The sequence below is a fragment of the Ovis canadensis genome, chromosome 21 (assembly GCF_042477335.2).
Source record: "Ovis canadensis isolate MfBH-ARS-UI-01 breed Bighorn chromosome 21, ARS-UI_OviCan_v2, whole genome shotgun sequence".
Lineage (NCBI taxonomy): Eukaryota > Metazoa > Chordata > Mammalia > Artiodactyla > Bovidae > Ovis > Ovis canadensis.
In genome coordinates this window covers 66559214-66803595 of record NC_091265.1, presented here as the reverse complement: position 1 = coordinate 66803595, position 244382 = coordinate 66559214, and the positions used below count along the sequence as shown (strand labels likewise).

General features: G+C 60.6%; 4 protein-coding genes and 1 long non-coding RNA gene across 6 annotated transcripts; 4 read left to right on the top strand and 1 right to left on the bottom strand.

Moving 5' to 3' along the window:
• Positions 1 to 1282: 1282 nt before the first annotated feature.
• Positions 1283 to 70074, top strand: AP2A2 (adaptor related protein complex 2 subunit alpha 2). 2 transcript variants are annotated; one of them, XM_069565831.1, is made up of 22 exons: positions 1283 to 1536; positions 32419 to 32487; positions 40116 to 40258; positions 42309 to 42502; positions 43292 to 43421; positions 45305 to 45406; positions 51982 to 52090; positions 53321 to 53468; positions 54228 to 54396; positions 55373 to 55510; positions 56361 to 56543; positions 57064 to 57161; positions 57744 to 57975; positions 58228 to 58401; positions 62608 to 62768; positions 65351 to 65433; positions 66793 to 66882; positions 67668 to 67791; positions 68447 to 68563; positions 68649 to 68718; positions 68859 to 68993; positions 69684 to 70074. In XM_069565831.1, the coding sequence occupies exons 1-22, from the start codon at positions 1470 to 1472 to the stop codon at positions 69759 to 69761; spliced, it is 2814 nt and encodes a 937-aa protein (XP_069421932.1). In that variant the 5' UTR covers positions 1283 to 1469; the 3' UTR covers positions 69762 to 70074. The 2 variants fall into 2 exon arrangements, with proteins under 2 accessions (XP_069421932.1, XP_069421931.1); XM_069565830.1 differs by having other exon boundaries at positions 1292 to 1536; positions 53318 to 53468.
• Positions 70075 to 71688: 1614 nt separating this feature from the next.
• LOC138426688 (mucin-6) lies at positions 71689 to 95779 on the bottom strand. The gene is made up of 32 exons (XM_069565387.1): positions 95698 to 95779; positions 95012 to 95252; positions 94819 to 94945; positions 94511 to 94601; positions 94333 to 94442; positions 93947 to 94154; positions 93727 to 93849; positions 93301 to 93421; positions 93081 to 93219; positions 92889 to 92993; positions 92680 to 92752; positions 92456 to 92593; positions 92077 to 92238; positions 91905 to 91999; positions 91688 to 91820; positions 91204 to 91453; positions 91073 to 91125; positions 90874 to 90983; positions 90262 to 90413; positions 89954 to 90095; positions 89766 to 89876; positions 89257 to 89442; positions 88944 to 89183; positions 88523 to 88679; positions 87685 to 87822; positions 87444 to 87506; positions 86411 to 86596; positions 86091 to 86318; positions 85283 to 85473; positions 74576 to 76258; positions 72655 to 72803; positions 71689 to 72331 (listed from the first exon to the last, which is right to left on the bottom strand). The coding sequence occupies exons 1-32, from the start codon at positions 95777 to 95779 to the stop codon at positions 72154 to 72156; spliced, it is 6165 nt and encodes a 2054-aa protein (XP_069421488.1). The 3' UTR covers positions 71689 to 72153.
• Positions 95780 to 103228: 7449 nt separating this feature from the next.
• LOC138426864 (uncharacterized) lies at positions 103229 to 110487 on the top strand. The gene is made up of 3 exons (XR_011251812.1): positions 103229 to 104152; positions 104378 to 104445; positions 109446 to 110487. It is a non-coding gene; the product is annotated as an uncharacterized lncRNA (long non-coding RNA).
• Positions 110488 to 134705: 24218 nt separating this feature from the next.
• MUC2 (mucin 2, oligomeric mucus/gel-forming) lies at positions 134706 to 164955 on the top strand. The gene is made up of 50 exons (XM_070289436.1): positions 134706 to 134781; positions 135595 to 135865; positions 136649 to 136763; positions 136910 to 137000; positions 137086 to 137195; positions 137288 to 137498; positions 137690 to 137815; positions 138227 to 138344; positions 138521 to 138659; positions 138742 to 138849; positions 138935 to 139004; positions 139488 to 139625; positions 139711 to 139875; positions 140241 to 140335; positions 140808 to 140934; positions 141252 to 141507; positions 141620 to 141672; positions 141783 to 141883; positions 142249 to 142400; positions 142643 to 142781; positions 143091 to 143201; positions 143288 to 143467; positions 143574 to 143813; positions 144259 to 144415; positions 145175 to 145322; positions 145609 to 145652; positions 146035 to 146226; positions 146375 to 146380; positions 147190 to 147365; positions 149340 to 149863; positions 153770 to 153957; positions 157394 to 157432; positions 157696 to 157904; positions 158200 to 158374; positions 158799 to 159046; positions 159488 to 159671; positions 159954 to 160179; positions 160853 to 161031; positions 161281 to 161344; positions 161470 to 161570; positions 161675 to 161706; positions 162211 to 162388; positions 162580 to 162684; positions 162902 to 162942; positions 163112 to 163234; positions 163333 to 163431; positions 163785 to 163913; positions 164114 to 164153; positions 164362 to 164488; positions 164582 to 164955. Exons 1-50 carry the CDS (start codon positions 134706 to 134708, stop codon positions 164802 to 164804), a joined length of 7149 nt encoding a protein of 2382 aa, XP_070145537.1. The 3' UTR covers positions 164805 to 164955.
• A 40860-nt stretch (positions 164956 to 205815) lies between these two features.
• Positions 205816 to 234541, top strand: MUC5AC (mucin 5AC, oligomeric mucus/gel-forming). Its single transcript, XM_069565385.1, is given in 57 exon segments — positions 205816 to 205888; positions 206983 to 207057; positions 207582 to 207641; positions 207819 to 208080; positions 208333 to 208447; positions 209398 to 209488; positions 210117 to 210226; positions 210332 to 210502; positions 210760 to 210840; positions 210843 to 211078; positions 211346 to 211484; positions 211632 to 211742; positions 214534 to 214603; positions 214683 to 214820; positions 214901 to 215067; positions 215231 to 215323; positions 216107 to 216233; positions 216393 to 216648; positions 216717 to 216769; positions 216876 to 216976; positions 217053 to 217204; positions 217325 to 217463; positions 217553 to 217666; positions 217804 to 217977; positions 218644 to 218883; positions 219070 to 219226; positions 219604 to 219732; positions 219985 to 220147; positions 220593 to 220636; positions 220726 to 220914; positions 221028 to 221115; positions 221526 to 222057; positions 222059 to 222091; positions 222141 to 222227; positions 222229 to 222560; positions 222645 to 222854; positions 222939 to 223309; positions 223452 to 224341; positions 224416 to 225467; positions 225564 to 225974; positions 226552 to 226718; positions 226966 to 227174; positions 227680 to 227854; positions 228201 to 228451; positions 228568 to 228751; positions 229197 to 229404; positions 229856 to 230034; positions 230329 to 230416; positions 230519 to 230622; positions 231528 to 231629; positions 231766 to 231803; positions 232139 to 232261; positions 232341 to 232439; positions 232719 to 232838; positions 232997 to 233051; positions 233142 to 233324; positions 233983 to 234541. Coding segments are annotated over 57 exon segments (10479 nt in total). The 3' UTR covers positions 234141 to 234541.
• The last annotated feature ends 9841 nt before the right edge of the window (positions 234542 to 244382 follow it).

Below are 244382 nucleotides of genomic sequence, written 5' to 3'. Positions count from 1 at the left end.
ATGCTGCCGAAAGGTTGAGTGGCCTGAAGGGCAGATGAAGGCACGGCAGGGGGCAGGGGCCAGGGGGCAGGGGTCTTTCTCACAGCCAGTGGCATGTCCCAGCAGTCTCTGGACACCAACTCTCCCACCCCGATCCCCCACCAACATACACACACATGTACAGGGATCCCAGGAGGTGTAGGAAGCCCAGGGTCAGCACTGAGAGAGGTGTGATGGCTGTCCATCTCTAAGCCTGTCCTCCGAGAAGCCCCTCCACTGTGGGTTGAGTTTGCCATCTGTCCACGCCACGCATGAGCCCCTGCAGCCTCTTGGCACTGCCCTGCCCAGTGAGTGGCGGCCGGGGGTGGGTCATGGTCTCCTCACCTGAGTCCCCAGGCCTGGCTACGGTAGGGTTATCTCCTCCCCTGGGGAAACAGGCCCTAGAGGGTATCTCCTTCAGGAAGCCCTCGGCAGCCCAGCCCTTTGAAAGCTTTGGAAGGTGGTGAAATTGCTGCCTTATATGGATTCGGGTCTCCACAGGTTCTGGCTTCCCCCAGGGGTCCCAAAGGACCAGAGCTTGGGTCCTTGGTCCATGGAAGGGGCCCTGTCCCTTTTTTCTCCTAGCCAGGGTCCATCAGGGGCCCAGCCTCTTACTGAGAAGGGAGCCGGGGTGGGTCTGGGCTGTGGCTCTGGAACCTCTCTGGAGAGAGAGAGGCCATCCCACTTCGTGAAGGACAGCTTGGTGGGGCCACCTGCTCTCCAGACAAACTCCTGGGGTGTCTGCCTGCTAAGGCCCCTGCAGTGCACTGCGGTTGGGCCCCGGTCCTGCCTCCACCTCCCCAGGCTGCGGAGGTGGGTGGCGGCAACAGCGGCAAAGGGTGCGGTTGGTCACCACGGAGCTGGATTCAAGACTGAGCCCGGTCCCCCGGCGCTGTCAAGGGGTGGGGGGACGCTGTCTCTTCAGGGCTGTCTCCCCCTTGTAAAGAGACAGGCCGGCTCTGGACGGCCGGGTGATGGGCAGCTGGCCCCAGAGCTCTGGATGGGGACGGGTCCCCCGCGGGAGGCCGACGGCAGGCGGCCCCAGAGCCGGGCGGGGAGGGCGGTGGGACGGTGGGCGGAGGCGCGGCTGGCGGTGGGGCTTCCCGCGTGGGGGTCGGGCGCGGAGGATCCTGCGCGGCGGAGGCCGGCGCCCCCCCCCCCCCCCCCCCCCCCCCCCGGCCTCCGCCGGGCCCCTCCCGCGGCGCGCGCCTCCCGGGGCCGCCGCCCGGCCGTGCGCGCCCGCCGCCGACGTGCTCGCCCCCGCGCCCCGGCCGCCGTCGGTCGCCGCGCGAGCGAGCGTGCGTGCGTGCGCGCGCGCGCGGCGGCCCCGAGAGCGGCGCTGGAGCCTGAGGCGACTGGGCTGAGGCGGCTCCTCCCGGCTCCCGCTCCTGCGGCCCGCTGCCCTCTCCTTCCCGGGGCCCGCCAGCCCAGGCCGCTCCCCGGGCCCGAAGATGCCGGCCGTGTCGAAGGGGGACGGGATGCGGGGCCTGGCCGTGTTCATCTCGGATATCCGCAACTGTGAGTGGCTGGGCGCCGGGCCGGCCTGCGGGGGGCGGGGGCGCAGGCCGGGGTGAGGGGCTGGCCGGCACTGGCCTTCGCGGGCTGGGCTCCGGGGCGCGGACCTGGCGGGCGGGGGTCCTGGGGTTGCGGGCTGGGCTCCGGGGCGCGGACCTGGCGGGCGGGGGTCCTGGGGTTGCGGGCTGGGCTCCGGGGCGCGGACCTGGCGGGCGGGGGTCCTGGGGTCGGGGGCTGGGCTCCGGGGCGCGGACCTGGCGGGCGGGGGTCCTGGGGTCGGGGGCTGGGGTCCAGGGCGCGGACCTGGCGGGCGGGGGTCCGGGGCGCGCGGACTTGGAGGACAGGGGTCCTGGGGTTGCGGGCTGGGCTCCGGGGCGCGGACTTGGAGGACAGGGGTCCTGGGCTTGGGGGCTGGGGTCCCGGGCGAGGACTTGAAGGGCGGGGGTCCTGAGGTTGGGGCTGGGCTCCCGGCGCAGACCTGGCGGGCGGGAGTCCTCGGGTTGGGGCTGCAGTCCGGGGCGTGGACTTGGAGGGCAGGGGACCTGGGGTTCGGGCTGGGTCCGGGGTGCGGGCAGCGTTCAGCACCCGCGCAGGGGGCTTGGCTCTGCTGAGGGGCTTCTAGCGAAGCCACCCCTCCCCAGCATGATGTCACCCCGAGCAGTCGGCCGGTCTTTCTAGTAACGGAGCATCTAACCCAGCGTTTTCCAGAATAGCGAGCCTTTTCACTGGGAGTGGGAGTAGCGAAACCCGCGTCTTGCGGGGAAGCAGCTGCTTGACCTGGGTCCTGGCGGCCTGTTAGGCCCTGATTAAAGTGATTCGCTCCCAGGGAATCGGCCCCAGGCGGTGGCGCGGGATGGCCTCGGGGAAATGCTGCTCTGCCCACTGTCTTTGGTCAGGGACCGAGTTTTCAGCGACATGTGCCCCTCACAGAGTGGGAAACTCCATGCGGACAGGTGGGCCCGGCTGGAGGCGGGGCCGCACCCTTGCCCTGCCGATACATTTGACTTTGGTGCGCAGAAACTCCTGTTGACTTTCAGGTAATGTTCCCTCTGGGCTTCCCCTGGTGGCTCAGGCGGTAAAGAGTCTGCTTGCGGGAGACCAGGGTTTGATCCCTTGGTCAGGAAAGTCCCCTGGAGAAGGAAATGGCAGCCCACTCCACTGTTCTTGCCTGGAAAATCCCATGGGTGGAGGAGCCTGGGAGGCTATACAGTCCATGGGGGTCGCAAAGATTCGGACACGACTGAGCGACTTCACTTTTCCTTTTATTTAATTAAAAAAATAAAATGCACAAAACCAGTTTCTTATCTGGCTTTAGTTCTCATTTTTTACCCCCCAGACATTTGTGGATTTCAGTGGCTGAGGTTCACTGTATGTTTTAAACAATGCATGTAATCACCTGCTGGTACATGTTGTTGTCCGGAGCCCTCCTGTGATCTCCTCACTTCTTTAGACTGGGGTGGAGGACCTAGACTGTGGAAGGTTCTAGCTCCTGTTCCTTCCCCTTTTCTGCAAGAAATCCATGTGGAAACACACCCTGAGGTCCGCACTTTTACAAGTAGGGCAATATCCTTTTGTCCTGTGCTGTGTAATGCGATTTTCTAGATAATAAGATGCATAGTCATGATGCTAAAGTGTGGGTGTGTTGCTGCTTCAGGAGACCCTTGGGCCAGGGCTCAGCTGCCTTAAATTAACCTTGACATCTGTCCTTTCATTTTGGAAGAAGATTGCTTTGGGCAGGTCATTGAGCTTGAAATCCCTTTCCTCAGTTTTGTAGACTAGTTCTGCTAACCAAATGTGCTCTGTGCTGGGTCTGCCACAGCGGGCGGATTTGGCCTGTCGACTGGGTATAGACAGACTTCCTCCACGTCTGCCCTGTGGCATTTGGGGCTGATCACTTGTGTGGCTCTCTGCTGTGGCCTCTCCCTTCTGAATGCTTCAGTTGTGACAACTAGAAATGCTTCCAGCCGTTGCCTTGTGGGCACCCCACTCGGGGCCCTGAGTAGCTGGTGCGTAACAGTGAATTAGACAGTGTCTTCGGTGAAGGAGCTGCTGTAAGAAGTGCCTAATCCTTCGGAGGGCCGGGGGTGGGCTTAGGCCTCTGTTTAACGGCGCCCCCTCCTCAAAACCAGCTTTCCCACCACACCTTCTTGCTACCCAGCAGCAGCCGCGAGGCTGTCCTCTCCCTTCAGGACAGCGTGGGCAGTTCGCGGCGCTCTGTCCCCTCCCCGCCACACCCTGAAGCCCCACAGGGTGGGGGCCACACGCAGTGTCCGTGTGAGATGCTCACCCTGTAGCTGAGTAGGTGAGTGCAGAGAAACTCTACCCTGGGAGTGATCTGGGGCCTGTTCTGGCCAGGCCTGGCAGGTGGTGGGCACAGCAGGGAGGAGGAGGAGGTCTGACCTGAGAGCCTGCCGCCTGGTCAGAGCTGCTCTGAGCTTGAGCCCTCGGTGGCGGGTGGGGGTCCCCACTTCCTCTGCTCACGGCTCTGCTTTGCTGTCGTGGGAGTGACCCCTGTGTAGAGAGGGCGCCTGGGCCCACGGCCACAGAGCTCCGTCTGCCCCGCTGACACCGGCGGAGTGTGGAGCTGAAGTATCGCTGAAGTGTTTCAGCTCTAAAATTGTGGCTTCCTTTGCCTTTCCGCATGATGTGGTCTCTTAAGTGTCCCCCTTAGCACCAGCCCTGCCTCAGGTGGCGGCTGGCTGCAAGCTGCTGCTGGGCCTGAGAGGTGCCCGTGTCCTAGTCCTCCATGTAGCTTTGTGGCTCAGGTAGCAAGCCAGCTCCGTGCCTCGTACATTAACTTGGTCCTGTCTTACTGACTTCAGCCCGCTAAATTTGACTCCGTGAATTTGGTGTGTGGGAGTTCATGAACTGTTTCTCTCGATCGTTTTTAAATATGTTGTTAAAAACATTGTACTCCTTTTATCTAGTTCTAGTTGTAAAATAATTTTTTTATTCAGAAATAAATATGGAGTCATAGGAAGTTGCAAAGAAAAGAACAGGGAGGCCCTGGCATTCCTCAGCCGTCTCCTCTCTCTCATGACAGTGTAGCTCCAACACCAGGAAGCTGACACTGGTACAGTCGGCCAGGTGTAGTCACATTTCTTAAGTGTTGTATGCAGGATGTATGTGCGTGTGCATGAGTGTGTGTGTGTGCAGGTCTGTGAACTTTTTCTGGGCTGCACCACAAGGCTTGCGGAATCCTAGTCCCAACCAGGGCCTCTGCAGCGACAGCGAGGAGTCCTAACCGCTGGACTACGGAGAAGCCCCGAGGCCTTTGCGCTTCCCCAGGCGCAGCTTCGCGCGACCCCACCGCAGAGAAGATGCAGGGCTGTTTCACCATCACGCAGCCCTCTTGTGCCACCTCGTGTAGTCAGCCTCTGCCCCGGCCACTCACGTGCGTTCTCCATCTCTGTGTCCCCTCTCAAGGATGTCGGGTGCAGCACGTGACCTGCTGAGGCTGGCTTTTCTCACTGGCACAGTCCCTGGAGGGCCATCCATTCAAGCACTGAAGTCAAAATGAAGCATCTGGGCCTTCGTTGGTGGTCCAGTGGCTAAGACTCTGCCCTCCCAGTCCAAGGGGCACAAGTTCCATCCCAGGTCAGGGACTAAGATCCCGCACGCTGCATGGGGTGGCCAGAGCAACAAACAAACAGGAAGCAACCGAAAGGGAAGAGCTGCTGAAACGGTCAAGTGGCGGCGGTTAGCTGTTTGTCTGGTGGTTTGGGAAGTTTGTTTGCTTTGCACGGGCTGTAGTACCGGCGGAGGAGCTTTGCGCATGGACTTGCTGATGCTGGAGCGTCGCTGCAGACGTAGAACCTGCTGAAAACGTCAGGACTGACTACAGAGCAGCGAGGGCCGCGCTGAGGGAGGAGCGAGACGACCTCGTTCTTGTGGAGCCGTCATGGTGCCAGTGGGCAGGGGCATGCCGTTCGTTCCCTCCGTGCTCGCGGTGGTGGGAGCCGGGGCTGCACGGATGAGTCGAGACACTCCATGGTGCTTGGAGGCTTTTTATTTAATCCCTCCAGGCACTCACGCAAATGAAGGGATTCAAGTGGGCAGAGGTAATTAGCCATTTGGCCAAAAACGATTTCCATGTTCTTAGAGAAAGCGTGTAGTTTTGCTGCGGGCGCAGTGATTTAACTAGAGGATGCCTGGCAGTGCCCTGTCCTGTGGTCACCACGGAGCTCGATTGCCCCCCGTTTCTGTTGTTAATAACTTCGCTGAAACTGGGCACTCCTTTGAATTGTATTTTAGCATGACTAAAGTATAAAAAATTTTACTTGTTTGTAAAATTCCATTTGTTATGAGTCATAAATTGGACATGAAAATTTAAATTCGGCGTAAAACTTCGATGTTGAAATGAAATGTAGTTTGGCACTTGATTTTCCTGGGTAGCAGTAAAGATCAGAATCAGGGGTGGTCGGCCTGCATCTTAACTTTTTAGTTTTTTTTTTTAAGTAAGGTTCAGTTTAGTCTTGTCTGTACATTTAAAAAATGCTGATTTTTTGAAAAAAATGCTCTGGTTGCACATTTCCTTTTGCAATCTTACGCATAATTTATATTCCTTAGAAACTGATTTAGGAAGTTTGTGCCGAGGCTCGGGGACGGGCCGGATCTCCAGGCTGGAAGAGGAAGGAAGTCTTTGGTCTGACTGCACGTTGCGGCTTCCATGGAGTCCCCATGTCCCCGCCGTGTCCTGGCTTCTCTCTGTGTCCTCTGTGAGATGTCGAGGTGCCCTGGTGAAGAGTGTATTCTCAGGCCAGATACTCAGCGTTACCTCTCTTTCCTCTTAAAATGATTTTCACTCCATTTATTTATTTATTTATTTTTTGGCAGCAACATGTGTCAGGATTTTAGAGTTGTGAAGTTATTGGGAAGACCGTCTTTTGGGGATTAAGTGGCATTTCTTGGCTTTACAGAAGTCAGAGAGGGTCGGACCCAAGGGTAGGGTTCAGGAATGCCGTGGGAAAAGACACTTCGCATTGCTGTGCGCAGCCTGGGGGGCTCTGCCGGGAGCTCTGAGCAGCAGGGCTCTTGTTGCCCGAACGTCACTTGCAGATCTTGGGTGCGAGGTTGGCCTCCCTGAGTTCGAATTTCAAAGCTTCAGAGGCTCCAAGGAGGGAAAGTCCTGGTGAGTCTGTGGCAGACATGTCTGGTGCGGTGCTGCCGTGAAGCTCTAGGTGGTCCCCTCCCGGTGAACAGGGTGCGCGGGGGCCGTGGCCCCGGTCATGTGCTGGGCTTCCTCCGAGAGGCTGAGCGGTTCTGAGTTCTGGACGGTGTGGGCTTCAGGTTTCGGTTAAAGGGTAGTCTCTGGGCCTGTTGTGTGAAACACCGCTGGGGTTCTGAGCAGCTGAGGATGAAGCTCCCGGCCCCAGAGGTGCTTGGAAACCGACACATGGGACGTGAGTTCCCGCTCTGCGTCCTCAGAGTAGGTCGACAGGGTGGCAGAGGCGGGTCCTTGCCCTGAGAGAGCCCCAGGTTGCAGAGCGGAGGCCCGGGGAGGGGCCAGAGCGAGGAGCAGAGGGGCACTGGCGCTGGGCGCCTGGGGGCGGGGGGGGGGTTGCGAGCCCGCCTGGGGGCCTCCGGGTTTGCTGAGGCCCTGTCCAGCCTCTTTCCCTCGAGGCCTGTGTGCTCCTCGCTCCCCACCTGCTCCGTGTGAGGAAATGAAGGGGGTGTGCAGGGACGCGTCCCGCCCTGTGGTCAGCGCTGGGCTTGGCGGACCCCACAGCGGGCGGTAGACAGCCCCTGGCTTCTGTCGGCTCCCGGGGGTGCAGCGTGGAGGAAAGGGAAGTCACTTCACCATCAGCTTACCAAACGAATTGAGAGATACTCATTAGAAGACAAAAGTGAGCGGTTTTCACTAGGTCACACGATGTCTGAGGCGTCAGACCACAAAACGGAACTCACTGACTCTGGCCTTGGCCTTCTTCAGAGTCTTCCTGACTTTGGGATGAAAATCGACACAGGTGAGATGTCACGGAAAGCAACGCGCGTCGCTTGCCTAGGAGGAGAGTTTCAGGCTGGGTTGCGGTGGGTGTTCGCTCGTGCTGGGGAGCTGGGGTTGTGTGCTGAGTCAGCCCTTGCCCTCTCTGGAGGGAGGCTTGTGAGGGACGCCAGGATGCATAGAATGGAGAGCACGTCGGGAGGAAGCGCCCGACTTAAAGCAGTGCCTCGGAGGCCGGCGTGGGAAGAGGACCAGGAAGGGTGTGGGGCCGTGATGTGCGGTGCCAGAAAGCGAAGAGGCAGGCCCGGCCTTGCCCAGTGCATCGCGTGCCCTTGGGGTGCAGTCTCTGTGCTGTGAAGAGGAGGACGGCCGGGCGCATGGCGCCTGCCCGCGCACTCGAGGGCAGGGGCTTGGGAGCTGCCGGGGGAGCCGCCCAGTGGGACCGGGGGAGGCGCGCAGGTGTGGGGCGGGCCAGCGGCCTGCCCCTCGGCGTCTGTGTGAGTGGGGGTGCTCCAGGTTTCAGGAGGGCAGTGCGGTGCCCGCACCAGCCTGTGCCCTGGAAAGAGAGGACGGTCTCTGCGGGGAGGCCAGCCCCTCTTCCTCGCTCACTCCGGGCCCTGGGCAGGGGGAGTGGCTGGCTGAGGGTTGGACGTGCTCGTTAAGGCAGGGGCGTCTGGCTAGTGCTTGGAGTCGGATCCTGATTCTGTCCCTTTTTCTTTCTCACTTTTGCAAATTGTGGCCCAAGACAGCTGGGAGCCTTCCTGTTTCCCCAAATTTGAACCGCGTGAGGGCGTTCCCCAGCGGTCCCGCGGGTAGAGCTTGGTGCTTTCACGACCAGTGGCCTGTGTTGTGTCCCTGGTCCGGGAACTAAGACCCTGGAAGTCACACAGCATAGGCAAAACATTAAGAAAGGAAAACAGCTGCGCCTCCCTCACTCTGTGAGACTTGAAGCCGTGTTGTGTTCCCCTCCTTGCATTTGAGGGGTTTCCCTTGTGTGGCCCTTTCCACCCGCCCTCATCTGCAGGACTGCTTAAAAGTGTGAAGACCAAACCCAGATTGGGTTGCTTGGCTTCTGTTTTGCACCGCAGTGCCTGTTTTTCCCCTTTAAAAACCCCTTCTGATGGCAGCAGAAGGGTGTCGTGAGGATTAGGTGTTCAGTGTACTTAGAGCACCTTGAGCTCCTTAGGGTGGGATCAGGTGCTGTGTGGGGATCCCGCTTTGCTTTTCCTAAGGCCAGCCTTCCTTTGTGTGCTGGGGTTGGGAGGGCAATTATGTTTCTGTTGCAATTTAAACAGCGCTGAAAAAGGGCACTACGTTGATACTGAATAGTGTTTTAAAATAAAGCACAGTGGGAAAAATAGAGCAAGAAAATGAATATTTTGGAATACTTTTGGATTGTATTTGTTGCTGTTGAAAAATAGCTTTTTCTGGCCAGTTACTGTGAGGGGTGTGTGTCTTGCACGGTACTACCAGACCAGAACCTTCTTTTGACCCTCGCTGTGCCTGCGAGAGCAGAGTCTCCGGTGATGAGGCGGGAGCTCGGGCGCCCCGGGGCCTGTGGGGGATGGAAGCTCGTCTGCACCTGCCGGCGCCTTCTGCGGGCCTCCTGCCCTGGACTCGCTCCGCACAGCCTCAGGGGCTCCTCTCAGGCAGCACGCAGCTCCCGTTCAGTCAGTTCCCCGTTCAGACTTCGCCTCTCAGTGCTCACCTGCGGCCTGAGTCCTCGCCTGAGCAGCGCGCCAGCCTCCCTGGCACGAGGGCGGCGCAGGGGTGGAGGGCTGTGGGTCTGTGGCGCGGAGTCGCCCAGTTCCCGAGGCCTGGCCTTTCTCAGGCTGCCTTCCGTGGATGGGCTGTGGGTCCTCGTGCCCACAGCCTCCCAGACTGTCTCACGGGGAAGCTGGCCGCAGAGGGGCCGGAGGCGCTGTTCTGTTGGGGCTGATGTGTGCCTGCTGCGTGCTCTCCGATGCAGCGTTTACTGTAGGTCTGACGTGAATCTGCTGAATAGGTAGCCCAGAAAATATGGTTTTTCATTTTCCGTTCTTGTTGTTTTGTAATAGTTTTGATACAACTCCAAGAGTGAAGGGTGTTTTGAAGATGTGTATTTAAAGATTTCTGTTTTTCTGCACTCTTATTTTTTGACATAATTGTTCAATTCATTCGTTCATTTGAGAAACCCTTTGGTGCCCGTTGCGTGCCGGGCATTATCCTAGGCATCGGGCATTCGGTGCGTAACCGAAGGGACCCAGTCCCTGTTTTTTCAGAGACTTAGACTCTGCGTGCCCGCCCTCACAGGGCCTCGGGGCTCTGGGTCCCCCGGGAAGTAGTGCGGCCCCTCGCGTTGCTTTCCTGCCTCTCAGTGACCGCTGTCTTCCAGTGTCTGAAAACTGTTGTTTCCTGTATTTCGCTCAGGTTTGTACTGCCTGAGGTGGGAGGGTAATCTGACCCTGTTTAGTAGGTTTGGGAGCGATGCTGAGCGTGCGTTCAGACCCCAAGGCTGGAATTCGGAGGTGAGCAGACGGCGTTGTGTGAAGGTGGCGTGTGAGACCGCGAGACTGGAGTCCGAGCTGGAAGCTGACGGGGGTGGCGATCGTCACAGAAGCTCTGTCTCTGTCTACACAGCTGATACTTCACAGCGGGTACTGAGGTGCTCCCTGTTTTATGGAGAAAGGGGCGGAGGCCAAGGAGGCCGAGGCAGTGCTCCTGAGATGGTCCACTGAGGACCCAGGCCCAGGCGACTGGGGCTCCAGACCTCTCCTCTGAAGCGCGTTGCTGAGCCAGCTCTCCGGGAGGATGGCCAGAGCTCCAGATGTGCCTAAGCGGTCAGGCGGCGTGGGCCAGGGAGGAGGGCTGGCCAGGGGGTCGCAGGAGGGGACTGGGCGGGGGCCTGACGGGCGGCTCCCAGGAGAAGAACTGGGAAACAGGAGGGAGGAGCTGGAGACCCCAGGGCCACTCTGACACGGGAGCGCCCTTTTCCCAGCGCACAGCCGCGCTCCTGGGATCAGAGCGGGCAGAGCCTGGCAGCAGGCGCTTGGCCTGTGCCTCCCAGAGCCTCAGTCCTCCTGGAGACCGCCCGCCTTCTCCCGCTCCCCTCCCTGCGCCCCCAGCCAGTCCGTCTCCAGGCCTGCGTCTCCCTGACCGCTCCCTCAGGGCTCCCGGGGCCCCCCAGGTTCAGTGACATCTGCACACTCACGGGGCCCTGGGACTGGGCTGTAAGTGTCTGGGGGGCACGCCACCTGTCACGATTGGGTCAAGAGTGCTTTTTTAAGGTTAATCCATTTGTTCAGCCAATTCCTGGGTCCCTACTTCACACATTGAACAGAAAAACCAACCAAGAGTGCCCTCATGTGGCTTATATCCCAGTGAGGCAGACACAGAATAAGTAAGTTTAACGTACACTGCATTGTATACAGTGCTGGGGCCTCCCAGGTGGCTCAGTGGTAAAGAATCCTCCCGCCAGTGCAGGAGACACAGGAGTTTCATCCCTGGGTCGGCAAGATCCCCTGGAGAGGGAAGTGTCAGTCCACTCCACTGTTCTTTCCTGGGAAATCTCATGGACAGAGGAGCCTGGCGGGCTGCAGCCCACGGGGCCGCAGAGTCAGACCCGATTCAGTGACTGAACGCTCGGCACATATGCTGTGTGGAGGGGAGCCTAAAGGGAAGAATAAAGGGCTTGCGGTGTGGGTGGGGAGCTGGAGGTCAGGTGCCCTGGGGATGCTGGTGGTGGGCGGGCGGGACTGTGCCTGCTCCAGAGCCGGAGGAAGGTGGGGTGCGCGGCGGGGCCTGAGCTGAGCCAGGGCAGGGGAGCAGAGAAAGGACTTGGCTTTGGGGAGACAGCAGGGAAGCCGGTTAGGAGCCCCTGGACCAGGTGAGAAAGGTGAGGACCCCTGGGGGGTGGGGAGGTAGACCCGGAGTGCCAGGGCCAGGGCGGAAGGGGAGGGGTTTTGCCAGCAAGCGCTGCGATGGAGGAGGCGGGTCAGGCGTGGTTTTCGTGATGGGGGGAGACTGGCTGGGCTGGGGTGAGGGCTGAGAGCGGCAGAGAGAGTGGGTCGTAGTGCTTGGGCGGGGCGGTGGGCTCAGAATTTGCTTGCCTGGTCTAGTTGCTTACTAGAGCTGCAAGGATGGGGCCCTGGGGTCCCTGCTGTGGAGCACGGGGAGCGTGACCGTTGGCGCGGCGGCGGCTCTGGGGACCAGATCTTCTGAGGCGCCGTGGTTAGGGCCAGCGGGTCTGGGGGGTCACTCATCCTGTATGGCAGGGAGGGGGCGGTGTCATAGTAAGTGGATAGGTCTTCCCAGTTATATTAATTCCTGCTATTTACTTATTCCTAAATAAAGGAAGAAATGAAAAACAGAATCAAGAACATAGTTAAGAGAGGGTTAGACACTCCTTTGTGTCTGACTCTGACTGACCCCAAGGACTGCAGCCCGCCAGGCTCCTCTGTCCACGGAATTCTCCAGGCGCGCATGCTGGAGTGGGCTGCCATCCCTTTAATTACAACACAGTTGGCCCTCACCGCATTCTCTCATTCCTAAACTTAAGTCAATTGTTTTCAGTTTATATCCATCTCTTCTCATGTTTACTTTAAAAATGTGATTACTTACTCTAAACTACATGTTAAACTGCACGTCAGTCATGGGTGTTTTTCTCCATTTAGCCATTATTTCCTGGCTTCCTACTGTGGAAGATGAGGATGTAACCTGCCTGAGCTCCCCTTTTCCCATGTTCTGATGTGCCAGTTTTTAATCTAAGTGATCTGTAGCATTTAATTGCTGTCTGAAAATGTTATTCTTAGCTGAGAATGACATGGTTTGACTTTTATTTGTTGATTTTTGGCTCTGCGGGGCCTTTGTCGCTGCGCGCGGCTCTCTTGTTGCAGGGGCGTCTCCTGTTGGGGACACAGGCTCGCGGTGCGGGCTCAGTAGTTGGGCTCGCAGACTGCAGCGCGGGCTCAGCAGCTCCGTAGCATCTGGAATCTTCCTGGACCAGGGACTGAACTCTTGTCCCCTGCTTTGGCAGGCAGGTTCTTACCCAGTGTGCCACCAGAGAAGTTCTGGCTTTGTTTTAGCAATAAGCTCACCTGTGTCGTTTTAGATTCCCGTGTGAGTGGTGCCCTGTGACAGTCCCTCTTTCTGTTTGACTTCGCCCGGTGTGATGGCCTCTCAGTCTGTCCATGTCGCTGCAGGTGGCGTCAGCTCACCCTTCTCCTGGCTGAGTGCCACGCGCACACGTGTGAGTGCTCACACAGCCCCCCATAAAGAATGCGCCGGGCGTGTGTGTGCGTGTGCGCGTGTGACAGTAGACCGTGCTCAGGGCTTCCCCGCGGGCTCAGCGGGTAAAGATCCGCCTGCGACGCGGGAGACCTGGGTTCGATCCCTGGGTTGGGAAGATCCCCTGGAGGAGGGAAAGGCTCTCCACTCCAGTGCTCTGGCCTGGAGAGTCCCGTGGACTCTGTAGTCCATGGGGTCACAGAGTCGGCACGACTGAGCGGCGTTCGCTCCGCTTCACTTCCGTGCCGTGTCTGTGAAGGGCGTGTGCATTCTGCATCTCGCCGTCTGCCAGTGAACGCGTAGGCCGCTCCCAGGCCTTGGCTGCTGTGAATGACGCTGCTGTGGACACGGGTGCCTGGACCTTTCTGAATTAGGGTTTTTTCTGGGTGTGCGTCCAGGAGTGGGATTGCCAGCTCCTGTAGTGACTGCTTTCCACAGGAGCTGCCCCAGTTGCCTCTCCATCAACAGTGGACGAGAGTTCCCTTTTCTGCACGTTTTGAGGGCTTTCTCTCTCTCTAAGTTGGAGTGTAGCTGACTCACAGTGTCGTGTTAGTTTCCGGTGCACAGCAGAGCGACCCCGTCACACGGTGCGTGCGTGTCTGTCTTCTGAAGAGTTTTCTCCTTGCTGGTCGTTACAGGATACGGAGTCGAGTTTGCTGGGCTATCCAGTAGGCCCGCACCAGCCGTCCTCCTCATGTATCGCAGTGCGCATGCGTTGGCCCCAGACTCCCGATGCCCCTCCCCGCCCCTCGAGGACGTCTCCTGTCAGGGTGCTCCTCTGTTGCTGGCCTCTGGTTCCTGAAGGTGCAGCACTTCTGTTTGTGTGAGGGTGTCTGCTGTTCTGGGTTTCTTCCTCTGCGTTGCCCCTTTGGCCTGAATTCTTTTCCTGCAGGTCTGTGTCCGTCTCTGGCTTGTGCTGTGAGCTGGTCGGGGGTGTCTTGTGGTCAGTGTCTGGCCATCCCATGGACCTGTGTTGGCCAGCACGGGTAGGGCTTCAGCAGAGGTCTCGCCGTGGGCTGAGGGTCTCTCTCTCATGAGGGAAGCCGTGTGTCAGCCATCTTCTCCGTCGTCTTCAGAGAAGCTGCAGGCTCCCTTCTTGCCGGGTGGGGAGGCGGGTGTGGGGAGCCTGGCTGCGGTTGCCCTGGGCGGGGGTCTCACTGCTCAGGGAGTCTGTCTCTCGGCTCTGCTTTCCTGAGCCTCCCTCCAGCACGTGGCGGCGTCACCAGGCCTGGAGCTGGGTGTTCCTGCTTTGTGGAGGGCAGCCTGTGGTCTTCTGCCGGGATTTAGGGCTGTGGCCTGGCTGGGGGAGCGGCTGCTGCTCCTTCCGAAGCTTCCAGCCCGGCCCCGGGCCCCTCCTGAGGCGCCTTCAGGTCCTCAGCCAGTCAGACTCTGACAAGACTCGCTTCTCACTGGCCCTTCCTCCTGTGGGAAGCTGGCTGCTCCTTCCGAAGCTTCCAGCCCGGCCCCGGGCCCCTCCTGAGGCGCCTTCAGGTCCTCAGCCAGTCAGACTCTGACAAGACTCGCTTCTCACTGGCCCTTCCTCCTGTGGGCGGCTGGAGTCCAGCTTGCTCTGTTAGACTGAGTCCATAACCGCGGTCTCTTTCCAGTGTCCAGAGTTGTGGCGGTGTCCACTCTCGTCATGGTTTCCTCCTTCTGAGCAAGCTTTGGGCCGGGTTGTGTGTCACACATGCCATGCAGCCTTCTTCAGCTTAATGGCCGTTATTTCTGTCGTGGATTAACTGCTCCCTGAGGGAAGGAAGGTCCTGGGAAAGAACGATGTGACTTTCTGTACTTTCACCTTCTGACTCGTGAGTGGAGTGATAAGACCTTTTATTGTGAACTCAGTTTGGGTGGGTGGTTCTCACTAGACACGTTTGACGTGAGTTTCTAGCAGAACGTCTGAGAGAACCTGGGATTCGGCGGCTCTTACTTCTTACTCGAGGCAGCGGGCGGCGGGCTTGTGCTCTGTTCACAGAACACCTGCTTCCTGGGGCTCAGTTCACAGCGCTCCAGGCCCCAGGGGTCAGGGCAGGGAGGCAGGCGTCTGGGCAGGGTTCGTCTCACAGGTGTGACCTGTGGTAACCAGGCAGCTTCTTGCTGGTGATGGAGTGTGGTAAATGGAAGTCTGTCTTTGTGGGGACGCCAGTGAATTCCATAATCGCCGATGATGAGTCAGTCAGGAGAGTTTGAATTCCTAACTTTTCAAAGAGTTACTTTTAACCCTGAGCTCAAACTTTTAAACTGGAAATATGTTTAGAATATATGTCAACGTGGTGGAGCACAGAAGGGAGCCTGCGTCAAGTAGGCTGCTCACAGAGGGCCTCTCTGCGGACACAGCTCGCGGGCTGGTGCGAGCAAGCAGGGCTGGGCGGAGTCGCCGCTGTGGCCCCTCTCCAGGACCCGAGAGCCCTGGGCGCCGGAGCGTAGAGGGCGCGGCCCTTGCCTGCGGGCAGTCTGAGCCCTCTGAGGTGTCGTGGGGGAGGCTGCTGGAGAGCTGGGTGGGTGACGGCTCCGCCTGTACGAGAAGGTCTCTGGGCCTCAGAGAAGTGGGTCAGAGGAGGCCTGCGTGGGAGCTGAGAGGTGTCGTCGCTGCGATCGGGCGTGCTGACGGCAGTGGAGAGGGTGAGAGTGTCCTGGCGGAGAGCGGGCCAGACCCCCGCTAGGGTGGGCTCAGGGGCAGGGAACCTTGCGCAGAGCTCTGCGCTGGAGACGAGCGTGCCGCCTGCTCTGGCCGCCCTTCTGGGCCCAGTGACGCTTGCTGCTCCTGGCGCGGTCGCTTGAAAGCCCTGGGGACTGTTGCTGGTGCCGGACATCCGCTGCTCTCGGGGCACACTCTGCGGGGTGTGCATTCCTCACCGGGCACCTGCTGGGCACCCGCTGAGTGCCAGGGGATATAGTGTGACTGAAACACACAGAACTGCCCACCCCTGTGGAGCTCACGTTCTGGTGGGCGGAAGTAGAAACTAAGCAGTTGCGTCCTGTGTCAGAAGACAGGACGTACAAGAGGGACTGCAGGTGAGGAGGTGGCAGGGACACGGGGCCGTGAGTTCTCCACTTCAGACCAGGTGGCTGGGGCTGGTCTTGCTCTGAAGGTGGCAGTTGTGCAGGCTGGAGGGCACTGGGTCATGCACTCGCTGGAGGGGACAGCAGGCCTGAAGGCCTTTGTGGGGGGCAGTAGTCCTCGTGTGGAAGAGACAGCAGAAGGCTGCGCGGCTGCCACGGAGCGAGCCCAGAGGAAGGCAGGTTGGAGGTGCGGTCGGGGTGCTGGACGTAGGTCACAGGGAGGGGGCCTCGTGCAGAGCCTGTTCCCCCTCGTGTGCCGGACGCTGAGGGACGAGACGTGGCGTCTCCCCAGAGGGGCCCAGCCCTCGTAGCCAGAGTGCTGAGTGTGAGGCGAGCAGTGAAAACCAGGGCAGTCAGCTCCTCAGGGAGGGCTGGCGATGGTCAGGAGAGGGTGGCCAGCTGTGGTGGTGCGGGCCACGCTCGGGTGGCCTTTCTGAGCTGCAGGTGCAGGAGGCGGGAGTGCACAGATGGGCGTGAGTGGCGGCGGGACACAGCGGGGGCTGTGGGGGTCCCGGAACGACCGTGCCTGCAGGCGGGGGATGCGGCGGGAGCGCTCGTCGCGGCCGCTGGTCGTGCGTGCCTCCTCTGTGGCGTGGGGGCCGTCGGCTTGTCTTAAACAGCACAGTGATACTTCACAATTCATCTTCTGTTAGTAGGATAGTCATTTTGAATGCAGAGGATGATTTTAGATGAAGTTTGAGGCAGGGAAGCCAGTTAGGACAAGGTAGATTGCTCTGGTCTGGGGGAGATGGCTGGCATCTGAGTCCAGGCAGGAGGAGTGGAAAGGCAGGGTGGGTGTGGGGATCTGGGAGTCAGAGCTGCCAGGGCCATGGCTGGAGAAGCACTCTGTGCATAGTGGCTGTGACTGCGAAGCAGAAATGCCGCTCAGTGAGGATGGCAGAGTGAGGCCCTCATAAGCCCACTCCTCTGTGAAACCAGGGAAAACACTGGCAGAAATGGTCAAACTCAACTGTGCTGGAGCTCTGGAAATAAACTAAAAGTTGACATAGTCTCAGGAAGATTTATTCAAGAAAAACTGCTGAACCTCCAGCTTGACCTCTTGCCGTTCTCCTCTGCTGTGACCTGGGTAGCTGAGAGCTGCTTCTTACAGCCCTTGCAGCGGCCTTGCAGCGCTTGGGAGGCCCAGATCAGATCTGGGGTCCCTCAGGAGTCCTCTGCTCAGAGCGGTGTCTGCTCAGAGCGGTGTTACTGATTGGCCTCGGCTCTCTGGAGAAGCCCATTTGCAGAGCTGACGGGTAGGAGCCCACCCTTGTGTCTGTTACTGTCACAGCTTGGGGTTGAAATAGTGGGAGTGTCTGTGGCCTGGGGCCCTGTGCAACTCTGACAGACTCCTGCGGATCTTGAAGGGCGTGCGGCAGGGCTGTGTGTGTGCCCAGGGGGACCTGAGAGGAGCCTGGCCTCACGCCGTCTAGACCCGAGTCTGCACAGATGAGAAGTGAAGGCAGAGGATAACTGCCTGAGGGCTGAAAGTGGGCCTCAGCGTGTCCACAGATCCTGGCGGCATCCAGGACACTCACTAGTCAACACATGTAAGGAAATCCCTGACTAGTCATTCACTGATGACTCAGCTAACTGAGTGGAGACTCACAGTAGGTGCAAACTATGGGGTCTTAACAGGCTTCCCAGCAAAGTCCCTGAGCAGCAGCAGCAGCAGCAGCGACAGCCCCTGCACAGGGAACAGCGGCAGCAACAGTCTCTGGGGAAGGGGACAGTCTGAGTTCCAGGGCTGCCACAGTGTGTTGTCTGAAATGCCAGCTTTCAGTAAGAACTGGTAAGATGTGCAGAGAAAGAGGAAAATATGGTCTTTACACAGGAAAACTGTAGTTAGTAGAAACTGTCCTTGAAAGGGCCCAGACATTAGGCTTAATAATACTCGACAAGGACTTTAAATTGGCTATCTAAAGAATTTTAAACTATGCCCAGGTAATTAATACATAAAAGTGATATCTCACCAAATAGAAGCTATCAGTAAAAAGGTAGATGCTATTTAAAAAAACATAAAGTAGAAATTCTGGAGTTGAAAATACAATAACTGTGAAAAATGAAAAATTCACTAGAGGGGCTCAAGAGCAGATTTGAACTGGCAGAAGAAGGAAAGCAGTGAGTTTGGGAATAGGATTTTTACTCTAGTTAAATTAAGATCTAAATTAAGGTAGGCTCAGATCCCGTCGAGGAACAGAAGGCAAAAAGGAGGAAGAAGCGCGGACAGAGCCTTGGAGACCCGCGGGGCACCGTCAGGCGCACCGCTGTTCAGTCGCCAAGGCCTGTCTGACTTTGCGACCCACGGACTGCAGCACACCAGGCTCCTCCGTGCTTGCTGTCTCCTGGAGCTTGCTCAGATTCATGTCTGTTGAGTCCGTGGTGCCATCCAACCATCTCATCCTCTGCCCTCCCCTTCTCCTTTTGCTTTTAATCTTTCCCAGCATCAGTCTTTTCTGGTGAGATGGTTCTTTGCATCAGGCGACCAGAGTATTGGAGCTTCAGCTTCAGCATCAGTCCTTCCAATGAATATTCAGGGTTGATTTCCTTTAGGATTGACTGGTCTGATCTCCTTGCTCTCCAAAGGACTCTCAAGATCCAGTACCACAATTGGAAGTCATCAATTCTGTACTGAGCCTTCTTTATAGTCCAACTCTCATATTCGTACGTGACTGCTGGAAAAACCGTTGCTTTGACTGTACGGACCTTTGTCGGCAAAGTGACATCTCTTTTGTGCTTTTTAACACAAAAAACCATTTTTCATAAATGAAGAAATTAAGATATTGCTAAATAAACAAGAATGAGGAAATTTCTTGCAAGCAGACCTGTGCTGCAATAAGTATTCAAGGGGGAACTTCCTTGGTGGTCCAGCGGCCAAGAATCCACCTGCCCCTGCAGGGGACACAGGCGTGATCCCCGGTCTGGGAGGATCCCACTTGCTGCGAAGCGGTTAAGCCCGTGCACCACTGCTGAGCTGGCGTGTCCCGCACTGCAACAAGAGAACCCGCAGCAAGAGATGCCTGCCCAGCGCAGCTGGAGAGCAGCCCCTGCTTGCTGCAGCTGGAGAAAGCGTGCATGCAGCAGGAAGGACCCAGCACAGCCAAAAATAAGTAATCAATTGAGAAAACGCTGCAGCGAATGGTCCGGCAGCGATGAAGGGACACTCGATGGTAGCATACACGCGGAAGTGGCAGTGGCGAAGGCGGCCGCCGGGCAGACCTGAACGGCCGTGTGTTTTTGTAATGTTTGGTCTCCGACCTGATTTAAAAGAAAACTGCATAAAACAGTAGTTTTAAACTAACTTTAATATAGTTTAAATAAAATTCTTAGGTGCACAGGGGACATTCTTCAGAATAGACTGTATGGTAAGCTATTTAAAAAAAGCCTCAAATTTTAAAGGATCAAAACCATACAAAGTGTGCTTACCAACCACAGTGGAGTGAAATTAGAAATCCATGGAATTCTCTAGGCCAAAACACGGGGTGGGGAGCCGTTCCCTCCTCCAGGGGATCCTCCCAACCCGGGATGGAACACAGGTCTCCCACATTGCAGGCGGATTTTTTACCAGCTGAGCCACAAGGGAAGCCCAGTTAGATTATACTGACGATCTTGTAACATTTACATGTAAAATTTGAATGACGAAACTGCCGCACAGGAGGAGGGGGGAGCAGCACTACGTTGGAGCAAGGTCTCTCTCTTCTGTTGGAATGTTTCCTCTGGCTGCGCCGCGTGGCTTGTGGGATCTTAGTTCCTTAACCAGGGGTTGAACCTGGGCCTTGGCAGTGAAAGTGCCAAGTCCTAGCCATGGGCTGCCAGGGAATTCCCTAAAATTAAAGTTATATTAATCAAACTAGATTGTTTTAGGTGTTAGTTATGTTCCCCAGGCAGCTACTAGGAAAGGAAAGTAGCTAAAAAATAAATAGTGAAAAGAAATGGAATTGCACTGGTCTACTGAAAAGCACTTCTGCTTCCCAGGTGGCACTGGTGGTGAAGAGCTTGCCTGCCAGGAGACATGGGCTCCATCCCTGCGTGGGGAAGACGCCCTGGGGGAGGCATGGCAGCCCACTCCAGTATTCTTGCCTGGAGAACCCTATGGACAGAGGAGCCTGGAGGGCTACAGTCCGCAGAGTTGCAAAGCTGGACGTGACTGAAGTGACTCCGCACGTGCGGAGTGAAAAGAAGGCCGTGGAGGAATGCAGGCACGCGACACACATCAGAATCCGTAGCAAAACCGCAGCTGCAGATCCTGCCTTATTAGTGACTGTCCTAAATGGAAGTGAATTAAGCCCTTGAGTTAAAAGACAGATTGGCAGAATGGGTTAAAAAGGACATGATCCAACTAACTACTTTGTCCAAAAGACGCTGTAGATTAAAAGGTACAAACGAAAGAAGCCGGTGAAAGGAAGAAAGATGACATGCTTTGCAGACAGCAAGCAGAAGAGAGCTGGAGTGGGAAGACTAACATCAGACGGAACAGACTTTCTAACAGGAAGTGTTATCAGAGACGGAGAAGAAGGCCCTGCGATGGGAGAGGGCCCGTGAGCCGATCGCGCCTCGTGGGCTGCGGAGCCTCAGGTTCCCTGACCAGGGGCTGGGCCTGGGCCACGACAGGGGAAGTGCTGCGTCCTGACCACTGGATCGCCAGGGCACTTCCAGTTCCAAACCCAGGGCCAGAGCCTCAAGATACACGAAGTAAAATGCACGGAGAAACGAAGGGAGAGACAGACACTTTAACAGCAGTGTCGACAGTCGGGACTGTGGTACCCGGCGTTCAGTAACAGACGCAGTGGGCGAGAGAGCAGCAGTGGATGGAGGACCCCTGCGAGGCCGCCGGGCCTCACAGACCTCTGTAGCCTGTGCCGCCCGCAAGAGCAGGGCATGCACGTCATTCTCGGGCACGGGGACATTCCTCAGGATACACTGTGTGTTAAGCCGTTAAAAAAAAGCCTCAAAGGATCGGAATCATACAAAGTGTGTTCACCAACCACAGTGGAGTGAAATTAGAAATCAGTAACTACTGTGGGCAGGAACCCCTTAGATGTACTGGAGTAGCCCTCATAAGCAACAAAAGAGTCTGAAATGCAGTGCTTGGGTGCAGTCTCAGAAATGACAGAATGATCTCTGTTTCCAGGGCAGATCATTCACTACCACAGTAATCCACGTCTATGCCCCAACCACGAATGCCGGAGAAGCTGAATTTGGATGGTTCTATGATGGCCTACAAGACCTTCTAGAACTAACACCAGAAAAGATGTCCTTTTCATCATAGGGGACTAGAATGCAAAAGTAGGAAGTCAAGAGATGCTTGGAGTAACAGGCAAGTTTGGCCTTGGAGTACAAGATGAAGCAGGGCAAAGGCTAACAGAGTTTTGCCAAGAGAACACACTGGTCATAGAAAACACCCTCTTGCAACACCACAAGAGATGACTACATCTGGACATCACCAGATGGTCAATAAAAATCATATTGATTATATTCTTTGCAGCTGAAGATGGAGAAGCTCTGTACAGTCAGCAAAAACAAGACCAGGAGCTGACTGTGGCTCAGATTATGAACTCCTTGTTGCAAAATTCAGACTTAAATTGAAAAAAGTAGGGAAAACCACTGGACCCATTCAGATATGACCTAAGTCAAATCCCTTACGATTCTACAGTGGAAGTGACAAATAGATTCATGAAGTTAGATCTGATAGGCAGAGTGCCTGAAGAACTATGCACAGAGGTTTGTGACATTGTACAGGAGGCGGTGATCAAGACCATCCACAAGAAAAAGAAATGCAAAAAGGCCATATAGTTGTCTGAGGAGGCCTTACAGATAGCTGAGAAAAGAAGCGAAAGGCAAAGGAGAAAAGGAAAGAAATACCATCTGAATGCAGAGTTCCAGAGAATAGCAAGGAGAGATAAGAAAGCCTTCCTCAGTGATCAGTGAAAAGAAATAGAGGATAGTAATAGAATGGGAAAGACTAGTGATCTCTTCAAGAAAATTAGAGATACCAGGGGAACATTTCATGCAAAGATGGGCAGAATAAAGGACAGAAACGGTATGGACCTAACAGAAGCAGAAGATATTAAGAAGAATTGGCAAGAATACAGAGAAAACCTTTATGAAAAGGAGCTTAATGACCCAGATAACCCATGATAATGTGATCACTCACCTAGAGCCAGACATCCTGGAATGTGAAGTCAAGTGAGCCTTAGGAAGCATCACTATGAACAAAGCTAGTGGAGGTGATGGAATTCCAGCTCAGCTGTTTCAAATCCTGAAAGATGATGCTGTGAAAGTGCTGCACTCAATATGCCAGCAAATTTGGAAAACTCGGCAGTGGCCACAGGACTGGAAAAGGTCAGTTGTCATTCCAATCCCAAAGAAAGGCAATGCCAAAGAATGTTCAGACCACTGCACAATTGCACTCATCTCACACGCCAGCAAAGTAATGCTCAAAATTCTCCAAGCCAGGCTTCAGCAATACATGAACCGTGAGCTCCCTGATGTTCAAACTGGATTTGGAAAAGGCAGAGGAACCAGAGATTAAATTGTCAACATCTGTTAGATCATAGAAAAAGCAAGAGAGTTCCAGAAAAACATCTATTTCTGCTTCATTGGCTATGCTAAAACCTTTGACTGTGTGGATCACAACAAACGTTGGAAAATCCTTAAAAAGATGGGAGTGCCAGACCTCCTTACCAGCCTCCTGCGAAACCTGTATGCAGGTCAGGAAGCAACACTTAGAACTGGACATGGAACAATGGACTGGTTCAAATTGGGAAAGGAATACATCAAGACTGTATATTGTCACCCTGCTTATTAACTTCTATGCAGAGTACATCATGCGAAATGCTGGGCTGGACGAAGCACAAGCTGGAATCAAGATAGCCGGCAGAAATATCAGTAACCTCAGATATGCAGATGACACCACCCTTATGGCGGAAAGCGAAGAAGAACTGAAGAGCCTCCTGGTGAAGGTGAAAGAGGAGAGCGAAAAAGCGGCTCAAAGCTCAACACTCAGAAAACTAGGGTCATGGCGTCTGGCCCCATCACTCCATGGCAGATAGATGGGCAACAATGCAAACAGGGAGAGACTTTGATTTTTGGCTCCAAAATCACTGCAGGTGGGGACCGCAGCCACGAAATCAAAAGACACTCCTTGGAAGAAAAGCTATGACAAGCCTAGACAGCGTGTTGAAAAGCAGAGAGATTACTTTGCTGACAAGGGTCCGTCTAGTCAAGGCTATGGTTCTTCCTGTGGTCATGAATGGATGTGAGAGTTGGACTGTGAAGAAAGCTGAGTGCCGAAGAATGGATGCTTTTGAACTGTGGTGTTGGAGAAGACTCTTGAGAGTCCCTTGGACTGCAAGGAGATCCAACCAGTCCATTCTGAAGGAGATAGACCCTGGGATTTCTTTGGAAGGAATGATGCTGAAGCCGAAACTCCAGTACTTTGGCCACGTGATGTGAAGAGCTGACTCATTGGAAAAGACCCTGATGTTTGGAAGGATTGAAGGCATGAGGAGAAAGGGACAACAGAGGATGAGATGGTTGGATGGCATCACCGACTTGGTGGACATGAGTCTGAGCAAGCTTTAGGAGTTGGTGATGGACAGGGAGGCGTGCTGCCAGTCCATGGGATTGGAAAGAGTCCGACGCTACTGAGCGACTGAACTGAACGGGAGGAAATTTGGGAAATTCACCAATCTGTGGAAATCAAACACCCTCCTAAATAGTGAGACAAAAGGACACAAGGGAGATTTAAAAAGTACTCTGAGATAAATGAAGATGAAATCACAGCACAGCAGGGCCTTCCCTGGCAGTTCAGGGGTTTGCACTCTGTACTGTCGCTGCAGAGTGCCTGCCTTCAGTCTGTGGCATCCGGGGAACTAAGATCCCACAGGCTGTGTGGTGTGGCCCCCAAAAGAGAAAAGACAGCCTAAGCAAAGACGGGTAAAGTAGATACGCAGACGTCCAGTGGATAACATAAGCCGTTAGGGAACTGCAAATCAAAAGCAGTGACAACCGCTTCTCACACGCGAGGATGGCGAGAGTGAAAAGGATGGACAGTGACCGGTGTTGGCAAAATGGGGGAGACATTGGAAGCCTGGCTCTTTTATAGTGGTGAGTGAGATGAGCTCTCCTGGTGGCCCGTGGTAAAGAATCCACCTGCCAGTGCAGGAGATGGGGTTTGATTCCTGGGTCGGGAAGATCCCTTGGAGAAGAAAATGGCAACCCACTCCAGCATTCTTGCCTGGGAACTCCCACGGACGAGGAGCTGGCGGGCTACAGGCCATGAAGTCCGAAAGAGTCGGACAGGGCCGAGTGCCTAAAGAGCGACAGCAGCAGAGATGCTGCCTTTTGGGAGGACATCTTGTCAGTTCCGCCAAGTGTTAAAACGTGGAACTGTCCTATGACCCAGCAGTTATAGAAATGTGTATTCACACAAAAACTTGTTCACAAATGTTCATAGCAACATATTCATAGTAACCAAAAAGTGGTGACAAGCCCCAAATCCATGGAGCGATGGACAGATGACCCGCTGTGGTGCAGCTGTGTAATGCAGGGTCAGTCCGCGGTGAGGAGGGCTGAGGCCCTGGCCCGGGTCGCCCTGACGCGGGCGTGGTGTCTTTGGTAAGCGCCGAAGGACACGGGCTGCGGGAGAGCGAGCACAGGCTGTGCGTGAAGCGCTTAGAGGCGAAGCCGGACGTGAAGCGTCTGGCCGAGGAGGGGGCGGGGGTGGCTGCTAGAGGGTGTGGTGTTTCTTTTTGCAGAGGTGAACATTTTCCGGAATTAGACAGTAGTGACGGACGCACGCCTCTGAGTGTGCTCGAAGCCGTTGAGTTGTGTGCTTCAGGTGAGTGCCTGTGGGACGCGTGAGTTACGTCTCACTCCGTTGTTAAAATAAGACACACTGTTAGCGTTTGTCTGGACCAAGCCGGTTTTATCTTCTGTGGCCCAGCAGCTCTCAGTGTTCCCTGAAATCTCTGGTTCCCGCCCACTGTTCGAAGGATTTTTGCTCTGAGGCCCAGCCTTCCTGTGCACTAGAGGTGACACGAAGAGAGAGGTCCAAGAATGGTCCTGACGGCCTGCGTGCACTCAGGCGGCCCGTGGTGTGGCCCGAGCTCGAGCTCCCGCGCGAGGCCGGAGAGGCAGGGCCCGGCCGGAGAGGCAGCTCTCTTGAGAAGCAGGCTTTTCTGTGGTCAGTTTTGGGCTTTTGGCTTCCTCGGTGAGGTCATTTTACACAGACTAAACTCCTTTGTTTCGACCACATTTCACTGTAAATTTCAGACTTGCTGCTGTGAGATTTGTGTGCTTTGCTGTTTGAGCTCTCATGAGCTGTGAGAGGCCCCTGTGCTCTTCGTTTGAAATTAGGCTCTTCTGACAACGCTGGCACTGTAAGCTGATGAGCTCCGCTAGCAGACAAGGAGTAGTTACCCAGCACGTTGTTAACCAGCGTGTAATTCCAGGAGAAGGACGCAGGCGGTGATCGTAGAACTCCAGGCTGTTTTTCAAAGCCTTGGCGTACTTTCTTTGCTCCTGACTGGGTGCATACTGTAGCTGGCTTAGGGGCGGTGGTTGTGGGCTGGTCTGGGTTTCTCATTAGCTCCCAGAGCGCCGACATCCACTGTGGGAACTGCCTGTGAGAAGCTTGGTGTTTTCCGTGGCCGACAGGCCTGCTGCGTTCTGGTGGGGTCTGCATGGGGGTCTTGCTGCAGGCCTTTGAGGCTCAGCCCCACATCCGGCTGCTCTGGCTGCGGCCAGCCCGTCAGGGTGGGCTTCTGAGTCAGGGTGGGCAGCCACCTCTCCTTCTCCAGGGCTGCTGCTTTTTCTGGAGAAAGCAGACTCTTTGCTGCAGCTGCTCCCAGCAGTGTGGGCCGGCGGGGCTTGGTGGTGAGGCGCCTGGGCGTGAGGGCTGTTCACTCTCATGAGCCTGCGGGGTGCGCCGGGCTCGTGTGTCTCCCCGGCGGCCTCACCGCGTGGAGGAGGGTGGCAGTGTGGTGACTCTGGGGCACAAGTGTGGATTTGGACCCGTTGTTCTGTCTGTGGTGTGTCTCCCTCGTGGCCTGTTCGGGAGAGTCAGAACCTGAGCAGTTTCTGGGTGGTGGGGGTGGGGAGGGGCGTCCCCAGGGCTGTGGGGTCCCCGGGGCCGTGGGTGTCCTTTGGGCCTGTGGGAGTCCCCTGGCCTGTGGGGGTCCTCTGGGCCTGTGGGCGTCCCCGGGGCCTGTGGGGGTCCCCGGGGCCTGTGGGCATCTCCGAGCCTGTGGGCATCCCCAGGGCTGTGTGGGTCCCCGGGGCCGTGGGTGTCCTTTGGGCCTGTGGGGGTCCCCTGGCCTGTGGGGGTCCTCTGGGCCTGTGGGGGTCCTCTGGGCCTGTGGGGGTCCCCGGGGCCTGTGGGGGTCCCCGGGGCCTGTGGGCATCTCCGAGCCTGTGGGCATCCCCAGGGCTGTGTGGGTCCCCGGGGCCATGGGGGTCCTCTGGGCCTGTGGGGGTCCTCTGGGCCTGTGGGGGTCCTCTGGGCCTGTGGGGGTCCTCTGGGCCTGTGGGGGTCCCCTGGCCTGTGGGGGTCCCCGGGGCCTGTGGGCATCTCCGAGCCTGTGGGCATCCCCAGGGCTGTGTGGGTCCCCGGGGCCATGGGGGTCCTCTGGGCCTGTGGGGGTCCTCTGGGCCTGTGGGTATCCCTGGGCCTGTGGGTATCCCTGGGCCTGTGGGGGTCCCCGGGGCCATGGGGTTCCCCAGTGTTGTGAGGGTCCCCGGGGCCGTGGGTGTCCTCTAGGCCTGCGGGTATCCCCAGGCCTTTGGGCATCCCCAGGGCTGTGGGGGTCCCCGGGGCCGTGGCTCAGGCACAGCCTCCCTCTGTGGAGCGGGAGCACTGCCAGCCCCCGAGGGCCACTCTTTGTGTCCTCGGTCCCCGAGGTGTCGTCTTCCCCGGGTGATGAGGGCGCCCAGGCGCAGTCCAGCCAGTGGACCCGGTGGTGCAGTCCAGACCTGAGCCCCCTAGGGTCAGAGACATGAGGAAGTCTCATTTTCTTCCTTGTATCAGCTGCTTTTTTCCCCCTAGATGTTCAAAGGATTTTATTTTTTTTTCTTCTTTGGCCGTGCCTTGAGGCTTGCGGATATTGCGTGGCCGGGGACGGGCCCTCAGCTGTCGGCCATGAGGGCTTGCGCGCTGTGGCTTGTGGGCCTGGAGTGCAGGCTCAGTGGCTGCGGCGCGCGGGCGTAGTCTCTCCGCGGCGTGCGGGGCCTCCTGAGCCAGGGACTGACCCGTGCCTCCTGCATGAGCAGCTGCATTCTTGACCTCGGAGCCTCGGGGAGACGCTCCTCCTTCCCGTTTGCTCTGAAGGATCCTGTCTCTCCATTCTTTGCATCTGCTCCTCTTCCGGCCTCTGTGTGTGTCCCCTGCTCTTTCTCTTTCTGGCGGTGCTGCACAGCTTGTGGGATCTTAGTTCCCTGGGCAGGGATTGAACCCAGGTCCTTGGCAGTGAGCGCACAGGGTCTTAACAGCTGCACTGACAGAGAATTCCCTCTTTTGATCCGTTTTTGAAATGTTTTTTAAACGTCTGTTTTACCTGATTTCTCTTACCTAGCATCTGAGCTGTTCTGTGAATTTCTTAGTCCCTTCTCCGCTTTTCTTGCTGTTCACTAGCTTGTCTGGGGCTGGAGGTTCCAGTGCCGCTCTGTCTGTGGGGCCATCTGCCTGCGGCGCGGCGTCTCTGTGTGGGGTGTGACTCGGTCTCCTGTGGTGTTGCTTTAGGTGAGGTTAGTCCGTCAAGGCTGTATATTGTCACCCTGCTTATTTAACTTATATGCAGAGTACATCATGAGAAACGCTGGGCTGGAGGAAGCACAAGCTGGAATCAAGATTGCTGGGAGAAATATCAATAACCTCAGATATGCAGATGACACCACCCTTATGGCAGAAAGTGAAGAGGAGCTAAAGAGCCTCTTGATGAAGGTGAAAGAGGAGAGCGAAAAAGTTGGCTTAAAGCTCAACATTCAGAAAACGAAGATCATGGCATCCGGTCCCATCACTTCATGGGAAATAGATGGGGAAACGGGAAACAGTGTCAGACTTTATTTTTTTGGGCTCCAGAATCACTGCAGATGGTGACTGCAGCCATGAAATTAAAAGACACTTACTCCTTGGAAGGAAAGTTATGACCAGCCTAGACAGTATATTCAAAAGCAGAGACATTACTTTGCTGACTAAGGTCCGTCTAGTTAAGGCTATGGTTTTTCCTGTGGTCACGTATGGATGTGAGAGTTGGACTGTGAAGAAGGCTGAGCACCGAAGAATTGATGCTTTTGAACTGTGGTGTTGGAGAAGACTCTTGAGAGTCCCTTGGACTGCAAGGCGATCCAACCAGTCCATTCTGAAGGAGATCAGCCCTGGGATTTCTTTGGAAGGAATGATGCTAAAGCTGAAGCTCCAGTACTTTGGCCACGTGATGTGAAGAGCTGACTCATTGGAAAAGACTCTGATGCTGGGAGGGATTGGGGGCAGGAGGAGAAGGGGACGACAGAGGATGAGATGGCTGGATGGCATCACTGACTGGATGGATGTGAGTCTGAGTGAACTCCAGGAGATGGTGATGGACAGGGAGGCCTGGCGTGCTGCGGTTCATGGGATCACAGAGAGTTGGACACGACTGAGCGACTGAACTGAGCTGAGCTGAGTCCTCTGGACTGTGGGGGCGGTGGGGGCATGGCCCAGGGTGGCTCTCCTGTTGCGCATATGCCCTCCTCTGCTGTCTCCACCAGGCATTGCTCTTGGCATCTCTGAGCCAGGAGCATTGCCCACGCTCTGCCCCGGTCCCCACACTCTGCCCTGTGGGGTCCCCTGGGTCTGTTTGGGGCTGTCCCTTCTGCCTTTTCATGCTGCTCATGGGCTTCTCAAGGCAACAGTGCTGAAGTGCTTTGCCATTCGCTTCTCCAGTGGACCACGTTTGGTCGGAACTCTCCACCGTGACCGTCCGTCTTGGGTGGCCCTGTATGGCATGGCTCCTAGTTTCACTGAGTTAGACAAGGCTGTGGTCCATGGGATCAGATTGGTTAGTTTTCTGTGATTGTGGTTTTCATTCTGTTGCCCTCTGATGGAGAAGGATAAGAGGCTTATGGAAGCTTCCTGATGGGAGAGACTGACAGAGGGAACCTGGGTCTTGTTCTGATGGGCGGGGCCGAGCTCAGTAAAGCTTTAATCCAATTTTCTGCTGATGGGCTGGGCTGTGGTCCCTCCCTGTTGTTTGACCTGAGACCAAACCGTGGTGGAGGCGATAAGGATAACGGCGGCCTCCTTCAGAAGGTCTCATGATGCACTGCTGCCCTCAGCGCCCCCAGCCCTGCAGCAGGCCCCTGCCGACCCACGCCTCCCCAGAGACCCCTGGGCACTCCTGGGAAAGTCTGGGTCAGTCTCCTGTGGGGTCGGTGCCCCTTTCCCCTGGGCCCTGGTGCCCACAAGGCTCTGTCTGTGCCCTCCAAGAGTCTGTTTCCCCGGTCCTGTGTAAGCTCTGTAATCAAATCCCGCTGGCCTCCAAAGTCAGGCTCCCTGGGAGTTCTCAGCACCTTTGCCAGATCTCCAGGTTGGGAAATCTGTTACGGCTCCTGGTGGCGGATTAGTTGCTGAGTCTTGTGACCCCAGGGACTGTCGCCTGCCAGGCTCCTCTGTCCATGGGATTCTCCAGGTGAGGGTACTGGAGTGGGTTTGCCATTTCCTTCTCCAGGGGACCTTCCCGACTCCGGAATTGAGCTTGGGTCTCCTGCACTCCAGGCAGATTCTTCACCAACGGAGCTACAGGGGAAACCCTGTGGGGTTTTGGGTCCTAGAACTTTCTTAACAGCCAGACTTTCTTTGGTATAATTGTTCCGCAGTTTGTGGGTCGTCTGCTCGGCAGCGCTGTGGTGGGGTTAATGGCGACCTCCTCCACAAGGGCTTAGGTCACAGGCTGTGTGACCTAGGGAGCCGCACCCGGAGCCTCTGCCCTGCGGCAGGCCGCGGCTGAGCCGTCCCTCGCAGGAGGCTCAGAGGTCTGGCTCAGTCTCTGGGCCCTGGTGCTCACAAGGTGTTTGTTTGAGCCCTCGGAGTGTCTCTGGTGGGTGTGGGGTTTGATTCTGAACGTGATTTTGCCCCTGCTGCCGTTTTGGTGGAGCTTCTTTGCCCTTGGACGTGCGGCATCTTTTTTCGGTGGGATCCGACGCCCTCCTGTCGATGGTTGTTCAGCAGTGAGCTGTAATTTTGGAGTTCTCGCAGGAGAAGATGAGTGCGGGTCCAGGTGGGCACAACTGAGCGTCGCTGAAGGCACGCAGCTTGGAGTCTAGGGGAAAGCACAGGAGCAGGAGGAACCGCGGGGACCCAGCCGTGTTGGCCTTTGGCCACCTGGTGGGGAGGGCTGACTCGTTGGAAAAGACCCTGATGCTGGGAAAGGTTGGAGGCGGGAGGAGAAGGGGACGACAGAGATGGTTGGATGGCATCACTGACTCGGTGGACATGAGTTTAAGCAAGCTCCAGGAGTTGGTGATGGCCAAGCCAGCCTACGTGCTGCAGTCCACGGGTCGCAAAGAGTCGGACACGACTGAGCGACTGAACTGAAGTGAACTTCGGCCTCCCCGCCGTGATGTGTTGCCGTGAGGCCTTGTGACTCTCAGTGGTTTCCTTGTCGAGGGAGCTGTGCTCAGAGATGCGAAGTCATTGCCCCTTGGTTGCAGAGCAAACCAGAGGCAGTGCCTGGACCCATCCTTAGTGTCCTGCTCCAGGGCCTGCCCTTGGCCTTGGGAGAGCCTGCCCGCCGCTCATTGAAATGAATGTGTGTGTGCGCGTTGCGAATCGGCCAGGCTTTGGCTAAGAGGCCCCAGCTTCGTGCCCCTGCCGCAGAGGCAGGGCAGCGCCCCGTGGCCCCCACGCCCCTGTGCTTCCTCCCCGAGCGGCAGGCCTCGTGCCTTCGGTTGTGTGGTGTGCCCTCCCCGCCGCGGGCAGCAGCTGGCGACCCCCCGTCCTGCACGTGCCCTCTGCGCTCCTAGCCCTGTGTCATTTCTGCTCAGCTGTGTTCCTGCCACGCAGGCCCGGTTCCCTCGGGTGGCGGATAGAGCAGAGTCCAGGGAGCAGCACGGACCAGTTCCTGCACCCTTGCGAGAAGCGCACGCACACAGGCGCACGCCAGTGTAGGCACACGCGGGCACGTGGAGTGGCGCATGCCCGCGGCCTCCTGCCCGTGCTCAGGCTGGGCTGTGTGGCGCCCCTGCAGGTCCTGTGGGCGGAAGGCGCCATGGCCTTGTTCCGTAGCCCTTTCACCCAGTCAGCGAGGCCTGCTCCCACAGGCAGCACTCTCTCAGGAAAACTTCAAAAAGGTTTGTGCTTGACCCACTGCCCCATCTGCAGCTTTGTAAGGTGCCCTTGGGTCCTGGGCCGCTCTTCCGGAGGAAGTAGCCGGCCCTTGGGGCTGGGAAGGAGAGTCCAGTCCCCTTGGCCTGCCCCTTGCTCACCAGAGCTGACCACTGTGCTCGTGTTAAAGACCCTCAGCCTCTACTCACCCCTCAACCGCCACGTGGAGCATCATCTCCCTGAGGGCAGAAGTGTTGTTTTAACCTGAGTCTGGGCACTTTGAGCAGTGCCTGGTTGGGGAGCTTGCCTCTGCCCGGCCGGGGCCTTGCTAGAGTAGGAGGGGCTCGAAGGAGGGTTCTTCTGTTTCGGAGACCTGCGGCCCTGTTTGTTAGCAAGTTAGTGGTGAAAGGTAGCTGGTGCAGGGAGTGCCCTGGGAGGGGGTTGCCTCTTCAGCAGCGGTGGAAGCTGGGCGGTGGGCGATGTGTCTTCCGGGCATCTGTGAGTGCCCGTGAGCGCCCAGCCTGTCGGTGGTCCCAGGGTGGTTGCTGTGGAAACCTCTCCTCCCTCTGGGGTAGGGACTGACCTGCCTGCATTCCTGCTTTGAAGAAGCAGTGGGCCCTTGCAGAGGGAGCACGCGACCCAGCCTGCCCGTGTGATGCGCAGCTTCCCCTGCAGTGTTGCTGAGACCTGCGGCCCTGGGAACGGCGTCTGCTCCTCAGGCCTGTGTGCACAGCTGTCAGTGGACTGAGATGAGCACACAGGCAGACCGTGGGAGGAGGGTGAGGGGTGCAGAGCCGGGGGGGGTGACTCTTGTGCAGTTAATATGTCTTCCTTCCTTCCTTACGTAATAGGCGGTTCCCAGACTTCACTGCTTACTATAGAAGGGCACCTGTCCGATTTTGTGGGTTTGGTGAATTTCATAAAGAAAATTAGAAGCCTACAGCAGTTAAAACTTGACACTTTAAAAAATGATCTCGAAGTAAAAGTCACCTTTTGGAGCAGTCGCGTAGCTGACAGTGGTTTATTATGGAGCATGCTCAGCAGCGCTGTGAGCGCACCCAGGTCCAGGACTGTGGCGAGAGGGCGAACAGAGCTAACCGTGCGCCGTTGGCGGGCTCCCCTCCACCGACTCGCTGGCCCTGACGAGGGGCCTCACCCGACTGCCGGCCTCAGGCGGAGGCTGGTGCCCTCTCCCCTCGGGCGCCTGTGAGCCTGATTCTGCCCTTAGCTCTGATGTGCCACTGTTGTCAGGGAATAGGTGTTTGTTTAGAAATCAGTTAAAGTAAGATGCCTTTGTGTTTTCTCTTTTCAGGCAAAAGTAAAGAAGCAGAAATAAAGAGAATAAACAAAGAGCTGGCAAACATTAGATCCAAATTTAAAGGTAAGGCTCACCCGCTGGCCACACACACAGCATTCTCTCGTAAATTTTGCAAGAGGGACTTAATCTCTTAATCTCATCTTTATTTTTTTCATTTCAAATCAGAGTGAAGGTCTCAGTACAGACGCTGTCCTGGCTCTGTTGATGTTTAAAGTAAAGCCGGTGGTTATTCTGGAGTAGTTTGATGGTTTGTGTAGAGTTGATCCTGGATAGCGGGGCTCCTCCCGGGTCCAGCCTCTTCCTGGAGCTGGGAGGACACTGGCCTGGAGCAGTCCCCGCCCCCGACTCTGCCCCACAGGGTGCAGGAGCTCCAGCCAGCTCCCTGACAGTGTGGGCCTGCTCTCCGTGGGGCCCGCGCTCACCAAGCGCTTCCCACCGCCGGCCCCTCCGGCTGTGTCTTCGCGACCTCGCCGGCCAGCTGGGGGATGGGTGCTCCCTGAGCCGCCTCATTTGGGAAAATCGTCAGGTGTAGATTTTCATTCTTGGGACATATTTATGAGTCCCGTAGACTTTAAATTTTCGGTTAATTTTTACAAATTTGAGACCTGGTGCAAATCTCTGAGCAGACGTTAGCCGGAAGAGTGGCTGAAGCTGCCTAGAAAAAGTGCGTAGAGGAGAGCACGGGGCGAGTCCACAGAGCCGGAGGGACCGTGGGCCGCAGGGCTGCCGGCGGGGCTGCGCGGGCATCCGGTGCGGGCAGGACGCAGGCCCTCGAGGGGCCAGGACTGCTCCAGCCGGACTCGGGGAGGTGTTCCGTCTTGCTGTTGACCAGTCCAAGCATCCTCTGGGAGGCCTGAGAAAGTCTTGGAATTTTGTGTGGAGCGCTTCACTTATATAAATGTTTCTTGTGTGTGTCTTCGTGTGTATGGGCGGACGTCTATAACTTCCACTGCTTAAGTGTTTTAAAAATCAGTTGTCTTGCATAGCAGGTGCATTTACTTAAGCTCTATTGGAGCGCAGCTGCTCCACAACACGCAGCTCCCTTTTCTAAGCGCAGTCACTCTTGGCTGCTGCCGGCCTCCTCACGGGCCTTTCCTGCTGAGCGGCCTCCTCACTGTGACGGGCCTGTCCTGCTGAGCGCTGCCGCAGGCCGGGCGCCTCTCTGGTGGCGCACAGGCCCCGGTGTGCCGGCTGCGGAGGCCGTGGCGCGGGGCCGAGTTGCCCTGCAGCGCGTGGTTCTTCCTGCACAGGGGTCGAGCCTGCCTCCCCTGCACCGGCCCGCGGGCTCTTGCCCCTGTACCGTCGGGGGGTCGGTGTGGGTCTCGTACAGCTGAGTGAGTCACCTCTGCGTGCTCACGCGTCCCCTTCCTCCTGGATGTGCTTCGTGTCGCCACAGGTCCCTGAGAGGCCCCGGGCTGTGCAGTGGGGCTTCACCAGTTACCTGGCTTCTACACGGGTGCTCACTCACTCCAGAAGTGTCTGACTTTTTGTGACCTTGTGGACTGTAGCCGGCCAGGCTCCTCGGTCCATGGGGCTCTTCCCCAGGCTTGAGTACTGGAGTGGGCTGCCACGCTCTCCTCCAGGGGTCCGTGGGGCCCGTGACCCCGGGAGCCAGCCCTCCCGCATTGGCAGGTGGACCTTTACCACTAGCGCCACCTGGAGGCCTCCGTGTGTACACGGCGACTGCAGTCTCCCCGGTGTTCTTGTCTAGCAGGTTTACCTTCCCAGCAAGAGGGGAGGTGCGGAGATGGCTCCGCCCCGCTGTCCCCAGGCGTCCCGGCGCGCGCCTTTCGTCACAGCTGCACACCAGGCGACTCCCGTCGGGGACGCCCTCGCTGTGTGCCCCCTCACCCCTCCCGGCCCTCCCTGTGTGCCCCCTCACCCCTCCCACTGTAGCCCACGCCCGCTGACCTCTGCACCCGCTCCTGGCTCCGCCTCTTCTGGAACCTCTCTCGCGGGCTCCGCTCACTGGGCCTGTGCATCTGAGGGTCCCTTGTGTCTCACTGCGGCCCGACAGCTCGTTTCCGTTCACGCGGCTGACTCTCCGTTGCTCGGTGTGCTTCAGTTCAGTCACCCGTTCACCCGTTCTGGAGAATCTTCTCCAGAATCACAGTTCAAAAGCATCAATTCTTCAGGGCTCAGCCTTCTTTATAGTCCAACTCTCACATTTGTACATGACTGCTGGAAAAACCATAGCTTTGACTAGACAAACCTTTGTCGGCAAAGTGGTGTCTCTGCTTTTTAATACACTGTCTAGGTTTGTCTTAGCTTTCCTTCCAAACAAGTGTCTTTTAATTTCATGGCTGCAGTCACCATCTGCAGTGATTTTGGAGTCTAAGGAAAGGAAGTCTCTCACTGTTTTTCTTTTTTCCCACATCTGTTTGCTGTGGAGTGGTGGGACCAGACACCATGATCTGAGTTTTGTGTTTTTTATGTTGAGTGTCAGGCCAGCTTTCTCACTCTCCTCTTTCACCCTCATCAAGAGGCTCTTTAGTTCCTCTTCACTTTCTGCCATTAGAGTCGTATCATCTACATATTTGAGGTTGTTGATAGCTCCCAGAAATCTTGATTCCAGCGTGTGATTCATCCATCCCAGCATTTCTCATGATGTGCTCTGCATATAAGTTAAATAAGCAGGGTGACAATATACAGCCTTGTTGTACTCCTTTCCCAATTTTGAACCATTCCATTGTTCCATGTCTGGTTCTAACTGTTGGCTTCTTTCCTGCATACAGGCTTCTCTGGAGACAGATAAGGTAGTCTGGTATTCTGGTTTCTTTAAGAATTTTCCACAATTCGTTGTGATCCACACAGTCAAAGGCTTTAGTGTAGTCACTGAAGCAGGAGTAGATGTTTATCTGGGTTTCCCTTGCTTTCTCTATGATCCAATGGATGTTGGCAATTTGACCTCTGATGCCTTTTCTAAGTCCAGCTTGTACATCTGGAAGTTCTCAGTTCACGTACTGCTGACGCCTGGCTTGAAGGATTTTGAACATAACCTTACTAGCATGCAAAATGAGCAAAATTATGTGGTAGTGTGAATATTCTTTGGCATTGCCTTTCTTTGGGATTGGAACGAAAACTGATCTTTTCCAGTCCTGTGGCCACTGCTGAGTTTTCCAAATTTGCTGGCATATTGAGAACAGCACTTTCGCAGCATCATCTTTCAGGATCTGAAATAGTTTCAGTTGGAATTCCGTCACCTCCACTAGCTTTGTTCCTAGCGACGCTTCCTGATAAGGCGCACTTGACTTCACACTCTGGGGTGCCTGGTTGCAGGTGGGTGAGCACACTGCCACGGTTTTCTGGGTCAGTAAGACCTTTTGCATCTGGTTCTGTGTGTTGCTCCCACCTCTTCCTAATCTTCTGCTCTGTTCGGTCCTTGACATTTGTCCTTTATTGTGCTCATCGTTGCATGAAATGTTCCCTTGATATCTGATATTCTTAAAGAGGTTTCTAGTCTTTTCCATTCTTCAAAGTCTTGGGGGTTGGTATATGGCAACCCACTCCAGTACTCTTGCCTGGAAAATCCCATGGATGGAGGAGCCTGGTAGGCTATAGTTCATGGGGTCGCAAAGAGTTGGACACGACTGAGCGACTTCACTACTATCAGTCAGGCTGACTTTTGTCCCCAGGGACAGAGGCTGGTCCAGCAGGGTTTGGCGAGCTGCTGCCACCTACTGGGTGGAGGCCAGGCAGGCCACCAGAGACCCCAGCACCACTGGGCCTGAGGAGGCCCAGTGCCGAGGCTGAGCAGCTGGGGTCTAGGAGGAAGTCAGCCCAGAGCTCACCATGGAGAGGCCTCTTTCCACTTGAAGCTGAACCCTGAGAGGCAGTGCCCTTGGGGTGGGAGTGGCTGGGGAGCCAGCCGCCCTGTCCCAGTCCTCTGGAGGAGGAGGTGGCTGTCGCAGATGGAGCCCCGTGCTAGGTGTCACCTACCAGCTGCAGCTGACTTTTCAAGGGTGTCGTCCCAGCACCGTCACAGAGGAGCCCGATGGCTCGGCAGGAGCCAGAGGGGCGACCGCAGGGGACTCGCAGGGGCCGCCGAGACTGGACGCGGGTGGCAGGGAGCTGGGCCGCTGTCTGTAAAGCAGTAAAAGACAGACCAGAACATTTCAGTGGGGACCTTAGGCAGCATAAACAGAGTCACATGGCAGATTCTGAAATGAGACCAGATGGAAGTTCCAGGAGCAAAGCACGGAGTAACTAGAATGAAGAGCTTGTGTGGATGTAACGACAGGCTTATTAAAGGACAGTGTCCTGGAAGACGGGTGGGGAGGCAGCCTGTCCTGGGTGTGATAAAGAGTGGGCGAGAGACGGGGTGGGGGACGAAGTCTGGGTGGTTGGCTGCCTCCTGGGAGGAGAGAGAGCTGGTGTGACAGAGGACGCGTGAAGATCCGTGACGCTCAAACCTCAGATGCCGTGTCCACAGTTACAGTAAATAATGAACTCTACACCTAGAGACACCGACGTGGAAACGCTGAGCCCGAGACGGGAGATGTTTGGTCTCTAGAGAGGAGGAGACAGGCCGTCCTCACAGGAGCCGTCCCTGCCAGCTCGTCACAGGGCCGAGGGGCAGCGGGGCGGGGGCTGCGGTCAGCACGCTGTAAGGGGCGGCCCCAGCAGTCTGCATCCAGCTGCCGGCTCCAGGAGAACGACGCTAAAAGAGGCCTTTCCAGACGAAAACGGAGAGTTTCCCACCAGGGAGCCTGTGCTAATGGAGAGTCTAAATGGCCTCCTTCAGGCAGAAGCAGACAGTCCTGGATGCCGATGAGGACCGACGGAGGACGACCGTGGTGGGCGTGTGGGCGGCGCACGGGCCACTGGGGGTGAGACGTGCATGGGGTGTGGGGTCCTGGGCGACCGACAGCTGGAGTGGGAGGCGTGGACGGGGCCTGGCCCACGACGGAAGTGGTGGGCACAGCCTCGTGTGCAATCTCCCCATCGAAGCCTGAAGGCGGCCGCTGGTCTTCCCTGGGCCGCCCTGCACCCCTGCCCTGGCTGCCTGGCTGGCCTGGAAACTCAAGAGCGGGGCTCGGGCTGCTTGTGGACGCTGCGGGCCTTCCCTCGGTCTTGGGTCCTCTAGCGACAGCCGCTGTGCTGTGCTGTCCGGGGGGCAGGCGTGTCGTCTCGGTGCTGGCCTTCAGGGGATGTCTTCACGAGCTCATTCACTGTTGGGTGCTCGCTTGTCCCAGGTGCTGGGGCAGAAAGACGAATGACGGGAGTTTCTGTAAGGAATGCACGCTCTTAAAGCTACGGGAAGACTTGGGAAACACTTTTCCTCGGAGCGTGAGTGCGTGCGTCGTGGGCTCACTCACCTGTCCACACTCCTGGCGGCCTTCGCGGCTTCAGTGCTGGCCATCGCTTTGCCTGTGTGCTTTAATCTTTCGCTTTTTTTCCTGGGAGATTCTGACAGTGATTTGTTGTAAACCGGCTTTCTAAGATACGAGGGCGCTGGGGGGTTAGCAGGTGCAGGTGTTCATGCAGCCGCCCCTGCAGCCAACCAGGGTGGAGCGCGGCCCCGGCGAGCGCCCCGCGCGGCCCCGGCAGCACGTCCTGCTGCGCGTCTCGCGGCGGAGCCGCCGCGTCTGCTCTCTGAGTGTGCCTTCGCGGCCGCCCGCATCTTGACGGGCCGCGTGTGGCGCTGGCTCCCCGTGGGCGGCGTGGAGCTGCTGTGAGTCCCGCGTGCGCGGCTGGTGTAGGTGCCTGGTGTCCTTCCTTTCAGGAAGGCGCCTGAGGGTGGAGCCGCTGGCTCGCTCAACGGGTGCATGTTTGACCTTTTAAGAACCTGTCCCGTATTTTCCAGAGTGGCTGCCCCGTTTTGTGCCTGCTCAGCTGAGTGTGAGTTCCCAGCTCCTCCACGTTCTTGCCCGCATGTGATACGGCTAACGGTTAGGCCTTGGTTTTCCCAGTGGGTGTGCGGTGGTCCTTACGTGGGGGAGCAGTTGAGTGCAGTTGGGCCTGTGGGGTCCTGGTGGACGCGCTGGTACCACAGCCCCGCAGCAGCTCGCAGCCCGGGCCACGCAGACTGGGCTCAGGGGCCATGGGGCTCCCTCTTGGTCCACACTCGGCCTATTGCTGTCCCCTGCCTGAACATAGGCAGGTGCTCGCTGAGGGTCAGGGCCAGGGTGGACGGGTCTCTGAGAGAAGGTGAGCAGGCAGCCCAGGTGGGAGTCGTGCAGCAGCACGCGGTGGCCGGGCTCAGACGCCTCGCCCTGGAGACACTGGCTCTTTCCCTGCATCGCGGCAGCACCAGGGCCAAGCCTCCTGAGCTGTGGCCGTGATTGCGCTTTCTGGGCGCTCGGCGTCGAGTGCGTCTGCGAGTCTCTGTGTCCCGCACGTAGCCTCACTCCAGGGGTGAGGGGCGGGCAGCACTTTGGGCTGCTCATTGGAGGAGGCTTCCAGAGGTGGTGGCGAGCGGGCTCGTGCTTGAGGGGCAGCCATGTGGGGTGAGGCGCGGTCGCCTGGGCCCCGTGCCCTCAGCTCAGATGCTCTCCTGCGGGGACGGGGCGGAGGTCCCGTCGGGAAGCAGTGAGCTGGCTTCCCGCAGTGGGAGGAGCAGGGAGCCAGGTCCGCTCTGACTTGATGTTGCTCGATCATTAAGTAGCATGCAGCTTGCTGCTGAGAAGGACGGGGGTCTCAGAGCTCCCTAGGGAAGGTGTCCCGCTGGCTGGCTGGAAGGATGGGAGTCTCAGAGCTCCCCAGGGAAGGTGTCCCGCTGGCTGGCTGGAAGGATGGGGGTCTCAGAGCCCCCCAAGGCTGGCGTCCCGCTGGCTGGCTGAAGGACGGGGGTCTCAGAGCTCCCCAGAGACGGTGTCCCGCTGGCTGGCTGAAAGGACGGGGGTCTCAGAGCCCCCCAAGGCCGGCGTCCTGCTGGCTGGCTGGAAGGACGGGGGTCTCAGAGCTCCCCAGGGAAGGTGTCCCGCTGGCTGGCTGGCTGGCTGGCCTGTGGTCCACTGTCCCTCAGGAGTCCTGGGGTCCTGCTTCTCAGTGCCCTTGGAGGTCAGCCAGGGCTCGTCCCGGGACACAGGTGACTCACCCTCGCAGTGAGGGCTGTGGCTGCTCCCACCTTCCCGGCTCCCACGTGCTGCTTGGCCCTTGACCCTGCGGTCAGGTCACTGCAGCACCTCGCTCGAGGTGGGCGTTCTTCCTGCGCTCACCTCTGCGGGCTGCACGGGGATGCTGCGCACTTCTCGGGTGAAATGAGAACCTCTGCTTTTAAAATGGCACTGTCTGGTGGTCCTTTTTAAAGCAGCACTTTCTGTGCTGACAGAGACCTGTTGTGAACCTGCCTTGCCATGGTCTACCAGGAGAGGCCGAGTCGCGCTGCCAGCAGGGTGGGGAAACAAGCCCTTCTGGTGGTTTTGTGTGACTTTTCGGGTGGGTGATTTGTCCTACCACTGGGTGAAATGAGAGATTATTTAGAGTGTGTTGTCTTGCCTAAATGAATAAACACCTCTGAAAGGTTACGCTGCTGGTGAGGTCAGGGTGGCGCGGCAGGGCTGTGCTGGCGGGGTTGTGTTTGTGCTGCTGGCCGGCAGGCTGGTTTGGGGTCTGCAAGGGACCCAGACACTCGGCTCTCACGTGCCGACCAGCTCAGCAGCGCTGGGCGCGAGCCTGACAGTGTGGCGGTCTGGCCGGCTTCCTGGAGTGGGCCCGGCGCCCTGTCCCTGTGCTGCCCCTCCCCGCAGGCGACAGAGCGCTGGACGGCTACAGCAAGAAGAAGTACGTGTGCAAGCTGCTGTTCATCTTCCTGCTGGGCCACGACATCGACTTCGGGCACATGGAGGCCGTGAACCTGCTCAGCTCCAACAGATACACCGAGAAGCAGATCGTGAGTGCGCGGTGCGGCGCCGCTTCTCACCGGGGCCCCTGGCGCCTGGCTCTTGCTCTGCACCTCTGTCTGTCTGGGGACTTCCCCAGGTCTAGGTGGGAGCTGACGGGAGGGCGCCGTGTCCCGGGGGCCCATCCCAGAGGGCGGGGAGGCACGCTCCCTCCCCTCAGTGCCCGCGCACGTGTGCCCCCCCACCCCCCGCTGTTCCTAATCTGGGCGCAGGTGCGCTGGTTTAAGAGCGGAGGGCGGGTGTCTGCACCTCGCCCGGCCCCAGTGTCTGCCCCAGTGTCTGCCCCAGTGTCTGCTGGGGTGAGTGCCCGTGTCTAGGCCCTGAGGGCCCCCAGCTCGATGCCTCCAGCCCTGCGCCCGCCTGGAGCAACATGAGTTAAAAAAAATTTAACTTCCAGAAAGTGAAAAAACACACTTGATGCCCCAGGGGCTTTGTTAAGTATTGGTGTTTACTCACCAAGCAATGGGCTTCCCAAGTGCTAGTGGTGAAGAACGGGCGCTCGTGGCAGAGCCCCTGCCTGCCAATGCAGGAGACGCGGGCTCAATCCCTGGGTTGGGGAGACCCTCTGCTGTAGGGAATGGCATTCTAGGAGTCTTGCCTGGGAAATCCCGTGGACAGAGGAGCCTGCCAGTCTGCTGTCTGTGGCGTTGCTGAATCAGACACGACTGAGCAACTAAGTGCACGTGTGGGTACGCGCGCACACATACACACAGTCACACTCATGCAGACACACACACGGGCACACACACACACGTGCACACGGTCACGTACACACACGTGCACACGCACACACAACGCACACAAACTCACACGCACACACAACACACACATACACACGGTCACACTCATGCAGACACACACGGGCACACACACACATGCACACGCACACGCTCACGCACACACACGTGCACACGCACACAACGCACACAAACTCACGCACACAACACACACATACACAGTCACACTCATGCAGACACACACGGGCACACACGTGCACACGCACACACGCACACGCTCACGCACACACACGTGCACACGCACACACAACGCACACGCACACACAACACACACATACACGCACACAAACTCACGCACACACAACACACACACACGCACACAAACTCACGCACACACAACACACACATACACGCACACAAACTCACACGCACATTCATGCGCACACGCACACACGCGCACACACACAAACTCGTGCACACACACCCACTCACACTCACACGGTCACACGCACCCCCACCAAGAAGCCGCTGAGCGCCTTCCGTGGGCCTGGCAGTGCTGGGCCTGGGGACACAGTGGCCGTGAGCAGGGGCGGGCCTGGCTCCTCTCCAGGGGCGGGGCCGTCAGACAGCCCCCTGCAGAGAGCGGGCAGAGCTGTGGCTGACGCCAGGAACCGAGGCGGGTGGGGCCCTCTGGACTCTGAGCAGTGGGCAGCTAGTCGGCAGGGCTCTGAGGGGCAGGAAGACCTGAGCTGAGGCTGAGGCTGAGGCCAAGAAGTGGATGGGGCGGTAGGGGCAGACAGGGCACCCTTCGAGGCCCACGTGTGGGAGGACAGGGTGGCCAGAGCCCAGAGCAGAAGGCGAGCTCCTCCTGAGCTCCTGAGACCGACAGGGCTGAGAGGTGCTGTTCCTGAGTGGGGAGGGTGTGGGCAGCGGGGACAGCGCGAGGTTGAAGTTGGCCCAGTGGTGAGGAGACTCTGGGACCTTGAGACGGCCGAGAGAGGGAAGGTGGTCCGCAGTGTTCCTGTCATGGCCGAGGCAGGCCCTTCATCCTGGTCAGGTCCCCATGGACCAGTGACCAGGGTGGGGATGGGGCTCCAAGGTGTCTGATGCCCGTGGGGACGGTGCCTCAGGTTTGTCCTGCAGAACTGTCCGAGGAGGGATCTGGGGACAAGACTCGTGTTCTCAGGAGAAGGCAGGTGGGCCCTCTGTGGCCTGACCACAGCAGTGTGCCGAGCACACTGGGGTGGGGCTGGGGGCCGGCCAAGTGTGTCCAGCGGTGGTCTGTCTCCTCTCTGGAACCCAGGGCTATCTCTTCATCTCCGTGCTGGTGAACTCCAACAGCGAGCTCATCCGCCTGATCAACAACGCCATCAAGAACGACCTGGCCAGCCGCAACCCCACCTTCATGGGCCTGGCCCTGCACTGCATTGCCAACGTGGGCAGCCGGGAGATGGCCGAGGCGTTTGCGGGGGAGATTCCCAGAATCCTCGTCGCCGGGTACGTGTCTGGTGGCCTGCTGAGGGCGCGGTCACCTCCCACATGCATAAGTCAAGTGTGTGAGTCCTGAAGGCGCTATGGGTCTCTTAGCCTCCCATCTCGGTCACAGCCGTGGGGAGGAGGCGGGCCGGGATTGCCGAGTTAGTCGTCAGGAGGTCCATACAGGCCTCTGTCCTGGGCCAGAGCCTCACCCGCCTCCTCTTGGTCCCCGTGGGCTGTGGCAGCCCGAGCTTGATTGCGTGGAGAGCCCGAAGCAACCTTTTCCCGTGTGTCCCTCCAGGCCCCTCGCGGGTGCAGCTCTGTCCCCTGGGGGCCGCGGGGTGTCGTCCGTGGGCTCTGGTTCCTTTAGGACCATGGGGTGTCGTCCGTGGGCTCTGGTTCCTTTAGGACTGTGGGGTGTCGTCCGTGGGCTCTGGTTCCTTTAGGACTGTGGGGTGTCGTCCGTGGGCTCTGGTTCCTTTAGGACCGCGGGGTGTCGTCTGTGGGCTCTGGTCCCCTGGGGGCTGTGGGGTGTCGTCCATGGGCTCTGTCCCCTGGGGGCCGTGGGGTGTCGTCCCTGGGCTCTGTCCCCTGGGGGCCGCGGGGTGTCGTCCGTGGGCTCTGGTTCCTTTAGGACCGTGGGGTGTCGTCCGTGGGCTCTTGTCCCCTGGGGGCCGCGGGGTGTCGTCTGTGGGCTCTGGTTGCTTTAGGACCACGGGGTGTCATCTGTGGGCTCTGGTTCCCTGGGGGCTGTGGGGTGTCGTCTGTGGGCTCTGGGCCGTGCTGGCCTCACTCTTGCTTGTCTTTCAGAGACACCATGGACAGCGTGAAGCAGAGCGCCGCCCTGTGCCTGCTGCGCTTGTACAGGACGTCCCCGGACCTTGTCCCAATGGGTGACTGGACGTCCCGTGTGGTGCATCTCCTCAACGACCAGCATCTGGTGGGTGCCTCTGGGTCACGCCCACTCTCCCCTGTGGGGCAGCCTCTTCCGGGCCAGGGCCACGTCAGCAGCCTCGTGTGACTTCCAGGATGGTGAGGAGGACACCCCTGGCCCGGCCGTCGAGCTGGGAGGGCCTGCAGGGGGAGGCTGGGAGCCCCTCCCTGGGGTCAGGGCAAGGGAGCCAGGGCCTCTGACGCACCCTGTCCAGGTGTGGAGGGGCTCCTGCTGGTGGGGCAGAGGCAGCACAGCCCAGCACGTTGCAGGGGTGCTACGTCCGCTGGGGGCCTGCAGAGACGTGTCTTTCTGCACTCCGTTCAGGGCTGCCGTGGGGCTGTCCTATGGCCCCGGGGGCTCTGACACACAGGCCACCTAATCCACACGGCTGGACGTGAGCCAGGCCCGAGCCTGCTCTGTGTCGTCGGCCAGAGCAGCGGGATGTGCAGTGAGGTAGTGTCTGGGTTGGCCATGAGTCACAGGCCCTTGTCCACGCTGGCGCTGGGAGGTGGGGTCAGGTAGGAGCTGATGCCGGACAGGTGGCCTTGTCTTGCTGGAATCCTGTCTACAAATGGGAGAGTCAAGATTCCACATGGAGTTTCCCATTGAGCACAGAGGCGTTAGCATGTTAGCTGGCTACCGTGTGTTTTCCCAGAAGAGAAATCTGCCTTAAAGATGAAATGAGGACTGAACGGTCCACACAGGTGGACCCACGGGGCGAGGGCGGGTGGCCGTGCGGGCTCGCCCGCCGTGGAGCAGCCTGCAGCATCCCTCCATGTCCCCACACTCATGGGGGAAATTGGGTCCGCGCAGGCGACCTCCTTGGGGCGGGGTGTCTCGGCCGGGAGGCCCCGCTCCTAACCCCGGGCCGTCTGTGTGCCCGGCTGTCTCTTTTCCTTGTGTTCTCATGTGCATGGCTCTGCGGCTGGTGCACGCATTGGTGCCTGCGTGGGTCCAGGCCGCAGGAGCCCAGTGGCGGAGGGCAGGGTGGGGTGTGTCGCGGCCCAGGGTGGGCTGGCGCCTGTGTGCCGTGGGCTCTGTGTCGCGCGTCTCCCAGCTTTGCCACCAGAGGCCTGGGGTCGGCGGCTTTGGTCTCAAGGTCAGGGATCCCCCGGAAGAGGACCCCTTGTCCACCCAGAAGAAGCAAGCAGGCCCTTCTGGGAGCAGCAGGAGAAGTGGGGGGCCGTGAGGCGCAGAAAGCTCTGCGTGCTTCCAGCCCCTCCTGAGTCCGGCATGGCCCAGGCGTCGCCCAGGAGGAGGGGGAGGAGGCAGCCTGGGCGTGGGGGCCCCCGGCCCTCTCTCCTCACAGCTTCTTTCTGCACAGACCACTGCAAGCGTGCAGGGAACGTGGGGCACCGCGCTGGGGAGCTGACCAGCTCCCTTGACCTCACTGAGGGGATCGGGTCTCATCCAGGCCCAGTGGAGCTCCCCAATCAGGGGGCAGAGACATGGCTTGGACCACATTCGAAAATGGGGAAGAATGGGCTTTCCTGTTTTCCACGATCTCAAATTTGGGTTGGAAAGATTCCTGTGAGTCTGAACGTAATGTGTCCATCCCTTTGCAGTCCACACGGAGTGACCTAGGTCAGGGGCACCGAGGGGGTGGGTGGGCGGACACAGGGCCTGGGGCTGCTGCCCCGTGCAACCTCCCTGAGGCAGGGCTCCAGGCTGAAGCATGCCGGGTCTCCACGTTTTCAGAGAGAAGGGTAAGCAAGGCAACAAGCGACGTGTGCATCTCGCTTTCTTGAAGCATCGAGGACTGATGGGGGTGGCCTCGGGGTGGCCAGCTGTTGCTGAGTTTAACATTTTGTTTAGAAGACTAGTTTCAGATGAGAGGCTGTCTGCAGGTCCTCTGGCGGGCGTCTGAACGTGTGTGTGTGTCTTCTCAGGGTGTGGTAACTGCTGCCACCAGCCTCATCACCACCTTGGCGCAGAAGAACCCGGAAGAGTTCAAGACCTCTGTGTCTCTGGCTGTCTCCAGGCTAAGCAGGGTGAGTCTGCTGACGGGGCGGAGCTTGGGGTGGGCTTGTTCCTTGTCACGCCATTTTGCTGACGCGTCCCTCTTGGTAGGCAAGGCCTCTGGGCAGCCTGCGATTCGCGGGTGGACGTGTGTCTTGGTCAGTGACTGGCGGGCTTTCCTCTGGCCCCGTATCAGGAGTGGCCTGTAGGCGCAGGAAGCGTGCCGGGCAGAGCCCAGCCCCCGGCGGCCGCTGCGTGCTGTGCGGCGCCTCCTGCTGTTGAGGGCTCGCAGCCCGTGTCGCTCTGTGACCGGCTCGCTCTGATCATCAGGGTCGTGAAGTCGTGGAGTTGTTTCTCCTGCTGATGGTTGAGGCGTGTTGCCGGGCAGCGCGTTCACCTCTCTGTGCCCTGTCTTGCCCACTGCTTGGCTGTCCCCTCTGAAGGCCACTGTGAGGAGCCTGTGGCCCCCTCCCCGGCCTGCGGCCTCTTGGCCTTGACCCTTCTGGGCACTTTGTCCTGTTGCTTTCTCACCTACATTTTCTTGATCACCCATGAGCTAGGGCAGCTCGGCGTGTTTGCTTGCTTTAAAAAAACTTTTTCTCAAGGTAACGTCCCTTTGTTTTATCTGTTTGGCCACACCATACAGTAAGTGGGATCTTAGTTCCCTGACCAGGGGTTGAGCCTGTGTCCCCTTCTCTAGGACCATGTCCTCTGAACCACGGGACCCCCAGCGCAACTCCTCCATTGGCGTCTTGAACCCCGTCTTTTGTGAAGAGCCTCTTCAGTCTTTCACGCCTTTTTCCACGATGGTGTCTTTTCTGTTGTTTTGTGGAAAATCTTGTTTACTTTTTTGGCAGTACCTCTCGGCATGGAGAAGGGAATGGTAGCCCACTCCAGTGTTCTTGCCTGGGAAGCACAGTGGAGCCTGGCGGGCTGTAGTCTATCAGGCCCCGAAGTCAGACACGACTGAGCAGCTAAACCACCTCCCGGCGAGTGGGGCCTCGGTTCCCGACCAGGGCGGAACCCCCTCGCCCTGCAGTGGAAGTCTGGGCTGCCACGGAAACCTCCTCTTTGTGTTTTTCAGATACGAACACTTTGTTGGTTAGACTGGGTTAAACCAGACAAAATTTCCAACATTTAACCGTTCAGTTCAGTTCAGTTCAGTCACTCAGTCGTGTCTGACTCTTTGCGACCCCATGAATCAAAGCACGCCAGGCCTCCCTGTCCATCACCAACTCCCGGAGTTTACTCAAACTCATGTCCATCGAGTTGGTGATGCCATCCAGCCATCTCATCCTCTGTCGTCCCCTTCTCCTCCTGCCCCCAGTCCCTCCCAGGATCAGGGTCTTTCCCAATGAGTTAGCCGTTCGCATGAGGTGGCCAAAGTATTGGAGTTTCAGCTTCAGCATCCGTCCTTCCAGTGAACACCCAGAACTGATCTCTTTTAGGATGGGCTGGTTGGATCTCCTTGCAGTCCAAGGGACTCTCAAGAGTGTTCTCCAACACCACAGTTCAGAAGCACCAATTCTTTGGCACTCAGTTTTCTTCACAGTCCAGCTCTCACATCCATACATGACCACAGGAAAAACCATAGCCTTGACTAGACGGACCTTTGTTGGCAAAGTAACGTCTGCTTTTTAATATGCTCTCTAGATTGGTCATAACTTTTCTTCCAAGGAATAAGTGTCTTTTAATTTCATGGCTGCAGTCACCATCTGCAGTGATTTTGGAGCCCAAAAAATAAAGTCTGACACTGTTTCCACTGTTTCCCCATCTATTTCCCATGACGTGATGGGACTGGATGCCATGATCTTCATTTTCTTGCCAGTATTCTTGCCTGGAGAATCCCATGAACGGAGGAGCCTGGTGGGCTATGTCCATGGGGTCGCAAAGAGTCGGACACGACTGAGCGACTTCACTCACTTAGTTTTCTGAATGTTGAGCTTTAAGTCAACCTTTTTACTCTCCTCTTTCACTTTCATCAAGAGGCTCTTTAGCTCCTCTTCACTTTCTGCCATAAGGGTGGTGTCAATCTGCATATCTGAGGTGATAATTCTCCCGGCAATCTTGATTCCAGCTTGTGCTTCTTACAGCCCAGCATTTCTGATGATGTGCTCTGCATATAAGTTAAATAAGCAGGTTGACAATATACAGCCTTGACTTACTCCTTTTCCTATTTGGAACCAGTTTGTTGTTCCATGTCCAGTTCTAACTGGGGGACTGGAATGCAAAAGTAGGAAGTCAAGAAACACCTGGAGTAACAGGCAAATTTGGCCTTGGAATACAGAATGAAGCAGGGCAAAGGCTAATAGAGTTTTGTCAAGAGAACACACTGGTCGTAGCAAACACCCTCTTCCAACAACACAAGAGAAGACTCTACACATGGACATCACCAGATGGTCAACACCGAAATCAGATTGATTACATTCTTTGCAGCCAAAGATGGAGAAGCTCTATACAGTCAGCAAAAACAAGACCAGGAGCTGACTGTTGAAGAAAATAGGGAAAACCGCTATACCATTCAAGTATGACCTAAATAAAATCCTTTATGATTATACAGTGAAAGTGAGAAATGGATTTAAGGGCCTAGATCTGATAGATAGAGTGCCTGATGAACTATGGAATGAGGTTCGTGACATTGTACAGGAGACAGGGATCAAGACCATCCCCATGGAAAAGAAATGCAAAAAAGCAAAATGGCTGTCTGGGGAGGCCTTACAAATAGCTGTGAAAAGAAGAGAGGCAAAAAGCAAAGGAGAAAAGGAAAGATATAAGCATCTGAATGCAGAGTTCCAAAGGATAGCAAGGAGAGATAAGAAAGTCTTCCTTAGCGATCAATGCAAAGAAATAGAGGAAAACAACAGAATGGGAAAGACTTACGATCTCTTCAAGAAAATTAGAGATACCAAGGGAACATTTCATGCAAAGATGGGCTTGATAAAGGACAGAAATGGTATGGACCTAACAGAAGCAGAAGATATTAAGAAGAGGTGGCAAGAATACACAGAAGAACTGTACAAAAAAGATCTTCATGACCCAGATAATCATGATGATGTGATCACTCACCTAGAGCCAGACATCCTGGAATATGAAGTCAAGTGGGCCTTAGGAAGCATCACTACAAACAAAGCTAGTGGAGGTGATGGAATTCCAGTTGAGCTGTTTCAAATCTTGAAAGATGATGCTGTGAAAGTGCTGCACTCAATATGCCAGCAAATTTGGAAAACTCAGCAGTGGCCACAGGACTGGAAAAGGTCAGTTTTCATTCCAATCCCAAAGAAAGGCAATGCCAAAGAATGCTCAAACTACCGCACAGTTGCACTCATCTCACATGCTAGCAAAGTAATGCTCAAAATTCTCCAGGCCAAGCTTCAGCAATACGTGAACCGTGAACTTCCTGATGTTCAACCTGGTTTTAGAAAAGGCAGAGGAACCAGAGATCAAATTGCCACCATCCGCTGGATCATGGAAAAAGCAAGAGAGTTGTAGAAAAACATCTATTTCTGCTTTATTGACTATGCCAAAGCCTTTGACTGTGTGGATCACAATAAACTGTGGAAAATTTAACCATTCAGTTCAGTTCAGTCACTCAGTCGTGTCCGACTCTTTGCGACCCCATGAATCGCAGCACGCCAGGCCTCCCCGTCCATCACCAACTCGCGGAGTTCACTCAGACTCACGTCCATCGAGTCCGTGATGCCATCCAGCCATCTCATCCTCTGTCGTCCCCTTCTCCTCCTGCCCCCAATCCCTTCCCAGCATCAGAGTCTTTTCCAGTGAGTCAACTCTTCTCATGAGGTGGCCAAAGTACTGGAGTTTCAGCTTCAGCATCATTCCTTCCAAAGAAATCCCAGGGTTGATCTCCTTCAGAATGGACTGGTTGGACTTCCTTGCAGTCCAAGGGACTCTCAAGAGTCTTCTCCAACACCACAGTTCAAAAGCATCAATTCTTCAGCACTCAGCCTTCTTCACAGTCCAACTCTCACATCCATACATGACCACAGGAAAAACCATAGCCTTGACTAGACAGACCTTAGTCGGCAAAGTAATGTCTCTGCTTTTGAATATACTATCTAGGTTGGTCATAACTTTTCTTCCAAGGAGTAAGCGTCTTTTAATTTCATGGCTGCAGTCACCATCTGCAGTGATTTTGGAGCCCCCAAAATAAAGTCTGACACTGTTCCCACTGTTTCCCCATCTATTTCCCATGAAGTGATGGGACCGGATGCTATAATCTTTGTTTTCTGAATGTTGAGCTTTAGGCTAACTTTTTCGCTGTCCTCTTTCACTTTCATCAAGAGGCTTTTTAGCTCTTCACTGTAACCGTTACTGATCTACAAATATGACAGCAACTTTATGTGGTTCAGCCTGCTCTGGGTTTAAACATCTCGTCGTGCTCTGTACCTTGCCGTCTCACTCTGGTGAAGTCTTCTCTGATCGGAAACCGCATGTTTTAATATATTCAGGCTTCCTGATCCTTTCCCCTGGGGTTAACGCCTTTGTTTTTCCAGACGTGTGGTCTGTCCCTATTCTGAGGGCTCACTGTAGGTCGACAGTCCAGCTGACCCGGCATCACTGTGTGGTGAGGCTTTTTCTTGAGTCCTGTCGTCCCAGCACCGCTGCGAAGGCCCCTGCCTCCACGCAGACCCTGGTTTCACTGTGAAGTAACCTGCCGTTGCGCAGACACCGCTGTCTGTGCTGAGCGCCTCTGGTTCTGTGTGTCTTGGCGCCAGTGACTTGACTTTGGGTTAATTTGATGTCCAGTGACACCAGTGACCCCCGCCCCCAGAGTCCCATGGGGGCCACCTGTGTCTGTAGGTCGGTTTCGGGAGAATCCACGTCTTCGCAGCCTTAAGGTGCTGGCGCCTGTGGCCGTGGCGTGTCTCCCAAGTCACTTAGTCTTTAATTCCTGTCAAATACGCGTCATAGCTTTTCAAGGAGAGGTTCTGTTATTTTTGTTTAACTTATCTTTATATACTTTATTTTAAAAATGCTCTTCTCAGTGATACCTTAAAAATGTTCTCATAAGATTCTGTGCTGGTTTGTGCTGGTAGACTTTGTATACTGGTCTTGATGTTGGCAACTTTGCCAGACTCCCCCGTGAGAGCTGGCAGTGTGTCTGTAGACGGCTTTGCGTCTTTATGTTCCGTCGCGTGTTCCGTGGACAAGGGCAGCTCTTTTCCTTTCTGCTTTATTGCTCCAACTTGGACCTTCCCTGCAGTGTTGAAGTGAAAGGTGATTGGTGTGTTTTTCTACCTCAAAGGGAAAGCCTTTGATGTTTCTCTGTTAAGTATGACATTGGCAGGTTTTAACCATGTCCATGTCCTTTTCCACATTAAGGAAATTCCTTTTTATATCTTTGCTAACAATTTTATTAATTAACTAGTGAAGCCATGTGAACTTAGGGTTTTCTTTGTGGGACAGCCTCTAATTATGGATTCAGTTTATTTAGTAAGTTAACAAGGCTTCAGATTTTCTTTTATCAGTTTTGTTAAGTGGCCTTTTCTTAACCGTTTGCTAACTTAGGTAAACGCTCAGGTGTATGGGCAGAAAGGCCCTCCGTTGGCCCATCTCCAGTTTGCTGTTGGTATCTGCCCTTCCGTTGCTTGGTTTGTCTCGTCAGGCATCTGAGAATGTCTCTGACTCTGCTGGTCCTGTTCTGATTTTTGTACCTGATCGCTCTCTGCTCCTGTCTTTAGTGTTTTCTTTTCTCCACTATCTTTGGGCTAACTTGCTAGTCTCTTCCAAACCCTTGAGATTAATTCTTCAATACTTCTGTGTTTGCATTTGTTTCAAATATGTGCATTTAATGCTCTGAGTTTAACTGAGCCTGGTTCAGCTGCCTGAGGGGCATGGAAAAGGCGGTGCTGGGTGGCGGCTGTGTCCCCGTGGTGGCGTGGTCTGGCGTGGCCGGGTCCACTCCATGTGCCTGCACCCCGGCTGCTTCTGCTGGGCTCCCCGTGGCTCTGCCCAGCCTGGAGCTCACCCGGTTCAGGTGACCTAGCGTCACGGCTGAGCTCTGTGAGGGGAGCCGCTCCGAGCCCCTGCCGTGGGGTGTGGGGAGGCACGTGCAGCGGGTTTGCGGGTGTGTGGGTGTGTGCCGTCCCCGTGTGCGCGGGGGCGCCATGTGTCATGTGCCCTGACCCTGTGGCGCAGGTGGTGGGGGTGAGAGTGGAGGCCCTGTGCCCGCGGGGCCTGCCCTGAGGGCGGTGGGGCGTGGGGCCAGGCGGGAAGGGTGGGGCTCCCACCCAGGCTCTGGGGGCCTGGGTCCTGAGGGCGGGGTTGCTGGCGGGCTGGGTGCCGCAGGCCCGTGTCCCTGGGGGCGGGCTGGGTGCCGCAGGCCCGTGTCCCTGGGGGCGGGCTGGGTGCCGCAGGCCCGTGTCCCTGGGGGCGGGCTGGGTGCCGCAGGCCCGTGTCCCTGGGGGCGGGCTGGGTGCCGCAGGCCCGTGTCCCTGGGGGCGGGGCTGTCCTTGTGTGGCGGCTCCTGTGGGGCTGGGGGCTGTGCTCCTGCCCCTCAGACCGGGCTGAGCGTGTCTGTCCTTAGCGCGCGGCGCGGGGCTCTCGGGGACGCCAGCCCCGAGTCTCCTCTCTCTGTGCTTCCTCGTAGATCGTGACGTCGGCCTCCACGGACCTCCAGGACTACACCTACTACTTTGTCCCGGCGCCCTGGCTGTCGGTCAAGCTCCTGCGGCTCCTGCAGTGCTACCCGCCCCCAGGTGACAGCCGCGCGGAGCCTGGGGAGGGCTTGCTGCGGCCTCTTAACACGCCACCCTCCGCTCTCCTGGCGCCGGCTCCCTGGGCCTCTGATGCTCTCACAGCCCTTGGCTTTCCTGGAGCAGCTGGTCGAGGACGCTCACTCCACTGCGACTGGGCTGAGCTCTGCTTCTGTGCACTCTGCACGTGCGGGGTCAGATCCCCGTGGGTTTTTGAAACAGTCTTTTAACATAATTCTTGAAACCGGTTGAAACTTCACATCCAAAACTGTGTGTATGACTTTAAAGTGCATGTCATGGATATTGTTATGTTTGCTTTATTTTAAACTATGGCAAGTAACTAGAATCACTGGTTTGAGAACGCTCATGAGTTCCTGTTCCATACTTCCAGATTGCCTCCTACCAAGATGGCTTTCTTGTTGTAACCTCCGCACTTTAGCTTTCATTTGTTTTTGTACAGGGTATGTCTGTTAAATTCAAGTCACTTTGTGTCCTGAGTGTTTTTTATACTAAGTGTGAGCTGCTCACCCTGCAGCAGAGCTGAGCAGGTGTGGGGCTCCATGAGGCCTCACCCCTCCTGCTGGCGGGCCTCCACCCCGCAGCAGGGCAGTGGTTCTCTTGGTGGAACTGGCCGCTGCCTTCTTACTCCCAGGCTGGGGCGGCTTGGAGCCCCTGGAGCCCCTGGGGGTGAGTCTCACTGTCGCCTCCTCCTTTCAGCCCCGCCCCGCCCCGCCCCGGGCGGCCTCAGGGACCCTCACCCCCCCCCCCCCCCCCCGCCCCGGCGCCTGGGGGCCGCCCCGCCTCGAGTGGCGCTGAACAGCTGCTTTGGAGGCAGGCGATGGTTGTTTCTGGAGTTCTCGTGTTTTTATTACTTTCTTAGTCTTTCTTGGTCTGCTTTGACTAGAAGCTAAACTTCCTTCTGTTCTTGCTGCTCTTCGCGTGTCTCTGCTTCTCTTGGTGGCAGGCAGTTGGGAGGCCCTTCATCCCTCCCCGCCCCCGCCTGACCGTCATGCTGGGTGTTCTGTCACTGGGATTTTATTTTCCTCAGCTTATATGATCTATATTTCATCAAAGACTTGTGTCCCTGGCCATCAAAGCCTCTTGACTTAGGCAGCCTCAGGGTTTGAGTCGGGATCCTCACCTTCTGTCGACAGGCGGGAGGCAAGGGTTACCGGGGCTGGGGCAGGGAGGGCTGCGGGGAGTTGGCCAACGGCTGTCTGTTCTGCCCAGAAGACCCTGCAGTGCGCGGCCGCCTGACCGAGTGCCTGGAGGCGATTCTCAACAAAGCCCAGGAGCCGCCCAAGTCCAAGAAGGTGCAGCACTCCAACGCCAAGAACGCCGTGCTCTTCGAGGCCATCAGCCTGGTCATCCACCACGACAGGTGGGCCTGCACGCGCTCTGCCTCTGCCCTCCACACGCAGCTGGGCGCCACGCTCTCGCCTCTCCTGGGGGCTCCCCTTCTCCTGGGCGTCCCACCGGGCCATCCGCTCCCTGGGCCACCCAGGCACCAGCGTGAGTGTGTGTCCTGCGGGCTGCGTGGGTCGAGGTTGTGGCGGGGAGGTGTGTGGAGGCCACGCAGGGTGGGGTGGGGGTGTTTCCAGGTCCCAGCAGGTGCACCCACCAGAGTGCTGTGGTTCCACGGACTGGGCACTGTTAGCAAGCTCCCCCACCGGGGGGTGTGCCAGTCTTGGCCGTGTTTGAAGGGCGCAGATGTCACGAGGACAGAGTGAAAAGCGAGCAAAGACCCCCCACTTCAAATCCCCGTGGTGCATGGAGCTGGCGCTTGACACCAGTGACCTGACCTCTGTGCACCGTCCCCACCTGCGCCCGCCTTCTCCACGTCGGGGCTTTCATCCCGTCGGCCAGGCGGGCTCTCTGGCTGAGCGTGTCACCTCTGGTCGAGGCATGATGAAAACTCGGGTCCCCTGGCCAGTTTGGTGTGGGGGCTCAGGCTCCTGGCTGCCCTTGGCCCTCTGGAGGCGGGTCCCCTGGATGCACTCGGAAGCGCTCTGGGGGTCCTCGTGTGGCATTGGCCAAAGTGAGCGTCAGGCCTCGCGTCCTGGGAGGCCGTGGTGGCTCAGACAGCAGCCCTGGCCAAGCGGGGACTCCCTGCCCACACCCGCCTCTCCCGTCTGTGCAGCGAGCCGAACCTGCTGGTGCGGGCCTGCAACCAGCTGGGCCAGTTCCTGCAGCACCGGGAGACGAACCTGCGCTACCTGGCCCTGGAGAGCATGTGCACACTGGCCAGCTCCGAGTTCTCCCACGAGGCGGTCAAGACGCACATCGAGACGGTCATCAACGCCCTGAAGGCAAGCGCCCTCTCTCCCCTGTCTCTCAGGCCGGGTGGGAGCTACTGGTGGGCTCCGGGATCCTACACGCTCGGCCCCTGGGTGGTTCTGCACTCTGCCCCGGAGAGGCTGTGCGCACGTGGGCACCTCCCACTGGGTCTGGCACGTGAGCAGACCTGCAGTAAGAGTGGAGATCGGTTCAAAGCCAAAGAAAGAAGAAAAGTGAGATCGGCGAGTCTGGTCTTCCTGGTGGAAGGATAAGATACTTTGTCCGTGTCTGCAAGAAAACTCACTCTTTGCGAAAGGATATTTGCTTTCCCAGGGAATTCAGATTCCAGAGCAGGAGCTCCTGCTTTGTGAGGTTTGTTCCTCAGGGTCAGACACAGCTGGTCGTGCACGTCAGAAAGCTGAAGGCGGGCGGGGGAGTTACAAGCTGCCGCCCGGCTCCTGCGCTAGAGCTGAGAACAGGTCTGACCCTGTTCCTTTGGGTTTACGTGTACTTAATAGACATTTTTGGTGTGAGTTTTGAACGCGAGGGCTTACAAGCGTTTGGAATTTGCTTTCTGGTGTTTTGAATTACGCCTGGGTGGTTGTGGTGTTTCTTCTAGTCGCTGCCTGGGTCAGAAAGACGTCCGTGTGGGCTGTGGCGGCTCCCGGCAGCACCTCTCCCGCTCTCCAGAGCCGCGGAGCAGCTGCGCCCTCACTTCTCAGGGTCTGGGGTGGGGCCGGGAGTTGGCACAGTGACGGGCTCCCAGGTGACGCAGAAGGGGCCGGTCTGTGACCACACAGTGGGTGGCCTTTGACCCGCGCCCCCCTCCACCACGCCAGGGACAGAGCAGGAGCCGGGGCAGTGGTTAGCGCGTGGGGGTTAGGGCTCCGCAGGATGCTGGACTGGGATGGTGAGGGGGGCGAGCTCCAAGGGGGGCACTGGGACGGACCGAGCCCCCCTGCACCCGCCCAGCAGCCCTCATGCTGCTGCTCCTGTGCTCACCCCCAGACGGAGCGGGATGTGAGTGTGCGGCAGCGGGCCGTGGACCTCCTCTACGCCATGTGCGATCGCAGCAACGCCCAGCAGATCGTGGCTGAGATGCTGAGCTACCTGGAGACGGCGGACTACTCCATCCGAGAAGAGATTGTGAGTCTTGCGGCCTCTGTCATTGGGGCCTCCGCGCTCGCATCTGGGCTGAGGCGCTTCTTCACGGGGTCTGCTGTGGGCTGGAGGAGAGTGCTGTGCTGTGTTCAGCTTTTTTGTCAGCGTTTTCAGTAGAGCTCCAGTTTCTTGGAGTCACTGCGGAGGCCCTGATCCTCACTCTCCACCTCCCCTGCAGAGGCCACGGAGGCAGGGGGCTCAGCCCCAAGGGAGCGGGTTGGGGCCTGTGGGCACTGGGGCGGGCGTGTGGGCACTGGGGCCAGCGTGCGGTGAGGGGCCTCCAGTGTCCAGCTTTAGGGGCAGCTCTGGGCTTGGAGGACTTGAAGCCGAGGACATTGACAAGGCGGGTGCTCCAGGATGGCCTTGGGGCTCGTTATGCAGGGTCGGTGTGGAGGCCAGAGGAGGCGCACAGCGGGTGGACTGGGCTCTGGGGCGCGGTCGGGAGGTCCAGCCAGGGGCACGCTGGGTGTGAGGGCCTCCGCCGCCTGAGGGCTGGGCTCTGTGTCCCACAGCCTGGAGCAGGCACCCCGGGCAGCAGAGAATAGGCAGTAAGTGAGAAGGGCTGGTTGGAGCACAAGGCCGGCGAGCTAACTGTTCAGCGGGGCTCATGGTGTGGGTGTGGGCGTGGCTTCCTGGGCGGCTCAGTGCGGGTGGGGTGGGAGGGGCCCACTGTGCCTCTTGCAGAATCCATCTCACTTCCTCTCTGTTCTGCTTTGCGTGTCCTCCGCATCTGTCCTGGAACCTTAAACTTTCGGGATTCCTTGGAGAAGCTGGGGGGCGCTCTGGTGCGGGTCAGATCCTCCTGAGTCCCTTCCTGCGTGGCCATGCCCTGCAGGTGCTGAAGGTGGCCATTCTGGCAGAGAAGTACGCTGTGGACTACACGTGGTACGTGGACACCATCCTGAACCTGATCCGCATTGCCGGCGACTACGTTAGTGAAGAGGTGTGGTACCGCGTTATACAGATCGTCATCAACCGGGACGACGTGCAGGGCTATGCCGCCAAGACTGTGTTCGAGGTGCGCCGGCCCTCCCTGCTTCCCTGCCAGCTCTGGGCCCGCGTCCACTTCCAGGGGCGTCTCAGTGCCACGTCTCCTGGATTTCCACGTGGCTGCCCCGGGTGAGGTGCTCTTGGTCGGCCAGAGGCTGCCTGAGCAAGCTGCCCAGGGCAGGGGGCTCCCACTGGCCTCCATGTGCCCCTGCCCCTGTCCAGGGTCTGAACCGTAATTTTTGGAAGCAGTTCCTGTTGAAGGGGTGGGATCGACCATGGACCTGTCCCCGGGCTCCCCTGCTACTGACCCTTCTGCTGAAGTGGCCAGGAGCAGGGAACAGGGTGGGCAGTGTGGTTGGAGAGGGGGCAGAGGGCTCAGGAGGCTCTGGGGACTGTGGCCATGTGCAGCGCAGGCTCCCTGGGAAGGCCCCTGGGCCGCACTCCTGGTTCCTCACGCAGCTCGGCCGCTTTCTCAGGAGGCCGAGCCCGTGCCGCCTCCACCTGTGTGTGAGCTCTGGGCGCTGGGTTCACAGTGTGCTCCTCCACAGGCGCTGCAGGCCTCGGCCTGCCACGAGAACCTGGTCAAAGTTGGCGGCTACATCCTCGGGGAGTTCGGGAACCTGATAGCAGGGGACCCAAGGTCCAGGTGAGGCCCCGGAGCTGGAGCCCGTGTCCAGGCACTGGCCTGCGCCCCGGGCTCTCTCCTGATGCCTGGTCGAGGCCAGCTGATGTCTGGAAGTCCTTGGACAGCCTGGAGTGAGGGCACGTCCGTTCAGGACGACTGTGTGGAACGTGGGGATTCTGGGGGAAAGGAGGTGTGGCCAGTGGCCGACGCTGTTTTGGGGGAGCCTGTACACGGCCTGGAGCTGGAAACGTGCAGGTCCTGGCGAGGGTGGGGCTCCTCATCGCTCCCGGCCCCCCCATCCCGGGGGCTCGGGCAGGGCGGGCGTGGTGCGGTGTGAGACAGAGAGGCGGTGACTCTGTGCCCGTGTGTCCCCTCCGCCCCGCAGCCCCCGACCCAGGGAGAAGCGGTGACTCTGTGCCCGTGTGCCCCCTGCCCCGCAGCCCCCTGACCCAGGGAGAGGCGGTGACCCTGTGCCCGTGTGCCCCCCGCCCGCAGCCCCCTGACCCAGGGAGAGGCGGTGACCCTGTGCCCTGTGCCCCCTGCCCACAGCCCCCTGACCCAGGGAGAGGCGGTGACCCTGTGCCCTGTGCCCCCTGCCCGCAGCCCCCTGACCCAGTTCCACCTGCTGCATTCCAAGTTCCACCTGTGCAGCGTGCCCACCAGGGCGCTCCTCCTGTCCACCTACATCAAGTTCGTGAACCTCTTCCCGGAGGTGAAGGGTACCATCCAGGACGTGCTGCGCAGCGACAGCCAGCTGAAGAACGCCGACGTGGAGCTGCAGCAGCGTGCGGTCGAGTACCTGCGGCTCAGCACCGTCGCCAGCACCGATATCCTGGTGCGACCCCCCTGTCCCCCCATCCCCCCATCCCTGGGCCGCCCTCTTCCCCCCCATCCCCCTTCATTATCCCCGTCCCCCCCGTCCACCCATTCCACCCCATCCCCTGGCCACCTGGTCCCTGTCGTCCCCCACCGTTTCCCCGTCCCCCCCACCCCCGCCGTCCCCTTGCCCCGACCCCAGGCCGCCCTGGGTGGGGGCTGGAGGCCATGGGGCTTTGTGCCCTGCCGACCTGGGCTCCTTTCCCACCAGGCGACTGTCTTGGAGGAGATGCCCCCCTTTCCAGAGCGCGAGTCCTCCATCCTGGCCAAGCTCAAGAAAAAGAAGGGCCCAAGCACTGTGACCGACCTGGAGGAGGCCAAGCGGGAAAGGAGCGCCGATGTCAACGGGGGCCCCGAGCCTGCCCCGGCCAGCACCAGCGCTGTGGTGGGTCCCTCCCGAGGGCCCTGCCTGCACAAGCTCCGGGGCGCCTGGTGCCCGAGGTTCAGGATCCCGGATGGTGTCCTGGGTGGGCTGACCCAGACGCAGTATTCGTTGTTAGGCTGTCAGACGGTCACCTGGGCTCCTCTCGGCTTTGATTTGGAGAATGTGGTCATTCTTGCGTGACGGCTGTGTGGGGGCCTCTTGCCACCCCGGGCTGGTTTCCAGGGCTTCCACCTCCTGGGGTCCAGTAGTGAGTGGGTTAGAGCAAGCTCCCTGTTCACACAAGTGCCCTGAGAACGTGCCCTCTGATGTCTGTCAAGGAAGACGCCGTTTTCAGAGCTGTGTTTCCTCTCTCGTCCCCGCTTGGGGGGCGTCCGGCCACCGCAGGCTGTGCGGCCACCGCGTCGGGAGGAGCCTGGAGAGCAGGCCGCAGCCTGGACGCTGGTCAGGCGGCGTGGCCAGTGGCCCACACTGTCCGGCAGCCCCAGTGAGGCTGCGCCCGAGGTAGAGGTGCCACATGCCCGTGCGTGGACAGCCTGGGGCCAGGATGGTTTGCTTATGTATGGCGCCAGGATGCTTGTGTGTGAGCCCTGGCGCTCTACATGTGGGGGCACTCGCCTGACCCCAGGCCCACCGTGAAGCCTGTGCTCACGCCTGGCCCTGGGCTTGGGGCCTGTCACAGTCAGGACCTCCCACCCAAGCCCTGGCGCCAGCTCTGCAGAGGAGCCCGGGGTGGTGCTGGGGATGGAGTTCTTGTGTGTCCCCAGGGTTCAGGTGGTCTGATGAGGGCGGGGTAGGTGAGGCAGGAGGGCAGAGAAGGGCCGGGGTCCCTCCTGCGTGGGAGTCTCGTCCTAGGGCTTCTGCCTCCAAACTCAGGGGAGGCTCCACCTTGAAGTGGCGCTGAGATATCTGGGTTTTATTGGGGAACCTGTTAACGCCTTTCACTTCTGTGTAGCATCAGCTGGAACCCCTTTTGCTTAGGGTTGCACATCCCCCCTGGAGGTGGTTTTGTTTGGGGCTGTCTGGGGGGCTCAGCCCCTGTGGCTCCAGGATGCTTGTCCGTGCGTCTGTGGGGTGTCTGCAGGCTGCCTGTGCCCTGGGCTTTGGGCTGGAGGGGGAGGGGGGCCCGGAGCTGCCCCCACCCCATGGGCTGCAGCCCCCTGGGCAGGCGTGACCTGTGCAGACCGTGCACCGGGCCAGCTCCGTGGGGAGGGTCTCCCCGCGTCCTGAGAAGAGGGCCAGGTGGTTAGAGGGGTGACTCCAGCGTTGCCAGGCAGAGGTCCTGTAAGGAGTCTGGGGAGGGAGCTGGCGTCCTGGGGGAATCTCCCAAGGAACCGCCTAGCGTTTGTGTGTTCACATTTGACTTAGTGGGACAAAAGGGTTTTTCTACCTTAGAGAGCATTTGAACTGTTCTTCAGGAACCAGTGGTAGACGTCTTGCAGCAGGTGGCGGGGTCCTGAGCTGGTAGGCAGGCTCCCAGCAACCACAGAGACCTGGCTGGTGGGCGGGGCTGCCTGTGACTTGTCCCCCAGACTCCCCAGCCGCACCAAAGCTTCTGCTGATCCTTCCCCACCGGCCCTCTGGCTCTGGGCCCTCCCTTCTCCTGGGGACTCCAGCCTGGCCTGTTCTGCGTCTGGCGCCACCCTGCCTGCCCACCAGCCCGCTTCCTGCCATGGCTGGGCCTTAGTGCATTGCTGCCCTTGAGTCCTCAGGCCTCCCAGACCCACAGCCTCTCTGCACACGTGTGTTCTGTGACGCTTCCTTGTCTTCATGTGGAATCCACGTGTGAGGTCATCTGCCTACACATGGAGCTGTTTGAGAAATGCTCCGGATATTAAAGGGAGATGAGCAGTCACTCGTGCCGAGGCCGTGGTTCCATCCAGGATGTCACCTAGAGCAGGGCGTCCTGGGGTGTGAAGTCAAGTGGGCTTCAGGAAGCGCTTCTGGGAACAAAGCTAGTGGAGGTCATGGAGTTGCTGCTGAGCTGTTTTGAATCCTGAAAGATGATGCTGTTAAAGCGCTGTGCTCAGTATGCCAGCAAGTTTGGAAGATTCAGCAGTGGCCATAGGACTGGAAAAGGCGAGTTTTTCTTCCAGTCTCTAAGAAGGTCTACGCCAAAGAATGTCCAAACTGCCTCACAGTCGTCCTCATTTCACATGCTGGCAAGGCAATGCTCAGAGCCCTGCAAGCGTGGCTTCAGCAGAGCGTGAACCGAGAGCTTCGAGATGCTGAAGCTGGATTTGGAAAAGGCCGAGGAGCCAGAGACCCGATCGCCAGCATTTGATCGTGGGGGCAGCGAGGGGTCTCCAGGAAACATCTGCTGCTGCACCGTCGACCGCGCTGAAGCTTGTGTGTGGGTCACAGCAAACTGGAAAGCTGCTTACGGAGACGGGACTACCAGACCACCGAACCTGTCTTCTGAGAAACCTGTATACAGGTCAAGAAGCAGTGGTTAGAACTGGACATGGAACAACAAAGTGGTTCCAAATTGGGAAAGGCTGTATATTGTCACCTTGCTTATTTAACTTCTATGCAGAGTACATCATGTGAAATGCTGGGCTGGTTGAATCACAAACTAGAATCAAGATTGCTGAGAGAAATATCAACAACCTCAGATAAGCAGATGACACCACTCTAATGGCAGAAAGTGAAGGGGACTAAAGAGCGAGCCTCTTGAGGAGGGTTACGGAGGAGAGAGGAGCGTGCCGGTTCGCGGCTCCACATCTGTAAGCTCAGCGGCGCCGGCCCCGCCCTGGGCGCCGAGCTGCCTCTGCTGCATCCAGCTCTGTGGCCCTGTGGCCTCTCGCCTGTCAGGTTCCTCTGTCGACAGCAGCCTCTGGTCCCATCACTTGTCGGCAAGGAGAAGGGGAGAGAGTGGGGGCACTGGCCGATTTTATTTTCTTGGGCTCTCAGATCACTGCGGATGGTGACTGCAGCCATGAAATTAAGACACTTACTCCTTGGAAGAAAAGCTCTGACAAACCTAGACAGTATATTAAAAAACAGAGACATTAGTTTGCCAACAAAGTTCTGTACAGTCAAGGCTATGGTTTTTCCAGTAGTCATGTACAGATGTGAGCGCTGGACCATAAAGAAGGCTGAGCTTCGAAGAATTGATGCTTTTGAACTGTGGAGTTGGAGAAGACTCTTGAGAATCCCTTGGACTGCAAGGAGATCCAACCAGTCCATCCTAAAGGAAATCAGTCCTGAATATTCATTGGAAGGACTGATGCTGAAGCTGAAGCTCCAGTGCTTTGGCCACCTGATGGGAAGAACTCACTCGCTGGAAAAGACTCTGATGCTGGGAAAGATTGAAGGCAGGAGGAGAAGGGGACGACAGGATGAGATGGTTGGACGGCATCACCGACTCAATGGACGTGAGTCTGAGTGAACCCCGGGAGTTGGTGATGGACAGGGAGGCCTGGCATGCTGCAGTCTGTGTGGTCTTACAGTCAGACACAACTGAGCGACTGAACACCTACTGCGAGTGACCCCCACGTGTAAGTCCTCAGCATGACCTGAGGGCAGACGGGCTGCTGCCTGGGTTGGGTGCGTCCGCGTGCTGGAGAGAGGAGGGGTGGCTCTTGGAGAGATGAGTGCTGCAGAGCCAGCGCGGTGCTCACTGCAGGCACGCAGCGACTCCAGGAGGGACTCGGGGGCTGTAAGTGGATGCTGGCCCACAGGAGGGTCCAGATGAGTTCTCACAGGCCGGGTTCTTGCTTCGACGTGATCCACAGGATCATAAGAACCCTGCGGGCTTCTGGAACTTGTGTGCCCGGGCGGGGGCAGTGCCACCTCTATGCAGCCAGCTAGGGGACACGTGAGTGACTGACGAGCTGCACGTTGCGTCTCCTGTGGTTTGAGAGGGGTGTTGGAAGGACTTTGTTCTTTGTCATCTGCCTCGTGTCAAAACTTAAAAAAAAACAACAAAGCAGTTAGAAAAAATCTGTTCTGTAGAACTTTGATCCACTTTTTCTCTGTAACACAGTAGGACTTAGAGATGTTTGAGGGTGCATGCTAGTATGGTACCCGCTTAGTCATTTCGCCTCTTTCGACATTTTTAGATGCTTGACAGTAACGTGCACAGCTGTGTTTCTGAAACCAGACGTTTCTTTTCGGTGCTGTGGGCGGTGAAGGTGCAGGCACTTGTGTTGCGTGAAGCTGTGCCTGGCAGCGTCTGCACTGACCTGCTCTTTCCCTGTTTTCCAGTCCACGCCGTCTCCATCGGCAGACCTCCTGGGTTTGGGGGCTGCGCCCCCCGTCCCCGCAGGCCCCCCGCCCTCTTCCGGCGGGCTGCTCGTGGATGTCTTCTCAGACTCGCCCTCCGCGGCTGCGCCCCTGGCTCCCGGCTCCGAGGACAACTTCGCCAGGTAGTCTGCCTCCTGGCCCGAGGGGGGCCTCCCTCTCTCCTGAGTGTGTCCCAGCCCGGCGGCAGCCGGTGTCCATCCCCGTAGCCCCTCACCCTGCCGGGCCTGCGCCCCGGACTCCGCGTCTCCAGTTATTGAGCGAACTGGGACTCCAGGCGGGCGAGGGAGCAGGCCGCCCCAGGGCTCTCGCCGCAGCTCACGCCGTCCTCTGCACTGTGCCCCTGGGCCTCCAGTTGTGCCCGCGGCTGCCCTCCAGGGGCCCAGCTGGTGTTCCAGAAGCGCTCTTCAGTTGCACAGTCGCTGCTTTGGCCTGGGGGGGGGGGGGTCTGTAACAGACCCCCAGGCCCTTCCTGCGCCGCCTTTGGCCGCTCCCCCCTCGTCGCCTGCGTGACTGCTGTCCCGCGTCTGTGTGCCCGCTGTGGGCTGGCGGAGCTTACCTGGGCTTGCCTTCGCTGTGTCCCCTGAGGCCTCCCTCCCTCCCTGCCTTCGGTGCTCCCTGTCCCTTCTCGGCTTGCTCTTTGTGCTTCTGTCTCTTGAATCTTACATCTGGATGAGAGGTGGGCACCCCCCACCAAGAGCAGAGCGGCTGCCCGGCCTTGGTCCTGGGCCGTGGCGGCTGTGGTCTGCAGCCTCCGCCCTCTGCCCGCCCCGCACGCCGACCGGCTTCCTATGCTGCGGGAGTGACTGGGCGGGCAGCTGTGCAGGGCTCCTCCTTGTCTGGCTGTGGCTGAAAACAGACTTTTTTCAGATTGAGATGTAGTTGGTTGATTTTTAGATTGAGATGTGGTTGGTTGGTATCAGTGGCTCACGGCTTTTGCAGACACCAGAACAGCGGCTGTCTTTGCCTGAGCGTGGGGCGCGTCCGCGTCGCTTCCGTGTGGTGCACGGCCGTCCCCGCCTCCCCATCCCCACCCCGGCTTCCCTCTCCCGCTTCCTTCTCCCCGCCGTCACCGCTGGTTTGCCCTCTGTCTGTGGGTCTGCTTCTTTTTTGATACATGCGTTTAGTTCTTCGAGCCCACGTGTGAATGGTGACACAGCCTCTGTCTTTCTCTGACCCATTTCCTCAGCATAACGCCCTCCGGCCCGCCCATGTGTCACACGGGACAGAATTTCACTCTTTCCTATGGCTGAGTAGTAGTGTGTCATACATATATGTGTGTGTGCGTGTGTGTGTGTGTGTGTACACACCCCCCCCACGTCCTTATCCACTCATCTGCTGATGGACATTTGGGTGGTGTCCGCATCTCGCTGTTGTAAACAGCTCTGCGCTGAACGTGGGGGCACGTGTATCTTTCTGAACGGTGTCTCTGCCCTGTCTGAATATATACCCTGCACTGGAATTGCTGAGTCAGGTGGTTGCCCTGGGTGGGGAAGATCCTCTGGCGAAGGGAATGGCAACCCACTCCAGTGTTCTTGCTGGAGAATCCCATGGACACAGGAGCCTGGCGGGCTAGAGCCCATGGGGTCACAGAGAGTCAGGCACGACTCAGCGACTGGCCTTTCCGCTTTCACGGCAGCTCTAGTGTTCTCTGAGGACCCTGGGTGCCCTGCCCGCGTCTGCAGCAGCTCTCACCCGCCAGCAGCGTGCGCGCCCCCCACACCCGCCAGCAGCGTGCGCGCCCCCCACACCCGCCAGCAGCGTGCGCGCGCCCTCCCCCGCCGTGTGCTCACTGACGCGTGTCTCTGTCCGTGGTGGCGGCTGTTCTGGCCTGTGTGCGGTGACACCTCACTGTTGTCGTGGCCCCCGTCTCCCTGCTGGTGCGTGATGTGGAGCACCTCCTCACCTGCCTGTGGCCATCTGTGTGTCTTTGGGAAACTGGCCGCGCAGGCCTTCCGCCCGGTGTCTGATTGGGCGGCTCGGTTCCTGGGACCGGAGCTGCGTGAGCATGTGTGTTTGGAGGTTGGCCCCGCGCTGGCTCTGCCTTTCGGAGGTGTGTTCTCCCGTTCAGGGGGTCTTGCTGGTGGTCTCTCCTGTTGTGCGGAAGCTTCTAATCACACCCCGCTTGCTTTTGCATTTGTTCCCTTTGCCTTAGGAGCTGATCCAGGAAAATGTTTCCTGTGGTTTGTGTGAAAGAGTGTTCCGCCCGTGTTCTCTGCTAGCAGTCTAATGGTTTCAGGTCTCACGTTTAGGTCTTTAATCCACTTTGGGTTTATTTTTGTGTATGGCGTGAGAAGGTGTTCTGGTTTCATTGTTTTCTACAGAGCTGTCCAGCTTTCCCAGCGCCAGGGGCCGGGGAGCAGGGAAGGGGGCGTGTGTGTGTGTGTGTATGTGTGTGTGTGTGTGTGTGTGTGTGTGCCTGTGTGTTGGGGGGGGGGGGTGCCTGTGTTCTGCCTGTGTCAGTGGGAAGCCAGGGGCAGGTGAGCAGCGCTTTCACGGACAGCAGGCTGACCTGCCCCGTGGGCCGCGCTCGGCTCACCTGTCTCCGGGACGCTTGCAGCAGAGCTCCCTGGAATGTCTCCTGCCTTTCCCATTCTGTCCCAGAGGCGGCTTCCAGCCTTCGTGTCCCTTAAGCCCCTTTTCGGAACTGGTCTTGTATTTTCAGTGGGTGACTCTGAGTGACTCACACGCTGTTCCTTGTCCCCAGGTTTGTCTGTAAAAACAACGGTGTGTTGTTTGAAAACCAGCTGCTTCAGATTGGACTGAAGTCTGAGTTTCGGCAGAATTTAGGTATGTGTTTTATTTCTTGAGTGAAAATGTCTCTCATAAGGGTCTAGTTTCCAGAGTATATAAAGGACTCCAAGTCAAAAACAGAAAGAACCCAAGTGAAAAAATGGACTGAAGTCTTGAATAGACATTTCTTTGAGGAAGACATTCAGGTGTCCAGAAGCGCTAGACAAGGTGCCTAGCATCACTAACAACCTGGGAGGTGCGGTGAGGCCACACTGAGGCGCGTTCACATCCGCAGTGTCTACTGTGAGCCCGGAGCCAGCGCCGGAGGACAGGAGGGACCAGAGCCCCATGTGCTGCTGGTGGGCCTGTCAGTGGGGCGGCTGTTGTGGAAACACTGGTTTCTTACAAGATTAAAAGTAGGGCCATCATGTACATGACTCAGCCGTTCCGCTTCTGGGTGTTTACCCAATTATGTGACAAGAGGGAAGGGCTGAGCAGACACCCGCACACCCGCGTTGGCAGCAGCATCAGGCACAGCCGCCAAAAGGCGGAGACAGCCCCGGTGCCCACCCCTGAGGAGTGCATGCACCAGATGCGGTGTGAGCCCACCACGGGTGCTGCTTGGCCGTAAAGGGGCGGAAACCCTGGCACAGGCTGCAGCGTGGATGCCCCTCGAGGACGCGACGCTCAGCGAAGCCAGCCAGCCGCGGCGGAGCTCCCTGGAGGGCCTCACCCGCAGACCCAGCGCGTGGGCGGGGCCGCGGCTGGGGCCGTGGGGGGAGCGCAGTGAGTGGCCAGTGGGGACGGAGTGTCTGTTGGGGAAGATGAACAGGTTTCTGGGGATGATGGTGGGGAAGGTAACACAGCCAGGGGAATGTTCTAGTGTCCCGAGCTGTGCGCCTGGAAATGGTTAGATGGTAAATTGCAGATTATATATATTTTACCACACTGTTTTAAAAAGCTGTTTTTGCTCCCTCCACATCCCCCGCAAATCATGCACGCTGACTGTTGGGACTGCCCCCTCCCCGTACCCTCGTGGAGCCTGTCCTGGAAGCGAGTGGGGAGTAAGCAGGGAGGCGGCGGTGTGTCTGCCCTGCAGGGACCCTGACCCTTCTCAGTGAAACTCAGAACTTTGCACTGAGTTCAGGAGATAACCCCGGGCTGTCGTGGAGTCAGCCAGGCGCTCGGTGTTTCTTACACCGAAGGGGAGCCGTGTACACCTGTGTGTGCTTCCTAGGAGAGGGGAGGTCCCGCCCCACCCGGGACTCCACGGGCGCCTTCTCTGATGGCACAGGGCTCCCCGTGCTGCGCCCCAGGGATCGGGGTGCGGTCGGGGTGGGGCGGGGGCTCTGTTCTGCCCCTGCCGCTCAGGGGCTGCGATGTGCGCTGTGAACAGGCTGCTCTGCTCACTTCCAGGCCGCATGTTCATATTTTATGGCAACAAGACTTCCACACAGTTCCTGAATTTTACCCCGACACTTATCTGTTCGGACGACCTCCAGGCCAATATCCTTGGTCCTGTTGCCACTCGGGCCACAGGCAGAGTGGGTGGGAGGATGGACTGGGAGGACGCTCCCGGGGCTGGTCCTGCAGCTTCAGGGTCTCTGACTGCTCTCAGGCTGCGTGTCCATAACCCTGAGAACTGCCTGCAGGCACGCTCCAGCCTCCCGTTACTAGAGAAGTCCCCAGGCAGAGCCAGGGCTGGGGCACCGGGACCAACTGCAGCCGCAGACAGCCCTGGCGGACAGCAGGGCTGGATGTGAGCGCCTCCCGTCCGTCAGCCTCACCATCCGGGGGCCTGTCTGGGAGGATGGACTCCCAGATAGTGAGGGGCAGGCGGCCGAACTTGACCACCCAGGGCGCCACCTTTTTTGGAGAAACTGTGAAGTAGGAACCTCCTCACCTCAGACCAGATCTGTTTTTGAGTGAGTTCAGTCGTTCAGTTGTGTCTGACTCTCTGCGACCCCGTGGACTTCAGCACGCCAGGCTTCCCTGTCCACCACCACTCCCAGAGCTTGTTCAGATTCATGTCCATTGAGTTGGTGATGCCATCCAACTATCTCGTTTTCTGTTGTGCTCTTCTCCTCCTAAGATCTATCTTTATTTAAGATAAACATTTTTCAAACGTAGACTGTTGACGCTCAGTTTCTGTGGCTAGCCATTAAAGACAGCTTGCAGGTTTTTTCTGTGGGCAGGATGAGTGCTCTGCCCTGCTGAGCCCTCCTGGCCCCCCTTGGCCGCGGGGCTCAGCTGCGTTCCCCTCATTGCCTCGGCCTCCTTGACTCCCGCACATCTGAGCCTGCAGACCAAGCCCGTGGACCCAGCCGTGGATGGGGGCGCACAGGTGCAGCAGGCGGTCAACATTGAGTGCGTGTCTGACTTCACGGAGGCGCCGGTCCTCAACATCCAGTTCAGGTGGGTGCGTGGGCGTAGCCGTCACTGCCGTGGCGCGGGGCCTGCTGCTCGGAGGCCGGCTGCGCAGGAGCTCCTGGTGAGGGTCCTCCCCAGGTGCATGCTCGGTGTCCCACGCCCCACACGCAGGCTGGCTGTCTCTGGCATGTTTGCGTTGCTGCCTTGCTTGTTCTGCTGTTTTTCAGCAACCAGTAGAGTGAGTGAGCAGGCTGCCCTGTTGGGTATCTGTAAGGTTAGATTCTGGAAAAGCACGCTCTGAAACGTGAACTGCATGGAGACTTGAAGACAGTGTGCTGTGTAGAGTCGAGGGAAAGATGCGCAGAACTTCGTTTCACTCTGTAGGCGCTCTTTTCTTTAGTCATTTTATGGGAAAAAGGAATGACCCCCACAATTTAAGCTCACTTGGGCTGCTGGGGAGCGGGAAGAGGTGGCAGCTGTCCCTGCTCGTTGTGACCAACCTGGCAGCGTTGGCTGAGGGTGTGTTTCCCAGCATCCCCGGCTCCCGATGACTGTGTGCTGGAGATGGACAGTCTTCCTGGAGCCCCGGGCCGCCCTTCTGTGCCCCAGGGGTCTCGCACTCAGGACCTGGTCCTGGCTGAGTCTCGGGTTTTCTGCGCACTCGTGGACTCCTCCCAGTGGACCTCTGTGTTGCTCACAGGTATGGGGGAACCTTTCAGAACGTGTCTGTGAAGCTGCCTATCACACTCAACAAGTTTTTCCAGCCCACAGAAATGGCTTCTCAGGATTTTTTCCAGCGCTGGAAACAGCTGAGCAAGTGAGTGGCAGCTTGTCCATAGGTGGACAGGTGGGCGGGGCCCGGGCTGCAGCCAGCTGACAGGGCGGCTGCTCTGTCCCCACAGCCCTCAGCAGGAGGTACAGAGCATCTTCAAGGCCAAGCACCCGATGGACACAGAGGTCACCAAGGCCAAGGTACCGGTCTTGCGATGGACGTTCCCAGGGTCGGGGCGTGGCCTGGCCCTCTGAGGAGACTGGTGGGCTCTCCTCTCGGAGGACTCTCCCCTCTGCCGGCGCCGGTGCCACGGGCTCCTGTTTCTCCCCTTTCTCCCCAGATTATCGGCTTTGGCTCTGCGCTCCTGGAGGAAGTCGACCCTAACCCTGCGAACTTTGTGGGCGCTGGCATCATACACACCAGGACCGCCCAGATTGGGTGCTTGCTGCGCCTGGAGCCCAACCTGCAAGCCCAGGTGCAGCCCTTGGGGTCGCTGAGCGCGCTTGGGTGGCGTTCACCGCAGTGGAGTGTGCACAGGGAGGTGGGCGGGCCCCACGGGTGGCCATCTGGTGCGCTACACAGAGGCGCACACCTGCCTCACCACCACCACCGCCCACTGGTGCCCGCGACATTCCCATCGCCCCATGGAGCTCCTGGGCACCCCCCGGGAGGCCGCGCTCTGTGGCGTGGGGCCCCCAGCTTCGGCAGGCGCTCGTTGCTGCCACGCCCGTGGCAGGCCCTGGTGGAACTTGTGGGGAGGTGCACTGTCGGCTCGTCCGGCACGCCTGTCCGTGGACGTGGGGCTGCTGCAAACATCGGGTGTCTTTTGTGTGCACGTGACTTCACTTCTTGTGGGTGCCACCCGGGTGGGCTGGCAGGCTTACGGCATCCGGGCACCGTCAGCGCTGCTGCCCCGCCGCAGTGCAGTCCTGTGCCCAGCAGCTGTGCTTGAAGGCTCCAGTTGGTCCCCATGTACACAAGCGCTTGTTACGTCAAGCTTTTATTTTAGCTGAAAGCGCCTTTGATGCTTGAGTCTGTCAAACTGGCTGCCTCAGGGAAGGGCTGAGCAGGGCCTTTGGGGGCTGCTGGGCGGGGCCTGGCCCCAGGGTGGCTGCTGCCCGGAGTGCCCCCGCCCCACCACTACCTGCTGTGTCCTCTGTTCCAGATGTACCGACTGACACTGCGGACGAGCAGGGAGACCGTCTCTCAGAGGTTGTGTGAACTGCTGTCAGAACAGTTTTAAAGCAGCAAGGGCGGAGTGTCAGGCTCCCACCTGTGCGTCTCTCCTCGTCTCCACCGCTCTTTGTTGCTGAGCTGCAGGTCCGTGCCCTGCCCGGTGTCACAGCCCCCAGCGCCTCCCAGCCCCCCCTCTCGGCCTCGTCCCTCCTGGGGATGGATGGGGAGCCTGTGTGCCCTTGAGGAAGGGGAGGCTCAGCCTGGACCCAGCCAGCCTGCCGAGTCAGGCGGAAGGGCATGACTCCCGGGATCAGTTCTTACAGAAATCAAGACAGTTCTGTGGTTAAGTCTGCACATTAAAGGGAAATTAGAAGTTCAAATGAACGTGGAGTTTTTTTTTGAAACTCTCTCAGGATGCCGTGTTATCTTACTGGTGGTTCATCTCTGACGCCCTCAGAGGAGAGGCCGTGTTCTGTCTGCAGGACTAGGTCTCGGCTGCTTGGATGGGCGATGGGGAGGCTGTGGGTGTATTTGCTGGGGGCCTGTGGGCACTGAGTTCTGCATCTGCAAGTTAGACGGGGCTGTGTTCTCAGTGGCTGTCAGGGAAAACTTGTCCTGCCCAGACTGAGTTCGGCTCCCTTCCCCAGGACTGTGCTGTTAAAGGGGGGCTTGTAAGGCCCTCCCAATGAGTCCTGATGTGCACAGGGGAGAAGGGTCCCTGGTGGCCCTGGAGAGTGTGTTCCTGGCCTCACGCGTCTTTGAATTCATTTGGGTCACGGGGCCCAGGGCTGGGTCCCGGTTGTGATTGCAGGGTGTGGCATAGTTTCTAGAGAAGATTCTGGAAGGCGAGCTGTCTCTTCCCTGTGCAGTGGCCCTAACCTGTTGGGGTCACGACTGCAGGCTGAGGTGTCATGGACCCTGGCCTGTGGGTGGGAGCAGGGAGGCCTGCGTGTGGCCGGGGAGCGGGGAGCCGGGCGGGGCTGAGGTGGCAACAGCACCCCCCCGTGCGTGGCTCTCCGCGCCTCACCTGTACCTTGAGATGCCCGGGCGGGGCCTGTGTCATTCCCTGGGTTTCCAGGGGAGACCAGGCTCCTTGCCACCCCATGGGGGGCACCACATGGGTCAGGGGAACGTGGTGGCCCTCTGCCAGATGCAGGTCCTTGGGGAGGTGACTTCTGGGAGTCGCCCTGTGGGTGCTGGGGTCCCACCATGCCGCTAATGCCCCACTAGAGGTTCCCACAGCTGGCACCCTGCACAGTCCTCCACGTGCAGCTGGGGGACCTGAGGCTACATGGGAGAGGCAGCTGGCGGCGCCGCTTGGCACTGCAGGTGGATGGCGCGGCCGTCCTGCTTTTCGCTCAAGCCCCAGTGTGTGGGCTGCCCAGCCCTGGGCTGGTTTCCTGTTAGCCGATGCCCTCCCACCACCCACCATTCTAGCTGAGTGTCCCATCTGCAAAGCAAAAGCAATGTCAGGGTGGTTATGGGAACGTGTGGTTTCTAGAGGGAAAGGCCTTGTGGGGCTGTAAGCGCCGATGACACGGGCTGTCATCTGGCCCCAGTTCCCAGTCACAGGGCAGAAGCCTCGGTGCGTCCAGGTGATGTGCCTTCTGCTCTGCAGTTGGACTCAGAACATGGGTTGAGCCTGCAGGACTCACCGTACATGTTGGGGGCCCGCCTTCTAGACGGCGGGGGTCTAGGGGACACGTGGGCCCACGAGTTCCTTCCTGGAGAGTAAGCCTGCTGAGCTCAGGCGGGGTGACTCCAGCCACCGGTGGGGTGCAGGGCCCCTCAAGACGGAGGGTGTCACGGGAGAGTAGTCCTGAGCTAGGAGAGGGGCAAGGGCCTGCAGGGGAGGGGAGGGGAGGGCCTGGGGCCACAGCAGTGTCCCTTCTGGGCCTAGACTGGTGTTGGGCCAGTGCCGTGGACCCGGAGTGGGTCTGGGAACTTAGGAGTGCGCGGGCGCGGGAGCCAACAGGAGTCTGCGAGCCTTTGTGCTTTGACCAGGACCAGTTTATTGCCATCTGTCCGCCAGGGTGTGGCGCCCGGGTGCCCCCTCGCCAGGGTGAGCCCTGTCGGCAGGCAGGTGGGGTGCCCCCCCTTCGCTTCCCTCTGCGTGCTGTGACCTGTGTCTCTCCCCGACCCTCTGCTCGGGGGCCCTGCCTCCCCAGGAGCCCCTTCTGGACAGCCTTCCGTGCTGCTCTGCCCCCGGTCTTGGTCCTAGCAGGACTGGAGGCTGTGCACGAGCAGTGGGCATGGCAGGCAGCGCCCTGTGTGGCCCTGGAGGCCAGCCAGTCCCGTGCAGCCTGCTGGGGCCCGTCGGGGTCTGCAGGCCCCCCGCCCGCACCCCCTTTCTCTCTGGCGGCCCGGGTGAGCCACCTCCGAGGGCTCTCGGAGGCCACGGCTGTGCCTCGGAAGGGGCTGCGGGGCCCAGCGTGTCGGGCGGTTTTGTGGATGGAGCTCTAGTCTCCGCAGCGCTGGCGGCAGCACGCACAGCCGCTGAACACTTGCACTGTGAGCACCAGCTGCTGCCCCCATGCCGCAGGGTCCGTGCAGGGCAGCACGAGCTCCGCCTCGTAGGAGCTGACAGGGCGGCAGCAGCTGCAGGTGGTGGCTACTTGCATGGTGTCCGTGTCGAAGCTGCAGAGGAGCGGTGGGGGGAGCACGCGTCAGGGCAGCCGCCTCAGCGTGCCCCTCCCCGGCCCGTGGGGAGGTGGGCGCCAGGGTCCCAGCCTGGGCCTGCAGGGAGGGGCTGGCTCCCGTTTCTGAGCTCCCCCGCTCCAGCAGGTGTGGCGCAGACAGGTGTGTGTGGGGGGGCTGGGGTGCCCTGACGGGGAGGCACACTGCTGGGGCTGGGAGCTCTCGGCGGGTCTTCCCTAGCTTCTGTGAGAAGAGTCTCTGTCAGGCAGGGTGGGCTCCCAGCCCAGGACCCGGACAGACACTGCCCGGGGCCGATGGCTCACCTGGCCGAGGAGGCGCACACACCCTCGCAGCGGGTCACCGTGATGTTGGCCGTGCACCCCTGGAAAGTGACTTCTTCCTCCGACTCCTTCACGCTGCAGGCCCCTGGGCGTGGAGAGGTGGGCGTCAGGCAGCAGCCCCGGGGCGTGGCCTCTGGGGGCTCCGCACCTGCCCCCTCGAGAGCAGGAGCTGACATACCTGGCCCTAGGGCGTGGGTTTTGAACCCCTTGTGCGGCACAGTGGGTGGTGCTGGCTCCGCGGAGGGAAGGCTGCCAGCTGCCCGACTGCTCAGATGATCTGAACGGGGCCACGTGGGCACCTGCCCACAGTGGTGTCTCCCCTGGGCCCCCACCCTGGGCCCCGGGCCTTCTCCCCTCGTCTGAGTCCCACTGAGGTCAGACCTCACAGCTTTGCGTAGAAGCAAAGCCTGACGTTAAGTCTCTCGTTGTGTTTTTTTTTAATTGAAAACTGGCTGCGTTGGGAGTCCCTCAAGGTCGAGGGTTTCTCAGAGCGTGAGGCAGATTCCAGCCCCGGCCTCCCTCGCCACCTTCCTCCCTGGCCCAGCACCGACCTGTGGACGGAGGTGTCTCTGGTCTGCCTGTCTCAGTACCTGTGAGAGGGATGGGGTAGGTGTCAGTGCACCCACAGGGGCAGATGGTGTCACGTGAGCTCCCTGCAGCGGTCTGTGCTACTGGGGCCGGGCGGGGTGTGGACCTGGCTGTGAGCTCTGCCCTGCATCCATCCCAGTGGACAGGCTTGGGTGCCCGTCAGAGAACTGCCAGTGTGGCACTCGAGTGAAAAGGGAAGACTGGACGGCGTCTCTCGCCTGCCCACCTGCCCCCTCGCGAGGCCTCCCTGTGGCTTCAAGCCCTGCCTGCCTTGCTTTTCCACTGGAGGTGAGGTGAGAGGCTTGGTGGGGACAGAGCTTGGGATGCGTCCTGTGGCTCCCATTGCCCCAGCCCTCTCCCACTTGACCTCCTGCTCCTGCTCCCACCCCGCATTCTGGTCTCCTCCTCGACAGGCAGCCTCTCCGCAGTGCTCGTCCCGCAAGAGCGCAGGCTGCCTTTCAGTCCCACCCGCAGTGGTGGGAGTCCCCGCTGCGGGAGGCCGGGGACGCAGGCCATGCCAGGGGGAGGCACCCTGCAGGGCAGGGGGCTCGGGCAGGGCTCGGGCAGGAAGGCAGAGCAGAGCTGGAGGCACCTGCAGCACTGAGGCCTGGGCGGCGCTGACCCTGCAGCACAGGCACCCCAACCCCTAGCTCTAGTCCAGCCCCTGGCAGGCACCTGAAGTGAGGGGTGTGTGTGCTTTCTGTAACCTGGGCGAGGCTGGCCAGGCTGGAGTTCACTGACCTAGCCGAGAAAGGCTGAGGAGAGGCCCAGAGGACGTGTGAGCAGCAGACAGCAAAGGACAGGGTGGAGAGGCAGGGGGAGGTGTGGCCCGGTCCTCCTAGACACCCCCAGGACATGGCTGAGGCACCAGAGCCCGGAGACCTGGGGTGGCATGCCAGGGGCTGGCCCGGGGCTGCGGCTGCGGCTCCAGCTGGTTGAGCGTGACCCCACGTCTGCTCGTAGTGCTGTGCTGCCTGACCATCCCTAGGCAGGGCAGGCGGGAGCTTTAGGGGGAGAGAGACACACTTGCTGTGAGAGCTGGACCAGCCTCTGTGGGGGTGGGCAAGGCGTGATGCGGCGCAGCAGAGGTTAGGGGAGAGGCAGCACCCATAGGGTCATCAGGAGGTGTGAGGGGAAAAGAAAACGTGGGGGTCCAGTGGGAGTGACCCAGAGTGTTGTCCAGAGCGCAGAGAAGAGGCTGAGAAGTGTGCCCGTGGGTCATGAGGTGGCTGCAGAGATGTCTCTCACCTGCAGAGCTGGGAAGAGATGTAGCAAAGGAGGAGATGGACTGGCTCTCTGCAGACACAGACCCGGCGGTGGGGAGGAAGGAGCTTCCATGTGCAGTGATGGAGCTGGCCAGGAACACGGTAGTCTGCAGCCTGGTGGTACTCGGCTGTCTGGTGGTGAGGTTGGTGGCTGGAGAACTTGGGACGGTTGTCACGCCCAGTGTAGAAGACAGGAGGCCGTGGGTGGGGATTTGGGTGGTGAGAGAGGTGGCCTGTGCGGTGGTAGACTGAGAGGACGGGACGGAGGAGGTGGGGCTGCTGACTGTGGTCCGGGGCGTAGACAGGACGACGGTACTAACAGTGGGGGCAGGGGACAGCGTGGGAGCTGATGGAGGTGAGAGGGAGGGCCTGATGGGTGTGGAGGCGGCAGGGGAAGGGGGGCTGGTCGGCAGGGATGCTGTCTGTGACTCGGTCAGAGGTGCGGAGGGCGAGGGACGGTGTGGAGCTGAGCTGACACTTGGGATGCTGTGTGAAGTGGAGACTGCAGAAGGGGAGGGGGAAGATGATATCAAAGGAGAGGTGTTCGAGGACCCGTGAGGAGGAGGAGAGGAAGCAGTGGGCGAAGAGGAGGGGGTCGAGACAGTGGAAGAAGGGGGGTACAGGGGCAGAGTCGACACGGAAACAGAAGTGGTTAGAGGACTTCGGCTTGGGTTCAGAGAAGCCGGGGAAGATGATGGAGAGGGGAAGCTAGAGCTTTGTGCTGGCACCGTGCTGACCGGGCTCTGGGCCTGAGTGGTCCCTGTTGTGGTCTTTGTGAGTGGCAGGGTTGTGGGTGTGGTGCTCCCTGTTGTTGTTGTCAACAGTGAGGACATAGATGTGGGTGCCGTGGATGTGACCAGGATGTGTGTCAGTGGCGTAGGGGTGCCAGTAGGCTTTGTGGTGGAGTAGGTAGCATGGGACTCAGTTGGGGTGATGACTCGGTGAGAGGTGGAAGTCACAGATGTTGACACGTGGACGGGAAGGGTCTCTGGATGTGATGGGGTGGAATGGGTGGTGGTGGTCCGCAAGGATGTTCCTGCTGGCAGAGCTGTTGTGTGAGAGGTGGTATGGACAGAAACGGTGGCACTGGAGTGAGTGGTGAATGGCGTGTGTGGCCCAGTGGCGGCGGCTGTTGTAGTGCGTGTCATGGGTGTCCCAGTGCCTCTACTGGTGGATGTATGGGAGATAGTGCTGAGTGCTGGAGAAGTGGTCACAGGGAGGATGGCTGAAGTAGAGTGTGATATTGGGGCTGTGAAGTTTACTGTGCTGACCGAGTTTTGGGCTTGAGTGGTCCCTGTGGTGGTCTCTGTCAGTGTTGGGACTGTGGGTGTCGTGGTCTCTGTCAGTGGTGGGGCTGTGGATATGGTAGTCTGTCTGGTGGTCTCTGTCAGTGGAGTGGCTGTGAGTGTGGTGGTTTCTGTGGTAGTCTCTGTCAGTGGTGTGACTGTGTGTGTGGCGGTTTCTGTGCTGGTCTCTGTCAGTGGTGTGGCTGTGGGTGTGGTGGTCTCTCTGATTGTCTCTGTCAGTGGAGTGGCTGTGACTGTGGTGGTTTCTGTTGTAGCCTTTGTCAGTGGTGTGGCTATGGGTGTAGTGGTTTTTGTAGTGGTCTCTGTCAGTGGTGGGGCTGTGGGTGTGGTGGTCTCTGTGGTGGTGGTTGTCAGTGGTGTGGGTGTGGTGGTCTCTGTCAGTGGTGGGGCTGTGGGTGTGGTGGTCTCTGTGGTGGTGGTTGTCAGTGGTGTGGCTGTGGTGGTCTCTGTCAGTGGTGGGGCTGTGGGTGTGGTGGTCTCTGTGGTGGTGGTTGTCAGTGGTGTGGCTGTGGTGGTCTCTGTCAGTGGTGGGGCTGTGGGTGTGGTGGTCTCTGTGGTGGTGGTTGTCAGTGGTGTGGGTGTGGTGGTCTCTGTCAGTGGTGGGGCTGTGGGTGTGGTGGTCTCTGTGGTGGTGGTTGTCAGTGGTGTGGGTGTGGTGGTCTCTGTCAGTGGTGGGGCTGTGGGTGTGGTGGTCTCTGTGGTGGTGGTTGTCAGTGGTGTGGCTGTGGTGGTCTCTGTCAGTGGTGGGGCTGTGGGTGTGGTGGTCTCTGTGGTGGTGGTTGTCGGTGGTGTGGCTGTGGTGGTCTCTGTCAGTGGTGGGGCTGTGGCTTTGGTGGTCTCTGTCAGTGGTGCGGATGTGGATATGGTAGTCTCTCTGGTTGTCTCTGTCAGTGGAGTGGCTGTGACTGTGGTGGTTTCTGTTGTAGCCTTTGTCAGTGGTGTGGCTATGGGTGTAGTGGTTTTTGTAGTGGTCTCTGTCAGTGGTGGGGCTGTGGGTGTGGTGGTCTCTGTGGTGGTGGTTGTCAGTGGTGTGGCTGTGGTGGTCTCTGTCAGTGGTGGGGCTGTGCGTGTGGTGGTCTCTGTCAGTGGTGGGGCTGTGGATATGGTAGTCTCTCTGGTTGTCTCTGTCAGTGGAGTGGCTGTGACTGTGGTGGTTTCTGTTGTAGTCTTTGTCAGTGGTGTGACCGTGGGTGTAGTGGTTTTTGTAGTGGTCTCTGTCAGCGGTGTGGCTCTGGGTGTGGTGGTCCCTGTGGTGGTGGTTGTCAGTGGTGTGGCTGTGGGTGTCGTGGTCTCTGTCAGTGGTGGGGCTGTGGGTGTGATGGTCTCTGTGGTGGTGGTTGTCAGTGGTATGGCTACGGTGGTCACTGTCAGTGGTGGGGCTGTGGGTGTGGTGTCTGTGGTAATGGTTGTCAGTGGTGTGACTGTGTGTGTGGCGGTATCTGTCGTGGTCTCTGTCAGTGGTGTGACTGTGGGTGTAGTGGTCTTTCTGGTGGTCTCTGTCAGTGGTGGGGCTGTGGGTGTGGTGGTCTCTGTGGTGATGGTTGTCAGTGGTGTGGCTGTGGTGGTCTCTGTCAGTGGTGGGGCTGTGGGTGTGGTGGTCTCTGTCAGTATTGGGGCTGTGGATATGGTAGTCTCTCTGGTTGTCTCTGTCAGTGGAGTGGCTGTGAGTGTGGTGGTTTCTGGTGTAGTCTTTGTCAGTGGTATGACTGTGGGTGTAGTGGTTTTTCTGGTGGTCTCTGTCAGTGGTAGGGCTGTGGGTGTGGTGGTCTCTGTGGTGGTGGTTGTCAGTGGTGTGGCTGTGGTGGTCTCTGTCAGTGGTGGGGCTGTGGGTGTGGTGGTCTCTGTGGTGGTGGTTGTCAGTGGTGTGGCTGTGGTGGTCTCTGTCAGTGGTGGGGCTGTGGGTGTGGTGGTCTCTGTGGTGGTGGTTGTCAGTGGTGTGGCTGTGGTGGTCTCTGTCAGTGGTGGGGCTGTGGGTGTGGTGGTCTCTGTGGTGGTGGTTGTCAGTGGTGTGGCTGTGGTGGTCTCTGTCAGTGGTGGGGCTGTGGCTTTGGTGGTCTCTGTCAGTGGTGCGGATGTGGATATGGTAGTCTCTCTGGTTGTCTCTGTCAGTGGAGTGGCTGTGACTGTGGTGGTTTCTGTTGTAGCCTTTGTCAGTGGTGTGGCTATGGGTGTAGTGGTTTTTGTAGTGGTCTCTGTCAGTGGTGGGGCTGTGGGTGTGGTGGTCTCTGTGGTGGTGGTTGTCAGTGGTGTGGGTGTGGTGGTCTCTGTCAGTGGTGGGGCTGTGGGTGTGGTGGTCTCTGTGGTGGTGGTTGTCAGTGGTGTGGCTGTGGTGGTCTCTGTCAGTGGTGGGGCTGTGGGTGTGGTGGTCTCTGTGGTGGTGGTTGTCAGTGGTGTGGCTGTGGTGGTCTCTGTCAGTGGTGGGGCTGTGGGTGTGGTGGTCTCTGTGGTGGTGGTTGTCAGTGGTGTGGCTGTGGTGGTCTCTGTCAGTGGTGGGGCTGTGGCTTTGGTGGTCTCTGTCAGTGGTGGGGCCGTGGATATGGTAGTCTCTCTGGTTGTCTCTGTCAGTGGAGTGGCTGTGACTGTGGTGGTTTCTGTTGTAGTCTTTGTCAGTGGTGTGACCGTGGGTGTAGTGGTTTTTCTTGTGGTCTCTGTCAGCGGTGTGGCTCTGGGTGTGGTGGTCCCTGTGGTGGTGGTTGTCAGTGGTGTGGCTGTGGGTGTCGTGGTCTCTGTCAGTGGTGGGGCTGTGGGTGTGATGGTCTCTGTGGTGGTGGTTGTCAGTGGTATGGCTACGGTGGTCACTGTCAGTGGTGGGGCTGTGGGTGTGGTGTCTGTGGTAATGGTTGTCAGTGGTGTGACTGTGTGTGTGGCGGTTTCTGTCGTGGTCTCTGTCAGTGGTGTGACTGTGGGTGTAGTGGTCTTTCTGGTGGTCTCTGTCAGTGGTGGGGCTGTGGGTGTGGTGGTCTCTGTGGTGGTGGTTGTCAGTGGTGTGGCTGTGGTGGTCTCTGTCAGTGGTGGGGCTGTGGGTGTGGTGGTCTCTGTGGTGGTGGTTGTCAGTGGTGTGGCTGTGGTGGTCTCTGTCAGTGGTGGGGCTGTGGGTGTGGTGGTCTCTGTGGTGGTGGTTGTCAGTGGTGTGGCTGTGGTGGTCTCTGTCAGTGGTGGGGCTGTGGCTTTGGTGGTCTCTGTGGTGGTGGTTGTCAGTGGTGTGGCTGTGGTGGTCTCTGTCAGTGGTGGGGCTGTGGCTTTGGTGGTCTCTGTCAGTGGTGGGGCCGTGGATATGGTAGTCTCTCTGGTTGTCTCTGTCAGTGGAGTGGCTGTGACTGTGGTGGTTTCTGGTGTAGTCTTTGTCAGTGGTATGACTGTGGGTGTAGTGGTTTTTCTGGTGGTCTCTGTCAGTGGTGGGGCTGTGGGTGTGGTGGTCTCTGTGGTGGTGGTTGTCAGTGGTGTGGCTGTGGTGGTCTCTGTCAGTGGTGGGGCTGTGGGTGTGGTGGTCTCTGTGGTGGTGGTTGTCAGTGGTGTGGCTGTGGTGGTCTCTGTCAGTGGTGGGGCTGTGGGTGTGGTGGTCTCTGTGGTGGTGGTTGTCAGTGGTGTGGCTGTGGTGGTCTCTGTCAGTGGTGGGGCTGTGGGTGTGGTGGTCTCTGTGGTGGTGGTTGTCAGTGGTGTGGCTGTGGTGGTCTCTGTCAGTGGTGGGGCTGTGGCTTTGGTGGTCTCTGTCAGTGGTGGGGCCGTGGATATGGTAGTCTCTCTGGTTGTCTCTGTCAGTGGAGTGGCTGTGACTGTGGTGGTTTCTGGTGTAGTCTTTGTCAGTGGTATGACTGTGGGTGTAGTGGTTTTTCTGGTGGTCTCTGTCAGTGGTGGGGCTGTGGGTGTGGTGGTCTCTGTGGTGGTGGTTGTCAGTGGTGTGGGTGTGGTGGTCTCTGTCAGTGGTGGGGCTGTGGGTGTGGTGGTCTCTGTGGTGGTGGTTGTCAGTGGTGTGGCTGTGGTGGTCTCTGTCAGTGGTGGGGCTGTGGGTGTGGTGGTCTCTGTGGTGGTGGTTGTCAGTGGTGTGGCTGTGGTGGTCTCTGTCAGTGGTGGGGCTGTGGGTGTGGTGGTCTCTGTGGTTGTGGTTGTCGGTGGTGTGGCTGTGGTGGTCTCTGTCAGTGGTGGGGCTGTGGCTTTGGTGGTCTCTGTCAGTGGTGCGGATGTGGATATGGTAGTCTCTCTGGTTGTCTCTGTCAGTGGAGTGGCTGTGACTGTGGTGGTTTCTGTTGTAGCCTTTGTCAGTGGTGTGGCTATGGGTGTAGTGGTTTTTGTAGTGGTCTCTGTCAGTGGTGGGGCTGTGGGTGTGGTGGTCTCTGTGGTGGTGGTTGTCAGTGGTGTGGCTGTGGTGGTCTCTGTCAGTGGTGGGGCTGTGGGTGTGGTGGTCTCTGTGGTGGTGGTTGTCAGTGGTGTGGCTGTGGTGGTCTCTGTCAGTGGTGGGGCTATGGGTGTGGTGGTCTCTGTGGTGGTGGTTGTCAGTGGTGTGGCTGTGGTGGTCTCTGTCAGTGGTGGGGCTGTGGGTGTGGTGGTCTCTGTGGTGGTGGTTGTCAGTGGTGTGGCTGTGGTGGTCTCTGTCAGTGGTGGGGCTGTGGCTTTGGTGGTCTCTGTCAGTGGTGGGGCCGTGGATATGGTAGTCTCTCTGGTTGTCTCTGTCAGTGGAGTGGCTGTGACTGTGGTGGTTTCTGTTGTAGTCTTTGTCAGTGGTGTGACCGTGGGTGTAGTGGTTTTTCTTGTGGTCTCTGTCAGCGGTGTGGCTCTGGGTGTGGTGGTCCCTGTGGTGGTGGTTGTCAGTGGTGTGGCTGTGGGTGTCGTGGTCTCTGTCAGTGGTGGGGCTGTGGGTGTGATGGTCTCTGTGGTGGTGGTTGTCAGTGGTATGGCTACGGTGGTCACTGTCAGTGGTGGGGCTGTGGGTGTGGTGTCTGTGGTAATGGTTGTCAGTGGTGTGACTGTGTGTGTGGCGGTTTCTGTCGTGGTCTCTGTCAGTGGTGTGACTGTGGGTGTAGTGGTCTTTCTGGTGGTCTCTGTCAGTGGTGGGGCTGTGGGTGTGGTGGTCTCTGTGGTGATGGTTGTCAGTGGTGTGGCTGTGGTGGTCTCTGTCAGTGGTGGGGCTGTGGGTGTGGTGGTCTCTGTCAGTATTGGGGCGGTGGATATGGTAGTCTCTCTGGTTGTCTCTGTCAGTGGAGTGGCTGTGAGTGTGGTGGTTTCTGGTGTAGTCTTTGTCAGTGGTATGACTGTGGGTGTAGTGGTTTTTCTGGTGGTCTCTGTCAGTGGTGGGGCTGTGGGTGTGGTGGTCTCTGTGGTGGTGGTTGTCAGTGGTGTGGCTGTGGTGGTCTCTGTCAGTGGTGGGGCTGTGGGAGTGGTGGTCTCTGTGGTGGTGGTTGTCAGTGGTGTGGCTGTGGTGGTCTCTGTCAGTGGTGGGGCTGTGGGTGTGGTGGTCTCTGTGGTGGTGGTTGTCAGTGGTGTGGCTGTGGTGGTCTCTGTCAGTGGTGGGGCTGTGGGTGTGGTGGTCTCTGTGGTGGTGGTTGTCAGTGGTGTGGCTGTGGTGGTCTCTGTCAGTGGTGGGGCTGTGGGTGTGGTGGTCTCTGTGGTGGTGGTTGTCAGTGGTGTGGCTGTGGTGGTCTCTGTCAGTGGTGGGGCTGTGGGTGTGGTGGTCTCTGTGGTGGTGGTTGTCAGTGGTGTGGCTGTGGTGGTCTCTGTCAGTGGTGGGGCTGTGGCTTTGGTGGTCTCTGTCAGTGGTGGGGCCGTGGATATGGTAGTCTCTCTGGTTGTCTCTGTCAGTGGAGTGGCTGTGACTGTGGTGGTTTCTGTTGTAGTCTTTGTCAGTGGTGTGACCGTGGGTGTAGTGGTTTTTCTTGTGGTCTCTGTCAGCGGTGTGGCTCTGGGTGTGGTGGTCCCTGTGGTGGTGGTTGTCAGTGGTGTGGCTGTGGGTGTCGTGGTCTCTGTCAGTGGTGGGGCTGTGGGTGTGATGGTCTCTGTGGTGGTGGTTGTCAGTGGTATGGCTACGGTGGTCACTGTCAGTGGTGGGGCTGTGGGTGTGGTGTCTGTGGTAATGGTTGTCAGTGGTGTGACTGTGTGTGTGGCGGTTTCTGTCGTGGTCTCTGTCAGTGGTGTGACTGTGGGTGTAGTGGTCTTTCTGGTGGTCTCTGTCAGTGGTGGGGCTGTGGGTGTGGTGGTCTCTGTGGTGGTGGTTGTCAGTGGTGTGGCTGTGGTGGTCTCTGTCAGTGGTGGGGCTGTGGGTGTGGTGGTCTCTGTGGTGGTGGTTGTCAGTGGTGTGGCTGTGGTGGTCTCTGTCAGTGGTGGGGCTGTGGGTGTGGTGGTCTCTGTGGTGGTGGTTGTCAGTGGTGTGGCTGTGGTGGTCTCTGTCAGTGGTGGGGCTGTGGGTGTGGTGGTCTCTGTGGTGGTGGTTGTCAGTGGTGTGGCTGTGGTGGTCTCTGTCAGTGGTGGGGCTGTGGGTGTGGTGGTCTCTGTGGTGGTGGTTGTCAGTGGTGTGGCTGTGGTGGTCTCTGTCAGTGGTGGGGCTGTGGCTTTGGTGGTCTCTGTCAGTGGTGGGGCCGTGGATATGGTAGTCTCTCTGGTTGTCTCTGTCAGTGGAGTGGCTGTGACTGTGGTGGTTTCTGGTGTAGTCTTTGTCAGTGGTATGACTGTGGGTGTAGTGGTTTTTCTGGTGGTCTCTGTCAGTGGTGGGGCTGTGGGTGTGGTGGTCTCTGTGGTGGTGGTTGTCAGTGGTGTGGGTGTGGTGGTCTCTGTCCGTGGTGGGGCTGTGGGTGTGGTGGTCTCTGTGGTGGTGGTTGTCAGTGGTGTGGCTCTGGTGGTCTCTGTCAGTGGTGGGGCTGTGGGTGTGGTGGTCTCTGTGGTGGTGGTTGTCAGTGGTGTGGGTGTGGTGGTCTCTGTCAGTGGTGGGGCTGTGGGTGTGGTGGTCTCTGTGGTGGTGGTTGTCAGTGGTGTGGCTGTGGTGGTCTCTGTCAGTGGTGGGGCTGTGCGTGTGGTGGTCTCTGTCAGTGGTGGGGCCGTGGATATGGTAGTCTCTCTGGTTGTCTCTGTCAGTGGAGTGGCTGTGACTGTGGTGGTTTCTGTTGTAGTCTTTGTCAGTGGTGTGACCGTGGGTGTAGTGGTTTTTCTTGTGGTCTCTGTCAGCGGTGTGGCTCTGGGTGTGGTGGTCCCTGTGGTGGTGGTTGTCAGTGGTGTGGCTGTGGGTGTCGTGGTCTCTGTCAGTGGTGGGGCTGTGGGTGTGGTGTCTGTGGTAATGGTTGTCAGTGGTGTGACTGTGTGTGTGGCGGTTTCTGTCGTGGTCTCTGTCAGTGGTGTGACTGTGGGTGTAGTGGTCTTTCTGGTGGTCTCTGTCAGTGGTGGGGCTGTGGGTGTGGTGGTCTCTGTGGTGATGGTTGTCAGTGGTGTGGCTGTGGTGGTCTCTGTCAGTGGTGGGGCTGTGGGTGTGGTGGTCTCTGTGGTGGTGGTTGTCAGTGGTGTGGCTGTGGTGGTCTCTGTCAGTGGTGGGGCTGTGGGTGTGGTGGTCTCTGTGGTGGTGGTTGTCAGTGGTGTGGCTGTGGTGGTCTCTGTCAGTGGTGGGGCTGTGGGTGTGGTGGTCTCTGTGGTGGTGGTTGTCAGTGGTGTGGCTGTGGTGGTCTCTGTCAGTGGTGGGGCTGTGGGTGTGGTGGTCTCTGTGGTGGTGGTTGTCAGTGGTGTGGCTGTGGTGGTCTCTGTCAGTGGTGGGGCTGTGGGTGTGGTGGTCTCTGTGGTGGTGGTTGTCAGTGGTGTGGGTGTGGTGGTCTCTGTCAGTGGTGGGGCTGTGGGTGTGGTGGTCTCTGTGGTGGTGGTTGTCAGTGGTGTGGGTGTGGTGGCCTCTGTCAGTGGTGGGGCTGTGGGTGTGGTGGTCTCTGTGGTGGTGGTTGTCAGTGGTGTGGCTGTGGTGGTCTCTGTCAGTGGTGTGACTGTGGGTGTGGCAGTTTCTGTGGTGGTCTCTGTCAGTGTTATGACTGTGAATGTAGTGGTTTTTCTGGTGGTCTCTGTCAGTGGCGTGGCTCTGGGTGTGGTGGTCTCTGTGGTGGTGGTTGTCAGTGGTATGGCTGTGGGGGTAGTGGTCTCTGTCAGTAGTATGACTGTGGGTGTAGTGGTTTTTCTGGTGTTCTCTGTCAGTGGTGGGGCTGTGGCTGTGGTGGTCTCTGTGGTGGTGGTTGTCAGTGGTGTGGCTGTGGTGGTCTCTGTCAGTGGTGGGGCTGTGGGTGTGGTGGTCTCTGTGGTGGTGGTTGTCAGTGGTGTGGCTGTGGTGGTCTCTGTCAGTGGTGGGGCTGTTGGTGTGGTGGTCTCTGTCAGTATTGGGGCTGTGGGTATGGTAGTCTCTGTCAGTGGTGGGGCTGTGGGTGTGGTGGTCTCTGTCAGTGGTGTGACTGTGGGTGTGGTGGTCTCTGTCAGTGGTGTGACTGTGGATATGGTAGTCTCTCTGGTTGTCTCTGTCAGTCGAGTGGCTGTGATTGTGGTGGTTTCTGTTGTAGTCTTTGTCAGTGGTGTGACTGTACGTGTGGTGGTTTCTGTGGTGGTCTCTGTCAGTGGTGTGACTGTGGGTGTAGTGGTCTCTGTCAGTAGTATGACTGTGGGTGTAGTGGTTTTTCTTGTGGTCTCTGTCAGTGGCATGGCTCTGGGTGTGGTGGTCCCTGTGGTGGTGGTTGTCAGTGGTGTGATTGTGGTGGTCTCTGACAGTGGTGGGGCTGTGTGTGTGGTGGTCTCTGTGGTGGTGGTTGTCAGTGGTGTGGCTGTGGGTGTGGTGGTCTCTGTGGTAGTGGTTGTCAGTGGTGTGACTGTGCGTGTGGCGGTTTCTGTGGTGGTCTCTGTCAGTGATGTGACTGTGGGTGTCGTGGTCTCTGTCAGTGGTGGGGCTGTGGATATGGTAGTCTCTCTGGTTGTCTCTGTCAGTGGAGTGGCTGTGACTGTGGTGGTTTCTGTTGTAGTCTCTGTCAGTGGTATGACTGTGGGTGTGGTGGTTTTTCTTGTGGTCTCTGTCAGTGGTGGGGCTGTGGGTGTGGTGGTCTCTGTGGTGGTGGTTGTCAGTGGTGTGGCTGTGGTGGTCTCTGTCAGTGGTGGGGCTGTGGGAGTGGTGGTCTCTGTGGTGGTGGTTGTCAGTGGTGTGGCTGTGGTGGTCTCTGTCAGTGGTGGGGCTGTGGGTGTATGGGTCTCTGTCAGTGGTGGGGCTGTGGGTATGGTAGTCTCTGTCAGTGGTGGGGCTGTGGGTGTGGTGGTCCCTGTGGTGGTGGTGGTCAGTGGTGTGACTGTGGGTGTGGTGGTCTCTGTCAGTGGTGTGACTGTGGGTGTGGTGGTTGTCAGTGGTGGGGCTGTGGGTGGGGCTGTGGCTGTGGCTGTGGCTGTGGTGGGCGTGGCTGGAGCTGCTGTCTGGGCTGTGGTGGGGACAGGGAGGGGAAGGGTGGTGCTGGAGTGGGCGGGGGCTGTGGCAGTGGAGGGGGGCGCCGGCGTGCTGGGGCTGGCGCTGCCCTGGGCCCCGGCGGTGGGCGCGGTTGGCCGCAGGCCAGTGTGTGCCGTGCTGGGCCCTGTGGTGCCCTCTGGCGGTTGTGAGGGCTCCGTGCGCACTGTCTCCTCGCTGGAGGGGGTTTCGGGGCTCCATCGGTGTGTTGAGGATGCTGTTGGAAGCAGGGGCGTCATGTCACTCCCTCCCCCTCGCTGCCCTGCTCTGAGGTCGCCCACGCCTTCCACACTGGCCTCCGCACCTGTGACTCTGGTGTACCTGCTGGGGTGTCCAGCAGCTTTCTGGGTGACTCTGGTTCCTCTCCCAGCCCCCTGTCCCGGCATTGTCTGTGGGCCCTTGTTGCATCCTGAATGTCTGCGGTGGGTTTTGGGGTCCCTCCCTAGCAGTCCTACTCTCAGGGTGGGCTCCTCTGCCCTGGTCTCAGGCAAGTGCTTCCTCTTCCCCCTTGCTCTCAGGGGAATGGGAAGTTGGTGGCCCTGCCCCCAAGCTGGGGCCTGTGCTTGGCTCAGGGGCCTTTTGGATCCGTGGCACCCTGAGGCCTCTGGATCCCTCTGTGAAGGTGGCCGTGGGGGAAGGTTGCTTGGGTCCAGTGGTCTGGGAGATGTGCCGAGAGGAGCGTAATGAGCTGGGCGGGCTGCCCCCACCTTAGGCCCATGGTCACAGGGGCCCCCCAAGGCCACTCTCTTCCCCGTGGCCCAGAGGCTCAGGCTGGGTGCTGGGGCTGCCCCGTGGAGGCCCCTCTGCAGGGACAGGTGGTGGTGGCATGCTTACTTGTGGGGTGCTCTGTGGCGGTCCCTGGCGTTGCCAGGCTTGGCGAGGCTGCTGTCGTGTGCGCCGTGGCCCGAGCTGTGGACTGCGTGGCGGTGCTGAAGGAGGGCCCCGTGGGCCGCGTGGTGGCCCAGGTCACGGGAGGGCCTGTGGCTGTGGACCTCTGAGTGGCCGTGGGGGCCAGTGCGGACGTGGCCCGGGTGGTGACAGCAGAGGTGCTCTGAGGTGACCCTGCAGGGAGGGTGCCTGGTGTCCCCTTCAGCCCCACCCACACGCCCCCAGGTGCTTCCTCGCCCACCGCCGGGCCCCTGCCTGGGCCTTACCCTCCGAGGAGACCGCTGGTTGTGTCCGGGTGGTTGGGGCTGTCCCTGCCTGTGTGGATGAAGAGGCTGTGGCTGAGAGGCTAGGCATCTGCGTGGGGGCCGTGGGTGTTGTTGGGGAGCCGAGCCCAGTGCTGAGGGTCAGCGTGGTGCTGGCCGTGGCCGGCGTGGTTTCTGTGGCAGGCGAGCCTGCGGGGGACACGCATGCTGCTGTTGTGGGGTCGGCAGCTGCCCCCGCATGCCCTTGGGGAGGAACCCTCTTCCCTGCTGGGCCCCCGAGCCCCCTGGGCGGGGCAGGAGGCCCCGCGGTGCTCAGTGGCCAGGCGTTGGGGCCTGCCTGCCCTTCCGCCTGACTCCTTCCCCCAGGGCCGGCCCAGGTGCACCTGCCCCCCACACCTGCGTGCCCGGCTGCTGCCCCGGAGGACAGACACAGGCCAGCTGCCTGGGCCGTCCCACGGAGTAGAGCCGGGAGAGCCCGGGGAAGAGCCTGCGTCACCGCAACTCCTCGTGTGTGTGCAGTCACCTGTTGGAGCCGGCGTGGTGGGCAGCAGCCCTGCAAGGGGGGGTCCAGTCAGGAGCACCGCCCCCGCCCCGCCCCCACCCAGGGAGGCCCTGCAAAGCCTTTGGCTGTGTCCCCAGGGCCTGAGTCAGGAGCCGGGGGTTGGAGCTGCCGCGGAAGTGTCGGGACCCCTGCTCCCCATCCTTCCCCCACCCCCCACGTCGGCATGGATGGGCCTGGCGGGAACTGGTGGGGCCGGCCGGATGCTGCCCCAGGGTCGCTGCAGCTGATGGTCAGTACCCCCCAGCTGCCTGTTGCTGAACCCAGAGGAGGTCCCTGCCCTGCACCCACACTCCTCAGCAGGCCTGGGTATGCCCTGCGACCAGAGGCTGGGAGAGTGGATGTTTGGTGCGGGGAGGCAAGGGCTGACCCTTTTCCCTGTGTGTCTGGCTGTGTCCCAGGGAGCAGCAGGGGGCACAGGGGCTCGCCGGGAGCTCTGTGAGGGGTGGGGGCTTGCGGGCAGTGGGCTGGGCTTACTGCATGGCACGCACGTCCCCTTGTCGTGATCGAAGTACTCGTCCTGGGAGCAGTTGTAGCAGCCTGAGAGGAGCACACAGAGAATGACCAGACCTCAGTGCCTGAGCCGGAAGCCCCTCTTCCCCTGGCCTCGGCCCTCCCGGAGGGCCTGTCAGGCTCCCCGCCATTCGGCTCCCCGTCCCGCCTGTCAGTGGTCCTGATGCTGCAGGCTGCCCTCCTCCCGTCTCTCCCACGCCCGGACCTTCGATGTTGTCCGGGACGCTCTGTGGCCACGCGGGGCAGAGGCAGGGCTGGTAGTGCCATGTGCAGTTGGCCTGCTGGGTGTACTGGAGCTCGCTGCCCCGCTGCACGTGCGTGTTGTAGAAGTCACAGTACACGGCTGGGGGGAGGGGCTCCATCAGTGGCAGAGCTGGGCGCAGGGTCCCCCGGGCTCAGGGTCTTCCCCACCCCGGGCTCAGGGTCCCCCAGACCCTGGGCTCAGGGTCCCTCAGGGCTCAGGGTCCCCCGGGCTCAGGGTCTTCCCCACCCCGGGCTCAGGGTCCCCCAGACCCCGGGCTCAGGGTCCCTCAGGGCTCAGGGTCCCCCGGGCTCAGGGTTCCCCAGGCTCAGGGTCCCCCCCACCCTGGGCTCAGGGTCCCTCAGGGCTCAGTGTCCCCCCAACTCCGGGCTCAGGGTCCCCCAGGCTCAGCGTCCCCCCAGGCTAAAGGTTCCCCCGGGCTCAGGGTTCCCCCACCCCGGGCTCAGGGTCCCCCAGGCTCAGGGTTCCCCTGGGCTCAGGGTCCCCGAGGCTCAAGGTCCCCCCCACCCCAGGCTCAGGGTCCCTCAGGGCTCAGCATCCCCCCGCCCCCACCCCCCAGCTCAGGGTCCCTCAGGGCTCAGTGTCCCCCCAACCCTGGGCTCAGGGTCCCCCCAACCCCGGGCTCAGGGTCCCCCCACCCCAGGCTCAGGGTCCCTCAGGGCTCAGGGTCCTTCCGCAAGGCCTCCCTGGGCATGGCCTGCTGCCCATCCCGGAGAAGCGCCGCCAGCCTGGCAGCTCAGCCACGGCCCCGCAGAGGCTGGAGGGCGGGAGCAGGACTTACGGCAGAAGTCGGGGGACCGCCAGTCCACACACACGCCCTTGTCCACGCAGGCCTTGGCGTAGGCGGCCACAGCGTCACATAGGCACTCGCAGTCCCCCCCCGTGTCGCACGCACACGTGTCCTGCACGCAGGCCTCGTAGTAGGGCAGGCGGTAGACCTGTGGGCGCCCCTCGGGGTCAGGCGGGGGCTGGGCTTGCCCCGCCGACCCGCCTCGACCTCCTGGCGCTGGCGAGGCGGGGCAGGGCGCCCTGCCAGTGGGGTGAGTTGGGGCGGGGCGGGGCCCACCTGGCCTGAGCGGGCGGGGCAGGCGGGGCGGGGCGCGGCGGGGAGGGCGGGGCCCACTGGGGCGGGGCAGGCGGGGCGGGGCGGGGCCCACTTGGCCGGGAAGCGGCGGGGCGCGGCGGGGCGGGGCCCGGCCCACCTGGCCGTGGCAGGCGGCGAAAGTCTGGCTGTTGATGATGCTGCACTTGCGCTCGGCCCAGGAGCGGCGGAAGGCGTTGAGGCTACAGGGGTCCAGCGCGAAGGTGGTGTCGCCGCACAGCGGGCTCTCCTTCCAGGAGTTCACGAACTCCAGCTCGCTGGACGCTAAGTACTTGCTGCGTGTCTGGAAGTCGTCCTTCATATTCCCATTGTAGTTGCCACACAGGCCGCAGAGGGGATCCTGCGGGGGCTGGTGTCAGGTGCCGGCGGGCCGGGCTCCCCACGACCCCGGGCCGCAGGGCGGGCAGCGGTACCTGGGAGGCGCGGGCGACCTTGATGAAGACGGCCATGTGCTTGTTCCAGGTGAGAGTCAGGTTGTACGCGCTGCCGATGGTGACGTCCAGCACCAGGTGCAGGGAGCCAGCCTTGACCCGGAAGTGCACGCCAGGGTCCTCCCCGCTCACCGTGTAGTTGGCGTCTGCCAGCACGATGGACAGGCCCTGGGGGGCGCAGCTGTCACCGGCTGCCTGGCCCTGGGCAGCAGCTTAGTGCTGTGGGGCTCCCCCTCCCGGCCCGAGCTCTCCTGGCCTGGGGGCTTGCTGTCTAGAGCCTTCTTGGGAGAAGGTCCCAGGGCACCCTGGAATCTGCTGAGGGCTAAGGATCAGGCTTGGGGGAGACCCCTCCCCACTGCACCGTTGTCCAGTTCTGGGGGACACTGCTGGCATGGTGTGGACGTGGAGGTCAGGGGCAGAGGGCGGCAAGGATCCTGAGTGGCTAGGCTCTGGGGCTCCGGGGCGGTTGGGGAGGCCACCCGCTTGCTCACCCCCAGGAGGATCTTTATGGCCCGTGAGCAGGTGGCGCCTGACTTTGCACACACGACGTTCTCTGTCAGGATCTTGAAGGTGGGCTGCGAGTCACTGGCATTGCAGCCATCCTGTGGGGAAGGGGTGTTGAGAAGCCAGCCCCGTGGCCCCCGCCCCACGTTGACCCTGTGGCCTGGCGCGCACTCACCGTGACCAGGATGTACTCGCAGTTGCCGTCGAACACGAAGCGCTGCCCGTCAAAGGTGACCACGTGGCCCTCCCCATAGAGGCTGCAGGTGGACGGGCAGTGGGTGCTCTGCTGGCAGGACCACGTCCCGTTCAAGCAGGTGCTGTGGGAGGAGCAGGGTGTCCTGGAGTTCGAGGGACGACCTGGGTACATGCGCCCCCACAGGACCCTTGACCCTTTGGGCTGGGTGGGGGGTGGGGGCTCCTGCCCGCCCCAAGCACTTGAGGACAGTTGGGCCCCCAGGGTCTGCGGGCGGGGCTGCAGCTCACCAGCTCTTACAGTCAGTGTGGAGCTCAGCGCCCCGGGGGTAGGAGATGCCCGCAAACTCGCATGGGCACTCCTCGGGGGGCACGCACTGCCCGCTGGCGTTCTCGTAGAGCCCCTTGGCACAGACACAGCCGGGCTCACACTTCGTGGGCACCTGCGGGAGGAGGGTCAGTGGCCCGTGGAGGGTGGCCCCGCTTGCTGCTGCTACAGCCCCGGGCCCTTCTGAGACCCCCCCCCCCACTGCGTTCTTCCCAGACCCCTCCCTGCGTGCACTCTGCTCTGGGCCTTTCTCTTATCAAAGCTGCCCCAGCCCGCCCCTAGGGGCGTCACGGCTGGGCTGCTCTGGCCCCTTCCCAAGCACCAGGGCCCTCAGTCCTCAGGGAGCCCGCAGAGGAGCACGCTTGGCGGCCAGGCTGTCGGTCACTCGTCATGGGATGGGTGGGATGGAGCATGGCCTGCCGTCCCTGAAGGGCCTGTGGGAATCCTCTCATGGACCAAGAAGCTGCGGGACGTCCGCTGTGGGAACGTCCACCCCAGGGCATCCCTGGCTTCCTTAGGCAGTGGGGTCTGCTCTACCAAGGAGCGCCCTTGCCCCTCGTTCCCCCCAGCCTTACGCAGGGGGTGCCAGTGGCCAGCATCTGACAGGTGGGGGCGCAGGCCGCCCCAAACTTGTCCTCCGAGGACTGACTGCAGGACTGGAAGGTCTTCGGCGCTGAGCAGGTCGCTGCAGAGACAAGGGGCCCGGGGTGAGGTGGGCACAGAGGAGCCGAAGCAGCCAGCCCAGCCCCACCAGCCTTGGCCACAGCCACGTACCCAGAAGCATCTGAGGCCGCGCCCGACAGCTCAGCCGCCCGTTGACGCAGCGGCTGTGGGAGAGAGGTCGGGTGAGCACTGCCTCGGCAGGGCTGCAGGCCGGGCAGCTGCCCTCCGGAGCCCTTGCTCACCAGACAACCCCGTTGACCATGGTGGACTGGTCGGCCAGGATGAACCCGTGGCTGTCCAGGAGGCAGGGGCACTGGGCCTTGCGCACACACTCGCTCTTGTGGTTCAGGTAGGTGCCCTCAGGGCAGTTGCAGCCATCCACCGGCACAGCGCTGGGGTGGCACTCGGCCTCGCGGTCGGTCAGCGACAGGCACGTGTGGTCACAGGCCTGGCTGTCGTAGCTGAACGTCTGGTTGCCTGTGCAGGGAATGCCTACGGGGGCCCGGGGCACAGCAGTCAGATCCTGGGGAGGCGCCCTCTGTATCTGCCCCGCAGGCCCCGCCCACCCGCTGTGTCCACCACACAGGCCCCGCCCATCCGCTGTGCCCCCCCAGGCCCCGCCCACTCCGCTGTGCCCACCACCCAGGCCCCGCCCACTCCACTGTGCCCCCACAGGCCCCGCCCACTCCGCTGTGCCCGCCACACAGGCCCCGCCCCCCCACGCACTGCAGTTGTCCACGCTGTTCCTCCAGCCCTGCAGCAGGACGCCCCGGGAGGCGCACGCGAGCGCGTAGTCGCCGAGGGCGGCGCAGATGTGCGGGAATGTCTCCTCGTAGTTGCAAGCCTGGTACACGCACCTCTGCGGGCAGACAGTGGCCATGAGCGTCCGCTCGAACCCCGAGAGTCTCCCCTGAGGCCCTTCCATGCCCACGCCCCCACCCACCTTGTAGAAGGGCTTGGGGTCCACGGTGGCATGGCAGTTCTCGAACACTGTGCCCTTCTGCACCAGCACCGCGCAGTGGGTCTCCGCACACACCTCTGGGGGGGCAGGTCGGCGTGGATGAGCTGCCCGCTGCGGTCTCCCGTCCACCCCACCCCTCCTGGACAGCACTCACTGTTGAGCTGGCTCATGGAGCAGGGGTCAGTCTCTCGCTCCAGCGCAGCGGGGCAGTTCCCCGCCCGCCAGGAGTCCACGAAGAGCGAGGCAGTGCCCTCGGCGATGCCCATGCTTGTGGTGAAATCGTCCGTCGTGTCCCCATTGAAGTTGCCGCAGAGCCCTGGGCCGGTGGTGAGGGTGGGTGGCCTGTGCTGCTCTGGTCCTGCCCTGTGCTCCCTGAGGCCCCCTCCTCCCCTAACCACACTGGGAAGGCCAGCTGTGGTGCTGGACGGGCCGGGTCAGTGCCAGGCTCTGCGGGGCCCTCCTCCTCTGGGGTGGTCAGGCCGGGCAGGCAGGGGCATCTGGGCCAGCCCTGGGCAGACTGGGGTGGGACTCACCTCTGGTCTGGCCTCTGAACTGGGGCCCGACAGTGATGTACAGCTGGAACACGGGCCAGAGCTGGATCACGAGCTCCAGCCCGAAGGTGGTGACCATCTGAAGGTGGGTGGATGTCTGCCTGAAGACCGTGATGTTTCCTGAGGGGACAGGAGCCTCAGCGAGTGGCCTGCTTTGGGACTCAGCTCGGTGAGGCCCCGGGTGCCAGGTAGGGCTGGGGACATACGAGTCTTGTACGGCAGCCACTTGGTGTCGCCGTTGTTGGTGACCACCTCATCCTGAGAAATCACGATTTTGTCCTGGGGGAAGGAGGCCCGAGTTACAGGGGGCCGGGAGCAGGGGAAACCTCCACCTCGTGTGGGCCAGGCAGGGTGAAGCGGGAGCTGGGGTGCGTCTGCCTGGGGCCCCGGGTGGGCACAGGTGGGGTGGCCTCACCTGGCTGGACTTGTAGATGACAGCAACCACGGAGGTCTCCGAGTGTGAATACCCAGACTTGTCGAACGCAGCCATGAGTGAGCCGCCGCCAGGGAGCTGGGGGCTCTGGGGGAGGGTGGCTCGGGTCAGGCCCCAGGGCACTCACGGTGTGCCCCCACCTGTGGCGGGGCCCCTGGCGGAGGTGTGTCCTACCTGGACAAGGACGTAGGTGCAGGTGCCATGGAAGCGGTAGGGCCTGGCGTCGAACGTGGTGACGAAGGAGCCGCCCTCCAGGGCGCAGCGCCGCGGGCAGGGCCGCTCCTCGCACTCCCAGTGGCCCCCCGAGCACCGGCTGTGGGTGACAGGCGTGACCCAGCGTCCCCCCGCGTCCCCCCGCTGGCCTGCACGCCCTTTCCCATGGCCCGGCACTCACCAGGTCTGGCAGGCGGCTGTTGTGACCTCCCCGGGGGCGTAGACCACCCCACTGAGCATGCAGGGGCACTGGGGCTCGGGAACACAGCTGTGGTTTTTCGAGATGTCATCCAGAACCGTCCCTGCAGGAGAGGGGCTTCCTGGGGCTGCGGCTGGGGGACCCCTCCCCCGCCTGTGGGGGCCTGGGAGAGCCCTGCTCTCGGCCCTCCCCCTTCCCTGGGTGCTGCCCCATGGGCGGCAGGCCCTACCCGCCACCGCCCTGCTCCCTGTGGGAGGGGACCGGCGCGTGCACAGGGCAGGGAGAGCCTTCGCTGGGGCAAGTCCCAGTGGAGTGTCGGAGCCTCGGGTCCCGGCTCCCACCCTGGGGTCGGGGGGCAGAGGCCCGGCTCTGCTCTGCTAGGGCGTCCTGGGAGGGTGTTGCCCTCACCTTCCGGGCAGAAGCAGCCGAAGGTGCAGAAGCTGGAGCAGCTGTGCCGCGGGTTGGAGCAGGTCCGCACGCAGGTCTCGCCGCACTCCCGGTACGCCTGGTTGGCCGGGCACTGGCCCACAGCTGCAGGTCGAGCTGCCCTGTGAGAGGGGCCTGCGGCCCCCGGCCTGACCACCCCTCCACCCGCCCTGGTCCTCTCTCCTTGCTCCCCGGGACTCACAGCAGAGGTCGGGGCCCCGCCAGCTGCTGACGGGCTGGCCGGCCATGCTGCACTGGCGTGAGTACTCGGACAGCGTGGCGCAGCTGCAGTTGGGCCGGCCGGGCTCCGCGCATGCGGCCATGTCCGCCTGGCAGCTCAGCAGGAAGGGCTCCTGGGGCACGGTGCACTTGGGCGCCACGAGGGTCAGCAGCCGCAGGCAGGCCTGGGCCTGGGTACAGGGCCACGCAGGGTCACGGGGGCCAAGGCGTGTCCCCCACCACACACGTGCCCTGCAAGGCTGCGGTGTTGCTGGCCTGGGTCCCAGTCAGACCCCATGGGCCGGCCCCACCCTGGCAATAGGACCCCCACCTCCGACCCTGGGAGCCCAGCCCCGCCGCCTCACACACGTGCTCTGCCTGCAGGAGCCGGGGGCTGGGGATGGCCTCGTAGGCGCAGATCTCGTTGGGGTCGTCCAGCTTCTGGAGGGCAGCGTACTTGTGGGGCTCCAGCAGTTGGCCTGGGGGGGCAGGGTGGGGTCAGCACCCCGGTTGCCGGGCCACATGGGGGGCACCAGCCCTCACCTACCGTCCTCGCTCAGAAACTCGTTGGTCTTCTCGCCGTCAAAGTTCCCACACAGCCCGCACATCTTGCCCATGTACTTCCTCTCCACCAGTACCTGCAGGGGTGGGCACTGCTGTTGGGTGGGCAGGGAGGGGCACAGGGCCCCGGGGCCCCCCCAGGAGCTACTCACACCCGCTCCAGGGGCGCAGAGCCCCCTCACAGGGCAGGACCCAGGCCTGCTGGCTTCTCACTGGGGACCCCCGTTCTCATTGGCTTGTCCTCAAGTCCCTTGAAAGCCCCGCCCGGCCCCCAAGCCCTGCTGACGCCCTCACCATGAGATGGGCACCGGGACCCCACATGACCACCAGCTCCATCTCCAGCTGCTTGGCCAGCAGCCGCACGCTCTGTCCGAAGGGTGTGATCTGGAGCCCGTTGCTGGTGTGGGGCAGGCTGACCACCCTGCAAGGCAACTGTGGTCAGCGCCAAGCCCGGGCCCCCAGCGGCCCCTCCCAGCTCTCGGCCTACCCCACGTCCTTGACGGTGATGACTGCGTCCTGCACGGTGACTACAGAGGCCCCCAGCTCCACAATGATCCTGGAGATGTTCCCACCAGGCCCTCGCCGCAGCTGGACGCTGAAGGTGGATGGGGCATCCTTGCAGACGGCCGCAAAGACGTAGTTGCAGGTCCCCGAGAAGTCGTATGTGTAGCCATCAAAGGTAGAGAAGTGGCCTGCCCCCCATGTGGAGCACCGGCCCTTGTCTGGAGCTGCAGAGAGGGTGGGGTCTTGGAGTCCTGCGTCCTCCCAGCCGGCAGAGGGGGTCTGGGGCCCCTCCCAGTCTCCAGGCGCCCCCCGGGGGTGGGTGGGGAAAGAGGCCCACGTCTCCATGCCCACCCAGCTCTGGGCTGGGGTCTGCCTCACGGGAGTGTGGGCCTCTGTCGGGGCTGGGCTCTGGGACGTGAAGCGGCAGCTTAGCCCACGTTCAGCAGGACCCCTGCCCCCTCTGCAGGACGAGCTCATCTCCCCCGGGGGAGGGGTGGGCTGGGGTCTCCCCTCGCAGAGACTCCAGGCCACACTCGCCCTATAGCCAGGCCATGGCCCTGTGCCCTGGGCAGTTCCTCAGAACGGGGGGCTGCCCGTGAGCCTCATCTGGCTGTGGGGGGTCCTTCGCCCTGTGGAGCTGTGGGGGCACCGAGGAGCTGTCCTCCAGACCTGCGAGGACAGGGCCCCCCGTCAGCGTGCAGCCGCCCACGTCTGGGGCTGAGGTCCCAGTGCTGGTGGGTGGCAGGGTCATCTGAGTGCACCCCGGCGTCCCATCCCTGCCCCCGCCCGCTGTGCCCCCTGCCTTGGGGTGTGTGGGTTCCTGGCTATGCCGACTCCTGAGTCCCAGCGTGGTGGCTGCCCACGTCGTCCCTCTGGGTGGCATCAGGAAGGGGCCCGCCTGACATGGCCGTGGGGTCCCCAGCCGGCCGAAGGGGTGGTGACCCGGCCTCCTCCCCTACAGCCCCCACCACGCGGGTGTGCCCCGGCACCTCTTCTCGGCTCACCACCAGCCCCCACAACGCCCGGAGTCACGTCGGCTGTGCCACCCTGGACGGGCCCTGTGGGGCTGGCACACACGCTGCCCCTGCACGCTCGGCGGCCCTTCCTGCACTGCCCGTTCCGGTCAGCCCAGGCCCTGCTCGGAGGCCTCCATCCCGGGGTCCCCAGCCCCCAGACCCCGAGGTCGGAGCCTCTGGTCCAGGAAGGCAGGGCTGGCCTCTCGCCTCCCCCGGGGCCAGCGAGGGGTCAGCACTTAGAGACCCTGTCTTGCCCCCAACCCCACCGTGTCTGCAGTCCGAACCCCCACAGCTCCAAAGCCACGCCCCTTGCCACCCCTGCGTCCTACACCCACCCTGGCTGGCTCCTGGCGTCTCCCCCGCCCTGGTTCTGGGCCCAGGTCTGAGGGTCCCCAGGGCCTGGAATGGGCCCAGGGAGGTGGTGTTGGCTGGGCAGGGGTCCTGGGTGCTCAGAGCCACCCCTGGTGAGAAAGCTGGTGCCTGGGGGGTGGGGAAGGGTCTTCGTGGGAGGTAAGGGGTGGAATGGGCCCAGGGCTGCCCACTGGCCTTGAGGCCTGCCCCTGGGCTGGGCACCTCTCCTTGGCCCCACACTGAGGTTAGAGGGGCCCTGGGGCTGCCAAGGGGCACAGTGGGGCAGGAGCTAAGGAGGTAGGCTTCCTCCTGGCTTGAGACCGGGCTCTGGGTCAGGCCTGGTGCCTGCGGTCAGCCAACAGGAAGGGCTTCCCCTGGCCATGGGGTTACCCCTCTTGGCTGGCCCCTTCTGAGGGGTGCTTGGCCGAGGGGCCTGGGGGAGGAGGAGGGGGACCTGCGCCCCCATGGCCTGATGGGTGAGGCTGGGTGGGGTGGCCCTACCCGCCCCTGTTTCTTTGATTCTCGTATCGCCACACAGGGGAGTGTCACCCCACTTTACAGACAGGGAAACTGAGGCCCAGAACCAGCCTCGGGCTTGCTGTTAGTAGCCAGGACTCCCCGGAGTCAGCTCTCTCCCTGAGTCTTTTGACTTCAGTGCCCACAAGGCCCCCTGCACGCCCTCTGGCTGCCCCTGGGGACCCCAGAGGCCTCTCAGGACCCAGGGCCCGGTGGGGGCTGCCGGTGCCAGGCTTCAGGCACTGAGGCCCGACCTCTGTGCCCTGCCCAGCACGCTTGTGTCCCGAGGGACCCTGTCCCCCTGCTTGCGTGCGCACGTGGGCCTTTGCCAGCGGGGCGGCTGTGGAACAGGGACAGGCCGCCCTGGCCCGTCGGCCATCTCCTCGTCATCAGCGTCCACATGGCCTGCCTGCCTCCCGCCAAGTCTCTGAGGCAAGAAGGCCTGGAGACGTTCCCACGCAGAGGGGCCCTGAGGGGCCTGGCACCCCGGTGCCTGCGGCTCCCCACTCACCGGCGCCGAGCAGGGCCCCCCCGCAGGAGAGCAGCAGCAGCAAAGGCCCGAGCATGGCGCGAGGCGGGGGCGGCCGCTGCTGGACCCACGCCTCCGCGGGGCACACTGCGGCCGGCTGCACCTGTGCGGCCCGAGCCGGCGCCCGGCGCCTTATGTAGGGTGAGGCTTGCCCGCCACGCCCGCCGAGCCCCGCGCTCCGTCCCCCAGCGCCACGGCCAGCCGGGCACCACGGCAGCCAAACAGGATCTCCGGCGCTGCTTTATCAGGACGTGGCCTTTAGAAAATTCTAGAGCAGGCGGCAGACCCTTAGCTGCTCACCTCTGGGCAGGGGGCTGGCACACTCCCTCTGGGGCCCCGCAAACATCTCCGATGTTTACTCGAGCTGCAGTTGCCAGGAGTCTCCCGGGATCACTGCAGGGAGTCAGTCTGGCACCTTCAGCCACACTGAGAGGGGCGTGTCTGGGGCGTGCTGGGGGTGATGCTAGGCTCCCCACTGGGGTGCTGCTGCGGGGAGGGCTCCTGGGGGGCTTCATTCTCACCTGGACCCTTGTCCCTGAAATGGCGCCAGCCTGCCAGGCCCACCCCAACCTGGGAGGATTGACTGCTCTTGGAGGGACCTCCAGAGGTCAACCCCCGCCCTTGGGGGTCCCGGGTTGGGAGTTATCATGCAGCCAGCCTGGGGCTCAGATAAACACCTCCCTGGAGGTCCCAGGAGCTTGTGGGGACCCTGGTTGACCAGCTCACGCCTGGAAACTGCCTTCTTGGCTGGCCTCCCAGGACCCTGGTCGTGCAGTGCACACGCGCTGAGCTGCTGACCTCAGGCGCAGCGGGGGTGAGGCGGGCTCAGGGCTGCCCATCTGGGCGCATCTTTGAGGGGCGTCCAAGGCCAGCCCCGGGTGCTTGGCGCCTTCAGGCAGAGGAGCAGAGGCTCTGCCCACACCCCGTGTGGGGCGAAGGACGTGGCTCCTGGGGCGGCATCTGGGGGAGCAGGAAGCTGGGGGGGCGTTGCTGGTTGGCCCTTGTCCACGGGCAGCTCGCACGCCAGCCCTGCAAGGGCTCAGGGCAAGGGTCAGCTGAGGGTCACGATCAGGCGAGGGGAGGGTTGGGGCACAGGTGTTCAGAATCCCCCAGCTTCTCCAGGGTACCTGGCTCTGAGCAGTGGCTGGCATGGAGGGGGCGCCCCGCTTCCTAAGGGGGTTCTGCCGGCAGAGACTTGGGGTGCTGAGCCCTGGCTCCTTCCACAGAGGATCTGTGTCTGGGGCCTCCTCACACCTCACAGACCACAGCCTGGCCGCCTGTTCCCAGCTCACAAGTACAGAAGCTGCTGTGTGCTCGCCTAAAGGAGTTCCAGCTTTGTGGAACAGTGTTTGAAGGCCGGGGGGCGGGCAGGTGGGGCGTTCTCTATCGTCTCTCCCCACTGCTCTCCGCACCCCGTCGGGGGTCCCGGGACTAGGGGTGCGTGGGCACAGGTGGGCGGGGGCCTCCTGCCCTGGAACCTCCGTGGTTGCCCCTGCAGGCGGGGTGGTGCTGAGAGCCGCCTTTGTTCTGGGGGTGACAGGGGGCCTCGGTAGGGGGCTGCCCCAGGGCTCCTCCGATTGAAGGCTCAGGGCAGGCTGACAGGTGGGGGCTGGGGTCCCTCAGAGGCAGGGGAGTGGGCCTGCTCTCAGGCCTCCGCCTAGCAGGGGCTCCCGGAGGGCGTGTGCACCCGGATGAGGGGCTGCAAGGAAGCAGGGCTCTGACCGCCACCGGACCACCTCCCACCAGCTGGCCTGGGGCCTGGGTGCCGCCCAGGTGGGCAGCGTGATGCTCCAGAGGGGGCTGGGGGTGCTGCGGTGGAATCGAGCCCCAAGCCCTTCTCTCTCCCAGCCCATGTTCCCTCCCCCTGCCTGGACCTTCCTGGGGCCCCCGAACTCCTCCATCGGGGCATGTGCCCACCTGCCGCTCCACCCCAGCAGGCGCCCAGCCACAGGGCCTTGGCACTGGCTGCCTGAGCTTCCCACACGCGGCTCCGGGCGCCCCTCCCCGCCCAGTCCCCCCCGTCCAGACTGCGCCCTGCGTGTTGGGTGCAGCTGCGTCTCCCAGCGGGCCCCTCGCCCAGGGCCGTCGCACGTTCTGTGTGTCCCAGCGCCTGGGGGGGCCCGCACCTCGGGCCACCTCGGGTAGACCGTGGTCTTGGGCCGGGGACGGGGCAGTGCTCGTGGCAGGCAAGGGGTCCACTTGTTGGGGTCTGGGGTCACCTCCCAGCAGCCCGAGGGGGCAGACGTCGCCAGCCGGATGTCCGGTTGGATGTCAGCGGGTTGCAGTCGGCTGCGCCCGGCCTGGACCACAGAGGCCTGTGTGTGTGCACTTGTGACTCGGCCTGAGTTTCCTGGAAAAGTCACGCGTGTGGTCCAGGCCCTGAGTGAGTGAGCGGCTCTGGCCTTTCAGCACGGCTGGCGCCCAGGTCCTGCTTCGTCCCGGAGAGGCGGGTGTGGGGGGCTTGGGAGGGGTTTCCCTCTCTACACATGGGAAACCACAAAGCAGGACATTGTTGTCGCTGCTCCGGGGGCACGGGAATGTGCTGAGCAAACAGCGCGGAGATAAGCCTGTGTGTGGCCGTCTCGCTACTGTCCCGTCGGCCGGCCAGCCGGCCTCGGGGACAGAGCTCCAGACAAGCGGGCGATTGTCCACTGTGGAGCCCTGCCTCACAGCTGCCACCCCAGCCTCCCGGCTCAGTTGGGAGGGTGGGCACCGACCCCTAGGCCACGGCTCCCCGGGGCTGGGGCTGAGGGCCCGGGTGAGGACTCTGCACTCACGGCCCGTGGCGAGGCCACAAGTGGCTATGGGACCAGGACCCTCCGTGGCCTGAGAGCAGACGCTGGGGCGACGTGCTGACCTGGAGACCCTGGGCCCAGAGTGGCCCAAGCAGAGGCTCCCTGAGGGACCTCTGCTGGGGCGGAGTCGCCTGCCCGCCGCTGCCCACCGCACCCCGGCGTCCTGTGTGTGGCCAGCCGGGCAGGCGCCCCCACTGTGGCTCTTTCCTGGAGACCCCCACCTGCAGCGAGCAGGGAGCGGCCGTGTGAGGCTTGGGAGGGGCCCGGCCCTCCGTGTCACTCTCGGCCGCCTCACCCGTGGCTTCTGGCCTCCTGTCCACTCCCCGGCCAGCCTGCTTCGAGACCCCCACCCTCAGCTACTGGGGTTGGCCCTGCATCTGGAAGCGGTGGGGCCAGTGAGCCAGGACGGGCTGGGAGGGGCCCCCAGAGAGGCTGCAAGGGGCCAGGTGGCCGTTCCTCCCCGGGCCCAGGGCCTCCCTGCAGGCCCCCAGCAGCCTTTGGGCCCCAGTTCTTCCTGCGGATTCCTGGGCCCAGATTTGGGGTGGGGGCTGTCCCTGCAGAGCAGCCCCAGGGCTGCCTGTGGTCCCCAGCTCCTTCACAGCGCCGTTAGATGGACAGAACTTCGTGTCCACGGAGGGGGTTAGGTGTGGAACTGGCCTTGGCACAGGGTGGGGCCCTGGGGAGGGGGCGCCACTGCCCGAGCCCACGGCTACTGCGGGCTGGGTGAACCCGTGTCCCTGAACAGGCTCACCGCCCATCCCTGCGGGCTGGGCCTGGGCTCTTCAGTGTCCGTTTTAGCCCCTGGCCTGGCTGGGGCCTCACCAGGGACCAGGGAGGCTTAGGGGCACATTGAGCTGAGGTGGGCTGGGAAAGAAGGCCTGGGGCTGGGTGCCCGCCCGCTGCCCAGGCAGCCCTGCGGGAGGGGCCCTGGCCGCCTGGCCCTCCTGCTGGGGAGGAGGGAGCTGGGTCCCAGAGGCCGGCTCCTAGGAGGCGGTGCTCACCCGCCTCTCCGTGACCCCTGGGGGCCCTCCGATCCCCCTGGGGGTCCAGCACTGCCCCATCAGCACCCCCTCCCTGCTGCTGGGGACCTGGGGCACCCCCTCAGTTTCCTGGCTCCAACCCCCACTCCTGTCCTCCGTTTGAGGGTCCTGAAGGCTCCACTCAGAGATGCTGGTGTCCCGCTCAGAGGCCCCCCAACAGCTGATCACGCCCCCAAACCTTCCACCCCCCCGCCCCACCTATTCCGCCCCTCAACGCCGGCTTCGCTGTGCTGAGAGCTGGCAGATGTTGGTGAAAAGCAAACAGATAAGGCTGGCCGGAGGGACCCGCAGGGGTCCTGCGTCAGGGTTGGGGGGTTATCGGGCTGCTGGGACCTCCAGACTGACTGGGCAGTGCCGAGCGTTTGCTCTGCTGGTGGCTGTGAGGGGGCTTCGGGGAGGGTGGGAGGTTGTCGGCTGCTGCAGGTGTGACCCGGTGCGCACGAGCCTAACACTAGGGGATGGGAAGGAGGGGGGAGGGGAGGAGGGGGGAGTGGGAGGGGGGAGGATTGGGCAGGGGGCGGTGGTGGGGGGAGTGCATTTTTAGCAGAGGGGCTAGGTCGGGCTGCTCTACAGAGCTGGCCTGGTGGCTCCGAGCCCGGGCTGCCAAGGTCTGGGTCAGGTCCCGGGCCGGCTCTGGGGAGAGCCCCACCTGTGCCTGGTGGAGAGGGGAGGGCAGTTCTGGCATCTGCTCTTCTAGGGGCACTGAGCCCGCCAGAGGCCCCACGGTCACGACCTCGGTGTGAATTTTGGGGAGACGCAAATATGCTGCCTGAAATAAGTGGTCCAGAGTTGTGGGGGCCGTCAGGTTGGAGGACCCTGCAGGACCCCCAGAAACAGACATCAAGTGGTCTCTGAGGGCAGACACAGCGGGGAGAGCCCTGAGTAGCCCAGGAAGGCTTCCTGAAGAAGGTGGAGGGCCAGCCAGACCTTCAAGGCCAAGAGTCGGGGTTGGAGTGGGGAGAGGCCTTGGCCAGACAGGAAGTGCCGCCTGTGTGGCTGAGGGGACATTGCTGAGGGGCGGGGTCTGGCCAGAGGAGAAGGGGTGAACTAAGGATGGAGGTGGGGGCCGTGACGCGGGTATCAGCAGGAGGCAGGGAGGGTGGGCAGACCAGGGCCGGGCTCCCGGGCTTACAGGGGTTGGTCTGCCGGGCTGGTCATGGAGACTCAGCATGTGCCACACGGGGCCAGGCCCTGACCCTGGAGAGCCTTGGGGCCAGGCTTGCTGACCGTGGGGCCATGGGTCCCTCTGGCCGCCTGGGGGTGGGGGTGTCAGGCGGGTCCCTGCAGGCCCAGGACAGCGAGTGGCTGCTGGGCTTGGGGCACAGAGGCAGCTGCTCGGGGCTCCAGAGCTTATGGTACTGGAGGGCCTGGCCTGGGCTGCAGGACAGGGGCCTGGGGGCTGGGGGAGGCAGGTGGGCGGGGCTTGGGCTGCAGAAGTCTGGGCGGATGGCGCTGGGCATTCCAGATCCAGCCCTCCGCAGAGGCCCAACTCCTGGCCCCCCGCTGCTGCCCACTGGGGGCTGGGGGCTGGGGGCTGGGCACTGGAGGCTGTGACCCGTGATCTTAGCGCTCAGGGGCAGTTCCGAGCAGGGGGGACAGGGCGCAAGGCTCAGGACGGGTCTCTCCTCTTCCTTCCCTTCCTGCTTCTCTGGCTGATGTTGCTGCTGCTGCGAAGTCGCCTCAGTCCTGTCTGACTCTCTGCCACCCCATGGACTGTAGCCTGCCAGGCTCCTCTGTCCATAGGGTTCTCAGGCAAGAATGCTGGAGTGGGTTGCCATGCCCCCGCTCCAGGGGATCTTCCCGACCCAGGGACCAAACCTGTGTCTCTTAGCGTTCTCTGCATCAGCAGGCAGGTTCTTTACCACTGGTGCCACCTGGGAAGTCCCCTGCTTCTCCTCCAGAGACTAAAAGCATAATTGGGGGGCGGGTCTTGTTTTTAATAGCTCTGCGGGTACGTAACAAACACACACACAAAACGCGCAAACAGGCAGGCCTGGGAGATACTGCAGGTCAGTTCCAGACACAGCTGTCGTAGCCACGCGTTCCGGGAAATAAACTCCCTCAGAAGGACAATGCGGACAGTGGAGAGCAGTTTATCACACCGGTGGGCCCGAGGCACAGTCTGCTCTTAGCCAAGGACCCCGACCAGCATTTGTGAAAATCTTTTATACCCATGTGCACGTGTCTGAACCCACCAGTCCAAATTCCTTGAGACGTACATAATGCAAGGAAAATACAGTCCCAATAACCCATCATTCACGTGCTGCGTGCTCATGTGCTCAAACAGTCAAACAATTAGCCAATAATCAATAAACCCGAGGTTACACTCCAATAGATACAGAAAAATTTATGGCCTGTCTGGAGGAAGGGGTGATTAGTGTATGCTTTCTCTTAGGCGATGAGTAACCTAGATAGGATCTACAAGGCTCCCCTGTCTGGAGGGGGTCTTACCCTTCTGTTGTTGTGTTCATAGGCACTAAGCACAGAGTTCAGCGTCCATTGGAAAGGTGGCCGAGCGCGGTCAGCATGAACAGGCCTGAGATGGAGTCAGGCCCTATGAATTCCTTCTTCATTCCCCCCTCTTGATGCTCTTAACTCATAATATGAGCATCATTCATAGGGATGTATTGCACCCTGGCTCTCCGACCGCCAATTCGGGAGAATGACATCAACCTTCGGGTTACAAAGTTCATAATACACTGTAAAATTCAGGGTCCACAAAGCAGAACTATCAAGGCAACTGTAACAGTGGTTAATATAGTTTCCCACCCATCGCCCTTCACCCAGGAGAGGACCGCAGCCCAGAGAGGGAGGTTTCCATTTGACACTGCTCTTACCTGGTTTTCCTGTCGCCTAGAGCAGTCGCTACATCGCCAGGTAAGTCAGGGACGTATGCGCAACCTTCAACCTTGATTTTGGTACAGGTCCCTCCCTGAGCAGCTGTGAGTGTGTCCAAAGCGGTTCTGTCTTGAAGTCCCGCTTTTCTCATCTGGATCTGCTCTTCACTTAAGGCTTGGGTGGCTTTCTTCTATCCAGGAGGGGCTGTCGTGTGAAATTAGTCAAGGCCTCTGCTTTAACCATGACACCTGTTTCCCTATGCAGGGTATGAATGAGGCAGAATATACTCATACCATCGAAACACGATCTTGTCCACCGGGCATGTAACTGAGGTAGGTTTACCGGGGCTTGTTGTAGGTGAGGCTTTTGTTACACCGGCATTTATATCAAGTGTAACCCCAGGACCCAAGGCTATTGACTGCAGGTCTTACACCAAGCGAGCAAGGAGAGGTTATGATTGGCAAGCGAGAGGAAAGTCTCTTTTTGCCATCCCGGAAAGGAGCAGAGTGGTCTAAAATCTCCTTGGCAGAGCGGTGACACCCACCAAGGATGTCCCTCCATCCCTCACAGAGGCACAGCCCCACATACCAGCAGCTGGAAGTGCTGGGGAAGTCTGCGTAGGAAGGGGCCCACGAGATGAACACATTGTCCTGAGTTGAAACGGAAGTTAAATTCAAAATCACGTTGATGAGGCCAAGCAGCAGGAGTTGATTGTGCGGCTTCATCCTGAAGGGGCTCATCCAGGATCTTTTAAGGATGGTCTTAGTCTCTCGAGGGTCAGCGGGGTCCCTCTGTGCAGTCCACTCAGCATTTTCTGGGTCTGTGTGGTATGTTCTCTTCACCCTCGTATGATGGATCCAAGGGGCAATACCTGCCACTTTAACTGCAGTAGGGGTAGTTAGAATAACATGAGGGCCCTTTCACCAAGGGGCTAGCAAATCATGTTTCCAACCTTTGACCCATACTTGGTCACCAAGCGTAAACTCATGAATCTGTTCCCCAAGGGGGAACGGCACCCTTTCTTGTACAAATTTAGTCACCTGATTTATTACCTTACCCAGTTCCATCTGCTGTGAAATCGTGTCCCCCCTTACCTGAGGCAAATTTGGTGACCCCTGTTTTATTATGGGAGGGGGCCTCCCATACACAGTTTCGTATGGAGAGTAGCCTTGGGACTGTGGAGTCATCCTGAGTCTGAGCAGAGCCGTCAGAAGCAAGTCCACCCAGGAGCAGTCAGTCTCTCTGCTCCACTTGGAGAGTCTCTTTAATGTCCGGTTGGTTCACGCCACCATCCCAGAACTCTGGGCCTATATGCAGTGCGCAGCTTCCATCTGATGTTCAAAGGTTTGCTCACTTGTTGCACTAAATCAGCTACAAAAGCCAGGTCATTGTCTGAGCCAGTGCTGGCAGGAAGTCCAAATCTGGGAACTATTTCCCTGAGCAGGCACCACGCTACTTCTGATGCTCTTTCAGTCCCGGTAGGAAAAGCTTCTACCCATCGCGAGAACGTCCATACCATGACCAGCAGGTAACGGTGGTGTCGGTGAGGTTTCATTTCAGTGAGGTCCACTCCCAGGTGTTCAAAGGGCAGCGTGCCTTTCAGCTGAATACCCGGAGGTTTCTGTCTGAATACCCAAGAGGCAGCATTAACCTGTGGGCAGGCAGCCTGGCCTGGGTGGGTCACTTGCTGTGCTTGGCTTACCAGAGTGTGCGCCAGCTTCTCCGGTACCGATAATTTGCCCCTTGGCAATTCCCACCGTCCCTTTCAGTCTTGATGGCCCCTCCGCTTTGGCCAACCTGACGGCCGTTGACCTTGTTTTATCAGGCTGGTGCCATCAGTGTATAGGACCCAGAGAGGGTCTGGACCCTTGTGTCCTGCTTTAAAACAAACCCCCGACACCGTGCCTCCTCCTTGCAGGCCTGTGCCTCCTTCCTCGACAGCCGGTGGCCTGCTTCCTTCAGCAGCTGGAGCAGCGCTTCTGTCCCCTCCCAGCATTTTCCCTTGGTCTCGGCGGCCAGCAGCAGGCCATCCCCATACTGTAGGGGCCAACATCCAGACTCTTCCGGGTGGAATGAGTTCAGGTCAGAAGCTGGGCCTTCCCCAAAGATGGCTGGGGGGTTCTTAAACCCTTGTGGGGGAGGCCAGGTGAGCTGTCGCTTGGTGTCCCCGACTGGATCTTCCCATTCAAAGGCAAAGGTGGGCTGTGACGCTGGGGCGAGGCGTATGCAGAAGAAGGCATCCTTGAAATCTAGGCGGGTATAAACTTTAGTCCTCATTGGGAGGAGGCTAGGTAAGGTATAGGGGTTTGCAACAGTGGGGTGTGAAGTCACGGTAGCCTGGTTGACTAGCCTGAGATCCTGTACAGGCCTAAAGTCCTGTCATCCTTCCTTTTTGACTGGCAGGATCGGCGTATTCCAAGCCGACTGGCACTCTACTAGAATGCCCGCTTGTTTCAGTCTCCTGATGTGGGGCAGTATGCCGGCCCAGGCCTCTATCGGTAGCGGGTTTTGGCGCTTCCTAACCAGGATGGTGCCTGGTTTGGGTTCTACTATCACTGTGGCTTGATGTTTAGCCAGCCTGCGGGGAGGGGGGGTTGTCTTCCGCCCAGACCTCAGGGAATAACTGAGTTAGCTCTCTCTCCTGCTCTTCCGGCCCACCCTGTCTGCCTTCGGAGGCTCATGCAACCTCCACTCATCTTGGGGTGGTATTAAGAGAGAGAGCAAATAAGTCATAGTGTCCATCCAAGGTGGGCCTCTCCTCAGGGGAGAAAGTCACTTGCGCTCCTAGTTTGGAGAGCAAGTCTCTTCCCAACAGGGGTACTGGGCACTCAGGAATGCAGAGGAATTCATGAGTCACTTGGTGCCCCCCCATCTGACATTTTCTGAGCTGGCAAACGATTTAATCCTGTCTTCTCCCGATACCCCAGTTACAGCGGTGTCTTTTTGGACAGCGATGCCACCGGCTTTGTTCCTACCGACAGCTCTGCTTCTGTGTCCACTGGGAAGTCAGTTTTGGTCCCCCACTTTTAAGGTCACCGTGGGCTCTCGGGGACCTGGTATCTCTGAGCCCCGGCAGCCCTATTGAATTTCCAAGTCAGCAAGCCCCACAGCTGCGGGAGCTTCCTCTTCCTTCCTTGCCTTAGGGCATTCATTCTTCCAGTGGCCAAAAGCTCGGCACCAGGCACACTGGTTTGGCTGTAACGGGGCCGGGGCCTCCGTTGGGACTGTCCTGTCCCTGGGGCAGAGGAGGTTTTCTGGAGGGCCTGAGATAGACTTTCCCAGGGCAGCAGCTAGCATTGCAGATCTCTTGACTGTCCTCTTTCTTTCCCTCCAGCTCTCTGGCAGAGCTCAGCCTCTGCTTAATTCCAACGTCTCCCTCCCCTTCTTGTCAGTACTCACCAGGAGAGGTGGGTATAGCTTGGCCATAGCTTGGGCGGTTCGGCTGGAGCCTGATCCTGGAAGTGCTGGCCAGGCCTCTGTCACCGGGATCGGAGGCTGCTGAGCTGGCAGCTCTAGGACCTCGGGGAGAGCTGGCGGAGGGGCAGCGGCTGCGGCAGGACTTCACCCGGCCCTGGATGGGGCATCAGGGCGGCCTCGGTCCTGGTGGAGCCCTGAAGCAGGAGCGTCACTATCCAGTGTGGGGGAGGGGTCAGGTCGACCCGTCCAAGTCCTGTAGAACTTCCTTTTTTGTCATCAGTCAATTTTTGTGCCATTAATGTTTTTCCCTTTCCCTTCTGGACACAGAAGCTTGTCCAGGTAGGAGGGTCTTGGGCTCACCCGAGCCGTGAGTCAGTATGCGGACGTTGACCCGGGGGTCCCGGCCCTCCTGCGTAGACTGTTTCCACCGTGTTTAGGTTCAGGGCGTTCTCTGGGGGCCACCCTACCCCACAGGGGGCCATTCGACCTCACAGAGCGCTTCATCTTCACCCCATTGTCTCCTCCCGATCCCGTCTTAAACTTTTGAATCGTGCGCCTTAGATTCGCCTCCCCCATCTTGCTTCCCTTCTCAGACCTTCTATTTTTCCTTTTCGTTCTGTCTAGGAAGTTCTCAGCACCCTGTGCACTTCTGACATTTCCACTCGAGACACTTAAATTGCCATTCGGCCTCCTTCCTAACTGGGGTGAGAAGAGCCTCACCTGCCAGATCCCAGAGGGAGAAGGGGGATCGGCGTGCCTTCAGCTGCCTGTCAGCACAGCCGAACCAGAAACCACATGGTCCAAGACTGTTTCTCCCGTAAAGTCCGTTCTGCCTCGGTGGGCTTGATCAGGTGCGGATGAAAACACAGATGGGTTAAATATCCCACGTCCCAGGCCGTCTCCGGGAAAGCCAATTCATACTCACTTACGTATCCCCCTCCTTCTAGCCTGACAGTTCCGAGGGGGTCAAGAATTTCACAGCAGATGGGACACCTCCTGGGGGAGGGCAGAATACGAGCATACACGGACCAGTTTCCTGTCCTAAAAATCCCCTGGCGTCGCTGGTAATAATTTTCCCTGAGACGGCGTGCACACACCTCCTAGATGACCTTCGCAAATTTCCTTCCTAAACCGTAGCATGCTCGTCGACCTGCGTACCAAGCAATCGCTGCTGCCTGCCTATTCCAGGCCCCTGTGGGTCCATGCCCCTTCTAGTCCCTCCCAGCGGGGTGATCAGGCCCCGTCTTCCACCTTGCTGGGTGGGCTCCTCCCCACCTGAGCGCTCAGTTCCCTCGCTGCTGTTCACTACTTGCCAAAGCGAAGAAACCGGGCGTTGAAACGCTGAATTCTTCCAGAGGGGCGAGGCGCCTTCCCCCCTCAAGGAGATTCAAGCCACAAAGCCTTGGGGTGGCCTCAGATGAGACCTGTCTCCTCAAAGTGAGGAGTTTCCCAGCCCATGCACCAAATGTTGTAGCCACTACGTTCCGGGAAACAAACTCCCTCAGAAGGACAATGCAGGTAGTGGAGTGCGGTTTATTACACCAGCGGGCCCGAGGCAGAGTCTCCTCTCAGCCAAGGACCCCGACCAGCATTTGTGAAAATCTTTTATACCCCATGTGTACGTGTCTGAACCCACCAGTCCAAATTCCTTGAGACGTACATAAACCAAGGAAAATACAGTCCCAATAACCCCAACATTCACGTGCTGCGTGCTCATGTGCTCAGACAGTCAAACAATTAGCCAATAATCAATAAACACGAGGTTACACTCCAACAGATACAGAAAAATTTATGGCCTGTCTGGAGGAAGGGGTGATTAGTGTATGCTTTCTCTTAGGCGATGAGTAACCTAGATAGGATCTACAAGGCTCCCCTGTCTGGAGGGGGTCTTACCCTTCTGTTGTTGTGTTCACAGGCACTAAGCACAGAGTTCAGCATCCATCGGAAAGGTGGCCGAGCGCGGTCAGCTTGAACAGGCCTGAGGTGGAGCCAGGCCCACGAGTTCCTCCTTCACAGCAACACCCAGATGGCGTCACGATGGCTCACGTGGTCTCCGGGTTCCCGGCTCACAGAGAAGTCATGTTTGTGCTCTCCTGTGGTCTAGTGAGCGTGCAGCAGCACGATTTCTAAAACACACACTCTGGGACTTCCCTGGTGGTCAGTGGTCAAGAACCCAGCTTGCAATGCAGGGGACGCAGCTAACTCTGCTCCACAACCAGAGCGGCTGAGCGCCACAGCGAAGACCAGCACGGCCAGAAGCCAAGCAATCCCGCACCAGGCATACAGCCTAATTTAGAAATGCCTTGTTGCTAGGAGAATGGACACGTGTGTAAACGGCGGGGTTGCTTTGCCGTGCACCTGAAACTATTGTTAATCAGCCATCCTCCAGTATAAAATAAAAAGTTAAATAAAGAATGTTTTATAGCTGAAAAATGCTAACCGTCGTAGGAGCTCTTAGCAAAGATCACGGATACCACAGGTCACCACAACAAATAGAATGACGAAGTTGGAAGTACCGTGAGAATTACCAGGGTGTGACTCGGAGCCAGGAAGTGCGCAAAAGCTGCGTGAAAATGGTGCTATAGAGTCTCCTGGCGCAGGGTTGCCTACACCCTTCAGTCTGCGGGGGAAAAGGCCAAGCACCATAGAAGGAGTCGACCCACCCTTGAAGAGGCCCGTTTGATCAGCTTTGACCCAAGCACACACCCGTGAGAACGTCACCACCTTCCAGGACGGCAGTCGCTTCCTCTGTCCCCAGAAGTGTCCTTTGCCTCTTTGGGAACGACCTGTCCCAAGCCTGCAGCAGCTGTAGGCCTGCTCTCAGTCACCACAGATCCATTTGCATTTTCTAGAATTTTACGTAAATGGTATCGTGCGCTGTGTACTTTTTTGGTCTGGCTTCTTTCACTCAGCTTTTTGAGTGAAATGTTTTGAGATTCCTCCACGTTGTAGTTCGACCCAGTCATTGGCTCCATCTTGTCGCCGAGCAGTCGTCCTGGTTTGGGTGAGCCTGTCTGCTCCTCCATCCCCCACTGGGGGCCACTGGGAGGCTTCTGGTTTGTGATCCTTACAAACGGAGCTGCTGGAACAGGTGTGTCTGGTGTCAGGCGGCCACGTGCTCCTGTTTCTCTCGGGTAGACACGGGGCATGGCTGGATTGTACAGTCGGCGTCTGTTGGAATTCTCAAGCCAAAGTGCTCTCCAGGGCGGCCCCACCACCGCAACCCCGCCCACCACGGATGAGCTTTCCGGCTTCTCCGCGTCCTGCCAGCACGTGGCTCTCAAGTTTCAGCCCCTACACAGGCGGCGGGTCTCACGTGCGCGTGCTCACCCCTCACGTGCGCGTGCTCACCCCTCACGTGCGCGTGCTCACCCCTCACGTGCGCGTGCTCACCCCTCACGTGCGCGTGCTCACCCCTCACGTGCGCGTGCTCACCCCTCACGTGCGCGTGCTCACCCCTCACGTGCGCGTGCTCACCCCTCACGTGCGCGTGCTCACCCCTCACGTGCGCGTGCTCACCCCTCACGTGCGCGTGCTCACCCCTCACGTGCGCGTGCTCACCCCTCACGTGCGCGTGCTCAGCTGCGTCTGTGTGTCTTCTTAGGCCAAATGTCCTTCAAATCTTTGCATGTTAAAAATAATTGGATTATTTGCTTGTTATTCAACTTTGAGAGATTTAAAATATATATATATTCTGGATACAAATTCTTTACCAGGTGCAGGCTTTGCAAGGGTTTTTCTCCTAGTCTGTGGCTTGTCTTTAAAATCTATATTCTGATTTATTTCTGCCTGTGTGCGGGCCTCCCCTGCCTGCAGGGAGCAGGGGCGGCTCTCCAGTTGCAGGGCACAGGTTTCTCCCTGGGGTGGCTTCTCGTCTGGGGCACAGTTTCTGGGGCTTGCGGGTGTCTGCAGTTGGGGCACACGGACGTAGTGCCCGCAGCATGCGGGGTCTTCCTGGCCCAGGGACTGAACCCGTGTCCCCTGCCTTAGCAGGTGGCTTCTGTTTTTAATCCTGAATAGTATCTTTCGGAGAGTTGAAGTTTTTTTCTTTTAATTATTTTATTTTTTATTGAAAGATAATCACTTTACAGAATTCTCTTGTTTTCTGTCAAACCTCAGCATGAATCAGCCACGGGTATACGTGCGTTCCCTCCCTCTTGAACCTCCCTCCCATCTCCTGCCCCACCCCACCCCTCAGGTTGATACAGAGCCCCTGTTTGAGTTTCCTGAGCCAGACAGCAAATTCCTGTTGGCTATTTTACACCTGGTAATGTAAGCTTCTCTCCATGTAAGCTACTCTCCCCGTACATCTCACCCCCTCCTCCCCTCTCCCCGTGTCTGTAAGTCTGTTTTCTATGTCTGTTAAAAAGCTGAAGTTCTTGATCTTGACAAAAGCCAGCTCACCAAGCTTTCTTCCGGGAATCGTGCTTCCAGAGCTGCGTCCAAGCAGTCAGACTTTCTCATCCTGACGTGACCCCCTGCATCCCTAGCGGTGTCCTTTGCTCTGAAGCCTACTTTGCTGGTGTTAACGTCGCTGCTGCGTTTGCCGTGTGTTTGCACGTCTTTCCCCATCTTTTACTTGGAAGGAGCTCACTTTGTGTTGAACGTGGGGTTCTTCCGGGCTTGCTTGTCCACGCAGCCTGGCCCCGGGCGGGGTTGTCCGCGTGTCTCGGGGTTTCCGAGGCTGCACTGAGCGCAGTTACTGACCCGGGTCAGGTAGACCTGCCGCCTTGTGACCTGCTTTCTCTCCTCCATCCCTTCTGCCTTGTTTTGGATGCACTGAGCAGTGTCGCGGTTCCGTTTTGCTCCGCTGCTGCTGCCTTGCTGTGACTCTCCATCTGGTTTCCCCTCGCGTTCAGGGTCAGATCCACCTTCAGAGACACGCGTGTGAGAGGAGGCCGCGCTGCAGACACGCGTGTGAGGGGAAGCCGTGCTGCAGATGCGTGTGTGAGGGGAGGCCGTGCTGCAGACACGCGTGTGAGAGGAAGCTGCGCTGGCCTCCTGTCCCCTCACCCCGGACTCTGTGTGCGCTGCCTTCATACCTTACAGACCCTCACTAACTACAGGGTTATTATTGTTCTCTAGTTATCTTTTAAAGAGCCTTCAATAAAATGAGCAAAAAATCCTAAAAAGCCTGCATGTGTCCGCGTGACCGCCATCCCAGCCACCTCCCCGTCTGTGTGACCCAGGCTACCAGCGGGCCTCTGCCCCGAGGACCGGCGCGATCCTCCCCCGTGTGATGGCGGGCCTGAGAACACACTCGCTGCCTCTGTGTCTGGACAGCGCTTTGCAGGGCGGTCACTCTCTCTGTTCTGATGCTTCTTCATCTTCTGTGTGCTCCCCCGCTCCCTCACCCTGGCTTTTTATTTTGGCCGCATCATGTGACGTGTGGGATGTTGGTTCCCTGAGCAGGGATCAAACCCATGGCCCTGCACTGGAAGTGTGACGTCTTAGCCACTGGACTGCCAGGGAAGTCTTTTTCTTTGAGAAGTGATTTATGTGGCGGTAGCAGGGCTTGGTTATGGCGCGTGAGATCCCCTTTTTAAGCCACTCCATTGCGGGGCGAGGGCCTCTCCGCCCGGGTGGGGGCCGCCCTCGAGTCCTGTGTGTGGGCTTTTCGCGCCAGCAGCTTCCCGGTCTCCTGCGGCTTCGCGCACTTGGGCTTGGGAGCCGTGGCTCTCGGGCTCAGCTGCCCTGCGGCACGGGGGACCCTCCCAGACCTGGGCCCAAACCCGCTTCCCCCGCGATGGCAGGCGGGTCTTCAGGGGAGCCCCTGGCAGGGTCTCGGCTCTTCTCTGTGGCACATGGCATCTTTGGTGTGGCGTGTGGGACCCTGTCCCCCGAGCAGGGACAAGCCCAGCGCCAGGCAGCGGGAGCACAGAGGCCTAGCCACTGGACTGCCGGGGAAGTCTTTTTCTTTGAGAAGTGATTTATGTGGCGGTGGCAGGGCTTGGTTATGGTGCATGAGATCCCCTTTTTGATGAATTGACCAGCCGGGCATGGTGTGGCGCGTGGGACCCTGTCCCCGAGCGGGGGCGAGCCCAGCCGCCTGCATCAGGAGCGCAGAGGCCTCTGGACTGCCAGGGAAGCCTTCCTTAAGAGCCTCTTTCCGTCCCTGGTTTTGAGCGACGTGATGGCTTGTCTCATACAGTTCTCTCCGTGTTTCTTGAACTCGGGGCTATTGAGTGCGCGAATCTGTGGGCTTCTGGTTTCCATCATTCTGAGCGAGTTCTGGCCCGTACTTCTCCAGTCTGTCTCCTGTCCCTCTCGCCTTTTAGAGGCAGCTGCACACACATGGAACTGATAGCGTCTCCCCACTGCTCGCGCGCGAGCTGCTCAGTTTTGGCTTCTTCTCTCTGTCTGTGTCTCGCCTTGGATGGTTTTCATCGCTGTTCCTCGGGCTCACTCATCTCTTCTTTCGTAGGGTCTAAGTGGATGTTAATCCCGCCGGTGCACTTTTCATCTCGTGTGCGGCCATCGTTTTCATCCCGAGAATCGTAATTTGGATTATATATATATATGTTTAATATATATATATTTATCTTCCTTGTCTCCGCTTAACATGGGCAATCAATGCTTATTTTCTGTGCTTTATGAATTGAACAGAGGGAATATAATTTTTAAATTTATTTTAATTTAGGCGACTATAGTTATAATACAGAGAAGACAATGGTACCCCACTGCGGTACTCTTGACTGGAAAATCCCATGGACGGAGGAGCCTGGTGGGCTGCAGTCCGTGGGGTCGCTAAGAGTTGGACACGACTGAGCGACTTCACTTTCACTTTTCACTTTCATGCACTGGAGAAGGAAATGGCAGCCCACTCCAGTGCTCTTGCCTGGAGAATCCCAGGGACGGGGAGCCTGCTGGGCTGCAGTCCGTGGGGTCGCTAAGAGTTGGACACGACTGAGCGACTTCACTTTCACTTTTCACTTTCATGCACTGGAGAAGGAAATGGCAGCCCACTCCAGTGTTCTTGCCTGGAGAATCCCAGGGATGGGGGAGCCTGCTGGGCTGCCGTCTCTGGGGCTGCACAGAGTCGGACACGCCTGAGGCGCCTCAGCAGCGGCGGCAGCAGAGCTGTAATAGCCGTTTTACGTCCTTGTCTGCTCACTCTAACATCCGCGTCAGATTCGGGCTGGTTCGGAATGACTGACTTTTCTCCTGATTATGGGTTGAATGGTCCCTTTTCTGTGCCCTGCTGGGATACATCTCGATTGGGTGCCAGGCGCCGGGACTTTTGCCCTGTGGGCAGGTGCTCTCTGCCTCCTCTGTGTCCTGGGCTCTGTGTGGGACACGGTTGAGGCTCGTGGGTGCCATCTGGTCCGGCAGGGGTTGCTCAGGTGGGCTGCCGGTGGGGCTGGCATAGTGCTCTGTGGGCAGGGCCGGGGCTGTCTGCCTGCTGCACTGTGATCCTGGGGTTTGCCCGCATGGCCTGGGGGGCCTGCCCCCTGCCCGTGGGGGTCCTAGCTGCTGCTCTCCCGTCCTTGCAGGTGGCTCCTCCTAGCTTGGGCACATCCCTCACTTGCGTGCCCTGCCCCATGGGGCTCGGGGTTCTGCCCACCCAGGGCTTGCTCTGTGCAGCCCCGTCTTCTCCAGCATCCCCTGGACTCCATCTACCCTGTCCCCAGGAGTCTCAGTCCCCTCCCCACACCTCGTCCTGGTAGCAGTTTCAGGGCAGTGACCAGGAAATTGTAGCTGGCACCCACCTCGTGGGTGCCCATCTCCTCTGCGTTCCCTGCTCTTTGCTGCCTGGCGTCCAGCGTCTTGACCACAGTCAACCTCACGTGTTTTTTCCCATCTTTTAGTTGTTAAACCTTGTCACGTGGGGAATGCAGGGAAGGGCGGGAAGGAAGACACTGCCCCCAGAGCCCCCGCCCACAGCCACGCTGCCAGCATGGGCTCTTCGGGCACCTCCCCATCCTGAGGCGTTGGGCAGCACCACGGGGACTCCCGTTTTACTTTTCCAAGGCGGCCTGAGCACCTGGCATTTATCAACTCCCAGTTCTAGAGGCTGGAGTCTGAGGGCCAGGCCTCAGCAGACTTGACTCCCAGAGGCTGGGAGGAGCGTCTGGTCCACGACCTGCCCCTCACCGCAGCGCTTCCTGGCCACCCTTGGGGTTCCGTGTGCTGTGGACGCACCATCCCTATCTCTGCCTGCATCCTCAGGTGGCGTTCTCCGTGTGTGTGTCTGAGTCAAATGCCCCCTCTTTTTATGAGGACACCGCCACGTGGGCGAGGGCCCACCTGTTTCGGTGTGAACTCACCGGAAGCAGTTGCGTCTGTAAGGACCCTACTTGCATGTCCAGCCCCCGCTGAGGCTGGGGTCAGCGCCTCCCCCCGTGCGTGCATCTTCAGAGGGGCCGCCTGCCCTTTGGAGACTCTGCTTTGGGGGCTACTTTGTATGCTTTCCTCATCTTCTGGGGAGCCGGGGGCAGACCCATTCCTCCCGAAGATCTGCCTGCACCCTCCATCCCGTAGACCCCCTGGGCCCCTGTCGCACAGGAGAGGCCCATCTCAGGGGTCCTGCCTGCTGTTGCTGGGGGCCTCCAGAGGCTGTGGGTTCACCCTCTGAGCTGGAGCACTGTCCCCGCCCCTGCTGGGGGACCACCCCTGGGGAGGAGTGTCCTCGCACCTCCTTCTGAGCATCACTGAGATGAATGGCACCCCCAGGCCTGGGCCTTGCTGGCCTGAGCCGCCCCCCTGCCCTCTGGGTACAGCCTCACCAAGCACTCATGACTTGTGGATCAAGGGTCCTTTCACCCACAGTAACGGATGTGGCGGTAGCCGCTGCCGCAGCCCACGCTTGCAGCCCCATGCCAGGCCCTGCCCCTCGCATGTCTGTGGTCGGTGGGGTTGCCTGGAGTCCAGTGCTGCCCACCGGGCCCCATCCCTGTGCGGCTGCCCCTGGGGTGACGCTGACCCATGGGTGACAGGCAGGGCAGGTCCCTCAGCTGCTCCTTGAGAGCTTTCTGTTGACTTTCCTGCTCACCTGGCTCAGTAATCTGCTGGTGCAAAGGCCACATCCGCTTCCTTGAGGCCCGCTCCCACCACACTGCGTCACCTAGACTTGGCTCTGGTTCCAGCCCTGGCCTCCGGGGGGTCACCCCTCCTGGGGGGTCACCACTGAAGGCTGCGCTCCCCACCATGGGAAGGCAGGGCATCAGGGGCTCTCTGTACGGTCACTATGCCAAGGACACGTGGCCACGCCTAGGAGGACAGGCTCCTCTCTGGGGGAAGCAGGGACAGATTCTAGCCGTCCAGGAGGGGGCGGTGTTGTGACCAATTTCCTCCCAGCCCCAGAGCTGGGCGGTCGTTCTGGGCACTTCTGAACCCTCACACAGCCCCTGCCCTGAGGACCAGCCGGCAGTGCGGGCCCTGCTGCCTCCGTCCTGCCCCCTGGCTCCCCTGGGGGTTTAGGCCAGGTGGGTTCCAGGTAGTCTGTTTGCAAAGGGCCCTCTAAGGGTGGGGACTGAGGCTGTAGGCAGAACCCCAGGACCACCGGGTGGGGGCTCTTCTCTGGAGGACGGAGGCCATCGGGTTGTCCATTTCCCCCGCACTTGCAGGCTGCCACCTGGTTCCCTGCGCAGGCGCAGAGGTGGGCGGCCCTCTGTGGGGCAGGGCCGGGCAGGGAGGGCCCAGGGCCAGAGCAGCAGGGCGGGCTGGTCAGCTGGGGAAGGGTCCCCAGCAGGTGTGATGCTTAGAGCGACTGATGATTCCCAGCCCCCACTGCGCGGAGGCCAGTGACCTGCCCAAGGTCAGGCAGAGCTCCCTCCAGTCCAGCCTGTGAGCCGCGCAAGCTGGATGCTGACTCCGCGGCACGCGCTGCTCACCTGGCACAGCGCCGGGATGCGGAGACAGGCGGGGTCAGGGGACGACGAGACGCCTTCGGACTGACCCCGCACCCGGTTGCGGGGGCCCTGAGGCCGGCGCCCTGAGGCCGGCGCAGACCCCGCGGATCTCCGGGAGGGCGAGGTCCACTCAAGCCACGCCCACGCGGGGGGGGGGTCCGAGGGGCGTGACTCACTCGCTGAGCCACGCCCCCGATCAGGTCCGCCCACGCCCCGGCGCAGGAGTGCACATGCGCAGACTTCCCTCTGGGCGGCTGTGCGGGCGACGCGCGCCACCTGCTGGCCAACGTCTGCATCCCCGGTGCCTCCCGCGCCTGCGACCTTGCTCCGGTCGCGCTGATCAAGGCGCGCGCTTGCCTGGGATGCTGGGCCGGGCTGGGGCGGGGGGCGGTGAGCTCCCTGCACGTCTGGCTGCGGGAGCGCCCAGAGGAAGCACTGCAGTGCGCAACGACGAGGTGGCTCTGGGGGGCCCTGGGGCCTCTGGCTCCTGGGACCTCGGGGCCTGGCAGGGCCTGTGCGGGGCTCCGCGGTGGGAGGTGGCGCTCCGCTGGACCTGATCCGAGGGACCTGGCGGTCGCCAGTTCTCCACGGCTGTGCCAGGCTCCCTCCCGCTCCCGGCCCATCCCTGTGCCGTGCAGAAGGGGCAGCTGCTGCCAAGATCCCAGACCCCAGATACAGGAGGCTTGTTCCAACCCTCTAGGCTGCTCATGGCCCTCCACGGTGATGTGCGGTTTCAGAGCTGACCCCCATTTGCTGCCAGGTCCCTGCAGGCCCCAAGGGGACAGCACCCCTTGCCCCTGCACCCCAGCCTAACGTTCTGCCTGAGTCTGGGGGGACCACCCCCAGGACCCCGCCCCTCCCAAGGCCACCTTCTGGCAGGAGGGTGCAGGTGGGGGCAGGAGGCGGCAGCCCACACAGGGCCCTGAAGCGCCACAGTATGCAATGGAACTGCCCTCCACCACAGAAAAACTGCAAGCTTTTACTGAGTGCCAGCTGTATGCAGAGCACATTGCAGGGGGTGCCCGGGAAGCAAAGAGTGGGCTGGCTCGGAGATCCTGGGAGGACCTGGGGAGGACGTGGAACCCCAGGAGGGCCCGGTTCCAGACCCCTCTTCCCACACATTCACCAGCATCAGGGGCGCTAGGATGGAGCTCTCCATGGCTGAGAGAACTCTCCAAGTTTGCCACGGCTATGCCAAGCTCCCCCTCCCTGCCCTGTCCCCCCCACCCTGCCCCGTCCCCCCGTTAGCCTAGCTGTTTGGTGTCCTGCAGGCTGCCTGGGGGAGCTACTTGCAGGGGCTTGGGGGGTGCTACTGGGTAGGTGTGGACGTTGCTCCCTCCTCCCGCCCCCCACCCCCCCAGCCCATAGACGAGCTTGGAGGAAGTAATTTCCCAGTGATCTTACCTGTGGCTGGAGAGGTAGGCCCCAGTGTCTGCATCTCAGTGCCCCACCCCCCAGGGCAGAGCCAGGTGGGCGGCCTGGGCACCGGCCCATCAGCTGTAAGGGGCACCTGGGGGCCCCACCTGGCGACTCTGGGCCTGAGGGCAGTGGGTCCCCCTGGTGGTCCCCTGGGTCCTGACCAGAGGGAGTGGTCAGTGGCTGTGTCCGTGAGTCCCTGACCTGGGAAAGGGTGCAGGGACGAGGAGGCCCCCAGAGGCTCCCGGAGGCTCTGCTGCACGGGGTGGGCGCCCTCGCTGCCTCCCAGGTCAGTGTGCCCGGCCGCTGGGTGGCTGACGCTGGTCTTGGGCTCTTGATCCTAAGTACCGCCCCCCCAAGGCCCCTTGGTTCTGACACTCTAATCCTCAGACCCAGCCCTGTGCCCAAGCTGTACCCTGACCCCATCCCTGCCCTAACCTGCCTCTTAGAAGCCCCCTGGGCCTCTGGGCTGACCCTGTCCCCCCTTCCTTAGCAGGTTTAACACATGAGGCTCAGGGGAAGCAGGTGGGTCCCCGTCAAGGCTGCACCCTGAGTGTGTGGCCCTGTGCCTGGTCGGGGCACGCAGGGCAGAGGGCAGCCTGGGCCGCGGGGACGCCTGTCCTCCACTCGCCCTGACCCCGCCCCCGACTCTGCATTGGACCAGGGAGCAGCTGCCTGTGTCTTGCTCTCTGGGGAGCTCCCTCCTGGCCTGCACCCTTGATGGGCCCCCAGAAGCCGCTGGAGGAGGAAGGGCGGGGGTGCTGGCACGGTGCCCCAACAGGACCTGGCCATAAACTGGGGCGGGGCGGGGCTGCGGTCTGGACCGCTGACCCTCCCTGCTGGACTTTCCCCCCAGCCTGGCCCCCAGCTGTCAGCCCTTCCTGGGAATGGGCTCCTTTGTTTGTTCCTTGAGAGCTCAGGTGTCATTGACTGCCTGCCCAGGTCCCTGCGGGCCACTCTGCAGGCCTGGGGAGGGGCCGGGGGGGGGGGGGCGCTGGGCTCTCCAGGGGGCCTGGGGCTGCAGTGAGGCCCGCCCACCCACCCAGCAGAGGGGCTCAGGCCTGGAGAGGCCACCAGTGGATCAAAGGCCGGGCCTGCGTGCATCCACTCAGCCATCGCCCAGCCCTGAGCTGGGAGCGCGGCCGGGGGTCGAGGAAGGCGGTGGTCATCTGAGGCAGAAACAACAACTTTTGCCTAGTTTTGAAAGCAGGGAGGTCATAGGGTTTCCCCAGCTCCTTGCTGGCTGCCCTGCGCAGTCGCAACCAGGCGTCAGCCTTCAGCGGGCGGTTGTAACAGAGCCCTCGGGAGGGTGCCCTGCCCCACTCCCAGCATGGCCCCCGAGACACCGCTGGGGGGAGGCTGGAGCGCTGAGCCAGTTTCATAACAAGACTGAGAAATCTTTCACCTTTCTCATGGGGCTCCTGTGGGCACGGATGGTGCAGAAGCCCTGGTGGGTGAAGCCGTTGGCTCCTCGGCGAGGATCCCGGCGTGGCATGGCAGGACCCCCTCACACACGCCCCCCGGAGGAAGCGCCCGAGCGAGCCCGGGAACTCGGGGAGAGCTGGCAAACGCCCCTGACGCAGCGGGCTCCAGTCTGGGCCCTCGGCGAGAGCCCTCGGGTGCCAGCCTCCCGCAGCGCTCGCTCGGGCGACGGGCGAGCCCCGACCCACGCTGGGCCGGCCGTGCTGTTCACACCTGGGGTCTTGGCAGGCGTTCGCCCCCACACGAGAAGCAGCAGACAGTCTCTTTCTACTGGAAGTTAGAGTTTTGGAGCCTGCCAGCATCAGCGAGCCAGCTCCCCGACCTGCAGGCCCTTCTCTGAGCGTGTGATGCTGGAAAGGGAGGCTCTGAGTCCACATTTTCCAACAACCGACGCGCGGTGTCACAGAGTCACGGGGCCCAGAGACCCGTCCTTGGAGCGGGAGGGACCAGGAGTCCCCGGGGCCCCAGTGAGCCGCGCCCGGGGTGGGCTCCCCGTCCAGATGGCGGCTGCGTGGAGAGACGCCCCGAGCTGGGGTTCAGTGTCGATCGGGGGAGAACGTCCCCGAGGACCCGAAAAGGCCGCTCACCTGCTCCTGGTTTCTAGCTGCGAGTCCGGGCGAGGCCGGGTTTTCTCTGGGTGCTTCGACCAGGATGGTATCCCCAACAGAACGAAGGTGGGCACGGGGATGAGGTCCAGCTGCTGCTGGGAAGCCCGACGTCAGGGAGATCCGTAAAGACATGTATTCATGCCACTCTTATTACTGCATTTTTGTTTTGGAAAACGGTGTTTTTGGTAAAGAGGTTATTTATGTCAGCATGTAGTATATTTAATTTTTTAATGAAATAACAAACATTAAAAATTTTTCTCATTTTTATTGCCTAACGTGGCAAATACTGAGAGATATCACCCTCATAAGCCGAGGCTCTTTGTGGAGGGGGTCTTCAGCTGGGGCAGCCTGTCCGGTCGTCAGGGAGGAGGGAGACTTCGTCCTCGTCCTCCTCGGGGACTGACCCTGAGCAGGGCGGGTGGCCCCTTGCGGAGGTGCTACTGCTTGGGGGCCCCACTCCACAGACCCGCCCGTCTCTTCCCCCTCCCCGAGGGTCTCACTTGGGAGCTGCTTCCCTGATCTGCTTTTATTTACTTATTACTTCAAATAAATTTTCTCTTAAAAACATTTATTTTGTTTTGGTAAAGTACACCCAGCACAGAACTTCTGGGGGTGCAGCTTGGGGCGCCGGAACATTCCCCTGGCTGTGCCTTCCCCACCGCCATCCCCAGGACCTGTTCATCGTCCTGAACGGACCCTCCGCCCCCACTGCACACTCACTCCCCTCCTGCCACGGCCCCAGCCCCCCGCCCCCCGCTGCTTCCTGTGTCTGGATGCGACCCCTCCAGGGACCTCCCGTGGGGGAGTCAGACAGCATCCGTCCTTCTGTGCCTGGATTATCTCTCCCAGCATCACGACCTCAAGGGGCAGACACGCTCACAGTGTGTCAGAACGTCCTCCTCTGTGAGCATCGTCCGCGGACGGACGCTGGCTCTCCCCTTCTTAGCCATTGTAACCATGCCGCTGTGAACGCGTGCAGGCACCAGGGAGGCCCGCCTGCTCGTCTCTGGGGGTGCGGGAGGCAGGATTGCCCGCTCAGGCTGCGGGCGGGTGGGAAAGGTTCTGAGGCCCCTCCGTGCCGTTTCCCACACGCTGCCCTGGGGGTCACTCCCGCCAGCAGTGCAGAGGGGGGTCGGGTTCTGTGCCTCCCCGAGCACGGCTGTCCAGTTCTTGGACAACAGGCAGCCTGGAGGCTGCACCGTCCTGGCCTCTAGCTGGGGTCCGTTCTCAGCGGGCCCCGGGGCTCAGACACCCCTTTGCCGTGGGGCCAGCCCCCTGCCCGGCTCCTGCCCCGCGCTCGAGGTCCCCTCCTGCCCCCAGCAGCCCCTGGCCATGGCGCCTGTCTGGTAAGAGGCCAGGGATGCTATCGGGACGGGTGTCCTGGGGTCTCTGAACACGGAGCCTCCCCCGGGGCCCAGGTGTCGTGTCTGGGGTCTCAGAACCGAGGCCGGGACAGCAGCTGGAGTCCAGGCCCGGGCCTCCCTGCCCCGCCAGAGGTGGGCACCGGATGTGGGCCCTGGGCTGACGTCTGGCCTTTGCTGGGCTGAGCGCTTGCGTCAGGAGGTGTCTGCGGCCGGAAGCGGGCGTTTATGGCCCCGGGCGGGCCGGCGGTGGCTCTGAGGGCCGTGATGTCACCGTGCCCAGGCCGGCGGGCGGGCAGGGCTGGAGGGAGGCCAGGTACCCACCCCTCCCTGCCCCTGGGCCGCTCTCAGCTCAGAGCAGCGGACATGCAGACCGCCTCCCTCCCCGCTCTGCCGCTCCGGGCAGCTGCTCTGCCTGAACGTGGTATAGCATTGACTTCCTGAACCGTCAGTGACCTGGGGACCCTGGTGCAGCCCCTGTAGAGGGGCCATGGCCCTGCTCACCCCCCAGCCCTGCCTCTGAACCCCCAGTTCCCGTGCCCACCTGCGTTCTCCCCGTGATGAGTGAGCAGTGATGTGGGCGGTGGGTGAAGAGAGGCTGCTCGCCGCCCATGGGCACCCACCAGCTGGGGGCCGCGGGGTTTCTCAGAACGGGTCACCCACCCTCCAGTTGAGGGGCTGTGGGCCAGGGTCTCACGCTGGCCGGGGACAGCTGGAGGGCAGGGTGATGTGACCTGTTCTCCTGGAGGCATGAGGCTGGCCTGCGGGGGGCTGGGGAGCCCTTGGGGGTCTGCTGAGGCTTGCAGGGTATTGGTGGGGGCCTGCTGGACCCCCTGCCCTCGCCGTTGCCTTGGCTTGTTTTGTGGACTCCCTGACGCGCCCGTGTGGGTACTTTGCGTGACGCCCCCCGATTCGAGTTTGCTGCACGCTTCCTCACAGTTGGGAGGGGTTTGTGCAGGAGGAGGGCCCCCGAGCGCCGTGTGGGAGAGCGTGGCCGCACTGTCCTGCCCTTGGGGTGATGAGAATCCCCCCTTCTCGCCTAGTGAGCCCTGCAGGACACTCTCAGCCGGAAGCTCGCCTGCCTCCCCAAGGAGCCCCGGTTCCTTTCACTGTTTGCAGGCCCCCTAGGCGGACAACGTTAGAAAGACGGCAACTGCGCACACATCTGCCACCCGTCCCTCCACCAACGATCACCCACCTGTCTGCTGCTACTGCCTTGCACCTGCCTGTCACCTGCGCACGCATTCTCCACCTGCGTGTCCATGATCTGTGTCATCTGTCCGTTCAGGCCAGTTCAGTCACTCAGCCGTGTCCGACTCTTGTGACCCCGTGGGCTGCAGCACGCCAGGCCTCCCTGTCCATCACCAACTCCCAGAGCTTGCTCAAACTTGTGTCCATCGAGCCAGAGACGCCATCCAACCATCTCATCCTCTGTCGTCCCCTTCTCCTCCTGCCTCCAATCTTTCCCAGCATCAGGGTCTTTTCCAAGGAGTCAGTTCTTTGTATCAGGTGCCCAAAATATTGGAGTTTCAGCTTCAACATCATCCTTCCAAAGAATAGTCAGGACTGATTTCCTTTAAGATGGACTGGTTGGATCTCCTTGCAGTCCAAGGGACTCTCAAGAGTCTTTTCCAACACCATGGTTCAAAAGCATCAATTCTTCAGTGCTCAGATTTCTTTATGGTCAAACTCTCACGTCCATACATGACTACTGGAAAAACCATAGCTTAGACTAGATGGACCTTTGTCACGAAGTAATGCTCCTGCTTTTTAATACGCCGTCTCGGTCAGTGGCAGCTTTTCTCCCGGGACGAGGCTGTCCATCCGCTGCCTACCACCAGGGCATCAGCTATGTGTCCGTGCATCTCTCTTTCTGCGCGTTTATCTGTCGTCTATGAACCCATCATCTATCTTGGGCTCATGGTTTGAACCCACTGGGTCTAAGGTGCTGTGTGGTGAGCGACAGCTGATTCACACTTGCTGGGACCTTGGAAAATGTGTTTCCAGCCTCCCTGGCAGCTGGCTCCCCGGAAAGGGCTTTTGGTTGAGGGGAAGGGGAAGCCGTGCCATCACCGTCAGGGCGGCTCTTGGGCAGGCAGTTCCAGCACCAGCTGTGCCCCCCAGGAGGCCTTCCTCTCTGCCCCTCAGCCCTGCGGCCCCCAGGGCCTCCTGTCCTCGCGGCCTCCAGCTCCTGCGTGACTGGCTCTGAATCACCTTATGCAGTTTCCTTTTTCTGACGGGACAGTAAGGTGGGTTTCTGAGGTCAGTCCTGGGTCCAAAGGCAGGAAAGAGACTAGGGCAGGTGGGGCCCAGAGACAGAGCCCCGGGTGGGGTGGCGATGCCAAGAAGGCAGTTTTCGGGGGACCTGTGTCGGCACGAAGCAGCTCAGATGCCACCGTCAGAGACGAGGGTCAGACCTGGAGCCGCGGGAGGGGAGGGAGGCCACTGAGAAGGTGAAGCCGAGAACAGAGTGCTAGACGGAGAGCGAGGAACCTGGAAGCTGGGCCCTGAGAAGACCAGTGACACGGATCAGCCTCCGGCCGGACCGACAGCAAAAAGAAGACCTGAGTTACCAGCCTTAGGAAGGAGAGTGGTGACGTCACCACAGATTCTGCAGGTATTAAAGAGGTGATAAGGGGATGTTGTGAACAGTTTCCTGCCAATAGATACAGCAGCTTGAGTGAAAAGGACATCCTTGAAAGGCATGACTCGCTCGAGGAGAGCAGGACTCCCGGGCCCGGGCCGTGGCAAGGGCTCCAGGCCTCCTCTGCAGAGGTTCCTTGCTCTTCCGTCGGTGCTCTGTTCTCCGGTTCACCTTCCCAATGACCCTCCTTTCTTCCCTTTACTTTTGGCGAAAAGAAAAAAAAAGAATAGCCCCACATATTAAAAACTAGAAAACCAAACCAAAAACCTCCCCCCAGAGAAAGCTCCAGGCCCAGATGCCTTTAGTGGTAAATTCCATCAAGCATTTAAGAAAGAAATAATACCAACTCTGTTCAGACTCTTCCAGAAAGACTGAAAAGGAAGGGATATTTCTGGCTTTTTCTATGAGGCTACAGTTACCCTGATGTCAAAATCACATAATTACAAAAATAGATCTTCACAACCAAGATAATCACGATGGTGTGATCACTCACCTAGAGCCAGACATCCTGGAATGTGAAGTCAAGTGGGCCTTAGGAAGCATCACTACGAACAAAGCTAGTGGAGGTGATGGAATTCCAGCTGAGCTGTTTCAAATCCTGAAAGATGATGCTGTCAAAGTGCTGCACTCAATATGCCAACAAATTTGGAAAACTCAGCAGTGGCCACAGGACTGGAAAAGGTCAGTTTTCATTCCAATCCCAAAGAAAGGCAATGCCAAAGAATGCTCAAACTACCGCACAATTGCACTCATCTCACATGCTAGTAAAGTAATGCTCAAAATTCTCCAAGCCAGGCTTCAGCAATACGTGAACCATGAACTTCCTGATGATCAAGGTGGTTTTAGAAAAGGCAGAGGAACCAGAGATCAAATTGCCGACATCCTCTGGATCATGGAAAAAGCAAGAGAGTTCCAGAAAAACATCTATTTCTGCTTTATTGACTATGCCAAAGCCTTTGACTGTGTGGATCACAATAAACTGTGGAAAATTCTGACAGAGATGGGAATACCAGACCACCTGACCTGCCTCTTAAGAAATCTGTATGCAGGTCAGGAAGCAACAGTTAGAACTGGACAAGGAACAACAGACTGGTTCCAAACAGGAAATAGAGTACGTCAAGGGTGTATACTGTCACCTGCTTATTTAACTTATAGGCAGAGTACATCATGAGAAACGCTGGGCTGGAAGAAGCACAGGCTGGAATCAAGATTGCCGGGAGAAATATCAATCACCTCAGATAAGCAGATGACACCACCCTTATGGCAGAAAGTGAAGAGGAACTAAAAAGCCTCTTGATGAAAGTGAAAGAGGAGAGTGAAAAAGTTGGCTTAAAGCTCAACATTCAGAAAACGAAGATCATGGCATCCGGTCCCATCACTTCATGGGAAATAGATGGGGGAACAGTGGAAACAGTGTCAGACTTTATTTTGGGGGGCTCCAAAATCACTGCAGATGGTGACTGCAGCCATGAAATTAAAAGATGCTTACTCCTTGGAAGAAAAGTTATGACCAACCTAGATAGCATATTCAAAAGCAGAGACATTATTTTGCTGACTAAGGTCCGTCTAGTCAAGGCTATGGTGTTTCCTGTGGTCATGTATGGATGTGAGAGTTGGACTGTGAAAAAGGCTGAGCACCAAAGAATTGATGCTTTTGAACTGTGGTGTTAGAGAAGACTCTTGAGAGTCCCTTGGACTGCAAGGAGGTCCAACCAGTCCATTCTGAAGGAGATCAGCCCTGGGATTTCTTTGGAAGGAATGATGCTAAAGCTGAAACTCCAGTACTTTGGCCACCTCATGTGAAGAGCTGACTCAGTGGAAAAGACTCGGATGCTGGGAGGGATTGGGGGCAGGAGGAGAAGGGGACGACCGAGGATGAGATGGCTGGATGGCATCACTGACTTGATGGACGTGAGTTTGAGTGAACTCTGGGAGATGGTGATGGACAGGGAGGCCTGGCGTGCTGTGATTCATGGGGTCGCAAAGAGCCGGACACGACTGAGCGGCTGGACTGAACTGAAGGGGGGAATCTGCAGACCCACCTCCCTCATGAACATAGATGCAAAAAGGCTAAACAGAATGTTAGCAAATTGCATCCAGGAGCAAATGAAGGTCACGACTGGTTTTTTTGTCCTGGAATACAGGATAAGTTTGACGTTCATGAGTCAATATAATTCACAATATTACCAGACTAAAGAGGAAAACCTATAGAATCATCTCAATAGATGCAGAAAAGACAGGTAATGAGTTTCAACATCCCTGCCTGAAAAGATCTGTCAGCAACTAGAACTAGAAGAGAACTTCCTCAGCCGGGGGAGGGCATCTACCAAAAGCCTGCAGCTGGCGTCACACTTGCAGCCCGAGCGCTCTTCTCTGGAAGCGGAAACAAGATCAAGAGGCGTGTTCGTGCCGCTTCTAATCAATACCGTGCGGGGGGTCATTGCCAGTGCAACCAGGAACAATGAGGAAAATAGTCAGGCTAGAGGGGAAGAAGAAAACTGCCTTCATTCACGGGGAACACGGTCTTCTACGCAGAGAACCTGGAATATAACAAAACAGCTACTGTGATTAGCGGCTGAGTTTACCAAGGCTGTTGGTGCTACAAGATCAGTTACAAAAATCAATTTTATTTTTATATACTAGGAACAATCAGAGATACACAGCGTAAAAAACGTGAAATCCTCAGACACAAGTCTGACAAAGAAACGAAGGACCTGTACACTGGAGACTGTGAAACGGCGCTGAGAGAAGCCAAAGGGCTGGAGAAATGGAGAGACCCGCCGCGCCCGTGGGACGGAGGACTCAGTATTGTTAAGACTCAATTCTTCCAATGCACCTTATTGGTCCAGATAGTCAATGCAATCCCAGTCAAAATACTATCAGGATTTTTCTTGGTGGAGATCAATAGATTCTAAAATTCAGACGGAAGTGCAGAGGACAGAAAGTAGCCAAACAAAACGGAAGAAAACAAATGCCACAACTTTGGAAAAGAAAACACAATTGGAACACGAACCTCAGGTGATGTTACAGTTATTACAAAGCTCCAGTGACCAGAGCAGCGTGGCAGGAGCATAAAGACGGACAAACAGATCAGCGCAACAGAAGAGAGAGTCCAGAAATACACACACACACAAAGACCTAGCTTTTTACGGGAACAGCGCTAGCAGGCAAGGGCGGCCTTGTCCAGAAGGAGCTGGAACAGCTGGGTTAAGAAAGGAAAGGGAACTTCAGTTCATGCCTCACACCGTAGGAAAAAATAATCTCAACTCATTGTGTAAAACCTAAAGGCATAGGGCTTCCCTGGGGGTCCAGCAGTAAAGAATTCGCCTGCCTAGGCAAGGGACACGGGTTCGAGCCCTGGCTCTGGGAAGATCCCGTGTGCCTTGGGGCAACTAAGCCCACGCCGCAACTGCTGACCTACAACTAGAGGAGCCCCGCCCTGAGCGGCCGCGGTGAAGAGCGGCTCCCGCCTGCTGCAGCTAGAGAAAGCCCACCAAGAGCGCAGACCCAGCGCAGACAATGGAAAACGCAGAAAGCAAGCAGACCCCCTCGAAACCTGGAGGGGTGATGCTTCCAGAGGGGAACTCAGGAGGAAGCATCCTGACCTGGGGCTGGGCAAAGCTTCCTTGCTACGTCACCTTAGTCCTGTCTGACTGTGTGCGACCCCACGGCCTGCAGCTCACCAGGCTCCTCCGTCCAAGGGACTCACCAGGCGAGAATCCGGGAGAGGGCTGCCCTGCCTGTACTCCATCATCCCAAGGCACCATCCACAGAAGAGTAAATGGATGCACTGACCGCATCAGAATGGAAAGCTCCCACTCTTCCAAAGACGCTGTTATGACACTGAGCGAAACGAGCCACGGAGGGGAAGAAAAATACTTGCGAAGGGTGACTCTGGTGCCGGATGGTGTCATGAGTAGATGAGCCAGACTTGGAGCTGAATAACAAAAATCCACCCAAATAACCCGATACATTGGCAAGAGATCTGAGCAGACACTTCCCCAGAGAAGACAGGTAGGTGCCAGGTAGCCTTTCGGACACGGAAAGGTTCTCAGCTTCGGCAGTGATTAGGGATGCAGCTCCAACCAGGGTGAGGCCTCAGCACAAGTGTGGCTGGGGCGGGGCGCGGGGGGAGTGGGGCTCGCCCGCCGCTGGGGGGACGTGATGCGCGGGCCCTGTGGAGAACAGCCCGCTGTTGCTGAGACTTCGGAACAGTGTGGCCCAGACGCCCGGCTCTCAGGAACGCAGGTCCGGCACAAGCTCCTGGTGGTGTGGCCTGTGACGCTGTCAAGCTGGGAGCAGCCCGAGGCCACCAGCAGCGGGAGAAGCGGGCGCTTCTGTGTGTGCTCAGCAGCTCAGTCAGGTCCGACTCTTTGCGACCGTGCGGACGGGAGCCGGCCGGGCTCTTCTGCCCGTGGGGTTTTCCAGGAAAGAATACTGGAGCAGGGTGCCACTTGTTGCTCCAGGGTGCCCTCCCGGCCCGGGGATCGAATCTCTTGCGTCTCCTGCATTGGGAGGCGGATTCTTTACCACTCGCACGACCTGAGATGCCCCGAACACACTTTTATTTCCACAAAAGAAAGCCACTCAGTCATAAAAAAGAATGGACACTCAAGTGACATTGTGGATGGATCTCAAAATAATTATGCTGACTCTGTGAGGAGCCAGCATCAATAATGGCAGCAGAGGAAGTAGCCAGAGGTCAGAACCCAGGCAATCAGGATGACCAGCCGTGGGGGCCTCCCTGGAGGCCCAGTGGTCAGGGTGCCGCGCTTCCACTGCAGGGCACGTGGGTGCCACCCCTGGTCCGGGACCTGAGACTCTGCACGCCGCATGGTGCGGCCAAAAGGTGGGAAACAAACAGAAGTGACCCCCCGAGAAACTGGCCACCCGCGTCCGGAAGCCGGCCCTCCCACGTGAGCTCTCTCTTCCCCTCCACCGTGCGTGAGGAGTACGGATGGAAGGCCTCCATTCCAACGAACGCAGGTAGCGGGGAAAGTAGTTCAAAGTTTAGACACAAGTGCAGAAGGGCTCTCAGAATGAATAAGGGCCGAAAGGTAGGGATATACCCAGAAAAGCAGCCGTTTCCAGGATTCGGGAGAGGTGCTTCCCGAGGGCGCTTGCTTCCGTAATCTTTCCAACAGAGAGGTCTCTCTTTTGGGAGAAAAACTATCCTGAGTGAAAGAAATCGAACCAACAAATAGTACCAGTGTATGGGGCTGTTTGCATAAGATTCCAGAAACACAAACTAACCCGAGGGCCAGGAAGCAGACCCAGGGCAAGGGGTGTGAGACTTCCCGGGCGGCAGCTGCGCACACAGGCCCCGTTTCCATTCAGGTGGCGAAGGTTTCAGGTGCATATTGTGCCAAAACTGGCCAGATCCACACTCAAACACATGCTGTTTATTGTATATCAGTTACACTTCCGTCGAACTGAAAACATATTTCAGATTAGCACTTAGACAAAACTCTAAGTTTTCCAGACCAGTGAATTGTGTTTTCCTTCTAGCAACAGAAAACCACGGCCATAAATTATGGCACAACAAAGAGGCAGCCAGGACTGAGCGGCTGAGCGCAGCGCGGCCCACGGCACGGCGTTCTAGAATTATTTTAGCAGTTAGAGATTTAGGATTAATCATAAAAATATACTCAAGCCAAGACCATGGTGACGGTGAAAAAGACTGTTGGTCTCTGGGGTTTGGTGGGGAGGGTTGAAGAGGTGGAGAAGGGGCTGCACACTGTACTGGGGCGCGTGACACTGTGTTTGTCGAAACTCATAGAGCGCGGCAGCTCCAAGAGTGAGCCTCCGGATGCGCAAGGTTCAAGAGTTAGCTAGGAGGCTGGGGGACCCCAGGATGGCGTGCAGATGTGTGAGAAAGCAATCTAACTGTTCTGTAAACGCGTGACACACCCCACTGGGGCTGGAAAAGAGGGGGCTCTGTCCCGGGGCGCCACTCCAGGAAGGAAGGGGAAGAAACCCCTCCCTGGGGCCATGAGCGCGCAGGAGTCGGCTTTTCTGCTACTCACCCTGGGCTTCCACAAAGAGCGACAGTCACCCTCCTGCGAAGAATGGCCACGCCATTGCCACGTGGTGGACCGCGTGGGCTGAGGGCCGAGGGGGCCACTGTGAGCGGTCTCAGGCTGGGCGGGTGCAGGGGGCTCTTCACACTCTCTGACCACTGGTTTCCTCGAGTCCAGAATGAAGCAATGTGAGTGCCCGCCTCTCAAGGCTGTGGAGGGCTCTAATGAGGTGGGCTGGCTGAGCTCCTGGCCACTGCCTGCCGTGCCCTCGTGAGGTGGTAGCCCTGTGGGGCTGCTGCAGAAGGCACACCCCATCCCTCCTAGAGACTGTCCATCTATCCATCCATTCCCCCCGCAACCCAGCCATCCCCTCACCCAGCCACCCACCCATCCACCCCCTAGCCCCCCACCCAGCCACCCCCCACCCATCCATCCACCCTCCCCACCCAGCCACCCACCCATCCACCCACCCAGCCATCCCCTCACCCATCCATCCACCCATCCACCCAGCCACCCACCCCCCAACCCAGCCACCCACCCATCCATCCATCCACTTACCCATCCATCCATCTACCCCCCCACCCAGAAATGAAGTTTGTAAGCTCTACTGTGACGCAGTCCGTGGAGGTGCCCACACAGGTGAGCCCTCAAGCGCTCAGGCTGAAGGCAGCAGTGGTCCCACAGTGCAGTCGGGGCGGTGAGGACGATGCCCAGGGTGAATGCTGGGTCTCACAGTGGGAAACGTGTGCGCTGGTCTTTGAACTGCAGAGGCCCTGTACCCCCAGGGAGGCCATGCCTGTGCCCACCTGCTCCCAGGAGCCCGGGGGAGGAGCCCAGCCCCCTGCCCCGGCCCTGCCCCACTCCCACCTGAACAAACCCCTGTGTGCGAACCCGGCCACCCTCCCCACGGTGCAGGGCGGGGGCGGCAGGGGTGGAGAGGCGGCGCCCTCTCGTAAACCCTCGCAGGCTCACGCCTGTGCACCAGGCCTGTCGGATCCTGGGGGGTGTCACCAGGCCTCAGACTCCCCTTCCGACGTCTCGGGGAGCACTCAGGGAGGGGTGGGCACAGCTGACGCTTTGTCAGCCCCTCACCAAGTTTTCAGACACAACTGCCAGGGGCCCCGTCTGGGCCTGGCTGGGGCTGGGGTCTCCCTGGGGTGTTCAGAGGGCTTCCCCGGGTGTACCTTCCAACTGCCCATGGAGGCCGGGCCAGAGCCGAGGGCCTGGGGTGGGGCCCAGGGTCTGAGCAGGGTCCACACACACGGAGCCCCTGGCCTCCCCTCCCCTCCCCTCCCCTCCCTCGCAGTCAGCCCCCACCCCGCTCCCCCCTCCCCTCTCCGCTCCGCCCCCTTCCTGGTGAGCCAGGGTCTCAGGACCTGACTCACCCGTCTTGGGCTGCGTTTTGTGACGTCTCTGGGCCCCTCCCTCGGTCAGCGGTGACCTGTGCGGTCCTCGGGAGCAGTGTCTTGTCAGGGCAAACACTGCTGGGTGTGGGGCCTGGCAGGAGGAGGGCCGTGCCTCCCTAGGCTGCTGGCGTGTCTGCGCCCTGCGGAGGTCCGCCCAGCGGGCAGGCACTCAGGCCCCCCGCAGCCCCGGCTGGGCAGAGCGCTGTCCTGGTGGCCTGGGGTGTCACAGCTTCATGAGACAGGGGCACCGGGCAGTTTGCTCAGCCCTCTCCCAGCGAGGAGTGGGGGTCCCACTGGGGCTGGGACAGGGCTCCAGCCACACCGAGAGAGCGCCAGGGTCTCCAGGGCCTCTTCCCGTGTCCCCGAGTTAGCGTGATGGACAGGTGGATGTATCCAAGCACCCAGGGGTCCGCAGCCTTGCTGCGAAGCTGGAGCCCTCCCCACGCCCGACCCAGTCAGGGGGCTGACGCCACTGCTCGCGGGCCCGCCTGACAGCCTGCGACTGTGCCCAGAGGGGTGGGGGCCGGACACAGGGGCCTCGAGCAGCCTGTTGCCCACCCAGAGGGTCCACAGGGCTGACCTGCTCAGACGCAAGGGGGACCCCACCTCCTCAGTCCCAGGGGGCCCTTCCTTCTCAGACCAGAGGCTGCGCTGGGCACCCTGTGTCTGGCCAGGAATCCCGACCCCACCAGGGCAGATGGAGCCTGGCGGGGAAAATGACTGCCCCTGGGGCCCACGGCGGGCCCGTCCTCAGGTTTTCCCAGGGCTCGGTGCCAGCCGTGCCAGCCCCATGGGGAAGTGGCATGGCGGGCCTGCTGGCCCTGCTGCTCTGGTTCCCTAATCCCTGGGCCTTCTGCTTCCAGCCTTGTGCTGTGCAGGTCCCTGGGGCCTGCGGGGAGGCATGTCCCCAGACCTGGGGTGGGCGGGATGAGGGGATTCACCCCCAGGAGGGCTGGGTCTGGGGACTGTGGCTCCCAGTCACCCTCTCAGACCCTGGGGTGCCCGTCCCTTGATGTCCTGGCCCTGTGAGGGCCCCAGGAGCCATCACCTGTGCTGGGGGGGAGGGAGCTCGTGGCCCTGGGCGCAGCCAAGCGAGGATGGGCTGTCAGGAGAGGAAGGCCCGGGAGGGGCCTCTGTGGGGTGCCGGGCTCAGGGACGCAGTGGGTCCCATGGCCCCCACCGGGCAGCCCCTTCATCCAGAGTAACTGCTGAGATGAGCCCCTCCCGCTCACCCTGAAACCGGGGACTGTGAGGCTGGAGCCTGCAGCTGCCCCCCATCCGAGTGGCCATCCACGCTTGTGTGGGCCAGAGTCAAAAGCTGAATTCAGGACGGGTGGACTGCCCGGAGGGGAGGCCCGGCCTCGGTTTATCCACCAGTAACGGGGGCCGCCCAGAGGCTGCTAAGGTTTGGGGCCGGTGCAGCTCAAGCGCCCCTTTCCAAGGCATTTCCAGACATGCTGGGCTCAGCTTGGAGGGTCTGGAATGAGCGTGCGGCCACAGCTCCTCTCCGGAGCAGGACCCTCTCCTGCAGGAGGCCTGGTCTGGGAGCACCTGTGGGCCGCCTCCCCCAACCCTGGTCCTCCCCACTGTCCTGGGAGGTGGCAGGGCCAGGACCTGGCCCCTTCCCCTCCGCGATGGCCACTCTTGGCCTGGGGCCAGGTGCCCTGTGTCCCAGAGGATGCTGGGCTCCCCAAGTTCCAATTACATGTAATTCCAGAGGCGGGCTGGGCTGGGGGAGCGGAAGGGATTAGCGAGTGGGCTGGAGCCGGGCCCTCACGGAGCTCGCAGGGTCCAGGAAGGAGCTGTGCTGAAGTGGGGGACCCCTGGGCCCCCAGTAGCCCACACCTGCCCTGCCTCGGGCAGCAAGGTTCAGGGAAGGCAGGGCCCCTGGGGGGGTGGCTGTGGCCCAGATGACCTCTGGCAGGCCCCCAGATGGGAGGGGGTGCCCGCCCCGCATACTAAGCTATCTGGGCCCCTGGGGAGGCCCCCACTGGACCTCGCTGTGCCGGGGGTGCTGGATGGGTGAGGTGGGGATGTGGGGAGCGCGCTGTCTGCTGGGATGAGCTTCCGGCAGGACCCCCAGCCCCAGGCTGGTTCAGCAGCAGGAGGGACGGAGGCCTGCCTTGGGTGTGTGCTGGAATCGGGTGGATGATGCCGCATCCCGGGCACAGCCAGCTCTAGGAGCAATAAAAGATAAGCCCCAGATAACCTGAGTCAATATTTCCCCAGCGGGCCCTCAGAGCCCCCACAGCTGTTTTCCTGATGACCTGGGGGGCACCCCACCCGTCCCGCGCCCTCCTGCCCTCCCCGCCCTCTGGCGGCTCTGTGGGGCATATAAGGCCTGGCCCCTGCCCCGGGCGCTCTGCCCTGCCTTCATTCTGGCCACCATGAGGCTGCTGCTAGCCCGCCTGGCAGCCCTCTGCCTGGCTCTGACCTGGGCTGGGGGCACGGAGCTCCAGAGAGGTGAGATGGCTGCGGGTGGCCCGGAGCAGACGGTCCTGCCTGGAGGACAGGGGGTCTTCCTCGGCCCAGGCTTTGGGGTGGGCGACCTGGCCCAGCATTTGCGGTCCCACCCCTGCTGATTCTGGGTGCAGGGAGGGAAGGCGGAGTCCCTTTGAAGGTGATGGTCCGGCCAGCATGTCCAGGGAGCAGTCCCAGGTGGACACACTGGGCTGGGCAGCTGCCTGTGGCTCTGAGGGAGGCAGGGGCCCACCAGGAGGGGCCAGGCCCCCAGTCCTGGGTGTCAGGGGCCCTTGGAGGGTCGAGACTAAGAGTCCCCTCGGCAGAGCTGGCTGTTTGCACCTCTGCTCAGGGGTGGCTTCAGCCAGAGAAGCCCGTGTAAGTGCAGGATGGGGGGTTCTCCATCCAACAGAGCCACCGGGGACAGAGGGGGCGGGGGTGAACCTGGGGGCCCCCTCTGAGGGGTCTGGCACCGCCCCTCTGCTGCGTGCGGGCAGGCTGGAACCGGGGGAGGGGGCGCTGGCTGGGGCATCAGTGGACAGAGTGTGGCAACCACCAGGGTAGGGGCTAGGGGCCAGGCCATGGCTGCGGCCCCCGCAGGGTACGAGTGTGAGGGCGTGGCAGCTGCAGACGCCCTTGCGGGGGCCCAAGACCACGAGGGTGGGTGACCAGGGGCCGGCAGAGGGCCCTGCAGGGCGACCTCCCCGGGGCCTGGCCGAGACCCCGATGGCTCTGAGCAGCTGGCAGGCGCCTCCGGAGCAGAGGGTCCTTGAGGGAGGCGGCCAGGCCACTCACGCCCGCCCCCGCGGTCCCCAGAAGGCAGAACCCGGAACCACGGCCACAGCGTGTGCAGCACGTGGGGCGACTTCCACTACAAGACCTTCGACGGCGACGTCTTCCGCTTCCCCGGGCTGTGCGACTACAACTTCGCCTCCGACTGCCGTGACGCCTACAAGGAGTTCGCCCTGCACCTGAAGCGCGGCCCCAGCAGCAGTGGGGGCCCGTCCCAGGTCGAGCACATCCTGCTGACCGTCAAGGACGACACCATCTACCTCACCCGCCAGCTCACCGTGCTGAACGGGGCCATGTGAGTGGCCGGGCCCGCCCCCTCCTGCGCCCTGGTGACGGGCTGCTGCCCCTGCCCCCGAGCCCACCGGCTGCCCTGGACCGCATCTATTCTGGCCAACGGCTCAGAAGCAGAGTGTTGGGCCTGAGCCCGGGTCACCGATTCATTCAGCAAACACTGATGAGGCCCTGGCAGGAACTCCCAGGGGTGCGGGGCTGGGGAGGGGGCTCGAGGGGTTTATTTATCCCGTGCGTCCCCGCCAGCCCCTCTGCTGGGAGCCCACCAGGCTCTGGGCTCAGCCGTCCTGGCGGCCTGGAGGGCTAGGGTTACGCGGGGCCGCAGGAGGCCGTTCCTCCCCTACGTCGTCCAGCATTGTCTGGGGAACAATGGGGCTCTGAGTGCACTCCCGCCCAGCAGGTCTACACCTGCAGGCTTTGCCCTTTCCCTGCTGCTCGGGCTTTAGTTTCCCTCAGCCTGGGCTCAGCGTCGGGGTGGGCACAGGGCCCCGGAGGCGGTGCGGGGTGGGCACAGGGCCTGCCCTGGGAGGCTGGGTGAGGCTTTCCCAGTTGGCCCGCCCTCCTCCTAGGGCTCCTGGGGATTCCTACCCGGATTGGAGCCTGAGGTGGGGGTGTGGAGAGGGCCCTGGGCAGGCACGTGTGGCCCCACCTGGCCAGGCAGATGGGCAGGGGCTCAGCCACTGCGCGAGAGTCCCCAGAGGGTGGCCACCTCACCCACGCCCACAGCCTCGGCCCCTCTGCTGGGGGGAGCTGCGCGGGCCAGCGTGACCCCTGTGCCCACCCCCAGGGTCAGCACGCCCCACTACAGCCCGGGGCTCCTCATCCAGAAGACTGACGCCTACACCAAGGTCTACTCCCGCGCTGGGCTCGCACTCATGTGGAACCGGGAGGATTCAGTCATGGTGCGTCGCGGGGGAGGGTCGGGGGTGGCTGGGGGCCGCCAGAACCGTCCCCGGGTCTCCCACCGCAGCTGACCAGGCTCTGAGCCCCACTTGGCTGCAGCCGGGGGCGACCCCGGGGCCTGCTCACCTGCCCCCTCCCCCGGCAGCTCGAGCTGGACAGTAAGTTCCGGAACCACACGTGCGGCCTCTGCGGGGATTACAACGGCCTGCAAACCTACTCGGAGTTCCTCTCCGAGGGTGAGCGCCTCCTCGGGGGCTTCAGCGGGCGGTGCGGGCGGCCCCCGGCGCCCTCCAGCCCTGCTGAAGGCCTTGACCCCGCCAGGTGTCGCCTTCAGTCCCGTGGAGTTTGGGAACATGCAGAAGGTGAACAAGCCTGAGGCGGTGTGCGAGGACCCCGAGGACACGGTGGTCCCCGAGTCCTGCTCCGAGCACGTGAGTCCCGGCCGCAGCGGTGGGAGGGGGGTGCGGGGAGGGCAGGGGGCGTGAGCGGCCCGCCCATGCCCGCCTCCTGCACCGCCCCCCAGCGCGCCGAGTGCGAGCAGCTGCTGACGGCCGCAGCCTTCGAGAGCTGCCAGGGCCTGGTGCCCCTGGAGCTGTACGTGCAGGCCTGCGCGCAGGACCGCTGCCGCTGCCCGCAGAACGCCTCCTGCGTCTGCAGCACCATCGCCGAGTTCTCCCGCCAGTGCTCCCACGCCGGCGGGCGCCCGGAGAACTGGAGGACCGACGCGTTCTGCCGTAAGCGGCGTGCGGGGACAGCGGCAGGGGGGCTCAAGGCGGGTGACCCTGGGGAGCGTGCTGGCCTTTGTGGGTGCCGGGCAGGGCGGCCTGGTGTGTCTAGGGCTGGGGGGCCACGTATGTGCACCAGACCCTTCACGCTGTCCGCTGGGCCCGCCCCTCGGCTCAGGGGTCTGCCTTTGCCTGTCCAGCTAAGAACTGCCCTGGGAACATGGTCTACCTGGAGAGCGGCTCGCCCTGCATGGACACCTGCTCACACCTGGAGGTCAGCAACCTGTGTGAAGAGCACCGCATGGACGGCTGCTTCTGCCCAGAAGGTGAGGGTGAGGGCGGGGGTGGGGGGCGGGATGGGGACAGGCGGGAGAAAGAGCACAAGCGCTGAGACCCTCCTCCCAAACACGCGTGCACACGCACACACACACATGCACACACACGTGCACACACATGCGCACACACATGCGCACACACGCACACGCACACACGTGCACACACGCGCGCACACACACGCGCGCACACGCGCACACACACAGTGTCAGCTTCCTGCTCCTCACCCCTGGACAGTCCCCCAGCCTGGCCCGTGGCCCTGAGTCTGGAGGCAGGTCCCTCAGACACAGTGTGGGTCCACAGCGCCCCCAAAGAGGGGTCTGTGGGTGGGAGGCCAGGTGCGCCCGCGGCCCTGGGAGCGGCGGGATCGGGGCGGCTGAGAGGGACGCGCCCCGCTGCCGCAGGCACTGTGTTTGACGACATCGCGGGTGGCGGCTGCATCCCCGTGAGCCAGTGTGGCTGCAAGCTGCACGGACACCTGTACACGCCCGGCCAGGAGGTCACCAACGCCTGCGAGCAGTGGTGGGTGCCAGGGCGGGGGTCCCGGCGGGCGGGGGTCCCGGCAGGCTGTGGATCCCGATGGGCTGGGGGGTCTAGGCGGGCTGGGGGGTCCCGGCGGGCTGTGGATCCCGCTGGGCTGGGGGGTCCCGGCGGGCGGGGGGTGGCAGTCGAGCCTGACCCTGGGCCCTCTGCCTCAGTGTCTGCAACGCTGGCCGCTGGGTGTGCCGGGACCTGCAGTGTCCGGGGACCTGCAGCCTGGAGGGCGGTGCGCACATCTCCACCTTCGACGGGAGGAAGTACACCTTCCACGGGGACTGCTACTACGTGCTGACCAAGGTGGGCTGGCGCCGGGGGGTGGGCACTGGACCCCTGCCCCGCCCGCCGTGTGACTGCAATGCCCTCTCCCTCCACCCCACAGACCCTGAACGACTCCTATGCCCTCCTGGGCGAGCTGGCCCCCTGCGGCTTCACGGACAAGCAGACCTGCCTGAAGACGGTGGCGCTGCTGGCCGACGGCAAGAAGAACGTGGGTGTCCCTGCCTCCCACCCTCCAGCTCCCCCGGGGCCCATGGCCCTTCTCAGACCCTGTGTCCCCTTGGCCTTGCCTGCAGGTGGTGGCCTTCAAGTCGGATGGCAGCGTCCTGCTGAATGAGCTGAAGGTGAACCTGCCCCATGTGACGGGTGAGTCCTGCTCCGGGCACCCCAACTTTGGGGGGGAAGATGGGGAAGGGGGGAGGAGATGGGGGATGGGCAGACCCCCCTCACGCCCCCCCACCGCCCCTCACGCCCCCCTCACGCCCCCCCTCACCGCCCCTCACGCCCCCCTCACTGCCCCTCAAACCCCCCCTTCACGCCCCCCCACCGCCCCTCACGCCCCCCTCATGCCTCCCCTCACCGCCCCTCACGCCCCCCTCACGCCCCCCCACCGCCCCTCACGCCCCCCTCACGCCCCCCCCACCGCCCCTCACGCCCCCCTCACGCCCCCTCACGCCCCCCCCACCGCCCCTCACGCCCCCCTCATGCCTCCCCTCCCCTCCCCTCACTGCCCCTCACACCCCCCCTTCACGCCCCCCTCACCGCCCCTCACGCCCCCCCACCCCCCCTCACGCCCCCCCATGCCTCCCCTCACCCCCCTCACGACCCCCCTCACGCCCCCCCTTGCAGCGAGCTTCTCCATATTTCAACCCTCCTCCTACCACCTCGTCGTGACCACCAGCTTCGGCCTCAAGCTGCAGATCCAGCTGCTGCCGGTCATGCAGCTCTTCCTGACGCTGGACCAGGCTGCCCAGGGCCTCGTGCAGGGTGAGCGGCCCGCCCGGCTCCCCCTCGCGGCCGCCCTCGGGCCTCTGCAGCCCGCGCCCTTCCCAACCCTGTCTCGGCCCCTCAGGCCTCTGCGGGAACTTCAATGGCCTCGAAGGGGACGACTTCAGGACGGCCGGGGGGCTGGTGGAGGCCACGGGCGCCGGCTTCGCCAACACCTGGAAGGCCCAGTCGAGCTGCAGCGACAAACTGGACTGGCTGGACGACCCCTGCGCCCTCAGCATCGAGAGCGGTGAGGCTTGGCGGCGGGGCCCTGGCCCCGGGCAGATGGGGATCCTGGGGGGGTGCGTGGTGGGTGGGTGAGGAGTGGCCGGCCGGCTGCCTGCTGCCTTGCGGCTGGCTTACGGTGGCCCGCGGTGGCAGCCGGCCGAGGGACCCAGCGGAGGGTCTGCTAATCCGCGGGTGGTGGCCTCGACCGGATGCCCTCACACCCACCGGCCACCCGCCATGTCCGGGGAGCTGGCGAGAGGGGAGGGGCACCTTGCTCACCTGCCCTGAAGGGAGGGGCCTGGTTGGGTCCACCGAGGGGCAGTGTCTGCTCCAGCCTGGGTGACGGGGAAGCGGGGCCGTCCCACTGAGGGGCTGAACCCTCCACAGCCAACTACGCCGAGCACTGGTGCTCCCTGCTGAAGAAGACCAAGAGCCCGTTCGCGAGGTGCCACTCCGCCGTGGACCCGGCTGAGTATTACAAGGTGGGTGGGGCACGCAGCGGCCCCGCCCCCGGCTAAGCCCCACCCCTCCCGTGGGAAACTGCTGAGTGTGCGGGCAGAAGCCTGTGTATGTCGCTGCGTGTGTGAGTGTGCACATGCGATGAAGGGTGTGTGCACGCGTGTGTGCCGCGTGTCTGACTGCTGTGCGCGAGTGTGCGTGCTGCGTGTGCTGTGCACGAGTGTGCGTGCTGCGTGTCTGACTGCTGTGCGCGAGTGTGCGTGCTGCGTGTCTGACTGCTGTGCGCGAGTGTGCGTGCTGCGTGTGAGTGCTGTGCGCGAGTGTGCGTGCTGCGTGTGAGTGCTGTGCGCGAGTGTGCGTGCTGCGTGTGCTGTGCGCGTGTGCGTGCTGCGTGTCTGAGCACTTGTGCGCGAGTGTGCGTGCCGCGTGTCTGAGGGCTCGCACAGGCATGGTGCTCCCCAGCCGGCTCCCGCCTCACAGCCCGTTTGCCCCCAGAGGTGCAAGTATGACGCGTGCAACTGCCAGAGCGCGGAGGACTGCATGTGCGCGGCTCTGTCCTCATACGCCCGCGCCTGCGCCGCCAAGGGCGTCATGCTGTGGGGCTGGCGGGAGCATGTCTGCAGTGAGTAGCGGGCTGCGCCGGCCTTCCGGTCCCTGCCGTCCCGCCCTGGCAGCTGAGGGGGGAGGGGTGGGAGGTGACATCGCAGGGGCCAGTGGCAAACCAGCCTGGGCCTCTCTGCTTGCACAGAGGAGCTTGGAATCCCTCAGCCCAGAAGGCAGGGCACGAGGCCCGTGTGTGGCCGGGATGGGCCCGGGGTGACCGCTCTGCTGGCCCCTCGGCTGGGCGGGTGTCCTGGCCAGACACAGGGCTTGGGGCTGGCCTTCGGGGAGGGGGAGCTGGGGGCTGCCCGGCCTCATGCGGGCCCCTCCCCTCTGCAGACAAGGACCTGGACTCCTGCCCCAAGTCGCAGGTCTTCCTGTACAACCTGACCGCCTGCCAGCAGACCTGCCGCTCGCTGTCCGAGTCCGACGCCCACTGCCTGCAGGGCTTCGCGCCCGTGGATGGCTGCGGCTGCCCTGACCACATGTATCTGGACGAGAAGGGCCGCTGCGTGCCCCTGGCCAAGTGCTCCTGCTACTACCGCGGCCTCTACCTGGAGGCGGGGGAGGTGGTCCTGAGGCAGGAGGAGCGATGGTGGGTGTCCTGGGGTGGGGGAGGGTGCGCCCCGTCGGCTCGGGGGGCCCACCCCCTGCCCGCCCACCCCACGGAGCCGCTGGGCCCGGCTCACCCAACCTCTCCCTCTCAGCGTCTGCCGGAACGGGAGGCTGAGCTGCATACAGGTCAAGCTGATCGGCCAGGGTAAGTGGCCGCTGCCCCATGCGCGGCCTCCCACTCCCCACGCTGCTTCCTGGCCTGCCCGAGCCCCCACCCAGCTTCAGCTGAGCTCAGCGGCCCCTTCCATCCTGCAGCCTGCGAGGCCCCGAAGATCAATGTTGACTGCAGCAACGTGACAGCGCTGTCCACCCGGAGCCCCAGGCCCGTCAGCTGCCAGACCCTGGCCGCCGGCTACGTGCGTTCCGGGGGCACCGCTGAGGCGGGGGGCGCAGGGGGCTCCCATGCGGCCCCGAGGCTCCAGATCCTGGGCCCTCGGACGCTCGGGCTTCGCTGCCCCCTCATCCCTTGATCCCTTGAAGGAGTAGCTGCCCGCCGGCCCCTGTAGGGACCGTGTAGGGGCCCCAGGCAGGCCATTCTCACTTGTCTCCCAGCCTCGCAGGGAGCCTGAGGGTGGGGCTCTGGAGGCTGGACCAGGGCGCAGGGTCGAGGACCGGAGGGTGGGGTGGGGGGCACGAGCGGGCGTCTGCAGCGTCAGAAGAGGGGCTGGCCGTCCTGAGCCTGGCATCTGGGCCTGAACCCCGCTCTCCACCCGCCCCCCAGTACCAGACAGAGTGCATCAGTGGCTGCGTGTGCCCCGAGGGGCTGATTGACGACGGCCGGGGCGGCTGCGTGGTGGAGGAGGCGTGCCCGTGTGTGCACAACAGCGACCTGTACCTGCCCGGGGACAAGATCAGGGTCGACTGCAACACCTGGTGAGAGCCCGGGCCCCGCCTCTGACGCCCGAGCGCTCCGCCGGGAGCCTGCTCTGGGGCACGGGCCTCCTCCGTGGGGCCGACTGGGGGCTGCAGGGCGCTGGTCCCCACGGGGGCTGCGGTAGGAGGGCCTGGAGGTATGAGCTGCTGGGGGCTCTCTGCAGGGCGCTGGGCTGCTCTCTGAGCAGGGCTGGGGAGCCCGGGCCCCTGCAGCCCCTGCAGCCCCCCCTCCCTCTCCCCAGCACCTGCCAGAAAGGGCGCTGGGCCTGCACCCAGTCTGTGTGCCACGGCACCTGCACCATCTACGGGAATGGCCACTACATCACCTTTGATGGGAAGCACTACGACTTCGACGGGCACTGCTCCTACGTGGCCGTTCAGGTGAGGCCGAGGGCACGGGCAGTGCCCGCCTCTGCTCTGTGGCCCCTGCGCCGCTGGCCCTGGGTGGTCCCAGCCCAGTGAGGAGGCTCGGAGCGGACGGGGCCTGGGGTCGGAGGGGAGCCCTTCCTCGGTCCTCCCATTCCGTGACCCTCCCGCGGGTGTCAGGGGTGTGGGGGGCACAGGGCCGTGTGTGGGGGGTGGTCAAGCCGCCTCTCAGCAGAGGAGGGGCTGAGGTGGAGCCCAGCTGGGGTGGTGTGCCCCTCACCCCATGGCTGGGTCGGCCTGGCTCACGTGCCCCTGGGCCCCCAGGACTACTGTGGCCAGAACACCTCCCTGGGTTCCTTCAGTATCGTCACCGAGAATGTGCCCTGCGGCACCACGGGGGTCACCTGCTCCAAGGCCATCAAGGTCTTCATTGGGGTGAGTGCTGCCCACCCCGCAGGGGGTGCATGGGCCCTGGGGGACCCTTGGACCAGGCCAGTGACAGGCCTCTCCCCTGGGCACAGAGGACGGTGCTGAAGCTGGAGGACAGACACTGCACGGTGATCCAGCGTGACGTGGGCCACGACGTGGCCTACACCACGCGGGATGTGGGCCAGTACCTGGTGGTGGAGGCCAGCATCGGGGTCATCGTCATCTGGGACAGGAAGACCACCATCTTCATCAAGCTCGACCCCTCATATGAGGTGCGCAGCGCCCTGCCCACGCGGGCCTCCCGGGCACGCCCGGGGCCAGCCCCCTCCCTCCCGTGAGGCCCCCTGGCAAAGCCCCCTGTCCGGCTTGTCTCTGCAGGGCGCGGTGTGTGGCCTGTGCGGGAACTTCGACCAGCGGTCCAAAAACGACTTCACCACGCGGGACAGCATGGTGGTGGACAGCGAGCTGGACTTCGGGAACAGCTGGAAGGAGGCCTCCACCTGTCCGGACGTGAGGACCACCCCGGACCCTTGCACCGCGAACCTGCACCGCCGCTCCTGGTCGGTGAAGCAGTGCAGCATCATCAAAAGCCGGGTTTTCGGGCTCTGCCACAGCAAGGTGGGTGGGGTGTGGGTGTGGGCGGGGCCACCGCAAGGTGGGCGGGGCGTGTCGGCCTGTGGGCGGGGCCACGGGCCAGGCGCTCTCCCTGCAGAGTCACGCCGCAGCTCCATCCTGTGTGTCCTTTGGACACATAACTAGAGGTCCAGTCTTTTCTCTGACAGACGTGGCTGGACCCCCAGGCTCTCCCATACCTTCCAGGAAGGGAGACAGGGCGCAGCCCGCCCAGACAGCCGTCTGCTCCCGGCAGTGGGCGGGAGCGGTGCTCGGTGGGGGGTGGGTGTGGTGGGCACCGTCGCGGGACCCCCCCTGGCAGTCCCCTGGGGGGTGGTGCTGGGTCACCTGTCCCTGTCCCGGCTTGGGGTCCTGAGCCTCTCGGGCCACAGGGGAGGGCCTGGCCCCGGGAGGGCAGCGTGGACCGCGGCACATGGAGGCCCCTCCCCAGGTGGACCCCATGCCCTTCTACGAAGCCTGCGTCCAAGACTCCTGCTCCTGCGACGCCGGCGGGGACTGCGAGTGCTTCTGCTCCGCCGTGGCCTCTTACGCCCAGCAGTGCACCAAGGAGGGCGCCTGCGTGTTCTGGAGGACCCCTGACCTGTGCCGTGAGTGCCCGCCTGCCCTGGTCCCCAGGCCCCCGCGCGGCGGGGTGGGAGCTGCTGAGCGGTGGGAGGGGCTGCTGCTCCGGGAGGGGCGTGTCCGCGGCCCCCTCCCCGCCTCCGCCCTCCCCAAGTCTGACCGCACCCCTACCCCCAGCCATATTCTGCGACTACTACAACCCCCCGGGCGAGTGTGAGTGGCACTACGAACCTTGCGGGAATCGCAGCTTCGAGACCTGTCGCACCGTCAACGGCATCCACTCCAACATCTCCGTGTCCTACCTGGAGGGTGAGCGGCCCCGTGGGGTGTTGCCAAGTGCCAGGGGACCAGGCTCGCCCTGCTGCAGTTTGTCTATCAGACAGTACGCTGGGAGTCTGAGCTGAGACCCCACTCTCCAGAGGAGAGACAGAGAGGGGTCAGGTTAGCACCCCACGGAGTGAGGGGGCCTCTGAGTCAGGAGCGAAGGTGCCGTGGGAAAAGAGCAGGTCAGGATGAGGCGGGGGCTGAGGAGGCCTCCGAGCTGGGAAAAGCTGGGGACTAGAAAGACCATCTGGGGAGGTGCAGGGGCCGTGCCCCCCAGGAGGCTGGGCGGGGCCTGGCTGTCCCTTTGGCCGGCGGCAGCACCAGGGCGTTAGCAGGGGGATGGTCCAGGCCCCCCTTCCCAGAGGGCGTCCTGGAGAAGAGGACCTGTGGGGCGGGGAGGGTGGACGCGGTGGGCGTGGATCCTCCGTGCCCGTCCAAGCCCAGTGCCCTGTGCCCACCAGGCTGCTACCCCCGGTGCCCTAAGCACAGCCCCATCTACGACGAGGAGCTGAAGGCGTGCGTCACGAGGGACAAGTGCGGCTGCTACGTCGGCAACACTCACTACGCGCCGGGGACGCCCGTGCCCACAGGGCAGACCTGCCACTCTTGGTACCTGAGCTCGCGTCACAGGGGCCTGGGGAGGCCGGCGCGCACACACAGACATGCACACGCATCCACACGCACGCACACGGCGGGAGGGGAGGGCTGGCCCGTGCTGCCTCTGCACCTCGCCTCGTCCCTGCTCTGCCCACACCGGGAGCCCAGGCGGGGTCCTGAGCTGGCCTCTGGGGCAGCGTCACCCTGAGGCTTCAGGCCTGTTGTGGGGTGTGGGGGGCGGGTGACAGGGCACAGGCCGGCGGCTTCTCGGGCCTGCAGCCTCGCGCTTGCTTTTCAGCGTATGTACCGACTCCTCAGAAGTTGTCTGCCGGGTTGATGAAGGTAAGCTGCCCACCCTGGACGCTCCTCCCGGGCTCACCTAGGTCCTGGCTGGGCGCAACCTCCTGTGCTTCCGTCCCCTGCCCCCCTGAAGGTCCGCGTGGCTGCCCTGAGCCCCTGCCGGCTCGGAGGTGCCTCTGGTTTGCAGCAGCCCCTAGGGCTCACCCGACGCGTCTGTGTCTCCTGATGGGGAGTGAAGCCCCTTCTGTGACGCAGCTTCTGCGTTCTGATGGGCACCGCTGAGGGTCCTGGGCGCGGGGTCCTGGCGGGTGCTGGCTGGCTGTTGGCTGGGGGTGGGGGACCTGTCTCCCTTTGTGTGGACGGGCTGAGGGGGCCTTGGGAGTCTCTGTCGTGTTCCTGATGTGTTGATACCGGCCTCCCGCAGGGAAGATCGTCAGCGTCATACAGAACGGCTCTTTCTGCTACTGGGAGTTCTGCGGCCCCAACGGGACGGTGGAGAAACACTTCAACGTCTGTGTGTCCACCTCAGCACCCTCAACCCCCGCCACGACCACGCCCACCAGCACCACCCCCGCCACGACCACGCCCACCAGCACCACTCCGACCCCCAGCACGGGTAAGGCCCTCTCCCCTGCCGGGGGCCTGCCTTCCCCTGAGCCCGGCAGGGACGGCCCTTCTAGGCAGGCGGGAAGTGATGACCTGCCTCTCAGCTCGGGGCGTGTCCCCCGCCCCCTCCCACATTTCAACCACAGCCCCAAGCCCAGAGCAGGGTGACAGCCACGCGGACGTGGGGCCGCTTCCCCAGACCTGCAGGAGCCAGGGCTAGAGGCGGCCGCCAGTGCCCTGGGTCCCTCAGCTGGAATCATAGCTAGTGCTGGAAAAGCTGCAGGTGTTTAACAGCCACCGGGAAAAGAAGCGTGAAAATTAAAAGACTCAACAAACCTCAAACCTGTGCAGTGACGTTCTCTCTCCCCCACGTTTTACCGCAGCGCCGCCTTCCTCCTCACCCACTACAGGTCAGTCACGTTAGCAGCTGGCCCCGTGATGCAGGGTGAGGAGCAGCAGAAAGCGTGCCTCTCTCGAGACCCCGATGCGGGCTGGGCTGGGAGGCCGGGCCACCGGCTCAGGGACTGGGGGTGGTCTATTTCGGTGACCTGATCCCTGATTTGCTGAGCCCAGGGACTCAGGCAGGGAACTTAACCAGCTCTGGGTGAAAACACTGGTCAAGAGTCCAGCCTGAGCCCTGCCAGCGGGCTTCTGGGCTGAGCTGGGTGGCCTTTCCTCGTTCATTTGTTTGGCTTATGGATTTGAAGGTAGCTGAGGAAGGGACACTAGGCTGGTGCCTCGGGCCTGGGTCTGTCGGTGGCGGGGCGTGGGGGACTCAGGTTTTTAGCTGCAGAAAGAGGGTAGAAGTAGAGGGTGGAAGTTTAGGCTCAGCCTGAAGTCTCTGAGCCTGCCCCGGGCCCTTTGGTGGTGATGGGGACCGCTGGTCACGAGGGTCTCTGGGTTCTCTGAGCCCGCTGACCTCCCGAAAGGCGCGCCCCCACCTGACTGGCCAATGCCGGTCTTGCTTTTCTAGTTTTCTGCTGCTTCTGGTCCGACTGGATCAACAACGACCATCCCAGAGACAATAGTGACGGCGGGGACCGAGAGACGTTCGACGGCATCTGCAGGGCCCCCCGGGACATCGAGTGCAGGGCGGCCACGGAGCCCTTCCTCAGCTGGGAGACGCTGGGCCAGAAGGCTCAATGCAACGTCTCCGTTGGGTTCATCTGCAAGAACGAAGACCAGTTTGGAAACGAACCTTTTGGGCTCTGTTATGACTACGAGATACGGGTCTATTGCTGCCAGCAGATGGACGAGTGTCCTACCTTGAGCCCGACCACCACCCCGCCGACCACCACCCCGCCGACCAGCACCCCACAAACCACCACCCCAACTGCTACCCCAACCACCACCCCACTGACCACAACCCCAACCACTACACCAACGTCCACGCCACAAACCACCCCACCGACCACCACACTGCTGACCACCACCCCAACCGCTACCCAAACCACCACCCCACTGACCACCACCCCACCGACCACCACCCCGACCACCACCCCAACCAGTACACCAACCTCCACCCCACAAACCACCACCCCAACCACTACCCCACCAACCACCACCCCAACCCCCACCCCAACCAGCACCCCACAAACCCCCACCCCGCCGACCACCTCACCAACCACTGCCCCAACTGCAACCACCACAGCCACCACGGGGTCACCAACCTCTCCGTGTCTGCCGGACTGCAGGTGGACCGGCTGGCTGGATTCTGGGAAACCGAACGATACCGAAGCAGGTGAAGACGTTGAATCCCTTGAGAACATCTGCCAGAGGGGCTGGGTCGCCAACATCTCCTGCAGAGCCGCCGGGTTCCCCGACACTCCCCTCCAAGAGCTTGGACAAACTGTGGTGTGTGACACCTCTGTTGGGCTTGTGTGCAAAAACCAGGACCAGAAGCCGGGCGGAGCCACCCCGACGTCTGCCTGCCTCAACTACGAAATCGACGTCTACTGCTGTTTCCTTCCACATAACTGTGTCTCCACACCTTCGACCACCACTATGAAGACCTCAGGCCCATCATCTACCACACTTTCATCGGAGACTACAAGTCCTACCACTACAGAGACCCCGGCTACAACACTCTCCACGGCTTCAACTGGGACTCCAATGCCAACCTCTAGCACCACCTCAAGGGAGACAACAACCACCACACCCACCACCACAGGGACCTCAAGCCCGCCATCTACCACCACTACGACAGAGACTGCAACCCCAACACCCACCGCCCCAGAGACCACCGCCCCAACCACAACCACAGAGACCACCGCCCCCACCACAACCACAACCACAGGGACCCCAACCCCAACACCCACCACCACTACAACAGAGACCCCAACCCCAACACCCATCACAGAGACCACCACCCCCACCACAACCACCATCACAGAGACCACTGCCCCCACAACCACAACCACAGGGACCCCAACCCCAACACCCACCACCACTACAACAGAGACTCCAACCCCAACACCCATCACAGAGACCACCACCCCCACCACAACCACCATCACAGAGACCACTGCCCCCACAACCACAACCACAGGGACCCCAACCCCAACACCCACCACCACTCCAACAGAGACTCCAACCCCAACACCCATCACAGAGACCACCGCCCCCACCACAACCACAACCACAGGGACCCCAACCCCAACACCCACCACCACTCCAACAGAGACTCCAACCCCAACACCCACAGCCACAGAGACCACCACACCCACCACAACCACAACCACAGGGACCCCAACCCCAACACCCACCACCACTACAACAGAGACTCCAACCCCAACACCCATCACAGAGACAACCACTCCCACCACAACCACAACCACAGGGACCCCAACCCAAACACCCACCACCACAGAGACTCCAACCCCAACACCCATCACAGAGACCACCGCCCCCACCACAACCACAACCACAGGGACCACCGCCCCCACAACCACAACCACAGGGACCCCAACCCCAACACCCACCACCACTACAACAGAGACTCCAACCCCAACACCCATCACAGAGACCACCACCCCCACCACAACCACAACCACAGGGACCACCGCCCCCACAACCACAACCACAGGGACCCCAACCCCAACACCCACCACCACTACAACAGAGACTCCAACCCCAACACCCACAGCCACAGAGACCACCACACCCACCACAACCACAACCACAGGGACCCCAACCCCAACACCCACCACCACTACAACAGAGACTCCAACCCCAACACCCATCACAGAGACAACCACCCCCACCACAACCACAACCACAGGGACCCCAACCCCAACACCCACCACCACTACAACAGAGACTCCAACCCCAACACCCATCACAGAGACCACCGCCCCCACCACAACCACAACCACAGGGACCCCAACCCCAACACCCACCACCACTACAACAGAGACTCCCACCCCAACACCCATCACAGAGACCACCACCCCCACCACAACCACAACCACAGGGACCACCGCCCCCACCACAACCACAACCACAGGGACCCCAACCCCAACACCCACCACCACTCCAACAGAGACTCCAACCCCACCACCCATCACAGAGACCACTGCCCCCACCACAACCACAACCACAGGGACCCCAACCTCAACACCCACAACCACAGGGACCCCAAGCCCTCCATTTACCACGACTACAACAGAGACTCCAACCCCAACACCCACCACCACAGAGACCACCACCCCCACCACAACCACAACCACAGGGACCCCAACCCCAACACCCACAACCACAAAGACCCCAAGCCCAACATCTACCACCACTATAACAGAGACTCCAACTCCAACACCCACCACCAGTCACCCTCCAACCCCATCGACCACCACCACAACCACCACTGTCTTTCCAAGCACCCCCAGCACATTGCCACCCACAGTGACAACCCCCAGTACAACAGCCACGCCTACCCGGGAAACCACTACCACCCCAGCCACAACCACGTCTACCACAGAAGGGACCACCACAGTGTCACCAACCTCTCCGTGTCTGCCGGACTGCAGGTGGACTGGCTGGATGGATTCTGGCAAACCAGATTACACCAAAACAGGCGGGGACATTGAATCCCTTGAGAACATCTGCGAGAGGGGCTGGGTAGCCAACATCTCCTGCAGAGCCGCCGGGTTCCCTGACACTCCCCTCCAAGAGCTTGGACAAACTGTGGTGTGTGACACCTCTGTTGGGCTTGTGTGCAAAAACCAGGATCAGAAGCCGGGGGGAGCCACCCACATTCCTGCCTGTATCAACTATGAGATCGACGTCTACTGCTGTTTTGTTCCACGTAACTGTGTCTCCACACCTTCGACCACCACTATGAAGACCCCAGCTACAACACTCTCCACAGCTTCAACTGGGACTCCAATGCCAACCTCTAGCACCACCTCAAGAGAGACAACAACCACCACACCCACAACCACAGGGACCACAAGCCCGCCATCTACCACCACAACCACAGGGACCCCAACCCCAACACCCACCGCCACAGGGACCACCGCCCCAACTACAACCACAGAGACCACCCCCCCGACCACATCCACAACCACAGGGACCACTGCCCCCACCACAACCACAACCACAGGGACCCCAACCCCAACACTCACCACCACAGAGACCCCAAGCCCAACATCTACCACCACTATAACAGAGACTCCAACCCCTACACCCACCGCCACAGGGACCACTGCCCCCACCACCACCACGGAGACCACAGGCCCCACCACAAGCACAACCACAGGGACCCCAAGCCCTCCATTTACCACGGCTACAACAGAGACTCCAACCCCAACACCCACCACCATAGAGACCACCACCCCCACCACAACCACAACCACAGGGACCCAAACACCAACACCCACAACCACAGAGACCCCAAGCCCAACATCTACCACCACTATAACAGAGACTCCAACCCCAACACCCACCACCAGTCACCCTCCAACCCCATCGACCACCACCACAACCACCACCGTCTTTCCAAGCACCCCCAGCACATTGCCACCCACAGTGACAACCCCCAGTACAACAGCCACGCCTACCCGGGAAACCACTACCACCCCAGCCACAACCACGTCTACCACAGAAGGGACCGCCACAGTGTCACCAACCTCTCCGTGTCTGCCGGACTGCAGCTGGACCGGCTGGCTGGATTCTGGGAAACCGAACGATACCGAAGCAGGTGAAGACGTTGAATCCCTTGAGAACATCTGCCAGAGGGGCTGGGTCGCCAACATCTCCTGCAGAGCCGCCGGGTTCCCCGACACTCCCCTCCAAGAGCTTGGACAAACTGTGGTGTGTGACACCTCTGTTGGGCTTGTGTGCAAAAACCAGGACCAGAAGCCGGGCGGAGCCACCCCGACGTCTGCCTGCCTCAACTACGAAATCGACGTCTACTGCTGTTTCCTTCCACGTAACTGTGTCTCCACACCTTCGACCACCACTATGAAGACCTCAGGCCCATCATCTACCACACTTTCATCGGAGACTACAAGTCCTACCACTACAGAGACCCCGGCTACAACACTCTCCACGGCTTCAACTGGGACTCCAATGCCAACCTCTAGCACCACCTCAAGGGAGACAACAACCACCACACCCACCACCACAGGGACCTCAAGCCCGCCATCTACCACGACTACGACAGAGACTGCAACCCCAACACCCACCACCCCAGAGACCACCGCCCCAACCACAACCACAGAGACCACCGCCCCCACCACAACCACAACCACAGGGACCCCAACCCCAACACCCACCACCACTACAACAGAGACTCCAACCCCAACACCCATCACAGAGACCACCGCCCCCACCACAACCACAACCACAGGGACCCCAACCCCAACACCCACCACCACTCCAACAGAGACTCCAACCCCAACACCCATCACAGAGACCACCACCCCCACCACAACCACCATCACAGAGACCACTGCCCCCACCACAACCACAACCACAGGGACCACAGGCCCCACCACAAGCACAACCACAGGGACCCCAACCGCAACACCCACAACCACAGGGACTCCAACCCCAACACCCACCACCACTACAACAGAGACTCCAACCCCAACACCCACAGCCACAGAGACCACCACACCTACCACAACCACAACCACAGGGACCTCAACCCCAACACCCACCACCACTACAACAGAGACTCCAACCCCAACACCCACAGCCACAGAGACCACCACACCTACCACAACCACAACCACAGGGACCTCAACCCCAACACCCACCACCACTACAACAGAGACTCCAACCCCAACACCCATCACAGAGACCACTGCCCCCACCACAACCACCACCACAGGGACCACCGCCCCCACAACCACAACCACAGGGACCCCAACCCCAACACCCACCACCACTCCAACAGAGACTCCAACCCCAACACCCATCACAGAGACCACCACCCCCACCACAACCACCACCACAGGGACCACAACCCCAACACCCACGACCACTACAACAGAGACTCCAACCCCAACACCCATCACAGGGACCACCGCCCCCACCACAACCACAACCACAGGGACCCCAACCCCAACACCCACCACCACTACAACAGAGACCCCAACCCCAACACCCATCACAGAGACCACCACCCCCACCACAACCACCAGCACAGGGACCACCGCCCCCACAACCACAACCACAGGGACCCCAACCCCAACACCCACCACCACTCCAACAGAGACTCCAACCCCTACACCCACAGCCACAGAGACCACCACCCCCACCACCACCACAGAGACCATCGCCCCCACCGCAACCACAACCACAGGGACCCCAAGCTCAACACGTACAACCACAGGGACCCCAAGCCCTCCATTTACCACGACTACAACAGAGACTCCAACCCCAACACCCACCACCACAGAGACCACCGCCCCAACCACCACCACAACCACAGGGACCACCACCCTCCCCATTACCACAACCACAGGGACCCCAACCCCAACACCCACGACCACTACAACAGAGACTCCAACCCCAACACCCATCACAGAGACCACCACCCCCACCACAACCACCACCACAGGGACCACAACCCCAACACCCACGACCACTACAATAGAGACTCCAACCCCAACACCCATCACAGGGACCACCGCCCCCACCATAACCACAGAGATCACCGCCCCCACCACCACCACAGAGACCACCGTCCCCACAACAACAACCACAGGGACCACCACCCCCATCACAACCACAGAGACCACCGTCCCCACAACCACAACCACAGGGACCCCAACCCCAACACCCATCACCACTACAACAGAGACTCCAACCCCAACTCCCATCACAGAGACCACCACCCCCACCACAACCACAACCACAGGGACCCCAACCCCAACACCCACCACCACTCCAACAGAGACTCCAACCCCTACACCCACAGCCACAGAGACCACCACCTCCACCACCACCACAGAGACCACTGCCCCCCCCACCACCACAGAGACCATCGCCCCCACCGCAACCACAACCACAGGGACCCCAAGCTCAACACCTACAACCACAGGGACCCCAAGCCCTCCATTTACCACGACTACAACAGAGACTCCAACCCCAACACCCACCACCACAGAGACCACTGCCCCCACCACGACCACAGAGACCACCACCCCCACCACAACCACAACCACAGGGACCCCAACCCCAACACCCACAACCCCAAGCCCAACATCTACCACCACTATAACAGAGACTCCAACCCCAACGCCCACCACCAGTCACCCTCCAACCCCACCGACCACCACCACAACCACCACCGTCTTTCCAAGCACCCCCAGCACATTGCCACCCACAGTGACAACCCCCAGTACAACAGCCACGCCTACCCGGGAAACCACTACCACCCCAGCCACAACCACGTCTACCACAGAAGGGACCGCCACAGTGTCACCAACCTCTCCGTGTCTGCCGGACTGCAGCTGGACCGGCTGGCTGGATTCTGGGAAACCGAACGATACCGAAGCAGGTGAAGACGTTGAATCCCTTGAGAACATCTGCCAGAGGGGCTGGGTCGCCAACATCTCCTGCAGAGCCGCCGGGTTCCCCGACACTCCCCTCCAAGAGCTTGGACAAACTGTGGTGTGTGACACCTCTGTTGGGCTTGTGTGCAAAAACCAGGACCAGAAGCCGGGCGGAGCCACCCCGACGTCTGCCTGCCTCAACTACGAAATCGACGTCTACTGCTGTTTCCTTCCACGTAACTGTGTCTCCACACCTTCGACCACCACTATGAAGACCTCAGGCCCATCATCTACCACACTTTCATCGGAGACTACAAGTCCTACCACTACAGAGACCCCGGCTACAACACTCTCCACGGCTTCAACTGGGACTCCAATGCCAACCTCTAGCACCACCTCAAGGGAGACAACAACCACCACACCCACCACCACAGGGACCTCAAGCCCGCCATCTACCACCACTACGACAGAGACTGCAACCCCAACACCCACCGCCCCAGAGACCACCGCCCCAACCACAACCACAGAGACCACCGCCCCCACCACAACCACAACCACAGGGACCCCAACCCCAACACCCACCACCACTACAACAGAGACCCCAACCCCAACACCCATCACAGAGACCACCACCCCCACCACAACCACCATCACAGAGACCACTGCCCCCACAACCACAACCACAGGGACCCCAACCCCAACACCCACCACCACTACAACAGAGACTCCAACCCCAACACCCATCACAGAGACCACCACCCCCACCACAACCACCATCACAGAGACCACTGCCCCCACCACAACCACAACCACAGGGACCACAGGCCCCACCACAAGCACAACCACAGGGACCCCAACCGCAACACCCACAACCACAGGGACTCCAACCCCAACACCCACCACCACTACAACAGAGACTCCAACCCCAACACCCACAGCCACAGAGACCACCACACCTACCACAACCACAACCACAGGGACCCCAACCCCAACACCCACCACCACTACAACAGAGACTCCAACCCCAACACCCACAGCCACAGAGACCACCACACCCACCACAACCACAACCACAGGGACCCCAACCCCAACACCCACCACCACTACAACAGAGACTCGAACCCCAACACCCATCACAGAGACAACCACCCCCACCACAACCACAACCACAGGGACCCCAACCCCAACACCCACCACCACTACAACAGAGACTCCAACCCCAACACCCACCGCCACAGGGACCACCGCCCCCACCACAACCACAACCACAGGGACCCCAACCCCAACACCCACCACCACTCCAACAGAGACTCCAACCCCAACACCCATCACAGAGACCACCACCCCCACCACAACCACAACCACAGGGACCCCAACCCCAACACCCACCACCACTCCAACAGAGACTCCAACCCCAACACCCACCGCCACAGGGACCACCGCCCCAACCACAACCACAGAGACCACTGCCCCCACCACAACCACAACCACAGGGACCTCAACCCCAACACCCACAACCACAGGGACTCCAACCCCAACACCCACCACCACTACAACAGAGACTCCAACCCCAACACCCATCACAGAGACCACCACCCCCACCACAACCACCATCACAGAGACCACTGCCCCCACCACAACCACAACCACAGGGACCACAGGCCCCACCACAAGCACAACCACAGGGACCCCAACCACAACACCCACAACCACAGGGACTCCAACCCCAACACCCACCACCACTCCAACAGAGACTCCAACCCCAACACCCACAGCCACAGAGACCACCACCCCCACCACAACCACAACCACAGGGACCCCAACCCCAACACCCACGACCACTACAACAGAGACTCCAACCCCAACACCCATCACAGAGACCACTGCCCCCACCACCACCACAGAGACCACTGCCCCCACCACAACCACAACCACAGGGACCCCAACCCCAACACCCACCACCACTACAACAGAGACTCCAACCCCAACACCCATCACAGAGACCACCACCCCCACCACAACCACAACCACAGGGATCACCGCCCCCACCACAACCACAACCACAGAGACCACCACCCCCACCACCACCACCACAGAGACCACCACCCCCACCACCACCACGACAGGGACCCCAAGTGCAACACCCACTGGCACACCTCCCACCAGCAGCACAGCCGTGGAGCCCTCCAGCACACCCCTGAGCCCGACGCTGACAGTGCCGACGGTCACTCCAGTGGGAGGCACCACCCTTCCAGGCACGTGGGCACCGGTGTGGTTCTGTCCTCTTGCTTGCTCCTCCCTTCAGGGGCGCGGCTCAGCTGCTGGGACTTCAGACAGGCGCCTCCACTCTTCCCTGGGCATGCAGTTCCCAGGAAGGTTTTAGAAGGGTTCACTGGCCGTCCCGCCAAGACCTGCGGCCAGGTGCTCACGGAGGTGCTGCCCCTCGGCCTGTGCCTGCCCCCACGGGATGTCTTTCCTTGGGCACAGCTGCCCGTGGCCCACATCCTCTCCCTACAGCTGTATGATGGGCTCTGTGGGCAAAGCAACCCTGTGGGAGCCACCGAAGGGCCTGGGGCCTCGTGGGGAGTCTAGGCTGCTGGTAAGGCGCCCTGGGAGACCCTCCTCTGCTCCCCCCGCCACTGGCACTTCCCCACTGGGGCTTCAGGGGCCAGTGGCCAGCCCCTCCGGATGGAGCAGTGTCCCGTGGTGGCCTCCTCGTTACACACCCCGAGGCCCGTGGGCCTGACACCCCGTCCAGCCCCGAGGCCCAGAGCTGGGACATGGATGGGAGGCCTCCATACCACGTGCTGCGCCTCCAGGGGGCTGCCTGCGTGTTTGCTGCCAGGCCACCTGCGTGCTGAGAGGAGTGGACCCCCTCAGCCCTCACTGCACCCTCCATTCTTACAGGCTCGCCGACCCTGGGTCCCACCTCCTCGAAGACCACCCCCACCCCTGGTTCCACGACGAGGCCGCCTTTACTCAGCACAAGCCCTACCTCCAGCCCCACTGCCACGCCTGTGTCAGCCACCTCCACAGGCGCCCCCACACCAACAGGACGCCCGTCGACCCCGCCGGAGACCCCCAGCACCTGGACCTCCAGTGTGTCCACCTCCACTGTGACCCCAGCAACCTCCCCCCTCGTGACCACCAGCGGGGTCACCCCCTCCGGCGTGCTTCTATGCTGCTTCTTGAATGGGACCTACTACGCCCCAGGTATGCAAGCTCTTCCTTCTGATTCAGCAGCACAGGCCGGTGGCGCTTGGGTTCCCGGGGCTTGGGGGTCACTCGGAGGTCTACACTGGGAGCTTGCTTGGGAAGCTGGGTGCTGGGCCTGGGTGGATGTCTCCATGGCCAGCCCCATGAGCTGCAGCCACAAATCAGGGGCAGTGGGAGGTGTGGGCTTCTCTCTCCTGGCCTCTGGGGGAGCCAGCCTGAGTGCTCGGGGGCGGCATCAGCACTGGTCTCTCCCCTTGCAGGCGAGGTGGTGTACAGCGGCACGTATGGAGACACGTGCTACTACGTGAACTGCTCGCTGGAATGCACGCTTGAGTTCTTCAACTGGTCGTGCCCATCCACACCCACCCCAACACCCAGCCCATCCACACCCACCAGCCAAGAATCCGGGACATCTACCGCGCCAGTGCCCGGGGTCCCCGGGTGCCCGGACTTGGATCCTCCCAGGCAGGTCTGTGTCTCCGGCGGCTTTTGTTGCCTTTGACGTCTAAAGCCCCATGTGCTGCCTTCCTGTAGGTCATGACCTTGCCCCTGTGCCCCACACCAGCCCCAGTTGGGCCAAGGCTTCAGGCAGCCTGAAGCCTTCTCCGCCTGGCTGGCTGCCCTCCTGGACAGGGTCGCCCTTGGCTCTCAGCCTCCTGGGCAGGGCTGTTAGCTGCTCACCCGGGGCCTCGCCAGCACAGCCCAGCCCTCCCGTGTGAGCCAGGCTGGTCCCGCTGAGCCCGTGTCCTCCTCCCCCCCGACAGGAGAACGAGAGCTGGTGGATGTGTAACTGCACGAAGGCCACGTGCAAATATAACAACACCGTGGAGCTCGTGAAGGTGCCGTGCGAGCCCCCGCCCATGCCCACCTGCACCAACGGCCTCACGCCCGTGCGCGTCCAGGACCCCGACAAGTGCTGCTGGCACTGGGAGTGCGACTGTGAGCCCGGCGCCGTGGGGACCCCGCCTGCTCCCGGGGGGTGCTGCAGACCCCAGGGTGTCGTGCTGGCTTCGGTGGCTGGGTGCCCGCGGAGAGTCAGGCCCTGGTCTGGAGTGGTTTCTCCCGCCTCCTGCCGGCTCCTCCTCTCGGCCACGGTCCAGGAAAGGGAGGGGCTGGCCTGGTGGAGGGCGGCCACTGCCAAGAGCAGGGCACAGAAGAGGCGTCAGGACCGACGCTCGGGGCTGCTGTGGGCCGAGGGGCACGTGCCCTCTTGGGGCCCAGATGCCCCGAGTGCCCCGGGAACAAGACTGCAGGGCCTTCCGCAGTTTCTGCCTGCCGTTCCCACCCGAGCCTTGAGCATGTCCTATCCCCGTCCTGCCCCCAGCTGGGGGCGCGACCTGGGCTCACCCCATGTCCTCTGCAGGCTACTGCACCGGCTGGGGGGACCCACACTACGTCACCTTCGACGGGCTCTACTACAGCTACCAGGGCAACTGCACGTACGTGCTGGTGGAGGAGGTCAGCCCCAGGGTGGACAACTTCGGCATCTACGTGGACAACTACCACTGCGACGTCAACGACGAGGTGTCCTGCCCCCGCACGCTCATCGTGCGCCACGAGACCCAGGAGGTGCTGATCAAGACCGTGCAGATGGCGCCCATAGTGGTGCAGGTACGCGGGGGGCGGGGTCCACCGTGGGCGCACGGGTGTGGGCCTCCTCACGCGGCGGGAGGCTGGGCTGCCCCCGACCCAGAGCCAGGCTTGGAGAGGTGCTCCATGGACACATCTCACGGGCCCTCTGGAGGCCTTCAGGGGCCCCTTGACCTCCACTGCTCACGCCCCTACCACTCACCCTGGACACAGGTCTCTGCGGCAGGCGCCCCCTCCCTGAGGACAGGGGCTCTCTACACACCATGTAGGGAGTCCTACCCCCTTTCGGGGTCCCCAGGCCTCCCGGGGGGACCCTGAGGACGGTGCCCCTGCCACCTGGCCCCTGGGATTAGTCAGGACAAAGATCTGGCCCAGTGTGATGGGAAGGAAGCGGGGAGGGGGAGGGGTGGCCCCCACAGCTCACCCCGCCCCCTGACCCCCGCCCTGGGGTTCCCGCTGCAGGTGCAGGTCAACAGGCAGGCCGTGGCACTGCCCTACACCAAGTTCGGGCTGCGGGTGTATGAGTCGGGCATCAACTACATGGTTGACATCCCCGAGCTGGGCGCCCTCGTGTCCTACAACGGCCTCTCCTTCTCCATCCGGCTGCCCTACCGCCTGTTCGGCAACAACACGAAGGGCCAGTGTGGTGAGCCCCTGACCGCCGCGCCCCACCTGGGAGGACGGCCTGGCAGAGGCTGGCTGCGGGGGCTGCTCCCCAGGGGTGGCTCCGCACACGGCTTAGGCCCCCACGGGCCCCCGGCCGCGTCTGGGTCTGGCTCCTGTGAGAGGCCTGTCGGAGCCGAGTCTGTGCCCTGAGGCCCAGCCAGGCGCCCTCCAGGGGCCTGGGCTGGAGCGGGGGGTCCCGGGGGCTCGCCCTGCTGGACGGCTGGGCCTGGTGTGTGCTCACGCGGCCTTCCCACCCGCACAGGCACGTGCACCAACAGCACCTTGGACGACTGTGTGCTGCCCAGTGGGGAGAGCATCGACAACTGCGAGGTCGCAGCCGACTCCTGGGTGGTGAGCGACCCCTCCAAGCCACGCTGCCCCCACACCAGCTTCACCACCAGGCGCCCGGCCACCTCGCCCTCGGCGGGTACCAGCAGCTTCCCCCCGAAGAGCTGTGCGTCTCCACTCTGTGAGCTCATCAAGGACAGGTGATCGCCCTGGAAGCCGCACCCCCACCTGGTTTGCCACGGAAAGGCTGCTGGCGCGGGGCCTGGGGCTGGGAAGGCAGATGGCAGTCACAGCAGGGCCAGGACTTGGGCCCCTGCAGGGTATCCAGGGCCCTCTGTGACTCCCCCACATCCCGTCTCTCCTGCCTCCTGAGATGGTGCAGCGTCTGCTGAGCTTGAAGGCTGGGGTAGACCAGTTGGCCTGGGATAGAGTTAGCGTCCACAACTGGTGCTGGGGAGGGGAATTTGGGCTTAGAGAGGGGGCCAAAGCCGGTATCTGTGGGAGCGAGCCCCTCACCCCCAGAGGTGTGTGCGTGAAGGCCAGGATGGCCACTGGGCCTTGCTGGGGGACCTTGGCACCTGGTGACCACTTAGACACAGACCTTCCCTCTCTGGGGGCCGAGCACGGTGCTCTTCCTCGGGCTTCAGTGCCGGCTGCTGTGGCCTCAGGCCAGCCGGTGCCCCTGAGGCCAGCCTGAGCCCCCAAGGCCGCCCCTGATGCTCTGCTCCCACCCTCAGCCCACAGGCATCTGTCTGGTGGTACAGGCTGAGCTGGGCCCCCGAGGGGGTGTAGCCCAGATGGAGGTGCCAGGGCAGGGGGACGTGAGAGGCTGGGGGCACCGGCCGGCCTGTGACCTGCATCCCTCCTCCACAGCTTGTTTGCCCAGTGCCACGCCCTGGCGCCCCCCCAGCACTACTATGAAGCCTGCCTGTTCGACAGCTGCTATGTGCCTGGCTCGAACCTGGAGTGCGCCAGCCTGCAGACCTACGCGGCCCTGTGTGCCCAGGAGGGCATCTGCGTGGACTGGCGGAACCACACAGGCGGGGCCTGCCGTGAGTGCCCTCCTGCTCACCCCAGGCTCAGCGGGAATCCTGGCGGGGGTGGGGGGCCAGGCCGCCTGAAGACGGGCCGTGCTAACCCCTGTGGGGCTGGACCCTCGCCTCCTGGCTCGGGACAGCATGAGGGGCAGAGGCCACGCTCGGCCTGCGTGGGCTGGGGTCCCATGTGGGAGGGGCTGGGCGGCGGTCAGTGGGGGTGGGGTGGGAGCCCAGGCGCCGCCCTCTGACGCTGCCCCTCCCCAGCGGTGACATGCCCCGCCCATCGTGAGTACCGGGCCTGCGGCCCCGTGGAGGAGCCCACCTGTAAGTCCAGGTCAGTCACGGTGGAGGCGCTGGGACGGCTGGCTGGCCCTCCGCCCTGCTCTGGGCAGCCCTGTCTGGGCCTGGTGGTCCCACCCGTCCCCACACCCGTCTCCTGATGCCCTCCCCCAGCCCCTCCGAGCCGAACAGCACGCGCCTGGTGGAAGGCTGCTTCTGCCCCGAGGGCACCACCAGCTACGCGCCCGGCTTCGACGTCTGCGTGGACCTGTGCGGTAGGCTGCCCGCCGCGCGGCCTCTGCCCTCCCCTTCCCGGGGCTGAGCCCAGAGCCTGCGGCCGGGGCTCGAGCTCACAGGGCCTGTCTCCTCTCTCTCCTAGGCTGCGTGGGGCCGGACAACGTGCCCAGAGAGGTAGGCCACCCCCTGGGCGCCGGGGCCAGGCCCTCCCACAAGCCCTGCATTTTAGAGGGGCGGGCTGGGGTGGAATGAAAACCTGGAACCCTCAGAGGCAGAGTAATGAGTCCCTGGAGTCCTGGAAGGTTGAGCAAGCGCGGGGCCCATCCACCCGCCCCTCTGCGCGTCCGCCTGCCCGCCCCGCCCATCCGCCCACTAGCCGCTGGATATTCCGGCTACACCTGCGGCCTGTCTGCCCTGTGGCGTGCGTGTCTCCTGCGCACGGCTGGTTCTTTAGCTCTGCTCTGCGTGAGCCCCGCAGACACACCTGGTGCCTCCGGCACGCGCCAGGCCTGCGGGCCCACGGGAGCAGGTCCCAGCCCTGGTGTGAGTGTCCTCCCCAGAGCCTGCCCCGGGCACTTGGAGGTGGGGAGGGCTCGGGGTTTCCCGCCAGCCGCTCGGTGGGCCACGCGGCACGGTGCTGTGTCGCGCTGACCGGGGCCGGCTCCCCCTGCCCCGCAGTACGGGGAGCACTTCGAGTTCGACTGCAAGGACTGCATCTGCCTGGAGGGCGGGAGCGGCATCATCTGCAAGCCCAAGACGTGCCGGCCGCAGCCCCGGCTGGAGTGCGAGGAGGACGGCACCTACCCGTTCACGGAGGTGGACCCCGCCAACACCTGCTGCAACCTCACCTCCTGCAGTAAGGCCTGCCGCAGGGCGTGTGGCAGCCGGGCTCTTGTGGTCCCAGAGGCCGGGGCCTCAGGCGTGTCTGCTGGGCGTGGGTGCTGGGCAGGCGGGGTTGAGGGGGCCCAGGGCCCACCCTGCCCGGGGCAGCGTCCAGGGTCAGCGGGCAAGGGGCCGCGCTCACCGGCGTGTCCCCGCTGCCTGCAGAGTGCAACGCCAGCCTGTGCAGGGAGAAGCCCCCTCTGTGCTCACTGGGCTTCCAGCTGAAGAGCGAGACGGTGCCCGGGAGGTGCTGCCCGCTGTACTCGTGTGGTAAGTGGGCCGGGCCGGGCAGGAGCGAGGCCTAGGGTGGGCAGGGCTCCGGCTGGGTGTGGGGGGCAGAGGGTGGCTGAAGGGGCTCCTGCCTGGGGGCTCGGGGTCTGCCTGGTGGAAGCATCCAGCCCCATGCCCCCACGCTGTCCACTGGGTGTGCGTCCACCCTGGGGTCCGGCAGGACAGTCTGACCCTTGCTCTGGTTCTTTCTCCCAAGAGCCCAAGGGCGTGTGTGTGCTGGAGCATGCCGAGTACCAGGTGAGGCTTGCCAGCCGTGGGGAGCTGGGCGGGGGCGCAGAGGGGGCTTTGAGGGCAGGGTCCTGGGCAGGCTCGGCTGGTGGGGGCCCCCCTCCCGCGATGGGGCGGCGTCTTGGAGGAGGGGAGGCGCCGTGTGGGCCCGCCTCACCCACCCTCCCTGTGCCCGAAGCCTGGCTCTCCAGTCTATTCATCCAAGTGCCAGAACTGCGTCTGCACCGACCGCAGGGACAACGCCACGCAGCTCAACGTGATCACCTGCACCTACGTGCCCTGCAACACCACCTGCAGCCCGGTGAGCAGCCGCGGCCCCTGCGAGCCGGGCCCGCCCACCCTGCCGCCACGCGGCCCTTCCTCTTCCCACGCCAACCCCCCACCCCTGGCGTCCCGCAGGGCTTTGAGCTGGTGGACGCCCCCGGGGAGTGCTGCAAGAAATGCGAGCAGACGCGCTGCATCATCAGCCGGCCCGGCCAGCAGAGCCTGGTCCTGAAGGTGCGTCCCCCGCCTGAGCCCGGGGCCGAGCACGCCGGCCGAGCACCCCCCCGCCCCCGCCCGAGCCCGGGGCCGGGCCACCCCGCCCCCGCCCGCAGGGCCGAGCACGTCCCGCCTCCCGTCAGGACACCTGTCATGGGGTTTTGGGCCCTCTGGGTGGCTTCTCCAAGTCAGGCCACCGCTGTGGGACATGGACCGTCTGGGGACTGTGGGCCGCGGGTCCCTGGGCCCCTCCTGGTGTCGCTGGCTCTGCAGCTCTGGGCCTGTGGGCCACACTTGGCAAGGTGGTGAGGGAGCTGCCTGGGGGGCTCCCAGCAGGCCTCACACAGAACTCCCCCCACCCTGTCCCGCAGCCCGGAGACATGAAGAGTGACCCCCTGAACAACTGTACCTTCTTCAGCTGCGTGAAGATACACAACCAGCTCATCTCATCCATCTCCAACATCACCTGCCCTGACTTTGACCCCAGCACCTGCGTCCAGGTGAGCGGGCCCGTCACTCCTGGAGTGGGGCCTGGATGTCCGGGGTGGGGGGTGCCGGGCTCCGTCGCAGGACGTGGCAACAGCTGCAGGCTCAACTCTGGGCCCGCCTGCAGGAACTGCCCCTCCCACCCTCCTGGCAGGGGCGGCACTGTCACCACTGGGGAGGGTCTGGGGTCCCAACCGCCTCTCCTTCCCCCTAGGGCTCCATCACGCTCACACCCAACGGCTGCTGCAGGAAGTGTGAGTGTGGGCCTCGGCTGGCGCTGGCTTTGAGGACGTCACCTGGGTGCCCAGGAAGCCTGAATCCCTTCCAGGAGCCCATGACAACCCAGCTTGCTTGAGGGCCCCGGAGTGGGTGGCACTTGGGAAGGCGGGAGGAGGCCGCGAGGGAGGCAAGGAGGGCGGCGGAAGGCGGAGACCCCCTCCCAGCCTCTGCCTCTCTGCCCAGGCATCCCTCGCAATGAGACCAGCGTCCCCTGCGCTGCCGTCCCCGTCACGAGGGAGATTTCGCACAACGGCTGCACCGCGTCGGTCTCCATGAATGACTGCTCTGGGTCCTGCGGGACCTTCGCCATGTGAGGCCTGGGCGCCGGGGCCTGGTGGGGGCAGGGTGGGGGAGGCTGCGCCCACCCCCGCGGGCGGTGGACCCTGACCCCGCCTTCCCCCAGGTACTCGGCCGAGGCCCAGGCCCTGGACCACAGGTGCTCCTGCTGCAGAGAGCAGCGCACCAGCCAGCGGGAGGTGACGCTGCGGTGCCCGGACGGGGGCACGCTCCGCTACACCTACACGCACGTCGACAGCTGCCTGTGCCAGGACACCCTGTGCGAGCTGCCCGCCCAGCGCAGGGCCCGGCGCTCCTCGCCCCTTGGGGTGGCCCCCGGGCGGGGGTGAGGGGAGGGCCCGGCTCCCACCGTCCCGCGTCCCCTTCCCGCTGACCCCCTCAGCTGCCTCACCTCCTGAGCTGACTTTCTCTCTGCAGATATTTATTTTCTGAGCCTTTGTTCAATTCTTTGCTTTCCAAAATAAACTTGGGCAGAGACGCCGTGCTGGTGTGCTTCAGTAGTGGCTGGGGACCTGGGTGGGCTGCTGGGCACAGCCCAGGTCTGGCCACTTCCAGGGGGGTGCTTGGGGCCTGGCCGCCAGGCTCTGCACACGGGACCTGGGGGAGGCTGTTCACAGATGCCTGTCCCGCCCTTGGCGTGCACAAAGCCCTCGCCGCGCCTTCAAGATGCTGGAGGCTGCCCCTGCGGGAGGCCCTCCAAGCCTGAATTTGTGGAAAAGGAGCCACTGAGCTGCACTTGCCCCGTTTGTGTGCGTGTGAGTGTGTGTTTGCCTATGTGACCTGTGTGTGAGTATGCACACATTTGCATACACGCGTGTGAGATGCACTTCCTCCCGGGGGAAACAGAGACAGGCCTGGTCCTGAACCACGCCCCACCGTGTGACCTTACGGGTCCTCCCGGGCCGCTGTGAAGCATCTGGCAGGGCCGTCAGACCCTTCAGACCGACCTGACGGAGCTCCAGGCGGCTCTGGGGACCTGGGCTGGAGGCAGCCCTGTGTGTGCCCATGTGTTCAGCTGCCCACGAGTGTCTGCGTGTGTCCAGTGCCCACGTGTGTTCACGTGTGTCCACCACCCACGCGTGCCCACGTGTCCACCTGCCCGTGTGTGTTGCGTGTCCGTCTGCCCACGTGTGTCACACATCCGCTCGCCTGTGTGTGCCCACCCTCCCACATGTGCTGGGGAGCTGAGCTGTGAGCTGGCCGAGCCGCCAGAGTGGGAGTTCTAGGGAGGGACCATCCGACTCTTTGTGGCCAAGGGCAAGGCTGGTGGCCAGGGACCCTGAGGTTGGGAGGCAGCTGGGTGCCTGGGTGCCTGGGCTGAAGGCCCTTGAGCACAGTGCCACCTGTGGGCATTGTTGGAGGCCTAAGAGGAGGGTGCCGACCCCCTGCTACGGCCCCTAGCACCCTTTACCCCAGACACCTGTCTGCCACATTAACGCCTGAATGGTGGATGGGCGCTGGGAGAAGCTGCTCCGGGGCCAGTGGGCTTGCCCAGGGCAGACCCAGGCCCCCCTCCCATCCACTGCCCTCTCCTCGGCCGCCCGGCTCCCTCCCGGCCCACCCCCCACGGACACCAGGTCAGGACCCCACAGCAGCAGCCCCAGCCCGGGTCCTGGCTCCCAGTGACCCCAGGAGCTCACATGGCTGCTAGCCCTGCCCTGTGGACTCCTGGGCGGTCAGTGGGCCTGGGTTGGTCTTGGAGCTACCACGTTCCTCCCTGGAGCAGAAGTTTGCTAAGGCGATGGGGGCTGCCCGCCCAGCTGCATGGCCACGGGGGGGTTCCGGGAGCCTCAGAACCAGCCCTGCACCTACCTGAGGCTCTGAGCTCTTCCTGCGCCCGGCCTGGCCGCGGGGCCATGAGCTCTGGAGCGCCAGCCCTGAGGCCTGCAGGACAGGAGTCGGTGGCGGGAGCTGCGGCCTGAGGGGCCGGTATGGGGGCCTCAGGCTCTGCCCAGCGTCCGCCTCCCAGGGCCCCTGAGAAGTGGGGGCTCCCAGGTGACCGGGCGGGGGTGGGCTGTACTTCCAGACCCGCTGGTTTAAGCCCAACAGCCCTGGCTTGTCTCTTCCGGACACATGGGTTTCATGAGGTTTTGTTTGGAAGGAGGTGTTTGACGACCATCAGCAGCCCCAGGCCCGGAGGAGTCAGGGGCCGCCTCCCGCCCCGCCCACTCTGGGCAGATGGGCCAGAGAAGGGCTGAGCCTGTGCATGCACGCCTCGGTGACCCCAGCCTCCCCCTGCACCCCAGCGGGGGCAGCGAGGTGGGAGGTGGTGGGTGCTAAGTCACTTCAGTCGTGTCTGACTCTGTGACTCTGGAGTGTAGCCCTCCAGGCCCCTCCAGGCTCCTCTGTCCACCGAATTTCCCGGGCAGGAATCCTGCAGTGTGTGGCCATGCCCTCCTCCAGGGGCTCTTCTCTACGTAGGGGCTGAACCCGCACCTCTTACGTCCTGTGTTGGCGGGTAGCTTCTTTACTGTTGGCACCATCTGGGGAGCCCAGGGGGTGTCATCAGCTCATCACCTTGCTTCTCTCAGGTCATCAGTTCCTGCCCCCACCCCCATTTTTTGGTGAGGGCTCTGAGGGTCCGCCAGACACCTGCACAGTGGGCAGCGACCCTGCCCCTCTGCTCTGGGGGCAACTGCCCTGGCCCACCCACCAGGCTCTCGAGCAGAGCTGTGACAGGGGAAAGGCCTGAGATGGTAAACGTTCCCCACTGCCTGGGGGGCCCAGCGTGACGCCTTTGGTAAATGGGCACTTCCTGGCAAGAGCTCTGGGGAACAGGTTCCCTCCCTACCAAAGCCCCTGCAAATGGCCCACCCAGGTCACAGACATGTAAGAGGGGTGTTGTTCAATCGCTCAGTCATGTCTGACTCTTTGTGACCCCATGGACTGCAGCACACCGGGCTTGCCTGCCCTTCACCATCTCCTGGAGCTTGCTCAAACTCATGTCCATTGAATCAGTGATGCCATCCAGCCATCTCATCCTCTGTCGTCCCCTTCTCCACCTGCTCTCAGTCTTTCCCAGAATCAGAGTCTTTTCCAGTGAGTTGACTCTTCACACGGGTGGTCAAAGTATTGGAGTTTCAGCTTTAGCATCAGTCCTTCCAGTGAATATTCAGCACTGATTTCCTTTAGGATTGGCTGGTTGGATCTCCTTGCAGTCCAAGAGACTTTCAAGAGTCTTCTCCACAGCCACAGTTCAAAAGCATCAATTCTTTTGTGCTCAACCTTCTTTATGGTCCAGCTCTCACATCTGTACATGACTGCTGGAGAAACCATAGCTTTGACTATATGCACCTTTGTTGGCAAAATTATGTCTCTGCTTTTTAATATACTGTCTAGGTTGGTCATAGCTTTTCTTCCAAGGAGCAAGCATCTTTTAAATTTCATGGCTGCAGTCACTGTCCACAGTGATTTTAGAGCCCAAGAAAATAAATTCTGTCTCTGTTTCCATTTCCTCCCCATCTATTTGCCATGAAGTGATGGGACTGGATGCCATGATCTTTGTTTTTTGAATGTTGAGTTTTAATCCAGCTTTTTCACTCTCCTCTTTCACCTTTTTCAAGAGGCTCTTTAGTTCCTCTTTGCTTTCTGCCATTATGGTGGTGTCATCTGCATATCTGAGGTGATTGATATTTCTCCCGGCAATCTTGATTCCAGCTTGTGCTTCATCCAGCTCAGCATTTCATATGATACACTCTGCATATAAGTTAAATAAGCAGGGTTACGATATACAGCCTTGAGGTGCCCTTTTTGAACCAGTCTGTTGTTCCATGTCTGATTCTAACTGTTGCTTCTTTACCTGCAAATGAGTTTCTCAGGAGACAGGTAAGGTGGTCCAGTGTTCCCATCTCTTGAAGAATTTTCCACAGTTTGTTGTGATCCGCACAAGCAAAGGCTTTTGTGTAGTCAATGAAGCAGAAGTAGATGTTTTTCTGGAATTCCCTTGCTTTTTCTAGGATCCAATGGATGCTGGCAATTTGATCTCTGGTTCCTCTGCCTTTTCTAAATCCAGCTTCTACATCTTGAATTTCTCAGTTCATGTACTGTTGAAGCCTAGCTGGAAGGATTTTGAGCATTACTTTGCTAGCATGTAAAATGAGTGTAAAGAGTTAAATGTGCAGTAGTTTGAACACACTTTGCATTGCCCTTATTTGGGATTGGAATGAAAACTGACTTTTCCCAATCCTGTAGCCATTGCTGAGTTTTCCAAATTTGCTAGTATATTGAGTGCAGCACTTTAACAGCACCATCTTTTAGAATTTGAAATAGCTCAGTTGTATTTCCATCACCTCCACTAGCTTTGTTTGTAGTAATGCTTCCTAAGGAATCAAGATTGCTGCAAGAAATACCAACAACCTCAGATACGCAGGTGATGCCATCCTATGGCAGAAAGTGAAGAGGAACTAAAAGAGCCTCTTGATCAGGGTGAAGGAGAGTGAAAAGCTGCCTTAAAACTCAACATTCAAAAAACGAAAATTATGGCTTCTGGTCCCACTACTTCATGGCAAATAGATGAGGAAAAAGTGGAAACAGTGACAGATTTTATTTTCCTGGGCTGTGGATGGTGACTGCGGCCATGAAATTAAAAGACACTTGCTCCTTGGAAAAAAAGCTATGATAAACCCAGACAGAGTATTAACAAGAAGAAACATCACTTTGCCGACAAAGGTCTGCACAGTCAGGGCTGTGGTTTTTCATAGTCGTGTGTGGATGTGAGAGCTGGACCATAAAGAAGGCTGAGCGCCAAAGAATTGATGGTTTTGAACTGTGGTGTTGGAGAAGACTCTTGAGAGTCCCTTGGACTGCAAGGAGATCCAACCAGTCCATCCTAAAGGAAATCAGTCCTGAATATTCACTGGAAGACTGGTGCTGAAGCTGAAGCTGCAATATTTTGGCCACCTGATGCGAAGAACTGACACATTGGAAAAGACCCTGACGCTGGGAAAGATTGAAGGTGGGAGGAGAAGGGGACGACAGAGGATGAGATGGTTGGATGGCATTAGCGACACGATGGACATGAGTTGAGCAAACTCCGGGAGCTGGTGATGGACAGGGGAGCCTGGCGTGCTGCAGTCCAGTGGGTTTCAAAGAGGAGGACATAACTCAGCAACTGAACAATAAGACTAGAAGGAAATATTACTCATTTGTTAAGGGATATTGATCAAAAAGGACAGCAAACGTCAGGTTTAGTGCTGGGGCTTTAGAATCACTCCATGGAAGGCCTGGTGAGTGTGTCCAGCACCGTCCAGCACGCCTCTCAGGCCCTGGCAGAAGCACTGGGAACACGCGGCGGGGGCCCAGGTCTCAGCTAAGGGCGAGGGCGAGAGGAGCCACCCGGCCAGGCTGGAGTGGCCCTGAGCCCCTCATCTCCTGTGTGGTCAGTCCCATCCTGGACCCAGCTAGCCGGGCTGAGCCCACAGCCTGTGACCAGGAGGGCAGAGCAGGGACCCAGGGGCATGACCCGGCTCTGAGAGCCTTGAGGCGCCTGTGGACCCTCGGGGCTTTGCTCGTGGGGTCGAATCAGATCCCGTCTCTTTAAGGTGCAGCTGGCCACAGCCCCCCACTGCCTCCCTCCCCCCCTCCACCTGCTGGTCCTGGAGAGAAGCTCAGCATTTCCTCCTGGGGCAGGGGGTTCACGTTACCCCTTTGTCCTTGCAGATCGTCTCGGGCTGAGCTGTGTCCCCAGTTCATAAACAGGAATCCTGACCCCAGCCCCCAGCTGTGAGTATTTGGAGATAAGCCTTTAAAGATGGGCTAACATAAAATGGGGGCTTCCCTGGTGTCTCAGGGGCAGAGAACCTGCCTGCCAATGCAGGAGACCCAGGTTCGATCCCTGGGTTGGGCAGATCCCCTGGAGAAAGGAATGGCAACCCACTTCAGTATTCTTGCCAGGGAAATGCCACGGGCAGTGGAACCTGGTGGGCTACGTCCATGGGGTCCCAAGGGTCAAAGAAATGACTGAGCGACTGAGTGAGGCAGAAGGTAAAGCGCGGTCGCCAGATGGACCCCGACCTCACAGGACGGACGTCCTTATAAGGAGGTCAGGACACAGACGCACGGCCGCGTGAGCACGCGGAGAGGAGACGGCCGTCTGCACGCCCGGGAGAGAGGCCTCAGGAGGACAGCCCTGCCCCCACCCGGGTCTGGGGTTCCAGCCTCCAGGACTGGAGACAGTCAGTCACCCTGGGAAACAGCCGCCAGGAGGAGCGGACAGGGCGCTCAGGGGGCCGTGGGCTTTGGGGCCATTGCCTGTAGGCGTTCCCACTGAAAGCCCACCCGCTGCACGGCTTGGGGGTGTGACCAGGCGCGTGCCAGGGGCTCAGAGACCCCAGCCCAGGGTGAAGCAGCTCTGAACAGGGGCAGTCTTGACGGGGGTTAGATGTCTGGCAGACATCTGAGCCAGCCGAGATGGGCCAGCAGCCTTGGGGGTCACGCCGCTGTGTAGGCAGCACCCCACCAGGCTGACCCGCGAGGCCCAGGCTGGGCTGCCGGGAGATGGGGCGGTTGGGGTGAGGCCGGGGCTGCCCCAGGTCCCCTCCCCGCCCTCCCAGCCTGGTCCTGCAGCAGAAAGCACCTGCCCTGTTCCTCGGGAGCACTTCCACGCCCTGAATCCCCCTCTTCCGGGGCTGGGATGCTGTCCGCCAGCCGCTGAGCCAGGCCCCGTGACCACCAGCCTCACACGCTCTTTATGTCTCGTGACTGCACCCTCTGCAGCCAGGCTGCCTCCTCCTGGTGGGGCATTGGGGGCGGCGGGGGTGGGGAGTGTTGTAGGGCATTTTCCAGGCCCAACCCCCTTGGGGTCCGCAGGCCCATATAACGAGGCCCCAGGGGGACTGGGGGCTTCACTGCCTGGCGTCGCAGGTGCCCCCTGCAGTGGCCTGGGGCCTGCAGTGTCCTGCCTGCTCAGCCTTCCCAGCGCTCCCGGCATCTTCAGGGCAGCGAGCGATCAGCGCATCTTCCCTCTTCTTGCTCGGACCTGGGCTCTAGCTCCAGCTGCAGGGTGGGCTGTGGGCCGAGACTCCCGCGACCCTCTGTGGCCCCTGTGCCCGGCCAGACCCTTCCCTGGGGGCCTGGACGCCGCCCCTGTGTGGCCTCGGCACTCTGGCACCCACCCCCCAGGGCTGCCTGAACTGCCTCCGTTACAGTCTGCAGAGTCCACCCCGCCTCTGCCTGAAGACGGGACTTCACACAGAGCCGGGAGGTGGGGCAGCGTGCCCCCTGCTTAGTGTTGGCTTTTAAGACCTTTCCTGCAAACTGGTCTCGGGTCTCCAGGGTGGGGGGTGCAGTGTCCTCTAAGGATGCCAGCGCCCACAGCGGCCTCCTGTCTGAAATCTGGGCTCAAATAAGACCAGCGCTCAAACAGCAGCTCTTGGCCAAACCACAGGCATCTCAGTCCTTTGGCCTCTTGGCACGAGGTGGGCCGAGCTCCAGGCCACGGAAGTTTACCCAGGGATGGGGAGGTCTCCTGCCTTCCCCTCTGGCAGGAAGCGTCGGCACAGTTCACTGATAAGCTGGTCAAAGCTCCCAGCAGGGCTGGGTGCCGGCTGCACCTTTGAACTGGTGGGCCAGTGCACGGTTTGGTGGGGGACAGCTGTCCCTTCTGACACTTCCCCAGAGGCCACCCAGGGGTGGCTCCAGCCACTGCCTGGAGCCCACAGGAGGCCTAGGTCGCTGCAGACATGGGGACCAGGGGTGGTCGTGGGCAAGGTGAGCAGCCTGCTGGCCACGAAACCTGGCTGTCTGGAGTCTGATGGTGGCTCACACGGGTCAAGCTCTTCCTTCTGTTTGGCCGAGGTGTTTGGCAGCAAGCGCTCCCGGGATGTCATCCCCGCCCCTGCTCTGGCGTCTCAGCATCCGCACGTCAGCGGGAGCTCTTCCAGGACCAGCAAGCCCGAGGGTTGTTTGGCGCCCTCGAGCTGGAGCTATAATTGGCCTAAATATCAGATGAAATTCAGACTTCTTCAAGTATTTAAATAACTGACTTGTTGGAAAAGACCCCGGTTGGGAAAGATGGAAGGTGGAAGGACAAGAGGCCAACAGAGGACGAGGTGTTTGGATGACATCACTGACTCAATGAACTTGGGCAGACTCAGCGATGGCGAGGGACGGGGGCGCCTGGGGGGTCACAAAGAGTCAGACATGACTTGGCGACTAAAAACAACAACCACAACTCCTCGGTCCCGTGACCGGTGGGCGTGGAGCCGCCCAAGTGGGCCCTGCTGTCTTCCCCCCTGCTTCTCTATAATTGAGTGCGATGGAGGCTTGGTAATGAGAGGCCTGAGGAATCTGCCCCCCGCCAAAAGGTCCAGAGCCCCTCCGGCACTCTGCTAGGTCCTTCTGGTTTCCCTCACCACCTCCCCTGTTTTTATGATTCGCGCTGAGAGATGTAAGGAGGAACCCTTTGAACTTGAGGTTCGTGCGTGTTGTATCAGAAACTCGTTCTTTTCATTACTGGGCGGTGCTGTGCTGTCGTTTGGCCAGGATTGCTTACTCCTCCTACCGTGGTGGGCGTCAGGTTACTCCCAGTGCCGTGGGAGAGCTACGTTCCCCCCACAGTCACGTGTTGGCCTCTGAACCCCGAGTACCTCCCAGTGTGACCTTACTTGGAGATCGGGTCTTTTCCGAGATGACAGAGGTGACATGGGGTCATTGGCTGGGCCCTGTTCCTGTGCGATTATTGTTTATAAAAGGGGGAAATGTGGAGACGGACACACACCAGGGAGGCCGGACGCCATGGGGAGGTGAAGGTGAAGGCGGGGTGATGCTTCCACACGCCGAGGACGCTGAGGATGCTGAAGACCCGAGCAAACCCCCACAGCAGAGGGCAAGAGCGTGACACTCCTCCCTTTAGAGCCTTGGGGGGAAGCCCTGCAGGCCCTCCACCTGGGACGTCCCGCCTCCAGGACGGAGCGAACGAACTTCCGCTGATCAAGCCGCCCGTGTGGGGTCCTGCCTGCCGGGGGTGTGGCCGTCAGTTCTGGGCAACTGTGGATAGACAATCACCTGCAGGGTGTTCTGGGCGACTGTGGATAGAGAATCACCCACAGGGTGTTTTGGGCGACTGTGGATAGACAATCACCCCACAAGGGTGTTCTGGGTGACTGCGGATAGACAATCACCCCACAGGGTGTTCTGGGCGACTGTGGATAGACAATCACCCCGCAGGGTATTCTGGGCGACTGTGGATAGACAATCACCCCACAGGGTGTTCTGGGCGACTGTGCATAGACAAGCACCCACAGGGTGTTCTGGGCAACTGCGGATAGACAATCACCTGCAGGGTGCTCTGGGCGACTGTGGATAGACAATCACCCCGCAGGGTATTCTGGGTGACTGTGGATAGACAATCACCCACAGGGTGTTCTGGGTGACTGCGGATAGACAATCACCTGCAGGGTGTTCTGGGCAGCTGTGGATAGATAATCACTCTGCAGGGTGTTCTGGGTGACTGGGAATAGACAATCACCCTGCAGGGTGGTAGGTGGTGCAGCCCTCACCTCTCTTGGAACCACTCAGATTCCCCAGTGGCCCAGGGCAGCTTCTGAGCCTGGGGGGCTCTACCAGCTCTGCGCAGTGCGGGCACTGGGGGCCGTCCTTCCGTCTCCACCTGTAGCCCTTCTGGAAGTGTCTTTAGTCCTGGCACGTCACTCAGTTGTGCCCAGGTGTTGAGGTTTCCATTTCTCTCATTGGGTTGCCCCTGAATCCCTTTCTTCTGAGGACTTTCATTTTTTACTGTGGGAAAATGTTCCATTATTACTTTAACACTTTCCTTCTCCATTAAAATTTTAAAACTTTTTATCTGTGGTAAGAAACACATCACACTGAATTTGCCATGTCAGTCGTTTCCAGGCGCACAGCTCGGGACACTGAGACGTTTCCCTAGCTGTGTTACCTTCCTCACTGCCATCCCCAGAACCTCTTCATCTTCCCAAACAGATACTCTGTCCCCACTGGACACTCACTCCCCTGCCCCATGGCCCCAGGCCCTGGCCCTCCGTCCACTTCCTATGTCTGTGGAGGAGACACCTGCAGGGACCCCCTCTGGGGGGAAGTCAGAGAGCAGCCGTCCTTCTGTGCCTGGATTGTCTCTCTGAGCGTCGCGTCCTTGAGGGGCATTCATGCTGCAGCCCATGTCAGAGTTTCCTTCCCCTTTAAGGCTGAGCAGCGTCCACTGATGGACAGACTGCATTCCGTGTGTCCATCCGCTCACCCGCTGATGGGCACTTGGATTGCCCACCTGGGCTGCTGTGAACACTAATACACAGGCCCTTGGCACCTGCTCTCAGCCGCCTGGGGGCCTCCAGGGCTCTCGAGGAGAAAAAGGGCTGAGCCCAGGCCCAGATTCACGCTGACATGTCCCCCTGGACCAGATCCTCTGGGTCAGACCTTCCCCAGGATGCTCTGGGGGAGGCGCATATGCAGGCCTGACTCTCCAGCCAGGAGCTCAGAGTAGGATGCAGGGAGGAGGGATTCTCAGAAGCTCAGAGTAGGATGCAGGGAGGAGGGATTCTCAGAAGCTCAGAGTAGGATGCAGGGAGGAGGGATTCTGGGTGGGCTGGTCCATGGCCCTGCCCGGCTATTGCCATTACAGTACCCATCGTCTCCCTCCCACCATTCACTGCCGCCAACCTCTGACCTCTGACCCCAGAGCCCAGGAGCCTGTTTGGGGCTGAGACCAGAGAGTGGCCAGAAGGCCTCATCCGGCCTGCCCACCCGGCCACCTGGCCACCCAGCCACCTGCCCGCCTAGCCGCCCGCCCGCCCGGCCAGCAAGGCCACCTGCCCACCTGCCCACCTGCACACCAGCCCACTGGACCAGCAAGGCAGCCTCCGCTCTCCCGCTCAGCACCTCTGCGTCTGTCTCTCTTCCCATCTCTGTCTGTGTCTCTCTCGTTCTCTCTGTCTCTCAGACCATTCCCCACTCTGGGTGCTGATCAGTAACTGCGTCAATAGATAGGACTTAATTAAAACCTTGTAAATCTCAAAACTAAATAAAGCATCTGGGCCAGCCCTGTGTGCAAACAAGAAGCATCCGTGTGGCCTCCGCCCCACTGCTGGGGAGGGCAGGACAGCCCCCAGCCTCCGGCACTTTCCTGCCAAACCCGCGGATACCTCCGGCTCCGAGGCTTCGAGGCGGAAGGAGGCTGCATCTGTGCTGGATTCTCACAGAGGAGGGGCCTCCCCAAAGCTGAGAGAGCCCCGAGAGCGGGTGGGGGGTGCCCAGCATACCCGGGGCTCAGGTCCATTCCTGGCCTCCCTGCCTCCCGCGGACCCCCCAGCACCAGGCTCTGTCCTCGAGGGTGAAGGGGGGCGGGAGCTTCCTGCCCTTCAAGCCCTACCTGTGGGGTTGGTCACCTGCGGGCTGGGCTGATGCCACCCTCCTGCCCACGGTGCCCTGAAGGGACAGAGGGAGTAAGGCTATGGGGGCCAATCCCCCACCAATAGGCACCCCCTCACTGAGGTCCCTGGGGGCTGCAGGACCACTGCCCGGGGTCTAGTGTCCCTCTGGGATGGGATGGCCATAACCCGAGCATGGGCTGACCTGCTGGTCCCCAGTGGTGAGTCCGGGAGGCAGGCCATGTTCACAGGTCCCTGAGCTCCACCCCCAGGCCCATGTCTGTGGCCCCAGGAAAGCGGTGTCCCCGGGGGCAGCGGGCCAGGCCTGCGTCCCTGAGGCCAGAAGAGTAGGCACTCAGGCAGCTCCAGGAGGCCTGGCCCGGCCTGCAGGTGGTGGCTGCCCTGCCCTCTGGGGCTGGGCCGGCATCGCTGAAGACAGGGCCCCCTCCCTCCTGCACAGGCCTGGATGTGGCCTCAGGGTCCTGGTGAACAGCCTGCCCTGGGCAGCCCCATGCCCAGGGCCACTGTGTAAGGAGCACCCCTCGCCGTCTGGGAAGCCTGGCTTCCTGTGTGATGAGGGTGCTGCTGGGCAGAGAGTCTGATTTGCCAGGAGGGGTCTGTAAGAGTGGGGCACCTGGAGGCCCCGACATGGGTGTCTCTCACCCTCAGTACCCTGCTGTGGAGTGGGAGCAGCAGCCACAGAGACGTCTGGTCGACCTGTAGGCAGCCTGGGGCTTGGCCACGTTCTGAGCTGTATTCCCTTCCTTCCTTCCTTCCTCTCTGGCCTGGAGCCTTTGTTTTCCTGGGGAGGGGAGGTCCCAGGAGATCTCTCCTTTGCTGGGGATAGCCCTGCTTTCACTGGCCCCGAGCTGAGTGCACGGCTGCAGGCCTGAGGACCCGCAGATCCGTGTGGACCTGGTGAACCCGGCTCCCAACGGGAGGTGCCGGCCCTGGGCTTGAGAGACCCCCATGAGCCCCTGAGGGCAGCCAGCTGCCTGTGCCAGCCCGTCCTCAGATCCCCTTGGGAAGCAGTGCCCGTCTGGCCCCTCCCTGTACAACCCCGGGTCAGCCTGTGGGGTTCGGGCAGACAGCAGTGTCCTGCGTGTGTGCACGGCGGGGCTTCATCAGTATCTGCGGCACAAGAAAAGGAGAGAATGGTTCCAGCCCCGGTCAGCGGGACGTGTGTCCATGCAGCCCCCAGGAAATCCCAGTCCTCCTGGTCTGGAGCTGCAGGTCAAGTCCTCTGGTGTGGAGGGTGGGCAGGGGCCAGGTCTGTGCTGGGAGCGGGCCTGGACATAGCTCTTCCCTGACCCTGCTCCTCCGTCCAGGAGGTGCCCTGTCTTCCTTTCTATAGATTACGCTGCCCAGAGGGGTTGGTTTTTAAAGTTATTTTTTAAAAAATGTGGCAAAATGCACACAACCTAAAGCCTGCCATCTTAACCTTTTGTAAATGAGGTTTCAGCAGCGCTGAGCTCATTCACATGGCTGTGCAACCATCACCAACATCTGCTCCAGAAATTTCTCACCTTTCCAAACAGACCCTCTGTCCCCACTGAAGGCCCGCTCCCCTCCGCCTCTGCCAGCCCCTGCCCCTCTGCACACTTCCTGTGTCTATGGCTGTGGCCCCTCCAGGGACCTCCTGTGAGTGGAGTCAGACAGCATCTGTCCTTCTGTGACTGGATTGCTTCTCTGAGCAGCGTGTCCCCCAAGTCCGCCCAGGTCGCAGCTCGTGTCAGGGTTTCCTTCCTCTTTAAGGCTGAGCACTGTTGCACCGGTGGACGGACCACGTTTTGTGGATCCACTCACCCACGGCTAAACACTGGGTTGCCTCCTCCTCTTGGCAACTATAGCCCTTCTGTGAGCACAGGTGTGCAAGGGGCTGATGTTCTGTAATGAGCGGGCAGGTGTGATCTGAGGTCATGCAAGAAACGTGGGGGCTCCCACACCCCCCAGAGGCATGGCCCCTGCGTGGGCCCAGCGGGAGCTGGCTGGGGCTCAGTGTGCAGGGGCTGGGCAGGGGTGGGGCCCCCCAGCCCCGCCACACGCTCAGTCTTGCTGGAAACCCCTCATTGAATGTCTTGCAGGTCTGGTGAGAAGCCCTGGGGACCCCTGCCCATGATGGCATTGCAGTGGGCTCAGAGTGGGCAGCCAGGCGTAGCACTCTCAACTTTAGAGTCCCTGAAAAGCCCCAAGCCTGTTCTCAGGTCAAGGGTGGACCTCAGCCTGACCCTGGGGCTGAAGGCGGCAGAAACCACGAGCTGACCAACACGTCAGGGTCTGCCTAAAGCCGTCTATCCTCAGCGATGCCCCGTGGCTGCCCCCGCACCTGGCGGTGCTGAGCTGCTCTCTCTCCTATGAGGCCCAGTGGGCCCACCCCTACCCAGGAGCTCAGATTTCCCTCTAGACCTCGGGCATGACGTTCACATAAGAAGGCTTTCCTTGTTATTTTCTGGAACTCGGCACTCAGCTAGGCATATCTTTTCCTGCGGCTTCCCTGATGGCTTAAATGGTAAAGCCGTTGTCTGCAATGCAGGAGACGTGTATTCGATTCCTGGGTCAGGAAGATCCCCTGGAGAAGGGAGTGGCAACCCACTCCAGTCTTCTTGCCTGGAGAATTCCACGGATGAGGAGCCCGGCAGGCTACAGTCCATGGGGTCACAAAGAGCTGGACACCACTGAAGGACTAACACCTTCATTCTCATCTTTCCCTTTCTCCTTTGCCTTCAGCTTCTCTTCTTTTCTCAACTATTTGTAAGGCCTCCTCAGACAATCACTTTGCTTTCTCGAATCTCTTTTGCTTTCGGATGGTTTGGTCTTGCCTCCTGTACAGTATTGTGAATCTCTGTCCATAGTTCTTCAGGCACTCTGTCTATAAGACATAGTCCCTTGAATTTATTCACCATCTTCACTATATAATCCTAAGGGGTTTGACTTAGGTCATACCTGAATGGTGTAGTGGTTTTCCCTACTTTCTTCAATTTAAGCCTGAATTCTGCAGTAAGGAGCTGATGATATGAGCCACTTCAACAGTACGTGAACCATGAACTTCCAGATGTTCAAGCTGGATTTATAAAATGCAGAGGAACTAGAGATCAAATTGCCAACATCCATTGGATCATAGAAAAAAGAGAGAGTTCTAGAAAAACACCTACTTCTGCTTTATTGACTATGTCAAAGCCTTTTACGTGTGGATCACAACAAACTGTGGAAAATTCTTAAAGAGATGGTAATTCCAGACCACCTGATCTACCTCTTGAGAAATCTGTATGCAGGTCAGGAAGCAACAGTTAGAACTGGACATGGAACAACAGACTGTTTCCAAATAGGAAAAGGTGTATGTCAAGGCTGTATTTTGTCACCCTGCTTGTCTAACTTCTATGCAGAGTACATCATGAGAAACGCTGGACTGGATGAAGCATAAGCTGGAATCAAGATTGCTGGGAGAAATATCAGTAACCTCAGATATGCAGATGACACCACCCTTATGGCAGAAAGTAAGGAAGAACTAAAGAGCCTTTTGATGAAAGTGAAAGAGGAGAGTGAAAAATTTGGCTTAAAATTCAATATTCAGAAAACTAAGATCATTGCATCTGGTCCCATCATTTCATGGAAAATAGATGGGGAAACAGTGGAAACAGTGTCAGACTTTATTTTTTGGGCTAGAAAATCACTGCAGATGGTGACTGCTGCCATGAAATTAAAAGATACTTGCTCCTTGGAAGGAAAGTAATGATCAACCTAGACAGCAGATTAAAAAAGCAGAGACATTACTTTGCCAACAAAGATCCATCTAGTCAAAGCTATGGGTTTTCCAGTGGTCATGTATGGATGTGAGAGTTGGACTGTGAAGAAAGCTGAGCGCCGAAGAATTGATGCTTTTGAACTGTGGTGTTGGAGAAGACTCTTGAGAGTCCCTTGGGCTGCAAGAAGATCCAACCAGTCCATTCTGTAGGAGATCAGGTCTGAATGTTCATTGAAGGACTGATGCTGAAGCTGAAGCTGAAGCTCCAATACTCTGACCACATGATGCAAAGAAAAGACCCTGACGCTGGGAAAGATTGCAGACAGGAGGAAAAGGGGGTGTCGGAGGATGAGATGTTTAGATGGCATCACCGACTCGATGGATGTGAGTCTGAGTGAACCCCGGGAGCTAGTGATGGGCAGAGAGGCTACAGCCCATGGGGATGCAGAGTCAGACAAGACTGAGCGGCTGAGCAGAATTGAACCGATCTGAGCCACAGTCAGCTCCGGGTCTTGTTTTTGCTGACTATGTAGAGCTTCTCCATCTTCGTCTGCAGAGAAGAAATCGACCTGATCTCAGTATTGACCACTGGTGATGTGCACGTGTGGAGTCACCTCTTGCGCTGTTGGAAGAGGGTGTTTTCTATGACCAGTGTGTTCTCTGGGTAAAACTCTGTTAGCCTTGCCCTGCTTCATCTTGTACTCCAAGGCCAAACTTGCCTGTTACTCCAAGTATCTCTTGACTTCCTACTTTTGCATTCTAGTCCCCTATGATGAAAAGGACATCTTTTCTGGTGTTAGTTCTAGAAGGTCTTGTAGGCCATCATAGAACCATCCAAATTCAGCTTCTCCGGCATTCGTGGTTGGGGCATAGACGTGGATTACTGTGGTAGTGAATGATCTGCCCTGGGAACAGAGATCATTCTGTCATTTCTGAGACTGCACCCAAGCACTGCATTTTGGGCCCTTTTTGTTAACTATGAGGGCTACTCCATTTCTTTATAATAGAAATAGAGGGAAACAATGGAGTGAGAAAGACTAGAGATTTCTTCAAGAAAATTAAAGATACCAAGGGGATATTTCATGCAAAGATTGGCACAATAGAGGAAAGAAACAGCAAGGGCCTAACAGACACAAAATAGATTAAGAAGAGGAAACAAGAATAGACAGAAAAACTATACAAAAAGGGTCTTCATGACCCAGATAACCATGATGGTGTGATCACTCACCTAGAGCCAGACATCCCGGAGTGTGAGGTCAAGTAGGTCTTAGGAAGCATCATTACAAACAAAGCTAGTGGAGGTGATAGGATATCAGCTGAGCTATTTTAAGACCTAAAACTTCATACTGTGAAATTGCTGTGCTAAACATGCCAGCAAATTTGGAAAACTCAGCAGGGACCACAGGATTGGAAAAGTTGTTTTCATTCCAACCCCAGAGAAATGCAATGCCAAAGAATGCTCCAACTACCGCACAATTGTGCTCATTTCACATGCGAGCAGGTTCATGCTCAAAATCCTTCCAGTTAGGCTCCAGTAGTACGTGAACCAAGAACTTCCAGATGTCCACGCTGGATTTAGAAAAGGCAGAGGAACCAGAGATCAAGTTGCCAACATCCATTGGATTATAGAAAAAGCAAGGGAGTTCCAGAAAAATATCTGCTTCTGCTTCATTGACTATGCTAAAGCCTTTGACTGTGGATCACAACAAACTGTGGAACATGCTTAAAGAGATGGGAATACCAGACCCCCCGGCCTGCCTCCTGAGAAACCTGTTTGCAGGTCAAGAAGAAAAAGTTAGAACCAGACATGGAACAATGGAGTGGTTCAAAATTGGGAAAGGAGTTTGTCAAGGCTGTACATTGTCACCCTGCTTATTTAACTTCTATGCATCATCCGAAATGCTGGGCCGGATGAAGCCCAAGCTGGAATCAAGATTGCCGGGAGAAATATCAGTAACCTCAGACATGCAGATGTTGCCATTCTAATGGCAGAAAGTGAAGAGGAGCTGAGGAGCCTCTTGGTGAGGGTGAAAGAGGAGAGTGAAAAATCTGGCTTAAAACACAACATTCAGAAAACTAAAATCATGGCATCTGGTCTCATCACGTCATGACACTGTTGGGGTTGTTGTTCAGCTGCTCAGTCGTGTCCGACCCTTTGTGACCCCATGGACTGCAGCACGCCAGGCTCCCCTGTCCATCACCAGCTCCCGGAGTTTACTCAAACTCATGTCCATTAAGTCGGTGATGCATACCAACCATCTCATCCTCTGGCGGCCCCTTCTTCTCCTGCCCTCAATCTTTCCCAGCATCAGGGTCTTTTCTAATGATTCAGCTCTTCGCATCAGGTGGCCAAAGTATCGGAGCTTCAGCATCAGCATCAGCCCTTCCAATGAATATTCAGGATTGATTTCCTTTAGGATGGACTTGTTTGGTCTCCTTGCAGCCCAAGGGATTCTGAAGAATCTTCTTCAGCACCACGGTTCAAAAGCATCAACCCTTTGGCACTCAGCTTTCTTTATGGTCTAACTCTAATATCCATACATGTCATGGCAAATAGATGGGGAAAAATGGAAACAGTGACAGATTTTCTTTTCTTGGGCTCCAAAATCACTGTGGACAGTGACTGCAGCCATGAAATTAAGACGCTTGCTCCTTGGAAAGAAAGCCATGAGAAACCTAGACGGCGTATGAAAAGGCAGAGACATCACTTTGCCGACAAAGGTCTAAATAGTCAAAGCTGTGGTCTTTCCAGTAGTCGTGCATGGATGTGAGAGCTGGACCAGAATTTCTAAAACCTCTTAGCAGCAGAGCCCAGGGGAGAGGGCAGAGGGGCCGACCCGGAGGCCTGCGGGGTCCCTGGTGCGGATGGTGATCTGGCCCCATTCCCTCCAGTTGCTGCGTCTGGCCGACCCTTACCGGGCTGGGCTGGTGCTGTCCTCACAGCCTCCCAGAGGGCGGCAAGTACGCACCTGCCCTAGGGACGGGAGACCCACCTGCCCTGGCACAGGGGTGCAGTCATACCAAGACTCACCTGCCCTGGGGGTCCCAGCCTTGGGGGCCCAGATGCATGGTGTCCAAGTAGAGTCCCCTGCTCTCTACCCAGTGGGGGTCTAGCACTTGTGACTGAGCCTCCCACAGACTCACCGGGGTCAGAGTCCCTGCTGTGCCCGCACCGCCCCTCACCCTGCTGCGCCCGCATCGCCCCTCACCCTGCTGCACCTGCATTGCCCCTCACCCTGCTGCCTCCACATCGCCCCTCACCCTGCTGCCTCCACATCGCCCCTCACCCTGCTGCGCCTGCATCGCCCCTCACCCTGCTGCGACCGCATCGCCCTTCACCCTGCTGCACCTGCATTGCCCCTCACCCTGCTGCCCCCACAGCATCGCCCCTCACCCTGCTGCCTCCACATCGCCCCTCACCCTGCTGCGCCCACATCGCCCCTCACCCTGCTGCGCCCGCATCGCCCCTCACCCTGCTGCGCCTGCATCGCCCCTCACCCTGCTGCCCCTGTATTGCCCCTCACCCTGCTGCGCCCGCATCGCCCCTCACCCTGCTGCATCAATGCCCATGAACAGTGTGTCCCCCAAACCTCGGGGGGTCTGAAGCAGGGGCTCCATAAACAGTGGAATAAACAGATGACTGAAGGTGAGCACAGGTGAGCCAGTGGCATCTGACCTGCTGAGCCAGCTGCAGGCACGGCCCTGGCGTCCTCAGAGCCTCCTGGGTTGAGCTGGCCTGGCAGTCAAGGCAGGAGCATCTCCCGGCCGGATCTGCCTGCCCCACGTGCCCATGCCCCCACCCTGGTGCTGACCTGTGGGGATGGGGGCAACAGGCAGGGGGCCGCAGCCAGCTCCCTCGCTGTGCGGCCACTCAGGGCCTGTCAGCCACTAGGGTGCCCGTGGCTGCTTAGCATAGGGCCACACCCTCCCAGCCTGAGCTCCTGGAGGTGTGTGGTGATCCCGGCCACCACGACCAACGACCCAGGCTGGAGAACATCACCCCCAGAGAACATTGCTCCAACCAGGGGTCGGAGGTCAGGGAACTGGAGGCCACAAGGATGTGGCTTTGGCCACTCAGTCAGCCCCAGGGGCGCTGGTGTCCTGGGCTCACGGCAGCAGCCCTCCTGTGCTCACCCCATCTCCAAGGCCGTGCCCCCTGTGGCTCATGTCTCGCCTCCGCCTCCCCATCCGCTCACCACGACCCTTGCCTTGGAGCTGGACCCATCAGGGAACCAGGATGAAGAGGGCTCAAGGGCCTCCCCTTAGTTACAGCCGTGAAGACCTGTTTCCCAAATGCGCATACTCATAGCTTCTGGGGCTGGGGTACAGGTGTGAATTTTGGGGGCCACTATTCACTAGCTTCACTCGCAGCCCAAGATAGGGTGGTCCAGAGGGCAGGCAGGGCATCCCGCACGGCCGAGGGTCAGAGTCCCCGCAGGCCTGACCGTGCCAGATCATGGTCACATCTGCCCTGGGCTGTTCCCACTTTCTGGAAAGTCCCCAGGCCTCTCACCTCTGGGACAAAGACCCTGGGCGTCAAGCTGACTGGTCACTAAGGTCCTTCAAGCACTGGAGGTGGAGCCACATCACCTCCCCCGCCCCTCGCCCCCACGGACTAAACCCACTGTGTCCCCTGCTCCCGAGATAACAGCCAAGGTCCCCGGAGACACAGAGCCTGTTCCTGGGCTCCACTCTGCAGCTCCCAGGCAGGCCCGGGGGCTGAGCATCCCTGGGACCCCCTGCCATTTGGGGAGGATGCCATCCAAGCCCTCCAGGCTGGCCGTCTCAGGCACAGTGGCGCACAGCCGACCCGCCCACCCGGCCTGTGTCCTGGCCCTCACCTTGCCCACCTGACAGCCCTGCTGGGGGAGGGCATCTGTGGGGACCAGCGGCCTGGAACCTGCCCTCAGAGCCTGCATACCTCCAGAGGCCCTGTGTCCTTGCTTCTGAAACCACTGCCCTGCCCCGCACCACCTGGCCAAGGTCTTCCCGGGGTTTATCGCCGGCCACCAGCATCAGAGCCGCAGCGGGGCGGGGGTGGTCTGTGCTGAGAGCAGGCCCGCGGCCGGCCTCCCGACTGAAGGAAGCAGCGGCTCACTCACGTGCCGCCAGCCGCGTGTCCCCCGGCTTCATCCTCGCAGCCGCTGCGGGGTGGGGGTGTCCTCACAATGCAGGAGGGGTCCCCAGCCTGCAGTCCCGAGTGGGGCTCCCCGGGGCCAGGGTCAGCATGAGCACTGGGCACCCAGGGGGAGGGGAGTGAGAGCCACCTGCCTTGTGGGCGAGCTGGGGGCTGGGGGCCAGCAGCAAGCATGCTCCAGCCAGAGCTGCCCGGTGGGGAGGGGCACAGGCCACGTGTGTGGACACGGTCCAGCGATGGGAGGGGGTTAGGATGGCCCGGGCTGAGGAGGCTCGGACACCACCGTGGAGGAGGTCCCTTCCCGGCCCAGGTGTCCTGCAGGTGGACACGACTCCACGGTGACCCCTGCAGCCGTGGGGCATGGGGAAACCGGCACGCCAGGCACTCAGCTCTGGCCTTCGCCGACAGGCTAGCTGAGCTGGGGTGGCAGACACGCCTCCCTCCTATCAGGCCCAGGGGCGCTCCTCAGGGAGTGGCCTGGTGGGTCCCCACGTCAGCAAGTCGAGGCTGTGAAATCAGCCTTATCGGCAGGGATGTTGTCTCAGGCGGAACTGGGCTGCCAAGTCTGGAGGGCGTTCCCTGCCCCTCCCGCGGCCCGGGGGGCAGGGTGGCGGCAGCTTGGGTCAGGGGCCTAGGAGGGCCAGGCGGGGCGGGCAGCAGGGTGGCCACTGCTCGGTGCGCGGCCTGGTCTCCAAGGGCCTGTCCTGCCCCTGATCCTCTTGGAGCTTCTGCACTGGGGGCCAGGTGACGCTAGGGTACAGGGGGCCTGGCCTGCCCAGGGCCCTGCTGGGGAGGGGCCGCGGGAACCCGCTGGGCAGTGTCTACAGTGGCATCGGGGTGCCTGGTATGCCCAAGAGCACATGCCCTCTGCCTGGACTCTCAAGAGGGGACCCCCGCCCACAAGTGAGGAAAAAGTCTCAGGGGCGCGTCTGCCTCGCGTGAGGTGAGCTCGCCTCATCCCGCAGGGCCGGGCACCTCGCAGAGACACGCAGTGTAGGAACAAAGGCAGCCCCGTGGGGAAACAGGGAAAGAGAGGCTGCCCGGGATGCGGGCAGGGCCAGGCCGGCAGTGGGCACTGTTTAGGTGGGCACTGCTCACTCATGGCGGGGGTGGCACCAAGTCTTCCTGTCACTGCTGCCTGGACGTGGGAGGTGGGGTCACAGAGAGGGAGGGGGGCCAAGGCTCCAGGGCCCTGGGGGTTACAGGAGGGAGGGGCAGAGGGCCGGGGGTGCAGACTCACAGCTGCCGGGGCCTCCACATCCGCCAGGCTGAGCCTCGTCTTCGCTCCCAGAACATCAGGTTCTGGGTCTGCCCCCAGGACCCCTGCCAGCTCCCAGCTCTGTGTCCACTTCATGAAGGCCCAGCCTGCATCCAAGCCCCCCTGCACACCCCTGCACGATGCCCTTCCCTGCCCCGAGCCTGTCCTCACCCCACCTGCCCCCTCGGCCACAGGTGGGCAGCTGGTCCGAGGTCAAGCTCCCAGGCCAGGCCCTCCGGCTGGCCCTGGACCTGGGTATTCGTCCTGGGAGCTGCAGCCCCGAGGCGCTCTGGGCGGGGGGCCTGGGCCTCGCTCTGGCCCAGAGCCAGAGGGCGTCTCCAGCGAGAGAGGAAGGCAAACACCCCTTTGTCTGCAGCCTCAGCTTCTGCTTGAGGGTCTCAGGGGACAAAAGCCAGGTGGGCCAAGGAGCCTGCAGGCTGTCTAGACGGCCCCACCGGCGGGGGAGGACAGGGACGCACAGGTGTGGTGGCCGGGAGCCTGCAGAGGGGCTGGAGCCGGGGCTCGGAGCCCGGCCGTGGTCCCGCCCTGCCGCCCTTCTCCTGCCCCCGCCTGGCCCTCCGCGAGGTCACCTCCTCCAGGAAGCCGGCAGGATGTGGCTTCCCTCCTGTCTCCCCCACTGGCCTCAGAGCCCCTCCAGCAGGCCTGTGATGGGGGAGCCGCCTGTGAGACTTGATCTAAGGGGCCGGCCGGGGAGTGATGTCCTGCTATGGTCCAGTGTTGCCCGGCCTCTGCCACCGGCCATCGAGACCCCCTGTCCTGGGAACCGGTGGGCTTCATGCCTGCTTCCAACCGTCGCCCCTCACAGGCCCCCACTTCCTCTCTGCATCCCAGCCCCCGGCAGCCCGTCGCCAGCCTCCATCCTCAGCACGCGGCGTCCTCCCGGCCCCGTGCAAGCGTTCCTCACCCAGGTGTGCGCGCTGTTGGAAACGCCCTGCGGCCTCCGGGCAGGCCCCCCTCCTTGGAGCACTGCTCCCCTGGCCTCCTGTCCGTCATCTCCAGACCTGCCAGAGCCCCGGTCATCACCACCCCATTCTTACTCCATCAGCCCTGCCAGGATTTACCCCTTCAAGGCCATTTTCTCCTGGCACCAGCCTTCTCATGTGCTCACAGCTCTCTGCTTATTCAGGATTACTTTATTGCCCTGGGCAATAAAGATGCAGAAATAGGAACATCTCTAGCAATACTCTTGGCCCAGGGTTCTGTCCTCTGCCACAGCGTGGGGCAATGCCCCAGGAGCCCAGGTCCCGCAGCGACGGTGCCAGACACAAGGCCCCAGCCAGTCCGCAACGGACGTGCCTGCTGCGTGGGCCCCAGTTAGAGCTTGGAGAGTTTGAACCTCGGACTTTTAACAAACTGACTGATACGCTAACCCGTCACTGAGCCCCGGGATGAGGAGAACGCACGATCCGCTCCACAGAAAGTGCCAGAGGCCTGGAGAAGTTACTTCATAGCAGGCAAACCACAAGCAAATAAAACCAACTGGAGCGGAGCCCTCGAAAAGAGGCATTCGCTAGTATGAAGGAAACGTTTCTGCTGAGAGACAGAGGAGACGTAATAGTTTTGTAAGAAAAAAATACAACAGAGAAGTAAAGTGTGCTTCAGAAGCTATCTATTAATTCAAGGACTACTGACTCTGAAACAAGCAGTGAAAGATGGAGCATGAGAGATGGCTGATTAGTCCCCCCAAGACAAAGTGACCCGCCGAAAGGTTAACTCCCTGCTGACCCAGAACAGAGCCTTCTCCTGAGGACGAGAACAGGACCCAGAGCCTCGGCATGCATCCTGCGCAAGGGTCCTGTGTGCAGTAAAATCCACTGGGGACTAAAGAGAAGGGGCAGCCGAGGACGAGACGGTCAGACAGCATCACCAACTCAGTGGACTCGAACCTGAGCAAACTCCAGGAGGTAGTGGAGGACAGGGAAGCCTGGCGTACTGCACACCATGGGGCCAAAGAGCTGGACACGACTGAGCAACTAAGCTGCCACCAGCATCCCCACCGTAAGGCCACAGGGACCGCGAGGATAATGCCAGGCCATACAGCAAGTCTCAACAGACTTTTGAGAGTTGGTATCATCCAAGCATGTTCTCTCACTGAAATATAAATTCTCTAAAACCCAGAAACAATAGTTGGTAAGAACACCCTTAAATGTTTGAAAGTCAAGCAGCATCATGAGTTCTAAATAACCTATGGATTGAAGGTGGCCCAGTAAGAATGACAGCTGATTTCTCCTTGGAGATAACAGTGGCCAGAGGATGATAGAAGAGCATCCTTCCAGAGCAGCAGCCAACCACCAGTGGAGCTGAGGTGAACAGGAGCAGAGCGCCAGAAGCAGCAATTAGAAGGCAAACACAGGTGAAAGAAATTTCAGCTTTCTTAGTTTCTCTTAAAGAACTATTAACTGTTCAAAGCAAAAAAAAGAAGGACTTGACTGGTGGTCCAGTGGTTAAGAATCCTTCTGTCAAGGCTGAGGATGTGGGTTCGAGCCCTGGTCCAAGCAGACTCTACATGCTGGGGAGCAGCTAAGCCACGCACCCCAACCGCAGAGCCCGTGCGCTCTGGAGCCAGCGCTCTGCGACAAGAGGAGGCAGCGCGGTGAGAAGCCCTCAGACCACAGCGAGGAGCGGCCCCTGCTCGCTGCAGCCAGAGCACGCCTGTGCAGCAGTGCAGACCCAGAGCGGACAAGAGCAAGCAAATCAGGGAGCGAGGCGAAACACCAGCCATGAGCGTGAGCCGCACACGCGGAGTAGCACACGCGGAGTAGCGCGCACGGAATAGCGCCCACGCAGTAGCGCCTGCGACACGAATAGCGCCTCCCACGGGGGAGAAATGGAACCAGAATGTTCTAAAGTCCTCACGGTTCAGCCATTTCCCAACAAAACCTTTGCTCGATCCCTGAGAACCACAATGTCAATTTCCAAAAGAAAATATTTGTTTCAACTGTAAGTTTCCAGGGCAGACATTGAAGCCCAAATTCACATTTTTGTTTATGACACTCATCAGATCAATGTTCTCACACACAAAAGAAATAAAGTTCTTACACCTCACACTGAGGTATATGATGTTAATTCAGAATAGATTCTGATAAGTTAAGGATGGTACTACAATATTTTAAAAAGCCACTAGAAATATAAACGTAGGCAGGTGAAAAGACAATGTGTGCGAGCGCGCTCAGTCGTGCCCACCTCCTTGTGGCCCCACGGACTCCCGCCAGGCTCATGCTACGGGCCCCCTGGACCCCTGCCAGGCTCCTCTGTCCATGGAATTTTCTAGGCATGGATTCTGGGCAGGGGTGTCATTCTCTCCTCCAGGGGTTCTTTCCGACCCAGGGATTCAATCTGCGCCTTTTGCAGCCCCTGCATTGGCAGGCAGATTCTTCACCACCACACCACCTGGGAAGCCCCAAGAGTCGATAGATGTATTCAAATTACATATTGAAAAATACTTAACCAACTATGCCAATTGTTGGCAAGAATGTGGAATAAGTGTCCAACTTTTCGCGACCCCATCTCCTCTGTCGACGGGATTCTCCAGACAAGAATTCCGGAGTGGGTTGCTATGCCCTCCTCCAGGGGGTCTTCCCAGCCCAGGGCCTGACTGTAGACTGGAACAAACAACTCTTTTGGAGGTGGAGGAAATGTCATATCTGGATCGCAGTGGCGGTTTTGTGAGTGTAAACGTTTGTTAAAACTCATTGACTAAGAGCTTGAAACGAATTAATCTTATGGTGTGTGAATTATATCTCAATAACGTTTACTTTAAAAGAAGAAAAAAAATTAATTGAAAGGAAATCAGGAGAGGAACAAAGAACAGGAGCGTAAGACACAGAACAAACTGAGAGATGGGAGGCTGAAGCCCGACTGTGCGGGCGCCTGGCAGCTGAGGACACGGCAGGAGAAAGCCTTTCTGAGCTGAGGCACGATGTGAGTTTTGCTCATTTATTTAGCTGTTTGAGAACCTGACTGTCCTTTTTCACTGAGCAAAAGTCACAAGAACAGACAAAGCCCTTGCTCTCATGGGAAATAAAACATAGTGGGAGCATCATCTTCTGGTTCTACAGTCTCATTAATCAGGGTATAGTTGAAAAAGGAACATAATTCTATGGGAATACACTCTTCCTGGGAGGTGAGCCACCGGAAGCAGAGAACAGCCAGAGAAGGTGTCCCTAACTGGGTGATGGAGGCTCAGACACAGGTGTTCAGCTGGAGAGGGAGAGGACAGGGCCTCTGAACACTGTTCAGTCCAAGGATTATTATTTCTATTCTTTTTTTAAATGATTTTTTGATGTGGACCATTTTAAAGTCTTTGTTGAATTTTGCTACAATATTGTTTCTCTTTAATGTTTTAAAGGCATGAGGCATAGGGATCTCAGCTCCCTGACCAGAAGTTGAACCCACAGCCCCTGCCATGGACAGCAAAGTCTTAACTGCTTCAAGCTCTTAGACCACCAGGGAATCCCAAAGGATCAGAAAGAATAAATACTCCCCATGTACTTTTCCTGGAAACTAAAAGGACTCAAAGACATCCTTGGAGATGATACAATCAAGAAACGATCTCTGTGGATGTCCCTGGCGGTCCATTGTTTGGGACTCTGCCCTCCCAGTGCCTGGGGCAAGGATTCATCCCCTGGATGAGAAATAAGATCCACAAGCTGGATGGAGTGGCCTAAAACAAAATTCTTAATAAACTTTCAAATTCTGTTAAAAAAAAAATTGCAGCCTGAATAGGAATGCTCAAGAATGAGGAAGCTGCGAGCTAAGGAGGCCAGCGGGGATCCTGGAGCACTCTGGCGTGGGTGCCACTCAGGTGGCCTCGTGCTGTGGCAACAGCTCTGAGTGCGAAGATGACAAATAGCTCTTGCGGGACAGACACAAGGGGTGAAATTGTTATCACCATCCGGGGTGAACATTCCAGAATAATGCCTGGAAGAACAGAAGGGTGGTGGCTTTTCTGCCATCCACAGTGGTGAGTCAATATTGTTGGAAGAAAAAGATAGTCTCTATGGTGAGGTGAAATTACAGAGTGAGGGCCCACAAGGCAAAAAAGGCAAAGCAAACATGAGCCAAGCGGCGAGAGAAGGCGGGCTGAAGAGAGAGGCAGAGGGGCACCGACACGGCCGGGGGAGCCCACTCTCACCTGTGACGGCGAAGGCCCGTCCAGCCCCTCCTGAGCACGAAGCTGCCAGTCAGGCCGAAAAGGGATGAAGGTACCCACAGGCTGACTGCACGTTCTGTGTAAGAGACGTGTCTAGAAACCACGCCACAGCACCCGAATGTTCGTTGCAGCACTATTTACAACATCCTGTTCCTGGAAACCTCGTAAATGTCCATCAGCAGAGAAATGGGCAAAGAGGATGCTGTGCATCTGAGCAGTGGAATATCACTCCACCACGAGACAGAGCGAAATGGTGCCATTAGCAGCAGCATGGACGAACCCAGAGATGATTCCGATTCAAGCAAGTCAGGCAGAGAGGAGAAATATCGTCTGACACCCATTACATGTGGAGTCTAAAAAGAAATCGTCCAAATGAGATTAGAAAGCAAAAAAGAAGATTCACAGACTTAGAGAACCACCTTATGGTTGCTGGGGGGACGGATGGGGGAACGGATGGTTAGGGGGTTGGGGATGGACATGTACACACGGCTGATTTAAAATGGGTGATCGACAAGGACCTGCTGTACAGCGCTGGGAACGCTGCTCAGTGTTATGTGGCAGCCTGGATGGGAGGGGAGTTTGGGGGAGAATGGACACATGTGTTTGTGGGGCCGAGTCCCTTAGCTGTTCACCTGAAACAGCCACAACATTGTTAATCGGCGATACCCCAATATAAAAGAAAACGTTTAAATAAATAAATGAAAACCCACGCCACAGAAAAGTCAGAGGAGAAAGGCAACACAAAGTTGACAAAGGCCAGAAGCAGAGTCACCACAACAGTATCAGCAAACCAAAAAGCAGGGTGAGGACAGGGAGTGCAATAGGGCAAAGGGGGAGATCTGGGTCAGCTGACTGCCCTGAGTATCCTTGATAGAGCAAGAGACAGAAGATCAACAAGGATGCGGAAGAATCGAATGCTGTCCACCAACAGGGTCTAATCACCATTTGCAGAACGCTCCACCCAGCAGTAGCAGAACGCACGGTTTCAGGTGCCCACAGAAGATACACACCAAGATGGGCTGTATCCTGGGACACAAAACAAATTCAACAAACTTAATGTGACTGAAACCACGCGGAGTCTGTCCTCTGACCACATAGCCAGAGAATCAGATTAGAAACCAGTCGACGAAAGGTAACAAGAAGACCTCCACATGCTCAGAACTGCGTTTCTAAGTAATTCATGGAGCAGCGAGGAAGCCTTGAGGGAAACACAAAGATCCATGCAAAGGACTGAAATGAAAACTCAGCCCATCCCAATCGAGGGGCAGAGCTAAAGCAGCGCCGGGGAATGTTATATCAGCAAGTGCACATCCTAGGAAAGAGGGAGCGTCAGATCAGGACACGAAGCTCCCACCTCAGAACCTAGGAAGAGAAAGGAAAAACAGACTCAGGTCAGACGGGGGAGTAAGCAAAGACAACGGCAGATTTCAGTGAAACTGAAAACAGGAATGAAATGAATTTTAATTCATTCAAACGAAGGAAAGGAAAGGAAAAATGTCAACGAAATTAACAAAACTCTAGAAAGTCTGCAAAGAAAAAAGAGAGACGACCTAAGCTGCCAATATCAGGGATGAAACAGAGGCTGTCACTACAGACCCCACAGTCCTAGAAAGGATGATGAGCAAGTGCTGGAAACGAGAGACAGAAACGACAACTTAGATGAAATTCACCAGTTCTTCAGAAAGCACAAGCTACACAGCTTGCTATAGACAGTTTGTACAGCCTTGTGACCCTTACGAAAATTAGATTCATAATTTTAAACTCCAAAAGGTGAACCTGGGGTCAGACGGTTTCAGGGAAGAATTTTTTCAACCTTTTAAAGAATTGACACCAAGTCTGCACAATTTCTTCCAGAAAATAGAAGAGGAGGGGCTCGTCCCAATTTATTTCACAAAGCTAGCGTTACCCAGATATAATCATAGAGACAGCACACAAAAAATTAAAACCCAACTCAAAACTACAGATCAACATCCCTGATAAATATAGACACGAAAATGGTCACTAAAGCCACAGCACACAGAGTTCACTGGAGAGAGTTCATAAAGAGAATTGTACGTTACGGCCAGGTGGGGGAAGTAAGAGATGTAAGGCTGGTTCAACTTAAAAAGGTAATGAAATCAACTGTCTTAACAGGCCAAAGAGGAAAAACCACACGAGCTCATCAGCTGATGCAGAAAACACTCTTGACAAAGTTCACCACCTGTTCACGATAAAAGCTCTCGTAGAAATAAGAATGAAGGGAGCTGCCTCAGCTGGATGAAGGCCATCCACAAAAAGCTGTGTTTCTAACGCTGACCTTTGCAGGGAGAGGTGAACACTGGGAACCAGAGAAGGACACCCATCTCATCACTCTTGTTCAATAGGCCTAGAAGTTCTGGTCCATGCAATAAGGTGAGGGGAGGAAGTGAGCGTCCAGGTTGGATGAAATGAAGCTGTCCCTATTTGCTAATAACACAAACGTCTACACAGAAAACTCCAAATAATCTATTAAAAACCTGCAAGCACGAATCAGCCAGTTCTGCAAGTTTCAAGGATACAGGATAAACGTGTAGCCATGAGTTGAGGTCCTACGTCTTAGCAGTGACCAGGTCGTCGCTGACCACTGTATTAAGATCGCAATATTGTGGGCTCAGTGGTGTGGAATCCGCCTGCCAGTCAGGTTCAGTCCCTGATCCAGGAGGATCCCACATATTGTGGATCGGCTAAACGCACGCACCACAGCTACTGACTCTGTTCTAGAGCCTGGGAGCCTCAACCCCTGAACCCACGGGCCCTGGAGCCTGCCCTCCACAACCAGAGAGGCCACTGCAATGAGGAGCCCATGCGCCCACAGCTCAAGAGAAATCTGGGCAGAAATGAAGACCCAGCACAGCCATAAATCAGAAACCAAAATGATAGAGAGAGCACAGTGCCATTCGCAACTGCTCACATCGATTGAAAAGTTAGGTGTGGCTCTAACAAAGCGTGTATAGGACTCGCGGGCTGAAACCTGCAAAACACTGATGAAAGAAATCTAAGAGGGTCTGAACAGATGGAAATGTTCCTGAACTCAGCTGGCTGCTCACCTGAAGGATCCAATGCTAAGAGACAGATGTTGGGTAAATGGAAAGGTAGCTTTACTGAGGAAGCTGGCAGCCCTGGAGAAAAGGGGAACTCATGTCCGGAAGAACCAACTCCCCGGCTGCCAGTAAGAGGGCAAGCGATTTTCAGGGATTGTTCAGGGTGCACAGGTAGGGCGAGGGGGCCGAAAGAAGCAACTGAGTCAGCGCTGACCTTGTCGTGAAACTGGTCATGTAGTGGTCTCATGAGCGTCATCTTGACGGTTTTAATTTTAAAGTTAATCTTCAACTCCACGGTCATTTTTTTTTCTTCCTGTTTCCTTGAGGCCAGTTCTTAGAATTGTGCAAGATGGAACAGCTTATGTAATGACTAATGTCTGATCATCACGCAATTGGCTTTTTCCAGTTTCAGCATCCATGAAACAGCTCAGCGGGTATTATCTGCAGCCCCTGAGGAGGAACAAAGACCCTTGACTTTGTTTTATGGCTCAACTATTATTTGGTCTTGCTTGACTGTTTCCCTTTGCTTTTGCATCTTCTCACTTCTCAGATTAAAGTCATCATTTGGAACTCAAGGAATGCCTAGGAGGCTAGTTTTTCCATAAACAAGAGGGAGATGAGGACGGGAGTGAGGTCTGTTCCAAGAAGGCCCCACAGGGTCCTGTTCTCTTAGAGACATGCCCTGTTTATGCACTGGAGGACCTGGCAGGGTAAACCTGTCAGTTCTGCCCAAATTAGCATACAAGTGCAATGCAGCGCCTATCGAATCCCAGCAGGAATGTTTGTAGATACAGACAAGATTATTCTAAAACTCACAGGTAAAGATGGAGGAGCTAGAGCAGTCAAAGTGACTTTGAAAAAGAACGATGGGGGAGGATCACTGTGCTTGATGCTAACATTTCCTGTGTAGTTGAATGAAAACTGCGCGATGGTGGTCGTTGTTGAGTCGCTTGGTCGCGTCTGACTCTCTGTGACCCCATGGACTGCAGCACGTCAGGCTTTCCTGTCCTTCCCCATCTCCTGGAGCTTGCTCAAATTCATGTCCATTGAGTCGGTGGTGCCGTCCAACCATCCCATCCTCTGTTATTCCCTTCTTCTCCTGCCTTCAATCTTTCCCAGTGTCAGGGTTTTTTCCAGTGATGGGCATTTTGCATCAAATGGCCAAAGTATTGGAGCTTCAGCTTCAGCATCAGTCCTTCCAATGAATATTCAGGACTGATGTCCTTTAGGATGGGCTGGTTGGATCTCCTTGCAGTCCAAGGGACTCTCAAGAGTTTTCTCCAACACCACAGTTCAAAAGCATCGATTCTTTGGTGCTCAACCTTCTTTATAGACCAACTCTCACATCCATACGGGACCACAGGAAAAACCATAGCTTTGACTAGATGGACCTAGTCAGAAGAGTAAGGTCTCTGCTTTTTAATATGCTGTCTAGGTTGGTCATAGCTTTCCTTCCAAGGAGCAAGCATCTTTTAATTTCATGGCTGCAGTCACCATCCGCAGTGATTTTGGAGCCCAAGGAAATGACGTCTCTCACTGTTTGCCTGGCTTCCCCATCTATTTGTCATGAAGTGATGGGACCAGATGCCATGAGCTTAGTTCTTGAATGCTGAGTTTTAAGCCATCCTTTTAACGCTCTTCTTTCACCCTCATCAAGAGGCTCTTTAGTTCTGCTTTGCTTTTTGTCATTGGGGTGGTGTTATCTGCATATCTGAGGTTGCTATGTTTCCTAGCAGTTTTGATTCAAGCTTGAGCTTCATCCAGCCCAGCATTTCACATGATATATTCTGCACAGAAATTAAATAAGCAGAGTGACAATATACAGCCTTGACAAACTCCTTCCCCAAATTTGAACCAGTCCATTGTTCCATATCTGGTTCTAACTGTTGCTTCTTTACCTGCATACAAGTTTCTCAGGAGGCAGGTAAGGTGGTCTGGTATTCCCACCTCTTGAAGAATTTTCCACAGTTTGTTGTGATCTGAGAAGTCAAAAGCTTTGGTGTAGTCAGTGAAGTTGAAGCAGATGTTTTTCTGGAGTTCCCTTGCTTTTTCTAGGATCCAATGGATGTTGGCAGTTTGATCTGTAGCTCTTCTGCTTTTTCTAAATCCAGCATGAACATCTGGGTGTTCTTGGTTCACGTGCTGTTGAAGCCTTGCATGGAGAATTTTGAGCATTACTTTGTTAGCATTTGAAATGAGTGCAGATGTGTGGTAGTTTGAACATTCTTTGTCATTGCCCTTCTTTGGGATTAGGATAAAAACTGACCTTTTCCAGTCCTGTGGCCTTTGCTGAGTTTTCCAAATTTACTGGCATATCGAGTGCAGCCCTTTCACAGCATCATCTTTTCGGAGAAAGGAGCAGCGACCCCACAAAAGACTGAGCCAAACTCGCCTGTGAGCGTTTTGGAGTCTCCGGTGGAGGTGCGGGTCAGCGGTGGCCTGCAGGGGCCCAGGGGCACTGACATGCTGGCCTGAGTCCTTTTGCGGAAGGTTGCCATCGCCCCTACCCTAGTTTGGCTGGAGGCCAAACTACAGGGAGGGAACACAGCCCCACCCATCAGAAGAAAATTGGATTAAAGGTTTAATGGGCATGACCTTGCCCACCAGAGCAAGACCCAGTCTTCCCAGCAGCCAGTCCCTCCCATCAGGAAGCTTGCACAAGCCTCTTATCCTCCTCCACCAAAGGGCAGACAGCATGAAAACTAAGATCACAGAAGACCTACCAAAATGACCACATGGATCAAAGCCTTGTCTAACTCAATGAAACCAGGAGCCATGCTGTGTAGGGCCACCCGAGACGGACGGGTCACGGCGGAGAGTTCCGACGAAACATGGTCCCTGGAGAAGCGAATGGCCAATGACTTCAGCATTCTTGCCTTGAGAAGCCCATGAGCAGCATGACAAGGCACAAAGAAAGATCCTATACGAAGATACAAAGAGAACGTAGCCACTGGGAGAGCATATGTGCACACCTCATATTCACCAAAGGATTAGTACCTAGAATATAGAACAAACACTCAAAATTCAACTTTAAGAACCAAAGAATCCAATTAGCAAATGGGAAAGAGATTTGAAGAATCACTTCTCTGAAGACACAGAGGCAAAGAAGCACATGGGAAGACGCTCAGCAGAGCATCTTGCCCACCAGAGCAAGACCCAGTCTTGCTGCTCTAGGCTGTTGCTGGTGCTCAGCCTCTCAGTCGTGTCTGACTCTTTATGACCGCGTGGACTGCAGCACACCAGGCTTCTCTGTCCTTCACTGTATCCCAGAGTTTCCTCAAACTCATGTCCATTGAGCTGGTGATGCCGTACAACCCTCTCATCCTCTGTCGTCCCCTTCTGCTCCCGCCTTTAGTCTTTCCCAGCATCAGGGTCTTTTCCAATGATAGGCTCTTCTCATCAAATGGCCAAAGTATTGGAGCTACAGCTTCAGCATCAGTCCTTCCAATGAATATTCAGGACTGAAGTCCTTTAGGATAGACTGGTTTGATCTCCTTGCAGTCCAAGGGACTCTCAAGAGTCTTTTCCAACACCACAGTTCAAAAGCATCAATTCTTTGGTGCTCAGCTTTCTTTATGGTCAAAGTTTCACATCCATATGTGACTACTGGAAACACCATAGCTTTGACTACTTGGATCTTTGTTGGCAAAGTGATGTCTCTGCTTTTTAATACCCTGTTTAGGTTTGTCATAGCTTTTCTTCCAGAGGGAAATGCAAATTAAAGCCGTACTTGTCAGCCTGGCTAAGAAAACCACGATGCCAGGTGCTGGTGAAGACGTAGAGAGAGTGGCTCACTCACCCATTGCTAGTGGGGATGAAAAATAATACAGTCACTCTGATGGCACTTTGTTGCCAAGGTTTTAAAAATCTAAATATGTAAATGCTGTTTAATGCAGAAATTGCGCTCAGATACTTATTTGTCCCAGAGAAACGAGAACAGACGTTCAAACCAAAGCCTGTGTGCGTGGCTTCACTGCAGCTTCATTCGTAACAGCCGAAACCTGGCCACAGCCCAAATGTCCTTCCGCAGGTGAATGGATGGACACGCTGTGGTCCAGCCACACCCCGGGGTCTCACTCGGCACTGAAAAGCAGGGAGCACAGAGTAGTCTGAGCGAATCTCCAGAGAATTATGCGGAGTGAAACGAGCCGGTCCGCAAAGGCTGTGTGGCATCCTGGGAACAAGCATTACCGAACTAGAGGAGAGACGTGTGGTTGTCAGGGGCTGAGCAGGAGGGAGTGAGAGCAGAGGCAGGGCGGGCTCCTGGAGGGGCTGCAGAGGCTGAGTGTCTCGGCCATGTCGGCGGCAGACACGCTGTGAAACGTTACCCGCCAGGGAGGCTGGGAACCGGTGCCTGGAGTCTTTCTGGATTATCTCTTAGCGCTTCATGAGGGTCTACTATCTCAAAATAAGAAGCTCAGTTGCAAACAAGAAACAACACCTCACAGGGCTTCCCTGGTAGCTCAGCGGCAAAGAATCCGCCTGCCAACGCAGGAGACACAGGCTTGGTCCCCGATCCGGGAAGACCCCACGTGCTGTGGAGCCGCTAAGCCCGCGCTCCATGGCTACTGAGGCTGTGTCCTGGAGTCCAGGACCCACAGCTGCTGAGCTCACACGTCCCAGCTACTGAGCTCACACGTCCCAGCTACTGAGCTCACACGTCCCAACTGCTGAGCTCACCCGTCCCAGCTACTGAGCTCACACGTCCCAACTACTAAGCTCACCCATCCCAACTACTGAGCTCACATGCCCCACCCTGGAGCCCGTCCCACCCTGGAGCCTCTGCTCTGCAACGAGAGAAGCCGCTGCGGGGGGCCTCTCACCGCAACCGGAGGCTAGCTCCTGCTGCACCTAGAGAGGCTTTATCTTCTCAGGCTCCAGAATCTTCTCAGGACTTGAAATAGCTCAGCTGGAATTCCATCACCTCCACCAGCTTTGTTCCTAGCGATGCGAACACCATCCTGGTTTATCTGTGTCCTTAAGATCTTTTTTTAATGTAGTTCTTCTGTGTATTCTTGCCGCCTCTTCTGAATATCTTCCCTTCTGTTAGGTCCATGCCATTTCTGTCCTGTATTGTGCCCATTTTTGAAAAGACAAAAAGATATGACACCAAATTATTTACCAGGATTTTCTGAAGTTGAGGGTGGCAACTTTTGCTTCATTTTTTCTCTCATTAAAAAGAACTGCGTTGGCCTCTCCTTTGGGGTCGGCCGGCCCTAACGCCTCGGGGGCGCACTATCATTTGTTTACAGAATAAAACTGTGAGCTGTTAAAAACAATTGTGTTACTATCTGTGTGACAAAGGGCTTCCCAGGTGGTGCTAATAGTAAAGAATCCACCTGCCAATGCAAGACGCATAAGAGACGGGAGCTTGATCCGCGGGTCGGGAAGATCCCCTGGAGGAGCGCATGGCAATCTACTCCAGTGTTCTTGCCTGGAGAATCCCATGGACAGAGGAGCCTGGTTGGCTACAGTCCACGGGGTCAATAAGAGTCGGACACGACTGAAGCGACTTAGCACGCATGCACACACGTGTACTTATCACGTTAACCACATCTAAGTGTACGGCTCAGATGTACAGAGCGACCCGCGTCCCTGTGCGTCTTGCCTACCGTCCAGCTGCAGAATCTCAACCGCCGGCTGAGCCCTCGCTCCCCTCCCCCACCGCCCTGGCCCCTGGCCCGCTTCCTGTGTCTATGGCGGCGACCCCTCCAGGGGCCTCCCGGAGGCAGTCAGTGTCCGACCTCAGTGACTGGCGTATTTCAGCGAGAACCGTGTCCTGCAGGCTCCTCCCGTGCCGAACGCCCTTCCTGCTCGAGGCTGAGTGACAACGTCCACCGTGTGGATGGAGCTCCGTCCGCGTTCCCCTCATCCGTCCATGGACCATGGACCCCTGGGCTGCCTCTCCCTCTGGGTGACTGTGAGGACCTGCTGAGAGCACGGGGTGCGCGCATCTCGCTGAAATCCTGCTCTCATTTCTGGGGACACGTCCAGAGGCACCCTGGGTCACACTGTGAAAGACACCTTGAAAATGTGCTGATGCATTCGCCCCCACCCCCCGCTCCAACTGCTGACCCCTTCGTCCTGGGCTCAGCCGCTGAGCTGAAGAGCTGACCCTCAGCAGGCCCCCGGGGTCACGGTCAGGGCCGACTGGACGGCCTGGCACTTGGCCGTGTTCTCCTGTCTTCTTAGAGGCTGATGGGGCAGCGATGGGGATGCTTCCCTGTCTTGATGCAGGCAAGTGGCCTGGCAGCCCCCTGCCTGTGGATGGCAGTGCCCAGGGAGGGGCTGGCACAGAACTCTGAGGGCAGAGGAGGGGCCTCTTCGAGGGTGGGCTGCTCCCTGGCCCCTGGCTGCCGAGGGAGGCAGGTGCCTCCTCGGAATGGTCTCAGCGGGCCATCCCTCCCCGGCCCTGGGAGGTGGGAGATGACTGCTGAGTGGGGCGGGGGCTGCGGAGGGAGGCGTGGGGAGGGGGCAGAGGCCTCTGGGCTTCCTGGGGCAGGTGCAGTGAGGAGGCAGGCAGGGCTGAGAAGCTGGGCCCGGGCAGGTGAGCGACCCCAGGGCTGGCACTGCCCTACCAGGCCTGCATGGAGCGGGGCCCGGCCGTGGGGTGCGGATGGGCAGGGGCAGCCACGGGCAGTGCTGCTGGAGCTGCGGGTTGGGGCTCAGGGCTTCTGCTTCCAGGCCCGCTCTCGGGAGGAATTCTGTTTGCCCAGTGACTCAGATGAACAAACACGTGCAGAAGGGTCCAAATCAGTGCAGCCCCGCCGTGAAACCAAATTTACTCTCCTCCCGCCCCGTGGGCATCTCTTGGTGTCTCTGCCTCCCAGGCCCCAGGGCCAGGCAGGAGGGTGAGAGCACCTTCCTCCTTATCAAGGAAGTCCCCGGGCTGGGAGAAACTCAGGGCCACCCTGCCCTTTCTGTCAACAGTGTGATAATTCCTGTAAGCTATCGCAGGTTCCCAGCACCTCCTGCCAAGGTGGCACCCACTTCCTCTTCGCGGGCTCGAGGGGTTCCGTCTGTCTTTGTCCTGGAGTCGTCCCCTGCCACACGGGAGACGTGGCAACCTCTCCCCAGACTGCTGGTCTCCCACTGTGACATCAGGGCCCAGAGCAGCGCGTCTGGTGCGTGGCCGGGGGGCCGCACCCTTGGCCCCACAGGGCCCCCTCAGCCAGGCATGGCCACGGGCCCCGGATGCTGAGAATCTGGGCCATGAGTTCAGACGCCGCCCGGCGAGGGAGGCGCTGCCCTTTCGACTGTGACCACGCAATCAGGCCCGCGATGCCCAGTGGCCCCAGACTCGCCAGAGCACACACAAAGTCAGGGGTGACACCGCGTGGCGTCAGGAAGTCTCCTTGGGGGGCCCCGCGAGGGCGGCTCGGGAGATGCTCCCCTGAAGTCCATTCTGTCCTGTGATCGCTGATTTCCAGACGAGGCACAGAGAGGGTGATGTGCTTGCCGGGGACACACAGGGGCCAGGACACCACCTCCTCCCAGGGTCTGGAGCCCCTGGCCCTGGGTTCAGATCCTAGCCAGCCCCTCTGAGGTCAGGTGCTTCCCACCTGTGTCACCCAGAAGTGGGGACACCCACAGACCCTGCCTCTCAGGAGTTGTTGGTGTCCTATGGACTGAATTACACGGTGAAGCCTCCAACAAGGGCGCCTGGCCCGCTAGGGCCCGCTGATTGTGTCGGAGCAGCCTGCCCTGTGCTCAGGGCATCTGAGACAGGGTTGGCAGGGTGTCCGCCGGGGAGACAGCCACCCACTCCACCGTCTGGGCACCATCTGTGGCTGGTCCAGGCCCGTCCTTTTCCTCAGGGGACAGGGTTGGAGTGACCTGGCATTTGGGGTGCAGGCGTCCACCTTCAGGTTGGAGGTGCGCCCCAGGTGTGAGGATGGAAGTCCGGTCTCCCCTCTGTGGCCCCTTGAGGGCACCAGGCTTGCGGAGGGTGGCCTGGCTTCCAGTCATCTGGCCACTCAGCTGTGCTCACTTCTTTGGCCTGGAGGGGCGGAGGTCAAGCCCCGAGTCCCACACGGGAAGGGCCGTGAACGGCCCTCTCTTGCGTCCCCGAAGCTGTACCTGCGTCCCCAGACAGAGCAGCCACCTCGGCAGGGAGCAGGGAGTGTCGGGCCCGAGGGCGGCTGACGGGACTGCTTGGCGCCCCAGGTCCCGAAGCCACCGCAGCGCAGACCCCAGGCGCCTGCCCTGGGATGGTGACCGCCCCCCAAAGCTGGGAGGGGTCCCAGCGCCGGGCAGCTGGTGCTGCAGCCGGTGTTCCCTGCCTTGGTCACTGGTCAGAAACAGCTGGGCTGGGCCGGGCCAGGGTCAAGATCAGGGTCGGGGTCAGGCAGCCCCGGGTCCAGAGGGGCGGACGGGTGGGCTGCGTGTCTGAGGAGAGATCTGTGAGGACCGTGCTCCCCCTGGGTGCCTGGGGTACTGCCCGCCCTGGGAGGAAAGCGCTGGGCCGGCTCCCTGACCCTGCTCCTGCCGGCTCCTTGCCCACCATGGGGCCTGGTTCTCAGTGGATCCCGGCTGGCAGGCATTTTCCCATCATCTGGTCAGTCACTCATAAGCACAGGGGCTGTCTGATGCTCACCTCCCATCCTGAATCGGAGCTGCCAGAGCAAGTCTGGCCTGGCCTGCATCCTGCCCATGTCCCGCCACAGTTTTCTCGTCGCCATGGCAACCCGTGGGAGCTCCAGTCAGGGACAGATCCCAGTCCTCTGTCCACATAGGCACTGCCCTGCTGGACCCCGGCCCTCCGTCCACACAAGCACTGCCCTGCTGGACCTCAGTCAACCCACAGTTCATCAGGTCCAGGTTGGGGCTGGCAACAGCCCAGGGGCAGGTGACCCCGAGGAAGCAAGGCCTCTGGGACCACCGCCCTGCACCAGCCACGTCCCCATGCGTAGCACCCTATGTGAACCCTGGACACGCAGCCGTGGACTCCATTTAGAGGGGGAATCTGAGGCGGCCCCAGCTGGGCCCCTTCCCTGTGCAGCCCCTCGCTGAGCATGCAGACCCCGAGAAGAGGACGCTGGAGTTTAAGGGGCCCCCCTCCAGCCCCGACCCTTCCAGAGCCCCCACTGGGTGTAGGGGGAGGTCCCAGGGAAGAAGGCCCTGGGCTCCCGGGCTGGGTCACTGGGCCACTCCGGCCCCGACGCCAGGCCCTCTCCCCGCGGGGTGCTTCTTACGGGGTTCCCCTGCAAGGCAAGCCAACCCTGGGGTGGGGCATACGCTGGTGGCTCAGACCAGGCAGGGGGCGAGGGGGGCCCATGTCTGTGCCCCCCGCCAGCGGCGTGGATGCTGGTTGTCCTGCTGCCTCCCTGCCTGCCTGGGGTCATGAGAACGGTGGGCTCACGTCACTGCAGCCTCCAGCCTCCACCCCCTGACCCGAGCTCCGGCCCCCTGAGGCCGACCCTCAAACCTCCCCCAAGGCACGAGTTGCCCACATCCAATACCCCAACCACGAAAGCCACAGCCCTTTGGAGCCAGACGCATCCCTTGGCCTTTTCCCCTAGGGACGCCCCCGGCCCCGCACAGCACCAGGCTGCCTGTGGTTCAGCTCTAGAGCTGGGCAGCCGCGCGGGGACGGTGGGGGCACGAGGCGGCAGCCGGGGTGCGGGCCGCTCACACTGCACCCCTCAGCCGGGCCTGTGCGAGCGGCCAGCAGCGCTCATCACTCACACACTCCTCACTCACTCACACACTCACTCACTCACTCACACACCCACTCACTCACACACTCACTCACACACCCATTCACTCACACACTCACTCACACACTCACACACTCACTCACACACTCACTCACACACTCACTCACATACTCACACACTCACTCACTCATACTCACACTCACACACCCACTCACACACTCACTCACTCATACACTCACACACCCACTCACACATTCACTCACACACTCACTCACTCACACACTCACACACCCACACACTCACTCACTCACACACTCACACACTCACTCACTCACACACTCACTCACACACCCACTCACACACTCACACACTCACTCACACACTCACACACTCACACACTCACACACACTCACACACTCAATCACTTACTCACACTCACACACCCACTCACACACTCACACTCACACACCCACTCACTCACTCACACTCACACTCACTCACATACTCACTCATACACCCACTCACACACTCACTCACACATTCACTCACACACTCACTCACACACTCACACACTTACTCACACACACACTCACTCACACACCCACTCACACTCACACACTCACACACTCACACACACTCACTCACTCACACATTCACTCACACTCACACACACACACACTCACTCACTCACACACTCACTCACATACTCACTCACACACCCACTCACACACTCACTCACACACTCACACACTCAATCACACACTCACACCCGCTCACTCACACACTCACTCACACACACACTCACACACTCACTCACACACTCACACTCACTCACACACACACCCACTCACTCACTCACACACTCACTCACTCACACACTCACTCACACTCACTCACACTCACACACTCATTCACTGACACACTCACTCACTCACATACTCACTCATACACCCACTCACACACTCATTCACGCACACACTCACTGACACACTCACTCACTCACCATGCCCCACCTTCACACTCTTGTTCTGTGTGAGGTGTTCTTTCTACCAGATACCAGGGTAAATCGGGGGCATAAGGAGGGAAAGGCTCTGGGATAGAAAGCTAGGTGCCCAGAAGGAACTCAGGACAGGCCCCAAGAGCCAGAAGCCAAAGCTCCGGGGCCCCTGAGCCAGGCCTGCCTCAGCATCAGAGGCCCGGCCTGCTGCTCCGCCCCAGGGAGAGCCTCCTGGCCAGCCCCTGTGGCAGTGGAGCCCCCCAGCTGCAGCGGCTGCTGTGTGTAGCCACCTGGGACTGAGGTCCAGCCCCAGCACAACACCCTGACGGGCCCAGAGCCCACACACCCACGACCTGAGTGGGTGGCCGTCACCAGCGTGCTTCCTCAGGCAGAGTCTATCATGGCCAAGACCACCAGGCCAGTTTCTGGGCTGGTTCGCTTGGCATCGCCCCTGCCCCTCAAGGAAGACACAGGCCCACGTGGGATGAGCTAGCCTGGGGCTGCTCACCGCCCCCTGGGAGCACAGCCAGCCTCCCAGGCAGCACTGGTCCGGGAGGCAGGGTCCTGTCACTGGGAATGCCGCCCCTGAGCCCCTGTGCAGTGAGGGTGGGGCCGGCCCAGCAGCCCCTGCAGCAGGAAGCATGGGGTGGCCTCCAGGCACAGGAGCTCAAGGGTCAGCCTCACAGAAGCCTGCCCAGCCAGGGTTCAGAGCTGGGTGCCCAGTGAGAGGATGCCTGAGCCAGAGCTTAAGGACCCAGGAACCACATCCCAGCTGCAGACACACCCATCTCTGCTGTCTTCAGCTGCGGGCCATCCCAAAGCCAGTGGCCACTGTTTACCTGGGTGAGGGGACTTGCAGGCGTGGCCCCGCCCTCCCACGTGAGGCTGATGGGGCCGCAGCCAGCTCCAGGACTACAAAAGGCTCCTGCCTGCTCACAGCCGTCCTCAGAGGCCGCCTTGGGACTTTCTCCCACACGCCATGGGTGTCGGCCGGAGGAGGCTGGCCCCACTCTGGGCCCTGGCCCTCACTCTGGCCTGTGCCCAGCACACAGGTAAGGTGCCCGCTGGCATCCCCAGGCCGGCCGTGACGGGAGCCTGGAGCCCCCGCCACCTCTCAAGCCCTAGAGAGGCCCTGGTGCCAGGTGGGCAGCAAGCAGCTCGGAGGCCTCGCCCAAGGCTCTGAGAAGCTGAGGGTGCCCGTGGGCAGCTCTTCCAGCTCGCTCCTGCTCCAGGAGACTGTGGCATCGGGGAGGGGCTTCTGGGGCTGTAGGGTCCAGGTAGGGGTCGGGGAGGGGTCAGCCGTGCATCTGTGAGCCCCTGGCTGCAGGGTGCCATCCTCAGAGGCCTCTCCCACTGGGGCTGGCATCTCCCACCTGCTTCCCAGGGCACAGCTGGGCCCCAGACGTGTGTAGGGGCTGCTCAGCCCCCAGCGCTTGGCAGCTCAGGGACCATGCCGTGTGGCTGAGGTGCCCCTGCCCCAGGTGGCTTGCACGCCCTGGTGCCCAGCCTCCTGCAGCCGGCTGCCTGCAGTGCTCAGGCCGAGGCTGCCCGGCTGGGGGCTCCCTGGACACGCCTCAGAGGCAAGGCAGGTTCTTGGGGAGGCCTCTGGGCTGACTCTGCCGGTCCCCAGGCGCTGCCTGCCTGGCCTCCGCGGCGCTGAGCTCTGCAGTGGCGCTGAGCTCCTTGTTTCGGGTGCGGCTCTGTCTGCACTCTTGGTCCCAGGTCTCCAGCTGGCTCTGGAGGGGCTGAGCCAGCCCACGGCCTCAGGGTCTGCCCCTCGGATGGGCTGCTGCCTGGCGGGTGCTCCTGCCTGTTCCCCTGTGTCCTGAGCAGGGAACCAGGGTCTGGTACCTGGTGGATGCTTGGTGTGCGTGGTGGATGCTTGGTGTGCGTGGTGGATGCTTGGTGTGCGTGAATGCACCATGCTTGAAGGAAGGGCCCCTGGAGAAGCTGGCTCAGGGCCGGGGGGCTCACCGGAGGGCATGGTTGAAGGAGCCGTGGCCCAGCGGAGGGCCTGGGGTGACTCAGAAGAGGGCCTCCCAGGCCCCCAGTCCGCGTGGAGAACCCCACCCTCCAGGCCCGCCCCCTTCCGTCGTTGTGTCCTTTGGGGCCAGCTCCAGCCCAACGCCCACTCCCCTTCCTGCAGGCCAGGCCCGGAACAGCGCTGCAGAGCTCAGCTTCGAGCACCCAGACCTCCCTCCTGCCCCTCAGGGGCCTGGCGGTGAGTGGATCCCCCACCCGTCGGAGCCCCCGCCCCACTCAGGAGGCACCGCTCAGGCTGCTCGCCGTCTCCTGGTCTCACGGCGAGGCCACCGGCCGCAGAGCAAGGGCAGGCTCGGGGACACGCCTTGGTCTGCTTGCCCCCTGACAGGGCTCCCTGGGAGGCTCGGGGACACGCCTCGGTCTGCTTGTCCCCTGACGGGGCTCCCTGGGAGGCACACCTGGGCCTGAGCTCAGCACGGAAGCATGGTTTGCAGCCACAGGTGTTGATTCAGGCATTTTTGAGATTCCGGAGCCGGGAACTCCCGGGTGCAAACAACATCAGGGCCACGTGGGCATGAGAGCTGACCTCCGCTGCTCGGCTGTGGGAATCTCTGCTGGCCCTGGTGCTCATGCAGCAGCGAGGTCACACACACAGCAGAGCCCAGAGCTCGGGAGCGGGCAGCCCTGCAGCGGTGGAGGCCCTCCTGGGGGTCGAGCTGGGGGTGCTCGAGCGAGCGTGTGAACACCTGCCTGTTCCCTCAGGCACCGGCCTCCGTGGAGTGACCATCCACCCGCCTCTGAGGACCGCCCCCGTGGTGCAAGGTGAGGCCACGAGGCCAGGTGGGAGGCGGGCAGCCATGTCTGCGGAGACCTGTCTCTCTGGAGCCGGAGGTGGCGGGAGGGTGCGTGGCTCCTTGCGGGGATGAGGGCACGGCTTTCGGGAGGTCCAGGCCATGTCGCCAGTGTCCCTCGGAAACGCCCCGCTCTGTTTGACCGCAGCCCTGAATGCGGCCCATGGCGGGCGGGTGTGCAGCACGTGGGGCGACTTCCACTACAAGACCTTTGACGGCGACGTCTTCCGCTTCCCCGGGCTGTGCAACTACGTCTTCTCCGCGCACTGCGGCTCCGCCTACGAGGAGTTCAACCTGCAGCTCCGCCGCGGCCCCGGGCCCAACAGCACTGCGCCCAGCAGGGTCACCATGAAGCTGGACGGCCTGGTCGTCAGGCTGGCCAAGGGCTCCGTCCTGGTCAACGGCCGCCCGTGAGTCTGGGGCCCGGAAGGCACGCGTGCTCCCGGGACCACGCAGGGCGGCCCCAGGCCCCCAGGCCCCCACGCTCTGCCCCCTGTCTCTCCTGGGGGCTCAGGCTCTGGCACTGCGCCCGGACGCGGCCCCTCCTTTGTGCCGCTGACGCTCGAGCTCCATGGTCTTGGGTCTTGGTGACCTGGTCGGGATGTGAGCTGAAGGGCCTCCCCGCCTGTCCTGACCTCTGCTGCCCGGCCCTCTCCCTGCAGAATTCAGCTGCCCTTCAGCCAGTCCGGGGTCCTCATCGAGCACAGCCACGGCAATCTGAAGGTGGCGGCCAAGCTGGGCCTGGCCTTCATGTGGAACCAGGACGACAGCCTCCTGGTGAGGCCGGGGCCGGGGGTGGGGCTGGGGAGCTGGGAGTGGGGGGCTGGGGGCGGGGGTCCTGGCACATACCTCCAGCCCAACAGCCTCCTGGTGAGGCCGGGGCCGGGGGTGGGGCTGGGGAGCTGGGAGTGGGGGGCTGGGGGCGGGGGTCCTGGCACATACCTCCAGCCCAACAGCCTCCTGGTGAGGCCGGGGCCGGGGGTGGGGCTGGGGAGCTGGGAGTGGGGGGCTGGGGGCGGGGGTCCTGGCACATACCTCCAGCCCAACAGCCTCCTGGTGAGGCCGGGGCCGGGGGTGGGGCTGGGGAGCTGGGAGTGGGGGGCTGGGGGCGGGGGTCCTGGCACATACCTCCAGCCCAACAGCCTCCTGGTGAGGCCGGGGCCGGGGGTGGGGCTGGGGAGCTGGGAGTGGGGGGCTGGGGGCGGGGGTCCTGGCACATACCTCCAGCCCAACAGCCTCCTGGTGAGGCCAGGGGCTGGGGGTGGGGGTGGGGGCTGGGGACCAGGGGCTGGGGGCTGGAGGTGAGGGGCTGGGGGCAGGGGTCCTGGCACATACCTCCAGCCCAATAGCCTCCTGGTGAGGCTGGGGCCGGGGGGCCAGGAGTGGGGGCCAGGGCTGGGGGCTAAGGGCGGGGGCCCCAGTAGGTACCTCCAGCCAACAGCCCCCGCAGGGAGGGAAGAAGGTGCTCTGGGTGAAGGAGGGTGAGAAGGCAGATCCCACCGTGCTGGGGGCCGAGGGGCCCAGGGCCCACACCCCACGGAGACGCTGTGTGTCGGGGAAGTGTCTCCTCCAGGACACACTCCTGCTCGGGGTCCCGGCTTGGAGGAACGAGCTGGGGGGTCCTCTGTGAGGAGCTGCAGCTCCGACCTCCTCGGGAGCCTGGTCCATCGTTCTGGTCCCGGGGCGTCCCTGGTGCGGCTGGAGTCCGACGTGTCCTCTCCCTGCAGCTCGAGCTGGACGCCAAGTACGCCAACCAGACTTGCGGGCTGTGCGGAGACTTCAACGGCGTCCCCGTCTACAACGAGTTCTTCTCGCACAGTGAGTTCTCCGCGGCACCTCCCCGTGCCCTACCCCTGCCCGAGCCCGGCTCCTCAGTGCTCCCTGCAGCCTGCCTCCAGAATCCCAAGTCAGAGGTGTCGGTCTGAACACGTGTGCAGACCCGGGCGCGGCCCCGCACCACCCCCTGCAGAGCAGGCAGCCCCCGCCACGCCCTCCTGTGAAGCTGAAGACCTGCCTCTGTCCAGACCCTGTCTCTGCATCTTAGTCCTGACACTTTGCCACCCAGCTGTGGCCTTTCTTGCGACCCATGCCTGCCACGGCCCCGAGCTTGGGGTCCCCTCTGCTGGGCCTGTGGAGCCCCATGCAAAGCCCATCCATGAGGGCTGCTTACCAGAGGCCAACCCAGGGGCCTGGGGGCGGCCGGCAGGGGCTCAGGCGCACTTTCCAGCCCCCTGGGCTGCGAGCCGGCCCCAGGCCCACGGAGCATCAGGTAAAGGGCCGAGCCCACGGCCCTGTGGCCTCGAATGCCCAGGGGCCCCTCACTTCATCTCAGACGCCCTGAATATCCTGCAGAGCTGCCACTTAACCGGGCGGTGTGGGCAAGGAAGGCAGGCATGGCCAGAGCACCCTGAGCGAGGAATGTGGGGGGCCCTTGTGCTTCCGGCAGATGTCAGACTGACCCCCACCGAGTTTGGGAGCCTGCAGAAGATGGACGGCCCCACGGAGCAGTGTCAGGACCCTGTTCCTGAGGATGCTGGGACCTGCTCGGATGACTCTGTAAGGCCCAGAATGGACAGGGTGGGGGTCTTGCTCCCACAGCCCCGGGGCTGAGCTGGGGACATTCCAGACCCGACTGAGCGAGGGGTCTGGGCTCTGCCCCAGGGCATCTGCGAGGAGATGCTGAGCAGCGAGCCGTTCTCGGGCTGTGCCCACTTGGTGAACACCAGCAGCTACCTGGAGGCCTGCCGGCACGACCTCTGCCACTGCAGCCGGGTCAACCTCACCAGCTGCCTCTGCCACACCCTGGCCGAGTACTCCCGCCAGTGCGCCCATGCGGGGGGGCTGCCCCTGGACTGGCGGGGCCCCCAGCTCTGCCGTGAGTGCCCGAGTGGCCTGGGGCCTGGCCTGCTGTCCCCCAGGGCCGGGGGCAGGGCAGGGTGTGACACGGCCCGTCCTCCCCCGCAGCCCAGACGTGCCCCCTGAACATGCAGTACCGTGAGTGTGGCCCGCCCTGCGCGGACACCTGCTCCAACCCTGAGCGCTCCCAGCTGTGCGAGGACCACTGCATCGCCGGCTGCTTCTGCCCCGAGGGTGAGAAGGAGCCCCTCCCCGGCCCCCCGAATCACACAGAGGCATCACGGGTCCCAGGACGGAGCCCCTGAGGTGTCCCTTGGCCCCTGGGTCCGAGGAGCCCTCTAGGGCAGGCCCGTGGTGGGCAGGGGCCGCGCCCCTCCCCACGCCCTCTCAGCAGACAGTGCGGCACGTGCCACACGGCCTGCCTGCCTCTGCAGGAATGGTGCTGGATGACATCGGCCAGGCGGGCTGCGTCCCCGTGTCCGGGTGCTCCTGCGTGTACAACGGGGCCACCTATGCTCCAGGGACCGGCTACTCCACAGGCTGCACCAACTGGTAGGGCCCCGGGCCCTGCCCTCTGCTCCCTTGATCTGCCCTGGGACGGACGCTCCTGGGAGGCCCCCTGGGGGCTGTGGCCAGGTGCCACGGGTCTGCTCCCACCTGGGGCCTGGGGCAGAGGCCAGCGGCTCTCTGGGGAGGGGCCAAGGGGCTCCAGTCTCTGTAGGGAGGCAGGCAGGCCTGGGCGGGACCGCTGTCGGCCTGCCAGCTGGGTGGGGGCCATGCCTGGGGCCCAGCATGCACTCGGGGCCTCCCTGCTCTCAGCACCTGCTCTGGAGGCCGCTGGACCTGCCAGGAGGCGCCGTGCCCGGGGACCTGCTCGGTGCTGGGCGGCGCCCACATCTCCACGTTTGACGAGAAGCAGTACAGAGTGCCTGGGGACTGCAGCTACGTGCTGGCCAAGGTGCGGGGCCTCCCTGGACGGGCCCGCCGCGGCTCCCGAGGCCTTGGCAGACCCTCCAGGAGACCACCCCGGCTCTGGGCGGGCGGAGCGGGGAGGCCGAGGCGGGCTGGGGGCTGCTGAGCTCTGCACGGGGGCCTGTGTTTCCAGCCTTGTGACAGCAGCGCCTTCACCGTGCTGGCCGAGCTGCGCAGGTGCGGGCTGACCGACAGCGAGACCTGCCTGAAGAGCCTGACGCTGAGCCTGGGCGGGGGCCACACGGTGAGCGCGGGCCCGGGTGGGGTGTCCCTCCTGGCAAATGGCCTCTGCCCGAGCCGTGACCCCACAGAGGCAGCAGCCTGTGGACACCCCCACTGCGTCCCACCTGCACTGCTTGAGGGTCTTCTGAGCAACCGTCTCCAGAGAGACCAGCTCTGAGATGGGCTCTAGGGGCCCCTCACCTGTCCAGCGTGGCCCAGGAAGCTTCTCTGCTGAAACTGACTTAAAAAAATAGTACATTTAAAAGAACTTAGGCTTCCCCAGGCCCTGGCTGCGGCCTGTGGGATCTTCTCGTGACATGCGGTGCCTCGCTGCGGCGAGCGGGCTCTGGAGCGCCGCTTCAGTAGTTGCAACTGACAAGCTTAGTTGTCCCACAGCGTGTGGGGTCTTAGTTTCCTGACCAGGGATCAGAACCACATCAGCTTCTTTGCAAAGTAGATTCCTAACCACTGGACCACCAGGGAAGGCCTTGAAGTCGACTTTCTTACTTTAGTAAATCTCTTTGCTCAGTTCAGTTCAGTTCAGTCGCTCAGTCGTGTCTGATTCTTTGTGACCCTATGGATTGCAGCACGCCAGGCTTCCCTGTCCAACACCAACTCCCGGAGTTCACCCAAACTCATGTCCATCGAGTCAGTGATGCCATCCAACCGTCGCATCCTGTAGCCCCCCCTCTCCTCCTGCCCTCAATCTTTCCCAGCATCAGGGTCTTGGGTCAGCTCTTCCCATCAGGTGCCCAAAGTACTGGAGTTTCAGCTTCAGTATCAGTCCCTCCAAAGAACACCCAGGGCTGATCTCCTTTAGGAAGGACTGGTTGGGCTCCTTGCAGTCCAAGGGTCTCTCAAGAGGCTTCTCCAACACCACAGTTCAAAAGCTTCAATGCTTTGGCACTCAGCTTTCTTTATGGTCAAAGTTTCACATCCATATATGACCACTGGAAAAAACATAGCTTTGACTAGATGGACCTTTGTTGGCAAAGTAATGTCTCTGCATTTTCCATATGCTGTCTAGGTTGGTCATAGTTTTTCTTCTAAGGAGCAAGTGTCTTTTCGTTTCAAGGCTGCAGTCACCATCTGCAGTGATTTTGGAGCCCAAGAAAATAGTCTCTCACTGTTTCCATTATTTCCCTATCTATTTGCCATGAAGTGATGGGACCAGATGCCGTGGTATTAGTTTTTTGAATGCTGAGTTTTAAGCCAACTTTTTCACTCTCCTCTTTCACTTTCATCAAGAGGCTCTTTAGTTTCTTTTCACTTTCTGCCATAAGGGTGGTGTCATCTGCGTATCTGAGGCTATTGATATTTCTCTCTTCAATCTTGATTCCAGCTTGTGCTTCATCTAGTATGGCATTTCGCATGATGCATGTAAGGGGTTTTCCAAAATTTGCTGGCATATTGAGTGCAGCACTTTCATAGCATCATATTTTAGGATTTGAAATAGCTCAGCTGAAATTCCACCACCTCCACTAACTTTGTTTATAGTGATGCTTCCTAAGGCCCACTTGACTTTGAACTCCAGGATGTCTGGCTCTAGGTGAGTGATCACACCATTGTGATTGTCTGGGTCGTGAAGATCTTTTTTGTATAGTTCTTCTGTGTATTCTTGCCACCTCTCTTTAATATCTTCTGCTTCTGTTAGGTCCATACCATTTCTGTCCTTTATTGAGCCCATCTTTGCATGAAATATTCCCTTGGTATGTCTAATTTTTTTGAAGAGATCTCTAGTCTTTCCCATTCTATTGTTTTCCTCTATTTCTTTTCATTGATCACTGAAGTAGGCTTTCTTATCTCTCCTTGCTATTCTCTGGAACTCTGCATTCAGTTGGGTGTATCTTTCCTTTTCTCCTTTGCCTTTCACTTCTCTTCTTTTCTCAGCTATTTCTAAGGCCTCCTCAAACGACCAATTTGCCTTTTTGCATTTCTTTTTCTCAGAGATGGTCTTGATCATTGCCTCCTGTACCAATGCTATGAACCTCCATCCACAGTTCATCAGGCACTCTATCAGATCTAACCCCTTGAATATATTTCTCACTTCCACTATATAATCATAAGGGATTTGATTGAGGTCATACCTGAATGGTCTAGTGGTTTTCCCTACTTTCTTCAATTTAAGTCTGAATTTGGCAATAAGGAGTTCATGATCTGAGCCACAGTCAGCTCCTGGTCTTGTTTTTGCTGACTGTATAGAGCTTCTCTATCTTTGGCTGCAAAGAATATAATCAATCTGATTTTGGTGTTGACCATCTGGTGATGTCCATGTGTAGAGTCTCCTCTGTGTTGTTGGAAGAGAGTGTTTGCTATGATCAGTGCACTCTCTTGATAAAACTCTGTTAGCCTTTGCCCTGCTTCATTCTGTACTGCAAGGCCAAACAAAGGCACTGGGGTCTCTGTGGGGTCCCTGGGTCCTGGTGCGCACAAGATTTTGTTTGAGCCCCCCGAGCATCTCTGGCAGGTGAGGAGTTTGACTCTTAATGAGATTCCGCCCCCCCCAACTCTCTTGCTGGGGCCTCTCGTTTGCCCTTGGATGTGGGGCATCTTTTTTTGGTGGGATCCAACACTCTCGTGTCGACATCTGCTCAGCGGTTAGTTGCGGTTTTGGAGTTCTCATGGGAGAAGATGAGCGCACACCCTTCTACTCCGCCGTCCTGAACAACTTTCATGTCACCAAAAAAAAAAAAAAAGTCCTATCCTTGTGGAAAGCTTAGCAAAGCAGGCTGAGCCTGAGTTGGGCAGGGGTGGTCGTCAGCCCTTCTCTGCCCTATGGGGACTGTCACGACCCCTGCCGTGTGCTTCTCCAGGTCTTCATGGTCAAGGCTAGTGGGGAGGTGTTTGTGAATCAGATCTACACCCAGCTGCCCATCTCAGCAGGTAAGGGTGCCTGCCCCGGCCCCACTTTTGGCGGTTCCGCCTCTCGCACCCACTAAGACGCGGGCCCCTGTGTCCACAGCCAACGTCACGCTCTTCAGACCCTCCACCTTCTTCATCATCGCCCAGACCCAGCTGGGCCTGCAGCTGGACATCCAGCTGGTGCCCATCATGCAGGTGTTCGTGAGGCTGGCGCCGCAGAACCGAGGGCAGAGCTGCGGTAAGAGGGTCACCGCCCGGCAGCCAGGCCCACCCCCCGCGGCTGGGCGCTCGGGGGCCTCACCCTGCCCTCTGCCCCAGGCCTGTGCGGGAACTTCAACCAGAACCAGGCCGATGACTTCCGGACCATCAGCGGTGTGGTGGAGGGCTCGGCCGCTGCCTTCGCCAACACCTGGAAGACCCAGGCCGCCTGCCCCAACGTCAAGAACAGCTTCGAGGACCCCTGCTCCCTCAGCGTGGAGAATGGTGTGTGTCCCGCAGCCCCGGGGCCCGCCTGGTGCCTCGGACTGCTCACACCCGGTGCTGCTCCTTACGGAGGAACTCGGGGTGAAGGAAAGCCGCTCACCTCGAGGGGGCTCCTGCTTGACATGCCGTCCAGCCCCACTGACCACCCCTCCTCTGTCCACAGAGAAGTACGCTCAGCACTGGTGCTCCCGGCTGACCGACCCCCATGGCCCCTTCGCCCAGTGCCACTCCGCCGTGGACCCCAGTACCTACTACTCGGTAATGCTGCCTCCCGGCTCTGTCCTTGGGCCTGGGCCACCCTCAGCGTCCAGGGCCAGGGCAACAGCGTCTGGGCCCAGCCAGGCTCCCGAGCTCTGTCCCCTCCCCCACTCCCTCCCTCACTCATTCCCTCACTCATTCATTCATTCACTCACTCATTCATTCATTCATTCACCCGTTCATCCATTCACTCACTCATTCATTCACTCACTCATTCATTCATTCACTCACTCATTCATTCATTCCCTCACTCACTCATTCATTCACTCACTCACTCATTCCCTCCCTCCCTCATTCATTCATTCATTCATTCATTCCCTCCCTCACTCAGTCATTCATTCCCTCACTCACTCACTCACTCACTCATTCATTCATTCCCTCCCTCACTCAGTCATCAATTACTCAGTTGCTCGTTTGCTCACCACCCATTGTGAGATCCCGAGCCCATCTGTCCTCCTGCCCTGGCCCAGGCGCCGGGGCAGGGGCTGCTGCACACAGTGAGTGAGTGCCCGCTGGGCCTGGGGTCAGTGAGAAACTGGTGTCTGGGACTGACCGCACGGGGCTGGACCGCTGGGTCACAGAGATGAGGGACTGCGACCCCTCCGGCAGCCCCCCACCAGCCCAAGGACGTGAGTGCAAGATGGTCTGTTCACGCTCTGCTGAGGGAGGGGGAGCCCCCGTGAGCCTGGGGAGGGGGCCTGGGGAGGCAGGGGCTCCGGCCGCAGCATGCGGAGTGATCGCCGTGTGTGGGCTGGGGTCCCTGATGCCCCGGTGTGCCCCCAGAACTGCCTGTTCGACACCTGCAACTGTGAGAAGAGCGAGGACTGCATGTGTGCGGCCCTGTCCTCCTACGTCCGGGCCTGCGCCGCCCGCGGCGTGCTGCTCCGCGACTGGCGGGACGGCGTGTGCAGTGAGTGTCCTGCGGCAGACGCGCCACAGATCCCACCCCGAGCCGGGCGCGGGGGTTGAGGAGCACCGAGCCCACGGCCCCAGGACCCTGCCCGGGGGCTATAGGGGCTGTGGGTGCCCGCCAGCTCTGGCCTGAGTGCCACCCTCCCTGCACCCACAGCAAAGCCCATGGCCACCTGCCCCAAGTCACTCGTCTACCGCTACAACATCAGCACGTGCCCGCCCACCTGCCGGGCCCGGAGCGACGAGGACGCCACCTGCAGCATCAGCTTCGTCCCCGTGGATGGCTGCACCTGCCCCAACGGCACCTTCCTGGACGACGCCGGCGCGTGTGTGCCGGCCGCCAGCTGCCCCTGCTACCTGCAGGGCTCCGCGATCCCCAACGGGGAGTCACTGCACGAGCAGGGCGCCGTCTGGTAGGAGCCCCTGCTGAGCGGGCGGGGCGGGGGAGGCTGGGGGCTCTCTGACCATGCTCTCCCGGCAGCTCCTGCACCCAGGGCACACTGACCTGCATCGGAGGCCACAGCCCAGACCCAGGTGAGCTGGGAGTGGGCGGGCGAGGGGGAATCTCTGCACGAAGCTCCTCCGCGAGGCAGCGAGCTTGGGTGGCGGCAGGCTCCCTGAGCGCCCCCTCCCTCCCCAGTCTGCGCCCCACCCATGCTCTACCTCGACTGCCGCAACGCCACGCCCGGGGCCAGCGGGGCCGCCTGTCAGAAGAGCTGCCACGCCCTGGACATGGACTGCGTGAGTGTCCCCCGCTGTCCCTGGGGCCCCTCTGCAGGCCCAGCTCATCCATTAAGCGGGGTCTGTCCTCCCACAGTACAGCACCAAGTGCGAGCCCGGCTGTGTGTGTCCCGACGGGCTGGTGGCCAGCGGCGATGGCGGCTGCGTCCCCGTGTCCGCCTGCCCCTGTGTGCACAACGAGGCCAGCTACCAGCCAGGCCAGACCATCCACGTGGGCTGCAACACCTGGTACGGGGCTGGCGGGGGGGCGGCTCCAGCAGCGGGACGAGGCACAGCCCGGCCAGCCGTGGGGGCGGGCAGCTGGGGCCTCGAGGAGGGAGGTGTGGGCTGACTGGCACTGTCCCCCAGCACCTGTCAGAGTGGGACGTGGCAGTGTACCGACCAGCCCTGCCTGGCCACCTGCACGGTGTATGGGGATGGCCACTACCTCACCTTTGACGGGAGGCGCTACAGCTTCAGCGGGGACTGCGAGTACACGCTGCTCCAGGTACACTGCCACCGAGCTCCCCCCTCCCCCAAGGCCTGCTCGCTGCCCCGGTGCATGCTCACCCCAGCGGGCCGCTCCTCTGCCCACAGGACCACTGCGGTGGGAACGGCAGCACCCAGGACAGCTTCCGCGTCGTCACCGAGAACGTGCCCTGCGGCACCACAGGGACCACCTGCTCCAAGGCCATCAAGATCTTCCTGGGGGTGAGCAGGGGAGGGGGTCCAGGCAGGAGCCCCCCAAGAAGGCCGTGCTCCCATAACTAAGCCAGGGCAGGGGTGGCCAAGCCGTGGACCCACCCAGGTGGTGGCCAGTGTCCTCAGCCACCCTCACGTCCTTGCAGAGCTACGAGCTGAAGCTGAGTGACAGGACACTGGAGGTGATCGAGACGGGCCCGCGGCCGCCCTACTCCATCCACCAGATGGGTATCTACCTGGTGGTGGACACGGAGCTGGGCCTCACGCTGCTGTGGGACAAGGGTACCAGCATCTTCCTCAGACTCAGCCCCGAGTTCAAGGTGAGGCCTCCCCCTGGACCAGGGGCGGCTGGTGATGGAGGTGCAGGCAGGGGAGAGACAGAGACCCTGAAACAGACAGAGAGGCAAGCAGAGGACACAGGGGAGGCAGAGAGAGGCAAGCGGCACAGGAGGAAGAGAGGCACCGAGAGATGGAGAGACAGAGAGGCAGGGTGACGGCACAAACCCTCGGCCGCGTCTGGGTCCTGCAGCTGCAGGAAGGAGGACCCCAGACAGGGGCCCCTCCTCCCCAAGGCTGGACGCCAAGCCGGCCAGGGGCCCCTTCACCCCCGGCCCTGGTCCCCACGTCCCCACACCGTCTTCGTTGCATGGACCCTCGTTCCATAAGGATGCACCCACCAGATCGGCCACCTCACACCAGGGAGCCCTCGTCCTGCAGGGACCTCACTCTCATGCTGGGCTGTAGGGGCTTCCAGGATGAGGACCTGAGCCTGTCTTTGGGGGCACCCCATAGCTGCTACGCCGCGTTGCCTGTACCCTCTGCTCCAGGAGACGCCAGCGCCCAGTGGGCTGCACCCAGGGCCGCCCTCACACTCACTGGGGCTGCTCTGGGGGCTGTCCTGGGGAAGGTGGGGGCCCGAGGGAGTGAGTGGGCCCCTCCTGCGCCCGCCCGGAGCTGCTGCCATCTCTGTGTCCATCTGTCTGCAGGGGAGGGTCTGCGGGCTGTGCGGGAACTTCGACGACAATGCCCTCAACGACTTCACCACGCGGAGCCAGTCTGTGGTGGGCGACGTGCTGGAGTTTGGCAACAGCTGGAAATTCTCCCCGTCGTGCCCGGACGCTCTGGCCCCCAGGGACCCCTGCACCGCCAACCCGTACCGCAGGTCCTGGGCCCAGAAGCAGTGCAGCATCATCAACAGCGCCACCTTCAGCGCCTGCCACGCCCACGTACGCGGGGCTCCTCCGGGCACCTGGGGAGGGAGGGATGGAAGTAGCTCTGGGCTCCCCACCACCCTCTGAGGCCAGCGGTGGCCGCGCAGGACCCCGTGCTCCAGGGGAAACTGGCCCAGGTGGACATCAAGCCGCGTGGGTGCCCAGGAGCCCCCCGGTGTCTGAAGCCTTTCTCTCCCGCAGGTGGAGCCAGCCAGGTACTACGAGGCCTGCGTGAGCGACGCCTGCGCCTGCGACTCGGGGGGCGACTGTGAGTGCTTCTGCACGGCCGTGGCCGCCTACGCCCAGGCCTGCCACGATGCGGGTGTGTGCGTGTCCTGGCGGACCCCGGACACCTGCCGTGAGTATTCTGGGACCTGCCTCCCAGGTGGCATGGGGGTGCAGGGGCTCACGAGAGTTGGGCTGAGAGTGGGAGAGGAGGCAGGGAATGAGCAGGGCCCCCTTCCCCCGCCCCAGGGCCCGGGCGCCGGGGGCGGGCATCCCCAAGAAGCCAGTTGCTTGCCCCCTCTCACCCATGGGCCTTGTAGGCCCACACCCTGCGAGGCCACGTCTAGGAGGCACAGAGGACAGCCGTGGCTTTAGAGCAGCTCTCAGGACTCGGGCAAGGATCAGGGTGTGGGGGTGGCCCCGGGCTGTCCTTCTGGGGCAGCCTTCCGCCTGGGGCCCCCCGACCAGACGCCTGGCCCTGAGTGACCCCTCGCTGCCCCTCGCCCACAGCTCTGTTCTGCGACTACTACAACCCCCAGGGCCAGTGTGAGTGGCACTACCAGCCCTGTGGGGCGCCCTGCCTGAAGACCTGCCAGAACCCCAGCGGCCAGTGCTGGCCCGACACCCGTGGCTTGGAAGGTGGGCACCCTGCTGGTCCGGGGCGGCGGGGGGGCGGCTGTGCTGGGGGCCCTGGGTCGGGGCTGGGGTCTGTCCTGGTGATCCTGGGACCGTTGACCGGGCTGAACTCCCCCTGGCCCCTCGAGGTGCCTTTGTGCCCATAGCCTCGAGCTCCCTGCTGCCTGGGGGGTGAGGTCCAGGGCTGGGGCCTGAGGTGGGAGCAAGGCCATGGGTGACTGGCCTGGCTGGGACTCACGTCCCTCTGGCTCACAGGCTGCTACCCCAAGTGCCCACCAGAGGCCCCCATCTTCGACGAGGACCAGATGCAATGCGTGGCTTCATGCCCGACCCCATCCCCACAACCCCCCTGCCACGTTGGAGGCCAGTCTTTCTGGCCAAATTCCACGGTGCCCTCGGACAGGAACTGCTACTCCTGGTGAGTCTGGCCGGAGCTGCGAGATCCTGGAGCACGAGGGGGATTCGCCTGGCCACCTCCTAGCAGGGTCTCCTTCCTTCAGGGCCAGGGGTGCCCCGTTCTGGGTCTCCTGTGGGGGTCCACGGGGAGCCTCCTCACTGCTGGATGAGGGTGGGGGGCCTGGGGGTGAAGAAAGGGGGCAGAAGGGAACCTGGGTCGTGACACCACCCGAGGCGCCCTCCCCAGGAACAGGCCCTGGGGAGGAAGGGGCCTCCGGAAGGTCCTTGGGTCCAGAGGCTGTGCTGGAACCGCCTCCTCTGCTCATTGGCTGAAAGGCGCCCTGAGAGGGCGTGGCCTCCGGGCTGAGGCCCGGCCGCAGGGACCCAGCGGGGTGGCTCCGGCCTGCCCCCCCGCACAGGCCGGAGGACGCCCGGCACCCCCAGACTCACCTTTCTTGTGTCACCAGCGTCTGCACCAAGGGTGGCGTGCAGTGCGCCTACGACGCGAACGGTGAGCAGCAGACCGCCCTCCTTGCGCCCGGGGCCTGGGGCTCCTGCCCGTGTCCCCGCCCCGTAACGCTGGCGCTCTGCTCCCCGCAGCCTGCGTCTGCACCTACGACGGGAGGCCCTTCCATTCTGGGGACGTCATCTACCACACGACGGATGGCTTGGGGGGCTGCATCTCGGCCCACTGTGGGGCCAACGGCACCATCGAGAGAACGGTTTACACCTGCAGCCCCGCCACGCCCGCACCCCAGACCACCTTCTCCTTCTCGACATCCCTGCCCGGTAAGGCAGACACGTGGGTACCGCGCAGGGCTGCGCCCCACCCCCACCCTGAGTCAGGAAAGAGCCGGGACCCAGCAGAGCGTGTGACCCTTGTCCAGTCACCCTGCAACCAGGAAGGGCCAGCCTCCTCGAGGCCCCCTGGCAGGACCGATGCCCTTGTCGTGCTTTCAGGGCTGAGGCTCCCAGCGAGGGGCAGGCGCTGTAAGCGAAGGTGTCCCAGGCCGGTCCCCAGGAAGAGGACCACGGGAAGCCCAGCTCGAGCACCCCTGCCCAGACCTGCTGCCCTCGAGGCCGCTCTGAGTTCTCACTCTTCCAGGGGCACCTCAGGGCCTTATTAGAGCTTCTCCAAAGGGTGACAAGCCCCTGGAACTCTGGCCTTAGGTTCCAGGAAGCAGGCTTCCTTACACAAGCTTGACTCACCTCTTGACTCAGGAGCGGTGAGCCCCACACCTGCCAGGTGTGGGCGCCCTGCCCCCCAAGCTCCCGTCGGGGCAGACAGATGTGGTGGAATGCCCCAGCAGCTGATGCTGAGAGAGCAGCGGGGTGGGGTGTCCTCGAGGGCCGTGGGGAGCCCCGGCCCCTGATGCTCGTCCTCTCTCTCCCGCCCTCAGGTGTGAGCTCGACGATTCCACCCGGCAGGCGCCCCAGCCCTTCCGAGAGCACAGCACACACCCCAAGCACGGCCCCGGCCTCCAGCCCAGGACCCTCTACACCTGTCACAGGACCCTCTACACCTGTCCCAGGAACCTCTACACCCGTCCCAGGCACCACAACACCTGTCCCAGGACCCTCTACACCCGTCCCAGGCACCACAACACCTGTCCCAGGACCCTCTACACCTGTCCCAGGACCCTCTACACCCGTCCCAGGCACCTCAACACCCGTCCCAGGACCCTCTACATCCATCCCAGGAACCACTACACCCGTCCCAGGCACCTCAACACCTGTCCCAGGACCCTCTACACCTGTCCCAGGACCTTTTACACCTGTCCCAGGACCCTCTACACCCGTCCCAGGACCCTCTACACCTGTCCCAGGCACCACAACACCTGTCCCAGGACCCTCTACACCCGTCCCAGGACCCTCTACACCCATCCCAGGCACCTCAACACCCATCCCAGGACCCTCTACATCCATCCCAGGAACCACTACACCCGTCCCAGGCACCTCAACACCTGTCCCAGGAACCTCAACACCCGTCCCAGGAACCTCAACACCCGTCCCAGGACCCTCAACACCCGTCCCAGGACCCTCTACACCCGTCCCAGGCACCTCAACACCCATCCCAGGACCCTCTACACCCGTCCCAGGCACCTCAACACCCGTCCCAGGACCCTCTACACCCGTCCCAGGCACCTCAACACCCGTCCAAGGAACCTCAACACCTGTCCCAGGACCCTCTACACCTGTCCCAGGACCTTTTACACCTGTCCCAGGACCCTCTACACCCATCCCAGGACCCTCTACACCTGTCCCAGGCACCACAACACCTGTCCCAGGACCCTCTACACCCGTCCCAGGACCCTCTACACCCATCCCAGGCACCTCAACACCCATCCCAGGACCCTCTACATCCATCCCAGGAACCACTACATCCGTCCCAGGCACCTCAACACCCGTCCCAGGAACCTCAACACCCGTCCCAGGCACCTCAACACCCGTCCCAGGACCCTCAACACCCGTCCCAGGACCCTCAACACCCGTCCCAGGACCCTCTACACCCGTCCCAGGCACCTCAACACCCGTCCCAGGACCCTCTACACCCGTCCCAGGCACCTCAACACCTGTCCAAGGAACCTCAACACCCGTCCCAGGACCCTCTACACCCGTCCCTGGACCCTCTACACCCGTCCCAGGAACCTCAACACCCGTCCCAGGACCCTCTACACCCGTCCCAGGCACCTCAACACCCGTCCCAGGACCCTCTACACACGTCCCAGGCACCTCAACACCCGTCCCAGGAACCTCAACACCCGTCCCAGGCACCTCAACACCCGTCCAAGGAACCTCAACACCCGTCCAAGGAACCTCAACACCCGTCCAAGGAACCTCTACACCCGTCCCTGGACCCTCTACACCCGTCCCAAGAACCTCAACACCCGTCCCAGGACCCTCTACACCCGTCCCAGGAACCTCAACACCCGTCCCAGGAACCTCAACACCCGTCCAAGGACCCTCTACACCCGTCCCTGGACCCTCTACACCCGTCCCAGGAACCTCAACACCCGTCCCAGGACCCTCTACACCCGTCCCAGGAACCTCAACACCCGTCCCAGGACCCTCTACATCCGTCCCAGGACCCTCAACACCCGTCCCAGGACCCTCTACACCCATCCCAGGCACCTCAACACCCGTCCCTGGACCCTCTACACCCGTCCCAGGACCCTCTACACCCGTCCCAGGACCCTCAACCCCTGTCCCAGGCACCTCAACCCCTGTCACAGGTAACTTGACTCCTGGGAAAACAACCCTCTTGACTCCCAGCCCAGTGCCAGTTTCAACAACAATTTCAAACACAACTTCTGTGTTGTCCACAGCTCCAAGGCCCTCAGAGTGGTCCTCACCTGAGCCCACCACGGTCACCTGTTTACAAGTTTTATGCAACTGGACTGAGTGGATGGACGGCAGCTACCCTGGGCCAGGGAGAAACAGTGGAGATTTTGACACTATTTCGAATCTCAGAGCCGAAGGTTATAAATTCTGTGCAGAGCCCAGGAGTGTGCAGTGCCGGGCAGAGCGCTTCCCTGACACCCCGCTGCAGGAGCTGGGCCAGGATGTGGTCTGCAACAAGTCCGTGGGCCTGATTTGCTGGAACAAGGACCAGCTGCCTCCCATCTGCTACAACTACAACGTCCGCTTCCTCTGCTGCGAGCTGGTGGACACTTGCAGGACAAACACCGCTTCCCCTGCCACGCCTGCCGCCACACGGACAGCCACAGCTGGAGCCAGCTCTGCCTGGGCCACTGGGGCCCTCTCCACTTCCACAAAGCTCAGCACTGCCAGCTCACCTCACATGACCCCAACAAGACGGGCCACGCCCAGCACACACGAGCAGTCCTCTCCAGGGACCACCCCCTGCAAGCCAAAGTGCAGGTGGACCAAGTGGTTCGACGTGGACTTCCCAATGCCCGGGCCCCGCGGGGGAGACAATGAAACCTTCAGCAACATCATGAGGAATGGAGACCCCATCTGCCACCGATCTGAATCCATCAGCAAAGTGGAGTGCCGAGCCGAGAACCACCCCGGGGTCAGCATCCACGAGCTGGGCCAGCTGGTACAGTGCCACCAGGATGTAGGCCTGCTGTGTCGGAACCAGGACCAGAAGGGCAAGACCAGGCTGTGCCTCAACTACCAGATCAGAGTGCTGTGCTGCGAGCCCCAGGAACACTGCTCTCCCGCCGCTGTCACAGTAACCAGCACCTCCAGTGTGCGTGTCACTGGGCACACAGGGACCACCTTCCATGAAGCCACATCCAGTGCAACCTCTGTGCACACAGGCAGCACGATCTCAGCTCCTACAACGAGCTCAACCTCTGTGCACACAAGCAGCACAACCTCGGCTCCTACAATGAGCTCAACCTCTGTGCACACAAGCAGCACAACTTCGGCTCCAACAACCAGTACAACCTCTGCGCACACAAGCAGCGCAACCTCGGCTCCTACAAGGAGCTCAACCCCTGTGCAGACAAGCAGCACAACCTCGGCTCCTACAAGGAGCTCAACCTCTGTGCACACAAGCAGCGCAACCTCGGCTCCAACAACCAGTACAACCTCTGTGCAGACAAGCAGCACAACCTCGGCTCCTACAACGAGCTCAACCTCTGTGCACACAGGCAGCACAACCTCGGCTCCTACAACGAGCTCAACCTCTGTGCACACAAGCAGCACAACCTCGGCTCCTACAACCAGTACAACCTCTGTGCACACAAGCAGCACAACCTCGGCTCCTACAACCAGTACAACCTCTGTGCACACAAGCAGCACAACCTCGGCTCCAACAACCAGTACAACCTCTGCGCACACAAGCAGCGCAACCTCGGCTCCTACAACCAGCGCAACCCCTGTGCAGACAAGCAGCACAACCTCGGCTCCTACAACAAGCTCAACCTCTGTGCACACAAGCAGCACAACCTCGGCTCCAACAACCAGTACAACCTCTGTGCAGACAAGCAGCACAACCTCGGCTCCTACAACGAGCTCAACCTCTGTGCACACAGGCAGCACAACCTCGGCTCCAACACCCAGCACAACCCCTGTGCAGACAAGCAGCACAATCTCAGCTCCTACAACCAGCGCAACCTCTGTGCACACAGGTAGCACAACCTCGGCTCCAACAACCAGTACAACCTCTGTGCAGACAAGCAGCACAACCTCGGCTCCTACAATGAGCTCAATCTCTGTGCACACAGGCAGCACAACCTCGGCTCCTACAATGAGCTCAATCTCTGTGCACACAGGCAGCACAACCTCGGCTCCTTCAACGAGCTCAACCTCTGTGCACACAGGCAGCACAACCTCGGCTCCTACAATGAGCTCAATCTCTGTGCACACAGGCAGCACAACCTCGGCTCCTTCAACGAGCTCAACCTCTGTGCACACAGGCAGCACAACCTCGGCTCCTACAACAAGCTCAACCTCTGTGCACACAGGCAGCACAACCTCGGCTCCTACAATGAGCTCAATCTCTGTGCACACAAGCATCACAACCTCGGCTCCTACAACCAGTACAACCTCTGTGCAGACAAGCAGCACAATCTCAGCTCCTACAACGAGCTCAACCTCTGTGCACACAAGCAGCACAACCTCGGCTCCAACACCCAGCGCAACCTCTGTGCACACAAGCAGCACAATCTCAGCTCCAACAACCAGCGCAACCCCTGTGCAGACAAGCAGCACAACCTCGGCTCCTACAACGAGCTCAACCTCTGTGCACACAAGCAGCACAACCTCGGCTCCAACACCCAGCGCAACCCCTGTGCAGAGAAGCAGGACAACCTCGGCTCCTACAACCAGCACAACCTCTGTGCACACAGGCAGCACAACCTCGGCTCCAACAACCAGCGCAACCCCTGTGCAGACAAGCAGCACAATCTCAGCTCCTACAACCAGCGCAACCTCTGTGCACACAGGCAGCACAACCTCGGCTCCAACACCCAGCGCAACCCCTGTGCAGACAAGCAGCACAATCTCAGCTCCTACAACCAGCGCAACCTCTGTGCACACAGGTAGCACAACCTCGGCTCCAACAACCAGTACAACCTCTGTGCACACAGGCAGCACAACCTCGGCTCCAACAACCAGCGCAACCTCTGCGCACACAGGCAGCACAACCTCGGCTCCAACACCCAGCGCAACCCCTGTGCAGACAAGCAGCACAATCTCAGCTCCTACAACCAGCGCAACCTCTGTGCACACAGGTAGCACAACCTCGGCTCCAACAACCAGTACAACCTCTGTGCACACAGGCAGCACAACCTCGGCTCCAACAACCAGCACAACCCCTGTGCAGACAAGCAGCACAATCTCAGCTCCTACAACCAGCGCAACCCCTGTGCACACAGGTAGCACAACCTCGGCTCCAACAACCAGTACAACCTCTGTGCACACAAGCAGCACAACCTCGGCTCCGACAACCAGCGCAACCTCTGTGCACACAAGCAGCGCAACCTCGGCTCCAACAACCAGTACAACCTCTGTGCAGACAGGCAGCACAACCTCAGCTCCTACAACCAGCTCCACCTCTGTTCCTGTATCCGGGACCACACCTTGCTCCTGCAGTGTGTCTGGACAGTTGCACTCCGCAGGTATGCAGTCTTCCTGGGCACGTGCTGTGTGCCACCTCTGGTCCCTGGCGCCCTGTTCACAAAGCCTCCGTGTGCAGGAGACACAGTTGTGTCTTGTCTCTGTGACAGGCTAGGTCTGTGTCCAGGACTGCAGTAAGCTCTCCATGAAGATGCAGTCTAGACCTGGGTGGGAGGGCCCCAGCCATGCCGGCTCTTCTCTGGAGTCACTTCCTGGCCTACAGTGTCTGCCTCTTTCTTTTTCCTGCAGGATCCAACATCTATCAAGTGACTGACCTATCAGGCCACTGCTATTATGCCTTTTGCAGCCTGGACTGCCACGTGGTCAAGGGAACGGCCCCCACCTGTCCCACCAGCATGCCACCTCCCACCCCGACCACCTCCTCACCAGAGTCCTCCCCTTCTACCTCCGTGTCAGTCCCGCCACAAGGGTGCCCAAATGCAGTCCCCCCAAGAACGGTAACCTCACTTCTCCTGCCCTTCTCAGGGACTCAGGGGGTCTGGGAAGGGACCCTCAGCGGTTTCCAACTAGAGAGTGTGGCATGAAGCGTGGGTGAAGGTCAGTGGCTCCTGGGCTGATGCAGGCTGGCCATGACGAGTGGCCATCTGGTCTCCGGCCCTTCTGGGTGGGGGGCATGGGGCCCAAGGTCGAGACTCCGTTCCCTGTAAAGGGGGCTGGAGCAGGCTGTTGTTTCTTGGGGGGTGGGTGGAACAGCCAAGGACTGGAGACCAAAGAGTTGGAGGCAGGGGACAGGGTGGAAAGGGGGCCGCCTTCACCAGCTAGAGCTCCCCCTACTCAGCCCCATGCCTTCTGGGTGGGGCTGGGGGAGGAGAGGCCTGGGGCAAGGCTGGCCCCTAGTCCCAGAAGAGTGGCTCTTGCCTCTGGGGAGACCCAGGCGAGCACTGAGCCCCGCGGAGTGGGTGCCAGGGCGACAAGGCCCTGTAGCTTTCTCTGCCTCCACAGAAAGGTGAGACCTGGCCCATGCCCAACTGCTCTGAGGCCACCTGCCAGGGCAACGGGGTCATCACAGTGAGCCCGCGCAGCTGTCCGAGGGTGCAGAAGCCCACCTGTGCCAACGGCTACCCCGCCGTGCAGGTGGCTGACCGTGACGGCTGCTGCCCACACCACCAGTGCCAGTGTGAGTGTGCGGGGCGGGGCGGGGCGGGGCGGGCAGGGGAGAGAAGGCAGAACGGAATTGGGCTGGGCCCAGGGAGGACTCCCCAAGAGCAAGGCACCAGTGGTGGTGCTCAGCCTCCACTGGGGTGCTGCGCGGAGCCCTGCCCGGGCCTGGAGTCCCTGGGCCGCAGGGGCGAGGAGGCGGAGGGAGTCTGGCCCACCTCTGGCGCCTGCTGGACAGAGTTCTGTGTGGTGCCGGTGCATGGGCCCCGACGGCAAGGCGGTCACTGCTCCCCTTGGTGCGGGGCCACGTGTCCCTGGGGCGGGGGCGGCGGCGCGGCCCGTAAGGCGCTCGCTCCTCCGTGCAGGCGTGTGCAGCGGCTGGGGGGACCCACACTACATCACATTCGACGGCACCTACTACACGTTTCTGGACAACTGCACGTACGTGCTGGTGCAGCAGATCGTGCCGGTGTACGGCCACTTCCGCGTGCTGGTCGAGAACTATTTCTGCAACTCGGAGGATGGGCTGTCCTGCCCGCAGTCCATCATTGTTGAGTACCGGGAGAACCGCGTCGTGCTGGTCCGCAGGCCCGTCCACGGGGTGATGACTAATGAGGTGGGTGCGCGGCAGGGCGGGCCCGCAAGCGCCGGGCGGGCTGAGGGCGCCAGGCGCTGGCTGCTCACCTCCGCCCCCTTGCCCTCTCGGTCTGTTCCTCACGGGTCACTGTCTAGATCATCTTTAATGGCGAGGTGGTAAGGCCCGGCTTCCAGAAAGGTGGCATTGCTGTCTCCCAAGTCGGCATCAAGATGTACGTGAGCATTCCCGAGCTCGGTGTCTGGGTCATGTTCAGCGGCCTCATCTTCTCCGTGGAAGTGCCCTTCAGCAAGTTCGCCAACAACACAGAAGGGCAGTGCGGTGAGTGCCCGGCCCCCACTCCCCACCCTCCTGGCTCCGGGCTCTGTCCGTGGTCATTCAGCGTGGCTGAGTGTGTCCGGCATGAGAAGGGTTCGCCTTGGGTGTGTCCCCCGGAGCCACACTCTTGGCCCTGGGCTGAGGCCACTGCATGGTGCTGAGCCTACAGGCAATTCTGCTTTCTGGCTGTACCAAGAATGTGTGACCACAGGGCCTAGGGCCTGGCCACACAGCCCACACCCAAGGCCCAGCCCTGTCGTCCTCCCTGGGAACGGCCCCAGGGTCTGGCTTCTTGGAGGCTTGAAAAGGAAGCACACGGAGGTGGACGGGCAGGTTCGCACACTCCATCAAGGGCCACCTGGAGATGCCAGGCCCAACCCTCGGCTCGGGGACGCTGAGCCCCTGGCGGCAGGCAGGAGGCCCCCTGACTGCCGCCCCCATGCTGCAGGCACCTGCACCAACGACCAGAAGGACGAGTGCCGCCTGCCCGGGGGTGAGGTGGTGGCCTCCTGCTCCAACATGTCCAGCCACTGGAAGGTGGCATACCCTGGCCAGCCGCCCTGCAACGGGCCTCCCCCGACGCCCACCCCAGTGGAGCCCAGGACCTCGCCTACCCCGTGTCCACCTTCGCCAATCTGCCAGCTCATTCTGAGCAAGTGAGATTCTGGGGCAGGGCTGGGGCAAAGGCAGGGGTGCGAGTAGTCCTGTTGACCCCACGCTGCCGGGCTGGTGGGAAGAGGTTGGCTGCAAGGGGCTGCGAGGGAGAGGGAGTCACATCTGCCGGGACGCCATGCGCAGAGCCCCGTGGAGGCTGGCTGCAGGGCGGCCTCAGGCTCTGCAGCAGCTCATGGGGGGTCCAGGTGCAAGTCCTCAGCCAGCAGGGCGCTGAGTGGGCAGGCTCCCGGGGAACTCAGCGGAGAATTTGCAGAAAGAAAAACTGTTCAGCCAGACTCCCACTCTGCCGCATACAGATGGCCTCACAGGCTGGGGTCTCCAGGCATGCAGGTCGGCCCAGTGACATCCCTCCCTCGGGGCCCTTTCGGGGAAAGCCTGCAGCCGGGCAGCCCCTCCCTGGTGCTGCCCACAGCCCCCGTGTTTGTGCCACAGGCCGTTCGAGCTGTGCCATGTGCTGATCCCGCCCTGGCCGTATTACCAAGGCTGCACCTTCGACCGGTGCCACATGCCCGGCACGGACGTGGTGTGCTCTGCCCTGGAGCTCTATGCCGCCCTCTGCGCGTCCCTCGGCGTCTGCATCGACTGGCGGGGCCAGACCAACTACACGTGCCGTGCGTGTCCGCCACCCCCCTCCCTCTGGGCAGTGGCATTCAAGGGAATGGGCGCAGGGTGCAACCAGTGGGTGGGCTTGGGTGGTCAGGGTGGGCTTCTGGGAGGAGGAGGAGGGCTGGGCCCAGGATGGAGGGCATTTGTTTCCTGAGAGACAAGAGGGGGCATCCAGGTGAGTGCGCCTGGGCCTGGGGTGCAGGGGTCAGGGCTCCACCAGCAGAGCCTGGCCCGAGGCCCAGGCCAGGGCCCATGGCTGGTGCCCTGTGGCCCCAGGCGCATCCTTGCCCTCCACACAGCCTTCACCTGCCCTGCTGGCATGGAGTACCGGCCGTGCGGCCCGCCCAGCCCCTCCTACTGCTACATGAACAGCAGCGCCAGCCCCCTGTAAGCACCTGCCTTCTGCCTTGGGGGCCCCCTCCCTGGCCCAGCCCGTGTCCCCGCCCTGGAGGGCGCGGCCCGCTCACCCTCTGCTCCCGCCCCCCTCAGGGCCCTCCTAGAACCCAGTCCCATCACGGAAGGCTGCTTCTGCCCACAGGGCACAATGCTGTACAGCTCGAGCAAGGAGGTCTGCGTGCCCACTGACTGCAATGGTAGGTTCCCGGGCTGGGGTCCCCAGGCTGGGCTCCAGGCTTCCAGGCACTGCCCCTGGCTTTTCAGCCGGACCCCAGGGCTTTCCACCTTGACCTGGGGTCCCCTGGCCCCAGACTGGGTCTGGCTGTGATGGGCTAGGGGCCAAGGTGGCCCAGCAGTGATCTCGTCTCTCTTCCTCCAGCTTGCCTGGGACCCAGCGGGGAGCCTGTGGAGGTGAGTGTGGGGCCCTCGGGGGCTGGGGGCTTCTCTCAGCCCTGGAGACTCACAGGACGGGCAGGAGTGGGGCCGGAGTTCCCTGGCAAGGCTCAGGACCCCCACGTGCAGCCCTGGGGCCGGCGCGCCCCGTCTTCCCAGGGACCCCTCCCGAGCCACAGCGTGCAGGACCGCCTCCTGCCTCCAGGCCCTCGTGGGCCTCAGCCGCACCCGCACCTCTGGAGACCCCCTGCAGGCCCCGAGCCGGGGGTTTCTGCCCCTCCAGCCGTGGCCATGGGCTCCCTTGTCCCTCCCCCGACAGCCCGGCCACACGGTCAGCGTGGACTGCCAGGAGTGCACCTGTGAGGGCGGCACGCAGACCATGAGCTGCCGGCCCCGGACCTGCCCCCCGGCCCCCGCCTGCCCCGCGTCCGGCCAAGTGCCTGTGCCTGAGGCCATGCAGACTGGCCAGTGCTGTCCCCAGTACCGCTGCGGTGAGCCCTGGGCGGGGTGGGGGTGGGGGCTCCAAAGTGTGGCTACCGTGAGGGCAGAGCTGAACAGGAGCCTCGTCCCTTGCGCAGCGGGCACCCCTCCAAGAGCCTACCCCCTGCCAGAGTCCTCCCCCGTTCAGGATTCCTGGAGAGCCCCCATAGGGGTGGCGCTCAGGGTGGGTTGGGAGGCAGATCCCTGACGCCCCCTCTGTCCACTGTAGCGTGTGACATCAGACACTGCCCCGAGCCCGAGGCCTGCCCGAAAGGCTCGCACGCCGTCCAGACCTACAGAGAGGCGGCCTGCTGCCCGGCCTACAGCTGCAGTGAGTGCCCTGGCTCAGCGGTGGCCAGGCGGGGGGAGCGGGGCTGCCACCTGGGGCCCGCTGCTGTGCCGAGGCGCGTGGCAGCCGCTCTCGGGGCTGAAGGCAGGTCTGCAGCTTTGCTTTCTCCCCCGAGCAGGCTGGACCGTCTGCAGCATCAATGGCACCCTGTACCAGGTAGGAACCGGCGAAGGTCAGGCCCATCCTGGGACGCAGGGACCAGAGTCCCCGTCCCGCAAGCTTCTGCATGGCTGAGGCTGCACCCCTGCGGGGCCTGGGGAAGGGGCGCTTCGGAGCAGCAGTGGGCTCTCCTGGGACCACAAAGCTCTTGTCCTGAACTTGACAAGTTCCCCAGACAAGCTTTCCCCTGGCCAGGCCCTCCAGGGCATGTGACGCAGCCTTTGGACTCTGTCCCCAAGACCGGCAGGGGGCACTCCCGAGGGATCCCCGGGGGAGGAGTCTGCCTGGCAGGGCCAGGCCTGTCCCGCTGACGCTGCCCCTGACTCCTGCAGCCCGGCGCCGTGGTCTCCTCCAGCCTGTGTGAAAAATGTTGGTGTGAGCTGCCGGGCGGAGCCTCGTCAGACACCTTTTCGATCAACTGTGAGACCCAGATCTGCGGCACCTCCTGCCCCCTGGTGAGTGCCCCTGCCCCCGGCCTCCACACCCGCCTCCGCAGCGTCCAGAGGGGCTCAGGCCACGTCCCGCCTCCCGCAGGGCTTCAAGTACCAGGCTCGGGCCGGGCAGTGCTGCGGTGAGTGCGTGCAGGTGGCCTGCGTCATCAACACCAGCAACAGCTCTGTCCACCTCTTCTACGTGAGTAGTGGCCGCAAGGCCTTGGGGTGTGTTCTGGGCGGGGCGAACCCCAGCCCTGTACAGAGGGCAGAGTGCGCAGCGACGGTGGGGGTGCAGGGTGGGTAGCATCCTGGCGCATTGGCGACCCTGGGGAGCCGTCAGAGCTAGGCGGCCTCTGGGCAGAGCCGCGGGAGCTCTGGAAGTCTGTGGGCTGGGGGCTGAAGGACAGATACAGCGCCCGCCCCAGCTGGAGGGGGCCCTGGGGAGGGCCGCTTACCTGCCGGCTGGGACTCCCTGCAGCCGGGCGAGTCCTGGTCAGACCCCGGAGACCACTGCATCTCACATGAGTGTGAGCAGCACCAGGATGGGCTCGTGGTGGTGACCACGAAGAAGGCGTGTCCCCCGCTTAACTGTTCTGCGGTGAGTCCCAGCAGCCCGCCCGCCCTTCCTGGGGGACCCACAGTAGCCACGGAGAATCAGTCCCTGGACAGGAGTGGGTGGCCACGATCAGCAGGTGGGGGGCATGGCTGCACCCTCCTGGTACCCGCTCCCCACTAATGGCACCGTGGTCCACGCAGGACAAGGCTCTGCCAAGTGAGGACGGCTGCTGCCTCTTCTGCCCCCTACCCAACCGTGAGTGGGCTGCTCTGCCGGGGAAGGGACATGAATTCCCGCCTGCCCCGGGCCAGGGCTGACCTCTGCACACCCCCTGACCCTCCCCAGGGTCGGCCTGCACGGTGCACCACCAGCTCCAGGTCCTCCGGCTGCAGGGTTGCAGCTCCCCCCGGCCCGTGCTCCTCGCCTACTGCCGGGGCAACTGCGGGGACACCACCTCCATGTACGTGAGCCCTCCCCCGCCCCACCCCGCGGGGCCACCACTTCCCTGGGCGTGAGCCCCGACCCCCCACCCAGCGGGGACACCACCCCCGTGGGCATGAGCCCCGCCGCCACCCCCCGCCGCGCACAGAAGGCTCCTGCGGGGCAGTGCTCGGGAAGGTGCAACGGGGCCCGCCCGCGGGGGGCCGCGGGAAGTCCCCCAGGAAGGGACTGGAGGGACCAGGGGCCAGCAGGGGGCTGGGCTGGGGTCCAGGGACGGTGGCTCTCAGCCTGTTTGGAATCACCCTCTTCTGTTTACTAAGAACCCCGCTTGGGTCCCAGTACCGGTGGTTCAGGAGCCCGGCGGGCTCCTCCCGGCGGAGGCGGGGCTGCCCGAAGGCGGGGCCTCACGAGGCGGGGCGGGGCCTCGCGGGGCGGGGCCTCGCGGGGCGGGGCCTCGCGGGGCGGGGCCTCGCGGGGCGGGGCCTCGCGGGGCGGGGCCTCGCGGGGCGGGGCCTCGCGGGGCGGGGCCTCGCGGGGCGGGGCCTCGCGGGGCGGGGCCTCGCGGGGCGGGGCCTCGCGGGGCGGGGCCTCGCGGGGCGGGGCCTCGCGGGGCGGTGCTGAGCGGGCCCCGCCCACAGGTTCTCCCCGGAGGCGAACGCGGTGGCGCATCAGTGTAGCTGCTGCCGCGAGCAGCGCGTCTCTCTGAGGAACGTGACCCTGCGCTGCGAGGACGGCTCCAGCCGCGCTCTCACCTACACGGAGGTGGAGGAGTGCGGCTGCGCGGGCCTGCAGTGCGACTCCCCCGGCGGCCTCGGCCTCTCGGCGGTGGCGCTGGAGCCAAGCCCGGAGAGCGGGCTCAGGCGCCGCGGGAGAAGGGCCCCGCGGGCCCGGCCCCTTCAGTAGAGGCCACAGCCCCGGCCTGGGCTTGGCGGCCGCGCTCCTCGACACGCCCGCAGGAACGCTTCTACTTGCTGCCAACGGGCTCTCAGGCCGGTGGAGCCTGAGCCCGGGCCAGGGAAGCGCCCCCACCCCTTCCGTCCCACCCAGGGTCCAGCTGCCCGGGTGTGCAGGGGCCCCAGGGGCCTGCTCAGGACCAGCCCCGCGGGCGGGGGGTGGGGAGGCTCCTCTGGCCGCGGGACCAGCCTCCTGGCCCCAGGCCTCTGCATCACGCGGGTCCCTCAATGTGGAGACTGGGGCTGCTCGGCTGGCTGCTGGGAGGCGAGCCTCACCCCCCCCCTTTCCTGGCCCTGGGCCTCAGGAAAGGGCCAGCGGGTTTGTGAATACACTTGGAGCATTTTGCAATTCCTGGACTCCGTGTGATTTTTTAAAGCTTGCCCGTAATAGCCAGGAGAGGGGCAGGGGGCGGGCATGGGCCCAGGGTGTGGCCCGGGACGGTCCTCTCTGCGCTTGGATGGACAGAGGGCGTAAACGAGGGGACAAGGGCGGGAGTCTCCTGTGTCCGCCCAGCTGGGCCTCAGACAGGAGGGACTTCTTCTCCCGCAGACCTCTGGACTCTGCCATCATGCCAGAGCCTGGCTCGGTGTGCGGTGCCTCTGTGTGTGTGTGTGTGTGTGTGTGTGTGTGTGTGTGTGTGGTGTGCGTGCAGGCCCGAGGGAAACCACTGCCCCAGGAATCCTGTCGCCCCCCCCCCACTGCGACCCCTGACCCCCACCTGGAGAACCTCCATGTTCCTAAACCCAGCCCCCTCTTCCTTGGAAGCCCCAGGGGAGCCCCTACCCCTCCAATGACACACTGGCTTCATGCTGGGCCTGGCCCCACAGCAGCGCTGGGAGGGTGGGCAGGGGCCGCTGGGTGTACGGAGGGGGCCCCCTGCCTAGACGGGGCAGCAGAGTGGGGTGGGGACAGGGTCCAGCACAGGAATGCCCCTGGGGGTCCAGAGTCCCCCAGACCCCAGTGATGGGAGCGGCCCCCAGAGCAGAAAAGCCGACAGCACCCGAATCAGGCCCACTTCGTCCACCACAGGCTGCCTTGGTTGCAAGAAGCAGGCCCAGGCTGAGCTGGGTCTGGGGACCGTAGTGAGGCGGGTGGGGTAGGAGCCAGGGCTGGCGGCAGGCTGTGGTGCAGTGTCTGTGGCCGCCACCAGGTGGCAGCACAGTGGTCCTGGGGCCTCCGACAGGCCGGGGGCTCAGGAAGCAGTCGGGGGGCTCAGGGCCCAGGTCGGCGGCTTTTGTTGTCTGAGTCTGGGCCGCCTCTCAAGGCCAGGGGGGTCAGGAGGACCCTGCGTGAGGGCCAGGACCACCCTTTACAGTTACACACCCCCACTGGGCCGGCTTTCCCACTCCCGCCCCGTCTGCCCCGTGCGGAGCCCCGTAGCCATGCGGGTAGCGGAGCTAACCTTGCATCCTGACCCCGCCGGTCAGAGACCAGATGGGGCAGAGGGTCTCCCGCAGCCATGCCCTCATGATCCCCTGGGCCTGAGGGGCGGGCGGGTAGGGGGTGGACGGACGTGGCCAGGAGGTGGGGGCAGAGAGCTCACTGCCGCCCCATGAGACGCTCCCCTTGGGAGCAGGAAGTTCCTGGCCCTCGCGGTCTGGGAGCCGCTGCCCCAGTGACCGGCTGACCCCGCAGCTGCAGGCAGCACCTTAATCAGCGCCTCTGCCCCCACTGAGGGGCTCAGGTGTCGGGAGCCGCCTCTTCCTCTCCGGCCCGGCTGGACGCCCCCGCAGAGACTAATCCCCACCCCCCACGGAGCGCACGCCGCCCCCACCCCCAGAACTCTGACCCAGCAGCAGAAACCAGATAAGGGCCCCTGCCCCACCGCAGGCCCCCGCCAGGTTGTGAGCAGGCGCTAAGGGGCTGGGCAGGGCCCACCGCAGCTCCGCCTCCTCCAGGCTGTGCTCAGCTCCTGGGCATACGGCCAGAAGAGGCTCTGGGGCCCGGACTGCTTGGGGCGGTTCATCACCCCACCTCCTGTGGCCCTCCTTGGAGTCCAGCCTTGGCAGGGCCGTCGCTTCAGGGGCTGGACGAGGAGTGGTTCTGGGTTCTGCCCCAGTCAGATGGGGGAGGGGTGTCCCCGCTCACGCGGGGGTCAGGCTGAGCGCGGCTTCTGCCCAGATGAAGGGCTGAGGGGTCCTGGAGATGGGCAAGGAGGCAACTAGGGACACAAGATGCTGGCAGCCCCCTCCTGACCTCAGCCCCCAGCATGCCCACCTCACCCTGGGACACCTGGGCTCCCATCCTGGCCTCCAACCTTCAGGAGAGGGCTGCTTGGTCTGAGGCCAGAGGCGGGGTGCCAGCGGCCGGCTTGGTCCTGGGCGCTCGTGGGCCACACCTCTGTCCTCTTCAGACCTGAGCCCTGGGCAGCGGTTGGCGCTTCACAGCTGGCCCTGTGGGGACATGTGGGGCCCGGGACATCCCGCAGGTGTCTCTGTGAGTGCAGCTCAGACGGCTGCACAGCCTCATCTTCAGAGGAAGTGAGCAAATTGGCTGCAGGGTCCACGTGGACGTCAGAGTCCTCAGGTCTCCGGGGGTCAGCGGTGACAGAGAGCAGGGGGTGCTGTCCACCGGTGCGGGAAGGACCACGGTGACCTCGGAGCCAGAGCTGCCCCGGAGCTGTGCTGCACAGCGGCCAGGACCCACCTAAGGCGAGCCAGGCTCAGGGCCTCCCAGGGAGCCACACCCAGCGTGAGCCTGGCGACAGCGGGCAGAGTGGACAGATCACCCAGAATGAGGCCACGTGTTGGTGCCACAGAAGCAAAGCAGAAGCCCCCGTCTGCTGGGAAGTTGGGCTGGCATCCTGCTAAGAGACCAGCACAGGAGGGAGGGAGGGTAGAGGTGCCCGTGCAGGGTTCGGCAGGGTCAGAGGTCGGAGCTGCGGGGACACAGGAGTACCTGTCGTGGGTGGTGGAGGGGGCTGGAGGGCGGCCGGGCCAGGCGGAGTGGGCCTCAGGGTCATCCAGGACCAGGCCTCCGCACCGAGGGAGGGGCACTGGGGGGCGGGCAGGGGTGGAGAAGCCCTGCCTTGTCCTTCAGACACCCCCACTGGGTGAGGATGGACACACAACACGGGCTGAGGAAGAAGCCGGCGGCCAGCTGGGGGATGGGCAGTGGGTCAGAGGTGAAGGTGACAGGTCGGCGGTGGGCCGGGCGTGGAGTGTGGGTGAATGGATGGACCAGACCCCTCCATGTGGGAGGAGGATGGGGTGGCTGAGGGGGGGGGGGTGGGGCGTGTGGGAGCTCGGTTGGGTCGAACTGTGTTTGACTTACTAGATGCCTGGTGGAGAGGTCAGGCAGGCAGCTGGACATGAGTGTCGGGGGCCAGAGCAGGAGCCTGCCTTTGATGGACGGTAAAGATGCGAGGATCACAGCAAACTGTGGAAAATTCTTGTGTGCACCAGGGCCCAGAGACTCCATAGAGACAGAGCCGGCACTGTCGAGTGTCTGAGGAGGTATGCGTCAGCAGTGGACTGCTGCAGGGGCAGGGGCTCTGGGCGCAGCAGGCCTGGGATGGCATGAGCCCTCTTGGAGGAGGTCGCCATTAACCCACCATAGAGCCTCCAGAGCTTACACAGGACCGGGGAAACAGACTCTTGGAGGGCACAGCAAAGCCTTGTGGGCACCAGGGCCCAGGAGAAAGGGGCCCTGACCCCACAGGAGACTGGCCCAGACTTTCCCGGGAGTTCCCAGGGGTCTCTGGGGAGGCGTGGGTCGGCAGGGGCCTGCTGCAGGGCTGGGGGCAGCTGAGGGCAGCGGTGCATCATGGGACCTTCTGAAGGAGGCCGCCGTTATCCTCATCGCCTCCACCACGGTTTGGTCTCAGGTTAAACAACAGGGAGGGACCATAGCCCCGCCCATCAACAGAAAATTGGATTAAAGCTTTACTGAGCTCGGCCCAGGCCATCAGAACAAGACCCAGGTTCCCTCTGTCAGTCTCTCCCATCAGGAAGCTTCCATAAGCCTCTTATCCTTCTCCATCAGAGGGCAGACAGACTGGAAACCACAATCACAGAAAACCAATCTGATCCCATGGACCACAGCCTTGTCTGACTCAGTGAAACTAGGAGCCATGCCGTACAGGGCCACCCAAGATGGACGGTCACGGTGGAGAGTTCCGACCAAACGTGGTCCACTGGAGAAGCAAATGGCAAAGCACTTCAGCGCTCTTGCCTTGAGAAGCCCATGAGCAGCATGAAAAGGTGAAAAGATAGGACACTGAAAGATGAACTCCCCAGCTCGGTAGGTGCCCCATATGCTACTGGAGATCAGTGGAGAAACAACTCCAGAAAGAGTGAAGGGTCGGAGCCAAAGCAAAAACAACACTCAGCTGTGGATGTGCCTGGTGATGGAAGGAAATTCCGACGCTGTAAAGAGCCATATCGCTCAGGAACCTGGGACGTTAGGTCCACGAATCAAGGCAAATTGGAAGTGGTCAAACAGGACATGGCAAGAGTGAATGTCGACATTCTAGGAATCAATGAACTAAAATGGACTGGAATGGGTGAATTTAACTCAGATGACCATTGTATCTACTACTGTGGGCAAGAGTCCCTTAGAAGAAATGGAGTAGTCATCATAGTCAACAAAAGACTTTGAAATGTAGTACTTGGATGCACTCTCAAAAATGACAGAATGATCTCTGTTCGTTTCCAAGGAAAACCATGCAATATCACGGTAATCCAAGTCTATGCTCCAACCAGTAACACTGAAGGAGCTGAAGTTGAACGGTTCTATGAAGACCTACAAGACCTTCTAGAACTAACACCCAAAAAAGATGTCCTTTCTACCATAGGGGACTGGAATGCAAAAGTAGGAAGTCAAGAGATACCTGGAGCAACAGGCAAATTTGGCCTTGGAGTACAGAATGAAGCAGGGCAAAGGCTCATAGAGTTTTGCCAAGAGAACGCACTGGTCACAGCAAACACCCTCTTCCAACAACACAAGAGAAGACTCTACACATGGACATCACCAAATGGTCAACACCGAAATCAGTTCAGTTCAGTTCAGTTCAGTTCAGTCTTTCTGTCATGTCTGACTCTTTGCGACCCCATGGACTGAAGCATGCCAGGCCTTCCAGTCCATCACCAACTCCCACAGTTTACTCAAACTCAAATCCATTGAGTCGGTGATGCCATCCAACTATCTCATCCTCTGTCATCCCCTTCTCCTCCCGCCTTCAACCTTTCCCAGCATTGGGGTCTTTTCAAATGAGTCAGTTCTTCACATCAAGTGGCCAAAGTATTGGAGTTTCAGCTTCAGCATCAGTCCTACCAATGAATAGTCAGGACTGATTTCCTTTAGGATGGACTGATTGGATCTCCTTGCAGTCTAAGGGACTCTCAAGAGTCTTCTCTGTCTTTAGAAAAGACAGAAGAACCAGAGATCAAATTGCCAACATCCGTTGGATCATCAAAAAAGCAAGAGAACATCAGAAAAACAACTACTTCTGCCTTATTGACTATGCCAAGGTATTTGACTTTGTGGATCTCAAAAAACTGTGGAAAATTCTGAAAGAGATGGGAATACCAGACCACCTGACCTGTCTCTTGAGAAATCTGTATGCAGGTCAGGAAGCAACAGTTAGAACTGGACATGGAACAACAGACTGGTTCTAAATAGGGAAAGGAGGACCTCAAGGCTGTATATTGTCACCCTGCTTATTTAACTTATATGCAGAGTACATCATGAGAAACACTGGGCTGGATCAATCACAAGCTGGAATCAAGATTGCCAGGAGACATATCAATAACCTCAGATACGCAGATGACACCACCCTTATGGCAGAAAGTGAAGAAGAACTAAAGAGCCTCTTGATGAAAGTGAAAGAAGAGAGTGAAAAAGTTGGCTTAAAACTCAATATTCAGAAAACTAAGATCATTGCATCTGGTTCCATCACTTCATAGGAAATAGATGGGGAAAGAATGGAAACAGTGTCGGACTTTATTTTTGGGGCTAGAAAATCACTGCAGATGATGACGGCAGCCAAGAAATTAAAACATGTTTGCTCCTTGGAAGAAAAGCTATGACCAGCCTAGAGAGCATATTAAAAAGCAGACACATTACTCTGCCAACAAAACTTCGTCTAGTCAAAGCTACAGTTTTTCTAATAGTCATGTATGGATGTGAGAGTTGGACCATAAAGAGAGCTGAGCGCCCAAGAATTGATGCTTTTGAACTGTGGTGTTGGAGAAGACTCTTGAGAGTCCCTTGGACTACAAGGAGGTCAAATTAGTCCATCCTAAAGGAGATCAGTCCTGATGTTCATTGGAAGAACTGGTGCTGAAGCTGAAACTCCAATACTGCGGCCACCTGATGTGAAAAAGTGACTGATTGGAAAAGACCCTGATGCTAGGAAAGATTGAAGGCAGGAGGAGAAGGGGACAGCAGAGGATGAGATGGTTTGGATGGCATCACTGACTCTGTGGACATGAGTTTGGGTGAACTCCGGGAGTTGGTGATGGACAGGGAAGCCTGGCATGCTGCAGTCCATGGGGTCGCAGAGTCTGACATGACTGAGGGACTGAACTGAAAGATGGGTGGGGGGATGGGCAGAGAGATGCCCTTCACTCTGGACTCCAGGAGACTCAGCATCACTCAGGTGAGGCCCCTGAGGCCGCAGGGAGACGGGAGGTGGGGAGTGAGTCTCCCACGGGATGTAAAACACCAGATACACACCAGACATTGGCAACATCCCTGGGCTTTGATGACAGTAACTCCCTTCACGGTGGATGGGGTGATTGACCGGGGATCACTGTGGACAGGGTGGCTGACCCGGGCCACTGTGGATGGGGTGGCTGACCCGGGCCACTGGGTGATTGACCGGGGATCACCGTGGACGGGGTGGCTGACCCGGGTCACCGTGGACGGGGTGACTGACCTGGGTCACTGTCTGCCTTGGTGGCTGTCTCATGGTTCATGGAACTCACCTCAAGGCGCCCACCAGGGTTTTATTTCTTTGCAGAATAGAATGGCAACAGAACGTCAGCATGTTACCATTGTCCCCTGGGTCCTGGCTTCTGGAGGAAAACGTGTCCATGGCTGAGGTAGGGCCACGTGAGGATGGACAGAGGGACACGGGAGCCGCCTGGGCTGCCAGCATACCAGCCCAGAACTGCAACGTGGCAGGAGTGACTGGAGTGTTCCAGCCAGGAGCCCAGGGGCTTTGTGTGGTCAGCCTGGGATCCAGGGCCCCCCCAGCACCCACCCCCAGGGCCCACGCTGCCCAGCAGGGGTCTGCCCAGGCACAGCGGGCAGGAGAGCGCCCAGGGCAGGTCAGAGCTGACGCGGCCGGACGTGGACTGCAGTAGCCTGGGTGTTGCCCCCACACCCCGCGGGGCCCGGGGACTCGATGCCCCACTCCCCAGGTGCCAGGCCCTGAGGGCGCCCAGCACCCAGGATGGGCTCAGGGCCACCCCGCCCTGCAGTGCCACAGCCCCACCCCACGCAGCGAGGAGCAGGGGCACCCTTGGGGGCACGGCCATCAACAGGTGCCGCCCACTTCAGGAGACCCTTCCGCATGGCGACTTGCCCACCAGAGGCCGGGGCTAGAAGCCCCCGGGGGCGTGAGGCAGCCCCTCCCCCACCCCACCCTGGCCCCTCCCGCCCGGCTTTCTCCAGGGAAGCCAAGCCGGGGGCCACCAGTGTCCACAGAGCCTGGGCATCTGGAGACTGTTCCCCAGGTGAGAGGGTGGCCTGGGCCTCGTGGGCTCAGCCTCAGCCTCACAGACTCCACGCTGAGCCCTCGGTGGAGGGCCTTCCCGTCCTATCTCCAGACCTGCTCCTTCCTGGACCCCCTCCTGGCCCTTAGCCTCCAGGACCAGGAAGTGGGCCCGGCCTCCTGCCTGGGGTGGGGTCTCCGCTTCCTGCCGACTGTGTGCACGCTGTGTTCTCCGCCAACGGCCGAGCCTCCGTGGCTCCAGGAGGGGGCTGTTCAGTGTGTGTGAAGCCAGCAGGGACCCGGTCCTGCTGAGAGCCGTGGGCGCGGGACTGCTGCCTGGGCGGACGCCACGCTCCACGGGGCTGTGCCCGGCCCAGGAAGCCCCCAGGAGCTCCCACTGGTGCCCCCTCCTGCCAGGGCTCCCACCCAGCCCCCCGCCTCCCAGGGCCCCTGCAGACAGCTGTCCTGGGGCAGCTCTGGGCGTTGGGAAGCCTGTGCTTCCAGCCACAGCTGCAGGACTGGCTCCTGCGTCTCTGCTCGGCGCACCCGGATGTGAGTGTCGCTCACACACTCTCTGGCCTGACGTGCAGACGTGGCCGACAGGCCCAGGGCATGGCGGGGGGACCCCAGAGCCCTGGGAACCCGGGCAAGGGCTGCGCCGCTTGGTAGAAGACGCTTATCCAGAGGCCAGGCGGCCTCCCCAGGAAAGGGGTCCCGGCAGGGGCTGTGGGGGAGGGGCTCGGCCGCTGCTGCCCCCCTGCTGGCCCCACCATCCTGCCAGCCCCCCTGAGCTCGAGGGGGCCCGGCAGTGCTCAGCAGATCTGCTGGGCAGGCCTGGGGGCGGACGTGGGGAGGTGGTCCAGCAGGGTCCAGCCAGGGTGCCTGAGAGGCCTCCATCTGACACCCTGCTAGTCCAGCTCGCCCCTCAGCGCCTTTCCTGGACACAGGACCCCAGCTGTGAGCCCCCCTCCTGTTACAGGACAGAGTTCAAGCTCACCAATCTCTGGGGTGTCCCCCCACTTACTGCACTGACCACATCTCAGATGGGGGAGGCTGGGGTCCTGGCGGAACATGAACACTGTATCTGGCTGGGAGGGAACCCTTCAGCCTCCCCAGGAAAGCTCAGCGGAGTGAAGTTGGGGGCCCCCGCGTGTCACGGATGAGGCCCTGGCCTGTGACCCCTAGGAGGGCGAGGCCCCCAGGAGGACTGTGCCCTGCGGCCCGGTTCCCTCCACCCGGGGCCGGGACCAGACCCAGGACAGCAGTGTGCCTCCCTCTCCAGTCACTGGGCACCGCTGGGCCCTGCGGCCGGGGGAGAGGGCAGCAGGCGGGGCTTGGGTGCAGACGGCTGGCCTGTGCGGCCTCAGGGAAGGCCAGGCGCCCCTGGCAGCGCTGGTGGGCGGGCAGGGGTGCTCCAGGTGGCGTGGGGCTGTGCCGGGGCTCCTCTGCCAGCCTGCGGTGCTGAGTCAACACTGCGCTTCCTGGAGGCGGGAGGCACGCTGCCCACTGACACCCGGTCATCTCTGCTGGCGTCCAGGACACCCCGCCTGCCGCTGTTTGTTCTCCCTCACGCTGCCTTAATCCTGAGCAAACGTGGGCCCGGGGCCCGACCTTTCCTACCGTCCACGTCTACCACCTCGCCCGGCCTCTGCCCTTCAGGGGGACCCCACAGCCCTCCCCAAGACCCTGGCCTGTGTGGGCTGCCGCTTCTCCAGGAGGCTTACAGGGCTGAGAAGTGGGGGAGAGGGGAGAGGGGGCCCCTCCCGCGCTCGCCTGGGGACCTGCCGCACCACGGGCCCCTGCACAGGCCGGCTCTTCCCGGGCCTTCCCTCGCTCTCCCCTGCTTCTGCCCCCTCACTTCCCCCGTCTCCCCCGGTCCTCTCCCAGCTCACCACCGGGTCCCCGCCATGTCCAGCTGCAGTGGCGCCTCCAGTGGTCTCCTTCTAGTCCATTCCTCCAAACCACCGCCAGCGTGGAGCTTTCTGGAGGACTCTGGGATACGATTTCCAGTTTACGGAGAAGTTGCAGAAACAGCGCGGCGAGCTCCGCTGCCAGCAGCCCGGATTCCCCGGTGTTTGCGTTCGGCTCCCTCTGGCGAGCTGTCTGCTCCTGGGCTGTGCTGGGCCTGCCCTCCCCTCTCTCTGTGTCTACACATTTTTCTCTGCAACACTGGAGTCTGAGAAGCTATGCTCTTTCGCCCTAAAGAGACAGGTGTGTCTCCCAGGAGTAAGGCGGGGCCGGCCGTGGCGCAGCACCGCCATCTGCCCTGGTCCGCGCTGCTGCGCCCGGCTCGCGCCCTGCTCTCGCGCCTTCCTCCCAGCCTGGGGTCTGACTGAGGGCCGCGTGTCACGTGAGCCCAGCCTCCTGGGTCACCTCTAACCTGGAATCTGCCCCCAGCCTTTCTCTGGGCTTCTCGACCACACCCTTCCTGAGGAGTGTGGGCTGCTTCCCGGGTGGAGCGCCCCCTCGTCTGGGTCTGCCCGTGGCCTTTCTGTGCTGAGGTTGGAGTTCGCATTCGGCAGAGTGGGGGT

What these genes read in the sequence shown, in the direction of transcription:
- MUC2 (XM_070289436.1), top strand. Translation starts at nt 134,706, where the DNA reads ATGAGGCTGCTGCTAGCCCGCCTGGCAGCCCTCTGCCTGGCTCTGACC. An exon ending in TGTGAGCTCATCAAGGACAG is followed by an intron (nt 160,180 to 160,852) that starts GTGATCGCCCTG and finishes CCTCCTCCACAG; the next exon opens with CTTGTTTGCCCAGTGCCACG. An exon ending in ACCCCAGCACCTGCGTCCAG is followed by an intron (nt 163,914 to 164,113) that starts GTGAGCGGGCCC and finishes CCTTCCCCCTAG; the next exon opens with GGCTCCATCACGCTCACACC.
- LOC138426688 (XM_069565387.1), bottom strand. Translation starts at nt 95,779, where the DNA reads ATGACCCTGCCACCCACCAGCACTGGGACCTCAGCCCCAGACGTGGGC. An exon ending in GTTCAGAGGCCAGACCAGAG is followed by an intron (nt 92,239 to 92,455) that starts GTGAGTCCCACC and finishes CCACCGGCCCAG; the next exon opens with GGCTCTGCGGCAACTTCAAT. An exon ending in GCGGCCTCAGATGCTTCTGG is followed by an intron (nt 90,984 to 91,072) that starts GTACGTGGCTGT and finishes TTGTCTCTGCAG; the next exon opens with CGACCTGCTCAGCGCCGAAG.
- AP2A2 (XM_069565830.1), top strand. Translation starts at nt 1,470, where the DNA reads ATGCCGGCCGTGTCGAAGGGGGACGGGATGCGGGGCCTGGCCGTGTTC. An exon ending in TCGCCAGCACCGATATCCTG is followed by an intron (nt 57,976 to 58,227) that starts GTGCGACCCCCC and finishes CTTTCCCACCAG; the next exon opens with GCGACTGTCTTGGAGGAGAT. An exon ending in CGCTGGAAACAGCTGAGCAA is followed by an intron (nt 68,564 to 68,648) that starts GTGAGTGGCAGC and finishes CTGTCCCCACAG; the next exon opens with CCCTCAGCAGGAGGTACAGA.